The sequence below is a fragment of the Corvus cornix genome, chromosome 7 (genome assembly GCF_000738735.6).
Source record: "Corvus cornix cornix isolate S_Up_H32 chromosome 7, ASM73873v5, whole genome shotgun sequence".
NCBI lineage: Eukaryota > Metazoa > Chordata > Aves > Passeriformes > Corvidae > Corvus > Corvus cornix.
The window spans coordinates 30,912,129-31,172,324 of record NC_046337.1 but is presented as its reverse complement, the minus strand read 5'-3'; the positions used below and the strand labels follow the sequence as shown (position 1 = coordinate 31,172,324).

General features: G+C 42.1%; 4 protein-coding genes across 10 annotated transcripts; 2 read left to right on the top strand and 2 right to left on the bottom strand.

Annotated features, from left to right (window-relative positions):
- The first annotated feature begins 22,800 nt into the window (after window positions 1–22,800).
- Window positions 22,801–48,935, top strand: NAB1 (NGFI-A binding protein 1). Of its 4 annotated transcripts, none has more exons than XM_039555016.1 (8): window positions 22,801–22,964; window positions 28,178–29,011; window positions 34,501–34,634; window positions 35,616–35,667; window positions 41,215–41,325; window positions 43,658–43,799; window positions 45,016–45,141; window positions 46,265–48,935. In XM_039555016.1, exons 2-8 carry the CDS (start codon window positions 28,193–28,195, stop codon window positions 46,354–46,356), a joined length of 1,476 nt encoding a protein of 491 aa, XP_039410950.1. In that variant the 5' UTR covers window positions 22,801–22,964; window positions 28,178–28,192; the 3' UTR covers window positions 46,357–48,935. The 4 variants fall into 4 exon arrangements, with proteins under 4 accessions (XP_039410950.1, XP_039410949.1, XP_010404831.1 ...); XM_039555015.1 differs by having other exon boundaries at window positions 45,016–45,165; XM_010406529.3 differs by lacking the exon at window positions 22,801–22,964 and adding an exon at window positions 23,304–23,489 and having other exon boundaries at window positions 45,016–45,165.
- A 48,485-nt stretch (window positions 48,936–97,420) lies between these two features.
- GLS (glutaminase) lies at window positions 97,421–157,050 on the top strand. 2 transcript variants are annotated; one of them, XM_039555040.1, is made up of 18 exons: window positions 97,421–97,809; window positions 105,885–105,981; window positions 106,469–106,590; window positions 112,500–112,629; window positions 113,319–113,398; window positions 114,995–115,158; window positions 119,835–119,893; window positions 127,467–127,499; window positions 127,754–127,812; window positions 128,904–128,970; window positions 129,547–129,597; window positions 132,010–132,186; window positions 133,309–133,440; window positions 134,895–134,987; window positions 155,086–155,147; window positions 156,052–156,128; window positions 156,288–156,351; window positions 156,719–157,050. In XM_039555040.1, the coding sequence occupies exons 1-18, from the start codon at window positions 97,466–97,468 to the stop codon at window positions 156,873–156,875; spliced, it is 1,968 nt and encodes a 655-aa protein (XP_039410974.1). In that variant the 5' UTR covers window positions 97,421–97,465; the 3' UTR covers window positions 156,876–157,050. The 2 variants fall into 2 exon arrangements, with proteins under 2 accessions (XP_039410974.1, XP_039410975.1); XM_039555041.1 differs by lacking the exons at window positions 155,086–155,147; window positions 156,052–156,128; window positions 156,288–156,351; window positions 156,719–157,050 and adding an exon at window positions 135,820–137,602 and having other exon boundaries at window positions 97,440–97,809.
- A 3,436-nt stretch (window positions 157,051–160,486) lies between these two features.
- On the bottom strand, window positions 160,487–184,569 carry STAT1 (signal transducer and activator of transcription 1). The gene is made up of 25 exons (XM_039555039.1): window positions 184,493–184,569; window positions 184,046–184,185; window positions 181,816–181,944; window positions 181,043–181,187; window positions 180,263–180,361; window positions 178,885–178,980; window positions 178,148–178,226; window positions 177,425–177,516; window positions 177,047–177,198; window positions 176,630–176,788; window positions 175,515–175,607; window positions 175,017–175,076; window positions 173,824–173,853; window positions 173,644–173,737; window positions 172,707–172,748; window positions 172,147–172,230; window positions 171,494–171,592; window positions 170,881–171,016; window positions 169,009–169,064; window positions 167,759–167,853; window positions 165,596–165,735; window positions 164,255–164,440; window positions 163,686–163,761; window positions 163,166–163,268; window positions 160,487–162,588 (listed from the first exon to the last, which is right to left on the bottom strand). The coding sequence occupies exons 3-25, from the start codon at window positions 181,941–181,943 to the stop codon at window positions 162,565–162,567; spliced, it is 2,268 nt and encodes a 755-aa protein (XP_039410973.1). The 5' UTR covers window position 181,944; window positions 184,046–184,185; window positions 184,493–184,569; the 3' UTR covers window positions 160,487–162,564.
- A 1,277-nt stretch (window positions 184,570–185,846) lies between these two features.
- STAT4 (signal transducer and activator of transcription 4) lies at window positions 185,847–227,310 on the bottom strand. Of its 3 annotated transcripts, none has more exons than XM_010406535.2 (24): window positions 227,284–227,310; window positions 223,952–224,080; window positions 222,308–222,452; window positions 209,740–209,838; window positions 208,869–208,961; window positions 206,922–207,000; window positions 205,263–205,348; window positions 204,475–204,626; window positions 203,134–203,292; window positions 202,100–202,192; window positions 201,206–201,265; window positions 200,400–200,417; window positions 200,225–200,318; window positions 199,300–199,344; window positions 196,727–196,810; window positions 196,370–196,468; window positions 195,015–195,150; window positions 193,610–193,662; window positions 192,722–192,816; window positions 192,024–192,160; window positions 191,410–191,601; window positions 190,135–190,201; window positions 189,510–189,618; window positions 185,847–186,194 (listed from the first exon to the last, which is right to left on the bottom strand). In XM_010406535.2, the coding sequence occupies exons 2-24, from the start codon at window positions 224,077–224,079 to the stop codon at window positions 186,159–186,161; spliced, it is 2,259 nt and encodes a 752-aa protein (XP_010404837.1). In that variant the 5' UTR covers window position 224,080; window positions 227,284–227,310; the 3' UTR covers window positions 185,847–186,158. The 3 variants fall into 3 exon arrangements, with proteins under 3 accessions (XP_010404837.1, XP_039411269.1, XP_039411268.1); XM_039555335.1 differs by lacking the exon at window positions 227,284–227,310 and adding an exon at window positions 226,956–227,180 and having other exon boundaries at window positions 185,847–187,418; XM_039555334.1 differs by lacking the exon at window positions 227,284–227,310 and adding an exon at window positions 226,956–227,180.
- Window positions 227,311–260,196: the final 32,886 nt, after the last annotated feature.

Here is a 260,196-nt window from a genome sequence, read left to right as displayed (position 1 = left end):
AACCAAGGCAGTCACCCAGCTGAACGGGAGGCAGAGGATGTTGTCCTCCTTACACACGCAGTTCCCAGCCCGAGGGAAAGGCCGAGTCAGGTCACCAGGGTGCCGGCAACCAGCGGTGGCTGAGCCAGACATTGAACCACACATTAATCAGACCCTCCGTCCACACAGAGGACTTGCCTGAGCGAAGTGTTGTTAGATGCTGTGACGGAGGTGAACATCCACAGCTATTCTGTATTTCCTGGGCAGCCACAAGGAGAGCCTGGAGCAGGCACCGTTCCCCTGTCAACCCTATGGAGGAGACGTGAGCGAGGTCCAACTCAGCTCAGTCCCCGCTTGCTCATTGCAGCCGTTTTAGATCACTTGTGAGTCACAGTCAGCAGTCAGGGGTGGAAAGGGCTGGAGGTTTTTTCCCTATTCTATGAAAATCAATAAACACAATTTTGCCAAGGCATTCTGCCATCGCTGTTGTCTATTTTTATACTGAGCCCTACATTTGGCTTTTCCAACCTACTTGCTTTGCTTCAATGCGTTCCCTTCCTTGTTATTAAAACAATGCCACTTCTCTGCGTGAAGGTTGCTCTTAGTTTTGTTTTTTGATTGTTTAGGGCTGTATCCAACTTCTGGGGGTGCCAGGATGGGCTCTTTTAACACCTGAAGGGTGCTGCCCACTGCCTCGCACCTTGTCGCGGCGCTTACATCTGCAGGGAGTGGGTGGTGCAGGGCTGTGGCTCTCCTCGCCTCACCTCCTACGCCCGCTTGGTGCTGGCTGGGCTCGCATCTAAGTGTGGATTTTTCCTTGCAAATACTGAGGAAGTGAAGGATAAGGGCAAAAATAGTTGGGATTTGATAGCGTGTGCAACATCTGACAAACTTGAGTCCCCAAAGGAAGCAGCAATTGATTTATATATTTGTCTTTATGTAACTCGGGTGTTGTCTCTATGTAACTTTGCAGGCACTTCCTCTAGAAAATTTAATGAAGAAAGAAATACTGAGGTTTGTTCCCCGGTTCCCTGATAAACCTTTAGAAATATGTTACTTCTCAGCTGTGTGTCTGCACAACAAGGGACCATCACAGCCAAGTTATTAGAGGAATCCCTCTCACATTTTCAACTTACAATATTTTTTCGGTTCTGTTAACCTTCTTGACAGTATTTTTTCTGGGAAGGGAGACACTCTGTATTCAGGTCTCACTTGTATTTTCATTTTTAGAGCTCTTAGCACTTCACCGCTAATTAACTTTCAATAACTGTCGTAGGGTTACAGTTAGTCAGCATGAATCAGACAGAAAATGCAGCTTTAGGGGACCACACTCTGTCAAAAGCTATTAGAAACCTTTGCTTGATTTCCAAGGAGAATATACTCGCTCAAGCAGGGTATCACAGCTATTAGGCAGTGTTCTACTGCAGTGAGAAATCCTCAGTAAAAGACTCGGTGGTTTTGGTAACAGCCCTCCTTTCAGGGTGGCTCTGAGTAATTGTGCAGCCTTCTCCTTGCTTCCTGTTTGTCTGATTTCCTAAATGGTGGTGGTGCTTAGGCCAAAGCTGGGGTTCTGAGCTTAAAGGCAATGTTTTTACCTGTTTGCTCATAAATATAATTGAAAATAGGGAGAGAAAGGGGAAGCCACTTACAGGTGCAGGTCAGCTCATGGAAGCTCTGCCCTTCCCAGGCCTTCTCTGCTGTGGAAAATTGAGTGAGAACAGCTTTTGGCTGGGAGCACTCAAGGGAAGACTTGGCTGTGGCAGGCAGCAGTGCTGGTGCTACCAGCAATGGGTGACATTCCTGGGATGCAGCATGCAGACCTCTCAAGCTCCATGTGTGACAAATTGCCATGTTAGTAATGGGGAAGGAGGCAGGGGAGCAGTGCAGAGCCATGTCCACAGCATGTGTTTTCATCCCAGGCTTTTGGAGCCCTAGGTTATGCCACCCCATACGCTCTTACCTCTGAAACACTCAACATCATCCACAATGTCCTCATCTGGCTGTTTAAAAGCTGGCTGCACTGTTAGATGGGATACCAAATCCTGTCGGTACTGCTTGAATCCATGTTTTTCCACAAAGGCCCCAGGTGCTCACTGCTGGTGGTTTATTTGGCCTGTGCAGCAGGAATAGGCAGCAGGTGTGTAAGGCACTGATGGGGGAGGGAGTTCTTCTGAGCCCCCAATGCCCTGCCTGTCTTGGGCTCTCCTGCTGTTGGAGGCAGCTCCTCTCTCCTACAGCACCTGCAAGGTCAGGCTGAGGAGAAGGCACTCGAGTCCCATTCCCACCCCACAAAGTGATGCCCATTGCCCACTTGCAGCCTGCTCTTTACTAGCTAGAGCTCTTTACTGCTCTTTTCTAGCTAGAGCTAGTAGAGGCTTTCAATTTTCAGGTGTGCTGCTAAAATCTCAACACATGCTCTGGATGACTAAGGATGCTTCCTCTGGTTTATTTAATTTTTCTTTTTTCCCCTTTGCCCTCCCTTCCCCCTCCTTACGTCAGCAGTGGGTATAATTTGTTTGCAGAGTTCCAGGGTGTTTTATCTTTCTTTGGCTGGCCCCAAGTGCATGGGGGTTTGTTGAAGCAACAGCATTCTTGATTTCTTAGAGCTGGTATGTGGGTGTTGGATTGTGTCATTCGTAGGAGGCGAACGTCAAAGGAAGTGGGATCAACTGCTGGAGGTTTGTAAGCCAGGTACTTAATATTTGGTTTCCTGGAAAAGCAAGGAAAAATAGCAAAAGAGGCAGCCTTTGTGTCTTTAGTTTTCCCATGTAATCAGAATAACGTAATAGCTATGGATGTTCAAGCACAGTTTGGGTTGGTTTTGGTTTTGTTGGGTCGGTTTGGTTTTTTCCCTTTGGTTTATTCAGGATGGAGAACTACTGTATTTTCCTTTAAGTAGTTTCACGTGTTTTGGTGTATTCTGTTGAATGTTTATTCCAGTAATACAAATAATTTGTGTTCTGTAAGTGCCCTCACAAATGATGCGATTTATTATCAGGTACATTATGTTTTCTTTTTATTTTATATAAAATGGTGTCTTTGAGTTAAAATTAGACAGAAGAGCCATTTGAGACTATTTTGTTCATCTCCAACTGTTCTTTTTTTTCAAAAGTGCATTAGTCTGATGTATTTCATGGGCAAAATACTGAGTTATTTTGGGGGGAGACAAATTATCTACAAAAGAAAAATATAGCTGCTTATTTTTACGGTAGTTTTATGGTAATCGCTGTTTTATTTGACAAGTACAGATACTGAGCTAGGTAGCAAAATTCCAGCAGATTACTTTCTCCTAAACTGCTCTAGGGAGCAGGTATCTTTTGCAGTCCTTGTTCAGGCTAAGCTCAAAAATTAAATAGGACGGAGGTACCCTTTAAAAAAATTATTTATCCATTTTATGGATTAGGCAAAAGGACTGTAGCAGCTTTCTTGGCATTTCCCCCATGTTTATTTCCCCATGTCTGTCAAAAGGATTTGTAGGTCAGGAGGAAGGAAAGCTGCTGGTGGAGTGTTCACAGGAGGACTTGGCTGTAATCGCTGGAAACACAGCCCTTCCCCCTGACTTCAGCAAAGCATTGTGGTGTAAATTTATGGATCTCATTGATATTTTTCCTGATTTACACAACAGTAAGCAGTATGTAAGTACAACAGTAAGTTAAGTAGCAGTGGGCCTTAAATATTTATCTGGTTTATTTTTAGAATGGCAGTTGCAGTTATTTATAGAGCAAGGAAGCAATGATACAAATCTGACTGGATTCCTTCTTTGCTTTGGATCTGCAATAGGGAAGCAGTTGGGATTTTTTGACCACAAGCTCTTATTTATTGTGTTAAATTTGCTCTGATTAATATGTTATAGGCTTCATTTTTCAAGAGCCTCTGAACCCCTGCTTACAAGCATAAGGGATCTTGTTACCTCTGTAAAGGAGCATTGATGCAGCCTAAGAGCAGCTGTGAGACTGCCCTGTGCTGCTGTGCAGGTACTAATACCTTACATGGATGTATCCGTGGGGAAGGGTCCCAAGAAAAAACACACTTATGGCTGGTCATTTCTTACCCATAAAACCCCAGAATAGAATATATTCTGCCCTGGGAGGCTTTGCTGGATGTGGGATGGGCGGATGGGGGTGTTGCTGCGAGTGAGCCTGTATCTATCTATGCCAGTGTGGTGGGGAAGGACATTCCCTCTGGAAAGCAACATGAGGGGTAAACTAGGCTGGTGGATGGAGATGACAGAAGAGAGTGTGCAGTTGTATGTGCTGACTCAGCAATTAGCACTTTTGGCTGTTAGGCCACCGGTTGATAGGTGGCTTAGCTTAGTAGTTACCTAAATCTGTTGTTTCCTTTTGATTCCAGAGGCTTTGTGGTAAGTACATTGGTGATCCTACCACTGATGTTGACATCCTGACTGAGTCTCAGACACCAGGGCTTCATTGCAGCTGCACAGCCCTCACCCCATACAGACAGACAGGTCAGCACCTGGCAGGACCAGTTTTATTGCTGCATCCCTCCTGTGGAGAAAGAGGGCTTTCCCACTGTCATGAACTTCAAAACATCATTCTGTATTTCATTTTAAAACAAACCTTGAGAGCCTGGGAGGGAAAGAGAACTAACAGACGAAGTCAACCCCCTGCGTTTGCCATGAGAAACCACAGAAGGTGGTATGGTTTTGTAAGGAGGCCACGGGAGCGATGTTTTATTTATGGATAAGTGCATGTCTGTCTGTCTTGTGCCTTCAGATTTATCTTTATACTGACTGTTGTTTCTTGCTTCCACATTTATACACTAGCCTTTAGTAATTGTCCTGGGATTTAATGAAGCACTCTTGGAAGAATGAATTGCTAGCAGTGTTAAACAAATGTGAAAAGAATTATTCTCTTTCCAGAGTTTCTTGAAATTAAATTTAGCCCCAGTGTGCTCAACTACCTTCAGGATTAATCTCTGTATTGTCAAAGGAGCCTGTCAAGCTCTTTTAGATCAAAGGAGGCTGTTTTGTATTAAGAAGATTCTGATGATGTTTTCCAGCTCTTGAGTACAACACAAAGGCAACCTGTGGCTCTCCACTGCTGTTTGGCCCATTAAGTTTTTGTGTGTCTTGCTGCTTCCTATTTTCTTCGATGTGTGTGCTCTGCCAGGTCCAGCTCAGGCAGGTGGCCACTGGCACCCCATAACCAGGCACTTCCAAGCTAACTAAAATATCTCCTTGTTCTTTCAGAGCCTGTCTGGTCAGGGTTGTTGATGGTTTCTTTTCACAGCTTGCTGTTCCTTGCGGATGCACCGCTGTACACCTGCACCCACATAGACTCCACCGGTGCACAGTTCCTGTTGTCAGCAGAGCACACCAGCTTGGCATGCATCCCCCCCCTTCCCAGCATGCCTGGCCTTTTTAAATTCCTACTTTTCCTGCTTTTAGACACAGTCCTCTGGCATTATACATTTTCTGAACAGGCTGCTTAATGACTTTTTTTGTTCCTCACCAGCTCAGAATTTTTTGACTGCTGCATTTTTTCTCTTTAAATATAAACATGGGAGAGACTAAGAAATAAGTGCTATGCAATGATTAAGAAGAGATATGCCAGTGGCTATGCCTGATTAATGGATCTACACTGTACATTACTCACAGGGAGCTTTCCAGTGTCTTTCTCCAAAACAAGGTAATTTGCTTAAAGGGCTATGTTTTTGTAAAAGGCCGATAAGCAAGTGATACTTGGTGCGTGTATGGATGTCAAGGCAGGGAGAGCCAGGATAGGATGTACAGTCATTTTGCCTCTGCTAGTCACAGCCATTCCTGCAGGTACTTGAGGAATGCAGGATGTGCCCCAAATAGATCTTTACAAATATTCCCCGATGGAGTCATTTCAGCCTCTCCTGACATCCGTATTAGCTCTTGCTGACAACAACGGGATTTTTGTGACGGTGACTGCAGCAGAGTACAAATGCTTTTCTTCTCCTTTCATGCCAGCCAGCAAGTGAAGGTAAAGACTTGCTATGCTGACTCAGAGGAAGGGTTGAACAAGCCTGGGCTCCTGCCTCTGACAGTGGCCAGAGAATCTTCAAGAAAGTCAAAGAAGAAAACAAGCAGTTTTCCCTGCATCATCCTCTTCACAAAGTGAATGTTTCCAGCTCTAGCATCTATTCTAACAAGATAAGAAAGGATAACTTAAAGAAATAGTGTGGCAAGGTGAGGAGAGAGGCTTTCTCTTCAGAGTACTAGCAGGGTTTAGTTTTCTGATCTGGTGCCAAATGCAACAAAGGTACTTGCCAAATGTCCTTGCAATAGGACTTGTCCAGGGGCTTTACAGCTTTGCACCTCTCTCTCTGTGTCCTGCTGCTCTGATTCTGTTGGACTCAGCGGGATTCCTCTGGTGCTGAGCCTGTGTGAAAATCCAGCTTCTCCTGACTGCAGGGCACGTGTCCAAGAGTGTGAAAGAGCGGGAGAGCCCAGTTCATGCCATTAGCAGGGCAAGGCATTAGTGAGAGCTGTAACTTCTTCTTGGCTGTTTGAGACTGGGGACGGACATGTCTGCTGAGCAGGGAGATAGCCTGGTTTATCTGCTGTCCAGTTTACCACAGGGACTCATGGACTGAGACCACCTTCTGAAAGTGAGGGGTGATGCTGGGCTGGTCTCTGTGGTTCCTACCATCTACTCATGACCGACATTGTCTCATGCTCCAATTTCCTCCGGATGTGGAGCCGCATTCAGTGTTGTTATAAATCTGCCGAAGGTTGTGGCATCAGTACCAGGCTCCTCTGAGGCACAGGTGCCTGGAGGAGCCTGGCTCAGGATTAGGATGCTGAATTATGTATGCATATAATGCTGAAAATGCACAAGAGATGCAGGCACGAGAGTGACTCCAGGCTGAAAGTCAAAACTTCTTTTCCATGCACTGCCAGCTTTTTTAACTGCATTCCTCTGGCCTTTCCAGTTATCTAATATGAATGCAAGGGGATCTAAAATATGTCTGTCTGTCCATTATGTCAAAAGGTTGAAGTTAAGTGGAGACTGAGCTTCTGACTTGGATTTTTTCTTTCACTCCTAATTAAAAAAACCTTTTTAAGGTGTTTATTTCAAAACCAGCATGGTCTGGAAACAAGAGCTTTTATTCTGTGTCATTAAACTTCAAGTCTGTTCCCAGAACTGTATGTCCGAAGGAAAGCATCCCTAGGCAGGTATTATTTGCCAGCTGACTTGGACCTTTGGCACTTCCCAGCTCCAGGCAAGCTTCCTTGGCATGAGACGCCACAGAACTGGTGAGCTTGCAAACACTGTTCCCTGCTTCAAAGGAGTTACAGTACCAAACACACCAGGGGATCCTGCCAGCTCCGTAAGCCAAACAGGCTGCAGTCTGAGGAAGTCAGAAACAACTTAGACACACCTGGAAATACTCATAAAGCCCTTGAGCCTCGTCATTATTGCTCAAGGTGTCCAGCAGCTCTGCAAACACTCAGATGGTGTATGAGCCAGGCAGGTGTGGCTTCAGCAGCTCGTATGCCCAAAAAAACTCAGCAGGCTGGAATCAGACAGCTAGCACTTGTCCGTTTCTTAATTTATTGTTATCTAAGTCTTTATAGTCCTTGTAGGGAGATAAGATGCTGGCTTTTCCAGGTATCCACATGTAGAAAGGACAGGGATAAAAATATCCATGGTTGTGTTCAAAGACAGCGGGGAAAAAGCAGTGCCTGCTGGCATCAGGCCAGGGGAGAAGCATCCTACTCCACAGGCAGGTGGCCACTGCCTGTGGCACAGCTCTGCGTCTGCCCTTCCCATCCATGCTGCTGGTTGCCAGCAGCAGCACCCTCCAGCCCAAAACACCCATGTTTGCTAAGCTGACCTTGTGTGACAGGATGCCTTTAGAAGAACGTTAATTTTAGAGAAAGACAGAATACTGCCACTTGCTGAGAATTAAGACATTTTTTAAAACATGTCCAAGTGACCAAAACCTGCAGTGCTCAAAATCATTGTCCAGTGTTCTGTAGGCATATATTGCTCTGCAGTTGTTCCCTGTTGCTGGTTTTGCTTCCAAGCTGTGCATTCAAGCCTGGTGCTATAATAGTTTCTTTTACTGTGAGTTATAGCACCACAGCCCTGAGAGAGATCATTGCTACTTCCACCAAAAATGGAGTCTTCAAACCTTTGAAGAAGAAAAATGGGAAGGTTGTGGAGGTTGTGTACACAGACCTTAAAAATGGGGGGAAACAGGAGCAGGGAGACTGCAGGGGAGCAATGGCTGGGGTGTTCCTCAGCCCCTTCCAGCAGAAAGGTGGAACATATTGGGGTCCATTGACTCCTTTTATTTGAAGCTGTTGAGCTTTGAAGCCTTACCTGTGTAAGCTAATGAGTGCTTGGGATGCCCAGCAATGGGGCTGAGTGCTGGGATGTTCCACACTGCTCTGGGTTTCCACTGTTGTGCTGCAGCTGGGACCAGCTTTCGGTGGGGAACCAGACCAGCTGCTGCTGTTCTTGTTCTGAGCACTCATAAACAGAATTTGCTCCCTCATGGGAAGTACTGATGAGATTTAAATTGTTTTGATGCAAAGCAATGTTATTACAGCTACTGTGCTGTTACTGATTTAGTAGGATTTATGTTTCCAGCATGGCTAACAGGTAGCCAGTGCAAACCTCGCTGTGGATTGTTTGATGTTCCTCAGAAGCAGACATTCTTCAGTCAGGGGCTCTTGTTCCCTGATGCTGCAAACCACCATGCCCTTCCCAGTCCAAAGGCAGCATTCCTCCTTTGTTCATTACTGGCATTTGCAGGAAAAATTCTTCAGTTTCAGGCTGAAATAATTCCTCCCCACTTGTTTTCAGCTGTATGTTTTCAGTGTATCGGGAGCAGAACATCAGACTGGTATTGTGTGGGGCATGGCATGTGGATCTGCAGGACCTTTTTCATATTAGAGGAAAGTAGGCATCCTGAAGGTCCTAAATGGCACAGAGAGACAGTGATGCCAGGACGAGGCAGAGTGAGGGTCAGGCAATACAGTGCCACCATGTATGGGGTATGAGTGAGCTGGGCTTAAAGAGTCTTGGTTTGGCTATTGGTCCTCTCAAGTGAGGCTTGACTACAAAATCATGAACCTCAGCCAGTTTGGAACTGGGATTTCTTGCTTAGAGATGGTACATTCCCTGCCACAGAAACTGCATTAACTCCTTTAGTGACAGTTTGTAACACAAATCCTGGCTGTTTAATTGGATTTATCGTGGCTATTGGGAGCATAAATGTGTTTACAGATTTGTTTTGAAAGCTTTTTTGTGTGTTTTTCTCATAGCAAGTCAACTTCCATGTGGTGCAATTATGTTCAAGATGTTCCCTGTAGCACTGGAATAATGTCAGATTATACTGTGTGTGCATGTTGTTCTTTGAAAGGATTTTATGTGAGGCATTATACACTATGGCAGGAGGAGAAAAGGACCTTAGTTTTTATTAAGAGGGGCATAAAAAGCTTAAAACACAAAAAATTCTGTCAAATCCTGTTTCCTTATTATAGGAAATACTTGTCTCCGTCTACTGAAATGTGAAACTTTTTCCCCTTTTACTTCCCTCCTGCTCCATCCAGCTCTGCCGGAACTCAGTCCACACAGCTTGCTACTGTTGTGCCACAGCTATTCCAGCTGAAGGCTGAGGCAAACACAGCAAGACATTTCAGAGACAAGCATTTAGGGGAAATAAAAGAAGAGATGTCTTTCATTTGTTTTGGAAAGTGTCTTAGTTTTTTGGTTTATGGTGTGGCCTGGAAACTTGCAGTGTGTCTAATGCAGTTGTACAGGAGGCCCATGTGAAGCCTGCTCACATCCCCAGCCACAGGGCTGGCTCCAAAGGGGTGCTGTGGTACAGGAACCACCCTTGGGTATGAGGGGCTACAGCACACAGTGCTCACTGTTAGATCTGTCTTATTTTATGCCTTATTTCTTTTTAAAATATTATTATTAACTTGGATAACAATGCAACCTAAAGTGCAATTTCCTGTCTGATAGCAGTTCAGATATTAAATGTCACATCTGCCTAGTATTTTAATCCTTAACTGTGACAAGTTTTCCCAGCACTTCTAAAAGAGGCAGTTGTGATATGTTTCACTCCCTGCTGAATGGTAGTCAGAACCCCAAATTTGTTCTATAACCCATCATTATTACTACTCCTAATTGTTGTTATTAGTAAGCCTTGTAAGAGGAGTTACTTGGAACAGCAGCACAACACTCCCCACCGTGGGAAAGGTCAGGGTTTTCAGATGCCACCGTTGGCAGCCTGTCACTCTGTGTGTTGGTCACAGCTTTCCTTTTTCAAAGCTGCGCTGAAGGGCAACTCTCAGGGACATGCCTCTGCTCTCTCTTGCTGCCTCCCAAGTCCATCCCCTCCCCACAGCGCCTCTCTGTCCCAGGGGAAGCTGCCGAGCCCTTGGCTGAGGTCGGCAATGCAGTGAACAATGCAGGCATTTGAAAACTAGAAAGCTCAAAGCTCGTGTTCTTGTGACCAAAAGGATGCATGGGAAGGTCGAAGAAGAGGACACACAACTTGGAAGGGTGTAGTGGATTTTGGAAACTAACAGCAGTCAGGCTCAGTGCCTGTGATGCACAGAGCATTGCTGCTGTGCCGCAAAAATGCAGATGGAAAGGCATGAGGAACTTGCAGCTGTGCTTTGCTTCTCAAGGAGCTCCAGGCAGTGACTTGCCTTTCTGTCATAAGCTCTGATGAGGTAAGGGAGCAGGAGAAGGGATGCAGGCAGATCAGACCTCAGTGCAAAGGGAAACCTGTGTGGCAGTTGCTCACTAAAAACAAAGCCGAGTGATCTCTGGCAATCAGATTTCTGGTGGCCCTGCGTGGATTCACACCACTGAGAGTCTGCCCCAGAAACCAAGAGTGGCAGCAGAGCTGAGAGCAGGGTAACTCTGTGAAGCTTCAGGTAATAGTTCCCGTTGGCTTAGCCAGCCCAAATCTGCAGGTCTACTTTGCCAGTTGAAAATTTGGCGTTGATTTTAAAAAAGGGGAAAAAAAAAAGATAAAAGCCTGAAGCTCTGGGCAGGTATGTAAGAATGTACCCAAGAATGTAGAAACACACCTTTGCGGGCTTAATCAGGTAGATATTTGCCAAATTTTCCAGAACAGTTTGTATATTCAGAGGAAAATCACCTTTAAAAATCAGCATGCTTTACAGAAACTTGGTGTCCAGACCATTTTACAGAATTTGGGTTTTTACTTTGCTTCAATGAAAAAGCTTGAAAGATGAGCTGTTTTAAAGCATTTCACAAGACCCGTGAGTCATGCAAAATCCTATCGCATTTTTCCTCTGGTTGAAATCACAGAAGTTACGAATGCTAAAAGAGTTATTAGATCATAGATTAAGAATGCTGCACAATGGGTTGGTGAAAATAAATAAATAAAACCCCCTAATTTTCCACCAGCTTCTAACTCCCTGGGGAAGAATTCAAGAGGCAAGAGTGGAGTATCGCAGCTCACCCTCAAAAAGGAGTGGCATGCAGCTGCATCCCTTCCAGAGTTGCCATTCCTTCTCTTGGTTTCTTCACTGCTCCAGGCAAAAGGAGAATTTAAAACCACTCCTTTATCTAGCACAGTTAATTTCCCCACCCTGTACCAGCTCAGCTTCTCTGGCAGGTATGTTGGGGGATGGTGGACCCAAGCTTTCATCTGCTCCCAAGTCTTCTGCTAACAAAATTGCCCATTTGTGATCCCACAGAACCTGCTCCTTACCCAGAGAGATCCAGGCAGGCAGGTAGAAGGTGTCACTGTGTTTCTGTAACTCAGCTCTACCAGTGCTGCCACTTCTGCCATGTTAGGATACCTGTATCCCCCAGGTATTTTTATTACTAAAATAAATCCTGCCTGGAACTACTGCTGGGATCTGTGGGTAAGTTCTAGGCTGGCCTTCCAACGTTTTTCCCGTATTTATTTCTTACACTGCTGTCACTTCTGAAATCCTTCTTTTAGTTTCTTTTCCCTGAAATGCTGTGGCTGGGTTTCCCAGATGTGTTCCTTGTTGATCGGGAATTTCTAAAGGCCAAGAAGGAATTGCAGGAAAGCACTAGACAGTGGGTCTTGTGGGACCATAAACCATAAAAACATTTAATCAGAGGGAAAGTCTTGCTTTCTATTTCAGTCACCAATTTTTGGAGTACATATTAGAGGTCAGAAATTAATTTTGGCACAAATAAAGTAAATTCAAATAAGAGGAGAAATGTGCCATTTTTGTCAGTTCTTTGTGGAAAAAAAAAACCCAACTGAAGGAAAACAATTCTTTTTAATTGCTTACATGATTGAAATCTGTATGATTAAACTGGTGTTTAGCTGAGGGAAAATAGTGTAGTTCAGCAACTTTGCATGTGGCACAGAGATGAATAGTTCTGCTTCTCAACAAACCTGAAATGTTCTCACTGTCCGAGACATTTCTAATGACCTCTCGTTGCTGCTTTTTTCAGGTTCCCTTTTTCACACATTTTTTCTGTCCCACAGTCATTTCATCCTCTCTCTAAACAGTTCCCACTGGAGAAAAGACAATGGAAAAGAGAAGTGCAGCAGCAACCTTTGGGCATTCAGCTTCTTCCTTATTCTCACCATGGTGTAGGATCTGTCATTTCCCTCCAGCTGTGCATGTGAAGGGTCAGTAACACCCTTGAAACAGGTAAAATTAAACATACTTCTGGAATATTGCAAAATTCCACACATTGTAAGAAATGGTGATACTAATTTACTGTAAAATCTTTTGTGCATGTTAATGAGCTTGGTCTTGCCAATGCTAAAAATAAGTCTCAGTGTAGAAAAGGCTTACAGAATTAGTAAAATTGCTCACTCCCCAAAAAATTTCATCTGTTGTCAAAAACACCTGATCGTGTAAGATCTCCAACTGTCTGTTTCTTGTAGGGTAGCACCAGACCTACTTACTCCTGCTCCTGCAGGTAGTGGGCATACTGAGCAATTTTAATGTCCTCTATAGTGAGGATGGTGATACAAGACTTCTCAAAACAGGTATGAAGATGCATCAACTCAAGGTAACTCAACATAATTATTTGGATTGAAATTTTCCATGTCAAAGTCTAGCCAGAAGGTTTCATTACAGAAAATGTCAGGTAAGAGATGAAGCTTCCAGACCTGATAGTATTCATCACCTTGGGATGGATCAGCACCTTAACAAGATCATATGTTGTTCTGTCTTTGAAAAGCTGGCTGTGAATTTTGGAAAGAAAAAGGCCTATACAGCCTTTTTATTTTTTGGAGTCAATCTTGCAGCCAGCCGTGCAATACTCAAAGGTGACCATGTCTTTTCTGCTTTGTTTTCTTAGCAAACCTTTTGGAAGAGGTTCTGTTCTGTGTGTATTTCAGCATATTTCAAAGCGGGGTTTCACTTGTATGTGACCTTTCTCAGTGATGTCAAACTTGCACAGAGGAAAGCAAAGCTGCAGGCTTGGCTTTTGCTTGTTTGTTGCTAAGTCCCAGGTCTCACATGTCTGTGTTGGCCAGCAGTCACTTTCTGACAAATCCCAAGGCTAGTCTTTGTTCCCTTTCACCCAGCTGTCACTGGTGCTCTCTAAGGCACTACCACCTAGGTTGTATGTCAAGGAAAGGCAAAGTTTGCTGCTCTACCTCAAGGAAGCAGCTAGAGGAAGAAAACAGTGGAACTCCTTACTCTAGATCCCATGGAGGTGGCCACTGGTGGGACTGGTGACAGCTGTTGGAGCTGGTGATGTGTGTTGTGTGTTTCCAGCTGTCCCAGGGAGTGTGGCTTTAATGTAAGGATCTGAGGTGATCACACACATCTTAGTGGATTAGAGGAAGAAAATTTATGGTTCATTTATGTGTCAGTAGCACCAGGATATCCCAGGCATGGGTCAGAACCCCTTGGTGCTGGATCCCAGTGAGAAGACAACCCCAGTGTCAAGAGATTGGGAGTGAATGTGTGAGTTCAGCAGGGACAGGTGTAGGGGATCTGTTACAGAATCACAGAATAGTCTTGAGTTGGAAGGGGCCCACAAGGATCATCAAGTCCGACTCTTCAGTGCATGGCCTGTACAGGGGTTTTGATGAACAGATACAGACTTTAGCAGAAAAAATAACATCCCTCCTTTTCCAAGGAGAGTGACTTGTATGCATTTTGTCAGGACTGCCTTAAAAGACAGCAAACTGCCTGCTTTATAGCTTTGGACAGATGTTTTGCCATGTGAAGAGCACTTTCTCTGAAATGCAAAGTGCACATTTCTTTGTTCTTGTGTGGTGGATGTTCCCTGTGCTTGTGTGTCACCATGGCGCTGGACTGGGGAAGCTGAACATCAAAAGCTTTAGGGAGCTGTATGCCTCAATTGTTTCCACTTTCATCATCCATTAAAAAAAAAATTCTAAATGGAAGATGAGAACCTGCCTGCCTTAGGTTCATATGGAAGCAATTGCAGGACCAGGCAGCAGCAGGGTACTTACTCAAAGATGAGTAGATGGTAGGGCCTCTACAGGAAATCTGCAGCAAACAGATCGTTCAAAAATAGCTTTTTTGAGGCTATAGGATGTAAATGAAAAGAAATAGCTAATCAAAAGGAGAAAACACTGAAAGGAAGTATTTTATCTGATGTCAGAAGTTGTTGGCTTTCATTCTAATATTCTTGTTTTTTTTCTGTATATAGCTTTTAGAGTGCTCTTAAATATTCTCAAAAGGTTATTACTTTTCCAGTGGCATTAGAAAGGCTGAGATGATATTTGCAATGAGGGTAAGTGACTCTCTTGAGGTTTTGGCACCCACAGCTCCAGATTAACTGGAAATGCAGGCATTTAGTAAATCTGAAAATAAGTGCCTCTTGGCCCTGTGCACTTCAGAGAAGTCAGCCTAAGTTTTGTGAGTGGGACCAGAGCAGGAACATGGTATATTCCACACAGGGGAGATATATATTTAGGAAAATTAAGCCACCCAGAATGAATGGCAGCTCATAAGGTAGTGGCCTCCATTCTGTTTATCCAGACTATCTCATTCATGGAAGTCCGGGAAGCCCTGCTGTTAGTTCCATTGATGGGAACAGCAAGACTTCCCTTTCTGGTATTAGTTTTGGCTGACCAGAAGTGTAATTCTTACAAATTTCTGTTACTTAAAATCTCCTCAGGTTTCCAGTTTCCAAAGTAAAAGGGCTCCATTCGAGGTCTGGGGTGGATTCAAGCAGTGACTGCTAATCCAGAACTGGTTCTTGAGATGCTGCACTGGTACAGAGATGGCTTCAGCCATGATGAGGTGAAAGGCCAGGGGGACCCGGCGATCAAAAACCACCACAGGAGACAGAAGGATGATACCGATGAGGCACATGTACATACATACTCCCATATACACAGCTATGTCTCACTTGTACAGAAATGTTCCCTTGCCTCCCCAGCAGTCACTAACCCACTGCTTTTCTTCCAGAAAGTAAATCCTTGACAGACTTGAAGTGATGAGTAATGACTCCACTTTCTTCCATTCCAGCTGCCACACAGGCATGTACGTTGGTCCCTCATCAACCCAGCAAAGTTTGAATGTCTTCCCCTTTTCTTGTTGTCCTGTGTCTGCCTTATCAGTTGCTTGCTGTTATGGTACAGTTGGGATCACCTTCTCCCAGCAGGCACTGTAATTGTTTTTCACAAGGAGAAAGAAAACGCTGGTAAGCAGTGGTACACATCTAGGGAAAATGTCAGCACTTAAACCCAAGCCTTGCTTTTCCCTCTGAGCTGTCATAGCTGGATCCTCTGCCCTTCCTTACAAGTGGGTTTGAGGAGGTGGTTGTTTTGGCTGGAATTGGAGAGGCACAGGTGGTACCACCAGCTGTAAATTGGAGGAGGCACTTCCTGATTATGACCACTGCCTACACACAGATCCCTGCCAAGAGAGGAGCTGGAAGGCGCAGAAGCCTTCTCCTTACTTGGAAAAGGAGGGTAGTCATCACTCCCCTCTCCTGCAGGATTTCACCTGTAGACTTTGGGCTTCTTTGTCAGTGCTTGGCTTCCTAAAATGCTGTGATGTGAACAACCCTCAGCCACCAGTGAGAGATAGATTCTCTGAGGCACAGAGTATATAAATTAATGCATCTAACATTTAGGTACTCAGGTCTGTATATACAAGTGCATGGCATGTTTGAAAGCCGGCTTACTCTTTTAAGAGACTTCAGTATGAATTCAGATGTTTGCTTAGCCATGGCAAAATAAGTGGTGAATGACTTCCTGACCTCTGCAATGTCAAGATTTTGCCCTCTGGCCCTAAATGTCAGTGGGGAGAGGCTTGTACCAAGCTGTAGAGCAAGCATGCACCAGGCTCACCTGTGAGGAGTTTGGGATGTTGCTCTGAGAGTGGGGGCAGGAATTTCAGAGGGCAGTGACAGCTACCTGGTCTCAACTGCAAGCACAAATCCCTATTTGCACTTATGTACTTTTAGTTCCAGGTTACAATTTTTAAAGTATTGTCTGGTGCTCATGTCTCCACCTTCACGTAATGGAAACCTCTGTTTGCTGGCCTTGACTTGCCTCATCTTCAGGAAAATCGGGCTACCTTGTCACCCTGTGTGCTGAAAGCCCTTTCCCTGGGGGTGATGCCTTGGCCTATTGCCCCCTCACAGTCTTAGTTTTCATTTCTTGTCCTAAGTGTGGATCCACTGCATGGGGTGCAGCAAGTGAGGGTTAGGCACCGGAGGGTTCACCCACCAACTGCACACTCCATGCCCACGAGCACCAGAAGAGAGCCAGATTAAAAGATTAAAGTCACAAACTGCAAACCCCCTTGGGCTCCCGATGAGATCTGAGTGCCTAGCTGCGAGGCCAAACTCCCACTCCGGAGATGTGGAGCTGTGCATGCTGTCGCTCACGCTGGAGCCGCTGGCTGCCGGCAGCCCCTCCTGCTGCCAGCTCTCACTGGTTTTAAGGACCAAGAATTAAATAATAAACCAGTTTTTCCCTGAAGGATGGTCCTGAGTGATGCCTTGGCAATACCCAGGGGCTCCAGGGATGGCTTTACGCTCCCCTCATTGCACACCTGAGCTTTGGGGTTTGTAGCCTCCACTGACACCTTGCTTGCTTGTGTTGTGGTGGCTGGATTGCTTTGTTTGGGATGTGGGATGGGGCTGGAGAGGGAGGGCTGGTGGTCAGCAGCATGGTAACCACACGGGGAGGGTCGTGAGTCCTTTGATGCCATCTGGTCATTTCTTAGAGGTCTCTTACAAGCCTCACCCTAGCAAAACTACCACTAGGTATGCTCACAGGCAGTATATTTTCTCTTTCTTTTTTTTTTTCTTTTCTCCCACTTGATCTTCATTAGGACTGGGCAAATAATGGCCTTTTTGAGTTTATGGCTGAAAGCACAGAAGTCACAAAGCACTATTACTGCGTTTCTGTCTGTAATTTTTATTTGACCAAAGCAATGACTCTGAGCCAAAATGATGATTCCATCATCAGCACAATATTCAGCATGCTGAGCTCCCCAAACCAATTTTTTCCTAGTTTTGTTTTTTTTTAATATTGTTTTTATATTTTTGAGTGCTTCTTTATCAGAAACACATTGTTTCAAAGCAAAAAGTTCAGCCCTGCTATTTTGAAAGCGTTGAAATAGTATATTTGGACTTCTCAGCAGTTGTTCCTCCTTTTCCTCCCTGTGCTTTTCAGATGAAGCTCTTTGTCAGACACAGGCTGAACCTGTGAAGATGTTCAGTTCTGGAGCTCCCTGTTTCAGCACATTTCCCAGCTCTGCTTCCCAAGTGCTCAGGTGACACCAAAGTACAGTGCATGCCAGCACCTTCTGGCCCTTGCAAGAAACGGTGTGGGGCTGTGTGGTGGCCAGACAAGCAGTGCCAGTGTGACCATGAACTGCCCATCATGCAGCCCTGCCCCACCTCCAGCTGTGGGAGCACTGGGATCTCGAGGGAGGACAGCAGCGGGACCTGTGTTTCCCAAGCCACTGAAATAGGCATAACCAAAATACCACACAGACACAGCCCTAAAATGGAGTAATTTCCAGGTTTGTGCCTGTTTTGATGAAGACTAAATGCTAAGTTTTAGTAGTCTTTTTTTATTAACTGTATGCTCACACAGGTCTTTGTGATGAATCTGTATCTTCCAACTGATTATAATTAGTGCACTGGTTTATTTACATAGGATTAATGTAATTCAAATGACTAGGTGAAATTCTTTGATCTCCATGGTATAAGAGGTGAGATCATGATGATTTATGATTTTAAACAGTTGCTCCTGGCCATAAAATCTATTCATTTGAAAATCAATAGAAAGATATCACTTGCCATGTTGATGAGATAATTTCCTCTGCTACTCAGCCCTGACCTATTCTCCTGGTTTTCACCATCCTGTCAAGTTTAAATACCTTTCTTTTTCCTGGAAGCTCTGCTCCACCTGATCCTGCGCAGCTCTTCTGCTTGTCTGGGGTACTCTACTTTTAATTTGAAGCCACTTTCTGATTTATATGCTCCAAGCATGCAAATTCTTCTTCAAAACTCTTTTCCCAACCATGCATTCAGGCAGGTGCTGTAGCTGCCAAAAATATATCCAGCTTCGTATTTGTTCTTTGTTGCATTGGGTGAGTTTATAGGTGTAGGGTATTGGAGACTAAACTTTCTGATCTCTAACAAGGGCTGTTGTCTGTTCAGCAAGTCCTGCCCATTGCACAATGGTATGAATATTTATGATGCTAAATAATAATGCTTGCCTCTGACCCTCTTCATCAGCAAATCTAGCATTGCTTCACTGAGGAAGCAGTCAAATCATTATCCTAATATCCAGATGGGGAAACTGAGGTGCTGCAAGGTGAAATAACTTGTCCAATGTCAGCAAAGGAGAGCAAGAAAGGGAATTCTGTCCCCAGCTGCATGGTACAGCCACTAGACCCTGCAGCCGCCTCAATGACAGCTCATGAAATTTGTCTTTATGCAATGCATTCTTCTCTATTAACAGCAAACTATTCAAGTGTTTTCTTCACAGGTATTAATAGCCTGCCTGAGAAATATGTTTCAACATGCATTTTCAGCAGTGCTTGTGTGTGTGTTGTGCCCCAGCCAGCATCTGTGACCTGCTAGAAGGAGCCAAACTGGGGCAAGGTTGCACCTACGCCCCTGCACTCTGTTCCTCTGCTCCAGCACCCCTCCGCTCCTCCAGTGGCAGTCGGGGAGGTTGGGGACCGACCACGGAGAGGTTCTGCAATACCAGCTGCTGTGTTGGCAGCCTTGGAGTTGCCTCTGGGTCTTACTGTCTTGTCTCCTTGAATATAATGCTCACTGCTGATTTTTTTTTTCCTTTCCCTTTGATTCTGTAGCACTCGTACCCTACTCAGATTCCTCATCAATCTCGCAATCTGGGGAGTCTGAGGAAATAGAGAACGGATCATCTGCAGACTTCTTCTGTATATTATGAAAGTGTCCCTGTGCCATGTGTGATTCCAATCTCTTTTTCCTTTAATCAGACAGAACATCAGAGTGTCAGATTGCACCAGCCAGGTCTGTGCACTGGGCGGGGGAGGACGGAGCTACTTCTGCGGAGGTGCTCCCGGCTCCCTAGAGGTGACGGCGTATCCCTGGCTTCCCCCTCCCTAACCCTTTTACCTCCCCACAGCACACCCTGCTCAGCTCAGCCTTGCAAATGTTCGATGGCAAGGCATGTTCTGCCCCTGGCTGAGCCCGCTGGGGCACGACTGCTTGAGCAGCACTGGCTGCGGGGAGTCCTTGAGGAGTGGCAGAACATGTCTGCCTGGAAATCTGCGTGTGCCGCAGATGAACCCATCTCTTGCTATTTGGAGGTCTCAAGGGACCAAATCACTTCATGGAATTGGCCAGAATTTTAATGACTTCCACCCAAGTATCTTAGCACAGTGGTAGAAAAAGCATGTGTAGAAGGTTGGGTGGGTTTTTGTGGGTGTGAGGGTGCATGTGCTCCTTATACATTACACTGGAATTTCATCAAAAGCTTTTCAGCACTCTGTAGGGCCTCTGTCATGAAGATCAGACTAGCTAGTCCACACTAGGGAAGGGCCTTAAATTTTGGCATTTATTCCCTAGCTTGTAAGCATTTTAGGAAGGAAAGGAGATCTGAAATAGAGGTGAAGTTCTGCCACCTTCATCATTTGTTTAGTGTTTTATTCACTTCATGTTACAATTTTTTGCTTTTACCTACCTACTCTCAGTACACTACAACCATTTCAATATTGAAATGTAAGAGTATAGAACAGCTATAAAATTAACAGGACTCTATCCATCCCTCCCTTCCCATTTGTGCAGGGCAACATCTGAAGGACAATTTTACCTCCAGATGTCAGGACATGTGGGAGAGGGAGCAGACTCTGAGCTTGTGTGTCCTCTGTGGGATGTAAGCAGAAACAGTACCTAGACAGGAAAGTGTTTGAATGTTAATGATAGGACAGTGCTCAAAAGCACTTTAAAAACACTTCCCTGCTTTTTGCTGGGGAAATCTCAATTTGTTGGCTGCCTCTGGCCTTTTGCCCAGCATTCTCAGATCTACTGGTGAAGGGAGAGAGCAGAGCACGTTTGTCCTATTCCTCCTTCCCCAGAGTGAGATGCCAGACTGGAGAGATATGCTGCTGTTTGTGTTCCTAAGGACACACTACAGCGGGGACTACAGTCTATTCGACCCTTTCCTGTACCTGCCCTGCTACATTCAGTAGCCCGGGGCAGGCCTGAGTTACACCTCGCCCACCAACAGTGTCTGGAAGCACAGCCAAGTGGTGTGAGAATCTCCACAAGTCCATTCGAGTGCTCCTGGAGCAGTGCTGTTAGTCTCTCTTTCCCTAGGATACACACTCACACTCCCAGGCATGCAGTACCCCTGCCTGAGTCCCAGCACAGCATCAGCATCACCCTGGACTTCAGTGAGGTCCCAGGAACTTCTTGTGGGAGAAAGGATTTGTGTTGGGTGCTCCTGGTGAAACTTGGCTTCTCACCCTGATGTGCATTGTTCCTGCTCCTTTTTTCCATCAGAGTGGCTGAATTTTTGTTGCATGGTATATAAAGCATTTAGGACAAAAAGTCTATATAAAGTGTGATACTAATAATATTTTACGGCTTTAATTACCATGATTGTAGTGCCTAGAGGCGTATGCAAAAGCATTTTGAGTGGGTGGAGAGGAGGCAGCGCTGTGAACATTTTTGTGGTTTTGCTGGGCAATGCGCAATGGAGTTTTCTCATGGGAACCACAGCATGCCAGGGAGAAAAGCTGCCTCTGCCGCCTCGTCTGCTCTGTTGGGATACTGGATCACACCCCAAAGACGGAGGAGAGAGCCCCAGTCACTCCAGTTTCAGGAAAAAGCTGGGCTGACCCACACTGCTTTGCAGAGGGGCTCTAGGGGCAGGTGCTGCTCGTTCCTCCAGGCAACAGGTATTTTTCCTCAGGCAGCATCCCTTCCGTGCAGTCAGCGGCAGCTTCACCTGCAGGGTGATTTTAGGATTGGGCAAGCGCTGATTTGGGGCACGGACTTGCCAGCAGGCTGGAGAGCAGCGTGCCTGGTCCGGGTCAGGGTGTGCAATGCAGACAGAGCTCCCGCCAGCCGCCCACCCGTCCGTGCCGTGCCCGCGTGGGCAGGGCCGGGGCCGCACAGAGGGGCCCTGTGTGGCACCCGCCAGCGCCCTGCCCCACGGCCGGCAGCCCCTACGCGATCCAGGGTCACAAACAACGGGGAAACAGGGACATACCCCCTGCAGGAATGCAAGTTTTTAGAGTTTGGGTGTTACAAAAAAAAAAAAAAGGGTGTCAAAAAAGGGCGCTTGCATTTCCCCAGCTCCAGAATGCAGTCCTGCATCCTTAGAAAACTTTTTAAAACTTTGTTCCTAGATTATATATTAATTTTTAGACGGTTTTTATGTAGTTTTGGTGACAGTGATTTGACATAGACGCTACAAAGCCTCAGCCTTCTGTTGGAAAAACTGAAGGAGAAAGTCAATTTTGTTTGGAGTTGTTTACCAAAGAGGCAGGTCATGACTCTGCTTCCTGCCTGGCCTCTCCTCCTCAGACAAACAGCCATGAGGTGCAACGGAGCCGAGGTATGGATGAGAAGGCAAGGAAAAAGGAAAGGATACCCTGTGTGAAAAGTATTCCCAGCTCTAGGCAGAGCAGGACGTTGCCTACAAGACAAGCGTATTTTATCGAGGCTTTTTTTCCCCTCACTCGCTGATTTTTTCCACCCATTTAATGCTTTTTTCCATTGTTATCTGCACTAAATATGAGTTACTTAATTTATTACTTATAACTTTATTTATCACCGAAACATGACTTAAAAATGCATTGTTTAACCCATTCTCCATCAGTAAAACAAATACACGCTCTCATTTCTCCTCGCTTGAAATGCTACTCGGTACTTTCGCACCGGTTTCCGTACAGCTGCGTTTCGCACCCCAGGCCGGCCCTTTCTGCCCCCTCCGCCGCCCCCGGGGCGGTGTGCCCGCAGCGGCAGGGGCCCCTCCGCTCGGTTCCCGTGGTGTTTTTCCATTGCGGGACCGAGCGGGAAGTTGGGAGCCGCGTTATTCCCGCGGGGGCGGCGCGGAGGGGTCGCGGCCCCGGCGCGGTACGGCCGCGGGGGGGCGCTGCCGCTGCCGGTGCCGCCCCCGCCGGGCGCTGCGTCACGCGGCGGCCGCGCGTGGGCGGGCGGCGGAGCGCGCGCGGGCTCTCGCCATGTGACCGCGCGGGAGGGGGCGGCGTGCGCGGGGGGCGGGGGCCGCTCCCTCCCTCCCTCCCTCCCCTCTTTCCCTCCTTCCCTCCCTCCCGCCCGCCCGCCCGCCCGCTCGTCCCCCGCGCGCGGCGAAGGTGCGGCCGCGACGAGGCGAGGTGCGGCGGGGCGGCCGCGCGCCTCCCCGGCGGCGGCGGCGGCAGCAGCGAGGCGGTGGCGGGGACAGGCTCGCCCACCCGCCCCGTCGATGGGAAAGGAGGAGCCTGGGCGGGGGGGGCGCGGGCAGGAACTTCGGCGGGGCTGAGTCTGCGGCCCCGGGACGGCACCGAGGGGAGCCCCGGGCAGCCGGCGGCGGCGGCCAACTGCAGAGTACGTGCGGGGCGGCCGGGGGCGCGGGCAGCGCGGCCCCGGCGCCGCGGGGCACGGCCGGAAGGAGCGGGCGGGTCGTGCGTGGGTGATTCCCGGAGAAATCCGGCGCGGGGGGGACGGGGGAGTGGGCGGAAAGTGCAGAAGCGTCCCCGCCGTGTGTGCGCCGCGGGGCGGGGGGGCTGCGGGGCGGGGGCGGCGGGCGGGACGGCGCGGACGGGACGGGACGGGCGGAGGAGGCGCCCCGGCGGCGGGGTCCCGGGCGGGGGGCGGTGGGGCCGGCGTGGCACCGGCCGCCCCCCGGGCTCTGTGGGGCCGTGCCCCTCCGCGGCTCGGACGCGAGGGATTGTCCGGCCGCGGCGGCGCCCCGCGGGGTAGCCCCGACGGAAAAGCCGCCCCGAGGAGGTTCCTGTCACCGGGCTCAGCGGCCGCGAACTTTGTGTGGGGAGCGCAGCCCCCCGTCCGTGCCCGCGCTGTGGGCTTCCTTCCCGTGGGCTCCATCCCGCGGTGCGGGACCCTGCTCCGGAGGTATTTGTGCGCTCGTCTCGTCCTTACGCGAGGGGGTTTTTGCACGTTTCAAGTTTCTCATTAGTTGCGGCGAGGTACGGATTTGTACGTAAACGCGGAGCTCACTCATCGGCTGTATTTTGGCACATCTCAGAGCTAGACAAGACTATTTAATTTGCGAAGTCTCTCTTCTGCAGCTACATGTAATTTTTTCCTCCTGCTAAAAGTCCTTTGGAAACGCTGCAGAAATGTAATGAATATGCAAAGCAGCCAGCTCTCAAACCCAAACCCAGTTTGTCTTCAGAGACTTTTCAAAACGCCCAAAGTGATCAAGATACATTATGAAATAATCACTTTTGCCTAAAATACAGGGAAGTGATGTTTCACACTTTCTCCTTGTATTCCTAATTTAATTGGTGACAGCTCAATTAGAATTCACCTGAAATAAAATCTCTAAAAATCAGCTAGAGTTGCTCGATTGCTTTTACTTCCAGTGCAGCCTTAAAAAGCAGGACAGCTGCTCGTGAAGTCCTTGTCCCATGCGTACATCCCACAGCTCCCGAGTTTTCCTTTTCCCGGTGCTTCACCCACATCCACCACCTGCCTACTTCATCCGTGTATCTTCCTGCCACCTCCGGGAAGTGTGCGGCTGGGAGCGGGCACGACGAGGAAGGAACGGGTGTTTTCCAGTGGTTAAAGATGCTGAGCGGGGCTGCTACTGCCGCTGCCCGCTGTCTTGATAGAGGAAGCAGGAATAGGTGCACTAGCTGTTTACAAATATTTAAGATCACTCTGTGCTGTCTCTGTGGTTTTTGGTTTCCTTTTTCCCAGGAGTTATGTTTGTGGTCAGAGTTAAGGTGACAGCCAGCGTTTGGAGAGGAGGGCATGGCATGTGGGGTGATGGGCTGTGGATGTGAATGAGGTAATGTGGAAAATCAGAATGCATGGTTGTGGGTTGCAAAGGCTGAGTGAAAATCTAACTTGTGACTTCCTGGTTCTCCTATGGCTATAACAATATGCAGCCTTGCGTGTATTTTAAACAGCTTTGTCTGCTGTGGGGAGTTTTCTGGCTTCTTTGTTTGTTCTATATGTGAAAAACATAAGAGATGGCCGCTCTTCCCTGTGTGTTCTGATACTTCTCACTGGTATGGACAGCAAGCAAAGAAGGGAGAGAAGTAGCAGCTCAAGTGCCATGGTTGTGTTCATTTATTCCTGTAGACCTCCCTGTGCAAGCTTTGCATTCCTGCCTCTTGCTGGGAAAAGGGTTTGCAGTTGGCCATGTGTTAGATGTACCTGCTTGCTCCTGAGGCAGCAGATCGTTCTGGCTGGCTTCTTAGGGTTTGCCAGAGGACATGACCAGGCTGTTACTCCTGAACCAGGTTGGTTTGGGATCACAGATTAGACAGCCTAAGACTTATCGAGCAGGCTGCACAAGAGGGGGATCACACATGGTGCCCCAGGGCCTTATCCAAGATGCTCTTCCTGGTGAGGAGCAGACAGGAGTAGGCTGTGAGCTCGTCCTGCATCTTCTTGCTGTGTAACCTCTTCTCGTGCTCACCCTTTGTCCCAAAAGCACAGTCCCCAATGCACTAAGAAGTGAAAACAGTGGTGGAAAGCAGTACTTCAGGTCTCTTAGATACAGCTTAAAGGTCACCTGAAAGATGTGGGGCGCTGAGACTTGAGTGGGTGTGCTAAGGCTTTGCGTAGCCAGCCAGGTGAGCAGAGCCAGCAGCAGCAGCAGTGCCAGGTGTCCTTTGGGTTAACCTCCTCGGGTTCTGGCAGTGGTATGCTGCTTTCTCAGCACTCCTTGCTTGTTGCTTGTCCTCTTCCTAAGCCTCATCTTACTCCTGCAGGTGGACTAGCATAGCTGCTTCCCGGGCTTTGTAGGCTGTGAGCTGGGCCGAACCAGGGACCGGACCGGTCATGTCTGGAGAAACAGCATAGCTGGCAGCAGGAGAGGCCGTCTCAGAAAGGGAAGGGAGCCTTCCCCTTGTTAAAATTTAGAAATAACTTGGGATGGCATTGAGGTGAGTGCTGGAGGAACTCTGTTTAATGCAAGGAGAAAAGAGGTCAAAAGGAGGAGTGTTTGAAAATGCCTTCTCTGCAGAAATCAGTAGCAGTTGTACGTGGAAAAATTGCTCGGCCCTCTCAGGAGTTAGTGTACTGAATTTGAAAAACAGAATGGGTCCGTAAAGTATGAAACAAAGGGATTTCAGTCTTGCTTTAAATGCAAATCGCAATGCAGTCTGAACCGTGGAGTCACTGCTGACACCTCCATAGTACATATTAATCCAGTTTTATCTGTCATGAGGAGATTTGTTGATTAGAAGCCTCTAGGTAAAGGCTGCTTGTGGACTGGTGCTGCTCTTCCAGCCTGTGGGCTGGAAAAATGAGTTCAGTTCCATGGCTTGCCTGGAGCTCTTAGGCTCTGTGTAATTTCACTGCCACCGTCCTTCCAAGATTCAATTTAGCTCTCTGCAAAGAGCCCATTTATGTAGATTTATGTAGATTTTGTGCTAAGATGAATGACTTTCAGAGGAAAAGGGCCTTCCTTTAAAAGTTATATAAGTTAATTTGTGGTATTGGTGGTGAAAAGTCAGCAGCGTTTGAAATGGGAGGGTAGGAACAGTTTACTGAAATACCACTAAACATAAGCTGTTAATTTTGTTTGTCTTGACAAAGTTTGTCTAGAGTGGATTTTTCTGAGAAATCTAGTGAAATAATGACATTTTTAAAATGGTGAATTCTGTGCCCTGAAAAGGGTTACTTTTAAGTGATTTTCCTCATTTTCCTTGTTGCTTCTTGTATCTTTGGGTGTAGACAGTAGGTGATTGATTTTCTGCAGTTAACTATAATTTCTGAAGCCAAACTGTGTTTCTAAACTTTGTAGCTCTTAAATGTTTACAGTTTCACCCTGAGTTCCAAAGAGTGTAGTTGATTAGCTCTGAAGCTCACCAACGGCTCCTTGAGGTAGCTGCTCAAATCTAAACTGCTATTGCTGTCCCTTCTGCTTTACGCATTCTGGCACACAAGGAATGATATGTTCAGCTGGTGGTTTGGGGGTTTTGTATGTTTTGGGTCTTTTTTTTTTTTTCCCTGGGCTCCATCTCTCTTCCTGAAGAGATTGAATGAAGGTATCCTGTTGCTGCCACATACATTTCTGGAAAGTTTCTGTTGGCCTCTTGATTTTATTTTTCTCTAGTAGAGTTAAATCAGAATTTTGTAGTAAAAGCCTGGTCTTCCAGATGCCTCCTGAATAGAAGTTGGGCTCTGTTTGTTTCTTCTGTATATTTGGCTTGCTGAAGAAAAGGCTCATATTTAAAAAAAAAAAAACCAAAACACCCAGACCATTTCTTTATAATATTTTACATGTTTTACAATAGGCAAAAGCACATACTGTAAAAATAATTTCTCTCGGAGTTTTGATAACCAATCTCCCAATGCCCCATAGCAAATGTATTTGCTTGCACTGCAGTTTTGGAGGAAGGGGAGTTGCACATTATTAAAATACTTTTCCCCCAGCATGTGCAAATCTTTCTGTAGGTATTGTTTTTTAGGTTACTACTGTGTGTTTTTTCACGTCCAGTGTGATAGTAGAGCCAGAGCAATGTTAGCAGACCTGCTCAATGTTTCAGTTCTGTTACTTTCTCAACCAAACTATAAATTACATGCTTTAGACCTTATTGATTGGTGGTTTAGCTTAATACAGTAATACTGGAAATTATCTGCTTGTGGCTGTGAAAGCCACCGTAGAGTGAAGAGGTGTGTGTGTGAGATCTTAGAATTCTCTTGAGGAGTTTATTATTTGTGGTATAACTGGATAAGGGGTTTATGAAGTTGAAACTTGTGCAAATGTTTTTTCCTGCCACCGTAAGGGCTGAACACTGCAGCAATCTGTCTGTTGGGAGCCTTTAAGCACAATTGCTGTATTGCTGAGTGGTATTTCATGTCTCAAGTGTCAGTGACAAGGCAGCCTTGTTAGCAAATGAAACGGGCAGGTGAACGCAAACTAAGGTTTTTAAACTATATATGTTGGAATCCATCAGTATTTTTGCTTTGTCTGCAGCAGTTGGTGCTATAATTAAGATCAGCAGAGGCATTAGGTCCTTTTTATGTGAAACAGGTAAAACTGTAGAAATACTTGGTTCTTAAAACACCCTTTTACTGACCCAGCTTCATTAATCCTCTGGGGTTCTGTGAAGCACTTTTCTTCTTTGCTTTCCTTTTACAGTCCTCCACACTTTAGGGGGGAAAAATGATGCGACAGTTAAGAAGAATTGAAGCTGATGAGCTTTTTTCTTCAGGAAATCAAGTATTCTGTAATTCTTCAGAATGTGTTTTGTGATCATTTTGATTTTAAGATATAAGAGAATTGAGTAGAAGCTTTGAGCGATATTGACTGACATTCTTGGGAATAAATATGAAGTGGGAATGTTGAAAACAAGCTGGCTTCATGTTTGAATCATCTTTTTTGTAGGTACATCACAACTATCTGCTGATTTGGTTTTTTTTCAAAAATGTTTCCATTAAGTTAACAAGTCAAAAAATAGAGCTTTTGCCCCTTTTTCATTTCAGTGTGTGTTCTTGTAATGAGAGAAAGAAATGCTGTCCTCTGAGTTGACAGCCTTGTGGAAAGATGAGTAGTGGGACAGTGCATCTGGATGTCAGTGCTTTGGTGCTCATCTTCTCTCTGTTTTTACTGTTTGCAGGTTCTTTCATCCGTGATGGCGTCAGCTCTACCCAGAACCCTCGGAGAACTGCAGCTGTATCGAATACTACAAAAAGCAAATCTCTTATTCTACTTCGATGCCTTCATTCAGCAGGGTGGTGATGATGTCCAGCAGCTCTGTGAAGCAGGGGAAGAGGAGTTTTTGGAGATAATGGCTCTCGTAGGCATGGCTAGCAAGCCACTTCATGTCCGACGGCTGCAGAAGGCTTTGAGGGACTGGGTCACAAACCCTGGCCTTTTTAACCAGCCTCTCACCTCCTTACCAGTCAGCAGCATTCCAATATATAAGCTGCCAGAAGGGTCTCCTGCGTGGCTGGGGATATCCTGCAGCAGCTACGAAAGGAACAGCAGCACCAGAGAGCCTCACCTGAAGATTCCGAAATGCGCTGCCACGACGTGCGTGCAGAGCGTGGGCACGAGCAAATCTGATGTGGTGGGGAGCTTATCACTGCAGAGCAGCAGTGAACCAAGACTCTGGCAAGGACACCACACCACAGAGAGTGAGCACAGCCTTTCCCCGGCTGACCTTGGCTCTCCAGCCTCACCAAAGGAAAACAGCGAGACCCTGGATGCTGCTGCTGCTCTGTCAGTTGCTGAATGTGTAGAACGTATGGTTCCCTCTCTGCCCAAAAGTGACTCCAATGAAGTCAAGGAGTTACTGAAAACAAATAAGAAACTGGCAAAGATGATTGGTCACATCTTTGAGATGAGTGACGATGACCCTCACAAAGAGGAGGAGATCAGGAAGTACAGTGCAATATATGGCAGATTTGACTCGAAAAGAAAGGATGGCAAGCATCTCACCCTCCATGAGGTAAAACACCTTGAGTGGCACTAGGCTTCCTCCCCTATTCTTACACCTTTGCTGAGATGTGTTTATAGGGTGCAATTGTTGTATGGGTACTTCTTGCTGAGTGATGAGAGTCGTGTATTTGGTAGTTGTGTGTAGGCAGTCCTGGCCCAACATGGAAATCTCAGGTACAGCAAAAGTCCCCTTTTGTGGGTGGGTGTGGGTGGGTGTGGGTGTGCACGTGCTGATTTCAGCTTGGTGTCTTCAGACTGCTTGGTTGCTGGTGCGGCCTGTCAAGCAGAAGGGTTAGAAAGTTTGGCACTGAAATAGCAACCAGAATTGCACTAAGCATGGCCTTTGGGATCCTATGGATTTGGTACATTTTAAAAGAGGTCCTGTCGTGATATTTCCTTGCAGCTTTGAGAGTAGACTTGCTTGGAAGATCAGTAACTAAAATTGCTTGTGTCTGATGTGGTTACTACCCTCTGCTGTCTTCCCTCAAGACTCTGCTCTGTAGCTTGTGCACTTGAGGTAAAAAGGATTCTGTCAATGAGGTCCCTAAACCCAGTGGCATGGATTTTTTATTTTTTTACTTGGATTGGGATGAAGCTCAGTTATACAACCTGTGGTGTTTTTTTGGCACGGTGGTCTTAAACCTGTCAAGTGACATGCAGACCATGTGAGGAGGAAGGGAAAGGACTGTCTCCAGTATTCATGGGTGGCTGTAATCTGAATGTTTGTCCTTTAATCCCTCAGTAGCATCTCTTCCCTCTTGTCTTTGAAAGTCCATGTGGGCCTCCCTTGCTCCTCTTGTGGCATTCCTGAGGCTCACACTGCATGTGTTGTAATGCAATAGGTGTGTCTGTGTGGGGAGTAGTTTCCTAGAGCCAAAGTACAGTACAAGAGGAGAACAAACATTAATTCAAAGCAGTGCCAAAACACTGTTGATACGAATGCTGCATCAGCATTTTCACAGTTAACAGTGATTGCAAAATTTCAGTTGGATTTAAAATTTGGCATGTAAGGCTTAGCTCCCAAAAGGAAAAGCAGTGTTTATGTTACAGGAGTGCCAAAAAAACTGTACTGGCTTTAGCCTTTTTTTGCTTGAAGAAGAAGTTTTGTAGGTGTGTGATCCATAGCATAAGACTGAGTTCTCTTTATGCTTCGGAGTAGAAGGGCAGAAGGAAACAAGGCATATTTCTTTACATTTTTGTTTATATATTTACATTTATAAGGCAACTGCACATCACCAGCAGTGACTTGACAAGGGCTTTTACTGCAGACTGGGGAGACACTTCCACAGTAGTCAGCCACATTCCTACCACACAGTTCTAGTTGTGCAGCTTTCACTTACGTGCTTTGTGGCTTTATGTCAAACACTTATAATCTATGAATTCATCCACTGTACAAGATGAGATCTCATCTTACTCCCCTGACCTTGTGGAAGTCTCTCTCGTAACAGAACAAGTTGTGTATGAGATGGAGGCAGGATTTGAAAGGATTGATTGTGTAGATGCCCTGTGTACATGGCTGCAGATTCAGGATTCAGAGAAAGGGGGTTCTCCCCACCTGAGGATGGAGGCACTTGAGGTGTACAGCATGTGTGGCTGTGTGCTTTCACAGCCTCTCTCTGGAGTAGCAACTGCAGAAAATGCTCTGAAATCTGGGCAGACTTCTTGTTTAGGATAATTTTCTGGCATCCAGCAGTGTACTGGAAGGTGGGCTCCGGGGCACCTTTTGTGTAGGCTCAGGCATGGCTGTGCAAAGCTGGAGGGATGAACACTGGGGTAGTGATTGAAGGAGCAGGATAGCAATAACCTGGAATAAAGGACAACTGCTCTGCCTTGTTAATTTTTTTTAGTATTGCACTACAGATCTTTACTACATCATTGTAAAACCACGTTTAAAAATGGAATGAGAGCATGGTTTGGCTTTAGGAAATATTTCTATCACTATTGTGATTAAGGGCACAAGATCAAAGGAGTCTGTGGTTGACTTATGCCTCACTTACGCATGTGGGGCCTCGCTGAACTTGATGGGAACTGCACACATGCAAGCAAGAAGAATTTGCTCATAATTGGTTTACTGTTGGCTTAAAGAGGCTGGATTTCACAAAGTTTTGTCTTGAACAGTTTTGTCTTCATTTCTTTTTTAAAGCAGAAAATAAATAGCAGCAACGAGACCATTTATTTTTTGTTTAAAATCTGGTAAACCAGAGTTTGCCTTTTGTAAACTCAGCCTCAGTGTGGTTTTGGTTTTGATGGCTTAAACAATTTGCTGCTCAGAAGGAAGGACCTTAAACACCCAGGGAGGTAAGTTTCTGCTTGTCCAGAGACCGTTTTTCTGCACGTGTTAATACATTCCAAGGCTGTCATTCTGCTCATTCTGCCTCCCAGTTCAAGGTTTCTCCTTGCAGCTGGCAAGGAACAGCTGAATAAACTTCACTGTGAATTTAAAAAGCTTAAGTAGTGGTTAGCTTTTTAATGTAAAGATTAGGGTATCTCTGGGTCCTCAAGCACAGAGGAGTTGTGTGTAAACTAAAACCTAATGGAATTATTAGTGGTGAATTAGGGAGAGTATTTTGTTTCAGTATGAGCACTGAAGTGTCTCAGAGGGCTGGAGCAGCCATTAGAGGCCTGTGAGAGCTGCAGACACTGTGCTGGTTTGGAAGTGTATGGGTTTGCCTTATGCAAATACTCCAGGGTAGGAGTATTTGCATAAGGCATTAATCTGACATAAAATCTGATGCGGAATCTTTCGAAGGTGTTCCAAAACTAATAAACATGATGTTTTTAATCCATCCCATTGTTTCAGTATTACACAGCTTTTCAAACACAGAGAGCACTTAATGTTTAAAGTTGGACTGGAGGAGGGATGAGTGCAAGGCATGCCCTTGAACTCGGTGACCCCTGCAAGTTCGAGTCAGATTTGTAATTTGTGTGTTTATATTTCAGTGCTTGTCTCATACCTATAAAACAAACAAAAAAATCCAGTTCAGGGGAATTAGAAAAAAACCCAATAAATTTTATCTAGCTTGGTCTCTTCCATTTCTTTTGCTGACTCACCGAAACAGTACGGTTTGGTATTTAATTATGTGGTTTCTAGTGGGGGAATCTGTGAACCCCATCAGATGAAAATATACCCATCCCTCTCCTGCATGGTTATGTGCTGCTCCATATCCTTAAGGCTTCCAGCACACAGAATCTTTATTTTTAGGCATGCAACACTTTGTATCTGCAGTATTATGCCTCCTGAAAAGCCAGGAAGCCATGATGCACTTCAATTCAGTAAGTCTGAATGTGACCTGAAAGAGGAAACCAGGAAAAACAAGCAAATAAACATTTGGCTTTTCTCACATATTAGGATAAACAGCATTTGCCTACAACTACCCAAAGCATTTTCAGTCATTTCAGCTCTTTGCAACCTCTCAGCACTTTGAAGGATAAAAAATATCTCAAATTATTTTGTAAGCATTAGCCATATTATTCATCCTTGGCAGAGTAATAGCTATCACTGTTACAGAAATTAATGCCTGCTTTGGATGGTAATTCTTTTAATTGGTGTTGTATTAATCTTATATTGTATCTTTTTCCTGTCTGTGTTTTTTTCTGAAAAGACAGACATTGTAGAACAGCTGTTCCTGTCTAAGGGGTTATAGTTTGTTATTTTAGTACCTTGTATTGTAGGAACATAGTAACCTGTTTGCGCCCTTGTACATCTGATCTCTGTGAGATTTGGTTTTTTGTCTGTACAGAGACTAAAGGATCAGGCAACATACCTAGTTCGCCTGTTAAAAACAAGTTTGTGCTCTGATTAACATTTAGGCACCATAGGAAATGCCCTACTGAGATCAGAGGCTTTTAGGCTTAACACAGGAAAAATTGCTTATGAAGTATTAGGAGCAGCAGTTCTGTGTGAGATTTTACTGGAAATACTGCACAGGCTGCTGAGAGAAGACTCTTGGCTCTTCTTGATACATGTTTTTGTTTTTCCAGCCTTCCTGGAGAACAGGTGTCACTTTGGGTAAAATAAATTTTTGATAGTTTGGATGCCATCAGGCCCCGTGGCGAAGGACGTTGTTCATGTCTTGTGACAGCTTCCATCCTTCAGGGATGGAGCGTGCAGCGATTCGGGTGAACTGCTGGCCTCTGTGGTTTAATTCACAGGTAACACTGCAGTGTGGTAGACAGCAGGGTGAAGGGGTGAGCTCTTGGCCTTCTCCCAAGAGACGCCCTGTAACTGCAGACCTGCTGGTCTGTGGGAGCAGTGGGTTGGGTGTCTGAGGTCGCGTGTGGGCTGTCCTGCCTGTGCGGCTGCTCCCGGCGCTGCCAGATGGAGGGTCGGGGATGGCACGTCTCCATCCATCGTGGATGTGCTGACTATGCTGTGGAAACCAAGCTGCTCCGGAATATTCACTAGTCTGGGACAGATACAGAACATACTGTTGACAGTAGCTCCAAAGCAGCTGTGCTCCTTTGCCAGAAGCCAAGCCTATTCAAAGCAGCTTAATTTCTAGAAGTAAAAGAGTAGAAAGAGTTGTGGGCACTTGGTCAAAACACCTGTAGTATTCTGTTGGCCTCTTGCTGTTATGCCTCATTACACGTTCTGGCTGTTCTTCAGCTGAGGAAAAAAGTGAGAAAGTCTCTTCAAGCTCTGCTTCCTGTGGAAGGAGCTTGGAATAGCCTCTCCAGCTATGTTGATTTGTGTCTCTGATTGCATTAATAATGTTGTGTCCATACTGCTGACCATAGGCTTCTTGGAAAGCAGTATTATTAAGCTGATATAATTCATGACAGTATCACCACTTCCTATAGGCTTCTGAAGAGCATTGCAAAACCATTTTGAGCCTCAACTTCAGGCTTTTTCTTCCCCGCCTTCTTTATGAATCTTTTGCCAGCAGCAGAGGCACTAGAAATGTGTCCTGGCAGGCTCAGGAAAACATCCTTGAAACAAGTTACATTTGATTCATGTCTGAAGATAGTCTTCACAAACACGAGGGTGAGAAACATAGCTAAAAAAAGTTTAATCGTTTCTTAAACCATCACCTTCTACAGAATTTATTCTGTATTCACCAGGGAAAGCCATCTGTACCCACACTCTCAGGGTGGTTGTTTTTTTCTTTTTTTCCCCAAGTCCTGGGCATATTGCATTTATAAAAATAGTATTCCCTGTAAGCCAGGCTTTGGAAGCCAAACACTGAACGTTCAGACCTACTGTTTTATACTGAGATTTAATTAATGCTGAGATGAGGCAAAAGCAGTGCACATTGAGACAGTCCTACAATAATGTTTCACTTTATGCACCAACTACATTAATATCTTTTCTCTTCCTAAAGGCTTACCTGGTTTAGTAAGGGATATAAATAAACTGAAGAAACCCTCCAGGGTTTAGTGTACAATTATAGGTAATTTTACTTGCCATCAAAATTTTCTATTATTTCAGAAGAGGTACTTTTACAAGCACAGTAGGTGAAAGTATGCAAAATCATGAGTGCCTGTTTGTTTGATTTGCAGCTAACAGTTAACGAAGCAGCTGCCCAGCTGTGTGTGAAAGATAATGCCTTGTTGACCAGGAGAGATGAGCTCTTCGCCCTGGCCCGGCAAATCTCTCGGGAGGTCACCTACAAGTACACCTACAGGACCACCAAGTAAGGCTTCATTAACTCAGAGGGTCTTTACTTGTAGGGAACTAAGCAGGCTGATGGCATTTCTTCTGAGGCACTAGAGACACTTTCTTCTTGCTCTTCAGCCAGCAAAATGCTCTTCTGAGAAAAGGAGGAAAATGCTATTTGAGTCCTGAAGCTTTTTAAACTGCTAAGATTCAGCTGTCTTGAATTACCTTTTTATTTGCTCTCTAGTTTTCCAAGTATTTTGAGGATAGTGCATGTTGAGAGGCATCTGAGAGGCTGGTATTTCAAGCATTTAAGGCATTAGTGTATTTTAAGGTTAATGTAAATTGGCAGAGTAGCCATAGATGCTCAAGGCATCAATTTCCTTTTTTCCATATACAGATTTGGCTTGTTAGCCAAAAAGATAAGGTCACAGGGAGTGGCCTACAAACTTGCTTTAAAGGAACTGAAGCTGAGTCCTAATTTCAGTTGTTACTGTTCTGTTAAATAAACTGCTATTATGAAATGGTGACACAGCCTTAACAGCTTTTAAATACAATTAAAACCTTAGAATTAGCAAGTATGATTAAATGTCTTGGTACTTTCTTTAGATTTTAGATGTTAATTCCCTTGCCTGTAATGTAATACCCTTCCAAAATACATTTTTCTACACTTTAGAAAGTTTTCCTTTGTTCCTCTTTCTTTCATGGAGATTCATATGAATATACATCCATGCTGAATAAGCAATGCCAAGGGCATTTCTGTAATTCTCTGGGCTGTCCTTCCTCTTTGGAAAGAAGAATCCATGAATCTCTTCATGCTTCTGAAAACAACACAAAATGCTTGTGTTCCTATAGTTGAATGACTTTCACTGCCATGTCAAAGTGAATTGGGGGCTTTTTTTGTGCATCTCACTTGTTCTTCCCCGATCTACTTTTTTTTCCTTGACTCCTTTTCATTATTATTGATGGTCGGGGTTAATGTGCTGTTCACTGATCTTGTATGTGTCTTTTCTTCTAGATCTAAATGTGGAGAAAGGGATGAGCTGTCACCAAAGAGAATCAAGATAGAGGTACAGTAATGTGACTCCTGTATTTTGACCTGTGCATGCTAAAATTCAGTTTTGTTTTGAAGGGATCTGTCTTAAGGAAATTTGTCAGAAAAACATTTGATAGACAGTTGATGGGTATGACAGAGAGAGGGAGGGTGGGAGAACATCACCACTGTCTCTGTAAATGTAAGTGCTTGATGGAGAAACCTGTAGGAGCAGGGGTAAAGAGTAGGATTTGTTTAATGGTAAAGATACTCTCAGTGTTTTGCACTCAGCGTGAGTAGGAGGGGAGGAATGGGACTGACTGACTTCCTGTGGTGGAATAAGCTCAAGCACTATAGGAAATGTCTTCCCATAAGGCCTCCTGCTTTTCAGTTAGCATGAGGTGGAGTTTGCCTAATTCACTGGAATCAGCTGTTGATCATGTCCAAAATACAGAGTTCTTGATAAGGACTGACGGCAGAATATTAGCTATCTCTGACCATGCCATAAATTATGACACTGATCGTATTGAAAAGTCAAAAACTAATTAAAAGCTATATATCTCAACACAAATGGTTGTGCCTGTAGATGTTAATTTACAGGTTTTTATAATGAGTTTTGTGTCAAATGCATGTATACATGGCTGATGTATACACTTGCACAAGATGTTGCTTAGGGAGATCCTGGGAATTTCTTGTTAAGAGTGCAGGAGCAGCAGGAATGTAGTTTAGCTTTTTCTTCAGTTACCACTGCTGGAAGGGAAATTTGAGGCCTTTTAAAAAGTTACTTTTAACAAAAAAAAAGTAAAAATAAAAAAATGTCAGATGTACGTATTTATACTTATATACTTGATAAGAATAGCAGATCTTTCTTTTTAATTTGTATGTTAAACAAATTACTGTTTCACTGTTACATGGGTATCTAATTTATCCTTAGCACTGTGGGTGTTTTTTATTGTACTGTCTACTCAAAAAAGGTGTAGGTTAAACGTGTATTAGAATATGAGCTAGACCTGAGCTAGATTTGTATGTGACACAGATAGGTGATATATTCTTTAACTGTAGAGGAAAATTGCAACACATTCTGAAATGTGTTTCTTGTATGTAACGCATTCTGTGATAAATGAAGCACTGTATATAGGACGGCTTTAATTTTTTTTTCAGTACTGCAATGCTTTTACCTGTACAAAGGCTTTTCCTGTGAGGCAAACCCTGGTGAGAGCAGTTGGTTTTGAAAAGGCAGTTATGAATAGGTACAGAGGAATTCATCTTATTTATTAAGTTCCATCAGCCCATATACTACTGTAGTTTTGAGTTTATGTAGTGCAAAATATACATGTGCAGTGAGGATTTACTGGTAGCTTTGGTAAGTCAGTAATGTCATTTATGTGTGTCAGGATTTGCTTTTGACCTATGCTTGTTCTGTGATCCACAAAAAAGAGCAGGGAAAAGCTGCATTAAATGATTTTATCCAGCTTCACCATTATCAGCCTTGACCAACATGTTGCAGGATGGTTGCTTGAGCCTCCTGTCTTTTGTTCAGTCCAGCCCTAATTTGTTAGAGCTGGTGGGGAGCCACTCCTCTGCGTGAAGTAGTATTTCAGTGACTTCGGTTTCAGAATAAGGAAGTTTTTCCTTTATTCAGTAATAATTGATGATGAGCAAGTGTCTAAAATGACATGCTGCAAGGGAGGTGCTGTTTTTTTACAGGATCTTTATTGAAAGAAAGTGTAAAATTAAAATCCTGAAACATACAGGCTGAAACTTGAGGTTTTCTGGAGAGCAGGAAATCTGGACAGCCTTAGGGGATGTGTATTCTCCTATTTTCTGCATGGTGAAATCTTAAAGAGTCTGGAAGGCCTGCTTCTTTTATACCCATTTTTGTTCAATAATTCTGAGAAAGGATGTTTACTTGGGTTTAGTTTTATCTAAAATTACCAGTTATATTTTAAAATGCTTGTGAAAATTTTGTGTCCTAATTGTACAAATTACTTTTTCAGAAATAGGTCATTTTTCCAAAATAACAAATTGAAAATTAAATTGAATTAAATATTCTTTAATCTGATAGCCTAGCATTATTAATTTCAAAATTACCCATATTGTTATCAGCAGAAATGTCTTTTTTCCTCACAACTTTGGGAGTCTTCTAAGAAGGAGTAAAGCATTACTTCAGTGCATTATAATTTTGAGGTATGCTGTAAATTGTGGGCTTTACTTCAATGAAATGTAAAAAAGATGCAGTATGACATAGATCACTGCTGTTCTGGGTTCCTGGGTCTTGCATTTTGAAAAAAAAAATGTAAAAAATCCTTTTTTTAGTAGCATGTTCAGGGATTTTTTGAGAGTTTGTTTAGGTTTGGTTTTTTTTGGAAAGGTGAAAGTAACAAGGAAAATGGTAGCAAATGCAGATTTTTCCTTCTGTTCCGGGGAAGAATTACTTACACTGTTTTTGAAGTTGTAGTGCTTCATTGCAGATCTGTTCGCTCACTATCATGAAAACACAGAGAGGACCTGAACATGGGGTACTTTTTTGTTGTTATAACTAGCTCTTTTCTGTTTCTCCTTTTTTGTTTTTTTTTTTGAGAAGGGTCATTTTGCCTTTCTGTTTTAAGGCCGAACTCTGTATTTTGATTCACCATTCCTTTAACCGTTAGTCATTAATGTCTCTGTGAAGCGTGGCCTAAAATACTAGGGCTTCAATTTGGAAAGACTTCACAGCCTGTTTGCATAGTGTAAAAGATTACTTAAAAAAAAGATGAGTTAATTTCCTGAAATATAATAACACTTTAAAAAGCCTCCAGAGAGGCTCTGAAGGTCATCCTTGAGCAGAGCCAGCAGAGCTGTGTGTGCGAGCTGCAGCATTGTCAATCTGCAGCCACGTTGTAAATTTATCCTTTTCATGAATATGAAACTCGCAAAAGCATTACAAAGAAACAATGTGCCATGAATTACATCAAATTACCTGTAAAAGGCTTTCTCTTCCCCTGCGAGCTCTCCCCCTCTTATTCGTTGAGTGGGTGGGTGAGCTGTGGGAGTGAAGTGTAAAGAGGAGAAGGGGAAAAAATTCCAGGCAAATGACAGACTAAAGGTGTGGAGGGAGTGAAAAAAGGAGTGGAGTGAGTTGGTATTTGGAAGCAGATTATTAAAAAGGGAGGTGGTTCCTAAACCTGCTCTGGACAAAGAGCAGGACAGGCAAATAGGGATGGAAATGGCACATCATCCTGCAGACCAAGGATCTCTCCTGCTTAGGTGTTGTGGGGTGGGGGACCCCTTATTTTGTCATCTTCTGTGACTCAGTGCCGGCACCACTGAAAGCAATGAGCTGTTGTGGCACCAGCTTAGAAACAAAACAAGTCACAGGTACATCAGGCAGAAGTCGTGGAGGGAGAGGCTGTTCATCACTATTGGGGTCGACCAGGTTCCCTTTCAGAGTCAGCATGAACAGCCAAGAGAGGAAGAAAGGAGAGTCTTGAAAAATATTCTTGTTGTCTATGGTCTAAAGAAATTAATTTGTGTGTCAGCATCTCCATTCATCTACAAGAGGGATGGGAAGAGCTTTCAAAAACTGATTTCCCAAAGCTCAGTGGGAGTCGAGGGCGCACAGGCAGGGAGACCTGAGCAGAGGCTGTAAGGAAGCATCTTCCCTTGGTGCCGGTGTGGGTGGAGGAAGAGGAGAGAAAAGCCCCATCTCCCCTATTTCTGAGAAGGCTGAAAAGAAAACCGAAGTGTGGGATTTGTGTTTTTCACAAAAACAGCAAAAGCAGTAGAAGCTACTGTTTTCATAGGAAAAATGTCATTAGAGGGAGCAAAAAAGCACATGTGGGACTGGGAACATCTGCTGCTCAAAGCTGCTTGGAAAACAACTGAGCAGCAGCATGGCAAAACAAAAATGCTGCAGTGCATGTAGAAGGACCTCCAGGCAGCCATGGGGCAGAGCAGGTTGGTGCTTGGCCCAGTGTGCTCCTCATCCCACAGGGCGCTGGGGACAGGCAACAGTGGGAAGGGCCTCTGGGAACGTGATCCAGAACCACATCACTCTCCAGGAGTTATCTGCCTGACTGTGGGGTGACACAGCAACAGGCAGCCAGACCCACTTTTGGGAAACAGCCTTTGGTTTTGTATAGGCAGGTGATCACAAACGTGTTATAAAGAACTGTGTTACCTGTTTTGTTGCAAAAATAGGATCCTGAGTGATAGGGTTTTGTGTGTTCAGCTTCTCATCTTCCTACACATAATCATTCTCCTCTCCCAAACACATTCAGGTCTTAGCTATGAAAGTGGTCAGTGCTTGTGGGAAAGTGGTGCAAATCCTTTGTTTCTGGGTTAGACTAGAGGCTTTTTGGCAGTTTACCTGGTTGTGAAGTTTTTGCATAGCTATTGTGTTTATTTGTTCCGTGAGGGAGTATGCTGGGTGTTTGAAAGCAATATGCAGCATTCATACAGATTTTAGGGCTTTTTCCTGAGCATAAAGAATAGGTTTAATGGCATTACATTGCACTGAGGTTCTGGCCATCTGCCTTGGGTCAGGCCACTGCTCTTCAGGTCAGTGGGCAGCCTGCCAGTGGAGGGAACCTTGTGGTCCTTCCCCTGTGTTTTTTCAGAAAGATCACTTCTGTTTTTCTTGGGCTGTAACCCTTTTGTCCATCTATTGTCAAAAATGTAATTATTGACATGTATGTGTCTTTAGAATAGACAAGGAAAATGCACCTAATTTGGTGTATTTTTGAGACCCAGGTCTGCAGAACCTCAGTGACTGATGTCGTTGTTCTCAGGTTTGGGTCTGTCTTAAGATCTCTGGCTTCCTCTCACATTTTGACAGTTACCTATACTGTGCTTTTGTAAACATTTCTGGGTATTCCTCTAGGGCACATGAGCTTTCCTTTTATAATACCAAGCTGGATAAACTCCTCATCTTGAACCTTTGCTTCAATGGTTAATTTATTTTAATGGAGTCTGGCAGGCTTTCACAGGAGCTTTATTTGCTTTATTGATACATATGCAAGCTGCAGAAGAGATTTGCATGTCATAAGAATTTCAGACTAGAAGAATTATTGAATCATGGTTTCCCATAGTCTATAAATTTTCCACCGTACTTCTGAAATGATGATATTTTGTTTTGTGATACTAGTGTAGGTTCTGTGTGAAAAACGTTGAATCTCAGGAGGCTTTTCGCAGTTTCACAGGGTTAGTATATGTCCTCAACTGCATATAAATTTGATTTCTGAAGAGTGACAGAAACCGTAGGCCTAAATCTGCCTGTGAAGGCTGAATGTAAACTAGTTTAATATCAGTAACAGGGGTAGTCTGGATTCACCTGAGACTGAGAGAGATGAGATTGTCTGCGCCATGTTAGGTATATAGCAGTGGCTGCGGAGGGGCTGTGTTTTATGCACAAATTTAAATGAATTGGATAGCACAAAACATGTAAATTGCAGTCCAGAATTTTCACAGAAGTTCAGGAATGTGTTTTTTAGTCCGTTTTTTTTTCTTCTAAGTGTACAGAGAGGATGAAGAAAAAGCAGTAATATGTCCCTCTTGGTAGCAGTAATATGTCCCTCTTGGTTTGCTTTCTTTTTATGCTCAATAGGACGGTTATCCAGATTTCCAGGACACAGTCCAGACGCTCTATCAGCAAGACAAAATGCCACTTGCTTTGGCTAAAGGAAAGAGTGAAGACCCAACAGCTCTTAATTCCCAGGTAAACCAACTAAACTACACTGTGAATAACACAGGCTGTGTCTTTGTACGCTGGTTTTGATGTGTTGTTGTTTTGATTACTAAATTAATTCCCATAATTTTTAAAAGGCTACCTAGCTTAGCTGTGGTTGCATCACTCTTAATTCACGTTTACCTCCCAAAACTGTTCTGACACAGTACTACAGCTTTGCCCTTGTTAGTTCCAAGGAGGTAAGATGCAGCATAGTAGGGTTGAAAATCTGTGGTTGCCTGTTGGGAGCAAGTAGGGTAGTATTGGTACAGTATGTGCTGTGTTACTTGCGTTATCTGCTATAAATGGAAAGCTCAAGTTACTGAGTTGAGAGGAATAGAGTAGGCGATCTTGGAGTCCTCAGTTCTGACATGTCTTACAAGAAGAAAGGCCATTATGTTTAGGAAATAAGTGAACCTCTGGATCTGAGAGGATAAATTGGCTTCCTAAACAACACCTAGCCTGGTGGAAGTGCAGTGATCCGGAGCAGACAGAAAGCTTTGTATAAATGAAGACAGGTTGCCGATTCTTTCTTTGTCTTTCCTGTATTATATCCCAGCCTTGAGGCAAAATACCCATCTCCTACTGCCAGTTCTTGCCAAGGAGGGATTTCATGCTAAGTTGCAACAAATTTATTTTGTATAGCTGATTTGGGCAAATGTAATCACCAAATTTGCATATAAGATTACATTTAGGAGTTACCCTCTTGTTTTCTGAGAATGGATGTGTTACCCTATCATTTACCACCTTCTATTGCAAAGTAGTGCTCGGTCATACAAATCTGTGATACATCAAATGCAATTATGCCACATGTTCTGATGTCACAGAATAATTACATGAGCTTATTTTTGTTTTGTATATGCTTTAAAGTTTTTGTTAGTCACTGCCTCATAACAAGGGACTACAGGTTTAATTCAAGCTTAAACAGATCTGCAACTCTGTAGGTTTTTCTGTGGTGATCTGAAGCATCGTTGAAGTTTAAAATTCTAGTTTTATCCCAAGTAAACAACAAAGATAGCATGAATGAGAAAGGTTTTATTTTTTTTTTCAAATTACTACACAGTTCAAAAGTTGGTAAAAGGAGTGACAGAATATCAAAATTAAAGCACACTTGTAAGTAAACTGTTTGAAAATAGGGGGTTTTTTACCTTCCTCCCAAGACCAAGCTTGAGCTATCTGTGGTCTTCTGCAGACCCTGATGAGCTCTGAGCCAGAGTATGTAAATACTGGCCATGTCATTACCCTGCTGTCGGGGTCACCACTGTGCTGGAGAAGCCCAGGTTTTGCTGGTCTGTTAGGCTGTCATTGTACATTTAAATTATTGAACTATGCTGAGCAAGCAGCCTTTTGTGGGAAGTCAGGGCTTTCAGCATCTCCCAAGAAAAGCGAAATGCTCTGCAATGAATAGAGCTCTGTAGTAGCTGAAACAATTATGGCATTACCTGAAAGAGAAATTAATTTTTCCTATCAATTGTACATGTTAAGTTTGTACACTTTCTGTTCTTATGTTCATTGTGGCTCTTCTAAATCAACTTTCTTGACTTGTGATTTTCTTCTTATTTTTGCAAGATGCTTGTTTACATTCTCTCGAGAACAAGATTATAGTGAAAATTAGAATTCTCTTGGCATTAGAGTCAATGACAAACATTCAGACGCCATTTCCTCCCACGTTGCACTGGATTGTTTAGCTCCACTCTCTAGAGGTGTATAGGTCTTGTTCTTCTTCTAGACAGACATTTCACACCTTTATCCCCCACAAACATACTGTCATCCTACACTTTCAGAATGGCAGATTTTTAAGCTTGTGTAGTGCTGTTTCCTAAAATAAAGATTCCAAGATGTCTGGTGAAATCTTGGCATAAGTTTTTAGCAGATGTTGCCATTGCTCTTGGAATACTTTCTGGAATACTTTGTGAAGGCATATATTTGAACAGAGCTAACTGGATAATTATGACACTCTTTTTTGCTTTTCGTGATATTCTCTTCATGTAACCTGCAGTCCTAAAGTGCAGGAAGTGATTTTTGTGTGTTGTTGAAGAACAGAATTTAATGTTGCATTTCTATGTAGATGAACTACAACAGCTTGCATTTTAAGTATTCTTGAGTGACTCAGATGTACATTATGAAAATCTCTATGGGTGCAAAAATATTTTGTTTGCTTCATAGTTTTGAAGAAACCATAAAACACACATCTGTACATATGAGTCAACAAAAGCCACTATCTAGGCTGTTAGTCTTTTCATCTGATATGGTTTTACCCCTGTGTTTTGACTTGCTCTATGTATGTATAAAGAGAGAAATCTTTTTTTTGTTTTAATTGCAGTCAGAAAAGGTGATGGCAAAACAGATGGAGTTTCTTTGCAACCAGGCAGCGTTAGAGAGACGTCTTTCCACAGGGTGTTACAGGCAGAACTCGGAAGAGCACAGCCCCAATGGCATGTCATTAGATAATGCTGACGGACAAGGTATGGTAGCTCCCAGGCACGGGCGTTGCTGCCAGCAAAGACATTTGGTGTTATGCAACCTCTGTCAATGGTGGTGTTTATCTCGTACAGAACCCTGAGCCCTGAATGGACAAGACAAGATCTCTCTCTGCCCTGAAGTGCTTATGGTCTAAATAATACAATCAGATGTACACTCAGGTTCTGTTCTGTTCCTGTTGTGTATCTGGCAAGCTGCTTTCCCCAGGGATAACGTGGGGAGGGAAGGAGGTTGGGTGCACTGCTGTTATTGACAGCAGGACTTTGCTCTACCTTTATCCTCAGTTTTGAAAAGAAAGCAGAGTGTTGCATTTCATTTGTGTTCTTGTTTTGTGGAAATCGAAAGCAGGTAATAGAGTTGGTACCCCTTTTTGTTTACCTGTTTGCGCAGTCTAGGAACAAAACCTGAGGAGCTGGCTATGTAAATTACTTAGCACTAAGCAGATTCTAATGATGTTCTTAGTAGCTTGTTATTCTTCAAAAAGCTTACAGTTCTGTGGTTCTTTTTGATTTACCAACTGGCTATTCCTTGTCTTGAATTAATTTTAGGAGTGTTTGTTTTGTTTGAGCGTTTTTGTTTGGATTGCTTTTTCTACTGTTGTGAAATGAGACAAAATGTTACAAACAAAAGAAATACAACCAGAAGTTCTTGTGTCTGGTTTTTAAGTGCTAGGTTTTTTAAGGGGGTTGAAATGAAGTAGTAGAGGGACAACGAAGGGAATCAATACAAGTAAGTGTTAAAAACAGATTTTGATTTGTGTGTATTGGTCAAGCAATGAGGTACAGAAGTAATAATGAAGATTAGGTGTATGGATCTGGCTTTCCTTGGCCGAGCAAGCTTCTTTATGCCATTTAGCCATTGTGCAGGGGAACTGGAAATTTTTAGGATCTCAGAGGGATTGTGCAGTGGGAGAGGAAAATTTTTCTATCTCAAGGATTTTTGAGCAGAGTAAAGGGTTTTTTTAAAAAGGATTACTTTTTTTTTTTTGGTCTGGCTGGGTGTCCCTTTCTAGCAGTGCCTTGGAGTAGTCTGTGAAGCAGTATATTTACATAAGCTTTGTTTTGCTAGAAAACTTCCCTGAGCAGCTGGAATTTAGGATGCACTTTTGCTGATAGAATTAATATGTGTTTAAGGCTCTACCTGTTTTTTAATACTGCTTTGCTTTTAATACATCACTGTTTCACTGTGAACAACTTGCAGGTGAAAGACCACTGAACCTCCGAATGTCCAACCTGCCAAGCAGACAGATGCAGCACATTTCACTTGATGGAGAGCAGCACGTTGGGAAATCTCTGTGCAGTGATTTGATCCGGCTTTACCCCAGTGGTGAGGCAAAGTCCCAGTCCTCGGGTTAGTGCTGCCCCTGAGAAATTACCCACGATTTCTTACCTTTCTGTGATGTCTCTGAGTGAAGCAGCTAGGAAGGCAGCCTGGCATGCATTGTGTGTAACCATGCCATCAAGGCTTTGGAGAAAACTCGAAGAGTGTTACTTGTTAATCTAGAGTCAGATTAAATATTATTTCGGAAAAGTTCAGGGGATGTAGTAACTGGAATCAGATAAGCAAGTTCTGGCATGTGTCTGTCCTCAGAGAGTGGTATTGACCCAAACTACTGCTGTTAAATACTTTAACTGCATCACAGTGACAGCAACGTGATTATGACACAGCTTCATTCTGTATAAAATAATCAGGCTTTTTATAAAAAAGGCCTCTTTATTATAGTTTGTAAGGACCTAGCACTATTTCTCTACTGTGAACTGCATATCATGCAGTAAGTCTTTTCCACCTGGGTTTCTAATTCACTGACCTCTGCTTGCTGCCAGTCTTGTCATTTACCTCTGGCATTCTAAATTTGATAGAAGAGAGCAAGAAACCTTTGTGAAATCTCTGTGGGTGGTTTCAGTTTAATATTCAGTGTACTGAGATAAAGCCAGGAGTTCTTGAGACCCTTGAAACTTTGAGAGTAATAATAAAATCCCATCTGAGTTTGAAAGATGCAGTGGCAAAGAGGTTATTTGAAAGGCAAGATGCAAAAGTGGTTGTTTTGAAGACAGGGCAGAATCTTGCGTTTTTCACTTTGGGATACTGTAATCTTGTCTCACCTCTTTTGCAGATTGTCCCAATCCCAGTGATAATTCACTTAGTGAAATCTCCAGTAGGGGATTTTTACCCATTGCCTCTCAAAATGCAAGTGCAGAGCGCATCTCCATTAGCCCCTGCTCCCAGAGAGGGGTGAAGTAAATCTGTGATGCTTCCTCTGTCATCACTGTGGTGTAACTGAGGTGGTTCTAACCCAGCTGGGTTAAAGCCGAAGAGGAGGAGGCAAAATTTATTGATTCAACTGTTGATGTTCATATGGTTCTTGGACCTTTTTGTTGATTTAAGAACAAAATATATTTGTTTCCAACCAGTGTTTTAACATCTTTCTTTCTTTCTTTTCTCAATGCAGAAGGCCTTGGTATTTTAAAGGATTTTCCTCATTCAGCTTTTAACAACATTGAAAGGAAGGTCATAAAAACAGAACCCGAAGACACAAGATAGTCATTCTGCTCTGGGAAACAGTGTCATAGTAAAGAATGAAACTTCACAAGAGATAAAAAAAACCAGCCTTAATAACCAGTGTTGCCTCATTCAAATAAGAGATTTCAATAGCCAAAGCCTAAGAACTGGTACAGTAATCCTTGGAACAGGAAAACAAGAGACACTGCAACTGAAACAGTAATACAGGTGAATAAACATTCCTGTAAAAGTGGTTTTATAACGTGGGAAGACTCACAAATTAATATTGTGGGTCTTCATTATTTAAGAATGTATTATGTATTTGTGTAACTTATCAAAGTAAATCTAGATGTCGGGACGTGTATTGAGTCCAGTAGATGTGGCTACAGTTCATTTTACTTGAAATTTCAATGTCTACTTTCAGTGTACCTAGCGTAGATATGGTTGTTAAACATTTGAATTAAAAATCATTGGAGAATTAGGAATGCAAACCTCGTGACACAATTAACAGCAAGTTTGCAACAATATTTGTAGAAAAAGGAAAATGCATACAATATTTTCATGGTTTAAAATGTTATGTGGATATAGCATTTGATAGACCTAGACCCTGATTCTGTATTATAGCAGATGTACTTGACACTTAACTATCGCTACATCACTTCCAATGGTTTCAGCAGCCTTTGTGTAACACACTTACAGCATAATACCTACATACAGGTCAGGAGTGTGGGAAATGCCAGTTAGAGTATGGAAGAGTCCATATGATTGGCTCCCATTTCCTTGGGAAAAACTGGGGTTTGATGTACCATACAATTACTAAATCTCATTTGGTAGGAAACTCAAGAGACCAAGTAGTATGGACAGGGCTGCAAGAATTGTCATTCAGACCATTATAACTTCGTGGACTTCTCTGTGGATCTTAAAAAAAGAAAAAGGCATCCCAAGTGTGGCAAAGATGAGATACGGTGCAGGATTTATGCATTGGTGTAAAAGGTTGCACTTGATATCCAGAAACCATAAGATTTTTTGGAGGAGAGAGACAAGGAGTTATGACTTCAGCACGTAACTCCTTATTAAGTGCTGTCCAGCCCACATGATTCTATGAATATACTGTATACTGCATACAGTATACCAATCCGTTTCTTTATGTATGTGATTAATTAACATCTGTATTCTTTATTTATTTGACAGTTTTTATTTTTTGTACATGTTCACTTTTGAAGATGTCATTTTGTCTAAGGAGGAGTAGTTGGCATATAACTTTGGAATTTACCACGGTGTGTTTGTGTGCATCCATCTTTCCTCTGTGCTGCTCTGCAGTCAGAACAGTTATATGCCTCCATTTCTGAATACAGTTTTTGCTTACAACGTGTTCTGGAGGGGAAAGGGAGAGCTGAAGAAAGTGAGTTACCATGCCAGTGGGTAAACTTCCCTATTCAGGTGTGCACTTCATGTCGCAGTTCGCTCTGTGTCATAGGTGTGTATTAACGAATCAGTCTCTGTTGTACCGAAATGCTCAGCAAAATGTGAGCTGAAATGTCTACACTGCAGTCTCTTATCACTGTAAACATATCTAATTATTTTATCACTTGATTTGTGGAACAAAGCTTTATAGTAGAAACACCAGTAAAACAACTTTTTATACTATTAAAGTGTTTGGTTTTTTTAAAAAAAAAATGTTTCTTGAACTGTATGGTACTGTTTCACTTACTGAAGTATCTTACTTTAAGCAATGGAGTTCACAGCTTTGCTGTTTAGGCGTAAGAGATTGAATGTGTAGTTATATTTCCTCTTTCCTGTTGTGTGAGTTAGTAGCACGGATGTTTCTTCAGTTTGTAACATTAACCAGTACCCTGGTTAGTACCTGAGTAGCTTTCATGAAATGTGTATGGAACTTGTTAAAGGACAGCTTAAGGTTTGAACTGTACAGCTTGAGCAGTAGAAGGCACCAAGCAGCAAACCTTTAGAGATGCAGGAAACATTTGGTTTTCTCCAGCATCTGACACCATCAAAAGTTGTGTGTGGGTCACAGAAGAAGCTCTGAAGCTTACTGGTCTCTTCAGTTAAAGTGAGAGGAAGGAAAAAGAACTTGCTAAGCAGCACGCTGTTTCAGTTGAGTCCAGAATTTATTTTGTAAACACTAATGTATTAAATTTGCTATAAATTAAAGTATATAACAGTTATATTTTTGAGTTGTAAATGCAGTACTTTGTGTCACGACCAGTTGGTTATCTCCAGAACGATATTTCAGTTTATAGTCCAACAGGCCATTTCAGTCTCAATAAGCTGGAAGCAATTTTTTTTACTGGTTTGCAGCTGTATGATTTTCTTTTTTTTTTTTTAATCCTGGGGTGGGGGAGGTGGGAGGTACATTCCAAGATTGCACATACGCTTGGTAATAGCAAATACTCAAGCATTGGTCTTTCCATGACAAAGGTCTTGGTGGACTGCAACCAGGCCAGCCTCTGGAGTCGCAGGTAAAGGCTTGCCTTCGTCTGCTCGGGAAGGGTTGCTAGATCCAGGGTACTCTGGATCAAAGGCCAGCCCTGCAAATGATGCCTGTTTTATTCACATGTTTATATTGTTCCTTACAAAATAAAATTCACCGTGAGAACTCTTTAGTTTCCCCAGGGTTTGTCCTTTCTTTTTAAATTGTTTTCTTAAAGGAGATGTTAATTTGGGGGGGGGGGGGGGGGAATAGGGGAGGAGGGAGTACCTCAAACTGCAGCTCTCACTGGAGGAAGCCTTTTCCTGCTCTTGTGGTTGAATGCTCATTTAGGGGTGGCCTCATTATGTGCACAGCCTGCAGGGCTCAGTGGGCCCAGGAAGGAGGGAGGAACTAAAACCCTGAAAGGGTCTGCAGCACTGAGGGTAGTACTGAGTTCCCTTCCCACCTCCTGTGCTCCTGCTTTTGCATGTGCTCATATTTACACAGGGTTGTAAACAGCACAGAGCTGCTAGGATGGGATGCCAGGCATGTGTGTAAGTGCTGTTTGGGAACTGGGGAGACAGAGCGTTGCTGCCCTCAGCAGCTGCTACCCTGTTCCAGCTTGCTTTCTAAGCAGCAGCCCACATCTCTGCTGAGAGGTTGTTAGGGGGCAGAAACTGGATGGGAGATGGAGTGTAAAAAGGGAAGAGCAGACAAGGGAGCAAAAACATCAAAGAGAAGTTGGGGGGACAGGGGGTAGAACCCCTCCATATACCTTCAGAACATCCAGATTGCTGAGATGGCATGGAAGTCAGGAGTGGTTTGAAGCAGAGATGGGGACGGAGTAGATGCGATCCCCCTGCCTTCTCGCAACCCAGAGGAGGGTAAACATGGGGAATCTGAACCAGTGTTTGCTGGCTTGGGCCTTGCACTTCAGTGCAATCTTGCCCTGTTCTGGGAGAGGAAAGAGGAGAAAGGAGCAGCTACACACTCTGGTGTTGAAGGTGCAAGGATGGGGGAGAACAGCCGCATTACTGTCAGGCTCCGCACAAGTGTAAATGGAAAACCTTTAGATGTCTATTTTTTGTAACTTGACACGGGCTGAGCAGTGGCTACCCGAAGTTCAGTAAGAACACAGTGGTGCTGCTGGTGCTCACAGGTTTGCATTAGGCCTGCCTGAGTTAGTGTCTCATTGAGCTGTGAGATCCTTGGTTGGAAAGCACTGTTGGATGGAACAACTTATACAAGGGTCATTAATGTTCATTTGGAGCTTCAGGAGGTTTCTCATATAGCTAAAATTTAAATTTTTATTGCTGGCTACCTGCCTAAAGCTCCTGTGTCTTTTTCGGAATAAGCAGTTGATGTGAGGGTCAGCCAGGAGGGCCTTTGTCTGTGGCTGAGCCTCTACTCACAGCAATGACTTTGCCCATGATAACAGCTGCAGAACTCATTTCCTCCCCATTTTCCTTTCAAAATACAGAGAACTCATACACAGCACCAGTGTCAGACCTGATGGAAGCATGTCAGCAGCCGCTAGTTAAAGCACAAAGGTTCGTTACTGTGGCAATGTGGGATTTGATAACTGTGTCTTGGATCTGGGCTCACAAGGCCGTGAGAAGAGCACAGCATGCTCAGCGCACCCTGCTCTGCTCCTTCCCTTGAGTGTGGAGCCATTTTCCAGCTGAACAAGCAGCATCATTCCAAGCACCTTCGTGCTGGCATCAGGCAGGCTGGGCTGTGGTTTTGGGGTGCCAGCTGGCAGAAGGAGGGGTGACTGCCCCTCCAGACATGCCCCCAACCAGGGCTAGCAGGGCTTGCGCTGTTCCCAGCCTTGAGCCGAGGTGCAACTGGGTCACAGTGTGGAGCCTGCTGGCTGTCTCCTTCAGCAGGAAAATGAGGAGAAATGCCATGAGGCTCTTTTGTGCTGTACAGAAGGGTTGAAAAGATGTTGTGCTGCAGTGATTCAGTGGGGAAAGGATAAATCCCTCACATACACCTACGCACCACCACGAGAAAGAACTCTGTGGGCAGAGAAGGAGCAGAACATGAAATATGAATTTCCTCGAGCTGCTCAGGAGGGATGGCTTTCCAGAGCCCTTCCCCCGGTGGCTCTCTGCTCCCCCTGCCTGGCTGTGCCGGGATAAAGGCCGGCCCCCTCAGGGAAGGCCCCAGGTGGGGCTGCTTGCCCTGCCCATCACCTGCACCTGCAGCCCTGGACAAGGGCGAGGACCCTCCACTCGTGGTTTTGGGCTGTGGTTCTAACCCAAGAATGGGGCTCCAGCTGACTGGCCGTGCCTGGGTTAGCTGGCAGTGCTGGCAGGCAGCAGCTTCAGGGCTGAGAGGGATGGTGGAGGTGGTTCCCACTGTGGAAAAGCTTGGGAAGCCCTAATGTAGGCTACTGCCAAATCTTTGGGTCATCAGATGGTGCTCTAGACACCTGCTCACTCCAAAACCACCACTCAGCCTGATTCCTGATGCTCCTGTGTCCCTGTTCTTTGGGTAAATGCGCAACAAATACTGCTTTTGACCGTTTAAAAAAATATTTGGAGGTCTTCAAATCATATTTGTTTGAGGTGCACACTGTCTGTGACAGGTGCTGGTGAGGCAGGGGCCCTGTGGAGCCTGGGGCACAAGCAGAGACTCTGGAGAAGCCGTGGCAGCAAAGGTAATCACTGCTGGTTTGGGCAGATTTAATTTACACTGCAAGAGGTTTTATTCAATTCTATTTGCTTTCTTAAATATTTTATATTACTCCTCAGTAAATCTGAATTCCTCCTATGTCTATGGAGTACATGGGGATGCAGTTAATTTCCTATTACCTTGGGGATTTCAGACAGCTTCATTCTCAAAGCTATTTAGAAAATGATTTAATCACCTTGGAAAATCCTATGTAGCCAAAAAATCTTGTGTTTACTTATTACTCGGTTGTAAATTTGTGGTGCAAAACATAGCAGTACTGGGTTGTAACACTGCACATAAGCCTCCATTGAAATCCAGCGCCAAAATAAAAAAAACCCCAAAACTAAAAACCACATTGACTCTCTGCATGCAGTGACACAAATGCAGATGAATTTTTGCATCACAAGGTTGGGCAGGAATTTCCGAGGTTTCTGTGGAGCCGCCTAATCCCGCAGATGCAGGGTAGCTCGTTGTGACACACTGAATTAGGATGTGATCGTATTTACGCATTTTGAAACCCCGTAATGACTCATCCCCATGCCGTTAGAAGTTTGCTCTTCGTAAATGTGTGTTTGGCTGCTGCGAAGGGGCCATGTGAACGCCCACGGGACCTGGGGAAGTCAGCCCTTCCTCCCGCCGCCTCCGGCGGGCAGGGAATGGAGGCAGGGATGCTGCTTGGCAGTGGGTGCCTGCCTGTGACCTCCATTCTCCTCCCACTGGTCCCCAAAATGGGATTTGCACTGACACGAAGCTGCTACCAGAGGGGCCCTTAGGTTCAGCATTGCCATACAAAGAAGAGTGAGCCGGTCCCACCCTTAACACAGAAATATTGGGGGACACATTCTTGTGTTTCGCAGGGACCCGTTGAAGTCACCTCTCTCTGCGCTTGGCACCACAGTTCACTGGACTTGACACATGTGTAAGAACCGCCTTAATTTTTAAGGGACAAAATCCAGCTTTTCCCCCCCACACTGGGTGTCTGGTGAACCCCCCGCTGAGCCTGGCAGGGGGCACAGCCCCAGCCTGGGGTGACATGGGCTCCCGCTGGTTTTGGCGGAGCGGTGTCAGCCTGACGCCCATGCGGCAGCCTCGGGATCCGCCTCGCGCTCATTCAGGAGCTGCAGCTTCTCCGCCACGCACAGACTGAGCTCAGAGCATCCCTCTCGTATCTCCCCTCCCTGGCTGGCTTCCAGCCTCTCCGCGTGCGCCCGGTTATTACTGTAGCATCCAGCATATTTTACTTCATATTCATCTCTCTTGCACATACCGGCCCACTCACGTATTAGATCCGAATCCTTTTTTTTTCCCTTTTTTTCTTCGGCTTGTTGCTCGACAGAGCGGTGAGGCACGACACGCCGCGTGTTGTGACACATCCTGACAGGTCTCGGCGGCACGGCATGCTAGGCTTGGAGCTGCCGTCTACGCTGTGTCCCGCTTTCCCGCTGGCCGGACCCACGGGTTCCCAGTAGCAGCCACCTCCGGGGGAGCAGAGGAGAGCTTTGGTTGCTACGGGTGGTGTTGGCACCAAAGGTGTCTTGGCTTTTGACGTACCTCTTGCAAAAGCAGGGGAAAGGCAAGGGAAAAGGCAGCCACTTGATCTTCCCACAGCGTTGTTTGCAGTCTTTTTGGATAACGTTTTGGCCTTTCATTCTCACAGGTGGTGGTGGCTGTGTGAGCTGAAGGTGACTCCGTAGGGCTGGCTGGGGCTGTGCAGGATTCCCTGCTGTATTGGTAGCACTGGCAGGTGAAGTGCCAGAAATAGTGTGAATACAGAGTTTTCAAATTATTTTGGCGTGGTAGGCATGTGGCCAGTTTTGAAGGGCTTGTCACTGTGCTCCTCAGAAGGATAAGAAAAGCTTTTGAAGCTTGATAGGGACAAAGAATTGCAAATGGGAAGGAGAATGGAGTGTACCTTGCCAAGGAGCCGCTGTGAGTGGCTGGGGAAGGCAGCACTGGTTCATGGCTGAAGTGGGAGTGGTGGGGGGCATTTTCTGAAATAATGTTTTTTGATTTGCTGATTTTCCTCCTCTGAAGTGACCTACTCAAAAGGCTAAAACTAATTCTGCTGGCTGGTGGAGTCTGGGTTTTATTTAAATCTGTGGAGGAAAAAAGTCTGAATGATATTCAAAGTGGCCATTTTAAAGTATGCATCCACTGCAGGAGATCCCTGATGTATCTGTGTATGTTTTAATTATGAGATAGAGGAGAATTCATGTCAGTGCTTGAAACCAAACTTACAGCTCTACCTCACGCAAACATCTTTCTCTTGGTGTCCAAAGCAGTCCCCTGGGTGTCAGTGGAGTGGGGGTCCCATCTCGCTGCCCAAAGGCAGTTGGTTTCTTCCCTCAAACAGAGATGAGCTGGCCTGGAGAGCAGCAGACACTCTGCAAATTGCTTTGTTGGCTCCACACTTGTGGCAGCTGCTTCACTTTACCCTTTGCTGTGCCCAGCAGTGGCCAGACAGTGCTGGGTCTCAGGCTGGACACTTGCTGAGGTGGATTTGTTTATTTTCTATCCATTTCCATGCCTTTGGAGGCAATGAAGATGATTGATGTGAACACAGCCGAGACAGAGCTGGTGAAGCAGGTGGCAAGCCGGCATTGGGTGCAGGGAGGAAAAAAACCTGCAAACCAAACTGAAAGGCTTTTAATTAAAACAAAAGATTAGATCAACCAGGTATTACAATAGGTGGTTAAATCCTGCGGCTAAACAGTCCAGGCTTTGTTCTCCGAGTCTGAGGCATGAAGAGAAACTTTCTACAGGGCAAACAGGGGATCCTGAATGCGTGGCATTAAATGTTTATTACAGGTAACACAGCAACACTGGCACCTGCATTTCTCAGGGAGAGAGCAGAGACATGTAAATGCATGGCTCACATCGACAGGGCCTCTCCAACAGTGTCAAAAGTTTGCATTCCCAGGGGATGGCAAGAGGTTGATTTGGTGTGCTCCTTGCTGTGGCTGTGCTGGAGCTTCTGGCAGCCCTGTGCACCCAGGAGGTGTGTGCTGCTGGCAGGGGACACTGAGGGACCCACACTGCCTGGTTTCCTTGCGTCCTGCCCCTGGCTGGCAGTGAGGCTGGCGCAGCCATCACTCCCCCTGCTCTACACCCTCTTTCTTAAATTAATGGCATGTGTTCTGTTCCTCATGGGCTGTGGTGTTTGCAAAGTACTCGGATGTGTGCATTGTTCGGGGTTCTGGGCAGTTCTGCAGCCACGCTGGGGAAGGGGCTGGATGTGTCACCTGCTGCTGACCCTGCTCCCAACCCCGTGAGGGGCAGCTGAAGTGCCTACCAGAGGTGCCTCGTTTTATGTGGATGAGCTACATCTTGACTTTCAGAACTGTTGCACTACATTTCAGTCTCCTGATCTTGGACACCTAAACCTCAGGACATGGACCTGATGGAATGAGTCCAGAGGAGAGCCACAAATGTGGTCAAAGGGCTGAACCACCTCTCCAGTGAAGATGGGCTGAGTTAGTTCAGCCTGGAAAAGAGGAGGCTTTGGGGAGCCTTATAGCAGCTTTTCAGTACCTAATGGGGGCCTACAAGAGAGCTGAAGAGGGACTGTTGGCAAGGGCATGTAGTGACAGGACAAGGGGTAGGGGCTTCAGACTGGCAGAGGGCAGGTTTAGATTAGTTATTGGGAAGGAATTCTTCACTATGAGGGTGGTGAGGCCCTGGCACAGGCTGCCCAGAGAAGCTGTGGCTGTCCCATCCCTGGAAGTGTTAAAGGTCAGGCTGGATGGGGCCCTGAAGGGGATGAGGCCAGTGCCATGGGGATGCGCCCTCACTGCAGCTGAGCATCACACTGAAGGCATTCGTGACACTGCTTGTGAGTCATCCCCATGGCACCTCAGCATCAGGACTTGGAGAAACAGGTGAATGTTCTGCCTGCTCTCACAAACACACATGATATCAGGAAAAAGAATCCCTATTCAGAATTGTTAGAATTTTCCTTTTAATTAAGGCTGGAGGGGAAAAGAAAAAACAGAAAGAAGAGACTAACCACTGAACTTTGGTTTGCTTTGGTTGCTTTGCTCTACAGTCTGCATTCAACAGAATCTGGGGGAATGACTCTCTTCCTGAAAGACAGCCTTTAATCAGAAAAAAGTCCAACCTAAAACGCTCATTAAAATGTTCCAAAGGGAGGAATTGGATTATCTATGGCTGGGCACTGGGAGAAAAAACCCCAAGCTATCATCTGATGCTTTTAAAACATCAGCTGAGACACCATTTTAGGAGGCAGGTGAGTACGGCAGGTCGCAGAGCAGTGATGCAGCTCTCCCACAGAGCGGGTACTGGCAGGCACAGGCCCAGCTCGGACGTCACTGCCAGCGCAGGAACCCTGGGAAGCGGTGCTGTTCTGTGCCCTGGCACTGCCTGCTATTTTTTGCAGAATGAGGAAAATGCTCTTGCCTGACCCGGGGGCTCCTTCTCCCTGGGAGAGCACAGATGGTCTCCTGGTGAAGGTGTGGGCCTGGAAACTGGGAGCTCTGGATGCCTTTCCCGGCTACATCAGACACTTGCTATGTGGCACCACCTACTTCTGCGCCCACGTTTCCTCCTACTCCTTCTCTCTCGCTCACTGCTTTTTCCAGACCTTTCACCTCGCTGCTCGAATGTGTTTTTCCTTTTGCAGAGTGCTTTTCTCAGACTCCAAAGCCTCCTGGCATGCTGTCGCCAGTACCTGGACCAGACACCCACTCCTGCCCAGGCTTCTTCTGCCTCATCACCCTTCCCATCAATCTCTCCCTTCCCCTTTTAGTGCTGCTGCTGTTTGATGTCTCCTCCTGACACTGCTCATGTCCAGAATTCTCCTTGCTCTTCTCTGGGAGCATCACTCCTGGTTTTCTGCAGGCAGAGTGCTCGGAGACAGATCCAGGGTGGATGCTGAGGGCAGAGCCAGCAGCAGGCAGGCTGTAGCCCCTGCTTGGGCAAGCCTGCTGGCAGGAGTGCTGGGAAATCGATGGATGTGACTCACAGCCGAGCAGCCTGACTCAGCCTATGGGTTTTCTGTTCTGGACTGAACGAAACCCTCAGAGCTGGGTCCTGCTCATTCTCTTGGCTGCACTTGTCCCGAGGCTCTGAGTTTTGCTGTAATTTGTTGCTTCAAGGTGATGTTCCCCGTGCTTGGCTGGAAGCGTGTGCTTCGTGGAGAAGGCACTGCCTAGCTAATAAGCCTGGGACATAGGTTTTTATTCCTCAAAGATGACCGGTGTGACATGACACTGTGTGTCCCCTTCCGAAGGGCTTCTTGCAAGGGCTTTGCTTTCTGTGCTCCATCCAAGCTGTGGCTGTCCATGTCAACTGATACTGAGTGACTCATCACATCGTGTAGGTTATTTATTGTGCCTCAAAAGGATGAGATGCCCGCTCCTAAGTCAAAATATCTGCAGATCTACTCCCAGCTGCCTGGCATGTGTTGCTGCTGCTGGTCACCCGAGGGCCAGATCAAGGTGGTGAGCCATGGTTAGCAGTGCCCAGATGTCAGTGGTGTCAAACCCCTCAGCAGCATCCTCTGCAGCTGCTGTTACGGCTCACTGCCCAGAGCGAGCACCAGGGACAGCCCTGTTTCACTGCTGTTCCCACTCGGGATGAGCTTTGGGATGAGACTCAGGCTTGCTCCAACACACATTGATGCAGCTTGTGCCCCTTGGAGAGCTCTGTTCCAGCAGTCCCATCCCTTAAGGTCCCCCTTAGTCGGGTTCCACCTTGGGCACACACAGTGGTGACTCCATGACTTCCAATCCCAGCAGAAGCCTCCCCTTGATGGAATGAGAGCGGCTCTGTTGGAGCAGGGACCCCGTTAATTGGGTGTTTTAGTGGTGGAGTATGGGAATGCAGTAGATGCTTCAGGCCTGGTCTCCAGCCAGGCTTTCGGTGGGCAGACTCATGAAGGAGCTGGCAGGATGTCCTCTGTCTGCAAATGTCCGGGGAGTCTGAGAACACCAGAGACCTCCAAGTAGGAGCGTGCTTAAGAGAGGAGACCAGCGGCATTTCCTTCCTTCGAAACACCAGAGTGAGGAGAACTGGCTCACCTAGTCTGCAGAGAAAAGCTGGCGGTGAGTGAGGGAAAGAAGCAATGCCAGCAGGATAAGGGGATGCCAGGATATAACCCTTGAACCTACAGCTCACAGCTTCCATTTTTCTGGAGCACCCCAAAGGTGTTGCCTGGTGTTGCTGGGAGTGGGGTCTGAAGCTGGTGGCATCCCCACATGCTGCAGAAGGGCAGGGAGAGTGGAGCAGCTTGGGAATGTGTGGCAAAGCAAAAGGTGAACCACAGGACTGGTTGAAAATATCTCTACTTTTCATAACCCAGTAATCCGTCTTGCACGTAAATTAGGTGTCTGAGGTGTTCCCACCACCATCAGCAGGATTTCTATCTGCCTGCAAGAAAGGGAGCTGGGTAGGAACCTTGTGTTACTGAATAATCTCGCAAGAGGAAAAAATATAAGAACTAATTAAGTTAAGCCTTATTTAATACTTGGCTCAGGTTTCGGATGGTAATAAAAGAAGAGAAACAGTTTCCTTGTTGTAATATGGTAGTGCATTAATTAAGGGGAAAAAAAAAGGCCCCAAATGGTTGTAATGCCAAACTGCATTAATATCCAGATGTTGTGCTTTGCATCTGCTGGAGTGCTGAGACAGTCCTTTAAAATATGCGGCTTCGGGTTTGCATAAATGAAAGCAATGATCAAGGCTGAGGGACAGCAAACCAAAGGGAAAGCAGAGATGCTCTGCAGTAGAGGGGCAGGAGACAGAGTTTATTAAGGACCGCCAGAGGAGAACACAAATCCCTGGTCCTTCAGACCTCTTCCTGCTGCCACTGCAGCCTTCAGCAAGGCTTCTGCACAGTGGAGCTGGTGGGGTTTTTCCTTCCCCTACTCAGCAAAAGACATGCCCAGTACAGCTGATGAGAAAAACAAGGGAATATTACTTCATCCCTAAACCAGAAATCTTTTGATCTAGAAATTGAGGATTTACAAATGTCTTTTGACCTTTTAAAAACCTTATACAATTAATGCACAAATATTTTTATCAAAGATATTTTTATTTTGATAATTTATTTTGCTGTTTTAATTTGTAAATGTATTGTAAATTTGAAGAAAAATCATAGATTATTTATCTAGGACCTTCTTGATGAGACAGAAACATGCCTTTGAAATATTCTGGATTCACTAAATATGATATTTTTTTTGTCCTTGGAGATCACCTGGTTCAAAAAGAGTTCAGCAAATTTATGTGATAATCCACTGCTAACCAAATCAGGCTTCAGCAGTCATTATTTGAATATGATGTTTTATAAACGCAATATATGACAGAGATATAAAGTTCATCGGATTTCAGGATTCTTATTAAATCCTCTGCTGAATTAGAGAAAACCCAAATATTTTCAGTTTTTCATAAATTGGAATTTTGGGAAATGTTTTTATTATAGTTGGTTTTAATTTTTTTTTTTTTTTAAATTTTAGAATGCTTGAGGAATATCTGGTTAGTGTGTGTGGATGTTTTGCCATTCCAACTTTACATGTCATCCCTGTAAAGGCAGTGCATTACGTGCCTTACAATTACCTACACATCATAGCATGACGTAAGAGCTTCAGCTATTTTTATTTTTAATTTTTTAATTAAGAGTGGTTTGGCTTGATGCTGATTAATCTCCCTCGCCTTTGTTTCTAGATCAAAGTGGCTCATGTTCATGTCGTAACAAAATGGTTTGATGACTTTGCTGGGGCACAAACAGGAGCCACTTTGATCTAGAACAAAGAAAAGATATCTTGAACAGCACCAGATAACAGCTGCTCTTTGTGATTGTAATGGCAAGTAAAAGGAGAATATTTCAACTATTATTCTTGTCATAATATGACATGATAGAGTAACTACTTCTGACATGTAATTTAATAGGTAAAAAAAATATTATTAGAATGAAACTCCATAAAATAATATTTTTTTAAATGGAGAAGCCTTCATTTATAAAGTGGCAGCTTTCATCCGTACACATGTTTCACCACCAGCTAAATTCTGCTGCTAGTGCCTTTGTGATGGAAAATACTTAGTTTGACCAAAAATTAAGGAACAGCTGTCATTAGCTTGGGGTCCCCAGTGTGCAGCCTCCTGGGATGCAGGGATGCTCTGGCAGATGTGCCCTGTACCAGGGGACAGGACAACAGCTTTGCTCTGCTGGGAAGAGGAGGGGGATGCTGACCACCACTGAGAAGTGGGGAAGCTGCAGCATTTCTTCCAAAAAGACTTACTTGCTCAGGCTTTTTCCAAAGCTGCATGTAAACAGCCCTTGTGGTCTCAGTAGGTGACTTTGTGACCTCACCTTGTGGCTCTGACTAATTTCTCTCCCTGGGACACAGAGAGCTGGTGTGGGAGGGGAGGTTTCCTCAGCCCACCGCAGCTGGGGTCTCACTGTCCTCACTCCAAAATCAAGGACCCTGCATTGCTGACAGCCGTGGCGTCGTGTGGCCATGACCCATTAAACATCCCCCTCATCCCCTGGCAGATGCCAGGGCGGGCAGGGACCCGATACAGCAGCCTGGCCACCAGCCCACCTGGAGGCATGGCCAGGACCAGAGAAGACTTCTGGGATTTGGGTCCAGGAGGCCCAGTCTGCTCCCAACCAGGAGGCGAAGTTTGCTGAAACTTCAGGAGCTGTCAGCAGAGTTGCTGGCCAGCCTTAGCCACAGGTGCTCCAGTGAGGAGCAGCAAACAAAAACTAAATTATTTTGTGTATGTAAATTGTCTTCTGAAACAGGCGTTTGGCAACCCTAATGGTTTTCTGCATGCCGGGGTGTAGCCAGGCACTAAAATAAGTCAGGCTGTAGGAGGGATGGGAGGTGGGAGATAGGGAAGACTCTTTTTATATTACTCCCCTTGCTATATTAAGAGGCACTGTTCCCTTTCCTGGCTTGAGAAAAAGCTCTCCCTCGCCTTGCAGACAGTCTCCCATCCTGGTTTAACTGCTCACAAACCAGGATTTAGAGATCCTTGTTCTTGGTCTCAGCACCTGCATCCCTGTGACCTGCAGGGATGTGAGGAGGCCATAGCCGAGCTTGGCTGCAGGGTAGGGCTGCGGCAGCTGACACCAGGCTTTGGGGGCTGTCCTGTGTCCTGACTTGCAGATGGAGAGAATCTAGGTAACTGAGCATTTGAGGGAGGTCCTGCTCTTCCCAGAGAAGGCTGGAATGGCCAAGGGGATTACTTCTTGTTTTTCTCCTTATTTTTTTTCCCCCCTTCTCTTTCCCCACACCCAAGGCTTGCAGCTGGGTGTTGCTGGGGGTGAGGCTGACAGGGGGTGGATAACTTCGGATGTATATGTTTTAAATGATGGCACTGAGCCCAGAGCTTTTTGGATGGGTGCCGCCTTAGTATTGTGGAAATCCAGGGAAATAAGTAACTAATCATTGACTCTGACACACAGTCTCTGCTCATGGCTGGCTACTATAGGTGAACGTAATCCCGTAACAATGACAATTTACAAGCGCTTCAGGCACTCTGTAATTCCCGTCCTTGGAAAAAGATCAATGAGATAGATGTTTAATCAGTGACCTCCCCCGATCTCTAGAGTTGCACCGGCTCTGCTGACATGACTTCTTGCCTCGCTGGCAGCCCGGCGCTGCTGGAAGCCGACAGAAGTGAGGAGGAACTGAGAGCAGGCTGTTTTCTTCCCGGAGTGAGTGGGAGTAGGAAGTGGGCGATGCTGCTCCCCCGCTCGTCACAGCTGTTGTTTTCTGCCTGAGCGAGGGGAAGAGATGGAGGCATGGATAAAGCTGGATCCCACCAAACTGCTGTCCCTGCACCACCTCCAAACCCATCCCAATCCATCACGCTGCTCCGAGTAGTAATTAATGGGTGTTACAGCGTTCCTGAAGAGAGCAGCTCAGGTGAAAAGCGGAGCAGGAACACTTACAGCCCCAGATGCCCATGCAGTGCCTGGCAGGTTTGGCATGGCTGGCTGGGGAACCCTGGGCTCCTCACCACAAAGGGGATGGGAGCAAAGGCTGTGCCTGGGGTCAGGGAATGCTGGATAACACCCCAGACCATTTCTCTGAATGTAAAGATTTATTGTTTTTCCATGAAGCCTAAATACCGAGTTGCAGTGGAGGTGACTGTAGCTTTTAGTTCACCAGGGTTTAGGATGAAAAGCAAGTCAGGGGAGTGATCCCACAGGGATATGTGCATATTTATTCACCCTGCTCATTGATGTTTGTGGGCTACAGCGTGAACGGAGCAGCTGAAACTACACTCTTTGTGTGGATATCTCTAATAACATCTACCCTTAATGATAGTGTCATCGTTCCTACACAAATTACTTCAACAGAGAAAATGCAGGGGGTCCCTGCAGTAAGGACTGCCTGGTTTGTGAGCCAGCTGCTGTGGCACAGCCAGGCTCTGCATCCCCAAAACGCTCTCCTTTTCTTCAGTAGTGCAAAGGGAGTAAAACGTGAGGGTCAGGGTGCTCCACGGGTCATCCTCATGCTGGGATGCAGACGAAACCCTTGCCTCTGTATTTCTGGTGCATGTAGGGATGTTGTGCTGATGACTGGGCTGTGAGGAGGAGGAGGGAGCAGGATGCTTGGACTCTTACCTGCGGGAGTGACAGCTCTTTGCTGGGGCCGCCTGCTACAATACATCACTCCTGGGGCTTGGTGCACACCCAGTCCCTGTGCAACGATGGCAACTTCAGGAGTGCAGGAAACACATCAAGGAGCATCTATCAAAACTCAATAATGACAAATTAACAAATTCCTCTGTGGTGTCTAGAGGATTTCCCCCTGTGCTCTCATTGTGTAAATGCTGGTTTACCCAATGCGTGTTTTAAAGCCTAATATACCATTGTAATGGCTTTGAGGACTAATTCCAGAAACGATCCATTCCCATTGCTGGAACAAAACCCCACCAATTTTCCACTATAGGACCATGTTTGCCTTGCGCTTTGTATAAGATCAAGGTGTCCTATAGAGCCTCCAATACTGGGAGACAACTAATACAGTATTTTTCAACAGGAATGTTTCTACGGGTAGAAAATAAGCCATTTGTTAGCCATTACATCATGTAAGTGTCATCCTGTATTTTATTCCCTTTTTCTTCCTTCTTTCCCACTCCCTCACTTTTTCTCAAGCTCTCTAGAAACAGCTCCTGGTGCTAAACGGAGCCCCAGTCTGACAGTGTGACTATTGAGTACATCCAAGATTTCTTCCTGCAGTATCAGGTGTGCTTTGAGGATTAGACAGCAGAGCCCTCACCAGATGCCTTTGCTATCAAGCCTCACGAAATCTGCTCTGACAGGGGCAGGCGATCCCTGCACAGAGCCTGCTGACAGGGCTGTCTGTCTTGTGATGCTCAGCTTTATTTTTGGAGCCCTCAGAGTCTTGAATGTGTTAGGTTCTGAGATGCCATTTTGCTTTCTCCCAAAATAAATTCACAGTCTTTGTAGCTGAGGGCAAAAATGCCAAGTTTATGTTTTTCTTTCCATTGTTAAAGAGAAGACAGAAGAATTATCCTTTAAAGCTACTTTTTATATGCATTTCAAAGAAAGAAGAGAAGGTATGAGGTCCTTTTTTCTCTGCAGATCACCTTGAATTCCCATTTGCCACCCTCTTGGTCCTTGGTGAAAGGAACCAAAATATAGTGAATTTTTACCTTTTTTTTTTTTTTGTTTTCTTTTTTACAATTAGCTCCTCAGCTGAAATCGAAGTGGTGGTCCTGGTACAGCTGGGAGAGGGGCAGCAGCTGGCCCCTGTTCCCCAGGGACTGTGCTGATTACATTTCCTCTGGGCAGGCTGGGATGCAGCCTGTCCCTCCTTGGGCTCCCACCTCAGGGTCTTCACTAAAATTTCTGTTCCAAAAAGAAGGCAGAAATCATATTTAAGCAGCTGCTACATTTTTACCTGTTTTCTTCTTTGATCTTCTGAGGACTTTCCTTGGAAAGGATGGAGAAGGGAGGATGTAAGACGATGGATGTTACCACAGTGCCTCAGGCTTTGGTGAGATTAAAGCCTACCTTGTGGTCACTGGAAGTTGGTAGCAGAAAGTAAAGGTGGGTGATACTGGCTTTTGCTTTCCTGTTTGCATGGGATTTGTCTGTGCAAGGCTGATCTTCAGGTCAGCAGGACATCAGCACTCTTGTAATGCCAATTCAGCCTCTGTTCGTGGCAGAGGGCTTCCAAAAAAGGGAGTTGTTCTGCTGTCCAAACTGCAAAGTCACCTAATTCATTGTGGGCACAGCTGGGTGGTGAACCACGTCAACAGGAGATGTTATAGGTTTCCCTGCTGCTGTAAGTAGGTGGGAAACAAAATGTATGTGGCACTTAGGGACATGGTTTCATGGTGGACATGGCAGTGTTAGGCTTATGGTTGGACTCAGTGACTGCAAATATTTTTCAACCTAATTGATTCTATAATTCCAAGGTGAATAAAAGAGGACATTCAGACATTAAATATATTGTTAATACCCCAAACGGTGTACACTGCCAGTGGGGTTTAGCCTAAAGGACTGACTGTCAGTGTGGCTGTGCCTAGATGGATTGAGATGTTTAACTTGGGAGTGTTTGATGAGGCTTGCTCTAATCAGGTTTACTAGAGTTGGTGCAAAAGCCTTTCTTTTGCCTTCATTTGTTTAAATACAGGATTAATTGATTTTTAATTAAATAGACTAGGACCACATTCCAAGTGAAATTGAGCATTTTCTTAAGCTAAATAAATGTTTGAAAAGGGGTTTGTGTTGATTAAGGAGTCAGTGGCTGGGGAGCTGCAGAGAGCTGGTGGTGGGGGGGACAGCTGTAACCCCCATCCCTGTGTCAGGTGTCCGTGGGCTGCCTCCCCTCTGCAGAGCGATGCCATGGCTGTACGGCCTGGGGCTTCCCAACCAGTGTGGCTTTGCTCCTCTCAATGGATCCAATTCCTGCTGCCAGTGGAGCCAGCAGCGCCCGCGCTTTGGCACCCGCGCTGTGAACGGCTACACTGGTGGGGCTTCTGCGCTGTACCAACGTCACTGCTCGACACACAGCTCCCTCCCTGTGCTGGAGCGAGCAGGAACAAATGTTCCCCCATTCACACACAGCCAAGGTGCTTTCAGCAGCTCTGAATGGAGAGGGAGGGCTCGTGGGGAGAGCAGCCGAGTGCCAAGATGCAGCAGAGAGGCAAGGCTGAAAATCTGTGTTCAAAGGCCACAGAGGTGTGAGCCTCCACCAAAGGGAAGCAAATACCCCTTCTTATCCCAAAGCAGCAAACCCCAATAATATGCCCCTTGATCACAAATAAAACTTGCAAAGAAAGGATATTTAAGCCTAAAAAAACCCCAAATAAACATGGAGTGTCGTGCAAGACCCTGGGAAGGCTCTGAATTTGAACGTTCACCCTGGCTTGCTCCAAACCTCTGCTCCAGCAGGCAAACATCCACCTCTGTGCCTGCCCACACACATGGCTGTCATGTTCCTCCCACTCCTGCATCCCCAGCAGCCCAGGATGCAGAAGATTATTAATGCCAGCAGAGCAGGCACACGAGTAGTATTCGTCTTGATCCTAAGTAAATAAGACGCGTATGGAAATAACTGAATAAACAACCATCTTTTAACTGCAGCTCTTCTGGGGTGTATCATTTAGAGCGGATGTGTTAGGAATATTAGGGGAAATCAGGCAGTTTCCATGTGGTTTCGTGATTCGTTTTGATTCTGTTTATATATTGCATATCCTTTATGGACCTGGAAGACAGAAATTCTCCCTCTTGTGACTTGATTGCCTTGCCGCTTCCTACTCGGAAGTGCTGCAAGGGATTGGCAAGGGTTGAGTGCTGCTTTCTGAGCACGATGCTCAGTACTGCTGATGGCCATCAACACCCTAAAAATATTTGAGACTGTTGAGGCTTCAGTTACCATATAATACTTATTTTCTTAGAACTCCGGGTATCACAGGTTGCTGCTCCAGCTATTCAAAAACAGTTATTCAACTTCCAGTGAAACTGGTGAAAATTTGGGTTAGGCCCAAGGCAATATTTTCCAGGCTGGTGAAATATGCTGTTTTCCCAGACTTGCATGCATCATTCCCACCGAGCATAAAAAAAGCACAGGGAAAGTGCAATGCAATTCAAATCAAATCACACAATGTTTTTTCTACCCCTTTCTCTTCCTCCTCCTCCAGTTCTCCTCAAAACAAACAAAAACAAAATGAAAGAAAATGAACAAAAACAACCAGGGGAAAAAAGGGAGAAGGGGTTGTTCAGTACTGATGTACTACATAATTGTAGGTTTCCCAGAAAAAACACCCGGGGAGCATTACCCCCGGCTGGCGATCCTTGCCATGCTCCCTGGGACACTTGGGCTGTTTTTGGCACTTTTTGGGGTGTCCGGGAATGGGGCACAGCTGCATTTTGCAGTAAGGCCTGGTCACTCTCTTGATGCAAATGTTATTCCTGTGACAAATTACCGGATTGAGATTCATGCTTCACTCGTCCAAGATGTTTACAATAAGAAGCAGCCCCCCTCCAGGCCGGCCGAGCATTCCCTGCGCCTCACCCTGCAGTGGTCACCGGGAGGAATTACTGGAAGATACAGCACTCCCCGGGAGAGCTGAGAGCAGCTGTGCACGGTGCAGGGAGCGCACAGCTCCACCGGCTTGGTTTGAATAAACCTCTGGCTGCCAGAGCTCCTTTACAAGTCGGCTGCACTTTGCAGGGGGAGATGGATGGCCACAGGTTCCCCCCCTCCTCTGGTGCCAGGCATGATGGCAGTGTTGAGACCCATTAGGGGGATGGATGGGGAATATAAAAGGGTGAGCCCAAAGACCAGCCACTGGGAAGCTTTGAAGATTCTGTTATTCATCTGCTGTGCAGAAGGGAGTTAATTGGTTTTATACCCAGGGAGCAAAGGGAAGCAATTTGGCCCTGGCTTTCCCATCTCTAATTGCATGCCTGCAGCTCTCTTCCTTGCAGGGAGGTGACAGGAGCTTTGCCATTGACTTCAGGAAGCTCAGGTGTAGGCTTCAAGTTTCACTTTTTTTTTCCCCTTAATATTTAGCATTTTAGGCATGTCTTGGAATGATCCTTGTGACAACTTCATGAAACCCATCTGGCTTCTCTACGTTTTCTTTCTTTTTTTTTTTTTTTTAAATTGTGTTTCAAATGCATCTGTGCAAACCTAAATAAGCCATTAGTGATACACACCCTGTGAAGTGTGAACTCCGTGTGCTTGGGACTTGTTATCAACGAGTGCAAATCCACCAAGAAAGGCGTTTCCAACAGGGCCTCCTGTCCTTGATAACTCAGGTGGTGTTTGCGCAGATAAATCAGGGCACCAAAGCATTTATTTGCTTTTAGTGACAGGCACCATCTGCTACTTGCCTGTGAAGCATTCAGGAAGGAATGCTGCCTGCCTGCCATGCCCAGGGAGGCTGCAGAATGGGAATAATGCTGGTGGCTGCAGCGGCAGTGTTTGAGGAAGGTACATCTGCAAGGTCGAGTGCAGACACAGCCAGTGGTGCTGCCTGAGGGAGGGGAGGGGTAGCTCAGGTGCAGGCTGGCACGACCTGGCCAACAGCCTCCAGGCGGGAATGAGCATCTCTGGCCATCCACACTTAGCCGTGACAGCATTCTCCACAAACCACATCATGGCTTGAAGAGATGGCAAGCTTAGAAATGTTCCCCCATGCCTTTTGTGGATCCACCCACAAGTGCTGGATAGATCACCAGGAGAAAATACCCACTCGGGAAGAATTTGGGTATCCCTGGGGCACAGCTCTCGGGGTTTAGGATAACGAGGGACCACAAATGTGCCAGATAGTAGGCGTGAAGCCTCGGTGGTAGCGTGGGTGTCGTTACTGCCTTCCCCTGTGACAGCAGCCAAACTGCACTGCCTCGAGGTGCCCGGGATGGATCATCCCCGCTGCCTTCATTAAGGTGCTGCCGGTGGGAGGCTGGGTCCCGCTCCTGCCGAAGTGAACCCTGAGGTTTGGCACCACCGTGCTGCCATCTGCAAAGTGAGGAGAGGGTAACAAGCTGGTGGAGGTGGGAAAAGGCTGTGAAGGGGTTTGGTGGAAAGGGGTTCTGAGCATCACTGTGGCCTTATATCCGAGAAGAATGCTGTCCCCACTACATATACATATATACATATACATATACGTGTGTGTGTGTAAAAAAAAATTTTAGAGCACAATGGGACTTTTCAATAGGAAATAATTGCTCTCCTTTTTGGATAAGTAAGCAATTCCCTCCTGGAAGAAGTTCCCAGGAATTTTGTGCTCTCACATGCCTGTGCATTTCAGCAGGGTCAGCCCTCTGTGCAAGTCAAATTCATGCAAAACACCATACATGTAGGCTCTAGTCAACTGGGTTTAGATCAGAGACGGATCAGATGACTCACAGGAATCTATGGAAATAGATCAAAGTAGCAGCACACATTTGAAGGGAGCGTTCGGCGGGGAGCGGGGCTTTTCGAGCACGGCTCGGAGCATGAGTCAGAGCGTGGGCCGGCGTGGGTGGCGGCGTGGGCGGCTGCAGCTGTGGGTGTCGGACCGAGACAGACGCTGCAGAGAGATGGCTGCAATTAAGTAGTTAGTGAAATGACTGTAATAGTAAAATGAATTTAAAGGCGCAGGTTGCAAACGCAGCGCTTCCCAGCTAGCTCCTTCCCGGCAGCTCGGGGACTGGCGGGCGTTTCCCGTTGGATGCCGTGCTCCCGGAGCCAGTTATCCCTGCTGATGTGGGAGGTAACTCGGGTAGTTGCTGGCTGGAAATGGGCTGGTTTCCAGCTGCTGTGCGCACCTCCATGAGGGCACAGGATGGGTGGTGAATCCCTGCCTGGGGCTGCAGGCGGTGACCCCGGCAGAGGGAAGGGGAGCTGAGGGGAGGAAGGAATGTCAAGCAGAGACAGTAAGGGAACACGGAGAGGAGAACAGACCTACATTTACTGGGAATAGTTGCAAAACGCCCACGCACTTCTGTGGGACTAGGATCATGCCCAGAGCTCACAGAAAATTTGCTAGAGCTGGTGGGGATTTTTTTATGTTGCCCATCACTATTGCTTCTAGGGACTGGTGCTGGATCCCACTTGAGACATGACCCCGGTACTCCAGCCCAGAAAGCTCTTGGGCTGTACCACTGCCTTTGCAGTCAATGGAAATCCCTTGCAGCCAAGTGCCTCCAAGGGACCTGGGTTTGGCTCCTTTGCTGTTGGTCTCGGTGCCCCTGCAATGGGAGCAGCATCCATATTACACCGTCTGGCTGACTCCTTCCCCGGGGACCCCACCTCGCTGCAGCCCCGTGTGGCAGAGTTTTGGGAGGAGGGTGGAAGTGGAGCGAGACTCTTCCTCACTGCTATTTTTAGGTATTGCTATTTCATGCCCTGCCAATCAGATTTGATAAGTGTGCATGACATGAGAGAAATCTGATTAAAAGAAATAAATCAATAAAGCCCTCTTTTGGTAAGGGATGTAGGAAACTCAAATCTTGTGGCCACAAACCTGCATTACCAGCTAAACCTCCTCATGTGACCTGAGCAAGGGATCAGTGGAATGACACCTGCTTTGGGCTGATATCTAGGCTTTTGGTGTTCAAGCTTCACTTCTATGCAGGAGCACTGATGACTTAATTCATAGTATGAATTTACTTGAGTCTGTTAGAATTTTTATGTGTTTTGGGGGGAAAAAATTTTAGAAGTCATTCTCAAAGGCCAGCTTTGCCATTCTGTTGCAAGATGAGAGATAAATAATTCCCTATGTGTTTTCCTGCCTCTTCTAATGATAAATTGTAATTAGATTTGCTGCCAGAAAGTGCAAGTGGCTCAGGCATCTCATGTGCCATGAGGATGTTGTGTGCTGAAGCACAGCTCCCAGAAGAGATGTCATCCCAGGTCCTACAAATGGGCCCCTGCACATTTCCAGGTCTGCCAGTTCAGGATTGCCTGTAGGCTTCAGAAAATCTCTTAACTTCTGGTGGAAACCATGAGGGTTTTTAGTGGTATTTTGATAAAGTAGCCCTGCCAGGAGACATGTATACTGGGGATTTCCTTCTCCACACAGATGGCTGTGGAAAGAAGGCTTTATAATTTATTGATTTTTTTTTTTTTTGAGGTGTTGTGTACAGAGAAGGGTCTAAAGGATTGCTCTTCACTCTGATTGATATGCAGAACAAATTTTAGCAGGGAGAAAGGGTGTTATTTTGAATAATTAAAAAAACACCCCCCCAAAAAACCCAGCCTCTTGAAGTAGTAGATGTGTAAAATTAATGTATTTTTAAAAGTCAGTGTAAGTGCTTCTAAATGTGTCCACTGTAGCATACTCTGCCCACGCAGTTGCAGCTTTTCCCAGCACATATGAGCAGCCCTGTCTCTGCTGTCAGAGCTGAGCCCAGCCACCATCAGCTCCAGTGCCCAAATCTCACCTGGTTTCTAAACCTCAGAACTACTCCAAGACTACACCAAGCCATGGGTGCAACGATTTGCTTTTTGTGGCTACACAAGGTCATACTGAAATAGCTGCCCAGTGTGGTACTTTCACAGCTGGTTATCCCTGCCAGCAGGGAGAAAAGGCACCTGGTACTGAGTTGGGAGACTTTGAGGCTGGGCGGTGGATGTCCTGTACAGAGGTGAGGTACTGTACAAAGGTGAGGTGAAACTCTGTCAGTTCCAGCCACCCTGGTGCTCACCTCACTTGCTGCACTTCCTGGGACATTGACTGCAAGCAGTTTCATGGAATATAACTTACTGGTGATAGCTTAGGTTTGCATATTAGGTAGGTTTTAATTTACAACACTCTGTGGTCTACAGAGGTATTACCCATCATAATTTAAAATACTTATATTTCAAATTATGGATTAGAAAGGGAAAGAAATTTAACTGCAACATGAGTTTTTTTGAGAGAAATTTCTATTCCTGCCTGTTCTCAGATTGGGGTGCAATTACAGTGTATCAGAGCTCAGGTTTCCTTTGCCCTCTTTGATTGCCAGGCAGTCAGACCCCCGCCTTTTCCCACCTCCCAGCCCTGTAACTTAGCTGCTACTCTGCCATGACACTTGGCTCTGGTTTAATTATGATGATCCCTCAATATGGAAAGTTGTTTCAAGGGGGCTGAGGGCTGAGTGCCCTGAGCCCCTCCTGCTTGAAGGCTCTCCTGGAGCCAGGGCTGCTTCCTAAAGCTTTGCCCAGCAGGCTGGGGTGCGGTGGCTGTGCACCCGACAGGAGGGCTTGGCATCTCGTGGGAGAAGCATTTTAGGCTTAACACCAGGATCAGGTGTCTGCAAAGCTGCCAGATGTACAAGATGAAGGAGAGAGTCTGGAGCCATTAACCATCAGTTTTTGCTTTCTTGTTTTGTGTAAAATCAGGTCTTTGGTGTTTTTTGTTTTTTCCCCGTGGCACTTGGAGCCCATGTGTTCTGCAAGGACCCTGAGCAGGAGCACGCCTGCCCACATCCCCACTCCCCCAGTCCTGCTCATGGCCCTCGCCCCAGCCCACTCACACTGACTCATCCTCCTGCCCTGCTGCACCTTCACACGTTGCTGTTGCTGCTTCTCCACTCCCTGCATCACTCTGTCTTCCTTTTTTCCTTTTTTCTTTTCTTTTTTTTTAAAGCCTCTTGAAGCACTTAAAAATCAAAACCAATTTTTCTTGCCATTCCCGTTGTCCCCTGGGGATGGCAGTGAATGGCAGCCTCTTGACATGCTTGTTTGTCACCTCATACTCTCTGTGGTTAAGTCAAGATGTCAACCAGCTTGTGGATCTGTCCAGGTGCTTCAGGGGATGATGCCGTGGTCCCTGAGATCTTTAAAACTTTGTTCCCCCTTAGTATTGGGTCCCACAACCCAGCTGGACGAGCACCTCTCTTGGCCTTCGTTTTCCTGGTGGTGGGATTCCAGGTAGGAGCATAACAAGTGTTATTTTTAAGCTGCTTCTGCTAAATGTCAGAACTGAATTGTTGTTGAACTTTTAATGTTTTGGGAATCATTGATACCAAACCATCTCTCTCATCTCTTTTTCTGGATCTAAAGGTCTCCTGCTGGGGCTTCCCTGGTCCCCTCCTGCTGGTCGCTGCAACAGGACCTGATAGTGGCAGAACTCTGATCAACCCTCACAACCTGTGCCTCACAGGCAAAGGGGCCTTGGGGTAGGGAAAAATCAAACAACTCCAATTTGAAAGTTTTCAGTTGAAAGGAGCACTGAGACAAAGAAGGGAAGAAACAGGATGGGATATATGCCATGGACGCAGGTGGATAATTCATTCCCACCAGTCACTGCCCCACCAGAGCTCTGACACAAGCAAGCTGCTACTGTGCTGGGCTCACAGCAGACACTGAGTGTGAAGAGGATAAAACCATTAGAATAACACTTTTTTTCCTGTAAATATATTAAAAAATGTTTTATAATTATGACAGTTCCCCACTTGTAATGGAGAAAGGGGTAAGTCATTTTATATGCAGCAGCCAGGGACATGTTTCTGGCAGTTTTGACTTTGGTCAGGAAAGACTCTTCTGGAGAAAATTATGATCTCTGTGCCTGTAGTCTGGTCTTTCTGCAAGAGAAGGAAAATTTGAGGAGCAAACCACAACTGTGCTCTTCCCAGTGCCTTTCCAGTGGCAATTCATGAGGATAACTGGGATGGAGTTCATCTGCTGCAGCATCTTCCCAGGGTGAGCCAGCTCTGCTGCCCTGCCTTCAGACCAAGGGCAGTTGTGCTGCCCTGGCCCAGCTGGGCTCTTCTCTGCCCCCTTTCCCACCCCTCACCCTCTGAGTAAGAGGAGAGGGGTCCTCCAGGCCCTGGGAAATGCCAGATCCTCCAATGATGGTGCTGCACTTGATGAAAAAATCACAATATTCAGCCATTGCAAAAATATGTCAGAGTACAGAGTGGCAGTTCTGAGGCAACATGTGCTTTGGTGTTTGGTGTAACATCAGCCTCTGTTCAATGTCTGTTACTGTGCAGTTGAAAGATGACATTTCATTTTCTTCTGATTTTTCCTTTTCCTCCCCTTCTCTTTTTCTCAGTTCCAGTTTCTTTTATCTCTGCCCTGTCACAGGGCTTGGCTTTTGCTCCCCAAGGCCATAATCTCTGAGCAAATATCCTTTGCTGATACACTTTGTACCAGCTAAGGAGCAGCTCCGTGTGCCTTGGGAGATCCGGTTTGGCCACATGTAGCATTTACAGAGTGAATTTGTTTATTTTAAATAACTTTTGTGTTCTCTCCCTACTTGAACTTTGGTAGATGACGGGGTGCCAGAGCCAGCTATGCTCTGGAGAGGAAGATGGGAATAGTTGGGTGTTTTCTTGCTGCCTGTAGCCACTGTACCAGAAGTGCAGGAGGACACAGTCCTTGCCATCAGCCTTCCAGAGCTCCAGGATGAATGAGGACTGAAAAGTGAAAGCTGGAAACAGTCTGGGGGGAGGTAGAGGGATGGTGAGGTGATGGGAGCGATGGGGCCATGCAGCACTCAGGCCACACAAGCACTTCTTTCTGTGTGTTTTTGGTCTACTCCTCTCCCTGCTGCATGTATGCATGGGAAGTGCCATCCTGCATCCGTGATAGAGCATTTCCATCCTGAGATGATGACTTCAGTTGTGAGCTTGCTTATTTTCTGGCAAGAATGAGTGTGGGTCATTTCAATCCCGGTGCTGTGGAGCAGTGCTAGGGCCACGTGTTTCTGTGCCAGTTGTGCTGCTCAAGCTGAGCTGTTTGCTCAAAGCCAGTAAAGCAAATCTCTTATGTTTTGCTTTCCTGAGCATCTCCCAGATGTAGGGACTGTTGGTCACCCTATTACTTTATTCTTTAGTTTTAAACATTTGCTGAAGCATTTAATTTCTGTAAAACTTCATGGTCTTTTAAAATTTGAGGAAAGTCTCTTGTACAAAGAAGGGTGATGGAAGCAATGTTAGCCACCAGTCCTTACAAATGACTCATCTCTATTTCAAGGTATTCCAGGTTAGCATAGGCTGATGGAGCCTGTAAGTAGGAGATGGGCCTGAGGATATTTGAAGCTATGCAGGGGGATGTCAGACATTTGTACTCTCACACTTTCACAGGGTTCTTGAAAATGGGTTTCTAGGAAGCATCCATCCTCCCCTTTGTATTTGTTCCAGGAGGGGAACAAAATACAAGGCTGTATGGATTCTGGAAAAGCCACCCACATTCATGGCAGCATTTAGGAGCAAATCCAAAGCAAGTGAACACAGCATGACTCCTGACTTTATGAACCATACTAATCAATGTTTATATTTAATAGTTATAATTGTTTTGATTTGCTCCACTGCTGGTCATTCAGCAGCTGAGGCTTTGTGGCCCAGCAGCTGCTCATGTGCAGGATTCCCCCAGGTGATGCCTCCTTTCTGGGTGTGACAGACCTGAAGCTCAGGCCTCTCTTTTTGGGCAAAGCAATGGTTGTCACTCCCTCTTACCAGTGGTCCAGCACAGCCAAGGCACTTACCCAGGGCGCAATTCCTGTTATCCTGGGGCTGCTGTCCATCTGACGGTTCCCCAGCCCATAGGCCACCTGGAGACTCCTTTTGCAGGCTCCCTGTGCAAAGTCCTCAGGACCAGGGGAGTTTGCAGTGCCAGTGGTGTAGAGGTTTGGGTGAGTTCCTGGTGGTTCCATGACATTTTCCCTCTAGGAGATGATGCACTGATAGTGATGGGCTGATTAGTGCAGCTGCTGTGCAACATCACTGAAGCCCACAGTGTTTCTGGTGAGCTGATTGAGAAGAGATTTGAGCTCCAGAGGATCCCATTGAGTGAAAGCAGTTGTTGAAGTGTTTTAGAAAATGACCTATATAGTGTTTACCTCAAGCTCTGAAATTGCTGTGAGACGAAAAATTGCTATTTGCCTGTGTTTTTTTACTTAGCATTCACAACTCACATTGTGGAAAGGAACGCTTTGGGAGTCTCAATGCTTCTGAGAAGAGAAACCACTCAAAGCCTTGCTCTTGCACATCCTGATAAAATCCCCCTCTGTGTATTTATACTGGGCTGGGCAGTCTGCATCTGGCAGCCTGGAGGGCCTAGCTCTGACCTCATGGAAAGAGCAATGCAGGCTGAAGCGGCACAAAATAGTGACATTTCCTGAAAAAACAGTTATGAAGCATCGGTACAGTTAGTGCCCCTAAGGAAGCAGCTACAGGTCGGTTGTCAGGCATCCTTGCCCTGTATGAGGATTGTGTGTCCTGTTAGAGAAGTGCCCAGTGGGAGGTGGCTCCTGAAACGCTAGCCAGGTCCTCAATGTGGGATGTAAGGTATCTGTGGGTGATTCTGGTCCTTGTCCGGGTGGGGGACAACTCCGTTTATCTCCTGGTCAGGACTATGTTCCCTAGGCACCTTGATTTGGGGCCAGACTTGTTGCCCCGGGCAGGGGATGTAGTGTCAGCTGAAATGACAACTTATTTCTATGTGACACCTGCTGGTAAGAAGAGGCACGGCTGCCCTTTGGAAACGAGATGTGCTCGTGCCTTTTTATTTTTCCAAAAAGCACTAATCTCTTACACCCTTCCTCTGTGGGGCTTATTGGTGCTCCTGGTTGGTATTCTCAGCACTCTGACTCATTTAGGCAGGTTGGGAAGTACTTTTCTGGGCCGCTTATGTGTACAGGATGTATCTCTTTAGGTGTTTGATTTTTTTTTTTTTTTGATTCTGCAGAAAACGGGCTTTCAAAAAGCCCCATCCCTAAACTAATTAAACTTGGAATTATTTCAGTGGCAACAGAAGCCGCTCTGAATATGAACCAGTACAATGACATGAAAGCAGTGAGTGCCTGACCAACAGAGGCTGGCATTACATCAGCCCACATTTTATGAGGAAAAAGTAAATATGCTGGCTGAAAAAGAGATATTCTGTGTGCAGTACTTGATAATGATTGTTGTGAGGACTGCTCCCTGGCTGCAGAGCAAACACTGACTTCCTGAAGGCCTCTCTGTGCTTATGCAAATCCCCCAGAGCTTATCCTGAAATCCAGCATCATCCTGAGAGCACTGGCAGGTTTCAAACGTGGCCCTGAGTGCTGCTAAGGTTGTGAACCCCTGATTTACAGTGTCACTTTATTCTTTGGCTTGCTGTTTAAGAAGAATATCATTCAACAAACAGTAGTTGAATGCATTCATGTCAAGTGAAATCATTCCTTTAAGAGGTTTAGTTGTCAGGTATTCATTAAAGCAGGTTTCACATCAAAATGATCGTCACTAATACAGTGAAAACATCTTTTAGAGCTTTCAGGATTTTTATGTTGCATTGTGTAAATGCTGGATCTCCACTGGTATGGAAATGTCTTCCTGGACCTACACAGTAGCTATGAAACTGTGTTTCTCTGGTCCCCCTCAGAAGAAAATGAGTATAGTATGTCAGTGTGGTAGGAGCAAGGACATTCCTGGAAGTCTTTTATGTTAAATAGGGTGCAATGGATTGTAGCTACAACTTCAGCATAGCAATCCCATCACTTCTGCAAGCTTTTTCTACCTAGTAAACACTAAAAATTAGAGTTTGTATTTTATTATTTCTGTAAGGTGAAAATTATCGTTCTAACTTCATTAAAAAAAAAAAAAAAGGTTACTGAGTTAAAAGGCAGTTCTGGCTTAAGAAATGGAAAGTAAGTAGCAATCTGGCCACTTCAGACTTTGGATGCTTTGGAGAACTTCATTCATCTGAGAGACAGCTAAACCAGCATTTAGTACAAACCAGTCCCTTTTTGCTTGTCTCAGGCTGGAGAAACCCAGAGGACACTGCTGAGGCTGAAACGGTAAGGGGTTCCAAATTCAGGTTAATGGGAGCTGCAGCAGGCCCAGCTCTCCCTGAAAGTCAGTCAGGTGCCTAAAGAGAGATCAAGGCAGCTCACTTCAGACTAGCTATTTTTGAATCTCCTGGCCCTGGTGTGTGAATTGATGGCATTTCAGTTGCAAAGAGCAGATGGTACTCGCTAGTGATCCAGGACGGCTTTTTTGCATTAGTGTCAAAAATAGATCAAGTGCCAGCTGTAGCTCTTTTGGGTCAGTGGAGGTGAATTCACAGAGTGATGTGCACGATATTGCAATGTGTAGCAGCAGCAGGGAAAAATCAGGCGTTCCTTTTAGGCTTTTTTAAACTGCTGTTTCTCATGTGTTTTTGCACAGCTCAGTTCCTAGTGTGTCTCACTCAGCAGTGAACTAAACCACCTGGTGCTATAACAGTATTATTCTGTGTAGCTGGAGCTTTCGGTGCGGCACAATTCAGGGTTTGCATCCAGCTCTTGGAGGCAGCTTTGGCTGTGCTACTGGTGTGGCATTTCCCGGGGACACGGTCCTTTCCCAGCCCTATGAGCTGGAGAACTCGCTGCATTCCGCGGTGCTGGACAGAAGAAGGAGCTGCCGTGCCCTTGTGTGCCTTCCCAGGAAACCTGGTTTCAGAGGTGCTGGTGGGAAGGCTGCCAAGCTGATCCGCCTAAGAGCAGGCAGTGTAAAGAGGAGTTTGAGAGTGTTTTATGTTTATTAGAAAACCAGAAGTGATTCTGATTCTCAGCCTACTGTTAGTTTTATGTATTGCTGAAGTTTTGCTGTATTTTAGTGAGAAACTACAGAAAGGTGGTGTAGCATCAGCAAGGATGATCTGTTCTTGTTAGTTTTATTGGGCCATGGCCTCTTTTTTTTTTTTTTTTTTTTTTTTTAAGAAAGCTATGATGCATAAAGGGGAGAGTTTGCATCATTTAAGGAAAGAAATGAGTTGTGTGTAGGAAAGCTGGTCCACAGGCACACCCTGCTGGCTTGCAGGGAGAGTGCAAAGGAAATACATGGCTACACTTTTTATGAAGAAACAGCATTCCTGTCTTTTTATAATCTAAATTAACTTTTTTTGCCATGGTATCTCTCTTGGTTTTCACTTTTTAAAACATGAGCAGTGATGCGTGGACTGCTAAGGAGGGACCTGCGGAAGTTAGGGAGGTTGCCTGGCCAGGAGTGCTCCCACAGCAGATTACAGTGCTTTTAGAAACCTCTACCAGACTTGTGTGCCTACCAAAATGACTTCATCATGTAGCTGAAACAGCTAACACCTAAAGTAGGTTGTATAAGACACCTCTCCATGCCCTGAGAGAGGTAAACAACACTGTGACCGTTGTTGGGATTTTTCCACAGGAAGAAAATTACTTGAATAGCAACACAGAGAAAAAAAACCTGTTCTTTGATTCTGCTCTGGAATCTCTCCCAGATGCCCATGTGATGATTGCCTCCATATGACTTTCCACCTAAAAAAAAAAAAAGAATTAAAAAAAGAAGAAAAAAAAATCAAAAAAAGAATGCTCCCTTTATCCCTGAACAAAATGTCTGCAGTGATTCGGAAATAGTTATTCCAGCCAATTTCTGCATGCAGACCTGCGGCAGTTAACAGCGTGACTGAATTACCTGGGAGCAGCAAAGGTCTTTAAATTGTATGTGGCCTTCACGGGGCACGTATTAAGACTGATATTTTGAAGAGTGGTAGGTGGTGGTTGGCCACCCCATTTGAATCCTCTCAAGTGGAGCCAATTTAGAAAAATTGCTGTGCAGCCGAAAGCCAAGCCTTTTTTAGAGGTGTCAGCCCAGAGACAAACCTTGTTCATTAGTTCTGGAGTGGCTGAACACCTGCATTTTTCAAGACACAAATTGCAACGTTTATACATTTGGGAGTCACGAGCCAAATGGACACAGAGCTGCCTGGGGAGGGGGGAATGACAAGATCCCTCCCTTCTGATGTATGACCCCCAAGGGGGCAGAGCTGACTGAGCATTAGCAGCCAGGGCTCTCCTCTTCTTCCCCCATCCATGATTTGGATAACCCTGACGACCTGGTACCAGCATAGCCCTGCCTGTGATGAGTGCCTTCTAGATCCCATTCCCTGGCTGTAGCAGCCTGCTGGGATTATGCCTGAGCTCACTGGCCTCAGGTGTATTGGTGAGACTGGAAAAAAAACATTGCCTGGTGATGAAAGTAATGTCCTGGAGATGCAGAAATATGGAGTTTGGACTATTTCCCTGTGAAATCGCTGCAGGAAAGGGGGTGGAGGCAGAAGAGGTAGCCAGCAGGGTGAGCAGGCTGCATTCACGGCTACTTAGGAAGCTCCCTGAAGAGAAGGAGCCTTCCCTGGAGGCAACCCACCTTTCCTTTTGCTATTTCTCTTTCTGTATCTGGTATAAATAATGCTTTCATGGACTCCAAGTCTTCCTGACTTGTTGGCAGGGAGGTGATACTACAAATTACAGTGACTAATTCGCTCCAAGGACAGAAGAACTTCGAGGTAAAACCGTTGGATCATATGATGATCCAGCCTTCATTCACCGTGTTACTCAGTACCCAGTGCCTGACAGGTTTGGAAATCCTCTTCCAGCCCCTTGCCCGGAAGGGGTAAGCGCAGGCCCTTGCTCTGGAAGGGGAACGCTTGGATGCTGTGCATGGGGAGCCGTGGAACTTGTATCCCTTTCACACCCATAACCATTTTTATCCTGTCAGGAGGACTTTACCCTGCTGGACAAACTGCTTTTCCATAGGCGTGAGCCACGCTGGTGCCCTCAGGCCGAGGTGCAGTATCAGCTCGTACCTGTAGGTTGTGCCTCTGGATAGCTTTTCCCATCAGCTCCAATTGCTCTCCGAGACCCGGCCCGGAAAATGACGCACTTTCTATCTTACTGCTCGCGGATTATACTAGTTGGGGAAATTATTAATCACTCGCATTTGCTAGATTACCTTTGCATCTGTATAAACCTGTAATGAACTTATTATAAATCAGAGCGAGATAGCTGCTGCAGGGTAAAATAAACAACAAATGCAGCAACAGCCTTAGTAATAATAATAATCTACACAGATACTTGCTTGTGTATATTTTACGATGCTTTCACATGATTCCAGCAGTGCACTTCAAAGCCTTGGGAGATAGATCTTTGCCCCGCAGCACTCTTGGAGCAAAAGCAGTTTGGGGGAAGGGCAACGAGGAAGGGCCTTGTCTGGTTGGGATATTGGAACAGCAATGTCTTTGCATGATTAATTAACGTCAGTGGCATGAGGAAAATGCTGGGGCTGGTGTGTTTTCTATGGTCGAGGGGGTTTTTCCGTTGAATTCTTTGCTGTTCATGATGAAATACCTCTGTTGGTGACCACGCCTGATAATGTGCCACTCCTCAGACTTAGTGAAATGCAGTGAAAAGCCTGGGCTGATTTTGCTGTTACATGAAAGGGCTGTTGTGCCTTGTGCTGCTAAATGGAGAAGTAGCTTGGATATGGCAGGCGCAGGAGGAAACAGGCAGCTTGGCTCAGAACAAGTTGGATTTAGTTACAACAGGTTTCATTTTGTTTTGCTTAATGACTTTGTAGAAGAAACAAAAATATCCCTTGTTTCTGCATATCCAGTTTGCATTGTTTTTACAGCATGTTCCTTTCTCAGCTCTCCTCCTCCTCTCACACATAAAAAAAGATGTTATTTTGGATTAAGCCATAGCTTCGGTATGCATGGTGGTACTACTCAAGGAAGTAAACAAAACAAAGTGCACCACAACTCTTCCTCTTGCACTGCAAACCTACCGGTCTAAAACATTTCTGTTGTTCTCTGCTACCTTTTTTGATCTCCTCACCTTCGTTCTGATTGCTGCAATAGATTTGTAAAATAAGCCATGAAAGCAGTGGTAGACACTACGTGCCCTGCCTGACAGACAAGCCTCCTGTGACACAGTAGCCCTGGTTATCTACAGCGAACCACACACTGGTGTACAAATACCTTGGATTATGATGAGATTCATTTTGGGTGGAGCAGCAAATCCCCATTGAATCTACACGTGCCTCAGCACCCATTCAGCAGGGCTCACGTGCTGCTGCTGGAGTGCAGGGTGGCAGCCCCTCTCTCCCCACTGGGGGAGAAGAAAGGATCATGGGGTCCCGGAGGGAGAGACTGTTACGTGCTGTTTTTGCAAAATGCTCATCCTTCAAAAAGGAAACAACACTTGGTAAGGCAATGTTCCACCAGGCAGGTAGCAAGTAAACTGGGGAGCAGTTGCAAGGTGACAAATTTCAGCTTCTCCCTTCAGCTGACGTGACTTTTTCCAGGACACTATTCCAACAGAATGCTCTTGGGGTTTGAGAAACCACCACGTAACTACTGGCATTTCAGTTTTGAAAGTGAGTCATCTCCAAGCTGAGGAGCACACAATGATGCCTTTCAATGGCTTTTTCATTTATAGATCCAGTTATCCACCTACAAGTAGGGCATTGGCAGGCATATAGGAAAATCAATGGGGACACTGCTAATCCTTTATAAAGAGACAATAGATTCTGCTTTTAACTATGCCAAAGTAAATGCTGTTGCTTGGGAAGAGGAGGCCGACAGCTAAAGATACTCTTGGCCACTGGCTTGATAATCTGCAGCAGACAGGGCAGCCAAGGATAGCATCTTGCCTGTCACCTTGTTTCAATAGTTCATTGAATCTGTGCCTGAATCTGGATCTGAGCAAAAGGTTTTCTTTATAAAAAGCACATTTTAAGGCAAATCTGTAATCCACTTTACACAGCAGTGAGGTGTTAATTGCTAAGATTTTACGTGTTAGGATGGTTGACACAGAATAACTTTATCCAGGGCACCACAATTGTGCAGAATTAAGTTCAGACTTGCATCTCTGCAGCTCCTTTGAAAATTTAGGACTCAAATCTGATCTGAGTTCAGTTAGAACCACAAACGCGGTCAGGCTTAAACCTGGCTTCCAACTTGAGTGTAATATAAATATATATACCACAGTCTGAGTTCTTTTTGTCTCTTCCTTTTGCTTCTCAGGATTGCTACTGCAGTAACTGAACTGCTTGTCATCTCCAAATTGTTTTACACTCCCTGAATTCAAGACAATAACGTTTTTTTTCTGGCTAAGAGTGCAAAAGGGAGTTAGATGGGCTGGCATGTTTGTTATTACTGATTCTCTGGTGCCCTTTTCCAAGAGGGCTCTTGGGAGGGATGAGTCAGGGCCCAACCCAGACTCCTTGTAACTCAAGTCATTGTTTGGGTTTTCCCTGTTTTCTGTAGTGCTTACATGACTGTGCTGCCCAGGGATCAGAGATGAGTGGCAGAGCTCTGCACAGTTAAGCAGTGTATGAACATGTGATGAAGAGACAAGTGCTGAAGAGTTTGCAGGCTATTGTTGGTGGGCAAAGCTCATCGTACAAACATTACACATTCTCTGAGCTGATTGTTTTTGGGGGGCTGGGGTGCTTTTTTCAAATGGTGAAGTCAGCTGGCATTTAGCAAAGGCAAAAAGAGCAGTTATGTTTTCTTCTTTCTGGCTTGACACTGGTACAATGGCTTATCAGAGTGCAGGACTATTTTTTGGAACTGAAGACTAAAGACTAAGGGAATAGCTAAACCCAGCTGAGCCCAAAGCTTTGCCTTATAAGGGAACTGCCCGAAAGCGCAGATCTCCGGCAAGCCTCTCCTTGGGAGAGAAATCCAGAAAGCAATGCGGCGGTGATGTGTCAGACCGGAGCTTGCAGGGATGGCCAGAAGAACAACACTCCGTAAAATAACTGCAAACTTCAGTGTGAAGGAGGCCACCAGCTTCCTTCTGAGGAGCAGTGTGTGTGCAGTCACACCAAAGAAACAGCAACAAGTTTGCCTGAACAGCAGCCTCCTTTGTAAGAGCCAGTGCAGAGTCTCTGTTGCAGGCTGGTACTTCAGCTGACTTCTCAGCTGGAAGCTATAAACACGTTCTGACTAACGGGCACTTTCAACTGGATGGAGAGATCTCTTTCCCCTGGTTTAGGAAATGCTCCTGGTTGTCACCCCCGGCACCAGTCTAAGCTGTCCTCTCTGACTGCTGGGGCAGATAATTCTGTGGTCAGTAAGAGCCTCACCTATCTGCAGATGTGCCCACGCAGCTCAGGGGTTCTGAGAGAGGGAATCGGGCCAATAGGTTCTCTTCTTGTGCCTCAGCTCCCTTCCTGAGTTCACGTGCTGTTAGGGAGACAGCAAAGATGCTTTGCAAAGACTGGTGGCTCAGCAATGAAGGTCATACATTTTTTAATTAAAAGGCTTAGTGGTTGTGAAATGGTCCTGAAACCAGAATGTGAGTAGACATTGACAGCACCAGTTTTGTTTGAAGCATAATCAATTTAAATAGATCTGCTCATGTCTGCCACACAGCCATGTGACTCCCCTGGGTTTTGGCATCTCGGCTGCAAGACAGTGCTCGCAGAGGGCCTGCTGGAACGGGGCAGGATGAAGCACAGCCCTGGTGGGAGAGTACAAGGTCGTCTTTGTGCGGGGGGCAGCCTCCCAAAGCAGAGCACCATGGCAATGCTCCAGCCCCGGGCTCTGCTTGTGCTGCCTCTGGTGCAGCCATCGCAGGCTGTACAGTGTACTGTCAGACAGAAATGGAATTTGCAAGCGAGCAGATGTGGGGAACTTCCCTTCCTCGTTTTAGAAAACAAAGGCCAAAACTGGGAAATCCCCACCAGCTTGCCACGCATGTGCACGGACTGTCGTCCAACAGGAGAGCTTCACCTGGTCCCACTTGGTGTTGAGCCCAGCTTTGAAGACCCCAGCATAGGGCAGTGACCTCCAGCGCTTTGGGAATTCAGTTTGGTCAGGCCCCCGCTTTGGAAGTAAATGGATCCCTCTGAGGAGCTGTTTAGTGCCAGTTGTTGAGCCTGGTTATGACTTCTGGGGGAGCAGGTTCTGCTCTAGAATATCCCTTGAGGGCAAGTGTTCATGTAAGACACAAAACCTGCTTGTGAGAGCACTCACGTATTGTCCGCGGCTGTTACTAGGTATGGGTGACGTTACTGTCATACAGCTGTAAAGCTGGGGTGATTTTTAGGTGTAAATGATGATAAGCTGGTGTTAATGAAAGAAAACTTTAGGTCTCCTCACTAAAGGATCAACCATAAAAACGGATTAAAAAAAAAGATATATATATATATACTGCTGTGCATGGAAAAAAATGTTTGTGCAGAAACATCTGATACCCAAGAGCTCAAATTAGGTCTGATTAAGGAGTCTGAAGTCACGTTTCAAGAGCAGCCTTCAAAAGTGCAAGATTGTTTCCCCCCATTAATTACACACACACGTTAGTGGCTCTGTAGAGGTCTGAAACATCATCTACTGAGCACAGGTGCAGGAACATTGCACCTAGTCAAAAACTCTTGACAAAAACTCTTGACAGATTTTAGCAAAACCTAAGGTCTGGGGATAATAAGAACAATAAATATTTTTTTCGCAACATTTTCTCTATTAGGACTGTAAAAATTTGAATTTAAATTAAATCAATCCCTCCCGTATCCCCATCAGCACTTAGTGCAGGGTCCTTTCTCCCAGAGGGATCACTTCACTGTAAGTTGGTGTTTTGACTCCTGTGTGGGAGCAAGCCACACCAGAACCTGTCAGATCTAGAAACACAGGGATGTAGGTACCTGTCTCTCAGGAAAGTTCAATCTGCACACTTTCATCTCAGGCTGGAGTTAATAATTGATGTCCCTCAGATGTAAGCTACCTGCTTCTGAGGAAATTAAAAACAGACATACATTCCTGCCCCAAACATCCCTGTGCCTGAATTCAAACTGCTAATGAGTAACTTTAGCATGCAATTCAGGAAACAGGTATAAGCTCCTCTGTTTAAAACCCTTCTTGGTTAAAACTCTTGTCTTTGCCTCTTGAAAGTACTGCAGCATCTAGAGAAGTATTCTTGACCATCTTTTTTCTGACCTGTACATTCCCTAACCACTTTTCCCTACCTGGTGTCTATCCCTAAATGCACAATGTAGCTTTTTGAAGTGGACAGTCACACAGATGTGTTGTTTCAGGTGTACAGTATGACTTGTATTTTACTCATAGGTTCATCTGAGGCTCTGCTGTTGGTGGGTCTGGAGCAGCCTTGGCAGTTTGCAGGACTTTGTCCAGCACTACAGCTAAATGTTTACTTGTATGATATATTTTCTTTCACTGCAGAAGGAAAATCCCAGCTTCTCTCAAGGAGGTGGTCACCAGAACCTAATGCTGTGGAAAAAACACCTCACCTTGACAGAAAAAACCCATTAGGCTATTGCTCTGCTCTTCATGAAAGACGGTGTGTTTGAGCACCCATCTCTAACACTTGTCTGTACAGTCAACACACAGCTCAACCACCATGACCATCCCTTCTTGCATCTGGAAAGATGTATGGTGCACCATCTGTGTCATTGTTTTCTCATTATAGCTACCTGCCTATTAATATAATCCTTTCATTGTCATTACATTGACAAATTACATGCTGGGTGCTGTTGCACACTCCAGGAAGGCAGTTTTTCTTCCAGACATGGCATTTGCTCCTCCAGGATGACTGGCAGTGCTCGCCTGGAAGGGATGGAATCACACCTGGCAAGCCAGGAATGTCCTGTTTCACCACACTTCTTTGCTTTCATTTAATAGGTTCCATGTCCTTTTCCTGAAACACAATGTCTTCCCTCTGGTATATGTGGGGTTTCTTTTAATTTTTAAGTTTATCCAAAATTCAGGGAACTCAGGCCTGACTTTAGTCTGGGAACTGTAATTTTCGCATTTACTTGACATGGGTGTGGTTTGACAGGGTGGCTTTGACTGAGCATCTGTTTAATGGGGTGACAGCCATATTCTAGTGCTGTCAGGGTGTCAGTCAAGTCTCTTGTTAGGGAGTAAACTCAGAGGGTGTAGCAGTGCAGACCCTGAATGAAACCTGTATTATCTGATGGGCCTTAGTCCACAGAGCTGTGGAGAGCAGGTATCTATCTCAGTGTTTTGTGAAGATGTCTGTTGTTTCAGCCTGGCTAAGATCTGAATGCATTCTGTCATTTAAGCAGAGACTGCAAAGAATGCGGGTCAATTAGTTGACCTGGGCTGCAGACTTTTGGTTTTGATGTAGGTAGGTGTATTCTGGCTGTGCTGATACCTCCTCTAGACAGCTTGTAAGTGGCATTTGTGGTATGAATCTTGTCTGGTGCTGCCACTCAAGGAGGTGATGATGACTAACAAGGTGGTCAAGTTGCCATCTGTCTCTTGGTGGCTTTACTGTGTCGTGTATTCTGTAGAGCAACATTGACTCTGGGCAGCAAGCAAGGAGAAAGAACTTCCCTCAGTGCTGCCAAGCCACATGAGTTATGCTGGACTCAGGCAGTATCAGGGGGTGACTCACAGGATGATATGTCAGCTGTGTGACCTTCTGAGCTGGGGCCTGGAGCCAGCTGGAGAACACTGGCCAGCTCTCTGAAGATAACTCATGCTTTCTTTGTTACTGTCATGCAGTCTCTTCAGTGCCATGGCTGCTGTCATCTGCATGTCCCAAATAAGCTGATGTAGCACTTGACTGCTGGTAGCCCTCTCAGTCCTCTAGCAGAGCTTGAGTGTTGAAATAAATGTGGAGGGGTAGGGGTGGGATTCACCTTCAGACGAACGAAAAGGATCTCTTCCACTAGCTCTGTGTCAGAGCTCTTGGGATGATTTAGTATATCAAAAAATGCAAGTGGTTAAATACACTACCCATATTATTGCAAATGCTTTCCAGATAGAAGACATTGCATTTGTGTAAGTATTTATATAATTCTGTGGCTATGGTATTATGGCTTCTTTTATCCCACACCCACACCTTTGTCAGGGCAGGAAAAGCTTGCTTTGTGCAGTTGTGGCACTATCAGGTTGCTGAAAGCCCTTGCTTCATTTATCTTCAACTCCTTGGAAGTGCTGATGGCCGCCAGCCAGGCTGCGAGGTGACAATGATCATGGCAGTCCTTTCCAGCAGCAGCTGGGGAGGATGTTTTGGTGAGCTGGGCACACAGCACAGGTACACAGGCCTTGACTGTGCCCACCTGAGAGCACGGAGGGGAAGCCTTGCATGTGTCTACTTTAATCTCTAGGGTCTAGAGATGAATATATGAATATCTGTGTGGGTCCACAGTGAGTGTGTCAGTTCTGCATACAGGAAAGCTGCCCAGAAGTGTGGAAATGTGCCAGCAACTCTTATTTCAAATGCTCGGATAGGTCATGTCTGTGCTGTGACTGACTGACTGACTGAGCCGCGCGCCCGCTCCCTTGCATATCCTCCCTGTGTCTGATCCACGACGCCCTGGGCATCCAGGAAATCCTTTCCACTGAGTCAGAGAAGGGATCCTGTTGTATAACACAGGACTCGCAGTCCATCATGGCTTCAACACAGGATTAGGACAACATCCACACTTTCCCTAAACTAATCTTCAAGTATGCTGGTGGGGCTGGGGCAGCAAGCCTCCACCGGGATATCCCTGACAGTGTAAAGGGAATTAAAGGGAGACCGAAGCTCCTCTTTGCAGGGATGAACAACAGTCACAGAATTTGCCAGGGAGAGCCAGCAGGCTCCAGGTTGCAGCTGCTTCCCATCACTTCCATTTCCTGGATAATAGTGTTCATTTCCTTCCAGATTTTACTTGCCTGGGAATGCAGTAACATCTGTTCCTCCAGGTTTCATCAAAGATGAACTTCCTCATGGCAGAACAGGCTTTTAGAAATCGTTTTGTCTTTTTCTTTTCTTTTTTTTTTTTTTTCTGGTTTTGTTCTCAGAGCAGTGACTTCAAATGAGGTTTATCTCTAAAAGACAATTACAAAAATGATAAGCTTGCCTTGCCTCTGCCTTTGGCTTTTTGCTAAGCAGTTTCTGCTCTGACTTGCTCATGACACCAGCTCCAAATGCCTGTCTTCCCACTGTTCAGGGAGCTCCAAATGCCCCTCTTCCCACTGTTCAGGGCAGCAGGCAGAACACCAGTGGCTGTGCCAGGAGCCCTGCTCCTGTGCGCTGCCTTGTGTCACACAAATGCTTGACAGATTGGCAGTGCCACTACAACATACTGTCCTATAGCCAATTCTGCTGAGGATTCATGCAATGCTATGGAGAGAAACTTTTCCCATGCAAAAGTGTGTTCAATCTGCTGCACTAATATGAGTTAAAAAACCAAAAAGGGTCACAACAATGAGAATAAACAGATTATTTTCTTAGTAAAATTTACCTCTTTAAATGGCTGCTTGCATGTGTAAGCTTGCACTCAGAGTTCTGGATTTTTTTAGTAGAATGTGGCATAGTTCATCTCTATAGGATCACTTATGGAACTTAGAAAATTTTTTTAATTCTTTTTTTTTCTTTTCATAAACCCAAAACTAATTAGCTTTGTTAAGATTGCTTACCTCATGATTACCTGTAGCATCATTCCTCATCACTTTTCTCTTCTTGTCATTTTATTATTACCGGGTAAAAAAAGTATGTAATTCTTTAGGAGGAAGAGTGAAGCAGTTAAGAATAATTTTATTCTCATGCAGCCCAATTCTAAAGCATTTCAAGCACTGAGATCTTAATGTCTTCAGTGGACAGCTTTGTGACACCTGTGAGGAAGGGATTTATATAAATGATGTCTCTCTTGGGCCATGGCATGGCCTTTGCAGGCATGACCCAGTGGACTGACTGTTCCTGGGAGATCCCTTTCTGCTCCAGAGAGAGTGCCCTGACATCCTTCTGCCCACTCTGCTTTGAAGTAATGTGTAACAGACTGCCAGACCTTTTGGGAATAATCTTCTCCATCCATTTGCATCTCTGATCTAAAAGCCTCTGAAAGCTGAAGGTTAAGCAGTTCAAGTTCTGGCTGGAAGATGCAGCTGACTTTCTACGTGAACTCTGAAATAGGCGTTCAAAGGTTACACCTGTAACTTTGTGGCACAGCTGCCTCTTACTCATGCCCTTGAACTGAGAAGACCAGGAGGCAACAGAGGTAAGGACAAACCAGCTGTGTCCTGCTACGGGCAGGCTGAAGCCAGTCTGCTCTGCTGCTGCTCTCTTTGGAGCACAGCATTCCCGATATGAAGTTTCAGCAGCACTCAGCTTCAAAATTGGCCTGTGACTGTCTGTCTGGGTGACAGCCACCTGGTGACTATACTGCTTCTACCTTCATCTTATGCATACAATGTTCTTCCAGTTTTTAAGATGGAGGTCTCAGTGTGGCCTAGACATCAGAAGTATGCAAGAGATGAAATAAGCAGACAGAAAAGCACAGCTGTAATGCTATTAAAGGTGCTCATTCTTTTTCTCCTCCCTGTAACATTTATTTGGCAGCTTTGGAGCCAATTCTGTGCAATCTATTTGGGGATGCAAAAAAAGGCTACCAACATTTTTGAGAACTACTATGTGGGAAGAGCACTGTTCCTCACGATTTTCTTTTTCCATACAAGCACTTATCCTGAGCCAGACTGAATGCCATTGAGGTGGGATGTGCCAGGCATCCAGAGCCTGGCCAATCCTCAGGAAACGATCAGCAGCATTCCACCACACAGATCCTTCTGCTTGTCCTGAAGTACAGGGTCATTGGACTGAGTTGGTGAATGTTTCAGCTCATTAGCTTCATAAGTTAATGGTTCTTGTTACTCAAATTAGTACTGAGACGTAAATTAACCTTTTCCCTCTTATCTGTTAAATAAAGAGTATAATCTCTATATTCAGGATGTTTCTAGAAGATTATTACTCACTAGCATGTGGTTTTGATTGATTCTTTCCAGTTCTAACAATCATTAACAACTACTGGTAGTTTAAGAATTACTTCTTATTTCAAAGGGTGGAATTTATTTGGCTTTAGACCAAGGCAGATTAAATAAGCTCTGCTCAGCAGTTACCCTTCTCTTCAATCATACTTTTGTGTAAAAAGGCAATACATTCTACTGCTTGTGCTTTTTCAACTCTGAATTTCACCTTTACTGTTAAGAAAACATGTTGACATATCAAACAATGTAACTAACAGGCAAAACAGAACAAAATGAGTCACTATTTAAGCTATTCTTCTTCCTTTAGATTATGCTTTCCCTTTTAGAATATATCAATCAAAAGACAGAAATACAACTTAAAAGGTACATAACCAGAAGAAAAACTTGCAGAAATGCGCAAGGTGAGATAAACTGGATAGAAGAATTGCATGAAAACACACATAATGAAAGTCCAAGAAATGAAACAAATGTAACTTCTTGATGAAACATGACTAGTAGCGCATGTGTCTTCCTATCTTGAGAGTTTGTAACTCTGCTGCAGTCATGGTACGGTAAGTGAAAGCTGGGGAGGAAACAGAAAGGTGGCTGGATGATGTTTTCCTAACCATAAATATGTGAATAATTACATGTGTCTGTTCTGCATGCCTTCTGGCCCAAAATACTCAATATAGTTCATTTTTTATTTGTTGTCTTAAAGTATTTTTAGCTGAAAGTATCCTCCCTGCCACAGGTGGGTTGCTCAACTATGCCACTGTTCTCTGTTTTAGCAGAGCTGATCCTCAAGTGTCCAGTGAGACTTTAGTCAAACACAGCACGTATAGCAAAGAGCCTGAAAACAAACCAAAAATTCCTATTGAATGGACTACAGTAGGGCCTATTAGATTTCTTCTCAAATTAGGCCCATGATGTCTTGGGTGATTAGTGTAGGGTATTACAAGGTTACTTTCTGTGCAAGCATATGGCAGAATAAGGGGTGTTCTAGTAATTCCAGAACTTATATTTCCTAAAATCCATACAATTTTATTATTCAGATAGACAACTGGTTTGGCTTTATGCTTTATTATAGTATCTTGTTGCCCAAAGCTCCATTTGTTGATCAAGGAACCAGATGAAACTTTATCTAACTATTCCAAATATCCAAGCACGTGGTCGTCGTTTAAAAACTGCCTGTGACAGGAAGGCTGTGAAGTCCGTTGTCTGACAACATCCCTTTCCTGTGGTACAAGGCCAAGAGTACAGAGAGAAACAAAATTATCAGCATTTCTTGGCTACTGCTCTTCCTCTGAGCCCTCCTACAGCATGTTAATTCAAAGCACCTCAAGACATGTTTCACAGATTTATTATGTGAAACTCCTCTTTCTCAAAGCAGAGAATGATGACCTGTCAACTTGTAACCCAGCTTGTTTCACTTCTGTTTTACAGTGCAACCCAATTCAATAGCTGTCCCAGGACAATTGTGAGGGAGTGACAAGCCATGGCATGTGTGTGGGAATGAGTGACGCTGCCACCAGAGATCATGTAGTGGTAGAAACACTACCAATTTCCACATCACAGCCCAGTCAGTTGAGGTAAAAGCCCAAATAATTGGGTCTAATACTGCTACGAAAAATATGCTGAGGGCTAAAAATACTATTTAAGAGGTAAAATTTCTTGTCCTGTACATTTTCCCATCAGCTACTGACTTCAGTGAGAGTTGTTTCAAGCCTTGGCTGAAAAGATGGAACATTATGGAGCAGTTAAGGAGGATTTGCAGAAGTTCTGTGACAGCAGTCAATGTTAAAGAAGCACAAATCTTTGGCTTTCACAAATGTTTCAAATGCACCAAAAATACCATACAAAAATTTTGAATGTTTTTCTTCTTGGAATTTAGGATAAACATACACACGTTTAAGCACTAGACTAGTTATTAGCAAAAAAATACGCTTAATCCAGGCTATTTTACAACCTTGATTGCTCTACTTTTTAAATTTTGGAATTCAGTTTTGCAGATCTGCAGTCCCCTGGCCTACTGTTGTGGAACTGTTCAAAAGTCCTTGGATAAACATTAAATACCCTTGGAGTGTGATGGTACACTGTGTGCTTCTGGAAGTGCTGCTGGTCTTTCTCCCTTTCACCTCCCTAAGAAAGTTACATGTTTATAAAGAGAGAATTAGATGTGGGGGGAGGAGGGAAATCTTTCAAGGTTACATCCTTCAAGAACTAAAAAAAATAGTCTGTTTTCTCATTAGTCTTTATGGGACCTTTTGTTTCTAAGTCGACAGGAGACAGAACACTTTTGCAATTTGGAAGGAGACTGGCAACTCACAGCAGCTGCAAAGGAAGGCTGAGGACTGAATCACCTGAACATTCCTCTTCCCTCAGTGCAGCAACAGAAATGAGAGGGTGCCAAAAATATCAGGCAGAAAGAAACATGTGGTTTTGCTGATTAGTTTGCCATTTCAGAGGTAGTAGGATTTTATGGGTGCTGGCATTATACCCTGTACCCAATCAGAGTGGTTTCTATGTACTCTAGAGGAGCCTTCTGGAGGTTGAAGACTTTTAAACTATTTGGATTACCACTTATGATGAGACAGTTTCCATTACAGCCTAACTGCTTGTTTTGCTTGCTTCATTTTACCTTGTTTATTTTGTTTTTCTGCAGGATGGGAACCCCTCCTCTTATGACTGGGTGTTCTGTTAAGCTTAAGCTTTTACATGGCCACAGGTATTTGCGAATTTGTGAAAGGGTAAAACCAGGGTTTTTCCAACATGGGAGAATTAAATGAGATGCACTTTTATGCTTTGGCCTGAAACCCTGCACCTCTCCCAGGGTCTTTTTAACGTGCTGAAATTCAGAGCTAAAAGCAATCAGCTTAGGACAAGGGGAGGCTGCAGCACGCACTGGCTTCTCCATCACTTCAGGGCTGAGGTGGCACATGTAGATGATGGAATGGGTTTGGGTTGGAAGGGACCTTAAAGATCATCTCATTCCAAACCCCTTCCATGGAGAGGGACACCTTTCATTAGACCAGGTTGCTCCAAGCACCATCCAACTTGGCCTTGAACACTTCCAGGAATGGGGCAGCCACAGCTTCTCTGGGCAACCTTTGCCAAGGCCTCATTAGCCTCACAAATGAAGAATTTCTTCCTAATATCTAATCTAAACCTGCCCTCTGTCAGTTGGAAGCCATTCCGCCTTGTCCTGGCACTGCATGCCCTTGTCAAAAGTCCCTCCCTATCTTTCCTTAGGGCCCTTTAGGGGCGTAATAACTCAGGTGTTAATGGTCAGCCAGTGACTGCCCAGTACTGTGGAGCTTTGTACGTGACGAGTCAGCTTGTGGTCAGCCCAAGTGCTCCAACCTCTGCTAAATGCTGGCACCAATTTCCCATGTCTGGTCTCAAGAGCAGTGAGACACGAGCCCGTGGGCTCTCCTGAGCTCCCTCATGCATGCTCATCTCAGGCATGTGATAGAGCAGTTGGATGATGTTGTCACTTGTTTCTCCTTGCTTGCACAAGGTTACCAAGGCCAATATTTGAGGATTGGGAATACAAACAGAAGATCCAAATTCGCTCCCGTGTCCTGGCCTCCTGTAAGATCAAGACCTGGACTGTAGTAGTTTAAGAGATGTCATCAGAATTAAGCATTAAATGTGATTGTGGGTGGAATGCATGGGGTATGTAACAGGATGATTTAGATATGTTGTAGTGCAAATAACATGCAGTGTGCTGGATGCAGCAAGGAATGCTTCTCTGGCAGGTAAGCTGTTGGCTTCTGAAGGTGAATGTTCTTGATATGTGAAGAATGTTGCATCTGAAAAACGCTATTACTGATAATGAGCATGAGGAGCGATGGTGCTGTCTAACCAACCAAGAGGAAAGGAAGCAGGTTAACAAATAGAGTAATAGGAAAAAATTGTGCCAGTCTTTGCAGGTCATCCTCAATAACCCTACTTCTGTGATTTGCTTGCTCTTGTTATATATACTAGAACACATCATATGTTGTCTGTCAACCACGCTAGGAATGTCCCAGGCCCTTGTAGTCTCTTTTCACGTCAGTCTCGGCAAATCCTCCAAATATTCTTCTCTTTGAATTAATTCCTCGCTGCCTCTGTTTGCCTGGAATGTGAGTGATATGAACTGAGCTATTGACTCATGGATGCACTATGCAGGAAGGGCATTTTTGATTTTATTTTTATTGCTTGTCACTTGAGGTCACTCCCTCAGCCATTACTTTCCAGTTAAATAAATGCTCTGAATGTTTTCCTCCTTGTTGGATTTCTGAGCTATTATGCCCAAACATTTGAACATTCATTTTCTGAGATTAAATAGTAACTATTTACTGCTTATGCTTCTGTGCGCAGAGGAAGCTGTTCCGTATCCTCTGTACAATCCAACGGGGAATGTTTCTTGTGACTGAGCACCTTTCACTTGAACCAGTATAAAAATGTTACCCAAAGGTGCAGCAAGCTAGCCTCACAAAAGAAAAAAATATTTTTAGGAACTGCTCCTAGATTTGGTAGAAATACTTGAATAGATAAAAGTTGTCTCTCGTCCTTAGTTCTCTTTCAGAAAGCATTACCCAGCAACAAATGAAATGGAGCCAACATAACCATTTAAAATAGCAAAGTAAACAGTTCATGTCGTAGTCAAGATAATCCTTAATTTCTGCCGCTTATTTGAAATCTGCCCTGCTGATCTGATGGGAGGATTTAACCTTCCTGAAAGCTATCAGTGTATGTGCTTGAACTGAGAAGACCTCTTTCCACCTGCTTTTCAGAGCCCTTTCTCCTAAGAGATTAATGCTGCTATGCCCCTTTTAGAAAGGAAAACCTCTGAAATAGGGATTATTTTTAGAGATCTATACTAGGAATATTTTGCTATAATACAGCTTAAGGGAAATACTTAAAGAATAATGCCTATTTAAAAGATCCTCTTTTTTTTCCTTTCCTGAAGAACCTTGTTGTCTTAAATTCAAATAATTTTTGTCTTACAAAAGAACATGTATAGTTGTGGAAATTAAAAAGAGAGTAATTGGCTTATGGTTACTGCTGGTTATGTAACCAACTCAAAATAAAAGCTATGGGGAATTTTAATTTCAAATTTCTTTGTACTGTGTGGAAACCATTTTGTAATTTTCTGTTTCTCTTGGGATACTATGTGAAACACAGAATGGCAGAGCAGATGGTGTGTCTTCTCTTTCCAAAGAGACGAGTAGTATCACTCTGTTCAAAGGAGAAGTCTAAAGGGGGTTTCACTGGGATATGGGAAAGCCCAGTCTAACATCTGTATCAACACAAAAATCAGTGTCAGTTTAACAGGTTTAATGGATAACACTTTTCCCAAGCAAATAGTTGTGTTTCTGATGCTATTTTTACTACATTTCTTATGGCTCATTTTAAATTAAAAAAAAAAATTAAAAATCTGTCTTTAGATTAAGACTCTCTGGTATACCTGTGGCAGTGGGAGGAAGGGAGAGAATCAGTGGGTGAAACGTCTCAGGCTTAGTCATAGTAGAAGCAAGGAGTGATGGCCTGAATTATGCAGCAAAAGTTCTCAGAATAGCAAATGAGTCACTATTGCCCTTGAACTTTCTGGATCTGAAGCTATATTTATCATTTTGCATTGTTCCCAAGCTGTGTGTTTGTAGTCCCACACACAGAGCAACTTGCATTTTCTGCCCTCACGAGCTAAAACACAGACAGGGGAATTTCCAGGGAGAGAAGTCCAGGATTAATTTCTTTCAGTGAGTTTTAAGAAAAGCTTTAGTGAAGAATGCATGCACTGGGAGGTATGTAATAATTAGTACTAATGTACTAATGTGAAGGCAATACTAAAAGGTTAAATAAAGGAATAAGGCAATAGTGTACAAAGTGAAAAAGAAAAAAGAAGAGGAAGTGAGTAAAATGAAAGAGTTCCTGTGGGGTCAAGAACGTGTAGCATGGGGGTACTGTTTTGAGAGGCAAATATTTTTGTGAATGCAGTAGCTCTTCTTTTTCCTTCCCACACACCTTATCTGCAATGTTCTGACCAGAAATAGGAGCACTAAAAGGAAAGATCCAGATCATTACATTTTTCATTCTTCTGCTTCTTCTCCCCCTACAGTGTAAAGGATGAATTAGACAAGCTTTTGCACCAGGTTGTGGCTAAACAGCTGGCTTAGAAAAGAGCACAGCTGTCACACCAAAAAACCACCTTGGCACTAAAATTCAGAATCTTGTAGTGTCTGCAGAACTTTGTGTTTGATTAGTGACCAAATGCACATCCTGGAAGAGACAGCAGTCACTGTCTCTGGTCTTAGAGCAGCAGACTGTAGAAAGAATGGAAAAGGTGCTCGAGAGACTTCCATCTTTAGAGTATTTTACATAACAGAATTTTAAAAATGAGAAATATTATTATTGGGCAGCAGGATAAAAGAGGCAGTATTGGCTTGCCAAAAAGGACTTAGCAAATGGAAATCCAAAATTAGTTCCAGGAAATATAATAGGTAACGTAATAAGTACGTGAGAACTGCAGGTACTTTGCATTTTTGTATGTGAAGTTACTGCAGCACAGGATTACACATCCCACACTGGTATTTCAAGTTTCCTTGTTCAGTGGGAAGAAAAACCATTGGTGCGTGGAGGCTCATTTCATAGGCATAGATTATCAGCTATCTTTATATCTTCTTCCAAAAACCCTCATGGCTGTTGTGACAATTTATTAGCATAGGAAACCCCTGTGGATATTTGTGCTGCTGTGTAAGTAGAAGCTCAAGGAAGGACTATTCTCCATGTCTATTTGTAGTTATTTCAGAGAACAGGAAAAAGGGGTAACAGAATCCTCTCTGTTTTATGGGGGTCTTTAAGAGCAATTTACTGTGCCTAGACACATGAAACTTTCAATCTGGGGCGGTAGTGGAAAACAAAATATCAGTACCTTCAGAGTAAAACACTTCCAATAAAGTGTGCAGCAAGATCATTCTAACTCAGAACTACAGCTTTTCCGCCCCCACCTCTGCCAAACATAATAAACATACCAGATGAAATAAACCTCAATGCATGGGGAAATTGTTCGCAAGGAAATTTAGCTGTAATAGACTCACAGATCCACAAGTATTTACATTTTTGCTCAGAAAATTAAGATTCCTAAACTGAGAAGACTAGGGACAATTAAAAAACTAGTTTGCATGTTGGCATTACTGAGGAAGTAGGATGACAAGAAATCTCCTCTTCCACTGTTACCCATAATGGATACAATCTGCTAATATAGATCTGTATTCATCTAGGACAAATTTAGCAGTTGGTGATCTGAACAAAGTTTCACCAAGTAACTGCAAAATCTGTGACTTCCAAAATGCTGTATCCTGACAGCTGTGACAGAAGCTTAAGTGTATATAAGGACTGACATTTACACCTTGTTTCGAAGCCCTGCAGTTATTTTCTGCTACTCTTTTCTGGTACACTTTTGCTTTTAGAACTGCACTACCATGGGTCGGTGGTTCCCAAACTGGGACATGTAGGTGAGCAGCAGCAAAATTTCCACACTCTGATTAAATGCTCGATGATGTGAATGGCCGCACCCAGTTCACCTGGGCATCCAGGTGGTTGATTTTTGTGGGTTTGTGTTTGGTTTATTTATTTTTTCCTAAAAACAAGAAACTTCATACATTTGACCAAGACTTACAGCCTCCACTGTAAGTTTTGGCAATGAGCTATGCAGTTACATTTTTATTGAAAGTATGTGGAAACCCCTTAGTAACTGCTCATTGCCAGAAGCATTTGGCCCAAAGAATGCGGGAACAAGAATTCCTCCTGAGGATATTTTCAACCAGCTCCTGTTTCCTGAACCTCTTCCTAGGGTGCCTGGTGTGTGGCTGGCACAGGCCCTGTGCCTCCTTCTCTCTTCTCTGTGGTGACCAGTGACAGGACCAGAGGGAATGGCCTGAAGCTGTGTCAGCGGAGGCTTCGTTTGGGTATTAGGACAAGCTTTGTCATGCAGAGGGTGGTCGGGCAGCAGAACACGCTCCCCAGGGAAGTGGTCACAGCCGCAGCCTGACAGAGTTCAAGAAGTGTTCGGACAAGGTTCTCAGGCACAGGGTGTGGTTCTTGGGGTGTCCTGTGCAGGGCCAGGAGTTGGATTCGCTGATCCTTGTGGGTCCCTTTGAAGTCAGCATATTCTGTGATCCTGCCGGCACGGGAGAGGCGGTGCACTTCGTAATCAAAAACATACAGTTTTAAAAAATGGCCATATCCATGGCAACCTGAACCCCACACCGCCGCAGCCCAGCCCGCTCCCAACGCCTTTACACGTCGCAGAGCGAGGGAGGGCGGAAAGGAAGGCGTGAGGAAGCGACTGAGGGAGGGAGGCGGCGCCCCGGGGCCCCCTCAGCGCGCCCGGTCCGCCCGCTGGGGGCGCTGCTGCTCCCGCCCCGCCGGCCGCGCGCGACACCCGCGGCCCCGCGGGGAGACTCGGCCCGCGCCGGGGGCGTGGCAACGTCCCTGAGTGGCGTCCCTGCCGGCCAATGGGCGCGCCGCACGCCTGACAGTTAGGCGGGCTCGGCCAATGGCGCGCGGCGGGGGGCGGGCGCGGCGCGGCGCGAGAGGCGCGGCCGGGCGGCGCGGCGGGCAGTCGGCGCGGTGGCGCAGGATGATGCGGCTGTGGCGCTCGGCGCTACTGCGGGAGCTGCTACTGCTCGGCCCGCCGGGGGCGGCCGGCGGCGGGGCCCCGATCCCGGGACCCCCCGCCGGGACCAGGCGCCTCCCGCCGCCGCTCGCCGCCCTCGGCGCCAGCCCTCCCGCCGCCCGCCGCGGCCCGGCGGCGCTGCCGTCAGCGCGGAGTCTGTGCACCCGCTCGGAGGGAGCCTTGGAGGAGCCGGGGAAGGGGGCGCAGGCGCCGTCACCGACTCCCGGCGAGCCCCCCGCCGACAGCGGCCACAACAATAACCACGGCGGCGGCGGCAAGGAGGTGGCCGGAGGCGGCGGCGGGGAGAAGTGAGTGTGGAGGGGGCGGCGGGCGCGGGGGATGATGCGGAGGCGCCATGTGAGCGCCGCCTCCCCCTCGCACGCGTGGTGCCTGCGGAAGGGGCCGGGCTGGGCCGGGCGGGCGCTTCCCCGGCAGGTGCGGGGACCCCGGGGTCTATCCCGGCCGCTCCCCGGGCGGTGCGGGCCCGGCTGCCGGCGGGTCCCGCGGGTCGCGGCCGGGGGGGTCGGAGCGGGAGGGAAGCGTACACGCGTGGTGGTGGGGCGTGTGCGTCCCTCGGGGCTCCGCTCACCGCGGCGTGGGGCCCAGGCAGCGCCTCGGGCTTCCCCCGGCCTGGGGGTCCCTCCTGCGTGTGTGCGGGGGTGCCGTCCGTGGGGAGGCCCGGCGCAGGGAGCGTGCCGATAGGGTGGCTTTGGTAGCGTTTCCACTTGGCTAAAAATATTTTTCAAGAGAAGCGAAAGCTGTGTCATCTCGCATTAATTATTAAAGGCAGTGTGCATGGTGAGTAGTGCTGCCTTGGAAGTTTTGCAGGATTGTCTTCTCCACGTCTGTATCTACCTGGGTGCGTTCCTATGTAACCCGCCCTAGGGTGACCCAGCCTTGGCAGGGGGGTTGAACTGAGTGATCTCCGGAGGTCCCATCCAGCCCTAAGAATTCTGTGATCTAGTGCAGCCAGGGACAGATACTGCCACTCGTACGTGGTGAGTACAGATGTTTTTAGGCAGGATGTGTGCCTGTGCCAAGAGGTCCTTATTTGTCCCTTAGTGGCAAAGGTACGTGCAGGTCATAGAATGATAAGGCTGTATATGTTTATGAAGTTAAAATTCCTTCACTCAGAACTTGAAATACTCCTTAAAAAAAAAAAAAGGTCAGAGACAGGTGTATCAGCTCCAGTTTTTTACCTGGTAATGACTGGTAGTGGATACCACGGATAGGGTATAATGATGAGGTAAATGGATTGGCAGAGCATTCTGCTTTGTTAGTACTCAGCATTATGCAAGTCTTGAATGTTCATTTCCTACCACCCCCTGTCTGACAGTCTATGCATTGGTTGTTTGAACCTGGGTACATTTAGTATCTCAGATAACCTTTTAGAAGAAGGTTGACAGCTTAACTGCAAGCCCATGATGACTTCTCCTTTGTGTGTGTTTGAAATGTGCCCCGTGGCATTCCTGTAGGCACCCTGTGTGCTGATTATGGGGTGGCATAATTAAAATTACACCCAAGCTGCTTTCCCAGGCTTTGCTATGCTTATTACCTAGATGAGAAGAGTAAATGACAGAAGGAACAGGGCTGAGAAAGGGCACTTGACACTGAGCAAAGTCTCTGTTAGTCTGATGCTAAGAGGAAGTCTGGAAAAGATTCCACAAGGCCAGTCAGGAAGGCTTCCCCTTAGCTTGCTAATAGTTCTGCTTTTGAGTTGTGGTTTGTGGGGTTTTTTTTTTAGCATGAACTTCAATATGGCAGGTGGGGAAGGAGGCTGTGGCCCTGTTCTCTGCTTTTTTCCCCCCAGATGTGTTAGCTGCTCAGCCTGGTTCAGTGGGGTATAGCCTGCTTTGAAGGTATCACTAGTTACTTCTGCTGTCAGATGCCTTAAAAAATGCATGCACGTCAGGTTATGTAACCATGTACAATATAATACACAATCATACGGCTGTAATTTTTAAATATATGCTTTTGTTCAACAAATATGAAGTCTCTTCTTTGAATTAGCTCTATATATAATGTTTTGGAATTATATATATAATGAAAATTATTCTTCTGTGGCTTAAATAGGTGTGGTTTATAAAGATTGCACTTCTGTTTTCAAGCAGAAATACAGACATTAAAACTTTGGAAAAAAACAGCATGCCAGGTGTGATGGGTTTTTGAGGGTATTGCAAAGGTGATTTATTGAAGAGGCAATGTTTTCTTAAACTGAGCTGTTATTAGCTTCCTACAGCTAGCAACAATTAGTGAAATTCTTTAATTTCTAATGTGTGTGGTAAAGTTGTGTAATCACAAACCAGTTAAGCACTTTTAATAATTTTTGGCTTTTGACAAAATGATGTTTTTTAAAGTCAGATGCTTGTTCTTTGAGTCTTACTGCAGAGTGAACCGGGAGGAATTCTATAAAACATCTATCATATAGTTATGATCAAGGAAAAAGCAAGAAACTTTCTTTTCATTTCAGGTTGTGCAGGAATTCCTGGTAGGACATTAGTCAGGCTGCTGGATACTTTCATTCTTACTTTTCTTAATGCAGAACTATGAAAATCTTCCTTCAAGCATTTGTAAATGGTAGAATATATGTGGAAATCATTGCTTTGTTAAGACAGAGTACAGGGTTGAGCAAAGTGAGGTTCTTCAAAAGATAGGTGTCTGAACTGCATCGACAACTGGGCTAAGTCAGTGCAGTCTGTGTATTCTGCTGATTCCAGCACTTTGCCATCTGTAGTGTCTAACATTTGAGTGGTGTTTGGCAAGTGGTTTGTGGACCCAACTGGCAATAGTCCTTTTTACTCTTTTTTTTTGTTTATTTGTTAGCGTTGTTGGGCTATTTTTTTTTCTATTTGGTTATAAGGTCATGATTCTGGGATACAGAAATAACCCACAGTGTCAAAAGGCAGCAGTAAGGTTTTCCTGATTATTTGCTTGTCTAACAGTTCTTGCATAGAGAGAGTAGCAGTTGCAAGTGAGAGCCTAAAATGTTCTGTGCAAATACTGCAGAGAAATTTAGAACAGTTGAATTCCTCATAGAATAAATTATGAGGTCTGTGGCTGATGAAATAACTAGTATCCCATTGCATAACCAGATCCCCTGTGCATTTTTTCCTTCATATCTTCCACCACCTCCTTATCCCTGCTATTCAGCCTTCACACTGTGTATCCAACTAAAGCTTAATATATTTTAGAGAGGAAAAATAATTGAGCTTAAACTGAGAGTGGTCACAGACTGGTAAATTTAATTAATGGGAACTGTGGATTAAAACACAATAATATCTATGCTCATGCCTGAGTTATTAAAACACAGTAGCCTAATATACTCCTCAGTTACAGAAGTGTATAATATTTAATACCCTTTGCTCCTACTTTCAATATAACTGTTCTTTTCTTGCTTTTACTTTCAGTATAAGAGTGCATTGTTCATCTTGCATCTTATGCTGGACAGTAAAGGGATCAGTTTATCTTAGTAGAAGCTATTTCTAAATTACAAAGGCCTTGATTAAGGTGAGAGGGAGGAGCAAAATGTGAGTGACCCTAACTTTTGAAAGCTAAATTGCTCACTTTTTACAGCTACATATACTGCTGGACACTAGTATATAGAATATCACAAAGCGGTTAAAAGAAATGTTTCATTATTTTTTTTAAATGACAAGGGAGTGGTAGTGCTCATTTTTAAGGCAGAGATGAATTCTGGAGAAACTTTTAAAAATAAATTTGCTTTTGCAGCCAGGCCAGATTACAGAGGAATAACTAATAACCAGGCAGTGGTTCATTTCGCTGATACTCCTGTGGAGTGTGGATACAATACTCAGAGATGCAAGAAACAGTTAGAAGTGCACTTTTATTAGACCTTTCATAACGTCTGTAGAGGCCAAGGTTTTGAAGCTACAGTTTTTTGTTTTACCATAAGCACTTTGATAGCTAACATGTCTATCTTTGGTCTAAGTTTATAAATATGTAGTTTCCTCTTGAATCTTGTTTAAGTTCTTGGGTAAATAGTTGCCCACCTCTGTTATGGGACCAGCGTCTCACTATACAAGTGGACAGAAAGTAGTTTCTTAGTGACTTGACAAGTGTTTGTGTCTCTTGGTTGGAAATATTTATCTGTGTTATGGTGACAACTTCTTCAAGGTGCCTGTTTTAGATAGAGGGGCTATCTGACTGTGACTTGCAGCTTTCATAGAATCCCAGAATAGTTTGGATTGGAAGAGACTATTTAATGGTCGCTCAGTACAAACCCCTCTGCAATGAGCAGGGACATCTTCAATAGATCAGGCTGCTCAGAGCCTCATGCAATCTGACCTTGAATGTTTCCAGGGATGGGGCATCTACCTCCTCTCTGGACAGCCTGTTCCAGCATTTCACCACCCTCACCATAAAATTTCTTCATTGTATCTAATATAAAGCTGTTCTCTTTTAGTGAAAAACCATTATGCCTTGTCCTATTGCAACAGACCTTGCTAAAAAGCCTGTCCCCATCTTTCTTATAAACCCCCTTTAGGTACTGAAAGGCCTCAGTGCGGTCTCCCAAGACCCTCCTCTTCTCCAGGCTGAACAACCCTATTTCCCTGAACCTTACCTCTTCGCGGGGAGCTGCTCATCCCTCTGACCATCTTGGTGGCTTCCTCTGGACCTGCTCCAACAGGCCAATGTCATTCCTGTGCTGAGGACCCCAGTGCTGGATGTAGTACTCTGGGTGGGGTCTCACCAGAGCAGAGTGAAGGGAAAATCCCTTTCCTTGACCTGCTGCCCACACTCCTCTGGACGCAGCCCAGGACAGGTGTGGCTCTGAGTGCACATGGCTGGGTCATGTCCAGCTGCTCCTCCACCAGCACCCACGAGTCCTTCTCGGCAGGGCTGTTCTTGATCTGTTTGTCCCCCAGCCTGTGTTGATTCCGGGAGTTACTGTGGCCCCGGTGTAGAACCCTGCTTTGCTGAGCTTCATGAGGTTCATGAGGTTCACACCTGGACAAGCTTCTTCAGTTTGTCTAGGTTGCTCTGAATAGTGTCCCATCCCTCAGGCTTGTCACCTGCACCACTCAGCATGGTGTCATTGGCAAACTTGCTGAGGCTTCATTCAATCCCACTGTTGGTGTCATTGATGAAGATACTAAACAGTACTGGTCCCAGTACAGACCCCTGAGGGTCCACTGTTTGTGACAGTAATTGTGACCACATTTTTATGACTGGTGTCATATTTGTTAATAATGCCTGAAAGTATTATTAGCAATATCATATCTTTATATCATTTGTTGTTCTGTAAATCCTGTTCTGCATTTTGGCAGTTCTATCTTGAAGTACAAAGTAGGAATCTTCCATGTTTTTTGAAATTTAATTTTGTTTCTGTCCTAGAAATGCAGCGTTTGTTAAAATGAAATCATCCCCAGAATCTGGTGTAGGCTTTGTACTGATGCAAAAGGAAGAGTTGAAAGAACGAATGATACGGACTGCAAAGTCCTTGTGCTTGGAATTCCTGTTTTTTTTTTCTTTATATTTAAAACAGTCCACCAGTATTGTAGCCCACAGATTAGTACACTACCAAAGAAGTCTAGTTGTTTAATAGTCTGGTGCTTATTTATTTTTTTAAAGAAGGTAAATAAGTATCAAAAGTCATTATTCTTCAAATCAGGTAAACTGGAATTTCCACTTAATTTGACTGTGAAAATTGCAAGTTCCCCGACCTGAAAAACAGCTTTTTTTACATGTGTGGAGCAGAATTATCTTGCTAAGTGTGCTCCCAGTGCCAAAACACATCTTTTAGGTTAAGCAAACATTGGTTACTGACATCACTGATCTGATAAACTGCAGAGCAAGCCTTTTCACCCCTATTTAGCTGATAAACTTTATGAAAAGGTGGACTATTTGACGAGGAGCAATTTTCTGTAAATATATTGAATGTCATCCTCTTTGCTTTCGTAGTCTGTGCAGCTCCATTGTTTAATTAGGCTGAGTGACCCAATATTGAACAACAGCAGATGTGAAAGATATGAAGACCATGTTGAGAGATTTTCTGCTGTGAAGGGTGCACATCTCTTTAATAGTTTAAAAGCCTATGAAGAGGCAGCTAAAATCTTGGTTAAATGTCTGAAGTATTTTTCTGCACCTTTCCAGACAGAAATTCTTGGAACAGCTGTAAAATTCTGAGTAATTGCTCAGAAATGTGTAATTAAATAGGTTATCAGTTAAAATTTCTCAGTGTGTTTGCTGGCTGGTTTTGCTAAAGTGAAATAGGAAAGTTTCCTCTGCCAGACCTTCAGCAGTCCAGGAATGACTCATGTAGCATAGACATCCCTTAAAACATGAAATCTTGACACGTTGGGGAGCTCAGTTAAAAGCTCTGTGTAAATGATGAAGATGTAGGGGTGTAGACGATGTAACTTAGCATAACTTTTCAAATTAGTTCCCTGCAGAATTAGGATGCAGATGCAGGGGGAAGCTTTAGTTGCTATGTTGGTAGTTCTGGTTCTGTTGGCTTGACTGGACATACTGTCCCCAAAGGACTGAAAGCAAAATATGCTGCCTGGAAGACCTGAATTTTCTTTAGGAAAAGGGCTGTTCAGTAATTTGCTTGAGGTAGTAGCAAGCGTTTGTCTTGGTTGAATTGCCAGCCTGTCTGTGCATTAGTCAGCCAGCATAATTTAAATTTAAAAAAAAAAATCTAGTCTGTAAGACAAGGAAAGTTCTGTTGGCTTACAAAGCTGTCTTCTGTTCTTAGTATGTAAATACAGTGTTTTAAATTAGAAAATGAGAGGTGGTATTTTTTACTACTGGTTTTCACAGCTAGTTACTAGGAAAGAAGGGAGGCAAGGGCAGTCTAGAGGTTGTCTTAAATTTAAAAGGGTATTTGGATATAATCAGATTTTTATTAAAAATAATCATAAATCTGACTTGTGCAAGTATTGGGAGAGGAGAGGATTAAACGTCAGTCAGTAAGATTGCATTGGCCTGTCTAGGGTCTGTGCTTAGTTGTAGCATTTTACTTCTGCAGTTAGAACCCTGAGTTCTGTTATTCAAAGATTACTAATCTCTTGAAAACTTCAGTGACTAGAATTTGGACCTGCTTTTTGTACACGCTTGCATGAATGTATAAAAATACATAAATGGCCACTGAGCATTCTAGTTTCAGGCATTAGTTTATCCGTTACCGTATAGTAAGAAAGTATTGCCAATATTAATAGATTATAAGATAGACCTTTACAGTTGATGGCTAGAATGATGTAAGACTACATACTCTGCATTTTAGTTAATATCTACATTTGTTTTCTTTTGGTTTTATGTATGTTTGCTTGTCAAACATCGGAACATTGGCTTTTTTTTGTCTGGAAGCAAACCTAGGCACTTCAGGGGACCAAAGGATGGGAATCCCTTTGCTGTTGCTGCCCCTCCCAGTCTCAAAGTGTATGTTCTACTGCTTACAGGCCAAGTGTAAAGACTTGGGCTCCTGCCTGCTGCAGGGTGCTTTGGAATATCAAGGAGAGCGAAACTTTTTATAGGTTAAATCTATAACATTCCAAAGGCTTTGAGGGAAAGCTGTCAGTGCTACAGCTTTCTGTCTTAGAAGGAATCTCAATGCTTAGTCTGGTAGGTTTCCTTCAGATTTCACATAAAATGGAGATGCAGGTAACAAGAAACTGCAGCCATAGGGGAAGCCTATCTTGGAGTGAAATAGGTAGCACCTGGGATCTTGGAGAGCTGGTGTGTTTACACTGATAAGCACAGTGACCATTAAAGGTGCATCTACACTGCGTTTACTTAGCTAAGTAGGTGTGATGAGAGTCACTCCTGCTTCAGGTGCTCCGATGATTATGCTGCAGATGTCTTTGCTTGTTTCACAGTAGCTGATGGGCCTTACATAAGCTACTAGAAGGATAAGGACTTCAGGACTCCTCTGTGGAGTCCTGAAAACAGGACTGTTTTGAAGAAAATATTACACATTTATCATCTCCTCTTGCTTGTAGAACAGTTGGGTCATAATGCTCTACAACTTTATTATGAGGCATGTACATCTTGGAATCTTATAAATAATTTATCCTCTTGCAAGTAACATAGCTATCCTTGGTAACATCAAAAAGAGGGATATGTGATTAATCTACTCCCAGAAAAATCTAAATATAATCTTAGCAGTAAATGTATGACAGTAAAAATATAACTGTGTTGCAGTTAAGAATGTTTGCTACTGTAAAATCTACTTGTAATATTACCATTTTTTTCTACTTAAAGTCAAACTAAGCTTTGTGTTCACTGATAAAAACGTTCTTTGAAATTAGTGGTAGCAGTTACATTGGTAGTGAAAATGTGTTTCCCTGAGAATAATGCAAAAATGTGTATAAATAAAAATAGGCACTAAAATAATCTATACTTTTTATATTCTGTTTTCCAGTAAAATGAAACAAGGTCTCCTTCCCAGCTTAGAAGATCTACTTTTCTATACTATTGCAGAAGGACAAGAAAAAATACCAGTTCATAAATTCATAACTGTAAGTTTACTGTTCCAGAGTGCTGTATGAAAGCTAACTACTGCAAGGTTATTTTAACATTCTAAGTGCAAGAGCAAAGCAAAGAATTTCTGTTGACCATGTTTAGATGTGGGAAGGAATATAACTTGTTTTTCCCCCAGTGCTGTTTCTGTAGTTGAGTAAGAGAATGAGTATATTAATGTTGTTATTCACTTCTTTGATGTGCAAAAGAGTATGCTTGAAAGCATCTGTGCCTATGGCACAGCTCAGTAGTATTTGTGCTTGTGTAAAATGTAGTTGGACCACTGGATTTCAAGTAATATTAATGCTTTGACATATAATGCAGCCAAAATTGCCAAAGGAAATTGCTAAAGAATCAGTAAAGTGTCAAAATGTCTCTGTTGATAATGCAGTGGCAGATCTCTTATAGTGATAAATGCTGAGCAGTAGATAACTTGATTGTAATAGCATATCTTTTCACTTAGTAATTACTGTTTTATCATAATAGGCACTCAAATCTACAGGATTACGTACATCTGATCCTCGATTGAAAGAGTGCATGGATATGCTAAGACTGACTCTTCAGACAACTTCAGATGGTGTTATGCTGGACAAAGACCTTTTTAAAAAGTAAACTTTCTGTCAATTATGTAACTATAATTCTGAATGAATGCTGTCTGTGTGTTACTGAGTGCTGTCTTAAGGAGAGACATAAGGTATATAAATCGATTAGAAAGGGAGTCAAATGTACACTCCTCATGCTGTTTTGATAAAAGTTTGTTCTCAGATTTCATGCAGCAGACAGGCTCCATGATCTCCACAAGAGTTTAATATGTCAATGTTGTTTGCATGTGTTTTCACCCCATACTGCAACTATTGGTCAGATGCCAAACAAATGATTTGATGCAGCATGAAGTATTTAGTAGGATTATGTAAAACTGCTCTCTCACTACATCGTCAGTTTTTAATCTGAAGTTCAGGATGCTGCTTCTGTGTGGCGAGATGTTCCGAGCATGTGTGTAATTCTAAAAGTGAGTATGTGGGAAACAGTGAAGTTAAATTTCAAGATACGTGGAAATGAGAGGAGTTAGGATGGCAGACATTCCTTTGGTCTGTTTTGGAAAAGACCTGTGTGCTGTATTTTAGTGATGCTTTTATTGGTTTTTTTTTTAGCAAAGTCTGTAAGCTGAATAGTATAAGCACTGTTCAGGTTGTCTTCTGTTCATTTCAAGCACACTCCTTTGCTCCTCTGCTTACAGCTTTTGTGCGCCAAAATATTGGAAATTTGGAGGTTCTTAAATTTTGAAATGTAATTTTTAGGCTATTTTTCCATCTGCATTTTAATTCCATTTACAGGGTAAATCATAATATTTAAAACTTATTTGCACATATTATTTTGTATGTGTGTATATATTATACATATATAATATGTTTATTTTATATACATATAGGTATATAAAATATATACTATACTGTGTATTTGCATAGTTTATATAAGTGTAAATGTATAAACATAAAAGGTATGTATATAGATATTAAAATATATATAAACATTTTTGGAAATAGATTGAGAAAAAGCGAATGTCTGTGTGTGAGAGAAAATAACAGACCAGTCAACTCCTTAAGCAGATGTGAGATACTTTGTAAAGATCCAGCATGGACTGACTTTACTCCTGTGTTAAGTTCAAGACCAGGTTTTCACTGTTTTTATTGTCAGCCCAGTAAAAACTTGAAATTGTTAGATTCAGAAACCTTCCTGGGTGTATGGATGGTTTGGAAAGGAAATGCATTTGTTATTATGTGTTACATTTGTACTAAAAGGCTTATTTGTCACAGTACACTCTGAATTACGTTTTAGGCAAGGGCTGTACATTTGAAAAAGGACAAGTGATTGCTAATTAGCAGGATTATCTTATGTTCTATGTCACATCTCTGGGATTCGATCCTCTGTGTGAGGAGAGTAGTGGTTACTATAACAATTTGTGGAAAGCTTACATGGTTGCTTCTTGTGTAGGAAGAATTTTGAACATAAAGATAATACAGACATGGAGAGGTGAATCTTACTTCACATAGCAAGTTTTTCTTTGCAGCAGCAGAAGGTTCCTTTGCAACCTTTTTCGTAAATTAAAAACCCCCAAACTTCACTTACCTGTTCCTTGTAGGGACACTGCATTTGTTGTGAAGAGACTTGCACAGAATCCCTGTATTTTCTTCTACAAGTGTTTAAGGTGTGAAATATAAGTAATGTATCTACTCAACTGTACTTACCTCAGGACTTTGAAGCTTCAGTTCCCTAAACATAGAAGTCAGTGGTGTCATTCTCATCTTGAATTTGAATCCAAAGCTGCCAGATCACATAAAGTATCAAGGTTAAGTGATCTGGAGTAGTGGTAACATAAGCTTGACTAAATCAATGAAATCCAGTAGAAATTAGCTGTAAAATACACCAGCTCATATGTCTATATTGTCTGTTTCTGTATGCCTTTTTAGTGGTTCTACACATTAGGCTCCAATTTGACTAAAACTGCTTTATTTTGAAGTTTTTTGGCTTTACAGCACTCTCCACATCAGAATCTCCATGTTACAGGCAGAACAACTTGGAGTTTTAATCTTTCATCTGCGGAATTTCTTGAGTTGAAGATTTCTGGGGTGCACGTTCTGGAGAGAGTGCTGACAGATTCATGAATTAGTTGCTTATGTTGCTAACATGGCCGTGATGTGGTCTTTGCAGAGTGAGACCAAGCTGCTACTGAAAGCAGTGTGACATGCTGGTTAGCTTGCTATGTGAATTTTCTTCTTTCTGGTATTACTTACTACAGTAGTACTATCTATTGTTAGTTGAAACTTGGGCAACTTAATAAATATGGAAGATTGTACTTGCTAATCTTCCTTACAAAGTGTGCACATTTTGACATGCCCTGTGTTTTTAGAAGTTTCTATGGCATTGTAGCTAGTTTGTAGAAAAAAGTCTGATAATATTTGTAAGAAATCCTCCTACCCCTCTTAGCTTTTCCTTAAACTCATAGCATGTTCCTAACAGAAAAATATACGACTTGCAGAAAGCCCTTTTTCTCAAATAACAATATTTTGGTCAGTGGGGTAGAGTGGGGAGGAGGGGTAGGAAAGGTATAAGGCAATCAGAATTGAGTTAATTTGATTATAGTGTACACTTGAATGAAATGATAGCTACTGAGTAGCAGTTCAACTCTTAAGTTTAAACCCTGGTTTTTTTTCAGAATAGCTTGCTTGGCTTTGTAGGATTAGCCTTTGTCACAAGGTGCTGTCTATCCTGCTTTATTGACCCAGAAGTGTGGTATTGCTACCACGTCTTTGATGTGTGGGTAAGAAGCAGCAGTCTCAGTGTGTTACGTACTGAGCATCGACCTGTCAATCTGTTTCTGGATCTCAGACAGGGTTTGCTGTTTGCTGCTGAGTGGCTGTGCTGCTCTCAATATAGGTAGCAAATCCTGATGAAAACTTTAGTTTTAGAGGAACTTAACCCCAGGTGTTACTAAATGTTTTCATCCTGTTTGAGCAATTAGATTTGAGCAATCTTTTGACAGAAGGTAGAGGATTTCCACCATGTTAGAATATTAATATCTGGTTTGTCAACATGCTACTTTTTTTTCTAAAATGTTTAAATGTGTTGAACACTTCTACAGACCTAGTAATGGAATTTCACATGGCTTTCTGTAATGCATAAACTGTAGCTTTCAAAACAGGAAAAAAGTGTATCTGTACACATAGCTGAAAAGCTCTTTGGAATTGAAAATTCAGATTATGTTTTTAGCCATGTCTGTTTTGTGTAGGGAAGCAGTAATCAGCAATCTGAGTCAGAACTTGAAAAATGATGGATAAACCTAACAAGGTGATAAAGGAAACAAAGCAATTCTAACTTCATGCTAGAGCACAAAGATGCAGTTTCCAAAGACCCTCAAACTGTTGCTTTCAAACTTGGATATACAAGTCATTGACAGTTAATATAGATCATAAGACTTGCAGCCTAATCTTCCTAACCAAAATGTGTCTGGAAACATTTATAGTTTGAAAAGACTTTTTTTAAAAGTGGGGCAAGAAATGCTTGGATTGGGATTTGGCAAGAGAATTGTTTTTGTTTTTTTAGGCTGAGATTGTGAAGTTCATTGAAATGGAAGAATGTAAAATAGGAAGTTTTTAGTGCACCTGTCTGGAACACTACTAAACTGTATGAGAGATAAGAGCCAAGTTGTTCACAACATTTGACCATAGAAAGGTTTTTATAGATCAATATATTTATTTATTTAAATTCCTCCCTGTGATCTTTTCCTAGTGCTCCACTTCTTTGGAGCCTGAAGCCAGCCATCTCCAGGGGGTTACCTGGAACATAAGTAGTTAAATATTTCGGTGGGGAGGAGATGTCAGCTGCACAATTTTAGAGGCTGTCATGGCTCATGTCCTGGCTGACTGAAAACTTTGCTGTCCTGTTAAAGGGAGACCTAAGTACTCTGTTATTTTGTCCATGCACCTATTGTTCTGAATACCCATCTAGATGACTTGAACCCTTGTATTTAATTTAGTCTGTGAATTCGTATGATTTGCTTGGGTTAATGATAAATACCCAGACAATGACCTTGGCAGAGTCTGGGAAAAATTGGTAATGATAGGTAATGTCCTTTGCCAGCTTAGCCATTTCTGTGGTGAGTTTCAGTCCCTGCATTAAAATGGTTGTACTGCTGAAGTGAGCATCATAGACTTGGTGTGAATTTTAAGTGTATAAATGCCCTTCCTGTTTCAGAAACACAATGTGATCTTAAGAGGACTGTATTTCAGTGCATACTGCCTTCTTGTTTTCCAGACTTTGTATTGACTTGTTCTAATAGGTTTGGGTGAATTTTGGATATTTTTTTTTCTTACAAGTGTGCTTAATGCTGGCCAGGTGGTATAGGCAATGTTAGAAATGTATCTGCAGTTTGAACCTAGTGGATGTTATGTTGTTACTCATTCTGCACACAGCTGCCATCAGTGTTATTAATTACTTTTGAAAAGGGGTTTTGCACCTGGAGTAGGTAACTGTAATTGGAAGCTGCTGGGAACAAAAGCAAACAGGATTTTTTGCAAGATACAGAAAAAAATATGACAGATTGCAACAAAACAACTCAACTGCAATTTTAACATAGGCTAAGAAAGAGCAGCGTATTACAGACAGTAGTTTGTAAGGTGACTGTGTACATCGGAAACGTCACAATTTCTCGTTCACTTTCGGAGACCAGTGCCTATCAGCATTTGAAATGGGTATCAATTGAATTTAAGATAAGTCGTCTAAGTACTAAGGACTTTAAAGGCGACTTTAAAGACTTAGAAAAAGAGAGGGGGTTTCAAAGGGAGGAAAATTCTGTCTCTTCACCGATCTTCATGCACCTTCGTTTTGAACTGATGATGACTTTTAATAGTAGGATTATTGAAATACCTAATCTAAGTGAAAACATTTCCCTAAAAATTATTTTTTTCTGAGTAACTCTTAATTGGAAGGTATGTTCTTCTTTGTAGCATGTGCCTAGATGTTCTTAACTTTTCATTTGCCTGCATTAATAGTATGTGTCTGCTTTTGTCAACACTGCCAGAAGGCATGGCATGAAGGTGTTAACTGTTTGTTTGGTGTTAAACCTCCCTTTGTCTTCCTTGCACTGGGATAGGGCTGTTAATACCCTTCATCAGGTCATATTTCAACTGACTTGATAATGGCTCCCAGTTGCCACCCTGCTCGTGCTCTCCCCCCTCACCCACAGACACACCACTTTCAGCATGTCTCAGTTTGTGTTCATCCTTCCTTCTGTTTGTCCTAGATACGTCCTTCCCTTTTTACCTCATCGGTTTTTTGACTGACCCAGATGGGCTGACGTTCCGAGGGTGTGGCCGATAGTGTAACTGTGTTCTGGGCTGAAAGGCAACAGAGATTCCTTAAGTGCTGTCGGTTTGAAACTAGAAACTTGCGGTACTGCTCACTATGAACTTTTGCTCAGTTCAGGAGATGTTACCAAGTTTTTCCACAGGGCTTTTTTCTTATTAGAGGGGAATCACATTCCAGTTTGGTCTGTTGGCAGCGTTCTCCCCTCAGTTCGTGGTGAAAGAGTCAAGTGAGAGAAAGCAACCCTGAACCTCCTAAGTCTGATCTAACTCTGAAATTAGTACTGTTTTGGACAAGGACTGGGCTAGATAAACTACAGATGGCTTGATCCTGAGAACTGGGTGCTTTAGATCCCTTTTGCAAGCTGAGGTGCTACTTGAAGGCAGATTGATAATACCTTGCAGTATAGCTTCACAGTTGAAACTTCAAAAAGAGAGCTTTAAGTAGAAAAAAATAAAAATGAATGCAATAAAACTATTATAACTAATTTAGAAAAATAGAGTGGCAAATTGGAAAAGTAATAAAGCCTTGTTCTTGTAGGCATGTAGCTTCAAGGGACTGAAGGTCCTAATTAAATAACATGTAATTGCTACTTAAGTAGGCTTTTTGACAGTACGTTATCAAAGTACTAATAAACTTTTTCAACTTTTTGCAGGTGTGTACAAAGTAATATTGTGTTGCTTACTCAAGCTTTCAGAAGGAAGTTTGTCATTCCAGATTTTATGTCGTTTACTTCCCATATTGATGAGCTGTATGAAAGTGCTAAAAAACAATCTGGAGGAAAGGTAACCTGTTTATAAATTCAACTTCAAACTTCTGTAGGTTTTTAGTATTAACCAAATGCGTCATTTGTTAAGTAGATAGATTTTTCTTAACATTTCTAGAAAAATTAAACTGATAGCGTAATGAAAGAGTTTTGGAAGTTCAGTTATGCCTGCAACTTGTAAACTGTTAGAAATACAGTCCATAGCCTCTAAGAATCTTGTAGCGTTTTGATGTTGGAATATGAAAATAGCATTATTCTTTCTTATAAAACTGCTGTATAATTTGTCAGACTACACTTAGTCTATAGAAAAATTATGCAGCTCTACACATCTGGCAATTGTCAATACCACACCTTTGTTAGTAAATAAAATTTATTCTGGTGCTTATTTTCAATAAATTAGTTTTAAAATCCCAGACTTCGTTACAAGCTAAAAATTTTATATGATTTGAAAATGCTGAACATGCTGTAATACAGAACACAGATACCTCTCTGAATGTGCTGAAAATTTTACTTTGAAAAAATGTTTTATTTGATAGTGATCCAGTGAATATAATAATTTCTAATGAAGCTTAAATATACCAGGTCATTATTAGTAGTGTAACTCAGTTCTACCTTGTATATTCTTTCCATTGACATTTATTTTAAGTAACGTAGAGTTAAGTATTTTGGATATTGTAATGTGTCTCTCTTTATTTCACGCTGTAATAGGTTGCTGACTATATTCCACAACTGGCCAAGTTCAGCCCCGACTTGTGGGGGGTGTCACTTTGCACCGTTGATGGACAAAGGTATATTGTAACTTCTAGATTTTGTTCTTGGAATAGTTGAAGGACAGATAAAGGCAATGCTTCTGTAGTATTAATCTTTGGAAGCTGAAAAGCTTTGTCTCATAGTACTTGTGCATCGAGCTGTATAACTTTCTGTGTAGGTCACAATGTACAAAGTGTTAGTTCCTTCTCCGCATTTTAATGTTTTCACTGTAGCATTGTTATATAATATGTGTGTCACTGAAAAAATGCAGATACATGTTCTTTAAAAAGAAAATGAAGATGTGGAAACTGGACAGAGCTGAAGATGATTTTGCTTTTCAGGTTTATCAGGCTTTTCCCTGTAAGGGTTTATGTAGGTCTTAGATATAGTCAGAGTGATTTTATTTTTCTCAGTATTAGTAACTCAGAGTAGCAGACGGTTAGGAGCCTCGATGTAAAGGGATACCTTGCACCATCTAGCTGAGAAGTAACACAAACTCTGTCTACCTTTGTGAGTACACAATGCAAGATGTCCATCATCTCTGCTGACCTGCAGTTTGGTGTGGTCCTACTGCAGGTTCTGGAAACTGCAGTTTTTGGGTGTTGGGTTTGTGAATGGGGCATTCCTGAGAGCATCAGACTTGCTTCTGGTGACTATGGCTTGGAAGTTATTTTGCTATGATCTCTTGAGATGCATATGTTTGCTTCTAATTAGCCATATGCTCTGTAATCTCAGGGGAGGAGCTGTACAAGTGAGCTGAAGTATATTTTTCATCTCCCTGTTTAAGTGTCTGAGCTACAATCTATTAATAGTAAAAAACCTTATACTTTAAATTGGCATTTTGCTTTGTTTTGGATATTATGCGCTAATGAAAGTTTTTATAATGTTAATTTTTGTGATGTTTAATGTTTAGTAATGTTAGCTTTTATATTGCCAAAATGGTATTGTGATTTTCACTGAAGCCTGCTTGTGTTTTCTGCAAAGAAAAGAAGCAAATACACTCCTGATTTTGTCACCAGACAAGTGACTGCTTCAAGCCTTTTGCTCTAGATGTGGCATATGCTGCTTGCATGAGTCACTCTTTGGTGCAGTCTGACATAGATGCTGAAAGTAAACTTTCCAAAAGATAGCATGTAGTAAGTGTTATAAAACATCTCTGCCATTATCACAGGGAATGTAAATGCAGCTATTTGATTATTGTTCTCAAATTGCAAAACCAAACTGTATCTCATATTTGTTTATATAGACATGAATAAGTGTAGTGGCTCTGTTTGGGTCAGCTGTACCCTGTTGAGTATGTGGTTTGCAACTGAGTAGGATAAGTGTGAGATTAGAGGTCTGAGGTGATTTCTTGCTCTGGTACAAACCCGTATCTGAACCCATTTTCATTTTGTTACCTCTGCAGTAGTCAGCAACTGACTTTGTTATGCTTGGCTTATGGAGTCAGTTGCTAAAACCTGTAAATCTCATTGTTAAGTTCTTTAAAATGAGACTTAGTATTAATATGCTTTTGCTTTTTGGTGCGTTTTTGTTATTAGTCCTTGTATGTGGAAGGATAGATGAAGCATTTAACATTCTACTGCCACAGCTGACAATCAGGAAATTCCAAGCCTCTTCATCTGTGTTTTTCCCAGGCATTCTGTGGGTGATACCAAAGTTCCATTTTGTCTTCAGTCCTGCGTAAAGCCTTTGAAATATGCGATTGCTGTCAATGATCTTGGCACAGAGTATGTGCACAGATATGTTGGTAAAGAGCCTAGTGGATTACGGTTCAACAAATTGTTCCTGAATGAAGATGGTAAGAGATACATTTTACTTAATAATGCAAATACTCAGTTTTAGAAAAATATGAGGCAAGCCTACACAGTTTTTTCAGTCTTGTCATTTTACCCTATCCTCTTAAGTCATATTACTAGGCAGCTTTCTGGAATATTTTGCATCAGCAAGGTAAACTTAGTTTTTGTTAGTCACTTTTGCCTAATTTAGAATGCTAGTAAAAGATGTTGTATTGCTTCTATTCTGTTTGCTAGTTATTGAGCTGTAGGAAAACCCAAAGAATTTTAACGATGAAAGTATTTTAAATTTATTTTTATTTAGTTGAGTTGGTAGCAAGTGTTCCTTAATCATGGCTTCTGTAAAAATGGTGGTGAAAGAATCAAAGATGTTAAATTGATTTTAAAAAACATATCACTTCTCAGCCTTCTGAGAAGCAGGTGCTGGTGCCAAAGGCCAGCACTGACTAGTTTCCAGAAGGCGAAATCTTCCCACAGATTATTCTAAATGGAATTTGGCTACTGATTCAAAACGATGTTTTTATTTTTTTCCCTGTGGCAGGAGTATTTTAGCAAGAATTTCTCATACAGCACTTACCTAGATTATTTCTTTTTCATGTTATATTAATTCTCAAGCATGGAAATTTAATTTTAATAAACTTTATGGCAAAAATCTGAGAAAGGTGACTCAGGTAGCCCTAGAGGAAATACTGGATATTATCTCTGAAACACAAATGTTTCTTCTAGTGGATCTGTCTCAGTAAAAGAACAGACAATGTTTCCATTGCCATGGTATTGCAATTAATATTTAATTACCAGCATAAGGCTTGGATGACATTTTTCTCAAGGACTGTATTGAATTCTGACTTAAATATCTATATTATTAATATATTAATGACACCTGATTATATTTATTATGTTTATAAATATATTCAAACGATTATATAAAAATTATTTATTTATATCTTAAAATCATCTTACCATATTTAAAAATACAATATATCATGACAATTTATTTTCTCTGTTTTATTATGTTAGTAAATGGTGATGAAATACCAGTATGAATATATTGCCAAGAGGGATTAAGCATTTTGTCAAGTTTTGCTGTCTTGTTTTTGCTTTCCTAGTTTTTCCAAATATACAGTGTTGTAACAGTGTGAAGAAGACTTGTCTTTCATATCTTACAAAAAGGTTTACTACAAAAAAAGCTTTGATGGTGCTGAAAATGGCTCCTTAATTCCTTTGAACTAATATAGATGTTCTGTTTTTTCTCTTTTTAATAACGTGACAAAGTATAGAAATTATTTTCTTCTTTTTATTGCTACTTTTAACATTGAACTATTGGAGAAGAATTGGTGGGCTGTGGTCTTTTACATTACTGTTATACTTTAAGAGTGTTTATAAGGCAAGAGTGTTTCTTATGCATATTATGTTATGCATAAGAGAATTTGGACTATGGAAATTTTGACCAAGGAACATGAAATTAATAGAGAAGACTAATTCACATGATAGAAAATTTAATTTTTAAATATGTGCTTCTATGGCTGATAGACACAGGAAAGAAGTGCTGGGACTGACCTGGATGGCCTCTTGTACAGTCGTTATGAGAAGAACTAAAACAAAAAGTAGGAGTCTAATAAATAGGAACATTTCAGTTATAGGGAGAGAAAGGGAGGTTGAGTTTCTCCAAGTGAAGGAAGAGGAGGGAAGAATGGATTATACTTTGCTTGTAGATTTAAACCACTGTATGAACTTTAGATGTGCAGAGTATTTGTCAGTTTGAGCATCCATAAATACTTTGAAGATCAGATTTGAAAATGAAAAAAAAAAAAAAAAGATATTGAATCTATTTACTTTCTGAATATTCAGATGTAGTTGAATTCCATGTTCATAATCCAGATTCTGTGAAGTGATACACAGGTGTTTGAAAACCGTTTAGACATGCATCTGAAGCTATTTTTTCTATACTTACTTTATGGAAGATTCCTAAAACAGGATGTTCTTGTATTTCATTGTTTACTAGTATTGAGATTCAAGCTGGAAAGAATGAAGAATATTTTAACATAATTTAAAATTATAGTAAAAATGCCAATTTACAACAAAAAGATGTTGCTGTGTTTAGAGTATTATCTGTGCTGTGCAATGGAAATTTGGAAACTTCTGCAGGCTTATGCATATTCAATTTTAAAACTTGTTTTATCAAAGGGAATATATTGCCCAGTCCAAGTCAGATTTCTGAAGGAATAAAACAATCTCCATGCTAATTTTAAAAATACTATTCCAGTTGATTGAAGTAGATCAGGAATTTTACTATGTAAAATATGTCTGAAACAGGCATTATCAGGAATAATTTTCCTGGCTATGGTCATTAGGCAGCTACAGGCTTTTTAATATCTATTGAGCTCATGATGCTACAAGTGTGACAATACCTGTATATATGAACAGGTAGTATCTCTTATCCATACATACAACCTCTTCTTGGTGAGAATTCAAACATACACGTGGTATGGAATCTGGTTGTGTTGTTTTCTTCGTACTGTGTGGCAGATTGAAACTATAGAGGTGCACAGAAGAATCAAGAGCAAAATATTTATAAAAATATTTTTAGAATGGGCTCTGTATGATAAAGTCATGAGTTTATGGACTGGAGTGGTACCTAATGCTGGTGAGAGGAAGCTGTAAAGAAGAGAAGCATAGCTAGAGTGAGAAATGAGGGTGACAGTGTGTTCCGATTAAGCATGAGAGCCGTGTTGTCTTGAATTGTGTGTCCAGAGTTGGGATCCCCAGCTCAAGGAGAACAGTGACAAACTGGGGAGGGCTCCAGCGAAGGGCTGCCAGGATGCTGTGCAGTCCAGGGCACGTGCAACTCCCAAGGAGCAGTCGGAAGGGGGAGTCTAGGGGCTCCCCTGGAAGCCTCTTCAAATTCTTGAAGAGGAATTGCCAACATGAAGAGTTCTGTAATTCTTCTTGGTAGTGGCACCTGGTACAACAAGGGCCAGTGGCCCCATGCAGTGGCTTGGGAGCTGCAGATTGGATATTAGGGTAAATTTGTCCTCTAGCACGAACAGGATTGCGGGAGAGGTAGAGGATTTGCCACATCTGGAGGTTTTCAAGACTCAGTTAATAGAACCTTGGCAATAGCCTTGCATTGAGTGGGAAGGTGGAGGAGATGACCCCCAGATGTCCCTTCTGACGTGCAGGCTGTGATGCTGTGAGTGGTCATTTGACTTGTGTTCAGGTCTGTGGTCCCTAAGGAGCTATGGAAATCTTATGTTTTCTTATCCAGGATCTGGTCTTAATTGAAAGTCAGATACATTTGACCCTCATTGCTTGCATTAGTAGATTACAACAGGATATTTTATATATGTGGATCTTAAGTATAATCAAATGAAATCAGAACAATTTGTCAGTCTCATTCAGAGAGAGAAGGAATGGCAGTAACAACTTTAAAATAGTATCTAGACAACAAGTTTGTATTTTAGGGGAGCTCCGCTGTTTTGGAAGATACTGGCCTTTTTTCCCACTAATAGAATAGTTGGATTTATTTAAAAGTTCCTTTTAATATTGACTTTCTGAAAAATACTAATAAAATTGATGATCAGTTTTTGAAGATTAACTGATAGCCATAGATGGCTGTCATTGACCATACCCAGTGTAATTTTCATGGGAAGATGTGTGTTGGCTGCGAATATCAGACTCATATCCAAAACCCCAATCATCTCAAGTTTCCTTTAGAGTCCATATTTGTATATCATGCATAAAAGTATTAAAGAGTTTTTGTGTTGTTTTTTAATTAGTATTTTTTCAAATTTGGAGATAAAGGAATAGCAAATAAAGAATTCAAACATGTCATTATATTAATGCATTGAGAATTGTTCAAAGTTTGCTCAGAAGTCAACATCCTAGTTAAAAGGCACAGCAAAAATGTTAGTTAAAAAAAGAAAAGGGTTATTTGTTGAAGGTGGATTATTTGGGAAAAGTAAGATGGCTGATAAGGAGAGGTTTTTCAGAAAAAGAAAATAGAAGAGAAGGTGATTCATTCAGCAGTCAAGAATGATTTGGGAATGCAAAGATACTGTTAATATGGAGATCAGTGGGAAAAAGGAAAATGTAAGTGTAGCAGGTATGTGCAAGTCAGCTATGAAGTAAGTTAAATTCTAGGGAGGATGAGTAAATAGATATTTGCATTTCAGAAGCTGCCGGTAGAAACCTCTGGCTCTTGAAAAGAATCAGTGTTTTGTATTCATGGTCAGCAATAAGGAAATTTAGGAACTGGATTTTAATTATTTTTTAAAGGTCCTGTTTAAACACTTTTAAAATCACTGAGACTTGGTAACTTGGGGGAAAAATTGGAAAGTCCTGGGGTTGCTCTGCTTTTAAGTGTTGCGTTGATCCAATACTGGAACACTGAAGAGCATTTGTAAGTTTCAAGAAAAGAAATTATGCCAAACCAAATAATTTACTGGATTAAGTTGCATAAGACTGAGTGTGTTCTAAGCTGTAAAATACTCAGAATTATAAAATATTGTGTATAGTGTTGGATTACGGTATTTTTTTAAAGGTTTAGGATTATATAATAGCTATTCTGTAATAGTAACTTGAAGTCATACATCTAGAATAATTTTTCCCTTAGGCACTTGACTGGTTTTGTTTGACAAACTTGTCTTGGAATATATTTGTAATTGAAAACTTTATTTCACAGACAGGCCTCATAACCCTATGGTGAATGCTGGAGCAATTGTGATCACATCTTTAATCAAGGTAAAAAGTTAATTTTTAGTTTCTCTCCGAGTATTTTAGTAGAATGTAGAAAAAAATGTCTTGTACAGATTATAAACTGTATTTGATTTTTGACTGCAATATCTGATGGCACTTTACTCATTGGCAGGTAGACAACCTCTGATATTTTGGAAATAGTAAAACCCTTGCAAACAAATGCAGTGTTAGACTAGCAGTTTCTAACAAGTATCAGTGCATCTCAAAAACTCTGTTTCCTTGATGGTATTAATTTGTTTCCTTCTTTAGCTGCACAACACTTGATATTCTCTCGAGAGTGTTGCCTTCAATTTGTTAATTGCTGAGGAAGTACATTGCTCAGGAACATACTTTATAGCACTTAGAAGTACATTTCTGAGTGTCTAGTGCTCTTCCAGAGCATAAAGTTACAAGAGTATTTCTTGCTGTGCAGAAGAAATGGAAGATACTATAATTTGTACAGGAGCAATTGTGCTGTATCTAAATGTCAGTCTTATGTTGAATTTGTGTGCTGTTAACATCCTGCACCACTAAATTATGTTAGGCTTCTATGGTACACAGTTGTTGTTGGGATGTAAGTGTGCTTTCATAAATAAGAATGTTTGAAAATAGTCACTTATTTTGCCAAGCACACCAGGACTGAATAATGACTTTACATCTTTAGTCCATGATCTTGAGACTTTTGGAAAGCTGTATTGTATTTTTTCCGTAGAATAGCTGTGTATAAATGTCTTGAAGTTGTTAATGGTATAAACTCCATATAATGTTAATGCTTGCCAGATACTTGACTTGTATTTTCTGCTGGTGTTGGTCGCCACAGGTACAAAAAATTAATTTTTTTTTCTAAGGGTACCTGCATAGAGTTCTGGGGAACATGTCAATCCCCTGGAATTTTTGAGTAGTAAGCTTGATACTGTTACTTCAGAGGTCTAAAAGTCTTGTTTACAACCTGTTTCTTGGTTGTGTTTCAAAGTCCAATAGCTACAGTGTGTTTCCTACCCTCTATTTCCAAAACGTTGATTTTAAAATTACTTAGATCTTGATTTTCTGTTATTTTATATTTAAAGAAGGTGTAAGAACTCCTGCTTAAAGACATTTATCTTTGATAGCTGTAGGTGAAAGAAAATGGCCTTAAGTATGACAGGTAAATTTATTCACATTTAATATTTTTTAAAGGTTGACTGAGCATTGAAATTCACTTGGATAATAGTGAATTTTAAAAACTGACTTAACACACTTGTCTGAAATGTCAAAATGTTAGTCCAAATACAACATGCCCTGCTGATCATAAGGCAAAACAAAAGCATGTGCCTCTTGCAGAAGGCACGTAGTTCTTGATAAATGGTGTACTTCTGAATAGATAACATGGATTTGTTTATTGCATGCAACTGTGGTATTTGTTGCAAGGATGGGGGATTGGTTTTGCTGGGTGGCTTTCTTTAAATTTTTATTTGGGTTTTTTCTGTAATGTTCTTATAAAGAGTATTGCATTGCACTAACATTTCTGCATGTGGTAACTGCACGTCTAGTGGACGCGTATCTTATCACACCATTATTTGTTTTCAGTGTGATTAAAATGTAGATTATTTTCTGTACTGCTTTCACTAAGATACCATTTATCATTTGAATAACTAACCAAGCTAAACATATTCTGAAGAAAATTATGTAGAGGGACACAGGTACAAAACTACCTAGTAGTTGTATTTTTTGTGAAGTAACTTCTTTACAATCTGCAACTTAACATTATTCCTACTAACCTGTGAATTACGTAATTCACGTTTGTATTTGATCTAATATCAAACTTACCTTTTTTCTGAAAAAGGTGGCTTCATTAACTCATGTTTTGCCCTCAATTCCTCTGCATTTGTTCTTTTTATTTAAGGTGTTACTTACATGTCTTAAAGGCAGTGTGTGACTCTTAAAGTACAAGAAAACTTAAATTCACCATGTATTGCAGATTTATCTAATGTGACAGCATGTTAATAACTATGGAGAGATTGTTGCTGTGTTTCATAGTTAAGAATGCTTTTATCTCCTTTGAGATTCATTATCTCTTTCTGAGAAATGGATCTAAGAAGTCTTTCAAAGTTCCCATACGTGGTACTGAGTTTAGCAGCTATTAGTAGACACGATCTTGCACACAGCTGTCCTTAGAGCCTGGCACAGATAATGGTTACTTGTGGATGAGCAATGATGCTTGGAGTAATCTTTCTGTCAGAATATGTTAACATGTAATATGTTAACATTTTAGGGGTAAAAGTGGCTCTTAGCATCACTTACCCGGTTCTGGCTTCTGTAAGAATTTGGTGTTCCCACCTTGGAACAGAGCAGGGACCTAAACTGTAACATTACATTGTCTTTGCAATCCATAATAATAAATAATGAGGGGTATGTGCATGTTAAATTGTACGTTTGTTTGAGTTACTTAGGCATGGCTGTATCATGCTCCTGCCATCTTAAGTGATTCTCCGACTGCCCTGGGTTTGGAGCTACAGTGTATTTACATTTTGGTGTCTCAACCCCTGGCTCTGTTCTGATTGTACTTGCATTACACTCCATAGACTATTTTATCAGTTTAAAGGATGTATCTACAATAAAAATGCATTAGCAAAAGGACATCCTGCAGGTCACTTTTAAAGAAATAAAATTTAAAAAAAACCCCTAAGGACCTTTTCCCTTGTTGATAATTGTACAGCCATTTGCCTGTAATACTAGTTGTATAAATGACATGGTTACAACAATTTTCAAATAATTTTTATCAAAAGAAAATTGTGTGGCAATTACAGGAGTTTGTGGAAAGGTGGTATGAGATAAAACAGTAATTTTTTCCATATCTTCAAGGAAATATAGGTGCTTGAAAGAAGGTGATTCAACTCCTGTACAGATTTAGTACAGATTCAGTGCAGCTTTCTGTACATCACATTGGCTGGGAAAAGTCTTTATTGCCTGTAGTAGGGATAGATTTTACTGCTTTGATCTGTTTTCTTAAACTTCAAACTCAATTCTCAAAGCTTGTCAACTCCAGGAATAACAGTGGTTTTGTCAGGGACTTCCCACTCCCACTTTACCTTTACTGACTTGTCGTATTAGAAGTGCAGGTGAGATAAAAGAGGAAGGATTCACAGAGAAATATGTGGAAGAAGGCAGATGGCTGTGGATGGAATCACCAGAGGATAAAGGATTAATCTTAAGTCATTTTTATTGTGTGCTTTAACATTCCATCTGTAGATAAAAGTTTTCCTAATCTAACAGCAAAGGTTCAGGCAAATACAGCATCTTTAAATCCTCTACGTACTGGCAGCCACACGCAGACTGTAAGACAGTGTGGACTTGAAAGCTCACTGAAGGGAGGTGTTCTGTGGTCTTGAATTATGTGGGAAGCATTTAGACATGTTGGGAATAACAAAATTCATAGTTCTTGCAAAAAATTCGGTGTACGAGAAAATGAAAATGCTGATCTCACTGACCCTGAAAAGACCTTAGTTCAATGGAAGCTTTTTTTTTTGATAAAACATGGAGGGGTTTGTGATATATTTAAGAGCTTTCTAAATATACTGATAAATCAGAAAGTAAATGAGGCAAAGAGTGGTAGAAAAAACCTGTCTGGCTGTGCCAAGGGTCTGTTTGCTGTCAGGATTCAGTTATTAGGAAACCTATGCAGTTACAGTTTAATACTTGAGAGGTGGGAAAATGCATGGTTTATTTGGGAGTATAGTTATAATAAACTGTACTGATTTAGCTTAACTGCTCTATGCTGTCACTCCAGTTATCCTTCCTGATAGACTGTTGTGTAAATATACATACAAACCACTTTGCATCATGTGTTGGTGTTGTGATCTTCTCTACCAGATACTTGTCTTTACTTTGGTGACATTGCCTCTCTTCCTAGGTTATTAATTTTCTTTTGGTAACTAATTTGGGGATAGAACTTACATCCATGTTTTTCTCCACTTGCTTTTTACTGTAACTCAAGTATATTGGATGTTATCTGATGTAGAATATGTATGAGATTCTGTGAAATGACGTCTGTTCAGTGGTCACAAACACACAGAAGTGAAGGACACACAAAATCTGACATGTATTTGAAATTTTCATAGTATTTGTCTTAGGTCAAGTACTGTCTGTCACAGTGTACTCTCAAGTATTTCAGAGCTGAAAATGGTACACTAAACTGGCAAGACACCAGTTCTCACAGAACAGGACCATCTTAACAAATAAATATAAAAAGTGTGTAAGTACAGAAAGCTAAAATAAAGACATAAAGAAAAGACATAAAGAAAAATGCACAAGTGTAAAGAAAAGAGTTTTCTTGCACTCTGATGTAGTATTACGATTTTTTGTTTCTGGATATTTTCATCACAGGATAGCATTAGATTATAAATTTGGCTTTAAATATTCCAGAAATTAATTTTTAAATAATCTTCTATTATTAGAAGATTATAAACTTCTCATGATCCAGGTGTTTTTGTTAGCTTTGCGTAGATTCAAAATCGAGAAATTGCTTTAGCAAGAGACACGTGGTAAGAGCTTATATGGTCTAATCATAGAAACAGTGTTGATCAATGAAAAGTGGCTAATATTAACTACTTTTCCAATAAGTACTGCCTGATTTTGTTGTTGCAAGCTCTGGTAAGTATCCATGGGTCTCCTTCCTATGTAGGCATGTAGCCTTTGCAACTGTTTCTATTTTTTAATAGAAATACAAGTAATATAGTACAAGTACCTTGTTTAAAATAAAAAAGGGAAGATCACTAAAACCTGACACAGTCAAAAAATTCAAATTTATGATTGACAGCCATAGGTTCATTGGGGTTTTAAGTGTTTACAAAATTGTGTTGAGCTGTCTTCTGCAAGTTTGAATTTTCTGCCTATCAAACTGCTTCAGTCCTAACATTGTAAATTTAATTTTGTATTCATTTAGAAGTGTTTTTTCATATGTTTATACACACAAGCATGTATAAGTGTGTATATGAACATATGTTCCAGTAAATGTACAAAGTGTTTGTGGAGTTAGTGCATGGAATGTTTTCTTTGATGTTCTAGACAGGTTGAATTGCATCTGAACTTTAAAAATGCTTTTTAAGAAGTATTGTCATGGTTGCCCTCAAATTCATAGGTTTATACAGTCAAGCTAAAAATAAGGGCTTGTGGAAGAACAGAAGTTTCCTTGTCTCTTATATTTGTTTAAATTATTACGGAAAAGCTGCTTAGTACTCTAAATGTTAGGATTTTATATTTGCAATTGAATTTTAATCATAGAATGTGTGTTGCCACTGTGTCTCTTCAGCTTTTTAGGAGGAGCAGGATACCTCTGTCAGCTGCTGAAAGAGGGGAACTAATCTGCTGGGGTTTTTAGTCATCATGTGTATGGAAGCAGAGTTTCTCATTTCAGTAACATGTTGTAGTAAATCCCTACTGAGGTCTTGATCGTGTGATTGCTTAAGCAAGTAGTTCAGGTGAATGAGCAGTCTGATTTCAGTAACAATGCTTTTGTGTGTGATATGAAATACCTCTACAAGTGCGCGGAACATCAAGGACTAAAAACTCATCATCTGGCTTAGTATGCAGAAGATTTTCTTCCCAAAATACGAGTTTAGTTGTGAACTTTGAAAAGGAACCTTTTTTATTAAAAGTCAATGTGGAAAAAGTTTGCATTGAGTCTTTCGCCCACCAATTTAATGTGCTGCTGGTAAAGCCATGTTTTTGTTGAAGGGAATATTTTTTTCAACCAGGCAGAACAAAAAAGTGAAGTATTATGTATTTATATTTTTGCAGAAAGCATGATCTCTTTCTCCCTCTTTTCTTTTTTTTTTTTTAACAAAAGAACCTGTTTCAATTTATTAAACATGTCTAACCATACAATTATCAATGCAGCATCCCATAACTAATGCTGACCCACTTTCCCAGAAAAAGATGTTCATTGTGCATTTGAAAGGTTGAAAAGGTTTTTGTGGTTTAAATGTTGTTACATATTTTACAGCATTAGGATCTATGGAATATTTTGACAACTGCAACAGTTCAATGAAGTTGGTAATTTCTTCTTTTAATTATTTTTCATTGAACAGATTTGGAGTTAAATTTTTAAGATTTGTGTTCTGGTATATTATACAGGAACATTTTGATGAAATGTATCATGCATTTTTTTATCTAATTGAAAATGAGCTAGAGATTATTGCCTTTAGGAGTAAGGTTATTAGCCTTTAAACATAAGGTAGCCACTGGCGCATAATTTTGAGAGAACAGTGTGGTGTTCCTTTCACCAGTGATCATACGTGTGTGTCTGCACATCCTCCTGTAGATGAGCTGATGCATGGGCTTCCAAGATTATCTGCAATACCCTAATCCACACACAGAGTGGGAAATGAGACTGGCTTTATGCATTTCATTAAGTAAAATACTGGTTGATATAAAGCTTCCGTTTTTTCCACTTTCTTCCCCATCCCCACACTAAACACAGTGCAAGTAGCGTCTTGAATTGTTTGAGATTTGTTAGAGGCTTGTTATTCTAAATAGAGTGTCTTTAATATTAAAATAATGTATTAAAACAGATACATTGTTTCCACTTGTGTATGCGATGCCATTGTTTTTTAAACTTCCTCCAAAAATTCTACTTGGCTACTTAAAAAAAATTAAAAATTCCCCCCAGTAGACCATATGCTATTTTTTACCTCCCACTCCTCTTTCAATCTCTTTTGATAGGAATTTGTGAAAGGCCACCCATCAGAGACCTCTGAAAAATTAATGTTTTTAACTGGCAGCTACTAAATTTGAGAATGTTCTTCAATGTGGGAGGAAAAAAAAAATTCTCAAAGTAACACCCCTCATCCTTCCTGAAAAACCCAAACCAAGCACACCCTAAGAATTAAGTTTCACTATCATCCTTATTAAGTTGGATTTAGATTTTCCTGTACATTGTTATCACAATGATGTGCCCTATGATGTGAAATTCTATTTTTCTAGCTGTTTAACAATTTTTAATAGGTAGGACATTAATCAGATATTAACTAAATCAGATATTTTAAAACTAATTGCAGTTATTTTCATAGTAAGGGGTAACACTTCATTTTTAGTCTTCGGTCTAAATTCTTAGTATGGGCACTGGCCATGGAAATATTTTAACTTCAGTAGCCTCAATCTCCCTATGCTCAGCTCTGTTGGTAATATGAGAATACTTTTGGCTTACTAATCTATAAAAAGTTAGTGTTTTTACTGTAATTATCCTGTTTGTAGTTACTTCTGTATTTTTTTTGCTTTAGCTACAGCATTTACTTATGCTAAGCATGTAAAGTTGAATAGAGAGCACTTAAAATAAAGCATACCTTCATTTATTACCTTCCAGTTTAAATTAATTTCCAACATACAGGTGTTGGTTAAGATTCATAGGATTGTTTAAATTATAATTAAAGATTTACTTACCTAACACTTTAATTTTTTCATTAATATATGAAGTGATTGTAGTACCTTATTCTTAATTAGCCTCATACCTTAGTTATGTGCATTAAAATCCTAATACTGTTAAGTGAACTAACTTCTTTCCTGTGTTAACAATTTTTGTAAATTATTTTTTCTTTTCTTGCAGCAAGGAGCAAATAATGCAGAAAAATTTGACTACGTAAGTTGATGTTATAACATTGCTTTTTAAACTAAATTCAATGGAAAATTTTCAAGATGGCAAAAGAATTGAAAGTTAAATTTTAATAATATCCTATGTTTTGTCTTTGTAGATGTACTTGGTTGTTCAAACATTTAGTGATTTGTATTGCATTTGTAAAATGGTGTTGCAAGATTTAGGGTACGGCTGGGTTGAAAGTTGATAACCTTTTCATGTGTAAAAATACTGCTTTTCCTTCTCTTTGTCTCTAACAGGTGATGCAGTTCATGAATAAAATGGCTGGTAATGAGTATGTTGGATTCAGTAATGCTACGTAAGTATTTTTTATTCACTTACTGAGGTTAGGTGGAAAGTGTTTCAGCTGATAACTGGCATACGAGCTTATGACAAAGTTTAGTTATTTACATTTCAACCAGCATTTCATCCCTTATATTGGAGGGTGTTTTTGACTTAAAATTTACAGCTAAAGTTGTGCATGTCTCTGACATCAGTGTGGCTAAATTTCACCTAGAAGTGTTGGTTACCTCTTTGAAATGTCAGTATTCTGTCTTAGTGCTCTGCTGGTGCTATGGCAATGAGAGCTGTAAGTGCAACTCTTCCCTTCCGGGCATTCATATTAAAAATTAAACTCTGCGTGTTGGTGGCTGCGTAGCAAATGTTTAGAAAGCACTGTTTATAACAACTGGGACTCCCTCTGCTTTTTTATTTTGCATATTTAAATTCTTTTCTAGAAGAAACAGTTCCCCTCATAAACTCAGTGTATAGCATTCCAAAAATCTGGAGAGCTTTTTCCAGCAGCATGAGGGAAATCATGAAGATTCCCTTTAGCAGAGTTGCTTCCAGGTTGCCAGCTGGAATGCACATGCAGAGGTGTTTTTCCTGAGCTTTGTTACAATAAAAGGTGTGTACTGTAGAAGGAACCAGGCAGGTATTCCTCCTTTAGTTTTCATCCTTACCTTAATCATCACAATGAGGAGTGCAGCCATCAGTCTGGTCACTGTCTGATCTGCTGTGTGTGTGTGATCCTCAGATTCCTCTGCTTTGGTCAGGAATGACCCTTTTGCTGTGGGATGTTCCATTCCACTCCGGCCTATTTAGAAATGCTTCCGAGATTAGGATCTTGCCCTCCTTTGCCTTATCTCCAAGTCAGCTTATGTTGTGTGGGTAACCAGTACTGTGTGTATTTGGATGTCAATGCTGATTCAATCCAGCTGGGTGAACTGGGATGAACTTCTATGGCCAATTCTGTCCCATTAGTAGAATATTTGTGTTCAGAAGTGGTATATCCTTTACATGCAGTTTTACTGAATTACATTATACATCTTGAGTTCAGCGATTTTTGGAGGTTTTTTGGAAAGTTTGACATGTTGCCTTGTCTTTTTTTTTTTTTTTTTTTTCTTTTAGGTTCCAGTCTGAAAGAGAGAGTGGAGATAGAAACTTTGCAATTGGCTATTACTTGAAAGAAAAAAAGGTTAATCTCTTTTTTTCTTGAGTGTATTTTGAAGATGGTGTGCTGGGTTTTATCCATAGTCTGTGAAGACTTTTAATTTATTTTATGTACAGTATGGCATAAATTAACACTGTATATGTCTTATCAATGTTATTCAAATGCTGTCATTAAAAAAGTGTGATACTTAAGCCATTCTCATAAAACGCCTCTAAGTATTTTTCTGTATTGTAGCCATGGTAATTTGTTTTATTTGTTGTAAAGCATATAATCTGTGCTGTACAGGTGACTTCATAAAACTCCTGGATGCATTTTGCAGTTTGCTTATTTAAAGATGATGGAAAGATGTACTGAAAAAAGTACATTTAAAGGTGTACTGAAAAATATTTTAGTACCTAGTTTATTGATATCGCTGCACCAAGTTATTTTTAAATCTGATGTCATCAAATATTTCTACTTATTATATTTAAATATTTATATTAAAATATGCTTAATGCTTAGTATGCTGACAAAAATATAGCTTAATTTACGTCTTTCTAAAAGTGATACTTAAAAAAAAATAATAATTTTACCTAAAGAGTCTTTATTTTTCTTCCTCAGTGCTTTCCTGAAGGCACGGATATGGTTGCTATACTAGACTTCTATTTTCAGGTAACTGACTTTAAAATTGAGACTAACTATAGACTTAGAATTGCTATTGTAAGCAGTAGAAGCTGATTTGTGCCTAGACATGGAGGCTTTAATGACTTGCAGTTAAATTTGTCAGCTTCTGTTAAACTCTGGAAATGACAGATGTGTGTTTGATGTATCCAGATTTGCTTTTGTTTAGGTGATCCACTCAGATGTCTTTATTGCTAATACAAACTAGCGATAGTCTTTAAACCACTAGTAGAAGTTTAAAATGTCTTGTATTACTTCAGTGAGTTTGACAAAACATTTCTTCTTCTTTGGGTTGCTGCTTCTTACTGTGCTGTGGAGTACTTTACTGTGTAACTGGAGAATGCATGCTGAGCTGTAGGCTTGAGGGGAGTGGTACAAGGGAAGTAATGGCAATATCTCCTTCTTTTAGTTTAATTCAGTGAGTTTAATTTTGAGTAAAAGAATCTATATATATATTTATTCTCCCCCTCCCCCATTTTTTTTCTTTTTGACTTTCAGCAAGTTGTTTGCAACTGTCACAAAATGAGAACTTGGCAAGTGTGAGGTATTTCCTCAGTAAGGGTTTCCTAATGTTTAAATGCTCACAACTCAGCCCTGCTGTGTAGGGTTCTCAAGAGGTAGTTCTAGTTGTGTTACTGATTCACTTCATCTGGGAGAGTTTAAAAAAAAAAAAAACCACAGAGTTCAGTTCTCAAAATCTGTTTTTGACTTGGAGACTTGCTGTTACTTACGCAAATCATAAGCCATTATTTTCAAAATGCAAATTTTATTCAAGTTTTTTGTGTTTGGATGCACCTGCTCTCTTATCTTTAGATCAGATGTGTGTTTGTGAAGTAAGATATGTGTGATTAGCTGTAGCTGACCTCGTGTTGAGTTAGAAACTAGGTACAAGCTAATAGTCTGCTCTAAACTTCCCTTGTGACTGAACAGAACGTGTAATTTATCTGAATTTACTGTGTAAACGTGCTTTTTAAATGCCTTGTATCCCACTGCCTGATAATGTGTTCTAAGTGAAAGCTATTCATAACTTAAGAAATGTTAAAGCTAACTTTTCTGATGTATTTTAATTTGGCCTAATTTTTGTGCATTCTGATCTCTGATTTAATGACCATGTGTCATTCTTTCTTTTTTCCCTTGAAAAATCCCCTTTTCGCTCCATGCTCAGGAAAAGGATAGCTCATACACGAGCAGCATTTCTGTTTTCTTGTTAGGGTACAATGCTTAACTTTCCAACACTCAGATTCTACTTGAAAGTCTAGTTGTTTCTTTTCTTTGGGTTTTCTGTAATGTTCCTTCCTCCCTTTTGTAACTGGGAACTTTCTGAGCAGGAATAAAGGTATTTGCCTATTATCTCTGTAAAGTGAGGATGGATTGTTCTCAGATTAGAGAACCGAGGTACAAAATGCAGGTGCTTAAACTGAGAAGCTAGAAACAATTTTTTTTTCAAAGTAGGTGATACTATGTAATACTTCATATGTTTAAAACACGGTTGCCATTTTAGATGCGTCTCTGACAATCTCTTGATTTGCAACTCCAGTTGATTGGACTAGGATGTATTGAGTTTGGCACCCGGAAAATAAGAATTCCAGGTAGTAACTACTCATGCAAACGTGGCTTAGGTAACTTCATGAAGTATCATGTAATGACTGTTTGGCAAAAGCAAGAATACGAGCACTAGTTTGTTTACTTTTTAGAGCAGCATTTCAGCTTCAGGTTGAAACCAACTTATCTTTTGGTTTCTGCAGAAATGAGGCAGCATCAGGTGATGGCATCATATCACATTTCCTGATGTGTCACCAAAGTATGTATAGTCTGTACTGAAGCAGGGATCCTGGGAAAAACTATGGTGTGGTTGTATAATTACTATATAAAAAATTAAATATGAGAAAGGCGAAATAAGGCTGCATCAGCAGGAAGTGCTGGCATTAATACTTGCATGTGCTAGAATTTGCAGCTTTAAATTGTACTTCTAATAATGTGTGGGATCTTCTAAGGCTTTAAAATGAAAAGAACCCACCACACAAAACTAGCTCAAATTGAAAAAAGCAGTCATTCTGTGGCTTTGCCATTTAAGCAGATGCAAAATACTGAGATTGTTTTACAGACCTCTTCCTCTCAAAGGAACATAAGGGGGGGTGGGGGGAGGAATTGAGCAGAGACACTAACCCATAAAATACTGTCCCCAGCTTTTAAGAGGGCTTACAAACACTGTCACTGGGATCTTTATAGTAGAAAGATTCAGACTGTATTAATTGATGCTACTAGTGTCATCTGTAACAAATGTATGTTACAGGTGATTTTGAGATGTTATTTTAATATTTCTGTATTTTGTTGATCCTGCTGTAGTTGGCCTTACTGTGCTAGAAGTACCAATGCTTATAATCTCTATTTCTTTTCCATAAGCTTTGCTCAATAGAAGTAACATGTGAGTCAGCAAGTGTGATGGCAGCAACTCTGGCTAATGGTGGCTTTTGCCCAATCACTGGTGAGAGAGTCCTGAGTCCTGAAGCAGTCCGGAATACCTTGAGTTTGATGCATTCCTGTGGCATGTATGACTTTTCAGGGCAGTTTGCCTTCCATGTAAGTACTTTCCAAGTGTTAATTACAGCTGACCAAGAAGACTAATCTGTGCTATTATTTTCTGTGTTCCAGGGGTTGCTTCCTTGTTTTTGAGGCAGAGGAGAGGGCATTACATGAATTGTTTAGAAATTGAACACACTGTAAGGGAAAATCTCACCTAAGATTCATGGCACTACTAGTGTCACATACCTTATAGCACTCTGCCTTCACATTTGGGAATCCTTTTCCTATCAAAACATGAATACTGTTCCTTAGGAAAGGCTGTTCATGAGAGAAACAGGTCATGATGCAGATGGAACTAAAAACATGGCTGCAGAAATCCTGCTGTATGGGAGTCAAGGATAGCAGAAAGCCTTTGCAGACAGTTGTTTTTCCTTCACTAACTCAGGCTCAGAAATTGTCTTTATGTGTTGTAAAAATGGCTGTCACACACAGCACATGTACTGTGCTCCTGTTTTCTAGCAGTGTGTTCCATACATGTAAATATTTCAAGATGGACTGTATCTTATTGATACTTTCAGTACTCTGGTCTGAGCATTTTTAGTTTTTCCTTAGTGCATGCACGTAAAAGTGGTTATGGTGGCGTTGTGTGACCTAAGAGTTGCTGCTTGGAGAGCTATGAGGATGTGTGACATGTTAGTTCCTTCTGGAAAAAAGTAATGCCTTTGTTCATATTGTAAATAAGTAGGTTATTGTATGATTTCGTAGACACTCTGCAATTTTCTTGTGGTTTTGTTTTTTGCCTTTTCCAGTCAAGATTTTTACAGCTTCATTCTACCACCTTGTTGTAAGCTGTTCATGAGACATACACTTGTGTACTACTGCTTAGTCACAGTTGCTTGTTTTATAATAGATTTAAATTATCTTTTTTCACAGTATTACTGACTCACTGTATTCTGAGAGCAAATAGTTTTATGATTCTGAACCTCGGATTGTCACAAACTGCATCAGGTTATTGTTTATCTAAAAAGAGATAAGTAATAATGCTTTCCTGGCTTCAAGTGCCTTCCAGATACATGTTTTATAAATGCTACACAATAATCTTCAGGAAAATGGTGATGCACTGTGTTACAATAGTCAGGAACATCTGCAGAGGCCAGTAATTCTCTGATTATTCTATAGGTTGGTCTTCCTGCAAAATCTGGAGTTGCTGGTGGCATTCTTCTGGTTGTTCCTAACGTCATGGGCTTGATGTGCTGGTCACCTCCTTTGGACAAGATGGGCAACAGTGTTAAAGGAATTCACTTTTGTCATGTAAGCAGCATTGCCCTTGGGGTTTTTTGGTTGTTTGGGTTTTGGTTGGTTTTTTTTTTTTTTTTTTTTTTTTGCTTTTGCAGCTGATGTTTACGGAGTTTCAGTTGGCATAGCTGAGATCTAAGTGAATTAAATGGTGATTTGTGATTGTTCCCTACAGAACAAGTTTCATTGATTCAAGGGTGAAAGTCTAAGAATAGATATTTGCTTTTTAGTAATAAATAGCACTTGAATTCAGTGAGTGTTAAAATATGATGCCAGAAACGCTGTAGAAATCTGTTGTGGAAAAGCTTTGAAAAGGAACACTTCATGAAGTAACAAAAGTGCTGGATGCCAGTATATTGCATTAAAAACTGTAGAGCTCTATTTATAGACTTCTTTCCCTCTCTTGTCATAAAGTGCAGTTTTCAAAACACGGGAAATGCAACTCTTATTTCATTGCAATAAAAGAAAAAGATTGTAATGAAATATTGCCGTTCTGATGTATTTTTAAACTGATTTTTGTAAACCATGTGACATAAAAGATGTCTTCATACATGATACCCAGCTGTTGGGCAAGCTCTTCCTAGCTTTATGTTGTGCCAGTGAAAGGGCTGTGGATAGTCTGATGATAGCAGCATTAGAAGCAGGAGAGATTTTGGGGATGACTGTGTAATGATTAATAAACATGTTTTATGGGAGAGGAGAATGTAAAAAATTTCTTCCTTTTTTCTCCCTAAAACTACCTTGTAATGAATGATTGCTTAATTATAAATGGGAGGTTGAGCAGCAGTTAAAACTTTTCATGCTTCTATTTATCTTACATTCGTACAGCTTCAAATTAAGATGTTACTAATTCTAGTTTAAGTACTTTAAATTTCATATGAAATTGTGCTGGTAACTTAACTCTAAAATCCTGGAACAGCAGGCTAGGTGAAGATTTACTGCGTCAATTCTGCATTCCAATGAGACCCAAAAACTGATACATGATCATGGCATACAAGTAACATGAATGTAACATTCACTTTTAAAAATAGAACAGCGTTGCCAAGTTTTGTAATTACAGCCTTTCATGCTGTAACTCAAACTGACTTAGGATCCATTATGTCACACATTTCCTTGTTTCATTCTTTAGACTGCAGTTTGATGTACTGGACTAGCCCAGGCTATTCTTTCTGCTCCTGAAATGTTCCATACAGCTGGAGTAGGAATTTATTAAAATAGGTATTTTGCAAATTGCTCCTTGTTTCGTTCTTCGTTAGAAGGAGTTTAAAGGTATTATTAGAGCTTTATCATATAGTCGTGCAATGTTTAAAGGGCCTTACAGACATGGGTATTGATTTATTAAATCAACCTCTCTTCTTACTGGTTTAAGTTACTAGGATATGATGCAAAATGTAAGGGGTAGTATTATTAACGTATATGCATTTGGCTATCATATGCAGATAATAATGCATGTTCTTAAATATTTGCAGGATCTGGTTTCTTTGTGCAATTTCCATAACTACGATAATTTGAGACACTTTGCAAAAAAGCTTGATCCTCGCAGAGAAGGTGGTGATCAGCGGGTAAGTTACTGTCTGTGTTCAGTGAGTATTGCTTGTAGACTTCAGAAGAAATATGGAAAAGTTCTTCTCTAAATGCCAAACTGCTCAATGACATGTATTGCATCAAAGCTTTCAGATAACGCAGTTAGTGCACATTATTAGTGGACACTTGCCTGGGTGGACCACACTATCACAGGGTTTTTTGTAGTAGAATTTCATATTAGAAATGAACTCCATTTCATACAGTTCATCTCCCCTGCTAGATTAAGTAGATGGTATCTGATCTAAGTTGCAAAGAGTTTTACTGTACTGGTTGCCTTTAATAAAGACTTGACCAGCTGGTGGGCTTAGCCTTTCTGTTGGGTGCTGCAATGCAGGAGATGTGTTTAGCTTTATTTTCATGGGGGTATCTCTGACCTCACATGACCTGCTGAGAGTTGCACAGGCAGTGAATTCGGGCATGAATAGTGCTGCAGACAAGAGCCTGTTACTTAGGGAGCAGCGTAAGCAGTCTCTGGGAATGAACTGAATCCACTCCAGCTACACAAAAGATACAAGTGTGAGGTGTTGAGATAAGGAAAACCTCTTTGTTTTCAATACCATTAATGTTTTGACTAAGACATGAAGATTTCAATAGGTGAAGTAGAATGATTTTTAAAGTGCTTCTATTTGCATGTATACATCTAAAAAATACCCAGTTTTGAATTTGATTTTTTTATAAGTGGAAAAGAGAAACTAAGAGTTTATGTGAGGAGCTGAGAAACTTGAGTCTGTTAGCAATGACTGCAAGTATGGATTTTTTTTTTTCCCTTCAAGTACACTAATAAATAATGTATGTTGCTTGAACAACTAGCATTCCTTTGGACCAATGGACTATGAGAATCTCCAGCAAGAACTTGCTTTAAAAGAAACAGTATGGAAAAAAGTGTCACCTGAATCAAACGAGGACATCTCCAGAACCGTAGTGTATAGAATGGAAGGTCGGGGAGAGCAGAACTAAACGAATGGGTTCTGGTTTCATTAAATTCTTCATTTTAAAAACCCTCAAGCATCTCTAGATTTAACTTTGGTTTGAATATTGTTTACCTGGTGTTTCATTTATATATACATTTTGTGTAAATTCTGTATGCTATACCAAAAAGATTGTCAAAGTTCAAGGGTATGTGGGGAAAAATCATGTGCAAACAACAAACCCAAAGCTGTAAACTGACTTTTGTAGTTACTTAGAACACGTTTAGTTAAAAAAAAAAAAAGTAAAGGTAAATCTTAGTGTTTTCGAAGATATACCACAAAAGTGGTATATATCTGTTTATTTTTGTTTATATCTGAGAATTTTAAGTATACAAACTTTTGAGGCTGAGGAAGAACTTGTGTCCACTGAGCAGGGTCAGCATGCAAAGATAGAATATTAATTAAAATATAAAATAGTGTTCAACAAAATACACCAAATTCCTGAATTTCTGAATAATTGTATATTAAGTGGAGATGGGTTCTGAGTCATATTAGTACCACATCAGGGTTTTTTTAATGTCAGCTTTCAAATTTGAGCAGAAACAGACCCTTTGCATATGCCGTGCTAGTGAAGACTATTTTTTCTTTTAATCAGACCATTAATAATTATTAATGCTAATGTTGTAATAAAGAGAGCAAAAATGCCTGGGCAGGAGTGGGAGAAGTAGGGAGGAGAAGGAAAAAAACCTGTCTTGTTTGCAAGTTAACTAATGCAGCAGAGAGATTTCTGACACAATTATTTTGAGTGTCTCTCTTGCTGCTTGTGCTGCCAGCTGGTAGTTATGACTCAGAAGTCTGCCTTACTAATAGTGCTGTGCTCCACCCTGGAAAGGAATGTAAGCAATCTGGGGTTTGGAGTGGTAACCAACTGAGCAGTGGGCAGGAAATATGTTCAGAGGGAAGCCGATAGGTAGATCTTACTAGAACTGTTTACAGTTAACTTACTTTTCAACCATTAATGCGTGTGCATGTTTGTATATGAAGATGAGAGGTTTCACTTACTTACACACGAGCAAATTCTTGAGAACTTATCATTAACTGCTGCTTTTTGAAATGTTTTTGAGTTTGCAGCTCTGTCAGCTTGCTGAGAAAAAGGACTTGCATTTTTCTATAGGCAGCTGCATCTCTTAAACTGCATAATTTGATAATTTGAGTATCTTGAGTAGGATGTAGCTCCAAATGATATATTTAAGCTTCAGGTAGGCTCAAGAGGCAGTTCTGGACAGAGGTCAAAGACTTGCTAAATTCTTAACACTTGTAGGAATTAGATTCTTAATAATGCTAAAAATCTTAGAAAATCATTCTCTATAAAGTTTTCTCCTTTATAAATTTGCAAATTATATGATATGTCCCATCTCTAGTACACATCACACAGAGTCCTGGTTTATCAAACTGGGGAAACTTGTCCAAGCAATGATAAATGGTATTAGCTGGTAGAGGATTTTAAGAGACAGTGACAATTCCGTAGGAACACCTTCACCTCTTCTCCCTGCTCCCTTCCCCAGTCCCTCTCCCTTTTTTTGTTTATCTAAAACTCCAAAATGTTGATAGGTGAGTTTTGCCTAATGGCAGAGTTAGTTTTTTCCTGTCCCTTTTTTGACCCATCCGGGTGTTTATGAGTTTAGGAAGATGCATAAAACAGAGCTTATGTTCTCTGAGAAAGCAAGCTGCTCTTGATTACTCTGTTTAGGTATTCTTGGTTTTGCATAAACATCTGAAAAAGCTCTGACTAAACCCTGAATTATCTTCATTTAGCAGAATATTGTAAAAGGATGGGCTTCCTGTCTTTGAAGCCTAGGATGAAAATATTTAAGCAAAACAGCACAGAACATAAATTTTCAGTGAATTTGATGCCCTACTGGGATGAAGAGGTAAATCTGTGGTGCAGATGTCAGTAATAAGTGTCAGTCATGAATTGCTGAATAATAACTGTTTTATATTCTTATCTCTGATGATAAGGTTAGGTTTGTTAGTGCTTATCCTCAAAATAAAGGCAAAGTCTTGAATTATAAAAATGTCTTGCCTGTTTGAGGATTTTACAGTAAACTAGTAGCTACAGAGACATAAAAAGTATTCAGATCCCACAGAACTACTTTACCTGAAATGCCCTCAGTTGCAAGAGGGAACATAATGTGTCTGTGCTGCTAATGAAAAGTATTTACAGTGGTGACGTTGCTGGATGCATTATGGATTTAACTAAAAATGGAAAAGGCAAGATGCAGGATTTGCTTGATCTGATTCTACCCACCTTGATTTTTAGTACTGTTTGAAGCCACTTCTAAAGATGTGGTTGAAGATAGAAGATTTTTTCCACACGCAAAACTTGTGGTAGAGTCAAGTCCTGCATGGGAAATACAAAAATAAGGAAACTACTAGGTCTTTAATATGCATAATAAGAATATTTAGAGTACAGCTTACACAGTCTTTAAATAAATAAATATATATATATATATTACAGTTCTGTAATATATGCTTTTGAAGCCTGCCTCAGAATTGAAGGCAGCTTCTAGCTAGGAGGGGTCAGGAAGAGACTCCTCTGACCCAGCTGTTCTTTAACTTGCCCACACTTGTAGTTTCTTGCCCTGGCCTGCCATGTGTGCAGAAGGCTCCTCTTCATGGCAGGGCACCTGGGCAGCCGAGGCCAGGGCTGGGTGTGCCGAGAGGCGTCACCCATGATGGGCAGGTGGGAGAGGCCGGGGCCACAGAGTTTTAGTCATTCCATGTGTGAAGTCTGCAACGGTTTTAGTGTTCACCTGTGCTACAGTAATAGCAATTCTTGATATTCAAGCATTTTAGCTGTTTGTTTGTTTTTCTTTGTCAGCATCATTAACATTTCATTAGAAATGTAAATGCTTTTTAAAGTTTTATTTTAGCATTTGTGTTGTACCTTTTGGCTCAGTTGTTAAGTTACCTGTCTCGTTTTCCATTTTTCATTTGCATTGTATGTTATTTATGTATCTTGATTTCCAGCATGCTTATTTTTGTATTGTTTAATAAATTTATTTTAAGCTGATTTTTATTGTATTTTTTTTCTCTCAATGGAGAACAGATTTGTTCAAACACGTTTTTTAGATTGAAATTGAGATAGTGAGCACTCTGTTCTAAAAAAGATTCTGAAAAAGTAGGTGGAATAAGCAGATTTAGTTAAACCAGTCACTGAAAACTTCCTGAAGATTTTGTAAACATTTTGTGCAATAATCTAGTTATTTTTCTCTTTGAACTGATGTCTTAGAAAGTGGAAAGCAAAAATCAAAGAAGCAAAACTTTGTCACCGTGGCTTTTTTGATAAAGAAGTCCTGGTGCAGTAGAATATTAACATCACTGTGTATTTGTCTGGTTCTGAAGATACTGATTCAGTCACATAGAAAATGTATGGTTAGTGGTGCCAGTGCCAGCATAGTAACTGCTGATCCTGAGCATTATGAAGGGAAAAATACAGCTTGTAATAAATCCTGTATAGCAAGGATGGGTCCAAATCCCACATTGTTTTGGTAGTGATGGTGGGGCCTTCCTATACTGAGGATGGTCAGAATTGTTAATTTAGCTTTTCTGTAGACTGGTTTATAAGCTGAAGTTATTTGTTCTATGGTTGTAAAATTAGCTGTATGTTTATTATACGTAAAACCATCGCATATCAAAAGAGTTTGTTCTCTAAAAGTCATAAAGATGATGGAAGGAAAAAGAGTAGTAGGTATAAAGAAAGAGCCACAGGTGATTTACTGTAAAATTATTTTGCCTCTTATATTGTGGTTTTCAGCATGTATTTGTGTCAGAAGACCAGTGGGTGGGTAGATGAATAAAAAGGCAATGGATTCAGAGGAGGGTGGGTGGGAGGTGGGGGATGGATTATGTTGGTTTTTTATTGCTCTTATATCTCTTGGTCTTGATACATACATGTCATTGATGCACAGTAATTTGTGAACAAAGGAATTAATTATGAGCGTAATTTATGTACGATGTTTTAGTATCCTAAACATTGTTTGTAGGCTTTTACTGACTTTTTTTTTTTAAATTCTAAAATGTATTTCTGTAGATTATTTGAAGGGAGCTCAGAATCAGTTATTGCAGTGAAAGAAGAAAAAACTTGTTTCAGCTGATGTCATATTAGAATGACTTTATGCACCGAATAATTTGCCTTCAGTGCAGAGTCTTGTTGAGGATTTGAGTCCACAAATGTCTGTAGTAGTTGGAGGGTTGGCAAGAGGCTTCAAATTGGGTAGAAATCTTAACTAAAGCTTTGTTTTTTCATCATGCTGGCATCTTGTCTGTTCCACATTTGTCCAGTCTGGAAAGGCATGACTAACTAATATATGTAAAGACACGGTTGAGTCATGCACAGCCCCATTTTCTTTCAGGAATTTGTGTCCCAGTATGTTGAATAATTTAAATAGTCTAAATTATTAAACTACCTACCTTGAATCAAGTGTGGTTTCTGATTTGCCATTTGCTCCTTCTGGAGAATGTTGTGTGCAAAACAGAAATGCCCTCTTTTCTTTGATTTTCATGTGAGTAGGAGTTAATTTTATTACTGGCATCTAATCCTGCTTTTGCAGACTTTTGGTATCACTTGGACACTGAGCATTTAAAAGGTTTTGCAAGACTTGAGTGGCACCGCTCTGCACATGGTTCAGCTACTCCTAAAAATGCCACGTGCGTTTCTTCTGCGCGTAGCAGGGGTACGTGATGGTCACATCTGAGGCTGCAGCTTAGCTGAATAAAGCCTAGAATGGAGTTGAGTGGCAGAAGTGTGGTAGGGGGAAGTTTGTTGGGTATTTTGTTTGTTGTTTTTTACCAGTTTAAGCAGGACTTAATTGAGGCAATAAAGCTGTCACTGGTGCTTGACTGAGGACAAGGCAGGGGGATGTTTGGAGAATAATAGACACTTTGACACCTCAGCACTAAGGCTGAGGAGGAAACGGGGTTGTAGGAAGGACGAGGGGAAAAGGAAGTAATTCTAGAATGTTTTTCTATCCTCAAAAATGTTCCAGCCAAGCATACTTTGATGTATTTTATGTGCTAGGCAGGCACGTGGAGCAGCATATCTGCTGGAAGGTGCTGCTTCCTGTTTTAGCTGCTGCTCTGCTCTGATTCTGACTCAGCTGGCACATAGCTGTGCCTTTACGTGGTTTTACAAAATTCATGTGCACACTGTGAATTGGAAATTTATTTTCATATTGTATCTTTTCTTAAATCAGGTCAGATTTACTTAGCTAGGTGCAGTTACTGTAACCTATCTGTATGAGGTGCAGGAGGCACTAGTGACTGTAAGCAACCTGAGAAGGAAACCATGAGGTCACAGAAGCTGGGAGGGATCTCTGGAGATCTTACAGTCCAGCCTCCTGCTCAAAGAACCATCTAGTGTCAGTTGGATCATGTTGCTCAGGGGCTTTGCCAGTCAAGTGTTGAAAACCTCCAGCGATGAGGTTTTGTCATCTGGCTGGGTGACTTATCCCAGTGCTTTAATGCTTTGATTGAAGAATTTTTTCCTAACCTACAATTGGAATTTTCCCTTTGTAGCTTGTGATGGTGACTTCTGTCATTTCACTGAGCATGATGATTTTACCACCATGTTGTAATCTGTTGGCTTTTAGGGAGTCCTAGAAGTGGCATAGGTAAAAATGGCTTTTGGTCAGCAGTAACTAGTATTTTCACTTCCTGCTGTATTTTTCCTGCTGGATTCTAAGTATTTTTTCATTATGTCATTGGAAATGAAGTGATTTAGGGACTTGAAAAGGCCATATTCCCTTTATTTTTCTGCTGAAACCCAACAGGCTAAATGCAAATGTGGAAGTGTGTAATTTGCTGAGGGATGGCATGTTACTGTTAGGACCCCTTGTGATCAGAGCGCTTGTCAAAACAATGAACTGAGAACACAAGTGGAGTGATAGGAAGAGATAATGTTACTCATTTCCTGTTGATGTCATTCACTAGCCCAGCTTTTTCCTTGAGGCAGGCAACTTTATTGTTTGTTCAGGAATTACTCATGCAATAATCAGGGGTTTTTTGGACTCATAGACCTGCCTTTGGTTATATGTGTGGCTTTTACTTTCTGAATGGAAAGTACATTTCACACTTCTTTTAAAGGACCTCTCTCTTAAATTTCTCCAACTTGTAATTATTGCAAGTCAAATAATTAAAATGTAATGTTGATCTGAGAATAAACTGTTTTGGTTAAACATGTTTTAAAAAATCCCCACTCATGCCATTGCAGAGCAGGATTAAGAATTATGATTGAGGACATAGAGAAGCAGGCTTATCCAGCTGAGTACATTTTGTCCTATATACCAAGGCTGATGGGGAGTAATATGACTGTTTGCAGTGTTTAAAGATAAAAGCAGGGAGGCAGAAGATTTGATTAAGCTAATAAATATTTCCAAAATGAGGAAAACAGGTAAGGAATACATAGCCTAAAAATTAGAAGAAGATTTATAGCAACTTGATCCTAGTATTTAGAAGGAGCCTTCACGGCAAGAGTAGACTGCAAGCATCTGGTAAGATTTCTCCATTCTGCTTTCAACCGGTAGGGTGGAGTCAGTCTGTTTGTAGTGCAGGTGCCTTATGTCCTTTGAGAGCAAAATCCTTTCTTTTGGGAATAATTCCAGTTCCAAGTCTTGTATTTAAGAGTAAACTGTCACCCACAATTTGTGAAGTGCCTACAGGCTGGAAAGTGGGAGCATTGCCCCACTCTACTCTGTTGTGTGGGTGGGTATCAGTGTGTCAATAGGTCCTTGAAAAGGCAGACATCCTTTTGTCCTGTCTGCTTAACACAGCTCGTGTCACTAAAGCACCCATCAGCATTCCACTTGATTCATGTGACTGTGGTTGATCCCAGTCCTTTGGTCCCAAATCTTGCACTGTTAGTGATGTCTATATCCATGACTTCAAAGGCTCTTGTTTTTTTTTCCTGCACCCAGGATCAATGGCTTAGCATTCATTCCTCTTTTTAAGGTTTCTGTATATTTTCCCTATGCTCTTTGTTGCAGAACTGTTAGCAGGGGGTTAGTCTTTGAAAAGGAGCTACCAAAGTAGGTATCGTGACATTTCTGTGATAGTTTACTGCAATAATTATTTTACCATTTTTGAACTACCAGCCACCATTATTTACTGACAAAATGTTTCATTGCTGATGAGAAATGCTGAAAAAGTTTGATAGTGGAGTAAGTGAAACTTTTTGAGCGCGTCATTTTCTTACATAACTTGGATGCTTTGGACATGGCAGCAACATTGAAGTATTGCCGTCCAAGCTGCTGATGGCAAATGCATGCCACCTAGAAACGAAAATTTGCTTTGTCTTTGTCTTGTGACTTGAAGGGTCTAAGTCTTTATGCTTTAAATCTTTCACTTGATCTAGTAAACTTTTTGTTGAAATGCTTAATTGACCTACCATTCCTTTGTGATACTGTTCATGGCCAACAATGCAGCAGTAACACCTTTGGTCATCCATGACAGGAGCCAGGTTGGATTTTTCTGTGACTGACTCCCTCTTGTTAATTCATGGTTCTGTGGAACTGCCTGATTCACTGTTACTCACTACTGCTATTCTAACTTGGCTTTCCTTATTAGGTGTTCAAAAACCTTTCTTGCTGGCACAGTTTGAGTTTATGGATATCCATGAAAGGTCTTTTAAAAAAAAACCCCAAAACCAAGAAAGTAGAATCAGCCAACTTTAGCTCTTAAGTCTAGTGAAGAATGATTAAATGCTCAGTTGATATTTTGGGGGTCTTTTCAGTGATGTGCTTAATTCTGTTGTTTCTAAAAGCAAAAAGTGTGATAATTCATTGGTACCAGAAGAAATTGGAAACAGCAGGTGGAAGCAAGCATGGCCATACTCACTGTAATCTAGTGAAGGCAGCTTTGGTACTCAGTTTTCTCTCTTCTTCCCAGTATTTGTACCTTCTGAAATCAACATAATCATTCCCAAAATTTAGGGATGGGGATGGGTATACCCTATGAAGCAGAGTATAAGACATCTGTCAGAAATTGTTAGTGAGTAGCTCTTGAGATCAGCTCCTCTTCTGCCAGGCTCTTCTGTTTGTCCAGGCACACATGTGCACAGGCAGGGAAGCTCTCCAGTCACGACATTATCATCTGAGCACTGCTGAAGCTTCAGCATTGGGTACTGTAAGGCCTTCTGTGTTGAAATATTTAGGATGATCTGTTGTTCCGGGATATCTGTGACAGCAATATTGGCTGGGTCCATCCTGGTACCTGTTCTTGACGCTTCATACCAGGCAGTTTTTCCTGGAAGTTTCTTCCAACTACAAATTCTTGGGATCTAATACTGATGGAGTCAGTTGGTCTGAATCTTGAGCTCTGATTTCTGTGGGAATTTTTTCTGTGTACCCCTTGAACCCAGTTCATCATTAGTTGGTTTTATCTGCTAGAAAGGAGAAATACAAACCTAGTTTGCTTCCCACAACATTTCCTGCTGTCCTGCTCATGATGATGGCACTGGAAAGGAGAAACTGCCCCATCTACACACCCTGGGCGTTCTTATGTAATATTTGCTAGTTAAATTGGTTTGGAATTCCCTGATTCCTGGGGGAGAGGCTTGTATGCAAGGATCCAATTACACTTTGCTTTGTGTGACCCACTCTCCACCTTTGGATATCATGTTCCGGAGTCAGGATTAGTGAATGGTTGTTTCTTCTGCCTCCATCAGGGGAGGCAGAGGCAGGAGTGGGGCAGTTCAGGAATATGGCTGGCCAGAATAGCCTTGGCTCACCCTGTGGGGTTTGCACATCTCGGGAGTGGAATAGATGGGCATGAGCTTTCTGAAAGAATCTCAGTTACTGAAGGTAAGTAGATGTTTCACTTACTCTAGTAAACATTTTTTTTAATTACTTAACTCTTAATTCATCGTAATTAAATAGTCTTACCTGTAATTTAAACAGCATCAGTTTACTAATACTTCAGAATTAATCAATATTCAGAACTGTAAATAACAAGGCATTGCAAATTCCCAGTGTGTGTTGCCATGAAACAAGGTCTCTGCTTCCGTCGCTTGCCGTCATCAAGGGCTGTTCTGTATTTCAGGCGCTTGAGTAAAACCAAACATAGCATGAAGCAGACTACAGTTGTGGAATCACAAACTATATTGGAAAGATAGATGATTTCAAATTTCATTTACAAGATTCTAAATCTCATTTAGCATTTAAAAATTAGAATAATTAAATGTAATAATCTCTGAGCATGCATTGGCTGAATTAATTGCAGAACTGAGCTCAGTCCTACCTATGGCTCTTGCTTTGTTCTGTATGAGTCAAAGGATATTTTTGGACACTTGAAGAGCTTGCACCTCCTACCTGATAGTGTTCAGGGTGAGTTCACAGGTAGAGAGATGATGTGTTGAGAAATACCAGTGTTACAAACTCCTTCCAGAAATTTGTGTCCACTTGATGGCCATCTTATGAGCAAGAGGTTGGTGTTGGAAGAGATGAATTCTGTCTTTCATGGCTCCAAATGTGATTGGAGGAAAAGTACCTCCTGCTCACAGTTACTGCTTCCTGTGTCCTTAAGCTCTTTCCATTTTATGCAAACTAGTACAGTAACAGAGAAGAAAAAAAGAAACAAGCACTTATGGTATTGTGCTTGTTGTTAGTAAGTATCATTTTGAGATGGTTTTGAATACCTCCATTAATTTAAAGTATTTTGACAAAAAAAGGACTTCAGGCAGAGATGGACAAGGAAATGCAGGTTACTGTAACATGTGGTATCAATACTCTTAATTATTTGCAATTTTGGGTGGCATAATCCAGTACTTATCTTGAAAAGGTTTGAATCAGAGAGAGATATGAATGGTAGAAATCCATTTGATGCCAGTGGGTGGAAGAGGGGAGCAAACCACCTCTGCTCAGCCTTCCCTCCAGGAAAGCTGCACTTCTCCTTTAGCAGCCTTAGCCCGTCTGTTTGCCAGTAAAGCAGGCTGACAGCTCTTCTTAGGCTGGAGAAAGGGTCCTGGTGTCAAGAGAAATCTTTGGTGTATATATTTGGTTTATTTATTTCTTACATTCAGCTGCATGCACGGCTTCTGTGACAAGTTCCAAGACTGAGCTACTGGTGCAGGCTTGTTTGAATGTTCCTGTATCTGAACTGAACCTAGTCAAAACTCCTCGCTCTGTTTTTGGATTTTAAATAGACACTTCAGGACCATTGAAAAAATTTTTTTTTGTTAGTGTCTACCAGCTAGTTCAAAAATGTAGGAAGTCAGAAGGAGAAAATGACTAGCTTTATTCTAAAAGATTGGATTTGGATTTGAAGCAGTGTGAGTAGTTGAATTGCAAGAAGACATTTAAATGCCTACTGGGATTTTGGCCAGCTTTAAGTAAAAATAATTACTAACCGGTGTGCTGGCTTGCCTGAGGGTTTTGCAGCTCTGGCAGTGCAGTTGGTTTAGAGCTGCTTTGTGTTTGGATACATGAAAATACAGCCTCTTGTGTGGCTGCAGTCTAGACATCACTCATGGGAGAAGCAGCTTTTGGTATATGCATGGGTTGTGTTTGAGCAGGGCTGCTGGAAACTGGAGGGAGGAATAAATAGACGTTTTGTTAGTCTGTTAGTTTGCTATCAACAGCACAACCTATATGGATAATAGCTGTGCAAAAGGCATTTCAAGTTAATTCCACCAGGGAGACTCCAGAAATAAACTCCGTGGTAGCAGCTTTGAGTCCAAAAATAAACGCTGCGCCCACAGCTCGTAAGACTGAAGGAGCTGGGTATCGTCCTCTGTCCCCAGCTGTGAAGAGGGAGGACCTTGCACCATCTAGAGGAAAAGAAAGGATAGTCCAAGGGTTAGAAAAGGGACTGGGAAAAAACCCTGACAAAATCTTGTTTCCTGTATTAGTTTTAAAACATGTCAGAGTAGATATTGGCAGATTCTAAAGTTATTTTTGCACTTTTGTCACATTACATGAGGAAACAAGGATCAGTAGTGCAGAAAATAGCCTAAGAGGTGGTGGAAGTCATCAAGAAGAAATTAAAGTTTTATGTAACAACTAGCCTTGTCTGTATTTTCAAATATATCAATATTTTAATGTGTGTAGGTATATGCATTAATTTATTCACACATCTGCTAATTATTTATAGTGTAATGGGAACAAAGACTCTTTCAAGGAATTCTACCTTTAGAATTTCTTAAGACTCTTGTATTTGTTTGAAGTCAGGGCGGGAGGCTCTGTCAGTGTTGGGTTTCTGTAGAGGTACATGGGGTGATTTGATCACTTGCTGAAAGCCTTACTTTTGTGTGCTTCAGGAAGTTATTTAGAGAAATTACCTCTTCTTGTGTAACTGAGTTTTCTGTGGAATAAGGTAATGCTGAGGCTTAATCCAGAGGCTGCTTTGAGTGCCTTCAAGGACTGTCCATCCCTAAAAATATTCATGAACAGAACCTCACTGGCGAGCTCTGAGGCTACTTCAGAGCCAGCCCTTGCCTGGGTGGTCACTTAAACTAGTCTGGGATTCATTTAGTGAATAAAATATGGCACTTAAGTCTGGGAGCTGTGTCCTGGCAGGTGGCTGGCAATGGAGTGGGGCAGACAGGTCAGGTCCTGGCTGTGAAATGGAGGTGATGCTTGGCTGGGCTTGGAGGGCTTAGAGCTTGGTTGGGTATTTGTGTGTAGTTCAGTCTTAGTTTTTACTTTGAAAAGTAAGTGGTTTACTTACCCTTAGGTAATAAGTTCTACTTTATTTCATGGGAGACAAAGCAGAAGCTCAATTGCAAGAACAGGCTTTTGACTGAGATTTCTTTCCCTACGAAGTACAACTTCATATTGAACAATGGTATTTTAAAGGAAAACTATGGCTGTCTCTTTTAGACCTGAAGAGTCTGAATTTTTTTCCCAACAATAGCCTTGTATGTAGACACTGGAGAGTAGGTTCCAGGTTACTGAAAATTAAATGTAAATACAAACCTGGCCTGTTTGTAAAATAAGTGATCCTTCTGAACATACAGATACCTGCATTCCACTCTCAGTTCCAGCCCCGGTTTATTTTTGTCCTTTTAGGGACTACTACCTGCATCCTAGTTTCAAAGTTGAAACCCCAAAATTCATTTGGGGCAGGTTTGAGGGGTTTGTTTTCTGTTTGTTTTTACTTTATTTTGAAACCCTACATGCCGGGAAAAAGCTGTCTGAAGGCCGTGCTTCAGCATAGGTGAGCTACAAGTTCAATGTGTAAAAACCGGATGACTAAATTGTTTACTTTGTGCTCTAGATTTACTTTTCGTGGTATCTGTAGGTCAGCGCTGCTGTTTCAGAGTTTATATTGGCATCTTGGGTTTCAAGAATTGTTTTCCTTTGATAAAACAAGCATCTAAAAATTCCGAAGAGCAGGAGGAGGGATTGCTTTTTGCTGCAAGCCCCGATGACCTGCATCAGGGGACCAGCTTTAGGAAAAGCAGCTGAACAGTGCTACTGTGAAAGTGGATTCCTGTTGATTTTGGAGCTTTTATTGCTTTGTGCAGTCGCTTGTGGCTCGCATAAACTCTGCTCCTGCCTTCCTTGTCAGGCCCTGGCCGTTTGCAGAGGCCATGGGAATAGGCAGAGTGTGGTGCAGTCGGTCTGTCCCCTCTGTGGATTGCTAATCCCCGTTCACTGGACGAGTGCTCACCTTGGGCAGCTTAGCAGTCTATTTCTGCGTTTCCGAGTTAATGCTGCGCTGATCCGGATTAGCTGTGTGCTGCGAACAATGGATGGAGAGCCGGCGTGTGCGGGGCTCCTGGGCTCATGTGTCCCCTGCCAGGCAGGGTGGGTGGCCGCCAGTGGGCTGCGGGAAAGCACGGAGCCTCCTGGCTGGAACAATGTGCTGCTGGGATGCGCTGTTTGGAAATGCCACCTGGCAGATTTTCCGTGTGAATAGGGAGCTGTGGAGCTGTGCTGTGTCACCCTCGGTGTGGGCGCAGGTGCCCCAGGGAGGCAGCCAGGGTGTCAGACGTGCAGATTAGCTGTGCTCAGCGCCGCTGGGGGTCAGTGGCACGGAGAAGTGTGCCTTGGGGACACTTCCAGACGAGCTGGGCTGATTTCCCTGGTGTGCTCTGTGCTGATGAAGAGCTGCAGGACTGCATTCTGATTGCTGTGCAGCCCTCCTAGGGCTGGGAGCCTCTCAGGAGCCTGGGGAGCACATAACCCAGAGCCCTGCTTGTCTGGGACCCATTCTGAGATCCCAGTGCATCAGGCCCTGGGGTTGGTGTGATAGTCACCTGTCATTAGGGAAGTCAGGAGCTGAATTTAAATCCCAGTTTATCTCTACAGCTCTGTGCTGTGCAGGGGAACTTTTAAAACTTGGTTATTCAAGCCAGTTGGCCAGACGGGCAGGGTTCCCCAGAAGGAAACATTACATCCCATTTTAAGCACAAAAAGTGGGATTTGAGAGAAGAGCGTGGTTCATGTGTTCTCTCAGCTAGCTCTACTCTCTCTTTTTAACTCCTTTTGTTCTATTTGAAAGTCTCCTCTGAGCACACTTGGTCTGGTGCACAGTAAAGGTCAGATACAGCAATGTTCCTGAGAAACAATATCCATTCAAACCTTTTTTCCTCAATATTTTGAACATCTCTTCAGAAGTCTAACCTGGGGCGTCATCCCTAAATATCGGGGAAAGAGCATTGCAAAGTTTAGGGGAGTTGTTTATTTATCCTTGTTTGTATTGCCTTGAGCAGCACTATTATGAGCTATAGGGCTTGACTGTATTGCTCAGCCATCTGGAGAAACGTAAAGTTGGAAGTAATACTTTTTTTCAGAATGTTAATTCTGTAATGTTTTCAAAGAAATTGGAGAGGAATTGCAGAGCATTTTCAGGAAACAGGGCACAGTAGGAAATTAAAGTCCAGATTCACTGACCTTTTTAGCTAAGGGCTTCTCATGGAATTAATCCAGCTTTGAGCTAAATTAATTTTTTCTGAAGGATTTGCTTTCTGTACACGTACAGCTGTTTGGCTTTTCTCTCCTGAGCCAAGTGCAGTGCGGGGCAGAGGCTCTCCCTGCCGTGCTGGAGGCATTGCAGTGATAGCAGAGCAGGACAGAGCCCTGTGGTGACAGGGACACGTGGGCAGGGACAGAGCACAGCGCTGGTGTGCTTAGCTGCTTGGGTTTGGCTCCTACTCAAGGTGTGCTTGTTCTGCATTTGTGATGAAGGCAGTGGGCAGAAGGTGTCACGCCACTCTCCCTTCACCACGAGACCGTAGCAGTTCATTTCTGTCTCTGGGCCTGCATTTCCCATCTTAATGCCAATAGCAATGTCAGTGTGCTCTCTGTGAAGGGTTTGGAGAGGTCTTCTGAGGATGGCGTTAGAGCCGGGCAGTGACAGATGTGCTTTTCTTCAGTTTAAAAAAAATCCTCTAAACTGGTCTCTGTTAAGATCTCAGTCTTGTGTGGGCATTTGCTATTAGCCATCATGAGATTATTTAAGTAAGTCTGGATTTGGGTGTGCAGCTCAAGTAAGGAAAGACTGTTTTGTTACCAATACTCCACCAAGGCAATTCCCACATTCCAGCCAAGCCTTTCAGATCAGTTAGATGTGTTGACATTTCACTTGAAATAAGTAACTTCAGCATATTAATACTGAAGTTAAATTTTTCTTTTTTGCATTAAGTTTTTCCAGTTGGTACACAGAGCAATTGAAAACCACCCCAGAAGCTCTCATGTCATGCCCAAGTCGTTTGTGCTTGCAGAGAAGGGGGTCACAGCCTGCACTTGCTGTGTGCTGGGCCACGTGCTCCCTGCTGCAGTTCCTGTGCATCCGTTCACGTCAGCACTGCTGCTTGAAGGAGGCTTCTTTAAAACTTGCAGCATAACCAGGCTCAGGAGATATTTAAAATAACTGTGATAGGAAAGCTTTGGACGAGGAGTCGCTTTGACACTCAGTTTCCCGTTGTAACTGTCAGTGCTGTAGCTCGCTGTAGCAGTTTGTCCATTTGGGGTTTTCGGATGGTGTTTTTTCCCTTTCGTTTTTTGCCTTTTTGGCCTCCGTGTTTATCTGAAATATCTGCTGCAGCGTTGTGACTTCCTGCCGCTCTGAAGTCCGGCTGTTTCCTTCCTTTGACGTGACCTCAGTGCAGTTCTTGAGCAACAACAGTCTTGATTGTTCTTTCTTGAGCTGCTCACATCCTCACCCACAGACTCAGAGAACCATTAGCTGGAGAGGTACCTCTGGAGGTGTTGGTCATTTGGCCACCGCCGATGTGAAGCAGGACTTGAATCCTTCATAGCTTTGTCCTGCTGAGTCCAAGACCTCTAACACCTACTAACCTGACAGTGAAACTGTGTTTCTCATTTTTACCGTTGAGTGACATGAGTATTTCTGAGGAACCTTTCCTTGCTGGTTTCACTGCCTGGATAACGAGGATTATACCCAGTGCTCAGGAAGGAGTGCTGTAAAAAGAGGGTCTAATTGGAGCTGAGTGAGCAGTGCTCTGTATTGTTGGCATGGTGAGAAGAGAGCTGCCAAGTTGCTCTGCTTCAGTGCACGCAGGTTTTCTCTCCTGATTGACAAAAGGTGGAACAGTTCTGGTCTGGGTTTGATCCTGCCATGCAGCTGTATGGCAGTGTGTGACCCCTCCAGCTCATGTGAAGCAAAGGGACCCCATCCCTTCTCCTTTTATTAAATTTTCATAGTTAGGGAAGTACATGCAGTAGGAAAAGGTAATTCATGGCTGTTGGGTTGAAGGGGAACTTTGTTTCTAAACATTAGGGAAGCTTGTGTTCACCAGTACAGTTATCGAGACACCAGCACTGAATGTTCATGAACCACTTGGTGAGAAACTCACTGACAGTGTCTCTAAACACTTAAATTAGTTGCCTTGTGCCCTACTTAGTTTGAATGGATAGAGCTCATCTGTCATCTTCACTATTTTTTTCTCCCCTACAGTTAAAAATCCCCAAATCGTATGTTTGCTGCTGCCACTTTGGAGTTTCTTTTGCCTTTTGATGTTTTTTGCAATGAACCTGTTATTTCAAGCTAGTACACTGTGAGTTTTGGGTAGAGAATTTGTACTTGACTTTGTGGCAGCCTAAGTGAGATTCTGCACAGATACAAAGCTTATGGCAGCAAGTGCTGCTCACATAGTGGGTTTTTCTCACTGTAAATGATAACCTCTTACATGATGATTTAGTATTATGCTGCTTCCTTGAAAACTAAGGAAGACCCATAAGATGCTTGTGGAGATGGTATATTCTTACTTTGAGTTCAAAATGAATTTTGTATTTGCAGATTCACTTTTTATGTGAACTCAGTAAAACTTCTGTTGTTTATGGCTGCCTTCTTAGCAATTTAATTTCATACTTTATAAAATCTGTTAATTTTTTGGCCTGGACTATGCTGCTGTTACAGCAGAGTGCAGTTATGGGGTTCAAGGTGTGTTTTGTTGGTAGCAAATCCAGTCTAATTCTTCTATAAAATCATTAAAGTCTCTCTAGAAGCTGGAGGAAGTTGTTCCAAGTGGATTTTTTCAGCTATGATGGCCACACTTGGCTTGTTCTAGCTTGAGTTCTTCTTTGACCAGCTTTGGGTAATTACTCTGCTAATAGTTGTTCTGCTTAATTTGTTGGGTTTCTCCTGCTTTTTGTATCCCATTACTTTTTTGTATTGGACAGGGAGCAAATTTCCTTCTGAGCTAAACAAGCAGAGATCTTTTTGTCTGGACTTGTATTTCTTTTTGTTTTGATCTGTCAAGCAGTTCAGTTTGATAGTAACGTGACGTTTGATTTTACTTGATTTATCTTAAGGAAGGAGCAGCTTTGACCTCTCCCAGATTGCTGAGAGACATGATCTAAGGTGATTGTGTTACAAAGCCTCAGGAATCTCTGAATTACATTTTGTCACGTCGTTATAGAAAACAAAAATCGCTTTTTAGCAAAATGTTCAGCTGAATGCAGGATTCTGGGTTCTGACTGCACTTGGAAAGTTGTTTCTTGAAGAGAGGAATGTGTGCTATTTTTATTTTATTACTTTAATATATATTTGCATTTCCCAGAAACATCAAGAATCCCAGCCAAAATGGTCAGTTGCCTCTGAAATGGTTTTTATGAAAGACAGAGTGTATCCTTTGCTCATCCCAGATCCTGAAAAGGGAGAGTATTCAGCACCTGTAGGACCTGAAACATGGGAGTGCCGCCAGCCCGGTCTGCCTGGGGCCCCAGCAGCTTCTCCTCCCAGAGAAGAGCTCCTGAATCACCTCGATGAAATGTAGAGATTATCAAACTAAATTCCCCTTTCACACCTGCATTTAGTCTGCAGCCCGGTGCCTGTAACAGATGCTGTCTCTGTTAGAGGGTTTGGTATTTCGGCGTGGCTGTGGTGTTTCCTATGGAAAGCCCAGGGAGTGTGGTTGGGTGGTTGCTGCCCTGAGCTGGCCTTGCTGATGCAAGTCCGTGTGTCTGTGACACTGCAGCAGCAGACCCCAGCCCTGCAGGCTGCTCCCAGGAGCTCATTCCCGTGCTCCTGCAGCCCTGCTGCTGAGCCAGGGCTGGAGAGGGGCTGAGCCCAGCATGGGGAGCTGCCTCTGGGGCAGGAGGGCTCAGCTGGGGTGGCTGGCTCTGCCTCTGGAGCAGGGCCCTGCTGACCTGCTGAGGAGTCTCGGTCACTGGTTTGGCTTTTGGCAGAAACTCCAAACAAAAAAATCTTTGTGGGAGGAATAGAATCACTCAAGGCCTGTCCTCTGTAACACTGGCGAGGAGGGTCTGGGGCGTGATGTCAGGTTTGCCACAGTTCAAGGTGCTGCGGGGTCAGAGCTGAGAGAGCCTGACCAGGGGCCCAGCCTTTGGAGCCAGTCAGGTTTAGGGACAGCCCAGGGGGGCAGAGCCCCTGAGAAAGGAGGGAGTCCTACAGATCTTAAGCCTTACAGCCCTCATAATGCAAACTTAAAAGGAGCTGCAGGAGTTTGTGGGTGCTGGAGTGAGGGTGGCTCTGTGTTCCCTTTGTATTTCCATCCTGGCCTTTGTGCCTCCTCTTCCTTGTGCTTCGGTCTCTCCTTGCGTCAGTGCATATTTGAGGTGTAAAAAACAACAAGCAATTCCGTGGCTTTGGTTTAGAAGAGGCGCAGATGTTGGCTCGTCTGTGGCCCTGTGAAAATACGCCAGTGTTCTTGCAGAAATCTGTGGGAGACTTGCTTGTGGGTGGAGAGTTTTCATTCTGTTCGTTTCTCCTCCTTGTTGCAGAAGGTCAGTGCAGCATCAGCTCCTTCCTTTATCTCTGTTGCTTGGCTGGTGGCAGCGACAGAGCTTTGTAGACTCAGAAAGCAAAGCAGCATTTAGAAAGTTTACTGGAAATTACTGTGAAATGGTGCCTAGAAGTGGCTATGTCAGCTTATGAAAGAAGCTGATGTGGGATGCTTAAAACCATCTAGCTTGTCATTTTTGGCTCTTGTTAAAACCTGCAGAGTTGTTATGGCCAGGATGTATTAAAAATATGCATGGGACAAGGTTGGTGTAGCCTGACAGTATCATTTCTTACTAGAGTAATTAATACAGCTGAGAAAAAGCACTATGTACCTGAGACTTTACCTGTATCATGCTTTAAGCCCATATTTATCTAAAAAAATGCAACTTTGTCTGCCTGGAAACCTTGCTTATTATGTAACAGAATCGCTTAAAACAGTTTATTTGAGGAAAGTCTGTATGTTGGATGTATGCAAGGATAATCTGTAATATGTAGAAAAAAGGTATCATTTCTTCTCTTCTGCTGACACAGATTTCTCCTGGCATTAGGAATCTTTGCAGTTAATAATAATAATAAAAAAAACCTTACTTTTCCAGAATGAGTTTGCTTTACAAAGGAGTTAATGGTTTTATAAGTTGTGCAGCGTGATGCTGTCCATGCAATTCAATACTTTTGTTACTGGGAAACTGAAGAGAGAAATACGGTTTGCCCATAGAGCAAGGCTCATATTTTTTACCACAATAGAGCAGAAATTAATTTGTTTTAGTTCTTTTACTGTCCTTAATGACTTCAGCCTTGGAAAGACAGACCATGCAGTACTGGTAGTAAAGCAAGCTGTACTGCAAAACGTGGTCAGGCAAGAACAATTAACAAGTTCATAAACACTGGACCAACTGGCCATGCTGGGTTTTCTTTTTGAGGAAAGAAGATCAGTAAACTGGAACTTAATCTTTCTTTGTAGGTGAAATCTGTGATAAATCTGCTGTTTGCTGCCTACACAGGGGACGTTTCTGCACTCCGGAGGTAAAAATCATTGGGGTTTGGGAACAGGATGCTGCTTGTTTGGTTCCTGCTGTTGTTGTTGATTTAGGAACATGCACATGCACTGTGTCTGTGTGGGGGACATGGAGCTGCATGAGCTAGAGATTGAGTATGTTCACCCAAAACCCAACCATCAAAAAGAGTACCCTCACACTATCTTGAATCCCACTGTGTTCCATTTCTTTGGATCACAGTAAAATAATTTCTTTAACCAATTTTTTTATAGTACTGGCAGAAAATCCTACCTGTACTCTCACCTGCTTTAATACTCAATTCTGAAAGTGCCACAAAAATTCAGGTTGGAAAATGTACATGGTTATTGGACAGGTTAGGACATCAGCTTTGCTTTTTAAATCTGGAAGAGAATCTGGCAAAATTTAAAGTAATAATGGTAGGAGACTAAATAAACATTAATTTGGCTAGAATATATCTAAATATAGTTAGTGGGTGGAAAAGTGTGTATAGTTCAATTTTGCTCTCCCATGGCACCATAGTGTGAAGCAAGAACTCTCCCAATCCCTTAATGCTGCTCAGGATTTTCCGACTTGGGAGACTTACTGGGATTTTCTCATCTGGTATAAATTTCCTTTGCCTTATGTGGCTTAGCTTGTCCGTGTACCATTTTAAATGAGGTGTGTTGACTGTTATGTTTCCTGCAAAGATGCTTTATTTTTCTTCATGACGACTAAAGAGCAGAAAAAAAGAGGCACTAACGTGGTTTTTAGAGCCAAAGCCCCTTTCATTATCAGCAAAGATCCGATGTGCTCGTGATGCTGCTTACATCCTCTTGTGGCAGAGCGATACTGTTCCATGCTAGTTTAGTAACGTGCTTTAATTATGGAAGACTTGCCTCTGCAACCTCTTTTATTTTATTTTGTTTTTTAAGGTTTGCTCTGTCAGGAATGGATATGGAGCAAAGAGACTACGACTCACGGACAGCCCTGCATGTGGCGGCTGCAGAAGGTACTGTCTCCTCACACAGCATTTGCTGTCTGTCTGTCTGCCTGTGGGAGGGGGCCAGCTTGCTTTAGAACATCTTTGCTGTCTCTGTGTGTCTGCTTTTGTCTGTACAGACATGGATATATAGAAGTACATGCACTCACAAAACTGCTTTTCTCGTAGGACATGTGGATGTTGTTAAGTTTCTGCTGGAAGCATGCAAAGTGAATCCTTTCCCCAAAGACAGGTGAGTGTTTTTATTGCTGCTTTGGAGGAAAGATGCTCCAGTAGTCCTCATGAGGAGGAGGTGCCTGTCAAATAAGAGTGGAATGTATTGAGCCAGTCCACTGAAGCGGGGGGAATGGGATCCTACTGATTCTCTGTAGGTTCTGCAGACTGAGCAGGAATAAAAAATGAACCGCTAAGCCCTTTTTCAAATAATTTCATTATTTGAAAGGTTATGCTCAGCTTAATGAAGTAGTTCCACAGTTACTGAACTGAGTGTGGTCTGTGTGCTGAACTATTAGTGCAGTATGTAAAGAGCTAGATTTGAGGTGCTTTTTGGCTCTGTGCTTAACGTGCTGATCTTAAAAATACTGTGCTGCTTTTTGTAGGTGGAATAACACTCCTATGGATGAAGCTTTACATTTTGGACACCATGATGTTTTCAAAATTCTTCAAGAATATCAGGTCCAATACACGCCATCAGAGGATAACAACGATGGGAAAGAGAACCGAACGGTTCATAAAAATCTGGATGGCTTACTATAATCATCTTCAGCTAGATCCTAAGAATCAAATCACTTACCTATTTAATTGTGGTATGCATAAGTAATGAAGAGCGTGTGTGTTTCTATCTGATAGTGGTATATATTTTACAGAAGTCTCTGTTACTTCAGTGTTACGTTGCAGGAGTTTCTATACGCACAGGACAAATCCAATCTCTTCAAAAGAAACAAAACCAACTAAGAATCTCCCTCCATAATGTGAGCAATATTACCTCATGCTGCATATAATTGATGTATAAAAATATTTAGCTGTTGTTGGCTTTACTGTGCACTATTAATTTATTTTTGTGTTCTATGTGAACTCTAGTCCGTGGTCAGGAACTTTTCTGCTGAATTTTTGTTTCTTTAGCCTTCTGTTTCCAGTATGGCCAGGATGAGCCAGAGTACTGTCAGGTATGAGCGTCAGTGAGGTTTTTTGAAAGCTGAGGATGCTGATGTACATTTAGGCTGGGTGTGTTAAGTAAGGATCTGCACTTATCTTTGGGAAAAAATAGAGAAAAGAATTCCACGCAACCTTGTTTACATACTATAAATATCACAGAGTATATAGGTGACACTTGTCAATGGTCTTAGAGATAGTCTTGTCAGGGAATGTGTTTTAAGGTTTGTTTGACCAAATGACGTAGGGGAGTGTGACTTGTAGCACCGGTGTGTAGTGGGATTTTTGTTTTGGGAGTGTTTCTCTCCGTTCCCTTTGTCTTGCCTCCCTCCTCTCTCTCTCCATGTTCAGCTGCTAAAGTACTTCCCTGTGGCTGGGGAACGTGGGTGCTTCCACTCCGTGCAGGTGTTCCTTGCAGGTATATTTGCACTACAGCAGAACCCCTGGGGGGCTGACAGGTGCTGCTCCTGGTGGCTGTGCCAGGAGCCAGCAAGGGCAATGGAAGTGCTGGAAAGGCAAAGAACTAAACCAAATACTACACGCCAATCTGAGCTCATTTAGGCTTGTAGTGAGGAACACAGATGGAGTGAAACAGCTTTAAGGAGCATAGAGCCAATCAAAACGGGAGCAGAGCAGGAGATAAGCCAGGTTTTTGGGTATGTTCTCTTCTTGCACTGCCATCAACCAGGGAGCAGGATATTGCATCACTGGGATTCCCCTGGTGTAGGACAGGAGTTCAGCACCAGGAGCACAAGTAAGTAAATGCCTTTTGTGGTGAACAGTGGAATTCAATTGTCTTGCCACTGAAGCCAGCGTGGCACGTGCCCCGTCATGGAAAACGTAGATGCAGGTATTTGTAGTTCACAGAAGTCTAAAATTGCCACAGCTCCCTGTCCCATGTGCAATTGCTTCTGCCAGTACTGTGGCATAAAACCTCAGAAGTGAGCAGTCACTTAAGATATTCACAAAACACTACAGTTGTTGGACATAGGCAAGAATTTCAGCACAAGAGTTGTAGGCAGGAATCATTTAGCACATGGAAAAGGAGATTGTGCTTGAGAATTGTGTATATGGTGGTTTTTATCCTAGCATGTAGTGTACAAGTCATTAATAGGTCTCAGAGTTCAAATTTTCTGTGTTTTGGCACCAAAATCCTCTTGAAATAATGCCCAAATTCTTCCTAGAATGGCCCAAGCACTTTATAAAGATGATCTGAACCACATTACCCTCCTTTAGCAATGAGTACACTAAGGCTTGGAGAGAAGTAACTTCTCCAGAGCGACCCAGCAGGTCAGTATAGTTGAGAATAAATCCTTTCAAGTTCCTGTACAGTCTCTCGTTGAAATGCCATACTGCCTCCCTGCAGGGAGGACAAGCCACATGGAAAAGTGCTTGGTACTCATCACAAGCAGTGACTGTCTTCATGATGGTGAAATCTTTGAAGAGTCTGAAAGTCCAAAGCCCTCAAATAGCATCTCAAAGCTGGCTGGCATGGTTATCAAACACTTTTTCTCAAGAATCCTACTGTTCTTAAGCTAGTTGGGTTTGTTTTTTGGTTTGGGTTTTTTTGTTGTTCTTCTGAAGATCAGCTGTTTTTCTGAAGGCTTTTAACCCGTTCTCTTCACATCCTGTGTCACAGCCACCCCTGTTGTAACCAAGAACTAAATGAAATGGCCTCTGGCTCCTTGTTGAGCCACACCAGTCACTGGGTAGCACAAGGCCTCTTCTCTGCTGCACTCTGATCTAAATTCCAGCATCTTTTCTCTGGCAACAGATTTATTTGCTTCAGTGTAAAGGAATATTTTCAGATGGATCCTAGTTCAGAATTACGAATGTCAGTGCTAATCTTCCCTATTTTCCCCCTATTACAACACATCCTATAGCTTCTCAGAAAAATACCTGATTTTGCTTTATTTAACTGACATTGCATTGTTCAAACTGGTGTTTTTAAACATAGGTATATTATATAGTACACATGATATAAACAAACCAAAACCAAAAGAAGGATTTTAACTGAGCTAACATTGAAGATCATAGCTGTTCCTCAACTTAATGCTTTCGTACCGAGTGCTTTTAGCCGGTCTTAGCTTCAGTGCATTTTTGCTGGTTAGTTCTAGTATTTTCTCATTGTGAGAAGATGGATTATTTTGTAATGTTCAATTCAGCAATGCAGCTATGTAGACATGGCATTATTTATAAATATATGCAGTACATTGGTTTGGCTGTTTATCATTCATGACACTGACATGTAGATTTTACAGTAAATAGCTTTTGGTTATCTTTACCAACGCTGACTTCCTTATGCTCCAAAGAAGATTCCCCCACTCCTTTGTTTTTATGTCATATATGTTTCTTCTGTATCACAACCTAAAATTGTTCAGCTAACTTAATGCTTTGTACTCAGAAATATTGTCGTAGTCTTAGCATTAATTAGCCTTTGTGAACAAACTTTATTGTACCGGATTTTTTTGCTTCAGAGCTGGACTATCCGTGACTATATTTACTGGCAGTGTACTTCTGGTCATTGTAACTGACTGGGCTGATCTTGACTTTTAGATTCTGTATTGTGGGGACTAGACAGTGATGAATGTATTTCTAGCAGTTTCCCATGAATGAATCTAAACTTGAGCTGTACTGGTTCTGAAAATGAAAGTTATTTATTTTAAGAAATAAAATCCAGATAGTGTTGCTTTTTACAGCATAATAAATGGAAATACCAAGATGATAGTGGTGCTGGTGGGTTTTATTGGTTATCTGTGTGACTGCCATTGAAATAAGTCTTCAGTCATGGGGAAGGCTGTCCAGGAAAACCTACTCTGGTCATTTCCACTGTGCAAAACATACAGGAAATCAGAATGCATTTATCTAATGTAGCCTTTTTCTGATTTTTGTTGGTGTTTATTTTGAAACCTACACTTCCAGAGCTGTGTCCTTTCACTGGCTGCTTTTTGTTAATGCTGGAATTCTTAAGTGGATTGGCCAGGAACTCCCAACAGCTCTAGCTTTCTCTTGCCTTACTCCTGCTATCCTTCATCACACCAACAGTTTCTTTCCTTTATTCTCTGTCTGGCTGTGCAGTTCATATAAAAGCCTGACAAGTGTGAGATGAGGGATTTTGTCACTTAGTTGCCCCAGAGAAAAACGATGCAGCACTGATCCAGCTTGGTAGCCCGCAAAGATGAGCCATAGATCAGTTATTCTACTGAGGACTCAAATTAGAAATTCAAATTCAGTTTATTGAAGTTTGTGTGGGGACAGAAACAAATTAATGAAGTGACAGAAGCAGTAATAAAACAAAGTTAACAGTCACCTTCTAAGAACTCTAGTGCAGGCAGACCTGCAACAATGCAGAGAATTAAAAGCTGCAATACTGCCTTGGGCTTCAGAGCTGTATCTCCTTAGTTGCACAAACGAGTTCAAAATGAGATACAGAGTAGTAAAATACTGACAGACATGTCCACTTTAAAATAGAAATGACGACAACACAAGAGAGAGAACAAAAGTGGCAACTAGCAGTTCCATTTATTTAAAACATATATAAGAATATTCTATGGAGGAAAAATCACTGCCTCCAGAACTACCGGCTCTGGAAGGACCAACCTGTGAATAAGGCCACTGCTTTAACTCTCACAAAACTGAAGTATAAAAGTAATAACATGTAGAACATGAATACAAAGCATAGCTCAAAAAACAAGTAACTTGGTTTTTGTATTAGCAACAGATGCACATTCAGCTAGTTACAGCAAGATAAAGGCATTAAGTCACCACTTGCTATTTCCTGTAGCACTGTTAGTCTCAGTAACCCAGGGCACCAAAAATAAGTCAGTTTGGCTTTTATTTAAATTCTTGTGTTGGCAATGCTTTCATTTAAATACATGTGTTACTTGCTCTAGGTCCTTTAATTTTTCTTTGAAGCTTTTGCAGGGGGCACATCAGATGTCTTGGGCACAACACACCAAACTGAACCAGTCCTCTACTTCCCAAACAGCAGCTGATGGGTCTGGAGAGGCTTTGGGAGGTCACCTTGTCCAAGCCCCTGCTCAGGCAGGGAGGGCCCCTACAGTGGGTGCCCTGTTCCTGTCCCTGGACAGGTGGGGTGCAGCACAAGTGCTCTGCAGCCCCTCTGCTCAGCTCCATGCTAATTAGCAGCCTGCACTAATAGGTACCCTTAAAGGGAGAGACCTGCCTAGAACAGCCTCACCTCTTGAGTTGTTAATTACCTTCCAACCTGCTGAGAAACAAACCTGTTCCTCCTCTAGTGGAAGCACAGCTTCATCCTTTAAGTACTGCACACTGCATATCCTGCAGCCACTGCTCTGGATAAACTGTAACTTCTTCACCCTCCTGTGCCTTACCCCTAATTACAAACCCACTTCATTAGCAAAGCCTGTAGAAGCTTTTAGCTATTCAAATTAACAGTTAAATAAATGCCCTGGTTCATAATGCACAAGAAAACTGAGTTCCATTCCCCCTGTTACAACCTAAATGGGGTCTGTATTATGGCAAAAGTTAGGAGTGACCGATCCCAGCCTCGGCAGACTAAGCACAGTTAACAGAAACATACTTCAATTCCTTTTGCACTCTTTAAGAGTAGGTTCTCATTTTGTCTTATGACTCCAGTCTGCAGAGGCTTTAGTCTTGATTATACACCTTGGGTTGCAAGCTCAGCATATGCCAATGCAGCTTGAAGGTGGTGTCCTAAGAAATGCTTTTTATGAGAGAGATTGTGTGAAACATCCTACACAAGATTAAGCCTTAGGAAAACTGCAGAAATGAAATGCAGGTAACATTTTGCGCTTTTGCTCTCTCAAAGTGCCATGCCCAGAAAAACTAAAAGCACAACAAACTTCAGCAGCACAGGGATTTGGTGGGGCATGTAGCTGTAGAGTGTTTTGCAGACAAAAATTGAAGGTGTAAGCTTTCTGAACAGAACCTCTGCAGAAGAACCAGCTTTTCTTTGAAGCCTCCTGTGTACAGTCAACTGTTTTAAATGTTTAACTAATTCCTTTAAACAATGAATGCACGTTTCTCCTATCACTGTCATTGAGGAGCTCACATTCCCATCCTGCTCTTCCTCCACTCTGGCACGGTATCTTGCTAATTAAACAAAGATATGCACGTAAGGAGGCTACTCAGGCTGCTGCTGTTGATACTCCCATTAGCTAAAATTGCTACTGCACCTTCAGGTTGAGAAACCAAGGAAGTGAAGTGTGTCCCCAAGGCATTGATTACAGCACAGGATGTGTGAAGCGAATCGGCCGTGCTAATGACGCAGGGAAAACTCAGCCAAAGCTCAGAGCTGAATGTGTGTACACATCTGCAAGAAAAGGAAACCTCCATGACACAGGCCGAGCCCTAGTTCCCAAGTCTTTGCTCTCCACAGAGCGTGACCACGTTCTGCCCCAATCACACCTGATTCCCATCTTAGGATTCAACTACTCAGGGTGGGCAGTGGGAGGGATGACTTTAACTTGTTTCTTTTTCTGAAGCACACCCTGCAAGGATGGCACTGCTCTGTTCACAGGCAGTACCTCACCAGCACTGGCAGGGCAGCACTTCCAAATTGCACTCCTGCTCCGGGCCCTCCCCACACAGACCCCACAGGAAGCACTACTGTGATCCTCCTTCCTCCCTTCCCATCTTCCCTCCACCTGCAAGACACACACAAGAAGCTTTGCTCTCCTGTTCTTCACCCCCCTCCCTGCAGACAAGTGGAAAAAACAACTGCTGGCAATCCCAGTCTAACTCTGGAGCCCCAGCTTTTCCTATCCATGTGAGGAGACGTGTTCTCAAGTGCTTGCTTAGGTGTCTGAGGTATGTCTGAAGGGGGGGAAAAAAGGGGAAAAGCAAGTTCTCACTCAACCCCCTGCTCCAGGCTGTTTCATGATACGTACCACAGTATCAATGTCTGCTGGGTCCACCATCCGAGACACCTCATCAAACTCCTCGGGAGACATGGGGAGCAGGTTTTCTGGAGACTGGAGCCTGGAAGGGTGGCTGAGGGAGAAGAGCAGGGGTTCAGCGTCACTGAAGGAATGAGGCACAACTGGGCTACCCTGTCTGGCTCCAAGGCCCAAAGGGCCACTAAGGAGGCCTCTTGTGAAGAAGAGCCTGGCTCTAAATGAAAACTCAGGCTATTCAGGGGTGCACATCCTAACCAAAGAAGTCCAACAAGTCTTTGAGAACGTGCTTTTCAGGAAATTACTTGCCAGTACAACTACCTGCAAGTTTATAGGGTTTATACCTAAAAATGGTGTTTTGAACACAGCACTGCATTAATGTGTTGTGATCAGATTCTCAAAGAGGAAAGACTTGACAGGGGCACCTACAGGTTAAATACTGTGAAGAAGCACGAACTACAGCTAAAAACTTACGATCAGTTCTTAAAAATCCAGCATTTTTGTGGGAACTTACACTTCAGATACAGAGATTAACTCAGTCTTGATGTAGCCGTTTCCCTTGGGACCATCCAAATCCATTGGCTCTGGTGCTTCAAGGAGAAAAAAAAGCTTGTGGAGTTTTTTTTCAGCAATTTTATGTCACATTTTCATCTTTATTATACCAAAAATATAGCCTATGACCCAGATAATGTGCAAGTCTCTCTGTCGTGCAGTTTACAGCACTATGGTTAATTTATTCCATTTTTAGTCAGTTTTCCCTTTCCTCCTATAAAAGATGGCAAAGAAACCCCTCCCCTAACCAGGCACAGTCGGGGCTGCTAGTGGGAACCTACATTTCTGAAACAGCTCACGGGCTCACATGACAGCTGAGTTGGAGGGCCAGTGACAATTAGGGGTTTCAGTTTTTTGATCTGATTAGATCTCATGTTGTGCCTCTTTGTTAACCTCTAAACATGGGACAGGCTGCCAAGACATTGAGGCCAACTGCTCCCCTTCTTTGCACGCCACAGAAATGGTACAGTGCCCCAGTAGTTCAGGAACAACCAGACAAGCTAAAAGACACAAGCCCCTCACAGCACTCACCCTCCTTAGGCCTGGAGTAGTATTTGCCAAAGGCGTTGTCTTTGGGTATGTTCGGGTACAGGAATCGCAGCGGGTTCTCAGGAATGTTTTCAGCTGCCATCACTTTGTAATTGCGGATGATATCAGGGAAAGTCACAGCAGAGAGCTCCTTCTTGGTGTAGGGTTCTACTGAGTGGAACTGGAGCTCTGCAGAGGAGAGAAGCAGCAACTCTTAAAGGTGGTTTCAAGGTTTTTTCTGAAAGAGTCCAGAAAAGCTGCAGCCACTTCCCCAAATTCAGAGTCCACATGAGCAAAAGGCTTGCCTGAATGACACCTACATTGCTGCAGTAAATATTTCATGCCTGTCAAAGGGAGCATAATTGTTCTGTGGGGTAGGGAGGCACGGGGGATTAAAGCACACAGTGATGGTTCTTGGCGTGCTTTGTATTCAGAATGACTGGTGTGGCTTGTCCATGGAAATTAACTGCAGTATTTCATTAACTGCAGTATTTCATTAACTAATTCAGGTTGTGCTGCCTTTTTAACCTTCTTCCAAATTATGTCATTCAGACTCTGCTGCCTATTAGGAAGTTTGATCCAAATACACCACTTGAGGCTTTTATGAATCATCAAGAGACACAGATAAGCCTTCCTGAATGCTCCAAATACTATCAACCTTTTGCTTAACTTTTGGATGTCTCAGGTAGCAAAGGGAAGAAGTCAGACAAGTACATTCAGCAGTTTCTCTTCCACCTGCTGCCCTGATTTGGGCTCATCAAAGTGTCAACAGCTGCCCCATGCTGGCAGGGGGGGCTGTGTAATTAGTGTGGTAAGGGGAGAGCCCTGACTGGGTACAAGGGAGGTTATAACTTTCTGCAGCTGTGATGGCTCCAAGCTTCCTCAAGATGAGAAACGAGTCCAGCTCACTCTTTCAAAGAAGCAAGCTCTTCATTGATCCTTTTGAACAACGGGAGGAAGGAGAACTGCTTAGAAAATGAAGTATGTAATTTACCTAGGCAGAATGTGGGAAGGCAAGAACAAAAGCTCCATTTGGGTTTGGAAAGAGATGCAGGTGTGTGTGTACTAAAGGCTGGGAGAGAGCTGAAGGAGGCATGGAAGACAGTCCAGGCAGTTTTTCCTACCCAACTTCCAGCACAGAAGCAGAACCTGGGAAGTGCTAGCTGAAACCTTGATCAATTCATTGTGTGGTTTGAGTTACCCCAAGTATGGTGTGTCCCTGCTATTGCTTGTGCCCTGCTGCTGCAGGGGTGTTGTGCTGGTCCTCAGGGTGGAGGAGAAGGGCATAAAGACTTCTTGTTCTGATGCAAGTACATGAACAAAGGTTCTCTGCTGCTGACTTACCATTCTGAGATCCCTCTACCCAAGTAAAGGTGATTGCTCCCTCCCTGCTGCTTTCACTGAATCTCAGTAAAAATGTTCCTGGGCTCTGGTCCTTCAGTAGAGCACGTTCTCTCTCTTTGCTGATGAAACCCATGATGCAGCTGTAATGTTGAAAAGAAAGAGCTGAGTTACTCCTCAACATAAAACCTAAGCTGTGCTGGGCTAGCTAGGAAAACTAAAAAGCTTTCCTCACTTAAAAAAGATGAGTACTGCTGAAAGCTTCATGAAGGCTTTGTCCCGTGAACAGCTGGCAGCAGGACTGACTGACTGGCTGCAGTCAGGTGGTGATTCATGCCCCTTGGCTGCCATGAATCACCACAGCTTCCCTCAGCACTCTCACTTTCGCCTGGGGGCTTATACAAACATCTTTCTGAACTTGGAACAAAAGAGATTGTCCATTTTGCTGTCAAAGCTGGGCTGTGCAAGCAGAACTGAAGTTGCATGTGTGTAACAAGGTCAGATCCCAGCTAGCAGTTAGCTTTAGCTTCAAAAGAATGCTAAGGAACAGTTGTTTCTCCTTTTTGGCTGATGAAACAAACTTTGCTAGCTGCCAGATTACACTCTTAGAGGTGTGGGGTTTGCTTTGGTCCCTGTGCATGTTTTCTAGAGGAGCTGTTAAGCTTGTGTGACTTATTCAGTATGCTCAACAGATGCTATTACATGGACAAGGAGGCTGGTGTGGTAATTATAAGAGATTGATTGATTTGGACAGGTACTGGGGAGGGAGCTGTTCAAGTCAGTACTAGGGTATAACCCTGGCCAAGCCCCACCTGTTTGGTTTTGGTTGCTTTGTTGGTTGATATTTTGCTTTTGATAGGGTTTTTTTTTTTTGTTTTTTCAAAGGTCAGAACTTCTCTGCTTCTTATTCCTCAAAATACTCCATCAATAATGAACTTTTGAGTACTATGACTGTCCTTGTGTGCATTAAGTTAGGGAAAGAGGGTTTTGCACAAAAAAATACTAAATAATCATAATTTTGCTTAGAATTTCAGATGCTGTAAGCTGCCCTGTTTTATGGGGTTTGGGGGTTTGATTGGTGAGTTTTGTGTTTTGGTTTAAATACCATGCTTTAGGTAACATTGCATTCAGCAGTCAATATCCTGTGTATAAGGAAGTCTTTTGCCTTCCTATCTCTCAAGTATGAAGAAAGGCAAGTGTTCTTGAGGCTGTATTACCCTTTTGTATACAAGGGGAGTCTCTGCTATTCAAGCCTGTACCAAATCCACATGTAATCCCAATCCCAGAACTGACACTCTGCTTCAGTAATGGTGGCAAATATTCCCACTGCACTGCAGCCCCCTCATCAAAGAAATGGGGAGGTTTGGGGCAATGAAACAAGGCTTTGAAGAACTCTCCTGGACCTGGGGGGGTAAAAATGTGAAGCCCACTGCTGAATGTAGCAAGACAAAGCAATCCTGCTGCTGTAGATCCTGCAGAACTGTGGGATACTCCACTGTCAGTGTGCTGTTTGATGAGGTTTCATAATGTGGCTGAAGCTAAAAGGCAGGATTGTGACTTTGGATAAGCCTAGTTTGGGCAGAATTACTTCTGAAATCGGAAATCCCAGAATGAAAAGTTTACTAAACCAGTATTAAAGGGCAAATGGAACTGTGTTCCCATCTGGCAGAGTCCCTCTACTTAGTAATAGTCTTAAAATAAGTGAAGACTGCTGGGTTCTGGGCCTGTGCAGGCACAGGCATTCCAAGTCTGGCTGCTGCCACCTCCAGGCAGCTCACACTAACTCTCTTTGGGCAGGCAGTTTGGTTTTTTTAAAATCATATCACTATGACTTGTACGTCCTTGTGCTTCAGTTTTTCTTGGCTGTGTTCTAGGATGTGGAAAGAACTGACTTACAGTGGGAGCAGAGGCAAAACAAAATATAATCTAACATTCAAAGCCCTGCTCTGTGACTTAAATGGGACAACTCAGTCACCTGACGTTCCTGCTTCTAGCAGTTGCCGCACCAGAGGTTTCCTCAATACTACAATCCACTTGCTTCAGATTCTTCTGGTTTCAAGTTCCACTCTCTGCACAACCAACCACCCAGCAGCTGAGGGTGCAACTGCTGGCCTGAAAGTGAGGTCTGAGGCAATGACCACATCTTTAACTTCACTCAGGTCTTACCCATCATTCCAGAGACACAGGAGATGTTTCTTAATAAGCTCCAGGATTCCCTCAATCCACAGCCAAAAGGGGAAATTTTTATCATTTATGTTTTCCTGAAATTCAGAATATGGAAAGGCAGGGATGGGAGTAGGGAAAACAGGGATAATGAGACATGAGTTTCATTAAGCAGAGAGGAAAGCAAGGTTTCAATCCTGCCACTGTCTACTTGTTCTTGTGTTTTTCTTTTCTTTTCTCCCTTTTTCTTTTCTCCCACCCTCCCCATATTCTCTTATGACTCTTTTTCTGTCTCTCCAGGACAGGAACTATTGGTAACGAAGCATGTACTGAATCTTAAGGCAAGAGGAGAATGAGAAAAATGCCTGTCTGAGCCTCCAGTACCCACAAATATGTGATCCATCACCTCTCACATGCAGTAACACTGGTCTAAGAGCAGAAAAAAGGCTCTTGTTCCCTGCCTGGGTGCTATCCTTACTGAGTTGTTGGACATGCAAACCCATTCCATTGGGGTTTTTAACTGGGCTGGCTAGCAGAAGCTTTAGAGACACTTTCTGTTGAGACTTGGATCTCAATTTCTCATGAGACATCCACATTAATGAATTTCAGTGCTTGTAGGTCACCAGAGCCTTGCTCTTCCCCTGGAGTCTGCTCCTGGTTGCTGTGATCGCCTACTTATCTGTATCAGTTTAGGGTCTAAAGCTAAAGAAAATATGAAGAGCCCTCCTGTCTTGCTGCAGCCAGGGCTGTGAAATTGCATGGTGTGGCTCTCTGTCATCATACTGACCCTCTTGGCCACCCCGTGTTAATCCTCACCCTAATCCATTTGCTCCTGGCCTGGGAAATGTCCTTCACTAAGATACATAAGAATTGTTCATCTTGCTGATTGTTTTGTTTACGTTTTCTGTAATAGTCAAAATGGAGAACTATTCTATTAATAGCAGCTGCATTAATAATAAGGTGCTGTGTTTGAAAGATACATTTTTTTTTCCTATGGAGTTTACATGGATCAAAAGCAGTCTCAAAATCATCTACTCCTTGCCATTGCAAGCTCTTTTGCCTCCTTCTGCTGCTACTTTAACCTTGCCACCAAAGCCTCCCATAACTATGTAAGGTCTAGAATAATGAGAGGATCCTACTGAGAAAGAAGGCACCCTGGGGGGAAAAACAAACAAAAAAAGCCCAAACAAAATCCACAGTAAAGTAAGATGAGACCCCCTCTTCCATCTCAGCTTTTAAAACTGAGCTCATACCTTGCAGAATCTTGTCCAAGGAATAAGGCCATCCTGAGATCCTCCGTTTGTTGGCCCTGAACACAATACATTTTACTTCAGTCATGTTCCATAAGTTACTTAGTAAGGCTAGAAGTACTTAGAAAACCAAGTTCTGAGTTATTATTTGGAATTCAACTGTTGAACTACGAAAGAAAAGGAAGGGCAGGCTGCTGTGCTTTCACAGCTAGTGCAGGGGAGGGTGCAAAGTTCCCTCTGGGAGGTTTTACGATAACCAGATCTGTGTGGGCAGCCCTTGCGTCATGGGAGCCAATCCATCCTGACACTTCCTGTGCTGCGCTGCACCAAACACTTGCCAGCTTCAAAATGCTTCCAGGAAGGAGGCTGAATCCTTGCGTAGTTCTTGCCTGCACAAGAAGACTGCAGCCCACAAGCTCCTCTGCAGGGGCTCAGCAGACCCTGCAGTATCTCTCTAAGATTAAGCACTTTACTACCTTGATTCTGGTGACCTGCAGGCTTTTGCCCCAGAAACTCTTGACTCCCAGGTCTACCCCAAACACAGACTCATCTTACTCCTGTTGCAACTGTTTCCCCCAGCCTTGTTTTTATGTCCACAGTGTTTCATAACCATATCCAAACCACAAAGAAAAGTCCTGTGCTGTGACTACAGTAGCTGGAGCTTTGCAGACCCTGACTGTAGTCAGAGCCAAATTCTTTCCATTAATGATCATGCTATGGCTTCCAATAAATATGCTTTTTTCTGTCATTTTTCTGAAAATGAACTGGGTTAGGGAGCTTGTTACTGATACTGCTTGGTGTTAAGAGATCAAGATTCTTTCAATTTTCACATTGCAAAACCAGCTACAACCAGGTTGTAGCCTGGCACTCTGCTAGTTCTGTCTCCTCCTTGCACTGAGGAATCCTGAATCTACAGTGTTCAGCAACCAGGATTTTTTCAGCTGGGTGATATTTTTATCTACAGAGGTAAGATGTAAGGAGCAAGTCTACCATTACCAGAGCTCAACAAAATTCCTGTAGTTCTGACATGCACATTTGCCATAGAAATATATCACTGGTCTCCTTGTGTTGGTTAATTAAACAAACAACAACAAAAAAATCATTCTCCTTGTAGAATTTTGAAAAGTAATCTATTAAAAATTAGCAGCTTTTTGTCAGATCTTATGTCTTGGGGGAATTAGAGAGTGGAATGCTGTACTTGCCACCTAGACACACTAAACTCAAATACCTTTTAAATATAACTTTTTCCTGAAACTTAAGGTCGGTGAAATATACTGAATCAACAGTATTTTTCATCTAGAGTCTACTGTGCAAAATCAGTAGCAGTGGCAAGTGCCCTGCCTATTCAGGCAAACTGCAAGGAGTTTGTTTCCAAACCCCATGGCTGATGAGGCTTTTACTAAGGACACTCATGTGGGAGATAATTCTATTTGATATCCTTTAGCAGTTCCATAGTGTTTGCATGTTGATATTACAACTGTGTTTATGCAGAGTGAATCCCCACTGCAGCTCAGGGCATGCACGGAGTTAAAATAAATGGAGGTGGATTTAAAAACAAAACCCAGAAGATGCCAAGAAACATCCACTTCAAAGACTGACTAAACACGAGTGTTACTTCAAAAGGCAGAATTAGGCCCAACTGGTGTTGCTCTAATGCATAGAACTCCCAAGTTAGAATGGCAGATTTTTTTAATGACATGATCTCATTTACAAACTCTGCCATACTGAAAAGCGGAAAATACTTAATTGCTACAAAGTTGTATTGTAGAAGGGGAAAAGGTGTGAGAGGAAATGAAAACTTAAAATAGGTTGCAGGAAAAGATGCAGAATTAGCTTCAACTGAAACAGGCCATCTGTGATGAAAGCAAACCATACCAAGAAGCTTCTCTCCCAGCATGCTCAGCTGATCTGCATTAAGTCCTCTCTTTGTTACAGAAGAAAACTGCCAACTCAGAACTTCAGAAAGCTTAGACCACTTTGCACAAGGCGGATTCAGAAAGAATGACAAGTTCTAGAATGAAACAGAAAAATACAAGCTACATAATACAAGTAAACATTCATTTTGGAATGCCACTTGAACTTATAAAAGTGTATTGTTGCCAAAACAAACTCCAGATTTAAGAATGGATGTCAGCTTGAGAAGAAGCTCTGCAGAAGCAGGCAGCTATTCTTCCAGGCACTCTTTACCAGGAAAAGCAATCTCTGGGGCTCTGGGTATGTCTTCTCCCAGTGGGCAGAATTGCTGGATTACTCAATGCACCATAATTGAGTTCTTGATTGTTCATTTGTCATAGTGTATATCCTGAATACATCCTCCCCTAATCTGGGTTTCAAACATTGCTCTGTTTAGGTCAGGGAAGTTGCTGCCTCTCTCTACCCCTGAAACTCATTAAGAGTCATCTGCAGAGCTAAAATGCAGCAGCCACTTGCATACAATGCTTGAAAATTACATATAGTACCTGATAAAATATTTTTTTCCTGCAAATACCTTGGGATCAGTAGACAGCATGTTGAACCACAAGATAGAAGCCCATCCACTGGGAAGCTGGCTCACATTTGAGATCACAACAATGGGAAGGGATGTGGTCTGAAAGGGGCACAAAAGGAAACATATCAGGTTACCCTGCACTGCTGCCACAATCCTCCTTGAGATTATTCACAAACCCATTTCCATTCTAATTCCCTGCTTGCACAGTCTTTACTTTTTCAATAGAGGTTGGTATGTAGGGGAGAAAATATCAGTATGATGAAATACTAGAAAGAACTTGGGTAATTTTTATCTAATAAAGACTTTAATGTCAGTTATGACAGCACTAATAGTGACAGTAGAGTTCATAGCACACTGCTTCTGAAATAAATGTAAACTGATAACCAACCCTGTGGTTTAAGCCCTCTAGGTATCAGACACTTTTGCAAAGCGCATCTATTCTTATTTACCCAGAGATCTGACAGCATTCTCTCTCTGTCTCTATACACAGTTGTGAAGTGTCATTCCCATACTTTGAAATAACTGAAAATGCTTGATATCCCAGTACTTAAAAAAAAGAAAAAAAGAAAACAAAAGAGAGGGAAAAAAAGTTACGATTGTCAGCATGAGTGACACACAGGAATTGAGGTCCGTCTGTTTCATCTAAGACATACCTCTAGGTCTATTACCAAACCAGGCTGGCACAGCTGCGTCTCAAAACTCAGAGAGTGAAGCTCTTCTGTTACAATGAGAGGACCCTTCAAAAAAAATAAAGGAAAACTTTTCAGGGACTGAAAACTCCTAGGGTGAAGAAGTGTGGCTTTATTATGGGGAAAACCCTTTTTTGCCCACAGTCGTGCTCTAGACCTCAGTAAGAGCTTACAGATCAAAGTCAAGTGACAGTGCTGACTTCCTAGAACTGCCTCTCCAGGCATGTGTTTTTTGGTTTTTTTGTGGCTACTACCACCTATAAGCCACAGAAAAATCAGTGCTTGCCAGGAAGTCCTGTTAAAGGTAGATGCCAGTGTGGGAGAGTCCCTCACTGCCATTCTGGCTGTAGTTCTCCTTGCAGACTGTTCCTACATGGATCCCTTTGTAGAAACACTGAACTCCTCCCCTATGATCTCTCATCCCATGAGTGTCTTCATGGGTCTGATCAGAGAGCACTGTCTTAAATGAATGCCTTGTTAGTATTATGCTAAAACTTGACAAAGAAAAGGTTAGTGCTGCTTACCTCATTTGTTCTGCTCCCTGCATTTTTCTGTTCTTTCAGTTGCTGCAAACGAACAAAAAACCTCTGTCACTCGTTTATGTCAGCCACAAATGGAAGTGGTAGAGGAGGTTTGCATGCTCCACTTGCTCAACTGTATGCAAACTTGCTGCACTAGTGCCTGATTCTATTTGGCTCTAAGCTGTGGGAGCCAAAGGATTAAACTGTAGGTAACTACTACGCCTTTATAAACTGTTCATCTGTGAAAAAAGATATTGCACAGTTATGATGCAATGCCTTTATGTAAGAGGCCTTTTAAGAACAGAAGCAGTATGAAATCAGAATCAGATGGAATATTGGTTTATCAAAGAACCCCTCTGAATAGGATGGTAAACTCTAAGCAGCCTCAGTTGTGGTCAATGAAGAGAGAGTTCCATGTTCCCTGGTCCTGGACTTGCATTTTTCCTTTCCTGTGGTAGGAAGGAACCAATCTGTTCCCTCGCAATGTGCAGATCAGAAGTGTGGTACAGTCTGCTGAAGGCACTGACTTCCTTGCAGCTGCCCACTCCTTGACAATTTTCATCTTCCAGACTCAGAGGTCTTTGAACTATTCCAAGCTTCCCTACCTGTGGGCCTTCCTCTGAAAGGCCCAAACCAGCCTTTCTAGGCTTTTTTAACTTCCTCCTACAAAGAACCCATTGCAGCATAATCTGTATAGCAGAAAATAGTCTTGCTTGCATTCCTGTCCCTATTTCAGTGACAAGCAATCATATTTTGATTGAAACAGGCCAAATATTTCAAAAAGGAAAGCACAAAGAAAAAGGAGATAATCACAGTTCCTCTTTACACAAAAGTAAATAATGACTTCAATAACAAAAGCCATTTGCTTCCTTCCTACCACACTCTACCAACAAAATTAAGTGGCTGTATCAGTAAAAGAAAGAAAAAACCAACCCCCTACCAAGTGCCTGAATTCTGCTGCTAGACTTCCATTGGTAGATTCTTCCATGTTCATTACTTTTGTGTTTGTTCCCAAAATATTAAATTTCCTGAACCTACACAAAGAGAGAGAGAAAATGTAATTAAATCTCAACTTTGTTGAAAGAACCTAATAAATATACAAAACTCTGATGCCACCTACCCTTTGACTGAGTTCTTCTCAGTTACATCTCTGTCAAGAAAAAAAAAAAAGACAAAATAAGAATCTTTTAAAGATTCTGCCAGAGACAGAGAAAATGTGCATTTTTTAGTAGCTGACAGAGCTGACTGAGAACTGGTAAAATGCTTTTGTGAAATTCTAGTGCAAAAGATGAGGCAATTGGTTCAAGCAGTCAAAATAAATACTGTGCTACACAGCCTGTGTTTTACTGAGGCTTAATATTGCTATGGGGGCTTTATAATCAAAGCAAGTACTTTCTTTTACTCTATCTATTTTTTTCTCTTGTGCTGAGGAAAAAAGAATATAGTTCTGCTACTCTAAATCTGCTTTAAAACTTGTTGAATAAATTGCTGCATCACTTGAATTGGTTTTCCCAGCACTTGGGATTCTACTGAGTTGCATTCTGTCTAGCACACTTCTCAAAGCCTCACCTCCCACAACCACATAAGAACTTTTTTTTTACTTTTTCCCTATTCTATGCAAGTTTCTGGACCCTAAAGCCATTTCAAGTGAACAAAATTACTTGGCTGAGAAGACAAAAACCCACTTGCTTTCTTGAAAGCACAGTCCCTGTCATTATTTTGGATAGCCTGTCATATTTCTTTCCATGCCCTTGAAGTATGGAACTGCTTACAAAATACAGAAGGTTGGTATTAAACTGTTTCAACTGCTGTGATTTTTCCTCTGATTGAGAACATGTCCTATGTTACAGGTAGGCAGATTATACCCCTAACTCAAAGGCTGCTTTAGGATAACCGTATTTCTTACTAGACACTACCCAAAAAGTAAGGTATTCTAGAGACATGACTGAATTATGTGACTGGAAAGGGTGGAGTTCAATTCGACACTGTCACCTTGTGCTAATCCAGGTGAAACAACCCAGCAGAGCTGTGGCTGTTCCCCAGGTGCTGCCCTGTGCCTGATTTAGCAGTAGTGAGCTCTCCTCAGAGGAGATGACGGTGAGAAGCTGAAGCCATCTGCACTTTGTGACATGTCTCTGGTGTCAGAGATTTAGAACAAGGGAATGGATAAGAAAAAGGGAAGGATGTACTTGCTGTCACAGAGAACCAGCCTGCTGCTGGCCTAGTCAACACTTACAATGTGACTGCTCTTTGGTTTCTGAACGTGGGGACTGTTTACCTTTACATAAGATGGATGAAATAAGTGCAACATACTTATCAAATAAAACTTTCACTTTCAAGTTGTAGTTCAGTTCCTGCAGTTTCACCAGCAATCTGGAAAGAGAAGTATTTTTTTTTATGTCAGCAATTGAAAAAGATGGGTTCTCTTCTATTGTGTTGCTTACCACAGATATTTAAGGAACATGCTTGGGGCCACGTGCAGGCTCCAAGCTTGCTCCATACCAGACAGCATTTAGAGATGCAACTAAATGGGCAAATGAGTTACTCTTTGGCATGACAAAGTGCTCTGCACGTGTCTTCTTGCTGTTTGGTTGTGTTTGTTACACACTCAGTACACCCCACTTCTGGTAAAGGGTAAAAGCTGAATGTGAGTTAAACTCTGCCAGAAGAAAGCCCCTGCCCATGGCACTTCCCTCCTCCTGGCCTCAGCCCCTGGGCTACAGGACAGGCTGTGCAATCCCCCTGGCTGTGGAAAGCCAGTGACAGGAAAGCCTTACCACAAAACAGGAATAGGGAAAGGGGAAAACATACCTCAGCTTCACAGTAAACTGTACTCCTGTCTTCAGGACTAGTGGCCTCTGAGGATGTGTTGGCATGCAAGGCTGCCTCTCCACCACAAAGGAGCTATGGGAAGAACAGATTAAAGGCACTGTGGTTTATCTGTGCTGTCCTTAAATAAGAAACCACATAAAAAGTGAACTTTAAAAGAATGCTGATTTACCAGTAATACTATACACTTTATTCACTCAGTTTCTATCTACACAGAGGTGTGTGCATCAGTTCCCTTCAATTGTTTCAATGGGGCTAGAAATAGTGATTTTTAAAGTGCTGGCTTTTCTGCAATACATTGACAGCTTGAAGAGGGAGATTGCTTCATCAGACTTCCCTAAAATCAAAACAGCAAGGAAACACTGTGCTGTAATTAGCACAGTGCAAGTGAAGAGTGTTGCTTTGTTTGCCATTCCCAGGACTTCCTGAATTCTTACAGTGACAGTGCTGTGTAAAAACAGGTGCCCAAGGGATGGATACACTAGCAGGGGATTTGATGAGGGCCAGCTAACCCAATGAAACAAAACTTCTGGGGCTAACTGGCTCTGATACACCCCAAATTTTTATATACTGTGTGTGTACAGAATAGGACTCTGATCTTACGTGAGGTAACTACAAGCTACAGTACCTTGCATCATAGAGGTGGTACAGAGGCAGGGCTGGCCTCCCTGTGCTGGAGGCAAAGATGATGCGTCCAGTGACAAAGGATTGGAGAATCTAGTGTGTATCTATCTTGGGCACAGCTTGATGCAGATTGTTTCTTGCCTCTCTTCACCTGAACTCTGCAGCGTTGAAGCTTGAAGCAAGAAGTGGACTAACAGACTGGGAGTTTGACTCTGTAATCAATGTGTACTGCAGCAAAGCATCTGCTAACTTCAATAATGACTGATCACAAACCCTTTCCACAGGCCTGAACCTGTGGAAATCCTAGATAGAGTAAATCTCAAAAACAGTAATTCAGTTTAATATTTGTGACAAACTTAGGAAAACCTTGGAAAATGAAAAGTTACTATGCAAGAAATACTGAGGGAACAGTAGGGAAGGTGCTCTTCATCTATTTATTCATGTAACACCAAAAGATCCTTCTGGTCTGTTACCTTTGGATGAGTTGTTTGAAAAGAGTGTGCGTTAGGTCCTGCAGAAATTGTTTATTTTTTGTGATGGGATCAGGGTCGTAGGTAAACTTCTGTTCCAGTTCCTCAAGCTTCTTAAGCTGCTGACGAACTTGCTGTAGACTTTCAGCAACAGTGGTGAACCTAAAATTGACACGATCTTGTTACTTTTAGCATGTTTTTGTATTTTTCTAATGCAGAGGCACCAGCCAGGTGACTGTCCCCGAGGATGTGGCAGAGCTTGGAGAACACTTCATGCTCACTAGAAATATAGTTAGGTAATAAAATTAATGTAGTTATAGTAAGACAGAATGAAAATGGATAATATAAATCATCAGTATATTTCCTAGATGTGGTGTTCCTTCATAACCTGGCTCAAACGCAGCCTTACAAAAGACTTACCAGTTCTGCAGCTGGTCGAGGCAGGCATTGGGTGGCCCACCAATGCATGCTGTCTGTTGCCTGTGCTTCCACTCCACCAGCTCATCATTAATAAGGGCAGTCTGTGTGTGCTCTGCGCTGTGCAGCAGCTGTACTATCTTATTCACCACCTCCTACACAGAACATGAGATTACCCTGTTTATTAAAAATACATCATACAGGAGAACTAAGTACTGTTTTAGCTAGTGCTCATCTGTCTTGCAAAACTCTGCAAAGACCCCAGTTCAACTGACATATTAAAAAAAACTTTTCTACTGCTATTTTATGTCAATTCAATGAAAATGAACATGTGCTTAAAATGAAGAGCTGCTGACTTCTGAAAGAAAACTTGAGCACTACCTTTCTCTTGAGGTCCAGGTTTAAGAACATCTGCTGGAGACTCAGCTGTTCTTTCTTGTACTCCTCCTGAGACATATTACTGGACTCGTGTTCTGTAAAATAAGTCCAAATTGTGAACGGGAGGCTGCAGGAGTGCTGAAGGACGGGTGGGGAATATGCTGGGGGGAAAGTGGACAAATACAAAAAGCAAGATTGTAGCTCAGTGCTTCCCTAAGTACCTTCTGAACGTGTCCCTGTTCTGAGGGACAGTCAGCTCTGCCCAGCTGTGGTGGAAACTAAAGCCTTTTCTAGAACAAAGAATTCGACATCAGAGACAGATCTGTATAATGAAACCAGTGTGGACTCCGTGTGTTTCCCTTGGTGCACAAGAGCCTACAAAACCTAAAGCTAGTCTGGCATTTGTGAAATACAAGACGGCAAAGGGAAGCCTAAACATCCCTAATTAAGTGTATGGCTGAATGGCCACAGAGCCTACAGGGCTTGCTACTTCTACTGGCAAAGGGCTGCAAAGGACAAAGGAATGCTGTGTTAACAGGGAGGCTCTCTTACTTGGAACTAAAGACAGATGCAGAAATTTAGGTTTCAGTGCGAAACAGAGTTAATAAAGGAGGGACATTACCAGTAAGTTTGGCCGTGTATCATTAGGCTCAGTGTCTTGACATAAAGAGCAGTTTACTCTGACAAACTACATGCAATAGGGGATGTCCTTGAAAAATTACTTACCTCTATTCTGCAGGGTTTTACATTTGAAGTCATACTCATCTTGCATATCCTCTAATGCCTTGATGTCCTGCTCCACGTCCTGTAATGCATGAGTGAGGGTGGCCACAATTACTTAATATTTTCAAGTAATGCAAGACTACATCTGATGAGGAACTGCCTGGTACTAGCCCTTGACAGACATGAAGCCCAGTTTTGTTACACTGCTTTTTCCTGGAACTCCCTAACAGGAAATATTCCTAAATTTCATCACCTATTCATCGTTCCTACTTTTCAGCTAGCTGAAATCTATTAAAGTGTGGAAGTGCCTTTGTGGTCAAGCCATGTAAGTTCACAGAATTTAGAAGAACCTATGCTACAGTGGAAAAACTTAGCACACAGCATTTTAAACTTTCAAATTCTTAAGTACTGCTTGGAGAAAAGCTTTCTGTTGTGACTGTATTTATTAAGACAAACATTTGTATGCTAAAAAAAAAAAATCTTCTAGTTAACAACAAATTGGTCAGTTACAATTTAAGAGGTTTTTTTCCTCAGTTGCTAGTATTTCAGACAGGTAAAATGCTTTTGTTGCTAAAATTTAGGCACAAGGTACTTTCTGTCTTCAGGCAATCCCTGGTTATAGACTTGAAAGCCCCTACTTTACTTTTATTTGTCACTTTATCAAGTCTAATGTACTACTGAAAGCTTTTCAACATCTGTGAATCAACAAACACTACTATGAAAAGTTATATTATACTTACTGTAACACTGCTTTTTATAGCCTTAACTTTGGCATCAAGCTCCTTCTGTTTGTCCAGCATCCCAATCACAGTGTTCTGTACATTCCCTACTTCCATCTGAGGGAAGAAGCAGTACAAGTCAAAACAGAGTGACCCATACTTTTTTCATTAATGTAAATTAGTGGCTTTTGTTGACAAACAACCTGAGGAAGCATGGCTCTGATAAACCATACTAAAATTTTGTAGTATAAGAAAATCAAGTTCAGGTAAATTTGAAAGAAACAAACAAAGTATTTATTTTGGTAAACTGCCAAAGGTTCCCCATCATGGATTTAAGTCAGTGGTGGAAGTGATGGCCAAGCTGGATTGGGCATCAAGCAACCCAGTCTAGTGGAAGGTAGATGAGCTCTAAAGTCCCTCTCAATCCAAACCATTCTGTAATTCCCTTTCCCTTTTCGATGACCCCAATTTATTGCACACTGGAAAGGCAGCAGCAAGTGCTTTATGTCACGTGCCAGCACTGAACAGCTGTGCTGCAGCTACAGGAGCTCTGTCAGAGTCACACTCTGAGAGCAGCTGCTTTGGACACTGTTGCAAAGGGCCCCTTGTTGAAAGCCCGTGCCCAAGTGCTCTTCCCACACTGCACATTCAAAGCCCTGCTATAAACTGAGGTATTTCAGCACCGGGAATTAACATGCTTGGTCAGTCATCACTTTATTTCTACATAAATGGATTACAGCTATCTATACATTTTTGCATGCCTTTCCCAACTGCAGAATTTTTACTGCAAAACAGTTATTTCAAAGGAAAAAAAAAAAAGGTGAGAAGCTGGAGAACAGGTGACGAAGGAGAAACTATGGCTTTACCTATAATTCAGAGGAAAGAAAAGGGCTTCATTAAAAAAACCACCCCAAAACCCCACCAAAATTAGAAAGAAATACTTGGAGACAACTGGGAAGGAGAATGATGCATCATTTTCCCAGAGTAAGTCCAGAGAAGCATGCTCAGCTGCTTAACAGAGAGTAAACTGGGGAGTAAAATGCAGATCTAAAATCTTTCTGGATACGTAAGTTAAGCACTAATTATTAAAACAAAATCCAATTAGCATATCAGGCTACATCGTACTACAGAAGCATTAAAACAACCAGCATAGCTTTTACATCATTCAAGGAATAAAAATTATTTCCTGGCCATTTATTCTCCAAACGCTTCATTCATGAGAAAAAAGCCATGCTGTCCAGCTGGTACATATCAGCGCTCACTCATCTGTTTTTTAAGGAACTTCTTATTGTGCAGAGAGGGAACAGCCTGTTTCCCCTGACAGTCTTCATCCACTTCCCTTATCCCAAATAATAGGAAAGGGGAGATACAACTGCAGCAGACATTTCAACACTGTTACCTCATTCGACGCCTGGGCACTGTTCAGTATTTTTCTCTCTTCTTTCAGACAGTTGTAGATGATCATTGCCATGTGTATCGGGTCTTCTTGGAAGTTATCCTAGCATTAGAGACACAGTCTATTGTTAAAGTTCATACACATCATTTCTTGTCCTTCAGTAACTTTCAGATTAGCAAAAAATAGGGAATTACCAGTGTGTGAGCCTCAGGGAACACACTGGTCATAGCCTGCTAAAGGATTACAAGCTGTGACAGCCACAACCAGCTCCAAGAACGAGTTTCTATTGTAGTTCATTGGCATACAAAGAGACAGAATTGGCACAAAACAACAGGAAAGGGTCAAACATTACTGGGAGATGTGGGATAATACCCTACAGTCCTAGAGAGAGCTCATCCCTTATGAGCCATCCTCCCACACCTTGGTATGGCTGCTGGTTTAACACACAGTCCAGGCTGGATGCAAATTCAACGTTATTGTTTTACCTGCATACAAACTGGAAATGTGCTACAGACCGAGTACTGCCCTGCTCAGGATGGTGCTACCCTGGGGGGTTTTCTTCTTCCTGTAGTTCTCAAACTGTAGCTGTTCTGATAATTAAACTGTAACTTTCTAACCATAGCAAATCAAAACAAAAATGGAGCAACACTTGAATTCTGGCTTTTAAATCAGGATTCTCACACATCCTCTACGAAAACCCCTCATGGCAGGGTAGTTGCTTGGAGGCATCCAACTGCACTGAAGCAAATCAAGCAAATGTATATATATAGAACCCAGGCGTACCTGAAGATTACGTTTGCTTTTCCTTATGTTGTGCTGCAGCAAAAAATTGTTTTCTATCAAGAATCTGCTGAACTGATCATCAAGCTGTGACAGCAGGTCATGGAATAACAGCGTAGCAAATGAGACATTGCTGGCGGCATGTTCCCTAGAATAATTTAAAGCATGCTTGGGTTAAATACACTTCCAACACAAGATCCAAGAAATACATACAGGTGTACTTGATTTTTAATCCCCAACTCCAGTTGTAGAATATGCAAGTAGTGAGAATTAGCTTCAAATGTAAGCCAATTTCATTCTCTTAACTTGACTTTACTTTCCTTGATAAAGAAATGTTGTTTCTCTATTCTTTTTGCCACATTCTCTTCAAATTCATTTACTCATGCCATGCACGTCAGGAACCTAAAAGTGACCCTGATGCACGTGCATGTTGTACCACTCTCCAAAGAGAAGACACTCCACAGAAACTTTCGCAGAAGTTCAGTCTTTGAAGAGTGAGAGACTGAGCTACAAAGGCAGTAACTAATTGGTCTTAAAACAGCCACCACTGAGAGCAATGTGAGCAAGGACACTTACTCCAGGCATCAGGCCCCTCTAGAAAGCCCTGAAGAGGGGCAGGAACACATGCTGTAGTATCCACATAGCTACCGAAGCATCCTACCAGCAAAGGTTCACCTAGCAGCTTGCTTCCCCAGCATTCTCCTGCTGCCTGTAACTGCATGTCTGAGGGCATTGCTTATCACACAACCCAAAGCCTAATAAACTTATGTGCTTACCAGTCCTGGTTTTCCAGCCACTGTGCCAGGTACTGCCTGATCTCCATAGGAAAGCTGTCATCATATAGCTGGTGAACTTGCTCCAAAAACTTGGAATCAAGTTGCTGCAGCTGATACCACTGAGTCATCCTGAGGAAGGGGTGAAAAAACAGCCAGTGTAAATGTTTAAGGAGTATTTGGACTGAACGAGTGAAAAACAACTAATTTAAAGTTTTCATGAACATTGACAAAATCGGAACGTGCTGATTTTGGCTGGGATAAAGTTTATTTTGTTCACAGTAGCTAGCATGGGGCTGTGTTTTGGATTTGTGCAGGAAACAGTGTTGGTAATATAGGGATGTTTTTGTTACAGCTGAGCAGGGCTTACACAGCATCAAGGCCCTTTCTGCTCTTCACCCCACCCCACCAGTGAGGGGGCTGAGGGTGCACAGGGAGTTGGGAGGGGCACTGGGCAGCTGACCCCAACTGACCAAAGGGATATTCCAGACCATGTGGCATCAAGCTCAGCACACAGAGCTGGGGGGCGGAGAAGGAGGAAAGGGGGAAATTTTGCATGATGGGGTTTGTCTTCCCAAGTCACTGTTAGGCATCATGGAGCCTGGCTTTCCCAGGATGGCTGAACACCTGCCTTTTGCTTTGCTTGTGCACATGGCTTTTGCTTCACCTGTTAAACTGTCTTTATCTCAACCCACAATGCTCCTCACTTTTACCCTTCTGATTCTCTCCCCATCCCACCACATAGGGAGGAGGGGAAAGTGAGCGAGTGGCTGTGTGGTGCTTTCTTTTTTTTCTCCTTTTCCTCTGAACCCCTTTTCATGGCACTTAGGGTACTGCTAGTGTTACTGCTCTCTTGCTTAGCAGGGATATGGGAATGAGGACCTGTGTGTTTGATACCTGTACCCTGCATAATTGAGGTCCTGAACGTGGAGTATTGCCTTTTGTTTGTGCGGATGTATTCCCCATCACCCCCCGCCAGAGCATGCATGAAAAATCAAAGAGCCCTCTAAGTGCCCATTTTCAGTTGCTTTGTGTCCACACTTGCCTGCTCTGAAAATGGACTAGATCTCAAGTCCGAAGTACTGGAAAGATGTTTTGCCTATGTGTTTTAGTTCTCATGATCATCTTTTCAAGCTAAATTCAAGTAACCTTTCCAGCAGATACAGGATGCTTAAATGAACTAATATTGTACAGAATAGCTTCTCTCAGTCCTAACACTTTTGTGACAGAGTGGCTTTATGGTCTCTGGCAGCAGATCAGTTAGCCTTCCAGGCTGCAGGTTATCACCTTGTAGTGGAAATGGCACGTAAAGATACATCCAAGGAACAGTTCAGGCCGAGAATACAGGTGGTGAGATGCAAATCCACTCACACCACTCTTTTTTACTGACTGCCTATAAGACCTGTCCAAAAGACCAGGACAGCATCAGGGTGAAGGACTATTTTCTATGCTCCTTCCTGCCAAATCCTTTAGTGTTTGTATGCCAGTGCCCCTGGCATGTGCTATGTGTGAGAAACAAAGTAGTTAAAAATGTTGTTTAAAGTGAGGGTTTTGAGGCTTTTCATGCGTGTGCTTTTCAGATTACAGGTAATACAGCATTTGAATGTGCTCTAGCAATCCCAAAAAATGAGACTCCATGACCTCCCTGGGTAGCCTGTGCCAGTCCTCTGCTACCCTCAATGTAAAGAAGTTCTTTCTCATGTTGGACTTGTGTTTTAGTTTGTGGCCATTGCTCCCCATCCTGTTGCTGGGCACCACTGAGAAGAGTCTGGCACCATCCTCTTGGCACCTGCCTTTGAGATATTTATATGTAATGATGACATCCCCTCTCAGCCTTCTCTTCTCCAGACTAAACAGGCCCAGCTCCCGCAGTCTCTCCTTGTAAGAGAGATCCCTCATCATCTTTGTGGCCTCCGCTGGACCCTCTCCAGTAGCTCCTCTTGTTTTTGTACTGAGGAGCCAGACCTGGACACAGCACTCCAGATGTGCCTCACTAGGGCCGAGTAGAGGTGGCTGATCACCTCTGTCAACCTGCTGGCCACCTGATGCACCCCAGGACTCCTTCCTGGCCCCTCTCTACCTCATTTTCTGCCATTCCCGGGGGATCGCGGCCGATCCACGCGGCGGGGTTCGGGAGTAAAGGACCCGGCAGCCGTCCCTACCCTCGGCCGGCTCCCTGCCCGCGTTCCCCTCGCTGCCGGCCGGCTCAGCCCCGCGGCTGGGAGCACCGCACCTGTTCAGCAGAGGCTGCCCAGCGATGCTGGAGGCACAGGATCAGCGTCAGCGCCGTGCCGGGGACAGGGGTCCGCTTCGGGCGCTCCGGCGCTCCCGGGCAGGGCAGGTCTGGAGATGCTGATGGACGGAGAGTGAAAGCTGTGGACAAGGAGCCAAGAGTCGGACTTGGGAGCAGATGCAACAGATGACAGAAGAGCAGGGGTGTCCCTGCAAGGAATGAAGACCGCTAGAAGATATCTCCCGCTGCCCCAGGTGCAAAGACACTAAAGCACAAAGCTCGGTGTTCCGCGGGCAGGGACAGTCTGAGGAAGCGACAGTTTTAATTACACCGGGCATTCACGCCGCCGGCCCCCGAGCTGCAGGCAGTGCCCGGCAGTGCCCGGCAGTGCCCCGCCGTGCCGCTCCCGGCGCCATCCCCCCGGCCCCTCAGGCCCGCTCCCCTCACCTCGGGTCCGGCTCGGCAGTGCCGCGCTGCCGGCTGCGCTCGGGGAGCCGCGCGGCCAAGTGCGCATGCGCGGGGGCGGCGCGGGGGCGTTCCCGGAGCGGGAGCGTCACGTGACTTCTGGGAAAAGCAGCGGGCCGGCGAAAGCGAAAGCGGCGCGGTGCCGTGAGGGCGGGGGCTGCCGGCCCAGCTGCGGCTTTTGGCTCGGGCGCTCCAGCCCCTTTGCTAGCCCGGGCGCCGCTAAAATGCAGGCGGCTGAGCGTTAGTTCCCTTCCCCTTTCTCGTAAGCCTTGCTCGCAGGGACGCTGTGGCTGTCTCTTGGACCAACGTGGTGTGTTGGGTTTTGTTTGGTGTTTGAAGCCAACAGAGACCGGCCTATTAAATCCAGGCTTTGCTGCGGGTCTCCAGGGTACTTTGTGCACCCTCCCTCCTCAGATGGAAGAGGCAGGTCCTACTCCATAAAAGAAAGAAATCAGAGGTCCGTTTGGTGAACTTCGTGGCATGAAATACTAGGGAGTAGTGGATATATAAACATGGCTATAGAAAAAAACTATGGAAGAAGGTAACTGACCGTTTTTATGTTTTTTAATTAGGACCATTACAGTGATGCACCAAGACAGCACAAAACAATCACATTTTTTTACTTTGCTGTTGCAAAACACAGCAAAAGCACAAACACAGTAGAAGTACTTAAAAGCAGACATTTTGTTTTCTCTGGTAGTATCTGGGCACCCCTTTTTTGTGTTCCCCCCCCTCACCCCCCCCCACTATTTTACTAGAGAACCACTTTCGTACTCATAGTGGCATAAGAACAAAATTCTCACTTTTTTTAATGGAAGGAGGCTTGGGCTGTATATATTCATCCTACAGGAAATTATTCCAGTGTTCCTTTAAAACAGTGAAATGATTTCAAGTCATGTGCTTTTCAATGAAATGTTAAGCCTACCCTCTGCAAAAATCTGTTCTGAAGCAATAGCAGAAACTGTCCTGCCAAAACGTGATCCACAATGCTGTTCAGGAACACCAGTTTTATTGGGCTGAAGTTAATACTTCAGAGTCGAAGGGTTGCCTTGCATGGGGAGCAGGGAAGAAGGAGAGAGGAGACTGTTTCTCATGCCATATCTGATCTTTTCTTGCTATACTTCTCATGAACTTTAGATGGTCAAAAATATAGGCCATCCCCTGTTTTGTTTGTATTAAGATTTTGAGAAGAGGTTAGAATGGAAAGACATGCAAGAGCTGATATGAGAGGAATGTTTGCTGCTTTAGAAGTCTGTTACTGCTTGTAGCTCAGTTTAAGGTCAACAAAAAGGCAGCAAGACTATTTTTGTTGTGCCTTGAAAAAAATCCACAGAGGTCTGGGTATGCAACTTGAAGCCAAAATCTGATTTTATTCATGCTGGTTATATAAATTACAGATATTACCATGCTATATACAGAATTGCTCTTGTTTTTTATTTTATACACGATGCTTTCTGAACGTATGTGCAACTCGCGTTAAGTCACTCAGGCTAATGAACAGAGATGTGTTGTTTCTTTGAAATCTACTTCTTTGTATCACAAAAATATCCCATTACTCTGCTTCTGCTCACTCGCTTTCAACTAAGGTAAGTAGCATGGGTGAAAGGAGAATTGGAAGTCCAATCCATGTCTTCCTGATTCAAGGAGGTTATGTTTTCATCTCAGATGTCTCATTTATACCTGCCTGAGAAAGCAGTAAGGTGCAAACATTCAAGGGCTTGTATTTTAAGCATGCATTAACCAAATATTCTGTGGGCAAGACTTAGGTCTTGATTGAGCCTGCATTTGTGAAATACAGTGGCCTTGTAGTTGTCTCTTTATTATTCATAAAACCATAACAACAAAACCAAACAACCCAAACTCAGCAGTAAACATGCCTGAAAGAAAAAAAGAGTATTAAAAAATTTACCATTTTTACAAAAACTAGTTGTCCTGCTTATTAAATGAGCCTGTGACAGGCACATAATATCCTGTCATGCAGCACAAATTGCCAGGTGGTCAGCAAATGCTGCAGCTCTTCAGTAACTGTTTTTTAAAACTGCCTCCCTGGTGGCATTGACCAGTTAGCATCCAAACTGTGTCAGGTCAGGATTTTTTATGTGTAGATTTTCTGACAGTACTTTCTGCCCAAATAGATTTACTTCTGCAACTATTTTGTGAGAGGGGGAAGTTTTACTAACTCTCTCTTCCAGTGGTGAAATGGAGACAGCCTTTTTAACACCACAAGTTTTGTGTCTGCTTCCTTTGTGGAACTCCCTTCTCTCCCCAGCCTTGACTACCCGCCTTCCACAACTTCTGATGCGGCATCAGATAAAAATCTCTGCTGAAGGCAATTCATCTTTGGAGAAAAGCAAACCCCAGACACCTCTGGAACATTCAAAGTAAGGGGAATGAGAATCTTTGCTTTGAAACAGTATCTAAATCAGTGGTCCACAAGATTATGATTAAGCAGAAAGTATTTAACATAATAAATCCTAATTTTTCCAAACATATTAATGTCTTTAGGTATCTTTATACACTGTTTTCAGAAGCAAAACATTTTATTCTTATGCTCTCATATTTCAGCAATTCTATGGAAATTAGTTAAATTAGCATGTAAAACATATCTCTGCTGGCACCCCACTGAAGTCAAATGATTTCCAAGCCAGAAAGAATTTGGTATTTTTTCAGTGACAACAGCAAATCTGACTTGCATAAGGCTATTTGAATTCCTAGGGAGAAAATTCCTTGTTTGTGTGTTATTGATAACAGAAAGATGCCTAAGAATAACAAAATGATTTCCAGGAAAAGCTAGTTTTCAGAGGTGACAGGAAAAAAAAATTATGACTTCTTTAACCCATCCAGTGTTCACATGATTACTAATTTTTCCAGTATGTGAACTTCAGTCAGTGGAGTAAGGAGAACTCAGCTAGAAGAAAAGAAGGAAAAGATTAGTCTCATGGTACTCACAGCTGTTCCTTCAAAAGTAACTGCAGATGAAACCTTCTCTGGCTCAAGGTAACTATAGCCTCACTTTGACAATGTGAGAATCTTGTTTCTAGTTATATATAGAATAGAGGGATACTCTTTAGAAAACACTGTGTGGGAAATAGTTGCAATAGGAATAAGCATAGTATTTCTTTTTATATGAACTTTTGTTGTTGTGGCCTGTGGATATGTATTGCAGGGTTCTTCCTGGAGTCTTGTTGTTTTTGACGGGCAAGGGAAGCTGGATGGGAGGATAGAAGGGAATTCAGCAAGGCTGCAGAAAGTATGCTAAGACTGAGTTAGTGAGTTGCAGGATATTTTGTCCTGCTGCAGATTTCACTCTTGTTTTCTGTATCTCACATGGTGCTTTTTTATTGGCATTTCATGGAGAAAAAGTATTGCTTTAATAGTGCAGATTGTGTACTTGCTGTACTTAGCCAGCTCTTCAGCGGGGTAGATTGTTGTGTGAATTTGGGGTGATAAATAAAAAGCCTCCATATTTTCCTCATTTCCGTTTAGGAAGGTAAATAGAATGGAAAAAGCAAGGAAGGAATTCTTTTAAAATCTTCTAGAACTCTTTTTCTCATGAAATTTTTAGCAGAGCTTGAAAACCTTCCTAGTAAGAGCCTATAGAAGTATCACCATCTAGCAGCACTGAACCACTTGTCTTGATACCTTTAAAACCCACATGACTGTATTTAACTTTTGCAGTTTGCCACCAGGCCCTAAACAATGGCCATGGTCACAGCTTATTTTGAAGCTCTGAATAGAGATGGTTTGAGATTTACTGTGCCTGCAAGAAGAAACCAAAAATGTTTGGAGCCTGATGTTAAACGAAAGTGAATCCAAATTTACTCTGCCGAAACTTCAGGAAAGCAAATGCGTGCATAGTTCAGAAAGGCAGTTGAGGAGGTCAGAACCATTTCCACATGTTATACACCACAATAGAAATGAAAGGTGACATGTCTTGGATTGGGTGGAGTAGGTTTTAATGCAGAATTTTAATTCAAGCTGGTTATTTCATTTTCAGCTAAAGAACTAGTTTGTCACAAGTGCTATTGGAGAAAAAAGTGAAGAATAAAAAGATATTTTGCTCTTGAGCAGTTCTTCAGCTTGATGTATTAAAGAACTCATCTATTTATATGTAAAGTCTAACTGTACTTCCAATCATTGACAGTCAGGAAGGATTCTGGTTTCGTTTTGTTCTGTTTGTGGGTAAGGAAGAGTGTTTACAGAGAGGCATTTAAAGGGGAGTTGGCAGGCTTTTAAATACATAACCATTTTAAGATCATAAATCATTGAATATGCAGAAGGTTAACGGCTAGTATTTAAAAAGGAGATTTTCTTCTAAAGCTGCTAGAGCCAAACCACTGCTGTGTTTCCTAAGAAAAGCCTGCTGGACAAATCCCCACCCGGCTCATTACTCTAAAGACTCTGAGCCATGATGATTCTGAACACATTTTCTAGTCAATAAGGAAAGGAGGAATTTTTTTTTTAATACAATGTTCACAGAGTATTTTCCTAATCTTTCTATATACTAAGTTAATATTACTTTTCTTTGCTGAAAGTGTTTTAGTTGACTTTTAATTTTGCACTTTGAAACCCCATGTAAAAACTTGCAGCATTAAAAAGTTGTGCAAGTTTGCTGAATGGGAAATTACTGTGTTCCCTGGGCAGCTCCCCTGAGCAAGTCCAGGCCTTTGTGCTGTCTAGAGAGTTAGTATAAATTACATGTATTTGTCAGCGTAAAGCCTTCTTTTGTGCAAGAACTCTGGGATCTTTGTGTTCTGACATTCATGGTTCATTGGCCAGCATGTCAGGTAATTCCAGTGCTTTCAAGATGCTTGCAGTATCCTGCACCATTTAGAATAGGAAATATCTGCACCATTGTTTCAGAATGTAGTGCAGCAATTGAAGAAAGAGCTGTGATTCTTTCACAATTGTGCAAGCAGCATTTTGTTAACCAGCATCTGTGCTGGACACATCCTGTTTGCTTAATATTTACTTACGAATGGGAAAGTTTACAACTTACAGCAGTTTCAATGGCTGTGGGACTCAGGTGTTCTCTCAGAACAGCATAAACGCTTGGAGACATTGGAAGAAGATCTGATGGGGAATGTGGTTCTGTAGAATCATTTAAGCTAAAAAGAAAAAATAAGCAAACAAAAAATATACAAAAATAATCTTAGAAAGAACTTAAATCCCTCTAACTTTATGCATATCAGTGGAGTATGGTGAATGTTTTTTAAGTCTGTTAACCCTGTACTCAGGCTTGCTGGTGGCCCTGCAAGCACATGCCAACAACCTGGTATACACTTAAAAATGTAGGAGATAGAATCATGTTTATCCTCTTTTTCCTTGGCCTTAATACCAGCTGCTGGAGAGAAAAAGGAGACAGTGAAAGATAAGTAGATCAGAGTACCATGAAATCTGCATTCACTTTTTACAAATGTTTTGCCACATGAATGGGAAAAGCACCATGCAGGCAAAGTTTTTTATGTCCCTTTCTTGTGTTTAGCAGTCCTTGGCCTTGTGTTTCTATGCCAAACTATTTTCAAATAGTTTGGGGAAGGGAAGCAGGGGAAACTCTGAAATGGGATGTAAATTAAGTAAAAAAAAAAACAGTTGAAGTGTGACACACCTGTGAGGATACTTACATTTTGGAGACTGGGATAAATACAGAAGGAACATAACCTTTGCCTCCTCCATCTGAGGGCTTTGAGACTAGAATAAATAGTAAATAAATTAAATATTGTTGAGTCATTTTATTATCTATTTGAAATTGATTATTTGCTTGAAGTGCTGCAGACAATAATAAATTGAAAAATCCCTGCATAAATAAATAGCCATAAAAGTGAGGAGAATTCCTGAGATTAGTCCTTGAGTTCAGGTCTTAGTCATAGAATTCTCTGTGCTCTCTTGATATGAATCACAATACAATACCACAACCGATGAAAGAGATTTCGTTAGGCCTTCAAAGCAAATACATAATTCTTTAAGTCTGGTACTCTGAGCCTCCACATTTCAGTTCTGCAAATGCTTGGAGCTCTGTCTCTACAGATACAGCTTCAGCAATGTCTTTTGCATGAAATTAAGCATATATGTAAGATTTTAGAGGATTGGAGCATTAGGCAAAGCCCACTGAGTTAAAATGAAGAGGGAGAAAAAAACCTGTAGCCTCCAAATATTTTTGAGTTGTGTAGGAATTTGAGTTCAAATGGAACTGTAACCCTTGATACTGAAATTCTAGAAGAATGTGTTTTATCTATTAAAAAATTAAGGGTTTGAGGGCTTTCTTTAAGCGAGAATTAATTTGATCTAAAAATGTAACTTGGACAAAAAAGAACGTGGGCCTGAACATATTTGGAACCATCCTTTTTTGCATTTTCCAGTGCAGTTGCCAGGGGTTTTTAGGGACATTGTCTGCCATAATAACTTTGTAATTGTGCAGTGTATTGGGAAAAGGTGGTGCAGATAAATTACCTTTTTTAATGAGGTTCCATTGGATGAAATGAAACAAAGTAGGGCTTCCAAGCTGTTTGGGAAATACTGAGTTTTCTTGAAATTAAAGAAACAGCATGCTACAGTATAACACAACTATGAAGCCGATAAGCAGGATGACTTTTCAGTTTCCTCTCCTTTGAACACCCCAGCACTGAATTTTGTGATGCATCAGTCAGGAAAAAAAAAATCAATTTCTTAACTTTTTAGAAATATTTTCATCACCTCTACTGCAACCTCTAAGACTAGGGATGTATTTGCAAAATGAAGCTGTCTAAATGATAGACACATGTTAAAATAGTTCTCTTGAAGATGACTATTAAAGGAGGCATCTTAATCTGTTCTCTCCCTCCTCTCTCTACATTCCTAAAATTGCCTCTTGACTTTGCAGCTGCTGTGCAGAAAGGGTAAATAGAGAAGTGGAGCCCAACCTTCATTTGGCTGACAGCTGTAGTGTTTGCCAAAGGCCTTATCTTTGGGGATATCTGGATACAGGTACTTCAGAGGGTTTTCAGGAACGTTGTCTGCCATAATAACTTTGTAATCGCGCAGTATGTCGGCAAAAGGCAGGGCAGATAAGCGACCTTTGTTATAGGGTTCCACCGAGTGAAATGTTACATCTCCTGCAAAAACACAAAGGCACCATCACCTGTAGATCAGCATCTGCAGCTGGAACACACTTTAGCCTTTCTTTTGAGGTTTACACTTGCATAGGCTTTACCTGTTCTTACCTACGTTAGTATCTTTCAATATATAATTTTGGCATATTTGGAAACAAATCTAAGGTCTGCAGTAAGCAGATACACCTCATAGAGAGCTTTGTTAATATAAAGAACTCAGAGGTGGAATGTCAGAGTTTTGGTTTGTGTTTGAGAAATTGTGATACTTGTATCTTGTCCAAAACCATACTATGACATGATATATGTGAATTTTACTTTCAAACCAAACAAAATGTGACTCCAGTATTGCAGGTATATTGCCGAGTTTGGGTTGGTTTTTGTTTGGTTGGTTTTTTTTGGTTTTTTTTCTTTTAAATTATACTTACCATTTTCTAGCTGATCCACCCAAGTAAAGGTAATTCCACCCAGATTGCTCTCACTAAACCTTAATAAAAATGTTCCTGGTGTCTTGTCTTTCAGCAGAATTCGCTCCTTTTCTTTGCTTACAAATCCCATTATGTACCTGAGGTATAACAGGAAATCATGGGTTTACTTTTGGAAAAAAATACAGACTTCCATCTGGGCAATGTGTAGAATCATAGAAGGGCCTGGGTTGGAAGGGACCTTAAAGTTCACCTGGTTCCAAACCCCCTGCTGTGGACAGGGACATCTTTCACCAGACTGGATTGCCCAGAGCTCTATTCAGCCTGGCCTTGATCTAGCCAGACTTTATACAGGTTTCCAAAATGTGGTTACAAAGCTTTATAAGGCCTAGAGACTGTGACCTAAGCTTTGTGTGATTTACATGTGGAGCATGGCATTGAGCTCAAAGTACTATGAAACTGGTGAAATTTATCCCAGTACTTAACTGCATAGACAGAACTGAAGAACAGATCTAAACCTGCATTTCTAAGGGATTCAGTGTTGTTCCCCTTTGGCAAAAATTTCCAAAAGCTGTAAATGGGAGAAGGGAGAAGTATTAAACTCATTGCAAATACTCCTCTGCATCGCTAAAACTGAGATTAGTGAAGGACAGAGAAAAAGCGGAGAGAGACCAATATACAGCAGTTCCCTTCTTGCTCACCCATCAATCCAAAGAGGAAGAATGTGTTTTTTAATCAAGTCCAGGATTGCTTCAAGCCAAACCCAAAAGGTAAAAGACTTCCCAGGCAAATGCTCCTAACGGTTAAAAACAACCACAAAACACAAACAAAACCAACACACACAAGAAGAGAATCATGAGAGTGATGTTACCCAACGTTCACATGACATAGTTTCTTCTCAGTTTCTTAAGAATAAGCTACTTTGCTCAAGTGAGAATGACAACTTGAGCTGTGGTTTTGAGTAACATATCTCTTTCAACCTGACATAAAACCAACTGATTTTTAAGATATGCATTGGAAGCACCTCATTTTTCAAGGAAAAAAAAAAATCACATCTGTTGTTTCTTCCTAGTTAGAAAATCACGTTTGAATGAAGATGAGAAAGTTGAACTTCCTTCCCAGCTTCTGTTCTTGTTTAAATAATGTAGTTAATGAGAATTAAACGAGCTTACCCTTCTTTATCAATACATTCTCTGTTCCTCATCAAAGTTATTGCATATATTGACTGTCTTGGAATAATTTAGGTCAAAACTGAGCATACAAAAAATAGTACCTATGCTTTACAGAAAATATATTACATGCTTTGATAAGACTTTCAACTGATCATTTACAGAAATATGTTAGGCACACTAAAATGGCAATTTCTGATATCTGTAGCAATATATCTAACTAGATCCCTAATCCCAAGCTTTACGCTTCTGGAAGTGTTATTTTCCTAGTTAAATTTTTACAAGGGATGTGATTGTGCTGAGCTGTAAGTCCCACATATGGCAAATGAGAATCTTATCAGTAGCATCAGGGAAACAGAGATAGGCATGGCTGTGGGTGTTATGAGACATAAGAGTCTAGTTTTACTTTTGGAACAGTACCTTGCAGAACTTTGCCCAGGATAGTTGATAATCATTGTAACTGACTTGTTGCCCTGAAAGAAAAAAAAAGCCCAAATGGTGCATGTATTATTCTGAAGTTATGAAATAGATATAGCTTGATATCTGTATAGGTGGGTGAGGGGAGAAGTACAGTACATACAGACTTGGGGAGGGAGGGATAGGGGCATGCTAAGGGACTGTAGATCTGCTTTTCTGTATTTTTATGAAGCAGGTGATAATTGTAGTTTTGGGAATACTTGCCTAAAGCAGCCCGTGACTTGGTGTCTGCAACTCTACATGCTCAGTTTCAGTTTTTAGCCTAAATGTTACTTCTCAGTTTTCCCCAAGGCCTCTCCCTTCTGGGGCACGCTTGGGTCTCAGAGTAGTCAACAGTTCATCTCACTGAGGTTACAGGGCCTCTTTGCTGTGCTGACACCAGTGAAGCATCTCTGGTGAGGTCCCAGAAGTGAACAGACCCACAGGGACAGGTACTTAAAATGAAACAAACCCCAAACCAAACCTCATAAGCAAGCAAAAATACTTCCTTTTGATTTCAGATGTAAGAGATAATTGCTAAGGAAGAAAAATAACATCACAGTTCAGTGTGACTTTGATGCCCTCTTCCTTCAGTTGAGCAGCCTGGAAGTTGAAAGTTGAATTACTTTGTGATAAGAATAAGCTGATGCCTGCTTTTCTTTAAAGAAAAAAAATGTCATTGTGACATTTTTGACATCAGCCCTGGAAGTGGAGGTCATGACGTGCTGGTTTTGGCTGGGGTAGAGTTCATTTTCTTCACAGTAGCTGGTGTGTTTTGGACTTGTGCTGGAAACAGTGTTGGTAATACAGGGATGTTTTAGTTCTTGCCTAGCAGGGCTTACACACTGTCAAGGTCTTTTCTGCCTCTCACCCCACCCCATGAGCAAAGGGGCTGTGAGTGCTGAGAAGTTGGGAGAGGACATAGCTGGGACAGCTGATCCTAACTGACCAAAAGAATATTCTGCACCATATCATGACATGCTCAAACTAGGGGGAAGGAGGAAGAAGGAGGGGATGTTTGGGATGATTGCATGTGTCTTCCCAAGTAACTCTTACGCATGATGGATCCAGCCCTGATTTCCAGGCTGAACACTTGCCTGCAGATGGGAAGTAGTGAATGAATTCCTAGTTTGCCTTGTGTGCATGTGTGGCTTTTGCTTTACCTGTTAAACTGTCTTTATCTTGACCATGAGTTTTCCTACTTTTACCCTTCCAATTCTCTCCCCATCTCACTCTGGGGGAGTGAGTGGCTGTGTGAGGCTTAGTTGCCAGCTGGTGCTAAACCACAACAGGTGCTTAAAGCCCTTACCTGTAGCCATCAAATATAAACCCCAAAGCAAATAAAGTCTGTGTATTTCTACACACTTACCCGTAAGTTTCTCTGCCAGCATGTTGAGCTGTTCAGAATTGAGTCCACGACCTACGTATGATGAAAATTGCCAGCTCAGTACTTCTAAGAGCTGGCTTAAAGTGGCAGCAGGGGGGTTGTTGAAGAAAGACAAATTCTGCAACAGAATGAATGCTTTGTTTAGACGGCAGCCATGAAATACGTATCAGGCTGTAACAGGAGGCTGCAAGTACTTGAGCAGAATCTGGAAGTGTTGAAAGTCAGCTCTGTGTGTGGGGAAGCATTGGGGCAAACATCTGTGGGCCCTCCCACCTGCAGGCACCCAGCAAGGTCCAGTGGGGTGCCTGAGAAGAGTTGTAGGGCGACACTCCTAGAGAGAGCCTAAGTCTCTGTGTGCATCTCGGATGCTAAAATACCTTGCTATGCTTCTAGTAGTGTCCTGTGTAAAGACAATGAAAATATGCTTAAATCCTGCCTGAAAAATCTAGATATTATCACTATATTTTAATGTTTAGCGCATGGAAACCTTAAACCATTACATACTAATATGGTGATGTGCTGTTGAATCATTTGGCTTATCTTAGTTTTTTCGTTTGTTTTTTTTGGATTGTACACACCATGGACATACTGAAGACTGTGCAAAAACTCTTTGGAGTATGACAGAGTGATAATGCAGTCCAGCCTGCTGGTCTGCCACCATGGTGGAGTGTCTGACCCTTTCCCTCCTCCGAGTATCCATGTGACTGCATTAATGCCCAGCTGAAAGCCTGAGAGCCATTGACAGCACTGTTCCACAATCTGCAAATACAGTAACAGTGACTGAATCTAAAATATGTGCTGAGACAGCTGGAGCCTTAGAAAGAATGATTCTGCCTTTGCTCAGGGTTAGAGCCACTAGAAGCTGCTACTTAACATTTATAATCTTCTCCACAGAAAGCACAAGTTCCTATAAAATCCGTGGTGGAAAGCAGCACTTAAGTACATTAGAGACTCACCTATATGCCTGCTTTCATGGTTTGGAGTTGTACTGGTAGAATTATCTTCTAACAGCTCTAGTTTTAGTCAGCCACACCCAAGAAAGATAAATTCAAACTACAGAAGTTAGAGAAGTTGTGGAGAAGGGCTGTCACCTTTCCTTAGTTTAAGAACTACTTTAGGCTACAAAAAGGAAAGCTAAGTGTGCATGTGGTTTTATATCTGGGAAAGAAAGATAAGGAGGACAAGATTAAAGTGTGATGTTGATCACAGCGTATTGTGAAAAAAAGTAAGGCCAGTTCAAGAGCGAAACACATCTTTTTTATACTTAATGTATTTAGTAACCAAATAACGCAAATGTGAAGATGCAGGAAATTGGTATTTATATACTGAGGACCTACCTGAGGATCGTTGGTTGACAGATTGTACCAAATAATAGAGGCCCAGGCATTGGGCAGTTGGCTGACATTGGAAATCATCACCACAGGCAAAGAGCTGGTCTGGTAGAGAGAATGAATGCAGTGTGTAAATGCTGCTGAGGAAAGTATTAGTGCTGTGCTGTGCTTTGGTGTTTTAGCCTCTCTTTCTTCCCAAAGCATAGACTTATTTTCCAGAAGTTCTGAAAATCTTGTGGTTACTGCTGAGGGCCTCACCGAGGATAGGCAGACCTGTGGTCTGGCCTAACACAGTTGTTCTTCTATGAACTGCCGGAAAATGCCTTTTACTCTTGCCCCAGAAAATCTGTCTCGAATACTCACTTCCAAATTTATGGTCAATCCGTACAGGCAGACCTGTGTTTCAAAGCTGATGGAATGCAGTTCCTCGGTCACCATGTGAGGGCCCTGAGGGAGTAAGGAGGTTTTAAAGCTGTGAGTGCACAGTTGGTGTTTTAGTGATCCAGCTGCTGAGATCACACTTGGAAAGAAAACTCATATCAAATACATAAGCAGAACAGGAAAAAAAGGAAGTGAAGGGAACAATTTGTTTGTTCAACTATAACATTACATTAGTCCAGAAGCTTGGTATTTTTTCTGATGAATCTAAAAAACCCTGAATATTGTTAAAAGAGTACTTCCAAACTTTTAACTTTTTCTAAAATGGTACTTTTAAACACAGATTTGCACACAAGAAGTTAACAGATAATTTTGTGTGTCTGATAAAGGCTGTCTCCAACTTTCCTTTTCCTAAAGTTTCCTTACTGATTGACAATTTGACTTTGAACAGACATGTTCAACTTCAAGGAGAAACAAACTAGAAACAAAGTCAATAGCCACAGCTTTAAAGACAACTAGGCCTTCATCCAGGTTTGCTGTGTGTACTGAGATGGTACTAGTTGAAGGAGTAGAGACCTACATCATTAATCCAAAGTAAATCTGGTATTAAAACCCCAAGCTTTTCTTGGATGGAAAAAAAAATAAAATCTGTTTGTCATCATTGATTGAAGTTTGTAGTACAAGCGTTTGTTGATTACAAACCAGCATAGCTCTGTAAAAATCCAAATCTCTGCCCCTTAGGAAACAGGTCTTTCGAAATACATTTCCATCCCCAGAACTCAAAGCATAAAAATATATTTCTCCTTTTCCTGTTTTCTTTGTTGTTGGTCTTTCCCTCCCCATCATGCGTTTGTTTTGTCGGACTTGTCTTTTAAAAAAAGAAATTAAAAGTTGCAAATCAAAATGCTTTCCCGTATTGAAATATTCTGCTTTCAGTCAATGTAAAATAAAACTATTTCTTGGCAGAGGACCTCGTGGCCTTATCTTTCCCATGGAGCACCTCCTCCAGGATATGTACAAGCCACTGCAATAAAAGACACTGAATAAATGAGGAATTGAGACCACAGGAGATCCTTAGGCATCTGAATAATAAATCTGCCTTGCAAAGGGAAAATCCAGCTTAGACCTGAAGGCTTTTACATGAAACACTCATCCATCAAATGAGCTCAGATGTTTTAATACAGGTTAAATCAATCCAGCTCAACCTGTATTACTGATACAAAGTTGAAAAGGGTTGGTGAAACCACCCTTCTTCCCCTCATTATGATTTTGCAGAAACAAATTTTTCTCATGGAAAAATCATCTAGGCAAAAAGGTACATCTGCATGAAAGGACAAATCTAAAATAGAGAACTTCCACTTTTTTTAATGAGGCCAATTATGTTTAACTACACTTTTAGCAAACTGAATGTCTTATAACAAACCTAGTTTTGAAAGTATTATAGTTGCTGTTAACAAAGAAAATCCCAACTCTTGTTCTGCTAATAACCACTTTCACAGACTGACTTGACCAAGGAGAGGCTCTGTTTGAGGAAATCAGCAGTGAGCCAGGTCACAGTCCAGTTGTCCTAATTCTCCACAGACCTATGATAGCTTTAGATAGTTTTAAAGGCACCATGTGTGGAAGGGGGAGGAAAATGCTGCCAGAAGTAGAGTGCCAGCATTTCTTAACCTACATTTTTGCATTTGCTTGTTGTGATGTCAGTGATTTTGTAAATAGCAAAGTAACTGGGAGGTGAGCCTGGAGTTTCAGTCTTGCTAATCGGGTTGTGAGTTGTTCTGTTCAGAAATGTGTGTGAAACAGGCACAAGTATCTCCTGCTCTAGGTTTTGGTAAAATTCTTCATGTTGATCACACCTTTTACTTTGTACTTAAAGACTACTTCAAATAACTGTTGTGCTTATAAAACTACAGCTATGTGGGCTGTGATATGAGTGATTTTATATATACATATACATATATATGTATATATATATATATATATATATGGTTTTTTGGGTTTTTTTAGCTTGCTAATTCAACTTTACCCTCAGTTGTTGGTTTTAGCGCTTTCGTGCCATACACAGAGTCACCACGAGAGGGGAACCTACGACCAGGCTGGGATGAGTGTCAGTAAATGAAGCACATTTTTGGTCCTGGATGAGGCAGCAAATCCATTTGATGCAAAAATAATGACATCCTGACTTCAGCTGTGAACCTGGCCAGTAAAACATATATTTAAAGGACCTTTCCTATAGGAAATAATTATTTCATTATTATTTGGTTTGGGTTTTTTTTCCAAAATATAAATGACCAAAAAGGTAACCTTTGAGAGGAATGCACAAATTTGGATTATTACTCTACACCTTCTATTGTAACTTTTTCAATATACAAACTTAAGGCATGCAATTACAATTTGAGTCATTCCCACCAGTTCTCATTATACTTATACTAACATAATAATTGGATCCTGTACCTAGTACGTATTTCAGAATCTAACAGCTCTTTGATTTAAATAAAATCAAATATGAAATACTTGTGAGAGTAGGCAAAAACAACATGTAAAATAAATGCACAAACCTCATTTCCTTTGCTTCCAGCGCTTGTTTTCATTTCTTTGGGTTGCTGTATAAAGCAAAGCAATATTTATGTGTCAGAGAGACTACAGACAGAAGTACATATAAAGAACATAATTTGTAACCAGGATGTTTTTAGTTATAATAAGATTTTATTTGCAATATACAAATGAAGTCTTCTTAAGTCTCTTGACACTACACCTCAAAATTCTATTCAGTGAGGGTCTTTTGATATTTTAAAAGAATTTTTAAGAAACTAAATGAATGTAACAAAGCATTAATTAGGGTGCTTGCCAAGTGTATAACACAAAAAAGCGCTAAAGACCATTGATCTCAATCTCCTTTTGCAAAACTACACCAAGGCACTGCATCTGTGGTTAAGCCCCAAAAATACCACAGGCAAGGGAGTGTTAGTCAGAAAGCAGGACTCACAGGGCTCTCAGAGAAGTCACAGAAGCAGTACTCTAGTCTCTCACAAGGCTGTTATCACAGGCATTAATTTCCGATAGATTTCAAGCATTCAATTCTATTTCCCCTAGAAAATTGTGGTGTGGTTTAGGGTTTTTGTCTGTTTGTTCTGTGTGTTGGGTTTTTCTGTTTGGGTTTTTTTTGTTGTTGGTTTGGTGTTTTGGGTTTTTTTTAACCAAACTCAGTTTCTGAGAAGCTTTTTAATTCAGCATGATTAGTCTTTCTTTTTCTGGTGGTAATTAGGGTTTGCTTTGTCATTTCTGTGAAAATATATAGTCTTATTTTATGGAATGGATAAGGTATGGAATGGCATAAAGAGGTTCTAGGAGTAAACTTCCTGTATAAGCAGAAAGAAAATGAGTGTGGCATTGACAGTAATACAGTTCTCCCTCCACAGCTTCCAAAGAATCTTATATTTCTCTACCAGAAGTACACAACAATAAAAAAGCAGTCAAACCTACCAAATGTCGAAATTCTACTGACAGGCTTCCATTTGCAGACTCATCCATGTTCATGGCTTTCACGTGCGTTCCACACAGAACGAACCTCCGGTTACTGGGGAGGACATTTCACTTATGTACTCAAATACCATTGTATTGGAAAAATTTAATAAATGTGGTACTTTTATTGTCTTACCTTACAGTTGAAACATTCCTAGAAGAGAAGAGGGGTGGGGGAGAGGAAACAGATTGTGAATCAGTAAATATGTAAGCCATGACTTGTACTGAGAAGCATATCTCAGATGGTAGATTTTGCCTGGTCGAAGTTGGTTTGCATTGACAACACAACTACAGTTTTTAAACTGAAGAACTGAAATTCATACTGTCCATTTAGAGTTTTGCATCTGGCCATATGTAGGCAGTGTATTTTATCTTGCTCTTTATTATCAGACAGTACACGGCTTTTTAGAGAAACAGCCCTGGCTTCTCTCTTGCTCCCTCCTCACTAGGTGTTTTCCTTCTTTCTTGTAGGCCAACATGCAGTAGGTCCATGCAGTCAAGGTGTTTTTTAGGGGCTTGCAGAAGCACAACAAGCAGAAAGAGGGAGGTAGCTGTACTGAGGGCTGGGGATGGAGCATGGTGAGAGCGGAGGTATTTCAAACCTAACTATCCCATAAATGCAACACAGTTTGATTTCAAGTTTTTGTGTGATGCTGCTGTATCACACAATGATGAATTTTTTCTAAGTCTTGAGACAAATCTTAAATGGATTTCTTGCCTCCAATTTGAAAACATCAATTAGACTTAACAGCTTTGTTTTAAAAAAAGACATCATCCACATAAAAAGGAAGTGTTACTCTGATCTTTTAACTGGTGGGGGGTTTTAATTTTTTTTTCTTTTCCTTTTAAAAGCAGTTTTATAATCAGATAGGGTAGCCACTGAAAAAAACTGTGTTGTCTCTGTAGGGAGAAAGAGAATATCTTCACTTTTAAGTTTCTTACTTGTCAATAGTTGCTTTCACTCTGATCTGGTAGTTCAGCTCTGGCAATTTAATTAGCAACCTTCAAAACAGAAAATGAGAGACTGAATATTAACAGAATAAATGTCTCACCAGAAAACACCAGACTAGTTGCTCCAGATTCAAGTATCAGAAATTATTATAATCTGAAAACAGATTAGGCACCTAGGATTATAACACAATTTACAGGGTTTGAATACTCAGAAAGAGGAGCTGGGCTGTACTGGTGGTGTGTGCCCTACTCTCCAAGTGTGTGGAAAAGTTAGCATGTGTTTCAGGGAATGTCTGGAGAGACACCAAAGTAGTAATAATTAGGAGATGGATTTGTATGATCTCTAACTGCACCACAGATTGTGTGTGGGCTTTCCTTCATGTACCTTTTCTCACCCCCAACCCTCCATGCACTTTGTGCTGCAAGGTGGAAATGAAATGAGAGTTCCTCTCCAATTTTTGTTCTTTCACAAAGTCAGGCAAGGAGCTACTGGGAGAGAAATAACTTGTCTCTGATTCACCAGAGACCCCCAAAATGCAGCAGTTTCTCTTTCCTCTGTGTATTCTCTGAGTATTCTGATTTTGGCTTGTATGATATGGATCATTATTTATTCAGTTTGTAAAGTCATTAGAACAAGAATTCAATGCATACAGAACCCTGAAGGTGCCACCTTTAGCCACAATGTGCCTTTCTTCCTCATGTTTTACTCTTTGCTGCCACTTGTTCTGCATGACAGATTCTGTGGACTTCATATCCCCATTCCAGAAAATCTCCCTGCAGTTGAAAGGATCCTTAACACAAGTTGGTCTGCTTTGCTTTCTAGATTCTCCTAGGATAAAATACTGTACAAAAATGAAGGACTTTATATCAGATTTTTTCCCTTACCTTAATTTAACAGTGAACTGTATTAAAGTTTTGAGAACCATTGGCCTCTGGGGATGTGTTGGCATGCAGGGCTGCCTTTCAACCACGAAGGAGCTGTGTGAGGAGTGAAACAAATGTATTTTTAGGAATGTGTATGAACAAACAGCTGGGTTTTTTTAGGGGGGAGAGGGGGGAATGGGGCTAGTATCTCTTAAAGACTTATTTCTCTACAGATTCTGAAGTGGGAGGTCTGCATTCCAACTCTCAGTTCTCAAAATGATACAGTGGTCTAATTTTCATTTAAATCGTTCCTTTAAGCAACAGATACTTGGAATACATTGAAAATCACACCAAATTCTATAGTCCTAACATACAATGATGATAAAAGTCTTGGTCTTCTAAACTTTTCAGAACCATGAAACAGAGTATGAAAATACACTATGTCTCCAAGGAAATGAAACTATCATAATTAAACTATAATTTGAATTTATATATTTATATATATATATACACACACACGCATATATATATATATATATCTCAAACAATTGAACACACTTTGCTTTCAGAGACTCACTTGTGGTATATATCTAGTATAGCCAGTAAAAAAACCAAGAGAAATGATGATAATATTTTATCTATTAATAGAATGATGAGTTGGAGGGCAGCAGGAAGAGTATCTTGGTGAGTAAGAGGAAAGACAAGACACATTTACCTTAAAAAAAATAGCAAGCCTACAAACACAAAACCCCATAACTTTTCTCAGCAGAATGTACGTAACTCCTCCTAAAATAAGGGGATTTCTAGCATGCAGTTAGAGTCAGAACTTGATGACAAACCCTTAAATGCTACTCATGAGAAGCTGCCTGGCACCTTCAGTTTCTATGAGTTTTGATGACAGCTGTACATACTTCTTATATTAGGAACCTGGACCTTAAAATCCTCAGATATTCAAACTTTTTTCCTTTTCCTTTTTTTTTTTCCTTCTTAACAGTGTGTTCTCACTGTTGTACCAGTTCAGGTAAAGTGCTGTACATTGGCAGTGGCTCACGCACTTCCGGAAGAGGTTGTAGAGCAGAAAGTTGACTTTTTCCAGCAGCTGAGGTCTTTGCACAGGAATAGGGTCCCCATCATAAGTCAGCCTGATCAAGAGTTCATCCAGCTTTTCTAGTTGCCTTCTGACTTGAAAGAGACTCTCTGCCAACAGCGTAAAGCTACGGCAAGACAAAGAATTAGTTTGCAATCTTTTGTGTAAACAGTTTCTTAGAACAAAAGAACTACTGAAGTTCTTGCTTGAGGAACATCAGAATTTGTATTGAATGGTACTTTCCAGCTTTGCCCAAACTCACATCCATTCATCTTTTGTTTACAGGAGTTTATAAATACATTGGGCCAATCACCTGCTTTATCTTCAAAGACAGATATTTTCATAACAACACAACACTGTCTGTGACAATTTGGAAGAAATATATACACAGTCCTGATGTTGTACAAGCAGGGCTCTTGTGCCAGCATTAATTCTTTCCTACAGCCCAGCAGTTTTGCAAAATGTACTCTTTAAAATGATAATATTTATACAAAATGAGTAGGTTAACAAGACTGAAGAAGTGTAAAAGCAGTAAGGAAAAATAAATCCAAACACACTTGCTAACAGTTCAATAGGGTACGTGTGTATAAAATTACATTTTTAAGCTATTTTTAGCATCTTCCTTGGAAAAAAAAGTACTTCAGTAAAAAAAAAAGGAACCTAAACCAAAAAAAAAAAAAAGAAGGAAAAAAACACTTTTTTTTTCAATCCTAAATTTTTTTTGGTAATTTCCCTTCCTTTTTACTTCTTAATATTTACTTCACCTTTTCCATATGAGAGTTTCGATCGGAGAGTAATGATCATGATATGTTGACATTCTCTGAGTCCATTATCTTTCAAATATAATGCTATTTTCTTTTTACTTGCAATCACTTCAGAGTTGCCACCACAGAGACTACTGCCATTCAATTCCTGCACAGCATGAAGTCTGGAGGAGTGAGTCAAAGCACAAAGCCTCTACCCAGCCCCTGCCTATACACAACTCCCACTGTCTTCAATGACAAACTCAGTCAGCACCATTCTTACTCAAGCAAAACTCCGGAGAGAGTGTGTCTCATGTATCTGGAGGAACTGTCAAACCCAAAAATGAGTGAGTGCCACGAGTCAGGCTCAGCAGTTCACCGTGGCATTAATTCTGAATAGCGGTTGTTGCCCACCGCATCACTTTTAGTTGGCACCTTTTAGTTATTTACTTTGTTAGCTGCTGATGAATTTGCTGCTGTTGCAGCTGATCTAAAGGAATGATCATTTCAAGTGTAGCAGACTTCCTGTGGTTTTCAGTGGAAACACAAGGTCAAGGCAGGTTTACCAATTCTGGAGCTGATCGAGCCCACCGTGCAGGGGCCCCCCGATGCAGGCGATCTGCTGCCGTCTCTTCCAGTCCAGCAGCTCCTCAGTCAGCATGTTGCTCATCAGCATATCGATCTCATGGATCACACGTCCTATTTTACTGAGCACTTCCTGTAAAATAGGAAAGGTGTTGCAAACTGACCTCAGGCAACAGCTGCAAAATTCAGCAATTATCATGAAGTGCTTATTAAATTTTTTCAATTATTCTGAAAGTAACCATATTTAGTTCCTATTGCTTCAGTGACAGGATTAATCACCCATTGTACATTAATCCTAAATCTCTATGAACTGTTCTTCAGTAAAACTTTTTTTTTTGGGAGGGTAGGAGGGAAGATTGTTGCATTCTTTGTGGGCATAACATCTCCAAGATTTTGACACTTGCAAGCTCTGTCAAGTTCAAAAAATTCTGCTTTTGTTTTGCATCATATAAAATGCATTGGTTTTTTGTTTGCTTGATTTAATCATAAACCTGCGCCTCCCCCAACCCCCCCCCGGACTCCTTGCTTCACTCCTGAGGTGTGCAGAACCATATCCTTCATTGAGCTGTTACTTAATTGACAATTTCTTAGCTCTTAGTCAAAATCACTCAGACCCACCCAAACATTTTGCAAATTTTTAATTCCTGTGTAATTTGTCTGTTCTTCTGAAATGAGAATTTAAAAAGGCACACATACACATTTGAGTATTTGGTGTGGGAATAAGGGGAGAAAGCAGATTAACCACAAATGACAAAATATTGTCACTAACCTTTCTCTTGTAGTCCAAAGTATTGAGCATTGCCTGCAACGCCAACATTTCCTGTTTAATGAGGGCGCTGTTTTTGTCATTCTGCTCTGCAGGGGATGAAAAAAAATCAGTATAAATACATGTGTGGGTGTGTGTGCCTGTTTATAAGGGGAGGAGAGGAAAAAAACCACGACCAGACTGCAGCATGAACTAGTGAAAAAATAAACTGTGGACATCAGTAGATTATGTAACAGAATATTTCATTTGAAAGGACTAACTTTAGTACTAGTTTAACATAAGGTGTAATGTTACCTGTCTGTAGATGTGTATGTGGGGTAGGAAAAGGCAGAAAACATGCAGATGATACCCAGAGTTCCCTAAATTTCTTATCCCTGTGCATACTCCTGTGTATTATGTACATCTGGCTTGGATCAGTGATTGATCTGTACACACAAATGCACTCTTGGTGTCAGCAGTTAGGCTAAAGCTCTTTGGACTTGATGTGAATTACAATGTCTGGCTGAGAGGCATTTGAAACAGAGATGAAATGTTCATCGCCAGGGGAATTTCAGCAGCCAGGAGCACTGATCGCTGGGCATTTCCCCCTCTCTCTAACTTCTGTCCTTCTCTGGATCATGTACTAGTTTCAAGAGTACCTAAGCTCACCCATGCTCTTACACATGCAGCTCTTCCCCACCCTCACTTTTCCCGACCTTTTGCATCTTTCATGCTACATTCAAAAAAGAAATCGGTGCCAACTGTGTGTCTGCTAAGCTCTGGGTTGATGCCTTCCTAGTGAGTTAGGGTAGATGTTTCAGTAGAAGCGGACAAGTAACCACCAGCAGCTCAGCCACAGCAATTGCTCCCACACATTGTAAGCTGGATGTGCTGGAGCAGAACAGTGAAATTTTAAGCCCTGAAAGTCATTCATGTCAGCATGTTTTATTTTGCAAGTGGGGCAGCTTTCAGTTATCTGTGTGGTCAGTAATTATGATTGGCCTGATAACTAAACTCATTAAACTGTGGCAACTCTTCTGATTGCTGGGTCATATCCAGCCTTCAACATTTAGGATTGATGTGCTTAAGGACTCGGATGTTTCAAGCCCAGTATCTTTGCATGTTCAAAGGAAGATAATATAAAGATATCTGAGCAGACACAAGCGGACCCCAGTTTCTTTTCTGAAAAAGATCATGCAAGGACTGTTGCCACGTGCCGATCTCAACCATCACAGGCTGGTCAAACATGCATTCAGAGTGCTTACCAGCTGGTTATCACCACTGTGGTCAAAAAAGAACAGAAAGCCAAGTCAGAGGCTAGAAAAATCAGTTTTGCACAACTCTGGGAAATAAGTGTCTCTTCCTCATTCTGCCAAAGAAGGGGCACGTAAAAGGTGGGGAAATTGAAAAATAAGTTCTTTAAATTAAGAAACGTACTACTTTACGTGCCATTATGCAGCTTACCCATACAAAATAACTATACTTTCTTAACACAATCCTCTTTACCCTCTTAACCCCAAAGGAGTCATTATGTTCCAGGACTATAACTTTATATAAACTAAAGATCCATTTTTATGTTTACATATATTATTTAAGTAATACACAAAACCCCCTGATGCCAGAGTCTAGCTGCAGAATCAGCCATTTCCTAGAGAATCTAAAATTTGGTATAAAAACTCTTACCTAAGCTCTGTATTGTTTTATACCTGAAGTCAAATTCCTCTTGCAAATCTTCCAAGTATTTCACATCTTGGTCAGTCATCTTTCCCAGAAAAGAAATGAACAAATGCATGATGCAGTATTTTCCTTTCTTACCACTTGAAAACCCCAGAACAGTTCTGGGAACTCTCATTCACTATCTTGTAACAGGATGATTGAATAATAAATACATGTTTGTAGCTACAGATGTATTTTACTTGTTTAGAAAGTCAAATATTATCCTCTATCCTGCAGTTGACAGTGGTTGATTCAGCTTTATCCCTTCTTGTTTACTAGTGCAATGACATAGAGGAAAGTAGGAATGATTGTGTTAGCTTAAGCTAAACTGAAATTGTTATGCCAATAATGTTACTCTCTTCTTGAAACTTTAAAGCAGGGCAAAGGAATCATTTTACATTTACTTAAATGGAAATTGAATTGGGGTGTCCAAAGCCAAAAAAGGTGGAGTCAGACACAGAAGTAGAGCTCACAGAATTTATTTACAGAGTGTCTTAAGAATTTGGATAAAGAAATGAAACATTTTTGCTGCTTTGGCATTTTGCAAGTTTCTTTTCATATGTGCTATAAAAAAATGTTGACGATATTTTCTAGTAACCAATCAAAAAACCCCATCAAAAGAAGGAAAATAAAACTGTAGGAAATTATCTGTTGTGCTTTGAAGGCCTGTTTCTGTGCTGTTTATAGGAAGCCTTGATTTTGCCAACAACTCATAAACAATCCTTTTTTAGTTCCCTAAGATGTGCACATTAAGTGTCTGTGAAAATACAGAAACTTGTTTGCTAAATGAGCCCACACACAATTAACCATTTTGGTTTACTCTTTATTTTTGGGGACTAAAGTTTTGATTTATATGTGTAAAGTATGAAATTACATACACGAGGAGCTGGATAATTTCTGTGTTCAACTTAGTTACCTACTAAAAAAAACCCCTGGTATGTAGAAAATGTTCTCATTTTCATTGGTCCTTCAGGGGTGGCTGTGCTTCTCCACAGGCAGAAGGAGCAGCGTGACAGGCTGCTGCTTCGTCTGCTCTGCAACTTTTATCTTACAACTTTATGTGTAGATAGAGATCTAGTATTGCATTCTTCTGAAACTACCTTTATCCTTCTAAGGGTCTGATCTCTCTAACCCTTCTTCCCTGTGAAAGGAGACACTGATGAGTGAATGCTGCTAGGATCTCTTTCCAGTATACCAAGAGCATTACTCTTCAACAACATATGGACAGGTATTTCAAATATAATTTCCACGCTGAGACTGATGCAAAGCTGAAAGTGGGGCTGGGATAGCAATAAAGCCCTGGGTAATCTGAATCCTTATCCTGCCTTGAGCTGAACAGGCAGGTGTTGTCTGAGATTTCAGGGTCTCTGGGACATAGCTATGGGTTTGACTCAGCCCAGCTCTGTCCTGCAGTGGTATGAGAAACTCCTGGAGAGTGGTTACCATCAGCTCCCAGTGTTCTTGTCCCCTCACATCTCCAAACCATGTAATTATGTCACGTAGCCTTCGGCTCGACAAAGGTCTTGGTACGTGACTCAGAGGTCACGAACGTTCAGCTATTGCTGATCCAGCTAAGGGAGGTGAAATTGCAAAAATGCATTTTCTGAACCTTGCATCTTTTTAGAGACTGTAGGTATGCTCTTACTGCACTCAGGGGTCTGTCTGCAACTCACATAGGGATGAGTGTGATAACTTTAAATTAGGCAGCTCTCACACTGAGCCCAGACAGCTGCTAACACCTGAGGATCCAGGTGTGTCCTGAGCAGTTAGTCTGGGCAGATGTCCTTGGAATAATGGAAAGTGGTTGGTGTGTCTGTTGGCAGAAGTCATTGTGCTGCCCAACTTAAAGATAGTTCAGGTGTGTCTGTATGAAAATCATGTGGGCAGAGACAGCAAACAGGACAAAAAAACTACCTGAGCACTGTTCTTGATGGCTGACACTTTGTGTTCTACATTTCTTTGACGTTCTGAAACCACAGAGTTCTGCAGAGACTTTTCCAGCGGCCCCTGGAACACATTGAACAGATAATTGGCGGATGAGTAATAATAATAATAGGTGATAGAAACTGAACTGCAAGTTCCAGCACAGACAGGGAATTTAGAAGCCAGTGTTCAACCATCTGGAGACTGCTGTAAACACACAGACATGTTTAGTTCCACAGATTTGAAAAACATGCAGCTTTAACTTTGAAATCCAAAAGGTGAAAAGGTGTGGGTATACTGCAGACATTAAACATCTAGTAAATTAAACGTAGATTATTAGGTTTTTGAGATCTTTATATTCCTATATAGGAATACATATTACATCCATAAGTGATTAATAAAAACACATTTGTCTTAAAAATTCTCTCTGGATTTTAATCATGTAACAATTTCCCAAAAGTAAGTTTCATGTGTAATTTGAATTATTTTTTTCTTCAAACAACATAAAAATCATCAATGACTTTATAAAATATTGGATAGCATGTCTTTTGCATCCCATAATTAATATGAATTAATGCATTGCATAATTTAAAATACACACATCTGTTTTGCAAAGAGTAATCTCTTTAAAACCTTTCCTACAGATTAAAGTCTTTGAAGATTAGTTGTGACATAGAAGTCTCTTATAGCAATGCTTCCAGCAATAGGGCCACTAATGAAGTTCAAATGTGAGTTTAAAGGGCAACATTTGGCAACCCCTAGTGCACACAAATCACTTCAGTGGAATGAGAGGACAGGATTTGGTCTTAAAAGCATGTGAGCAGATTAACATGGAGCAGATTAATGAAATGTAATTCATTACCTGTACAGGCATGCTGGCTGCAGCCAATATTCTTCTTTCTTCTCTTAAGCAGTTTGAGATGATCACTGCTATATGCATGGGATTACCATGATATTTGCCCTGCAAGCACAAGTTAATACAAGTCAAAAGAATTCCAGAATTCAGGATGTCCCTCTGGAAATCACAAGCAATATGATGTATGAGTCTCTATGAGCTACAGATTGGTGTGGGTGGAAAAGACTCCCCTTTTCATGTGCTGGTTCAGCCTTTCAGGGCAGCATCAGTTACTGCCACCATCATAAAATATTCTTAACAACATTCCACAGAGATTATAAAGATACAATTCCAAGACGTGTATCATTTGAAGATCAAATTGCTCCTCTGCTAACACAGCTGTTTTGAAAAGGCTTTCCTGTCAGCCTATTCAAGGCACGATTTTATCACGTCTTCGATTTTCAATAGGATGTTGCTGCTTAGCATGTAGCACTTCTGCCAACAAAAAAGTTTGTAAGCATATCAATATGGTAATGATGCAAACAGGAAAGCTTCCTCAGCATAAAGCAGAAGACTTAAATTTTAATGTCTATGAACAATTTTTCTCTTTCACAAAATAATGTGCCTAAGATGAAGGAATAAGCAACTCTTGTCCCAAGCCCAAAGAATCAAAAAAATCTATATTTTTACACCACCATAAATAAAGTGCTGAATTGCTGATGCGTGACTGAGGACTGGGCACAATTTGAACTAATATTGGTTTATGCTGTATTTATCAAATTGGAATGATCGAGGACTCTCAAGCATCTTCTTTTATTGTGACGTATCCATTCAGTGTTTCTCAGTATCCTTCATGCCTTTCATTCAGTATCATTCATTCAGATACCCTTCATTCAGAGTTCATAGTGTTTGTCCATTCATCAGTATTAATCCATTTAATTTCTTTTCCTGTATAGTTTCCAGTCCTGGACTTCTCTATTTTCTCCTCTTTGTGATCAGCCTTTATTCTCATCCTATCTTCCTGCCACTCAGAACCTCTTTTATTCTAGATGTCTCTGAATGGGGAACAATAAGTTTATACATACTTTTACTGATGCCATATCTTCCTTTGATATTTCATACCAATCACTGTGTTAGAAACAAGGGTGTGAATGCATCTGACAGAAATGTGAACACATTGCTTCTGTATGCAACAACTATCATGGCATTAAACATACATTTCTAATGCTTTTTACTAAACATTTCCTGTGTGCTCTTGCATGAAATGTGTAATCTGAAATATGTTTTGACTTCAATTGCGAAGTAAAGAAATACTATATTAAAGATGGTATTTTTAATCATGGCAACTTGGTTCGAGCTGCTTGGTATTAAATACCATGTGTTACTGTGGTTTCAGGTACAGAGTAAGGTGAAAGATAGGACTCTTAAAACTAAATAACCAAGCTACGAAATGTTCCCTTCTAAGGAAGCTTTGACTGCCATGGCATTGTTAGCAATGAATCTACAGGTTGTTTCTTTGATTTCTGAAGTCTTTTCAGGACTTTTCAGGAAAAGTATATGGCCCACAGTGCAATCAGTGCACACCCAAAGTAGCCCCAGTGCTGTGCCTCCTTTGATTTCCTTAAAAGTAGTTCAGGATGGTACTTAACTCCAGCAACCATCTGTATCAATTACCCTAAGGAACAGGAGTTATGAACCTGAGTGGTTTTTAGGAGCTTCTCTGTAAACAAGAAGTGGTGAGTAATATTACCCCAGGACACACTATGCCTCAGATGAAGCACCAAGCACTCCCTCCCTGCCTGCTCCTTCCTGGGCAGTGAGAGGAGACTTGATTAAGGATGCACTGCTGATTTCCATGTCAAATAACAGTGCCAAAGATCTGTCACTACACATTTCTCCCTGACAGCTTCATGGCTGTAAGGACAGTAACTACGATGTTGCTGCACACTTCCTTCAACACCACTGCACTTCAGGCCCAGTAATATATTCAGTCCCCTTTACTGGGCATATTCCCAATCTCTCTCTCTGTAGTGTCAGGATGTAGCTTTGGGAAGGGGATACAGAAATGTGAGAAATGGCTGTTATCTTCCTGCAAAGGATTGAGTGGGGTGTCATGTGGAACTGTGGTCCAACAGCAACAGCCAGGGCAAATCAACTGCTGCAGAGAGTGGCTGTGCTCCTGGCTGTACTCCAGCCCAGTGCCTGACTCCTTAGGGAGCCAATCCAGTTTGCTAGCTGGGGTGGAAACGACTCATGCTTTTTTACTAACTGGATTTTCTGCTCTTTGGTGGACTGAAACTGCTCAGCAAAGGATGAGTTTATTGTTAAGGACAAGCATATGTGAGGTCAGAGAGGGGGGAACAGTCCTGCCTTGTTTCAGCTGTTATCACTAAGCCTGTCTATTCATCTGAACCTCGATTAGAGGGGAAAAAAGTCCTGTTATTAATAGGCTTGGGATGAAAGCTGTGAGGAGAAATCTGCTACTGGTGTAAGTTTACTGATGGACATATTAATTCCTCTGTTAATTTCTGCTTGTGGCTGTTATTTCTTTATGGTAGTAAAACAGGGTTTCCCCTTCCCCCTAGATGGCCAGTAAGTGACCGTGCCACACATGGGTACCTGAAGCTACAAAGCCTGGGGAGTGTTTAGTCCTGGCTTACCGCTGCCCAACAGAATTCCAGCACTGCTAGGGTTTAAAGGAGTCAAAAAAAAGCTATTTAACCAAGTCAAGAAGAAATAAATATCCTCTCTTGGAGCTGGAAAAATGCATTTATGTAGAAGAGACTCTTAAAAAAAAATTCTGACAGTGGGATGTGTTAAAATTCCCCACAAAGGATGCCGGTTATTAGGGACTTTCCCAGCGTTTTTACACACTATTCATATGCAAAACTTTCAAAAACTCTTTCTCTCCTTTTCTTTGTTTCATTAAGAGAAACCTATCTGAATCAAGAGATGGAGTGGAAATTCACTTTTTCACCCCTTTCTTTCTTCTCTAACTCATAAAGCTGTGTCCATAGCAATTCCCATACTTATGTCTGGCTGGTGCTTCTTCAACTTGATTCAGTTTGAGTTGATGCCAAGAAGGTCAACAGAGGGCTGCCACTTGTGCTCCTGGAACAGCCCCTTTTGCAGTAAAGGAGCAGATGGATTGCAACTCATCAGTAATAAATTGATAAATAAATTGTAACACTAAATATCTCAAAAACTGCAACTTATTAAATAACAATAGCTACTAGAAGTCACAATAACCACGTGTTTGACTCTGGAAAAATAATAACACTAAAAATTTTCTGCCTGTGTTTTATACTTCTCAGCTGTAATTACACTTCGGGATGCACCACTTGGTATTCCCTTATTATTCCCCTACTGTCAGCTCTTGTTGTTCTGCACTTCCATTTTGTCTTTGGCTGAGGGCAGAATTTGCTCAACATGACCTTGATTTCTGAATGACTAATTGAAAATTATCTCCTATCAGCAAAAGAGTAGTATACGTAGGAAAATTAAGGAATATTAACCAAAAATGGCTTGAGATGGGGGAATCCTAACTTAGTGTGACATGAACACTAGCAGCCAGAAGAGGAAGAAGAGTGTGGATTCTCTAGTTATGCAAAATTGTATTAATAAGTTTAAACATTTAAGGAGAAGATTTATAATTGTCTTTTGATAAATACCAACAAAGAGAAATTGAGGATTCGCTTTTCTTCTTTCACATCAAAATGTCTGCTAATATTACTGTAATTTTGTTGTTCACAGAAGTTTTCTTTCTCCTCTCTTCTGTTCCAATGAGGTCTTTCCATGTCACGAATTACAACAAACAACAAATGATCTTATTTGGACTGGCTTCTTCTCAAGAACTACCAGCATGATGCTAAATTTAAGCAAACAGGGGAACTTGAACTTTCATTCTGAACAGGTGACAATTTTCTGTGAGTGCTGATGACATTTCCTTGGAGAAAACCTTCCTACCACCACCTGGCATGCACTCTTTCTACTTCAGGGACATCTGTTATGACAGTATCTTACTAGATCACGGAGAAAAACAAAGAGGCATTCCTGCAAAAACAGTTTGTACATTATAGCATGCAGCATTTATGCCCTTTAGCCAAATTTTTAAACAGCTTGAACTATTTGGAGTATGTTAAAGGTGCATGATACAGTGGCTGGGGAAATGCAAGGTTTGATTCTGTAAGTTGCAAGGTCATGGAGAAACTTTAAAATACATATTATGACATTTTAAAATACATGTGCTTTCAAAAAGAACACCAAACAACTGTCAGTTTTAGTATCTGGAATTTACTGCTTACTCTGACAGGAATGAAGAAATCTAGACCAGAGTCATTCTCTTGCTCTTCTTTTCTTCCCGCTGCTTACATTTTTCAAATTTTAGCTGATTTTCCTGTGGGCAGGTCCATCACAAAGTGGGTCACTCCCAGCCACACAAACACTGACTGCTTTTCATGTGTCAAAGGTGTACACACCCATCAGTGAATTCTGGATGTGCAGTACATGAGCAGCTGGGTCTATTTTCAGTGGTTAAAGCAGGGGATTAGGTGTTAGTTGGTCTCTGCTTGTAATGTAGAAGGATGTGCTGTGAAACCTTTAGAAAGTCAATCAGGGGTTTGCCTGGTTATCTCCGTGTTTTCAAGGTGACCTTAGAAAAGGACTTGAGTAGGTTTTGGTGCTTTCCAGTTCTGAAAATTGCTTCAGAATTTGGTCTTTTTTCTCTTATTTCTTTCCTTTTTATTTTTCTCTTTTTAACTCTTAAAACCATCAGCTGTATTTCTTCTCATTTCTGCTAGAAAAAACCTTCTTGAGCCTTTTAATTGTATGCAATAGGAGATTTACTTGGAGGCAAGCAAGCATTAGCTAGTATGATCATTGAAGTGTTTGTTCATATTGAATGAATATTTAAAGAAGCTGATGGAAGGGAGGAGAGATAGGAAGCAGCAATACAAAGTCAAGCAAAAATACATTTCCTTCCCTATTGCTAACTTGTGAAATGATTATTTTATTAAGTCTGATACTAAGCATCTTTCTGGGTAAGCAAATATCTCATCTTTCATAAAATCAAAAGCAGGGAGAAAAACCCCCTTTTCTCTATCATTTTATTTGTTTGAAAGAAAGAAAGATTTGGTTTAGTTGTGTATCTTGACTGTGTGGGTGGGAAGGCATAGCTGTACATACATATTTCCCGTTTTCACCTTCAAATATGACAAATACCACTTGGCCTTGATTTGTTTTCTACCTTTGTTTATGCATCCAGGCAGAAAGTCTAATGAAGACAATAGCAGAATACAAAGAAAGTCGGTCCTTGTGCTAGCCTGGCAAAGGTTAAATGCTTGGGAGTTTTTTGAAACCTTGTACTTAAACAGGCAGTATTCTTACTAAAAAATCTTCTTCTACTAGAAAGATGTCTCTCTTGTATCTAGGTCTTTAAGAGGAAGTACCTGCAACACTATCTATTTAGACTGCTCTTGTTGTACTTTATTTTTAGATTTCCCCTTCCCTTCTCAAAATATGTGAGAGACCTTAAAGGGAACCTCATTGTTTTATAAAACTCCTGTGATGTGTGGGAAGTCCTAATAAACAGGTCTGTTTTTCATAGCATATGATGGATAACTTCCAGAAGATCATAATTTCTTTAGGGCATGTGCAACCAAATTGCAATAGGCAAAGTTGTAAAAGCACAGTGAATGAGCTGTGAAGGCAGAGGTCTTTTTCTCCACCCCTCAAATTGCACTGCTGAGTCCCTCCCAGCAGCCACTAAAACCACTCAAGGAATAGTCTATAGAAGCAGCAGATTTCTGAGCAGGTAGGGTGAGATACAGCTACAGAAAATACATTTCTGCAGAAATCATAATCAGACAGTAGAACTGTACAGACAGGGAGGGATGAATAATCTAGTGATGCTTTTATTTGAGATTCATTTGAGAATAAATAACTTCCTGTTTAAATGAGATTTATTTGAAAGTAAATAAAAATACTGTGTTCCCTATGAAAAGGGTAAAACATCAGAGGACAGAGAGGACTGATCCCCACATCCCCCTCCTCCTCTGGGCACAAAGACCTGAGTATTATTAACTAATCTCTCAGGCAGATGTTCAACTGCAACTGGGCTCTTAAAATTTCAGAACAAACAAAGCCCACAGGAGGTTATTTAGTTTGCTTGTATTTTTACTTCTGTCTGTAAGTTAACTCTTTATTCATTCTACAAAAACAAACTGAAACATTATAAACTTTTCTAGAGTTGTGTTCTTTAAATAATAACTAGAAACCCCAAAATATTTTACTTCTAACAAGTAACCTTCTTCAGTCTTCTATCAATCCTTTTTAAAACCCTTTATTAGCTGACATGCAGTCACCAGGCTGCAGTTGCTAGGAGCAGGCACCTAGCTGCTTTAGCAAACAGACTTCTGTCTGGGGTTTCCCATTTGCATGCCAAAATTTCTGTAAACAGCTTTAATGGTTGTTCTGAAAAACTCACTGGGAGCAGTCTAGTACAATCTGAATTAGACAGCAGGACACACTGGTTCAAAACACATGTCCTACTTTAGCATGTTAAGTTTTTGATCTGGCAGGCTGCACGCGTGCTAAATATGGGTAAATAACTTTTGAAATGGATCTTCCGTGGTTTATTAGGAACTTTCTCTGTTTTGTTCCATTCTCACCCTTTTGTAAGCTTTAACGGGAAACTGCAACTTAAACATCGATGGATGTTTCCACTCTTTGCAACTGTTTCTCAGCACAGGGCTTATTAGAATTGTTTGTCAAGGACCAACTGGAATGTCCTGTTTCAGACCTAATGCTATTTTGTCCACTTTCTTTGATGTACTGAAATAAATAATCTTATGATTCCTCATGCATGTTCCTTTCTGGTACAGAGGCTTTTGTAAACAGTCACTTGAACTAAGGAACCTTTATATGTTCATTTAGTTCTATCTGGAGAAGCACAGTGATGTTCAGTTCCCATTGCAGATGGAAACAAACCGGGCATTCTAACCAAGAGCATGACAGAATCAGGAATGCATTGCTCTGTTACTGTTTTAAATAGCATCATGTAAAGATATATTTGCTTGTACTACATAGAAATGGTGAATTTTACATGGAAAGAATTGCCTTAATGTTAATATATGTTGTTTTAGATGACAGAAGATACTTTCAGATGCTATTCCAGACCTTCCCATAAAAACAGCCAGAGCCATGTAGGAGAAAGCAATGTAACTAAAGTAATATTTCCCAACTACTTACTGTAACTTCTGAAAGCTTGTTTTTATATAACTGGTTGCTGTGAATCGGCAGCTCTGGTGCTTCTGCCTGACCTCTCCCTTTGTAAACAGACCCCAAGGTGTTAATGGTGTGTGTGTCCACAGACCTGCTTATTCAGGCATAATCCCACTGCCCTCCCCACCCCTCATTTTAGGCTCTAGCAGGGCTGGGGAGTAGGTAGAGTTCACCAATACTGGAGAATCTGCTGTGAGAATTAGGTGAATTTCATGAATATACATAATTTACAGCAAATTGATCCCCAGAGCACACAGTATACTCATTAACTCAGGCTTCAATGGTAAATGAGCAGAGCAGCCCTTCTTATTCCCAAAATCTGTTATTTCACTTTTATAAAGGAAGATTTATGTAATCAGATTTCACCCCGAATACCATAAACAGTGAAGTAACACAGATGCATGCTGCCATTAACGAGAAGGAATTGCTTTCAGAAGTTATCTTGAGACTAGAGCATAAATAAGGGCTTCAGTTATGAGTAGGGTGATTCTGGGAATTTCTGCCTTTGTCCTGATGGGGTTGTCCTGCACCCATCACAGAGCACAGCACAGACAGTGGCTCTTCCTGAGAGCCACACTTGGGCCAGGCTGCACTCCTCGGAGCTACTTCTTCTCTAGCAAGCACCTGAGGAGCACTCCAGGTTTCCAGCTTGGAGTGTGTGGGGGGAAGGACATCCCTGAGCTGAACAGGCAGTTGCCCACCAGCATCATTCCTAAATGGAGCAGTGGGACACGGGGGCACAGTGCCCATCTCTGATTCCCAGGCTCCTCTGAGCCTCCCCTGCCCTGGCTCCCCGAGTGCACTGCAGCCTGGCTGCTCTCCCCCAACCCAGGATTTTGGCATGTGAGTCAGGTATATGGACAGTGCCTGTCTTCCATGAGAGTGTCTGCATTTCACCAGTCATCTCTGCACTAAATCTCCTCGTGTATTGCACAGGAGCTTACATCAGGGACAGGTACACTGTCACATAAAAACATTCCTTCTGAAAGCTAGGATGTAATTGTCCACGAGCCAAGGTCATGCAGTCCCTTACATCTGCAATTTGGTTCCTAGAAGTGCTAGGCAGCTCTTCAAAGCTTAACATCTGCCCTTTACATTTTGTTGTCATAACAACAGCACAAACCATCTCCTTGTGACTAATCCGCTTTGTTTTTCTCCATCTAGATTTTAAGGAGAAAGAACCATAGGCATAGTTTCCCTGCTCTTTCCCCACTGCCTCTGAATATTTTCTCCCTCTTCCCTTTCCAAAACTGCTTCTGGGGGGAGAAGGAGCTCTGTAGGAAGATGGACAGAGAATTTAACCTTAGAAAGTGACTGTGCTGTTCTGTCTCCCACTGAAGAGCACAGCAACAAAAGGCTGCTCTGCTATAAAAAGGAATCCAATTTACTGACTAGAGAAGTAATAATAATGTAAGAAGCAAATGTGAAGGATTTTAACCTAAAATGATGACCCTGATTTTAATACAATATGTGCATTTATACCAGATTAATGTCAAGAAGAAGAGATGTTTCAATGAAAGCAAGAAATAGAGAAGCAAATTACAGAGAGTTAACAGTGACCACACCAAGTGCTTATAACTTTTTCAAATGACATATTTCCTGACTGGTGTTTCTTTTTGCCTGCAGATCATTTTGGAAATGTAAGCAGTCTAAGTAGGAATGCCATGTTCTATAGTTATTTCTCTAATGGTGAGAGAATAGGGATGGTCCCTGTGTTCTAAAAGCAGGGGTGCCAGGCAGACCCACCTTCCTGCTTGGACTTCTACTCTTTGCCCTTCACAACCCCCGAGGGTGCCCAAAACTTTGTATTGCAACTGAGGCAGGCAAATTCTCTCTTCTTTCACGATTTCCATTCTTATTTTCACAGAACAACAAACATATTTATGTAAAGATGTTTCAGCAAACAGTCAGAATAGAAGATTTTCTTAATTTTATAAAAAAATCTCAGGGAGATCTTTTACGTGAGGTGTGCTTGGCTGTGGTGCTGGAGACTCCTTGACATACTGTTCTCCAGACTCAGTAACAGCACCAGGAATCTTGATCCTAAGGAGTCCTTATCTGTCTAGAAAACAGCTGCACAGGCCACTTATGAAGTGTACATTGCTTCCTCTTCTAAGGCTGCTCTTCACTAACCATCCAGTTGTATTCCTGATTAAACACTGGTCTCTCATTTTGTGTTTTGTCAAGAACTACAGATTGCTTTTGAATATCTTTTGTCTGTTCTCTAATTGAATTTCTTTTGTATTATTGTTATTGTCATAGTGTTTAGGAACTTTTACCACAGCTCAACATACTATGCTGTGTGCATAGTGATAAGTGCTGGTTTCCAGTGTTATCTATTTTGTCAAGTATTACTCAATAGGGTAATGCAATTTGGCTCAAAATAATGAACAAACGTTGTACTCAGATTATGTACTGAGGTTGGACAGCCTTGTGTGTGTGCACGATGTACTTGGGTCTGTACATCTGTGTGTGGTTCAGAGGGGAAGGAAGAGGAGGGAACTGTGAAATTTCAAAGAAGTGCTTGCACTAGAGAGTGAAGCAGAGATAAAGGTGGGCTCATGGTAACTAACCTTCAGAGAAAGTACAACCAACACTGTTCACAGAGTCACCAGATAGGAAAAGATGTTTACGAAAGCAGCTTCCTCCCCTATTTAGGAACCCAGTCTTTCTTTCATCAGTTGGTCAAAAATCTCCTTAGTTTTACAGTGTACCATTCTAGCCTCCCTTTCCCTACGGGGTATGTTGGGACAAAACAGATCATGGCATTCTACTCTGTACATCAGTCACGTTTTTCTGGCATTGTCATGTCATGAAACTGTCACAAACTAGCTCAAATTGCAAGAGTTAGGTATCTGCAACGACTTCCAGCTGTGGGTGGGAAGCCAACTGCCCATTTCCAATCTTCTCAAATATTCAGCAATAAGATGCAACCAGTGATGCATTAAAAAAATATTAGACCCACAATTAGATAATTTGCATACTCAAATTTAAGAACATTACAGAACATACTGTCCATGCTATGTGTCATGTTCAGTCTATTAATAACACTTAACAGTTGATAACAAGGATAAGCTGTCAGCTGGTTTCAATGACTATAGCATTTCTTTACTGATGGACTTACCTAATCAGTGAAGAAATAATTTTAATAGCTGAAGCAGGAGACTGCCTGTGCAGCTCTACAGAACATGCAGCCCACAGTTTGGCTGAAAATGTATTAATCTTCCGTGTTCTATAACTTAAAAGTTGTAACCTAGTGCTTTACAAAAAAGTAAAAAATACTGGTGTTACAGATTTCTTAAGACAGTTTAAGTTATTTGTCTTATCCAATAATAACAACCCTCAAACATTGCAAGAGCCTGGTCCTACTTCAGCCTATTCTAATAATTTTGGAAATCAGAATATGGAATACAGTGGGTGATAGTGTTAAAGATCAAAAAAAGCTGCAACAGTGAAAGTGCCAGCCAATTTTTGGTGGTTTACATGTGTATTTTGAAAGTGAATGGGTAGCTTTTCGTCTAAATCCAGGTTATCTGCTGTCTTGATGCAATGAAGAAAGGTTAGCATTATTAGTGATGGGGAGAGCTTCTGGGGTTTTCTTTTGCCTACCTGGAAACATTCTACTGCAATGCTGAAGATTCAGATCCCTTTTTATAAGCAGTGTAATTCCAGCATCACACATGTCCTCTCACGGAGTTCATAGTGCTGTTCAGCTGTAATGGGGATGCCTGAGCATTTTAGCTTGTTCTGGAATTGTGACTCAGACCCTAGCACCTGAGAAACCATTGAATCACAAATCACTCAAAACTCCCCCCGCCTTGGCTTTCTGGAATAAGCCTCCTTTGCTTTGTGCTCTTCCTGAAGCATGATATAATTTCCAAACGTGACAGGACTTAAAGGAAGGGGTTTTCTTTCGGGCCATTTTCACACTGGTTATTACCTGAACTCTTGTGTGTTCTCTCAAGGCCTGATTGCTTGGCTTGGTGTGCCCAATTTGGCAGAGCATGCAGAGCTGATGCCTCAAGTTTTGGTAAAAAATTTAAAATAAAATAAACGGTGCAAAGAGCAGGAGGAACAACGAGAGGCTTTAACTTTGTAGAGCTTATTTGTAAATATATACTAGTCCTTCTGCCTGTGCACATTGTGATGGAATAATCACAAATGCACTGTCTTTTAAGCCAGGAATACACCAGTGCAACTGCTTGGCCTGAAATGCTCTTTCCATGTATATGCCACTGTGGAAGAATCCTTTACTAAATTGAGACAGCTTTGTGGTAAAGCTTTGTGCCAAGACCATTACGTCTGCAGTTCAGTAAATTTTGTGTTTGAAGAGTACCGAAATTATGAAAAGTGCTGCTTCAAAAACCAGAAAAGAAACAAAAAGTGACTTTATTTTTAAATTACAGGAGGCTGCTTGCATAACGTACGATGAAAAAGTGGTTGCAATGGAAATAGTGTCATATTTTTAAGAGGCCACCACTAGAGATAAAGAGTAGAAAGACACAGCCATAAAGAGAACAAAATAATTGACAAAGTCATGCTAAGATTTTCCAGGCCAGTGTGTGTGTATGTATATATGTCTCAAATAAAGAAAATGTTTTGCAAGCAATGTAATTATCATTTAAGTACTTATGGAAAGCACCATCAAAGAAGAGAAAAACCCCCAAACTTTCATTAAACTCAATGGCATATCTACTTTATGCAGAAGACAGATAGATGTCAGGAAGTAGGTGACTAATGAAGTGGAATTCTGAGAATCCTTGCCTTAGATAAACAATTATTAGAGAAACATTCAGCCAATCAAAATAAATATCATTTTGCAGAAGCCTAACGGTAAATCCTTCAAGTAATTCATAACAAATAATCCCAGAAAAGCATAAAACAGCAAGCATGCTAATGATTTACAGGGGTTCCTTTTTCATGGTGCTGCCCTAAGCCCCAAGCATGTATTTTATCCCATAGTTAAATATCTGTAGGTGTCCGAAAGGTGTTAATTACATTTGTAATAAACATGAGCACTATACAGCCTTATTTGTAAGAGCTCAGTGAAACACACATATGCACAGAGATAAGAAGTCACAGCATTTGTATCCAAGCTGCATGCATTGAAATAGGAATTATTGTGCCACAGACAGACAGCAAAATTGTTATTTTGAATTATCTTGTTGAAGGCTCAGTCTTGCCATAGCTGCTCGGAGTCTACAGCAATCAGGGCAGGGCATTGGAACAAAGTGCACTCGACAGAGCTCGAGCACTACCTCCAGAAACCAGCGAGAGTGTGCAGTGCAATCTGTCATTTGAAGTCATGACCCACCTGCAGCAGCTTCCTGACTCTTTTCAGGTTGTGTATCAAGAGCAGATTCTTCTCCTGTGAAACCCGGTCCAGCTGTTCATCCACTTGTATTATCAAATTCTGTAAAAGGATCATTGCCATTGCTTCATTGTTGGCTGCAGCCTCCCTAAAGAATCAATGAACAACAACCATGCATGTTTAAAATGTTGTATGATGTGCAAATCTAGCAGTACGGAAAATTATAATCTATTCAGAAATCTAGGTAGCAAAAAAAGACTTTAAGTATATGGTGACTTGCATGTAGTTAGAGCTTGTGAATAGTTGATTTTTATGATTTTGTGCCAGTTTAATACTCCTATAGATATGCACCTATAAAAACAGGGTGAAGTGTTAGCACAGACAGTAGAGTCAGCCAGAGGAGACAACCAGGGTTTTCTAGTCTCTGGTCCAGTGAATATTTAAATACTTCCAGCTCACTTGTCAGAGGAAATGGGACTTATGCAAACTGTCCCTCTCACTCAGTCACACAGATATAATTTCTGAATTTGCTGCCCAGTTTCAGACAAAGTTGGCAACAGGCTTGAAGTCCAAAAGATAGAATGTTCTTACAAATTTCATGGAAATCTGGCAGGTTGGTAGAAGAAAGGAATCCAAATTAGCGCCTCCACTGAGGAAAACGGGAGCAATAACTTGCTCCAGGAGGCAACAGCCAGATGGCCAGGCAGCAGATCCATCTCTTCACACCAGGCACCAGATGAGCCTTCCCCCAGCCAAACTATTTGGGGATACAGGAAGACTCTGAGGCTACTGGTGAAGGGCATGTAGGGGACACAGGACACAAACACAGACAAAGCCAGGCTTTACTGGTTCTGCTGTTCATGGTACAGCTTGGGATGTGCAGGGCAATGGCATTAGTCAGCAAAACTGAGGAGGAAAAATTTTGGACAGTATGGCATCCTTGTCCTTGGGATGGCCTCCTTCCTTGCCTCACAAATGGCAGGTCCCTGTTTGAGATACACCTCAACTAACTCAAAGTCTGGCAAAAAGGAGATTTTAATGTTACCTGTGTTGCCACAGCCCCATAAATACTGAGCATTAACTGTAAAGAAAGATTATATTCCTTAACAGATTTTTCTTCTTCCCCTGCACAGTAGTCCTCCAATAGTCCTGTGGATTTAGCTTGAAAAATTGAGATGTCTCTATCTGATACGACTAATATAAATTTTTTTTGGCATTTAGTTTGGGATTTTCTTAAGATAACTATCAAGTGAACTGAATCCAAATTTGTGCACAGGCTGACCTCCTAGAGCAGAATTCCTGTAAACAGCTGGCTTGTTCCCCAGAATTATCCAGCTCTAAGTGCAGTTTTGGACAAGTGAATAATTTTATGCTGCAAGAGGTAAATGTATAACATTTCCATTGAAAATTAACTTGCATTATTTTTTAATAAATTTTTATTGGATTTTGTTTAGGAGTAAGTTCAAATGTGAAACCTCAACTCCCAATATTCCTTAAGTTTAAATGGCTAAATCCATAACTAGTGAAATAGTATTACTGGAGTGTAGATACCTGCACAGTTTGTAAATGAGCACCCTAAAGCCTACCAGAAAACCAAAGAATTGTTGGTGATTGAAATAATAGGAGAGAGAATAAATGAAATCCTACCAGTCCTGGCTTTCTATCCATTGTGCTAATAGATGCCGGATTTCCATAGGGAAGTTATCATCGTAGAACTGGTCTACCTGCTCCAAAAACTTTATTTCCAGTTGTTGAACTTGACTCCATTGGGACATGCTGCAAAAGAAAAGAATTAAACAGGCTTGCCCTTGGAAAGTGAATATGAATTACTAATCCAAACTGCATAAATCAGTTATTTTCATTGTAGCTCTTACATACTTTAACATTTTATTCTGTCTTTCAAAACAGGTGGCACTTGAGTAAATGTAGAGTTAAAGGGAAGAGGGAGAAAAGTGAGCAAGGACATTAAAGAAGTTTTGGCTCTTAAACGTGAATGGGCACCTCTGTCAATTCCCTTCCTTTATGTAAATGTTTTGAGGTACTTTATGATGCTTATGAAGTGGCAAGATTTACACACCATCTCTCATCAAGAGAAGAAGTTTAGGACTGTACTCTTCAAACCCAGGTAGAAATATTCTTATTGAAGAGTAGTGGAAAGCAATGATTTCGCTCTCTTCTTGGTGAATTCACACCACTCAAGTTTTTCCTAAAGCCATAATTGCTGTGTGTTGCTGTGCTGTTCCTAAAGCCCCACATTGTCTGTTTGGAGAGTACTGCTTTACAACCTAAATCTAGCACATCTTCTCTATTTAAAATTGACATTTAATTATGTTTGATATTACATAAAGGGGGGAAAAAAAAAAGTAAGCATGAAGTCATATGAAAACTATAAGACAAGCAAAAGTAGCACTACCTGATGACAGGATCTGAAAGTCCAGTGAAAAAACTATCCCAAGTAAGTTTTGCCTGATAACTGAGATGCTGGTGATAGAAACTTGGTTGTTCTAGATTGTAGGGGGGACTGAATTAATAGCTGCTCCTCTCCATGGTCAAAAGACATTATTTTGGGTGAGCAGACTCTGCAGGAGGACACCTCAGCCTGCGTGACTCCCTCCACTCATGACAGAGTCCATTCTCTAGGGTTGTACCCTGTCATTATTAATCCCACTGGTGAAAACACCATTTTCACTGTGATGTGTTCAATGCAGAACAGGCTGCATTGATAAAATGTTGCCTCAGGGCAGGCTATGCCAGGCTGTAATCCCAGATGTGGCATGTGGATGAAAAGTCAGTGGTGGGGTTGAGAACAGGCCACCCTGGATGAGCAGGGAAGAGGGATGCTCTAGGACCTGTGCCCTGGGATCCCAGTCCTCAAGTGGGCTCTGCCAACACCCTGATCCCATACCAGAGGTGGTCTTCCCTTTCATCAGACTGTTAGTTCATGTGAACAAAAGACACAAAATCCATTCTGGGGCTAAAGATTGAAGTGGGTCAAATTATAGATCTGTTGGAACATTTTTGATACAAACTTTTCCTGAAGAAAAAGACAAGATTTCATCAAAATGGACGTTTTTGCAGAAAGCTGACCTTTTTATATGCAGCTTTTCTATTTTCAGTTCTGAATCGTAGTTTCAGAATGCCAACAGTTTCAAATAGAGAAGACATTGTATTTTTAATGCTGTAGTCTTTCCTTTTGCATTTTTTAAAGTCAGAGGAGAAAAAAAAAGTAGTAGCTCAAGGTTTAATGGAGTCCTGAGCACTTACTCATGCAAAAGTAAAAGTGACAGGTTTTAGTTTCTCCCTAATGAAGGCTGATGGGGTGATTCTGTGTGTGGTATGAAGGACACTGTATATAACATCAGTGGAAATGTGTCCAGTGACATTTCCCTCCTCTTTATTATTTCCATTCTGAGAGGAAAAAGATATTGCCTGAATATTTACTTTGTTTCATTAAATTGCTGAGGAGGATTTAAGCACAGGAGTGTTTCGCTGTCTGTGTTCCTGTATTGAGAGTTACAAAGAATCCCAAACCTTATTTCTGGTGATATATACAAGGAATCAAATCATAATGCATTAATAATTTATGGAATAGAATCAGAGAATTGTTAAGGTTTGGAAGGGATCTCCACTATCACAGAAAGTGACTGTAACTTTTTTTCTGAACTTACACTCGGAAAAAAACTCCAGATTTTTAAGTCTGTTCACTTTCAGTGGGGGTTTTTATTGTAATTGCTAGTGAATTCTGGTGATTATGATATCCTAAAAAGATTCGCAAGGAAATTTAATATTTTTATCTAACAAACAAACAAATAAACAAACAACCACCAAAAAAACCCCACAAAAACCCAACCAAAAAAAACCAAGGAAAAAAGGGAAGATTTTGTCCAGCCTGCAGCCCCCTTAGGCCTGCCATGTAAGTTGCAGGGATGCTCACATGCATAAACTCTTAGAAAGCACACAGGTAGGGTTTGTCCCTGGGATTTTGTGACATGCTCAGTACAACCCATGTTCCTTTTGCGCAAAAGGTTTCGCAGGGACAGCTGAGAAGGTCGGGCAGTTGTAGCTCATTGTGAATGGCCCCTGAAGAGAGCTGAAAGAAAGTTTTCAGGAAAGATGGGGCAACACTGTCTACAAGAGCACGTAGTGAGAGGACAGGGGGAATGGGCTCAAGTTGAAAGAGCGTAGGTTGAAGTTAGACATTGGAAAAAATTTCTTTACTGTGAGTGTGGCGAGGCACTGGAACAGGTTGCCCAGGGAAATTGTGGATGCCCCATCCCTGGAGGTGTTCGAGACCAGGTTGGATGGGGCTCTGAGCAACCTGGTCTCTAGTGCAAGTTGTCCCTGCCCATGGCAGGGTGTTGGAACGACATGATCTTTAAGGTCTCTTCCACCCCAAGCCATCCTGTTACTGCAAGGCGGCCTGCAGGAGCGGGTGCTGCGTGACGGCGGGCATGGCGCTGTGTCCCGCCGCACTCCGGACAGCGCAGCGCAGCCCCGCTCTCCGGGTGCCCAGGTGCTCTCCCGGCTGCCGGGCTTGCCCTGGAGCCCGTTCCCATCGGCCCCGCCTGTGCCGAGGGTCGCTGCGCGCCCCGTCCCGTCCCGTCCCGCCCGGAGCTCGGTGCGCTCCCTCCGCGCCCGCCGCCCCACTTGCCTGTGCCGGGTCCGGCCGAGCGCCGCCGCTGCCGCCGCCCCGCAGGCTGTAAGCGGCCGTGCCCCGCAGCCTGTAAGCGGCCGTGCCCCGCAGGCTGTAAGCCGCCGTGCCCCGCAGCCTGTAAGCGGCCGTGCCCCGCAGCCTGTAAGCGGCCGTGCCCCGCAGGCTGTAAGCCGCCGTGCCCCGCAGCCTGTAAGCGGCCGTGCCCCGCAGGCTGTAAGCCGCCGTGCCCGCCCCCGGCCCGTGGCAGCGCCTTCCTGTGCGTCAGCACCGCGGGGCCCGGCACGGCCCTGCCGCGTATCGCAGGAGCCCCAGTCGCCAAAGTTACCTGGGCAAAGCTCGGAGCGTGGAGGAAGCTGTTTGTCCTCAGGAAGCTGAAAAATACCAAAATCTTTCCCATTCGTGCTGTGATAGCAGAGGGCTGGGTCCCACCTCTCTGGGGGACCAGTGGCATCCCTGGGCACTCAGGGTTCTGCTGTTCCCCCAAAAGCCATGGAGGCACTGATGTCCCCACTGCCCGAGCTCTGCTCAATGAACGCCAGTGAAAAGCAAAGGGCAGTTCTTGGAGGAGCTGGGCAGCAGAACAAAGCATCTTGTGGCTTACAGTCATAGAGGTTGAACAACACCTGCAAGACCATCGAGTCTAACCTTTGCCTGAACATTGCCATGTCAACTTCAGAGCCACAGTCAACTTGTTTATTGAACACCTCCAGGAATGGTGGCTTCACCACTCTCCTGGGCAGTCCATTCCAATGCTTAGCCACCCTTTCCATGAAAAAATTCTTCCTGATGTTCAGCCTGAACATCCCCTGGCACAGCTTACAACTATGTCCTCTCATCCTGTGGCTGGTTGCCTGGGAGAAGAGGCTGACCCCCACCTGGCTACAACTTCCTTTCAGGTAAGTGTAGAGAGTGTCTTTCTGCAGCATTCCTTATTCCAGGTAGTACCTGGGATGCAGAAGCTTCCCTCCAAGATGAAAGATTTGATCCCTGTCCTACGGGGCTAATGATCCAATATCATATCTGCAAACAGTAACAGAGACATGTTCCAAGTATCTTCTCCCCAAAGAAGTACGTTATTAGAAAGGAGACTTCTATAATTTCAGATGCAACACTGCTGAAACCAAAGTGAGTGAAAAATACTAAATTATGACCATTTCAAAGCCATCTTACCTCAGCACAGACTTTGAGTGGTAGGATCATGGCTCTGGTGTGATGTGAAGCAGCTGCAATCTGCCCTAAAGCGAATCCTTTAAACTATTGTTTTGTCATATTTTGTCTTTACCAGGAACCCCAGCCATGAGCAAGGCTTTTCTGCACCAGGCTGTGCAAACCTGGAGTAAGAGACACTCACAGAACCTGCCAGGGAGCTGACAGGGCACATTACTCTCTGTGCACTGGGAGGAATGTGCAGCCTCGTTCAAGGGAAAAAGCCAGGTGCTGGGGATGCAGTTAAGAGGAAGGTGTGTGTCACTACTGATGCACAGTTATGTTTTCTAGACAGAGCAGAGGGAGAATTAGAAGTGAGGTGAGGAGTTTTAGGGAGCTTCTAGAAGATCATATACAGGTGTCAGCAACTGACCCATGTCTGAATATTGGCTGGGTAGAGAACATATTCACCATATGTGTTTGAAATGAGATTTGGCATTATCTTTAATAGCATTTAGCAATTTTTCAGGTGCATTTGTGTAGAGAAAGGCAAGATCATAACAGGAGTTGACAAAAATCCTGTTTTATAGATTTGTGTGGTCCAGTCCATATTTGAGTTGATTCTCTTTAGTTCTGTTACTCTTTTATGTTTTATCATTGCATATTTGTTCTTTTTTTTTTTTTTACTTTCCCAAATGAATTGAGGATATAATCTTCTAGAAGATTTTCTTCAGCCTTTTATTTTTTAGCTAAATGACCAGAGTGCAAAATCACATTAGCTTTACAACCCAGAAATGAAAGCTAGGTGTATAAGGCTGGAGGAATTATTTGGTTGCTATTCCTGACCAGAAGCACATTTAGCCCCAAATTGCATTTGACTTCTCTAAGTGGCTATTATTGGTGCTGATTTAACTGCCACTGGCTCAAGAGAACTGGCACTAGAGCAGAAAGATAATATTTTCATTGCTTTTTGTTGGGAACTGAGGACCACACTGGCTGTCAGACTAGCTCTTTGTCCAAAGAGGTCAGTCCCCAAATACAGCCAGAATTTGGCAAGTCTCTGCTCAGGCCTGCCCTCTGTCCTTTAGGTTTCAGCAAGCACAGGAGCCTGGTTAGTTTATGTGGAACACATCAGGACAGCGAATTAGTAATTTGAGGACCACCCAGGAAATAACATTGATTAGTAATCTGAGTTTGTGCTGTCAGTAGGGGGAACTATTGCACTGTATTTCTTTTAAATAAATATTGGTAACTATTTGTTTTTCTTTCTACATTAAACACAAATTTTCTGAGCATCCTTATATGACTGCTGCCTGTAATGATGAGCAGACAGGTAGTTCATACTGTTGCAACAAAACAAGATAGTAACAGATATTCAATCCCCTTTTGCTTGCTTTTTCTCTGCTTAAACCTAGAAAATAATCTATATGGTGGAGTGGTTGATATTAAGACAATACAATGCTTCCTGTTATCTGATAAAAGTCTCTGTTCGGGCTTGCTTCAGGAGATCATAAGCCAAAAGTTCAGCTAGGTGATCTCAAAGTCCAGGGTAATCAGAGGTCATTCTTCAGCTGAGGTTCGGAGATCAGTTTCTGGGAAGATGGTTCCCTTCTTCCCTTCTTCCCTCCTTTTTACCCCCACTTCCTGGCAGGCAGAGCAGTGAAGGCAGGTCAGTGGCTGGGATGGAGACCAGCTGTGGAACCAGCTGTTGGGGCTGCAGGATGCCGGATATGAGCCATGGCTGTGGAGGCAGGAGAACAGGGGCATGATCCTTACAGCAAGGGGTGCAGGAAAATGGATGGAGTCACTTGTGATGTTACAGTGAGTTGGGGACCCCTGGGGCTTTGGGGGAGCTCATTGGAGAAAGAGGAAGGGAAGGGCACTTTGTTTGGTGGAGGGGAATAAAGAGGATTGTGGTCCTAGGGCATTAGAGCTGGATTGTGAAAGGCATTGAGGTATGGCTGGGGTGTGCAGGGTCAGCCTGAGTATGGGGGCTGTTTGAGGGTGGGAGAGGAGGGTGTGGAGCAGCAGAGCTGTCAGGGGTGGTGAGGGCTAAGGGGTTCCCTTCTGAGTCTGAAGCATAGCCCAGCTCTGTGCTCTTGGACAAGGGTCAGTGGGGTGTTAGCACACTGCGAAGGATGTGATAGTGTTTGGAGATGTGAGGGAAACTGCTGTGGAGCAGGACTGAGATAAGAAAGAGATGGTCTAGGTCAGTTCAGGTAAGTTCTGGAGGGGATCTGTGTGGATGGGATCCTGCAAGAGATGGCACGAGGCGTGTGATGGATACTGCTGGGCTAGCGCAGGAGGAGGCTGTGAAGGAGGCAATGCCAGGGCCGATAGGAGAAGTTTAGGGAGTTGTGGCTCACACTCAGTGCAGGAGTTCAGTGAGCACAGATAGCACAGGCCAGGAAAGGTTCAAGCCACCATTGAGTTTGATGGGTCAAAGTTAATCTTCACTGTGTAACGTTTCATTCCACTTCATCCGTGTTTCAGCACTGGTCAGAGCAGGAGAATAAGAAGCAAGTGTCTGCATTGTGTGGGCTGTTTAAAGGGAAGAAAAGGTCTCAAGCGATGGAGATGGAATTCAGGACATAGTAATCTTCTCATCAAGAGTTCACAAAGTTTTTTCTAGGAACACTGAGCCAATTTATTACTTTGATCTCTCTGACCAACCTGTAATCAAGATTACCATCTCTCGTGTTTGGCCTCTAGTCATTATACTCCTTGACTAACCTTTAATTAGAGTATGTATCACCTGTCTTTTACATAAAGAACACATTCAGCTTGTCCATGCTATACATGTGTTATGTCTTGTATCTGAACTGTTCATAGCTTTCTTCGTGCATTCAGAACATGGACTTCTGGTCTTGGTAAGGCGAGTAAATGCTGTAATTATGAGAAATTGTCGTGCTGACAGCGTAGATCCTTCTAGTCAGCACAAAATAAATCAGTAGTTGTGTGTGCAGGTCACATCCCTAACTGTCCTCTGTTTGGAGAAAAAAGACAGAAACAGTAAAGTTACACGTTATAGTATCATAAATATAATATTTATGAATGCTGGAAAGAACTCTTATCTCTGTGTTCATATGTTAAAAGAATGATCATTATCCTTAGAAAAAGAGGTCTTTGTCTGTTTGCTGGTTCTTAATTGCTGGAATACTTACTGTTTTCCCCCTTCCAGTAATGAATGAACTGTATGTGCAGATGTATAAATCCATATGAAGTAAAGATACATATCTTGCCCAAATTCAACGTGATATCAACGTGATAAGAAAAAAATTAACTTGACACATGGAGAATAATGAGAAATAAGGAATTATAGAAAATGAAATTTTCTGCCGCTGACTTGGGTTCAGGTCTCTGCTTTCAGGGTGGAATGGCCTTTTGATACTGCAGTCTCTGGCTTTCCTTTTTTTAGTAGGTGTGGGTAGAGTGACCACTCAGCAGTGCACGGGCAGGTCAGAATGAGTGACCTGTAGGTAGATGACTTCTGTCCTTTTTGCTGCCCAGGCTCTAATGGAGGGTCCATGCCCATCCCTGCTACTGGGGAAAGGATCTTCTACACCAGTTCATAGCAAGGTCAAGGTGAGAGGTTCCCTTGTGCTGGGACAGTAGGAATTTTTCGTCTTTTATTGTCTGTTATCTTTGAACAGCAGGTGTGTTGTTTTGGTACATGCCTTTTTCATCACTTTACCTCTTAATGTCATATTTGCAGTTTTGCACTGGGTGCTACAGTGTGTGCCCTGGGAAAACTTGGAGGTGTTTATTCTCAAAAGAAAAGGTTTATGTAGTTCTGGTGAGATTTTTCTGGATTTTTCTTAAGGAGAAAGAAGCCTGTGCATCTTGTAGAAGTTAAGGCCAATGCCACTTGGGGTCCTACAGACACCATACAAACTTCTACACTGACAAAATTAAGGTAGGAAGAAATTACATTAAAGGCCTCAGTTCCACCTGAGTGCCAATCTGTCATTGTTTATGGAAAGGGCACATGTGGAGAAATGAAGGAAGCATGGAAAGAAGTGAGGCTAAAGACAGCAGTTTAGAAGAGGCAGGAGAAGGAGAGAAACTCTGGGGGCCTTGTATTAATTACCTTGTAGTGTAAATGAAAAATGGCATATGCAGAACATCATTGTAAATAAGCTTTGCCTTGTATGCCTGCTCCAGTCATTATTTTTTTCAGCAGTTTTCAGCTCTTGAAGTATGTGATTGATTTAACCTGTCCACTTCCTGAATGATATAATGCAAATTTAAGTTTTATTTTTCCCGAATTACTCTAGTCAGGTCTCCTTTTTTGGTTGTGATTATGTAAATTGTTAGGAATGCTGGTAGTGCTATTTTAACAGGCTTTTTCACTCAGTGTGGACTGTGGGAGCTCAGGAAGCTTTTCTCTTATACAACAGCTTCCCTGGCAATTGGTAATGATCACTTTTTGTCTGTGCATAACTTGAACATTTTAAGATCAGTGGTAGAGTGTGAGAAAGGAATACAAAGTCAGTGTGATTCAGTGAATGCTGTGGGTTTTTATATATGTACCTGTGAGATAGAGCTTGGAGAGCAAAATGAAGACCCTTGCTGGTGCGACTTGACTAGTAAATAGGTCAGTGTTGGCTGGACAAGAGAAAAGAGAATTTTTTCGTAGTTAGCTCCTTTGGGATTTGTGCTGTCAATAATTGCTGAAGTTCTTACTGCCCTCCTTGCCTAGGGTCAAGATGACCATGCATAATGGTAATTTCTGAGCATACTTAGGAATATTTTCATTTTGTAGTCTCTTGGAAGAGTCCTTCAGTTTTATTAAGCCTGCTAGCGTAGGCTAATTGCAAAAACCAGTTTGATGCCAAACAATGACTTCCAAATGCAAAGATCAATAGTTTTAGAATTAGTAATGGATTGTGCACTGAGAAGATAACTTGGTTAATTAATTTAATAAAGTATTTTCACAAAGGGAGCAATTAAACCGAAATCTGATTATCTCTGCTTGATAATACTTGAAATATTACATACTGAACTTACAGGTTTTAACTCTGGTGATACCAAGAGGACCTCTTGATTTATGTTATTCTCTGAAACTCCTTATTTTGGTATTCTTTGTATAACAAAGAACACATCTTCAGAAGTGATGTCAGCTTGTTGCTTGGCTAGGCAGTAAGACACCAACAAATCTGAAGCAGTTGTACAGTTGATTGTAATTGTATTGTTGGATATCACAAGCAGGACGGCAATCCCACACCTGTTATGGACTCATTGTCTTCCTTCTGGGTTGCACAAAAAGTGGTATTTGGTTGGATTCTTCTATTCTTGTCTAGCTTCCTATAAAAACTTCAGGTCAGATGAGATTTTATTTTATTTCATTTCTGTAAACCTGCTTTTTTCTGGATTTCAGCCTCTCAGCATGCTGTAGAAAAGGACCCTTGTGGTGGGAAATTTAGCTGCAAACTGACATATTCCCCACTCAGCTCAATTCCCATGGCAGCAGGGAAGGAGGAGCATTATGGATGAGTGTAACCATCCTTTATTTATTTTGAAAATTTCTGAATTTCTAAATGGATTTTTATAGGATGTTTCAAAATTTTCAGATGAAGCAATTTTTTAGTACAATCAGTTCACACCAGAAACAAAAAAAATGGGTTAATTTTCACTGGGAGACCATTGGGATGACACAGAGAACTGAGACTGTATGTGGAAATTTAATATTGGAAGTTAGATTGATGCAAGTAATACTCGTGTTGTTCCCTTGCCTTCACAAGAAGAAAAAAAAGTGATTTCTAGAGCTGGCTAACATGAGGTGAAATGCCAGTACGTAAGAAAACAGCTTGTGGCCACAAGAGGACATGAGTAAAACAAAAGCTCAATTCTTTTGTCAGTTTGTGGTCATCAAGTTCATATCTTGCACTGCCCCTGAAACTGCTCTGGTCATGAGGTTCCTGTAGAGTGGGATGGATGTCCTTCTATTTCTCCTGGAGAAACAGATTTGAGATTCAAGGAGACCATTGCTTATTCACTGCAGCCTGGCCACTCACTTAGTCCAGCATCAGAGTCCAGGGATTTTGTGCCTAACAGGAAGAAGTTACGATGTCTGATACACGCAGAAGGAATCAAAGCCCAGTTATCTTCGTAGTAAAAGCTGAGGGCCTTTGTGTTTGGGCATAATGATGCTTTCATTCCTGGTCTGGGTGAAGTGGCAGAGCTTCAGTTGTGAGAGAAAGTACATCCTCCCTCTGTTGGACTCTGAAGCAGACTGCAGTTTCAGGATTGCGGGAGTCTGCTGGAGAGGAAAAGAGAGAATATGTCTGAATCCCCTCAGTCTGGTTAGGAAATTACAGCAGGTCTTTGAGTCCTGCTGAGTGCTTTAAATACTGCTTACTGATTTATTTGCAATGCAGTGCACGAATTTGAAGGGAAGCGTAATGTTTGCAGCAGGAAATCCTCCCTGAGACTGGTGCGTGTCATGCGTTGTTTGAGATGTGCTCTGGGTTAGAGTGTGCTGAGACTCCCAGATTGGAGAGTCCCAAATCAGAACTGGGTTGGGGCTGAAGTGAGCAGCAGGCTCTGGACAAAGCTGGGTATGGGCAGCACAACTTGAGTGGCATCACTTGGACACCCACAAATTCTGGGTGTGTAAAAGACTGCACAGCAATTCTGAGGATGCATTCCAGAGCTTGGCTCAAAAATGCTGCCCAGATTTCATTTTAAGTGCATTTAGGATCTTGTCTTTAATTAAAAATGAGGCTAAGGTTTGTGTTTCTATGGTGCCTTGTGGTAGACAACCAACTCCTGCCTTGCTGCTGCTCTGTGCACGTGGCCATGTTGGGTGGATGGGTCACAGGAAGGAACTGCTTGAGTATTTCTGCATCTGTCCCTGTCAGACCTTTGTGTGCAGGGGGAGCATCCCAGCAAGCTGTCTGCTGTTAGATTCCCACTGGTTAACAGGAACTGAACCAGGGCTTTTCCTCTTCCACCCTAAGTGTCTAGTAATGCAAATAAAGCCAAAATATGGAAGTGCTGGTACTATGTAGGTACTATTTTAAAATATAAGCCATAAATCACTTATTTTCTGATGTTCTTTGACTCTTTTATAATTTCTAATACTTAATGATATGCATTTAACACAATTCTCAATGCTTTGAACACAGAATAAAGAGTCCCTTTTTGTATCATTTGTATCATTGGTTCTAAAACCAACACAAGTGGAAATCTGTGATCTCAATTTTCCTCTTCTCTCATCTAGTTCAGGATCCCCAGCATCAGCCTGGTAAGAAGCTGCAAGTGAGATTTTCAGACAGACAACCTTGATGGTGAGGCCATCTAGACCAGTGGTATTCAAGGTTTTTTTATGGCCTTCTAAACTTGTTGGAAAAAATCTGAGAATTGCCTAACCTCTGTGGGGGAAAAAATGAATCACAAATGCAGTGTGGAGTGCTGCCACAGTAGTTATCATTTGCAATCAAAATAATGAGGCAAAGCTTTTGAATTATTCTCATTTTTCCAGTGCTGATTTTGTTTAGTTCTTTCCATACCAAGGAAGGTACAGATATCTTCTAAAAACATCTTACTCTGTGTAGAGTTGTTTTGCAAACTGCTGCGTGAAGGTTTTTGACCTACTTGTGACCCAGAGCTTGAGAAGTGCTGCACCAACACTACAGGAGTGCAGATAACTTACACCACTAAAACTATCTTTTGTCAAAAAAGAAACCACTGGGTTCTCTGAACCCCTGAGAACCAAGCAAGAGCTTCTCAGTTAAATTCTTGTGGTATTTTTTTTTTCAAACTTTGTTTTACAAACCCTCTGTTGCTCTTTTTTAAGGTGCTTTTACTGAGAAGGAAATAACCTAATGCTGTATTTGAACACATGGTGCAGTCACAGCGCTGGGCGGTGCAGGGCACTGAGGTTGAAGTATTTTGTAGTACATGGCCCTGTTTGTGGCTTCTTCCCTTGATGCCCTAGAAATAAAACAAGCAGCTGAGGGGTTTTGCCCAACCTGCTTGCCATTGCTGGGAGAGGTGGCTGCCCAGTGCCTTGATGACTGGCACAGCTGTGGGGGCCTGAGCCCTGGGGCGCCTCAGAAGGGACCTGCACAAACCCCTGAAGGAGGGAGGCACAGCTGGAGTCTGTGTGCTGCACAGTTTGAAGGCTGCATCTTACAAAGTGCCATTTCCTTTGTGGACAAATATTTTTTCTTTAAACTGGGATTGTTCAAGCCAGGAGTGTAAGTGCACTTCTGTAATGAGGGGACTGCCTTGTCTGAGGAAGCCAGTGATCTCTGCCCCTTGGTGGCTCCAGTGTCACCAGCTACGAGGACAAGCCGTACATATGAAAATAAAAAAAAATCATTTCTTAGTATTTAAAGAATATTTAGCAATAGGAACTAATTATGCATGCAAACTTAAATGGCCATACTCAGCTGATGAGAAGGACAATCTTGATGCGTAGTGTTAAGTTTTGCATACTTCTGCAGTTAGATTTGAATCTTCTGTCTCGAGCTCACTGCCAGTGTTGTGTAAATCATACCATATGTTAGGCGTCTTCAAAAGAAAACTGAACAAACCACACAGTAATTAAAGTGGGTTTTTTGAAAAATCAGAGGTTTTTTGCTTATTTGAAGATTTGTTGTTTTGCAGTTCTGCTGAGAACAAGTATCTTTACATTGCTTTGTGGACTGCATTATTTTTTTCTCAATAGGAGAATAATTTTTCTGAGTAAATGCAGAATCTATGGTCTTTGTGCCATGCCCATTAGCATTAAGAGGGGGAGAAACTCTGAAGGGAATTCCCAAATTCAGCAGATTATAGCTAGGGGACAGCAAAGCCTACTGCTGTCTCAAAACTTTTCCTGTTTCATCAGTCTGAAAAGATACAAGTGCTGATAGGTTTAATGAGGCTCTCAAATTACAGGAGGTTATGTGCTGATGTGGGGCTTGTGTGGTGACTCAGAGGTGGCGGCATTTTCATGAATGCATTTGTTTTCAAGCAGCGTGGTTATGCTACCTAGTTCACCACGATAAACACTGTGTTTTCTACGTGTCTTTCTTTATCAAAACCTAGTGTTGTGCATGGTAGTGAGTAATTAGAAAGGAGGCGTCTACAAAGAGTTATCCTGATGTAATTGCCAAAATTAAAAGAACTGTGCTGCCATTCAAAAAGATCCTGTTGAGAAAGACAGTACCTTCAGTTAGGCTCTACCTCATATTATGGAAGTAGTCGGATACTGAATCAGAATTATTTGGGTTGCAAGGGACATTAAAGACCGTCTAGTTCCAATAGCCTGCCATGGGCAGGGACACCTTCCACTATCCCAGCTTGCTCAGAGCTCCATCCAACTTGGCCTTGAACACTGCCAGGGATGGGGCATCCACAGCTTCTCCGGGCAGCCTGTTCCAGTGTCTCACTGCCCTCACAGTAAAGAATGTCTTCCTAATATCTCATCTAAATCTACCCTCTTTCAGTTTAAAACTGTTACCCCTCGTCCTATCACTACACTCCCTGATAAAGAGTCCCTCCCCATCTATTCTGTAGGCCCCCCATAAGTGCTGGCAGGCTGCTATAGGCTCTGTCTGAAGCCTTTTCTTCTCTAGGCTAAACAACCCCAACTCTCTTTGCCTGTCTTCATAGGGAAAATGCTCCAGTCCCTCTGGACTTGGTTGATAGAGCTTTTTTCCAAACCAGATCTTGCTCCCATAGCTACTTCTACTTGCCTAAACATTGGCTTGCCTTGGCTTTGTCCTCTGCCTGCTGGATAGAACATGGAGGATCTCTTGAAACTAAGCCAAAGTAACGGTGTTATGAGGTGTGTTTAATTCCAGCATATTGTAAAGCAAGTTGTGTCTTGCACTGAGATTCAGACTATCCAAGGAGTTGTTATCCATGAAAACATGAGATCAGTATTTCTTCCATCAGTTGCAAACTATCTTTCTGGAAATGGAAAATTGGTTAAAGAGAATGCTGCTTGGAAAAGGTGCTTCAAGCAGTCCAGGAGCAAAGGCAAGATTCAAAATGCAGAAGCCCATTTCTTTCATCAACATTCAGGTTTGTGTATGTCACAGTATCTGCCAGATCACAGCAGTAAGCACTTCTCCACTGCAATAAAATATTTCACTCGTTCTAGTATTTGCTTTACTATTTTGGTGTTGTCCAAAAGGGGATTTTTCTAATTATGGTTCCTTTTTTGTTCTTTTTTAGTGTTTATATCTTAATCTCTGGTAGGTACTCTTGTTTGACCTGGAGAAAAAAAGCGTGTTGGTGACAACACAGGTGCTTCAGAGTGGTGAGGTGGTGCATAAGTTTTGCAAAATAGAAGTATCAGATTGATATGTAATGAGCTTTATTTCAGTAAAATTTCCCTCTCGCAATCATTCCTTCCCATCCATCCTATAGCCAGCCTTAGGACTGTTACCACTCTGTGTGTGTGGTGATGGTGCTTAGAGGCCCTGACTGTATTTTGCTATACATCGTATGCATGTCTCAACCCAGGCATGCATTATTCAAAGACAGATGGGTGTGCAGTTGAATAAACACTAGAAATGTGGAAAGGAGAATAGAAGATGAAAGCGGAGCAGTGATCAGCATTTGAAGCAGTAGTCAAGTTGCTCAGCTAACTCTCTGACTCAAACTTTGAGGCAAAACCCTTAGGGTAGAGCTTTTGGCTTTCAGTGGTTCTGTTTCCCTATCTGTAAAATGCATGTAGCTATATCAGGAAAAGTGTGTTGTCCTTGCAAAGTTCTTGGTTTTGCATAAAAATGCCATTGTGATGGCACAGGCATTATTTTTGTTAATAGGGACTTATAGTATTGTTAGAACTGTCTTACCAAACTTTTTTCCAAGGAGACTGTGTTATTAAAATCATCATAATATAAATAAATAAGGCTATTTGGGTACAGCATAGGTCATTTTAAAGATCACCTCTGTCTTTATCTGTTTACTTGTGTTCCTTCCTTCTTCATTTTGTTATTTGTGTCCCTGTTACTCTTTTTGGGTTTTTGAGGAGGTGTGCTGTGCCCCTGACACATGGATCCCAAACAGCCAGGGTTTCTATTGAAATTCCCGTTCTGGGGTATAATAAGTAACAAACCAAGGAAATACTGGTGAGATGAGACCAACAAGTGACCATAGGTGTAATTTGGCAGGTTTAGTACTAGAAATGTTTACAGGCATCTTCTTAGCTAGGTTATTTATTATTGTTTCACATTGTAGTGTCTACTCAGTGATTCTGTCTCTCATGGATTCCAAGACTTCAAACCTCAACAAACTAAAATATACCAAAAAAAAAGAGATTTTAATCCTGCTAAAATTAGCATTGAAACAAAATCCTTGTGCGTAACTTTCTTAATCCTTGTGCAATTTTAACAATTGAGTTTTTCCTGCTTCCTCCCCATTGACCTTGACTATATGGAAAATACCTTTGAAATATATATTTAAAACAGGACTTAGATTCAGGAGCAGACACCCACATATGCTCATCATCTGGAATTTAGTACTTTCATGACAAAACAGGGTGTAGCATAAATCTCTTTGGATATAGTATTTTAATTGAGCAAGAGTTGCTTGTAGAAACACTGGTCAAGTTGTGTTGGAGGTTTTTTAATAAAGGAAAAGATGATGCAAGTGCAAATTGTTGTAATGCTGAAATACTGTAGGTGTAGTTTCAGTGGAAGAATAATACAGTCAGGGCTAATGTCTCTGATACCTCATCCTGCTGGTTATTTGAAGGTAGTGAAATACCATTTCATTGCACATGTTAAAACTTGCCAGTATATTGTTTAACTACTGTCAGATGAATATTTAATTTAAAGGAAATATTAAAAAACCCCAAAGGCTTATTTTTCAGAGCTTCGTCAAACTATGCTCACCTAGAAATTGTGCTTGAGTTCCCTTTAAATTCTCTTGAAGTTCAATAAGAGAAAGCTTGTCAGGATTTTGAGGCTTGCTATGTATTTAGACAGCTCAGCTCACAACTCTGGCTTTGAGAAATCCTGAAGTCCATTACCCATCATTGTGCTGCTCCTCAGCAAGGATTTATCTAGCCTGGTACCCTGGCAAAGCACAACTTTAATTGCCTTTCAGTACTGCACTTCAGTGTACAAGCCTTTTTATGAGCAGGCAGTCTTATTTGCAGTGAAATCACTTCTTACAAAGCCATGTCGTGAAATAACGAAGTCACAAATCTGCAGGTATGTCAAAATGAGAGCAGTAGATAGCCCTCTGCTATAGGAGTGTTTCCTGTATAATATTGAGCTTCTCAGGAGGGACTCCTAAACTGGGAAAACCAACGCATACAGTACGGTGTTTATAAATCTAGGCAACGTCAAAGTTTCTGTTGTGGAACGGGAAGCGCGGGATTTGCTAAACCACGTTATTGCTGTGAAGCCCGTTAATCTCTTTTTCTTGTTTCTTTGCTTTCATCACTACGCTAAATGCCCTGAGCTATCTGTATAATTATTTCAGGCAGCAATCCACACTGTTAGCTTATTTCCCCTGGGTATGTTTGGTGCATTTTTGAAAGTCGATTTAAAAATTGCATGGATCCATTTGGAAGGAATACAGAAGCCTCCATTCAGTTTTGCCTTATGGGTGTCTCTAGCAGTCTGAATTACCAGAGGCACACAGCTTCTTGGGAGCCTACTGTGAAGTGGTAGAGCACAGCCCCACAGGAAAGGTGGTGTTAACACATCATGGCTCTGGTATTTGATGCTCCGGGTGAAGAATTGCAAGACCGGGAAAAGAAAATCACATGTTAAGTAATACCTGCACTTAGTCACTGAGTCTGTAGAGGCAGATACCCCTGCTTCCACTTCATGCATTTGCAGGTGATTGAGCAAGGCAATGAGCACAGCCAGCCTTTGCCACATTTTCAGCTGTTAAATTCACTGAAACTTCAGCTGAGACTGAACCTCTGATTCTTCTTGCCATAAAATAAAAGCAGCTGAAGATTAGAAATCTGGGTAAAAAGCTAATTTACTAATTTTGTATTTTCCAAACCAGAGCCAATTGAGGTGGTCACCTCAAATCTGCAAAGATCAAGGCTGCACAGTGTGCTGAGCTTTGTAAATGGCAACTCAATGGCAGTGGCAACTGCTGAGAACCCTCCTGGACCTCGCTGTGCCCAGCAGCACAAAGATCCTGGACTGTGCCCAGTGGCTTGTGTCACAGCAGCACAGCTCTTTGGCCACATGTCCACCAAAGGCTTGGAGAGCAATTCCCTACATCCTGGGAGCACTTGTATTTGACCTTGCTGATACAACTGCTGAGCTCAGTGATGGCTGAGCTGCTTCTCTCCCACCTACATTTCCTCCTTTCACAGCTATGAGCTCTGAATCCAAAAATGTGGCATCATTAGAGATGTTCCTGCCAGAGCTAATGTCCCTTGAAGCTTTTGCCACAGGACAAGTCCTGTGCCATTCTGGGTTCAAAAAGAAAAGTCCTCTGAACAGCTGGTCTCAGCTTCCCAATCCTCAAATACTTCTCCCAGCATTAACTGCTTAGCCAAAAACCTTCCCCCCTGATGTTGTTGTGTGCATTTCCATTTCAGATTGCAGCTCCCTGGTGCTTGGTGCTTATGTCTCATGTCACACCTTGCTAGGGAACAGCTGCTGGTTTCTTGCTTTCCTCTCAATTACTCAGGTGCTTGTGTCTAAAGGCCACCATGGTGGTACCGTTCAGATGCTCTCCTCCCCCTTAAATGTCACTACTGCTGGTGGACGCATTGATCTGCATTTCCATATCTGGATTTCTAATGGATTTTGCATATCTGTTTCACCATGACCTCAGCATTTAGCTGGGGTCTTACTCTCTACTAAAACCAGAAGGACTTTTTTTCATCTTCTGCCAGGGAAAAGTGACTTAACATCAGGCTTTTCATTTGTTAAAGGTCTTCTTGTAATAGCTGTGGAAATGCTGCTATGACTGAACAGAAGTAGGTAAATACGTTTGCAGTCCAGATATCTGTGCTCTGTTGTTCTGCTTTTATTTTAGAAGACCTGTTCCGATTTTAATTAAACTCCTTGGTTAATTTTAGAAGAAAATGTTTTTCTGTGATCTAATTGTAATAATAAAAAATTGCCTCAATCAATAAGTAAGAGGAGGAATTCAGGGGCTTAGCCTACCATGTGTATTGCAACATGCTAAATGCAAGAAATTGTCCTCTTTACTGGGTTTACATTTCCTGCAGAGACTTGAAGTACAGACCATCTCAACATTTTATCCAGGATAAAAGTATCACTGCCTTGCCTCAGGAAAGAGATAATAAGACTGCACTTTAAAAATACGTGATGATTACTTCTCTTACAGAAGAATATAAGCAAGCTGTCTGCTGGCCAAGCATGAGGAACTCCATAGAAATATGGATTTGTTTGTGTGTGTGGTGTAGATGATATTACCACTAAAATTGGCATCCAGATTTCTGCTAAATTCCTGCATAATTCTGAGAAAAGCTCTGCAGGAGCACACAGAGTCAGGGCTAGTGGACTGTACAATTAAACACTTTTGCTGACTTACAGGATTCCAACCCTTGATCAAGATGCACAACATCTCAGATAATGCCAGATGTCTTGCTGATTGACAGTCAGATAAACACAGACTTCATGAGGATTTTTGCTTGGTTTTCAGAGTACCTTGCATGTTTGACAGGCACCCAATCTATGGACCTTGGGATGCTCTTGAAATTTGCCTCTCTAGTGGCTTGGGTTGCCTTTGAACTTCAGAATAACAAGGTTTCCTTTGTGTTCAGGTGGAGGAAAGATTTTACTGTTTGGTCCACTCTCAGGCTTGTACATTTAGTGAAAAATGTAAGGTCTTCATATTTACAAGGGTATCTATTTTTAAGCCATTTGCAGAATCAAGGAAAATTTTGTGGGAAATCTAATTTCATTGCAGTTGCCATGTTGAGGGTAGACAGACTTACTCATGAGTGATAAAATTTTGGATGTGTTTGTATTTCAGATAGAGTTGTAATCCAAGCTCCCATGATCCATTGGGACAGAGGTGATGTGATTTCTTCTAGTAAATGAAACATCTAAATGGAGGCCACTTGTAAGGAATACATAGCAACAGAGGATACTGCAGGTGTGAAGCCACACACTCTTGCAGCTCATACCAAGTAATGCTTCTTAAATGATACACTGGGGCACTATTTTAGGTAACTTGCCATCAGATGACATAAATTCTCTTACAACTCTTAACTACACTGAAGCAAACATTCTTGGAGTAGATTGCAGTACCGGAGCCAAGCAGTTAATCAGGTGTAACATGAGGCTTTGACGTGATTTACTGCCTGCTGGTAGCTTGTACTGGGACTGTATTGTCCTTCTGTATGAACTGTGTAATAGTTTTAAGCTGTCCTTAGACAGGACCCTATTGTAAACATGCTGTCTGGCTTAACTGGGATGTCCTGTAAAAATACGTTAATAAAAACTGAAGTCATTTTAAAGGATCCTATTCCTGCTATTTCTGTTTCCCAAACTATTCCCACCAGTAAAGTACAGGCCATGCTCTTAACTCTTTCTGTGCTGATGCTTTGCTAATGCCTGCTAGAGCTGTAATTCTTGTTTCAAAGCTGATCAGTCATTGTGTACCCTCTCAGTAGCCTGCTGCTGTGCCTGAGTTCTCTGCTGCTTTGGCTTGCACAGTGCAGAAGTTACCAGAGAAAAAAAGCCTGTCCTCAAGGGGGTCACATAAATTTATTAAGACTTACTTTATTTCATGTCCCTTCTTGTCTTGGCTTACTCAGGTCTATGGAGGGAGTTCTGAGGTAATACTTTATTTCAGTTTAAGGAGTTTTTTAAACAAGGTAACTTGTGTTTGGTATCTGTATTTGCTGGGTCCTTGTAACCTGGAGCTAGCAGGTCAAGGTACAGCAGTAAACCCTTCATGGGGTGCAATTTTCAGAAGGATATGCTGGAAAACATCATTCACTAGGACAAGCTGAAAATGTGAGTCCTTGCAAATGAGGTGTTGTTCATTTAAACAGAAAGATTGCACTCTGGTGGGTTTAGGCATGCTGAATTTTTGAAGGAAACAGGTGCAGAGAGATGCATACTGAGGGGCTTATCAGAGAAATTACTACATTTTATAGGCAGGATGGGACATGCAGGAGAGCCTCAGAGGAGATAGTGACCTGCACAAAGGGCTCTTGTTTCCTAACCTGCCTGCAGTTCCTGGAGCACCAACACCTCGGCTAGAGGGACTCGCAAAGAGTAGCACTAAGCAGCAAGCAGAGAATGATGCTTTGGAGGGATTTCTGATTCCTCCCTCTCTTCTTCTCATCCTGGAGCTCTGCAAAGTACAAATCCTCTGGAATATGACCTCCAGGATTTTAGCAGGGCCTCAAAGGGACCTGTTGGTGGCTCTAGAGAAACGTATCAATCCCAGTTTGAAATAGCCCACTCCCACTCCAGCCATTTTTTTTAAGAGAAATTTGTGATGTCCTTCCTTTTGTGAACTAGTATGTAATTTTGAATGTAAAGCAGGCATCAAATGTTTTTAGTACAGATTTGAATTGCCCTCATAGTTGGAAACAATACTTGTATGTTGGGTGGTGGTTTGGGAAGGGGGGAGGGTTGTGTGTGTGCAGCTGTTGAAAGCCATTAAAAAGTGACCTGAGCCCCCCTGAGAGCAAGCCTGGCATTAACTGTAAATTGATATACCAGGTCTCAAACACTAATTTCAGATTTCTTCATGGCAGGGTTTTGCTAAATGTTCTTATTTTAGGTATTCTGGTTACACTAATCTTTCATGTACTTTTAAAAATAGACCGCACAGCAAGTGATCAGCTGTTGGTACAACTTAATAATTGAACAGTTAATCCTTCAAATCTGAAACAGAAGAATGAATTCCCCTGATGTATTTCCAGCATAATAGTTAATTTAAAATTTATCTTAAAAAAATAAGGAAATATAAAAGGACAATTTTGATTTTTATACTACTAAAGGAAAAATTATTTTTCTTGGTTGGCTTTTAAATTAAGAAATTAATGTTGTCTTTGCTCTAGTAAATGTTTATCTCTGAATGCTACAGGACCTACTGTTGTGATTGTGCTGCTTAAAGTTTTAGCAGAGCTTGGAAAAAATTTGGCAGACAAAAAGATGGTGGGTCCTGATTTAGGTTTGAAAGAAGCTTGCAAGCAAATGTCCCATGACGCAAACACTGCTTCCTTCGTTCTGGCTTTTTTGTTTTCCCCTTGATTTGACTAATTTAAAGTTGCTGCAGTGAACTTTAAAAGCTGGGTGTGGTGGTTGTTTTCCAGGCATCGGTAACAAAGCTGAGGTTACTTGATCAAGACCAGGAGCTGGGCGTCTGAGCTATTGTGTTTGCTGGATAGACGAGGAGACCTGCTGGGAGACAATTCCACATGAAATCCCAGATATGGTGCCTCAATATTGCAGTAGAGACAAAGCAGAGGCGTTTGCCTCTGCTAACAGGGACGGTGCCTGTGTGGGGCTGAGGGGATGGTGGCAGAGACCCAGCACCAGTGCAATTCATCAGGAAAAAATTAACAGTTTTGAGGTGGCAAAGAGCTACAAGCAACTAAATCCTTCAAACGGCCTGAAGATGGTGGCAGCTGGCTGGCTGGTGGGGCTGGCTCTGAAGCTCGCCTGTGTTTGCAGTCGCCTGAGTGCTGCCGTGTGAAAAGGAGCTGCCAGAAAGATTTGGGTGGTAAAAAGCCATATTCTTGACTTCATGGAAGTGCTTAATTTTTTTCAAGGCCTCAGTTATTATTTCTTTTGATTCCTGTGAGCAGGATGAGTTCCAATATCACTGGAAGCAGCTGTCAGCTGTTCAGGACAGTGTTCACTTCTTTTCAGTGGGAATATAGAGCTGATGAGTTAGTGCATACCTTTTGTGCCTGCTTATGAGATTTTTATTATTGTTGTGTTATTATTATCAATTATTTTTAGTTTTGTTGCTGGTTTTTTTGGCTGTTAGCTTAATGAAAACACAAGGAATGGAACCTAATTTTTACCATCTAACTGTCTTCAAAGCAACAACACCAAAATCAATCACGTAACATTGCATGTAAATGAGCATCAATGATCTTTGGAGTTAAATACAGACAAATTGCTCGTTTTCAGTAAAAAAAGGCTCTTGCTCTCCTTACCTTCTTTTTATTTTTCAGGTCCTGTGTGCACCAGTTTGTATGGGAGTTGCACAACTTATTTCCAGCAAGGTAAAGCTGAATGTTTTCCTGTTCATGTGGAAAGGTGATGAACCATGGCCCTCAGAATACCATTTATTCACTCAAATGTGTTGGTCATGGTAGTCATGTCTTGCAAAACTTTTTGCCCTAACTTGTCTCCAAATTTTTCATTGTCGTAGTTCAGATTCATCATTTGTTTCCCTCCCTAAGCCAGTGAGATTCAGGAAGAAGTCATGGCAGAAGGTTAAAACCTGTGGTATAACTCGGTATTTAAGCTGTGTGCCTTTTGCATACAGTAAAAGCATCAGGGATTAATGAAAGCATTTTAATGGATTTCTATGTTCCTGAATCATAGCAGAACCATGAGATCACTATGGATAGCCTGATTACCAGATTTTCAGGCTGGGTAGTGGTCCTCTATATTACTGAGTAGAGATTTTCTACGCATTTGAAAAATTACCCGGTGAATAAATGGTGTTTTTATGTTCCCCGTTGTGTTTTTATACTGTATAAGATGCATGGTAAGGCTAATCAAAATAACGTAGACAGGTACAGAATTAATCTTAAATTTGATTGTAGATGAATGTGCCTTCTATCCTTTTTCTGAAAAAGTGAAGCCACTCTAAAATGTCATTTCACACCACAGATACTCTCTGGATTCACATTCATTCCCAACGTATGATAAAAAAGTGCCCGCCTATAAATACATTCAAGAAACACCACCAAAGCAAAATAATCATCTGTTTATTTGAGGGTAAGGTAAGAAGACCAGTTACATCTGCCTGTGACATGTAGGTTATCTCTTAAGCATGTGGAACAATTACTCTATGTGGTGCCTGGAGCCAGACTGCTCAGTGCACTGAAAGGTGATGTAAAAAATGGCTGGAAGGGTAGGATAGAGCATGGGCTTGGCCATGGGCAGTTTGTGATGCCTCTGCAGCCACTGTATTTCAGTAAAGCAATTTAGACTAAGCTGAATCTGAAATAAGTTAGTATTTCTAGTCATTCTTTCAACAGACTTAATATATTGCCCTGATTTATGATCCCCATCAGATTTCTCCAAGGAGAAAGCTGTAGGAAGCTTCCTTTACCGTGCATCTTGAGGGGTACAGGGACCATATTGTAGGCTGGACAAAGGGGGTTTCTTTTATCCTGTATCTTGTATACCATACCTGTATCTTATCCATGTGGCTTTACATAGCCTGATTATAAACATGATGCAGTCTGAATTACCTTTATCCTGCCACCAAATTACCAATACCTAAGGCTTGGAAGCCAAAGATTCTTATAACTTCCCTGCCACAGGTCCACTATAGCATTTTGAGTACAGTGGGCGTCAATTCTGAATACGGGGCTAGAAAGCTGTTACTTAATGTTGCTAATAAATTTACAGATGAAATGTCACCATATGGATCACTGCTGTGCATGCAGAAAATAGAATCAGTGTGTATGGCTTGTAGTTCACTTTTCCACTCCCTTTATGTGCTGGGGAGCCTAACTTCTCCCTTTGTAATGAGACCCCTTTACTTCGTTCTGGCCTTGTCCCTGGGCCTTAGGCTGTTTCATATGGTTCCTTGAAAGTGCTCTACACTGCTGGAGGGAGCCATAAGGAGTATTTAATGTAGATGTAAATCAGATGCAGCATGACACAATAGGCCTGTTCATTGCTCTGTTTATAAAGTCATTATAAAATGAGGAGAGTGACTTCAAAACAGAAGAATGAGCAGAACATGTCCAAACTCCATTAGAAACTGGACAAACAGAAATTCACATTTTCTTATAAAGTGATAATTGTTTGTTATAGGGGCCATATGGAGCCTGACAAGAATAGCTGAGATGAGACTAACAGTTTTAGACATGAGCTTTCTTTAACCAATCATCAAATTGGTTAATGGCTTTTCTCTCCCACCACAATCAACATAAAGCAGCTGCAGTGAAACACTGCAGTGGGCAATGCTAGGGAAGACTTTCCATGTGGATGTTAAGTTTGTCCATTTTGCAATGACAGCAAAATGTCTAACATTGTTCTAAAGAAAAGGACAACACATTCAGAAAGACCTTGGTCAGTGGATTGCAGTTCTTTGTACAATCTTTGACTGTTTGCTAAAGATTCAGGGCTTGCAAAAATGCAGGCCTGGAGCATGCAAGGTTTAATACACAGCACTGTTCCATACAGACTGTTTTAGGGAACTGGAGAGAATTCACATCTAATTACTACTATGCACATTTTTTTTCAATTTTCCTGATTTAGTTTCAAAGCATAGAAAACACCATTTTCCCCATCTTTTGATTGCCCAAGTAATTTTGATTGTTAAAATACATTTAGTATAATTTCTCCACTTAGCCCTACAGTGCCCCCTTTGAGCATCTCTTTTAATTATACTGAATCAAGCTATGATTTCTCTGGCTTAAAATATCCAAGACTGAATGCCAGTAGCAATGTGTTTGGCTACTGCTTTACTCTAGTTCTGCCAAAGCAGAAACTCCCTAGACTATTCACTTCTGATTTTTTAAAACATTTTTTTGGGGGTATCAAACCTTAAAACAAGAGATGCATGATTCAGTGTTGGTTTTGATTGACTTTAAGACTCATTTATCAACACATGTTTCTTCCTCTATGCAAAAATAGTACATAGGAGATCCAAAATAATGAAAAAAAAAAAAAAGAAGTGCCTGCTTTAGCAATGAGAAGAGAAGGGATTGGAATTCGCTCAGCATGGAAATGTAGTGGTGGTGAATAGTAAGACTTGCAGATAGTGTTTACAGCTGTAGAGGATGTTTTCTTGTAATCTCATTCTTGCCTTTATGGTTATTACACTGAATAACTTATTCTGTTTGCTCAGGAGAGGTCTGCGTTTGGCATCCTGTGGAGTGGGAATACGTAATGCTTTTTTCATTTTCTAGGAAGTGTACACTGAAGGAAGAGAACAAGACAATGTTTAGCACATCCTTTGTGCCAATAAAATGAGTTGCCATACATTACTGTTGTGTTAGAAAGCAGCTATAGCTAAGTGATTAACAAGGGAAGGGGCAGGGGGAAGGAAATGCTGCTCAACATTTCTTAACACAGATCCTGGAAGGGAACAAGCAAATGAGCAAATCTTTGCTTTTTTTTAAACAAACAAACAAACAAACTTGGTTTCTTGTTTATTTTTTAAGTGCCTGAACTGAAAAAAAAGTGGTATCTGAGATTAGTCATCAGCCTTACTAAGAAAAAAAAAAAAAATTGAGACAAGACTATAGGTATGTATGGTGTCCCTAGTTAATATTACAAACTGTTGTGATATTAAATGAAATGGGTGATTATGTCTCAGAACACCAACTCTAAGGGAACACCTGCAGTGAGGACTAAAAGGTGACTTCAGCTCATGGTAGGAGTCCTTGTTATGCTCCATTCCACCCTGACTGTGTTCTTGGCCCTATCAGAGGTGGTTCAAGAGTCAGTCTGAGGCTCCCAGCTGCAGTTCCAGCTGCTGTAGCTGGTATTCTCCTAAGTTTACAAGTTTAGCTGGCATCTGGAAGGAAGGATGCTCTTCCTTTCCTTTCTTTTTTTCAGCTTACATTTCTGTGAATACTATGGGAAAATACAAGTTGAGGGGAGCAGTTTCCTCAGCTGTGTCATAGTCTTCTGCTAAAGAGGACAGAGGAGCTGTGTGTCCTAAAGGAAAATTTTGCTATTTCAGTAATAATTGGGTGTTCTTTTTTTGGATAACAGTATGGTGGTGAATTTATCCTGTGTGAAGCAGTGGCATGATCCTGCACTGTGCTTGGGCTTCAGGAAGTTTTCCTTGCTATATGCTTTTTCTGAAGTAGAGAGATAAAATTGTTCTAAACAAAATGCCCTGAAATGGGTGTCTGTTTTGAAATATCCATGTAATGTGGGCAGGGAATGATTATGTTATCAATGATGTTTCCATCATATCTTAATGTAAGTGGCTTGGAATCTGAGCTTCACGATGTGTTCTGTTTGGAGTGGTGGCAGATAAGAAGACTATTGGAACAAACCCAGGCTTTCCTGAGGAAGTGTTAATGCAGCTGCAGGATTGAGCTAAAACCTGATGTCCTTCATCACCTGATACCTGCAAAGCTCCAGGGTAAGTGCATGATTTTCAGAAAGCAGTTTATTTGCTGAGTAGGAGTTTTACCAAATTTCCTAAAAGTTTGGTTTGAGTGAGGACTGAAAAAGCAGGAAGGATAGCAGGCTGCAGAAGTAGCTTGAGTATCACTGCCAGGGAAGAGTGCATTTGCCCCCTTGTTAGTAGAATCTTGCTTGCAGAGGATAGGGCTTTGTTTCTGCAGATTGCTGAACATATTAATTGCTATTTCATACCCCTTTCCACACACATTTTCCTGTTGCAGCCCTTTTTGAAAAGCTTCAAACATTAAAGTGTATTATTACTGCAAAAGGGAATAATACAGATGCTGAGTGAGCCAGTGCAGTAAGAAAGGATTCTGCCCTGAGGGGAGGAGTGGGAAGCTCCAGTGTCAGATATTGAATGTTTCAACAGTGATATGTCCATGATTAATATGTTCATGAGGGGCTGTTGTGCAACAGGACACTGAACAGGTCAGTGAGTAAGCATTTGAAAAGCCTTATTTTAGTAGACTGATAATTATGCAGGGCTATTATAATTTTGCAGGAGATATTTCACTATATCAACTGAACCAATAGATATGAAAAGGATAAGTTCAAAAGGCTTCATAAAAATCTAATACTAGTAGAAATAGTTTCATTATTGAAAAATTGCACAAAAGCCTTTTTATTTTAAATTAAACACCTGTATGCTTTTTGTAACAATATCACAGCTGTAGACTCCTGGCATAATCAAAAGACAATAAAATAACAAATCAAAGGATAAAAAGAACCTGTATAAATCCACCTCATAAATGAGGTGAAGGGACTCATTTTCTGAAGGGTTTGTTTTTAAAATCGATGTGATATTTAGTTTCTGGCTTTCAGTATGGCTTTTAATTTGGAATCCTCTCTCCTAGCATACACAAGAAATAGCAAATCAGTACGTCCAGTTGTGTTTGATTTGTTACCTTTGGCACAAAGCTTCAGCATCTCTTCTTAGCTTTTAGATACACAAGGCTTTTAGAGTGGGGATGTACCTTTCTGTTTTCCAGTAAGACTCCAGGACAGTTTCCTTTAGTCTCTGGGTTTACAATGACAGCCCGAAACTCAGCATAGCTGGCTGAGGCAAAATTGCATCAAATCCTGAACATTTTGCAATCTAAAGTCCAGAATTCAAGTCCAGCCACTGCCACTTGGGATAAGCTCATTCCTTCTGGCCTGATCAATGCTTAGCAAATAAAATCTGGCTGTTCAAAAGATTGAGGACATGATGAACTCAGACACTTGCCCATATCACAGTGTGGATGTTTAAACAAGACTGAGTTGTTCATTAACATTGATAGCCTTTAAAAGAAATCCTTCCTTGCCTCTGAGCTTGATTAAGGCCTCTTGCCTCTCAAACTGTACTGTCTAAGGCTGAGCAACTGCAAAGTAATCAGGGTTGATATCCTAGTTTCTGCTCTGAGGGAAAAAAAAAGTGGTTTTCTTTGTGAGCTCTGAAATCTCAAAGTGGCAACAGTTGGTGAGTGTTTGTATGAAATGTGCAGTGGTCTCTGCAGCGCTCATTCATTCCTCTGAGCCCCTGTCTGCTGGAATTTCTCACATGGAGAAGTTATCTGTTCTTTAAACAAGAAAATGTAAATTAATGTCTTTTGTAGGAAACATGCTGAATAAGGATCTCCTACAGACCTAGTTCTGTATGTAGGCTGAGACAGTTCCTGGACTCGAGCCATTCATTTTTCTCCCTACAGTCAAAAACATTCATTATAGCCTACGTAGCTTTACTGGAGTCTACCAGCTTTGTTTGCAGTAAAGGCTCCAGCGTTTTGGAGACTTTGCTATCTGTTCTGCTATGTTGTCTTGATAAAGATACCAGCCCTAATTCTTCCATCACAACAAATGTGTTTATCCATCCTTTCATCAGATCACAGAATCTCCCTTGCTAGATATGGGGCAGTATAGCAAGGACTTTTGACCAGTCTGGACTCTTCTTATTATTTTTGTATAGGCATTAAGTAAATGGGTTGGGTAAGAGGAGCAGGCACTGTTTCCTCATCAGTTTCCCAATATTTATAAAATGTATGGCAGGAGCAATCCTTGTGCTCTGAGTACACCACATCTAACTCTCACTGGGATGGGTGATGTGCGGGAGGAAAGGCTCATTTTTTATTTCATTCTCTCAGGACCCCCACTGTCTTTATTTTTTTAAGGCAAAAAGACTAATTCATCCCTTAAGGAGGCACTTCAGAGCCCATGGACAAATTATGCAGAAGAACAGGCAGCTTTTAGCTGTTTTCTCTCTCAGCTGTGCTTTCCTAAAGAGAATAATCATAGAAACCATAGGGTCGTGGTTGAGCCCTTTATAGTAGCGTGTGTTATTAAAACAGTAAATCACTTTCATGAGTGTGCTTTTTCTGTGTGGAGGCTGTTGGGTAATTTAGTCCAAAGTCAGCTGAACATCTCTAGTTATTTCAGAGATAGTGTGTCCTACAGATGGCTTCAATTAATGCTTGTTCAGGGCTGTCTAAAGCAAGTAGCCAGTCTGATTGTTTAGTAAGTGTCAGTTAGAAATATCTCTATATATGCACGTGAAATGTGACCTTCAGACCTGTTGTGGTCTGCTGGGTAACACCCCCAAAATGGCTTGGCATGGGGTTTTAATTTATGTTCTTCTCTTTTCACCTTTTTTACCCCATACTGGAAGTGGGCACAATACCCGGGGCTTGCGGGATGGCCAGCCCCAAACCTGTGCATCTGTTTGAGGAACAAAAATAGTGATCTTTGTTAAGCAGTTATTACGGATTTTACAGAGAGTATTTTCAATGTTGAAAGCCTGGCTCAGGCCAATTATTCTGCTTCAAATTAGCGTGTATTTAGGAATAGAACTTAAACGTGAACATGGTTTAGGAACTTCACTGGCTTCAGTCCTTTGAGAAGTAGCAGGGCCTTTTTAGTTAAGCCAGTATTGGAGGTAAATGTGGTTTATTACTTGCACAATAAATATGTTTCTTAATAAGTGAATACAAAATAAAGTGAATGTTTTGAAGAAAAGACAGACTGTAATCATTTGTTGAGGTGATCTATGAAAGCAAATGGTTTGTAATACATATTACAGGACACGACATGCATAGGAGCAAACACCATAAATACACAGAACTTGAATATAATGTGCTTATGTCAAAATGAGAATCTATATATTACACAGAATAATAATCACAGAATAGCTAAATCATACACAACCAGTGAAGCAGTGAAAGTGCTCTTTTTACAGAGAAAGACTAGTGTTTAATCTGGTGACATTTAATAGAATATATTCTTGGATTGAAACAGGTAGTGGAACAGCTCGAGTAACAGCATTGATGAGGAAGCAGTTTCATCACTGTTGCCTTGCTCCTTTCAGTAGAATTGCAATTGGTTCCTGCTGGCCTGGCTGGGCTGGATTCAAGATCCTTGCTTCCAGAAAGCTGTAAATATCTTCTCTTACAAGCACTGCATTCACCTGTGATGGAAGCAGAAACACACCACATACATATGTTATTAATTTGCTGCTTCTTGGCAAAAATTTGCACTCCTAAAGAGCTCACCATGTTGTAATAAAGTTGGAGAACAAAGAAATTGCTATTTGCCTGCGTATAAGACGTGCGTAATCCCCAGTGAGGAGTTCACATTTGGGGAACATAGGAAGAACTCTGGTGCTGGCAACATCTGCCTGGCATGTGCAGTCACATCCTTCACAGCTGAGTTACCTTTCACGGGCTTTTCTTGCAATTAAGGTGGAAGAAATAATTGTTCTTAAGTGCTCTAGATAAATTGATTTCTTTTCTTTAGCTGGCAGGAGAAGTGGAAGGCTCACAGGTTTACAAAATTAGTAAGAAGGAGCTTCCAGAAACATCTAATTTTGAAGTTCTTTAGCCATTGATTTTTCCATGCTGTAATTCTCTTTCTTATTCCTACTGCTTTCATCATTGCTGCCATTCGTACACTGGTGCATAGCCAGCAAAGAGCCTGGCTGAATTGTCCCTCTGTCTGCACTTTTGCATGGACTCAAAAAGGGTTTGGATCCACAGCTTAAAACTTGCATAGTCAGTTCCCCTCTAAACCCTTCTTTAGGAAAATCACAAAGGTGAGGGAATCATACATAACTAAAGGAAACACGTGCATCATAGCCTCCGTGTCTGTAAACTGCCTGGACACTGTTCAGGATTAGTATTATGATGAGACCTCTTGAAAGGTCATTCTCTTTTAACCTTCTGTTGTCTAAAGTGGTGCAGCTCCTTTTCTAATACCATCTTCTGTCAATTACTTATGTAAGGAGTGGGTGTGCATTTAAAAAATTATAGTGGAAATTGCAGACCAGTTTCAAATAGTGGGAAAAATATTAATAAAGCGTAACTCCTCAAGAGAATTTCACATCATTTCACACTACCACACAGGGATGGTCATTCCCAGACACTAGCAACTTGTTACACCTCAATATGTGGCATGGGAGATGTAGTATATATATATATAAATATATATATATATATATATATATATGTACACTTGGGTTTATTCTGAAGGTAAGCTTGCATATACCTGCAGTTAAATTTCAATGCCTTTGTGTTGGATAATTTTGTTGGCAAGAATGGTTGCAGGCCAGTATCCATAACCCAAGTACAAGTTTTCTTTCTCAGCAGAGTCCTTGATAACAGAGGGCCACACAAATCACAGGAATGTGTCATCACCACGTCCATGTGCCTGCGGGAAGGAGGATCCCCACAAACAGATGTTATGCGTGGTTGGAAATCTCCGTAAAAGCACAGCTCCAACACATCACATATTGTGCTTGGGAATCCACAAAAATACATATATTATGAAATCAAAGGATTCTCTGAGAAGTATATAAAATGGGAAAAGAATGTTCATAAATACTCTGCAGCAAAGGTTTTCAGGCTGTATGTCCCTGTATGCATGGAGATTGCAGTGCAAATACTTTACTGGTGATGTTTCTCTTTAGATACACTAAGAGACATTTCCCTGGTGCTGTGTGGATTCAAACTGAAGATTTTTCTCTTGCCACTTAATGTGCTGAATGATCTGACATGAACTTTTGAATCTCACGGGACACTGGGCCTTTCCCTTTCCTAATTACAGGTCTTACATCTGGCTTGAGGGAATGCTTATGAAAGGATGCATGCAGCTACGTCTCAAAAACATATCTTTTGCAGAGGGAGGAAATATTAACTTGTTCTACTAGGAAAAATGGGACTTTCTCCTCTTCTGTAACATCAGTGATAAAATCCTTCAGGAGAGTGGGGAAATATTACTTAGGAAGTCTGCAATTTCAAGACTTACCTCTGATCAGACTCTTCCTTGAACTCCTGAAATATGTTCCAAGTTTGCAGAATTAGCAAGATGGCAGTTCAGAAGGTTCTCGCAGCTCTCATGTTTGTAATTTTTTATTTTTTGTGTTCTTCTTAATTTTAGTGGGTGTACTTACCCTTGAATTGAAAAGTAGAATAGCTAAGGCTAAGTGAACACTGCTTCTCAGATCCTGTGCTTAATCCTAACACACAAGGTAAAATCTCCCCTGGGTGACCTCTTCTCTTAAATTCTAGGTCTAGACTTTTAGGCTGTCTTATGCAAGTCTTTGCTGCAAAGGAGAAAAATACCATTCTAATTGGAGGCATACTGCTGCCTCTAGACAAAAAGCCAAAGTCCCTCCTTGGAAAAATGAGGAGACATTATGGCAAAATGGGAAGCTGACAGTGTTTTGACAGGTGGAAATACAAATCCTGTATAAGATCCATCTCGGAGAAGGCAGATGATCTGTCTCAGTACTGAATGAGCTGATGTTTTACAAAGCACCTGAGGAGCATTCCAGCGAGTGGCTGTACAGAGCCACTGCTTGTTCTCCTAATTATGTGCAGTTTAATTTGCCACGAGTGGGTGAAGGATAAACTGTGCTTTCTGGTTTTTTTAATCTAAAACCTGGAATTCTCTGGACCACTGGCAGCTTGTTTGTTGAATCATTCACTTGTGTACAGGCAGAGCTCAAACCTGTGGCCATTTTCCATGACAAAGAAGCCAGAGACCGTTAATGTTAAATCTCCTGCTCAGATTAAAATTTTCTGTTGTTTTGAGTACTGGGATTTTTTTTGCCTGAAGCAGAAAAGTGTTCTAACTACTCTAAGGTATATTCCCACAATTCTTGGTATACACTTAGAACAAGAGGCATAGCTGCTACATTTTATGAACATGCAGAATTTTCTCGCTGAGTATAGGAAAAATGGCTAAGCTTGGTCTTGTGGCTAAGAATGGGATTAGAAACATGGACATCTAAACCATTTTCCACTCTGTCAAGGAAATTTACTTATTTAAGTATTTATGGTTTTTTGTTGTTGTTTTGTTTGGGGTTTTTTTGAGTTATTCTTGCTGACTCAGTTTCTTCATTTGTGAATAGCAAAATATTTGATCTGGTTTAGTTAATCTCTCCATATATGAAAATTGTATATCCAAAGAAATATGAAATAATAAAGTCATGTCGATCAGTAAATATCCTTTTGTCTGAAAGAAAGATTAAGAAAAACAAGGATTGATTTATTTTTCTATTTTAAAAACTATTGCAAACTGATTTAAATTTATTAATAATAATAATACTTGTCTCAAGTACTGATTTGTTAGTTCTGATATTGAAGTACATGGTTCAACCAACTAAATGCATTTGAGAAACTTCCCATCCAGTTTTAATTTATACCATCAGGTGTTTCTGTATTTCTAGTGAGCTATCCTCATCCTAGGACCATGAACTGGGACTAGATTCCTCTCCTGCCTTGCTGCAAATCCTGACAGGCCATGCAAATTGCAGTTCACAGTAGTTTTGTTCTCCGAAGTGGCTGGGACAGCTGTTCTTTGCCTCTCTTCCTGGCAAGGTTGGCTAGGAGGTACTTCCAGCCATTGACCAGAGCTCTTCTGATTGTCAGGGACTGTCAGAGGCCACTCTGAGGGCTGTTGTGTGTTTGATTCATGGTTTGTCAGACTAAACCATGCCCTAAATCTCCACAGTTTGGCCCTTTCAGTCTCAGCAACAGCCAGTTTTACAGCGGGTTTTGTATCCAACTTCTCGCCTTGTGAAGCTGTAGGCTTTAAGGCTGTAATCAAGAAACTGTAATTCATCCTGTGGAAACATCCAGAAAAAGAAAAGAGAAAAATGAAATGTCATTTGTAAATAAGCAGCTCTTAAACTGCTCTGATGTACATGGATATCTGTCCCAGCTTTTGGTAAACTGTGATGTAGGACCTGCAAAACAGGGATGCAGCCACATTCCCATTTTCTTCTCTGAAATGTCTGTAGGCTGTTGGTGAACAAAGCTTCTGCCTGTGCCCCTTCAAGGTGACATCTGTGTGCTAAAGAGAACATATTTAATGATTCAGTACTTGGAAATTCCCCTTAAATATCCTCCAGGTTATACCTCGTGTTTGAGAGATACCTTAATGTGTGCCAAATACTGATTATGCCTGATCTCTTAAATGGCCCAGGATATACTATTTGGCTTTAAGAAATGAGCCATATCTTAAAGAAAATAATTCTTGGTGTCTGACTGATCATCTATGACCAGACATGCTTTTTAGTCTATTTTAGATTTTTAAAATTATTATTTACTGCAGATTGTTTCAGAGGTAGTCCAGTAGCTGTAGCAAAATGAAAAATATTCTAGATTGAATTGGATACTCTCTGCATTGCACTAATTTGCTTTAGGGAAAGAACACAGGTTTTGGGAGCTATGTTTCTTCCTTTGCTTGCTCTACAAAGCACAGAATGTCAGATACAGTGACAAGCTGCTAATTCACATTTTATAGTGAAATTCAAAACTTGACCCAGAATAAGGATGGGTAATGATATACCTTCTTTTGCACAACTCTGAAACAAGGCAGGGAGTGGAGTGCTGGAAGGCTGGGGAAAACTCTGGATAATTTTTGTTTGTTTCATGGAGGAAAAGGCAACTTCACAAAGGTGCTTAATATTATCTGTGTTACAAATGCTACCAAATATCACCAGCTGTCATGGATGGTTGTTGTATTTACAGGAGTCTAAGCATCAAACGGGCATGAAGAGTGTGCCTGAGAAGTAGCCACCGTCACCCCTTTTGAAGCCTGGTGGTAGGACCATGGAAGGAAAGTTGCACTGCTTTATTCCTGTGTGACCCTTCTCTTTGGATCATATGAAGAATTTTAACCTCTGAGGTAGAAAATTTTGTATTTTCATGCCAATGTGATGACTTACGATAATTTTAATGTGTAAAGTGGAAATATGTACGTTCTCAGTGAAGTGCTTGCAGTCACTGTCTCGTGGTGTTTCTTATTGTTCTGTGTGTGTTGCAGATAAATAGTGTTGACTGGACAGCAGTTGCTTTCCTTACTGAAACTTGAATTCAGTTTTCATTTAGATTTGGAGTAAAAGGAAATTGCCTTTTTTTTTCTTTTTTAATTATTATTATTATTTCCCTTCATTATTTGGGAAAAAATGCAATAACTATCTCCCAGAAAGTAAGTTGAGTCATGAGCAAAGCACTTACCTGAAGCAAGAATGAGGTGAAAGGACGGGCTCATGGACTCATGCCTGTGCCTCTTTCAGACCACCCCAAAGCTAAACTATCCTCCGGAGAATACCTGCATCAGGCTGTCACTGTTTCATACACCTGAGCTTTGACCAAGCCCTCAGTTCTTCAGCAGGAAAAATATTTTGCTGAAGTAGGTTTTGACCACTTCTAATGAAAGCAGTAATTAATTTCACAGATATAAAAAATTAAGGGCAAGACAAATCTTAGGAGTTAAGCATCTGTGCTGAAAATAATAAAAGAGTGATGAGTCTATGAATCAGCAGGGCTTCAAGGCTCCGGTTCCTGGGATTCATCTGAGAGCTGTCTCCAACACTTGTACAGTTACAGATTTGAAAATTGTGTGAGAACACAATCTCTTTCTATAAACAGAAGGACTACCAAGGAGATGTGTGTCTGGGAATGCGGTACTGACTTTGAAATATCTCAAGTGTTTTAATGAGGAAGGCTTTTAGAATGCATCTTGCATCTTCACAGTGCGGTTCCGATCACATTGAATCTGGTGATATAAGCTGGATTTCTTCCACATGCTGAAGAGTTCTGGTTGTGTATCTGCAGTTCGGGTCCTCTTCTCACTGTTATCTAGCAAATGTAGGTTTAGCTCGGGGTTGAATGGAAGGTTATTGCTGTTTAGAAACAACCCAGCTTGGAAAAAGCCTGCTTGCAAACATGAGAAAGTAACAAAATGTGCTAATTGGTTTCTTAGGAAAAAAGCACAAGCAGTGAAACTTTTCACACGGGGTATTTCGCCAGGAAGTGTCTCAGTGTAATATACAGACCTACACTCTCCGTCTCTTCTCTGAGTGGGGAGTTTTCACGGGGGTGAGGAGAAACCTCCATTCCTTGCCCTCAGTCCCAGAAACAAAATATGAGCCCTTTAGGGCTTTTTCTTTTTTCCCCTTCTTTTCACACAATGGGGCAATCACTCTATTATTGATGGCTTCTGCGCTTATCACGGTCAGGATTGGGCAGATAAGCTATGTTATATCAAAGCTTGCTGTAAATACTTTCGGGTGCTTACATTCAGTTGAGGAAATACTGAAAACACTATTGCAGAAACCGAGTGGGACATGTTGGGTTTCACACTGAAACAGGCCAATTTCTCTTTTTGCTTAGTTTTTGACGGCTTAAGGTGAGGGTGAAAGAAATGAACTGGAGAGCTGCAGAGCAGGTGGGTCTGGAGCGCGGGAGACCAGGTGAGGAAGGCGGCGGCTCCGGGATCGCGGGGGGCTCGGTGCAGCCCGGGAAGTGGGAGCAGCCCGGGGAGTGGCAGCAGCCCGGGGAGTGCGAGCAGCCCGA

What these genes read in the sequence shown, in the direction of transcription:
- GLS (XM_039555040.1), top strand. Translation starts at nt 97,466, where the DNA reads ATGATGCGGCTGTGGCGCTCGGCGCTACTGCGGGAGCTGCTACTGCTC. An exon ending in TACTAGACTTCTATTTTCAG is followed by an intron (nt 129,598 to 132,009) that starts GTAACTGACTTT and finishes CTTTTCCATAAG; the next exon opens with CTTTGCTCAATAGAAGTAAC. An exon ending in GACGTTTCTGCACTCCGGAG is followed by an intron (nt 155,148 to 156,051) that starts GTAAAAATCATT and finishes TTGTTTTTTAAG; the next exon opens with GTTTGCTCTGTCAGGAATGG.
- NAB1 (XM_039555015.1), top strand. Translation starts at nt 28,193, where the DNA reads ATGGCGTCAGCTCTACCCAGAACCCTCGGAGAACTGCAGCTGTATCGA. An exon ending in CAAAGAGAATCAAGATAGAG is followed by an intron (nt 35,668 to 41,214) that starts GTACAGTAATGT and finishes TATGCTCAATAG; the next exon opens with GACGGTTATCCAGATTTCCA. An exon ending in AGATAATGCTGACGGACAAG is followed by an intron (nt 43,800 to 45,015) that starts GTATGGTAGCTC and finishes AACAACTTGCAG; the next exon opens with GTGAAAGACCACTGAACCTC.
- STAT1 (XM_039555039.1), bottom strand. Translation starts at nt 181,943, where the DNA reads ATGACTCAGTGGTATCAGCTGCAGCAACTTGATTCCAAGTTTTTGGAG. An exon ending in CTCGACCAGCTGCAGAACTG is followed by an intron (nt 176,789 to 177,046) that starts GTAAGTCTTTTG and finishes TGTCAATTTTAG; the next exon opens with GTTCACCACTGTTGCTGAAA. An exon ending in TGCTGTCTACTGATCCCAAG is followed by an intron (nt 171,017 to 171,493) that starts GTATTTGCAGGA and finishes GTTTCATTCTAG; the next exon opens with AACTTGTCATTCTTTCTGAA.
- STAT4 (XM_010406535.2), bottom strand. Translation starts at nt 224,079, where the DNA reads ATGTCCCAATGGAGTCAAGTTCAACAACTGGAAATAAAGTTTTTGGAG. An exon ending in CAGTTCACTGTTAAATTAAG is followed by an intron (nt 201,266 to 202,099) that starts GTAAGGGAAAAA and finishes TCTGTTTTGAAG; the next exon opens with GTTGCTAATTAAATTGCCAG. An exon ending in TTTATCCCAGTCTCCAAAAT is followed by an intron (nt 189,619 to 190,134) that starts GTAAGTATCCTC and finishes TTTTCTTTTTAG; the next exon opens with CTTAAATGATTCTACAGAAC.